The following is a 218,416-nucleotide window of genomic DNA, read 5'->3' as shown; positions in this document are numbered from 1 at the left end:
TGGAAGCAACCCAGGTGCCCAACAACAGATGAGTGGCTGAGAAAGCTGTGGTATATATACACAATGGAATACTATGCAGCTATCAAGAACAATGAACCCACCTTCTCTGACCCATCTTGGACAGAGCTAGGAGGGATTATGTTAAGTGAGCTAAGTCAGAAAGATAAAGATGAGAAGTTGAGGAAGAAGATCTGAAAGGAAAACTAAAAGCAGGACCTGACCAAATTGTAAGTAGGGCACCAAAGTAAAAACCCTGTGGTGAGGGGTAGACATGCAGCTTCCTGGGCCAGTGGGGGGTGGGAGTGGGTTGGAAGGATGGGTCACAGTCTTTTGGTGGTGGGAATGGTGTTTATGTACACTGCTAGTAAAATGTAGTCATATAAATCACTAGTTAGTTAATATGAGAGGGGGAAATTAATTGTATGTCTCGAAGTTTTTCAAAACACAAACTGAATCTTTTCAATATATAGACTGTGTAATTGATATGCAGACTCTCTCAAAAGCCTAGACCAGAAGCAACCAATAGCACAGCTATATACAAGATACTGGGTACTATACAGCAAACCCTAACAAAAGGACTTTTCAAAGTTAACCCAATTACCAAATAATGTGATGATAACATTAACTATCGATTGTCTTTTTGAACCCTAAGACAGCAGGAACCTCACATCTCCACTATAGAGCCTCTACTTCCCCCAGTCCTGGAACCCTTGGATAGGGGCCACTTTCCTGTATGCCTCTCCCAATCCATATCAAATAATATTGCATCTGCCGATCACAACCTAACCAACACAATTGCCACCTCAACATGCTTCAGCTCAGACTGTGTCCAGAGACTTCACGTGTGGAATGACAACCCTTCAACTTCATTACTCGGGTGAGACCTTTCCTTTCATAGTATACTCTAACTCCATCTCAGGTGGTTCACTTTCTAACAAAGTCCCAAAACCTAGATATATACCAGTTTCTGTGAGAGAGAGCATATGTTCACACATATCCATAAACTACTAAATATATACCTGAAAGCAGAAGTACACTAGAGTTTGCAGTGAGTACCCCCCTAACACTTCCTCTCCACTATTCCAAGCTTTGGGTCCATGACTGCTCAACAATTTGTTTGGCTTTGTATGTTAACTCTCTTTTCAGTCACCAGGTTCCAGATGTCACCGCCTGTGAAGCGACTCCCCTGCGGGTGGGGAGCCGGGGGCTCGAACCGGGATCCTTACACTTTGTGCCACATGCGCTTAACCCACTACGCCACCACCCGACCCCCTCAGCGGAAGATCTTACACTTTCTATTTACATCAGAAAAAAAACAAAACAGGCTAAAACAACTTCTCTAAAATTAAAACCACTATTTCTTGAGATGAATCCAGATGCATCTGGAATTTAGTTCATTAACACTATGTTTGATAGCTTTGTTGCACTTAAACAAAAGTGGCTCATGTAATCTAAAAAGTCCAAGAAGGGTTCTAACTTGAGACGCAGCTGCACTGGGATATGTGGCATAATCAGGACTCATGTCTAATCTTAACCTTCTTGTAGCGATAGGTCATACGTTAACTAAATGGCCATATCAGCTCAGTCACCACATCATCTGAAGCATCAAATCTCTTTACAAAAATCTCTGGCAAAAGTATCTCTGACTGGCCATATGGACATCCCTGAGTCAATGATGAGGACCAACAAATATGAAGTACTGTGTGATATAAGTCACGTACTCCATCCCAAGTCAGGTGTGATTAGCATTATGAGAACTACATGAACTGAAATTTGAGAACAGAATGGTTCTTCAGAGGAAAATTTGAGGGTGAACTTAACAGAGGCTAAAAAAATGAAGCAAAAATAGCATCATATCATCTACTTACATGCAAGAACAATTTACTGCCTAAGGAAAACCCATCAAGCCAGATCAAAGAGAGCTATTATTCCCATCTAGAAGAGGTGGGCCTTTCCTTTGAGGGAGGGATAATGATTCAGCACGTAGAGTGCAAGACTTGCATTCTTAAAAGCTCAGATTTGATTCTTGGCCTTCCATATGTGGAATGATGTATGCTCTGGCTTTTCTAAGAGAGAGAGAGAGAGGATGATATTGCTCTTTGTAGAACTGCTTTTACTTACCAGTTTTTTTGCTTCTCCTCCTTCCCCCCCCTCCATCACCCCTCCCCCTCCCCCTACAGCTCCCTCTATTTCTTCCTCTTTTTAACCAGAGCTGTATTCCATTCTTGTCCCACTATACAGTCCCACTGCTAGGCCACCGAGGTGTAAATCTTCTGAGTTTCCTGGTCAGTTCTCTGTTCCCAGATATCAGCACAGGGCTATGACCCCCATAGTCAAGGACTGCCACCTCTCCAGATTCAAAGGAAGTCTTGAAACTTTACATCAGGCTCAACCTGACGCTGTTGACTGACTACGGAAGAAGGGCAATCGCTAGAAGAAGAAGACACTGGGGATTGAATTTGTGACTACAGAGCTCCAGTCTAGAGGGCCCTGAGTTACAACTTTCTGCAATTTGTAACTTATGTAAACTTATCTGGTAAGTTGAGCTTCATACATATGGCTTAGTTCACACATGCATTAGCATTAAAAAAACATTTTTTATTTAGCTCCAAGGATGAGGTTCAGGTGCCAGGGATGAATCTATCACCATAATGGCCTGAGGAACAGACAAATCTGAAGATGCACATCAGGAGTTGAAAAAGTTAGGGAAGACCTCCCAAGGTCTGTAAAGCACATTCTAGATAGGCTGGCAGTGTGCTTTATTCAAACTGGAACACTTTTGAGAATGGCAGCTGTTCTTAGGCATAAACTGGAATTCTGCCATACAAACTGAGGTGTGATTTTAGATGTATGACATCAGGGAACAAGCAAAGAAATACTAATGTGTATGTAGTACAACACATTAATAGCTTTACACAACTGCTATTGTAGAATTAGATGTCTCACCAGACCTTCCACCTTCTGCACCTCAATAGAATATTGTTCCATACTCCCAAAGGGATAAAAAATAGGGAACCTTCCAATGGAGGGGATGGTATATGGAACTCTGGTGGAAAGAACTGTATGGAACTGTACCTGCTATGCCACAATCTTATTAATCATTATTAAATTATTAATAACATTTTAAAAAAGAATTAGGTGTCTGGGGGCGAGTGGTAGAGCTCCTGGTTGAACATATGTTGCAATGCACAAGGACCCGTGTTCAAGGCACTGGTCCCCACCTGCAGAGGGAAAGCTTTGCAAGTCGTGAAAGTGATGTGGGTGTCACTCTGTTTCTCTTCCTCTCTATCCCCCCTTTCCCTCTCAATTTGTCTCTATCCAATAAATAAATACAGAATTATAAAAAAAATAATTGTGTCTGGGTATGTCCCACCATGTATCTGTCACTGTGCTTATCATCAGGATGATATTGTCATAAAGCTTTACATTATTTTTATGAGGGTCCTTGTAAAAATAATTACCTCAGTTGAATATTACAGAATTGTTCTTTCTGCATCTGGATTGCTTTAACCTTATACACATTTTATATTACGGATCTGCTTTCTGCAATATGTCTTCTGTCTTGGTGATGGAAAGCTTTGAGTCAAATGTGTGTCCTATTCAAAGGTTTTATCACTGGGATGTGTACTTTTAGGCTTATTCCTGGCTCCATTTTGTACTCCCCACCCTTGGGTTTCTTTCATGTTATCTTTTTTTTTTTTTTTTTGCCCCTTTTGTTGCCCTTGTTTTGTTTTTGTTGTTGTAGTTATTATTGTTGTTATTGATGTCATTGTTGGATAGGACAGAGAAATGGAAAGAGGAAGACAGAGGGGGAGATAGACACCTGCAGACCTGCTTCACCGCCTGTGAAGCGACTCCTCTGCAGGTGGGGAGCCGGGGGCTCGAACCAGGATCCTTCAGCCTGTCCTTGCACTTCACGCCACACTTCACGCCACATGCACTTCACCCGCTGCGCTACCCACCCGACCCCCTCATGTTATCTTTCCATTGACATGAAAACCTTAAGTTTTCTTGTCAATCATTGTAAGTCTCATAAGTAAGAGAAAGGTACACCCCAGCCTAACTTCCTGCAGAAATAGGGTAGTCATCTTTTCATAACTTCCTTAAGATTTTCAAGAAAATGCTGATGGGAGAAATCTTCACAAGCAATGGAGCAGAGTGCAGTAGTCTCTCTGTTGCTATTTCCTATTTCTTTCTGTCTCTATCATAATTTCATAATGGAAAAATTGTCACAGGGAGCAGTGGATAAAAGCGCCAAACTTTAGTGATAACTGTAGAGGCAATTAAAAAAAAATGAATAAAGTCATGAGGGAAAAAAGAAAATGCTGATCCAGCAGTCTGATTGGGTTAACCTTGAAACTGTATTCCTGACTTATTTCAAACAAATCATCAGGAAGGAAAAAAAAAAAAGTAAAATAACCAAGTTCATTTAGTATTTGTAACATGTGTGCTCAACTAGGTGAGCCACCACCGGACACTCTTTAATCACTAAGTATTTGTATGTATTATAATGAGAAACATTGTATTTTAACAGTATCACTATTGTTAAAATTAACATTTTAAACACTTAGTTGTGATCATAGTAATATGGCTTTTTTTTTTTTTAAAAAGTACATTTTTATCTGTTATATACTGGGGCTGGAGAGGTAGCAATAATGGTTATGCAAAGACTTTCATGTCTGAAGCACCAAAGGTCCCAAGTTCAATCCCAATACCACCATAAGCCAGAACTGAGCAATACTTTAGTAAGAAAAATAAATAAAAATTAACAAGAAGGTGTGTGTGTGTGTGTGTGTGTGTGTGATCTTTCATCAGATAGATGAAAATGTAATTATTTCTCAGGGAAAGTCAATGAATACTTTTGAACCAAATAGTCTGTGACCTTACTTTTGTTTTTCAGAGCACTGCTCAGCTCTGGTTTATGGTGATGCAGGGGACTGAACCTGGGACCCAAGTGCCCCAGGCTTGAGAGTCTATTTGCATAACCATTGGGCAAATGCTAGAAGAAGAAGAAGAACCATTGTGCTATATACCCTGCTCAGCCTTAGTCTCTTCCTTGGGAGTCAGGCTAATAATTGGCAGTTAAATAAGGACACCAACTGACTGTGTTGCAGGTGGTCTTAATATCTCCCTTTAAATCGTACAGTGAATTCTTTCTACATTCAAGCTCCAAAAGCTTTGAGATATGGGGCCGTTTTCTTAGGATTGTATATGCCTCCTATTCTTAATTTGAATCAGTGACAGTGCTTTCAGAGCATAGTTCTAAGTACTTTCCATAGAAAAAGAGGGCTCAGTGGACAAGTATGTCAGTAATATAGCTAACCTCTGAAAAAGTCACTTATTATCACACTGGAATCTGAATAGTCCTTACAGTGCAGAATGCTCCATTTTTTCTTATTTAATCTTTGCTATTTTTTTAATTTCTTTATTGGGGGATTAATGTTTTACAGTTGACAGTAAATACAATAGTTTGTACATGCATAACATTTCTCAGTTTTCTGCATAACAATACAACCCCCACTAGGTCCTCTGTCATCCTTTTCTGGGACCTGTAGTCTCCAACCCCACACACCTACCTTTTACTTGGGTGCAATACACCAACTCCAGTCCAGCTAGTTTTTTTGAAACTAAACATAGCACCTTTTTTTTTTTTATCAGAAGCACACTGAGCTTAATTAAAATACCAAGCATATTTACATTGTTCACGAGGTTAAATTTTTGTTTTCAATTCACTGTGGCATGAACTGCCAGTTCTCCAAATATAGTCTCTAATGCTATACTCCCTCTGTAAAGAAAATCGTAATACTGGACTGAGAATCTGATAACCTGTATTTATTTATTTATAAAATGGAAATATTGACAAGACTATAAGATAAGAAGGGCACATTTCTGCACAATTCTGACCCCCAGAAATCCATATTCAGTCCCCTCCCTTCATAGCTTTCCTATTCTTTATGCCTCTGAGAGTATGGACCCAGGATCATTCTCAATCTGTATTTAAATGCTTCAGTCACCATTTGCCAGCCATGAGACCTTGAGTATGCTGCTTAATCTGAGCTTCAGTTTTTTCATCTAGAAATTGGGAATGACAGCAGCCAGGTGGCTATCTCAACTAATAGGGCATCGACCTTGCATGACTAAGGTTCCCAGTTTGATCTCTGGTACTCCATGTACTCTCTGTCTCATATAAAATTCTCTCATTTGTAACAAGTAAAAATAAGTTTATTAAAAAATTGGGAAGGCAACTGTCCAACTACTAAATTATTGTGAGTCAAAATTAGGACAAAGGATATAATTCTTATTATTGTTACAATGGAGCTTCACCTCTCTGGGATGAATTTCAGACAGAGATAAGAGAAAGAGAGAGCAGAAGAGACCACAGCACTAAAGCTTCTTCCACTGTGGTGGGGGCTGGACCTAAACCTAGGTCATGCACACTACCCAAATGAGCTATTTTGCTGGTTCTTTGAGCAAATGATCAAATAGATATTGATCTAGATACTGAAAGTGGTTTCAGATAAAAGTATGTTTATTCCAGGATTAGACCAGAGTCATTTACAACCAGGCACGAACCAGTTGACTGCTCTGTGTTTCACAGCCCAGATTCTGGCATTAACTCAGCAAATAAGCTGGTGAGCACTGGGAGTCCGGGGGTGTGTATGCAAACCCACAGGTGTGCTCACGATCTGGGTGCATCTTGTGTGGCAAACACAAACACCCTCCCCTATTACAGATCTCCTTTAGGTCTAGCCAAATCAGGACGAAGCCATCATTTAACTCTTCCACACAAGAGACTACACAAAAACAGGATTCCATAGCCGCACCAACCCTGATTAGCAGGGTGTAGAAACCAGTTGCATCGCTTGCCACTGGACTAGGAATCTGGGATAATTGTCAGTGTCCTCTTTGGCCCCTGCTCCAGGATATTAGATTGCTAAATCATTGTTTATACACCCATCTGATGAAATTAGGACCATGGGGCCACTAGACTTAGTATCAGGGATGAATCTAGAAATGTAACTAAGGCCTTTTTGGCAGAGAAGCAGAAAACCAAGTTCCTTGTCTGATGGTTTTTAAAGCTGTTTCTTTGAAAAGGCATGCTTCAACAAATAGAGACCTGCAATTTTTGACAAGTTTCTTATTCAAACTATGGAGACAACTAATATTGATAATTACATAGCTAAAGAAGATAGACCCTGACACTTGCTTTATGTCTTCTGACTTTTTTTTTCCACCAGGGTTATTGCTGGGGCTCAGTGCCTACACGATAAATCCACCACTCCCAGTGGCCATTTTTTCCTTTATTTGATAGGACAGAAACTGAGGGGGAAGGGGAAACAGAGAGGGAGAGAGATACCTGCAGTACTCGCCTCATCACTTGCTTCCCACATTCAGTTGGGCAGCAGGGACCTGAACCCAAGTCCTTTTGCATGGTAACGTGCGCTTGACCAGGTGTACTACTGCCTTGCCCCTTCTTCTTCTTTTAAGTGGGTATTTTCTTTCTTCTTTTTTAAAAATGTCTTTATTGGGGCATTAATGTTTTACAGTCAATGGTAAATACAATAGTTTGTACATGCATAACTTAAGTGGGTATTTTCTCTTTTACAACTTGGATTATCTACTTCTCTACCCCCAACACTACAGAAAAATCACTTAAATCTGCTAGTCCTCGCTCAGTGACCTACTTGTTTATCGGCAACTCAGAGTTAAGACCAGCTTTCTGACTATGAACTGGTATAGGGTAGTGAATGAGAACTTAGGTCATGGAAAATGGCAAAGCAGTATGTTCAGCAGAGAAGCAATTACAGAAGCCAGAACTCCCACGTTCTACTCTCCATAAAGAAATCTGATCCATACTTCCAGAGGGATAAACAACAGGGAAGTTTCCAATGGAGGAGATGGGACTCAGGACTCCAGTAGTGGGAACTGTATGGAATTGTACCCCTATTACCTTAGAACCTTGTAAATCAGTTTTAAATCACTAATAAAAAATTAAGGGAAAAAAAAACAGTAGGGCTTCAGCTCAGCTTCAAATATCTCGTCACTTCTCTGTGTTAGCCTCATTCTCACAGTCAGTCGGTGTACACTGTACACTGTACACATAGTTTTGTACTTCATGGTGCATCCCCACAGCAGTTTATTCCCCAGTATACTGTACACTACTGAATAAGCATTTAAAATATAGTTTAAATGTTATAAATGATGCAAAGATAACATTAGACTAAAGATGGTTGACTGACAAACTCATTTATTGACTGGGTGTAAGAGCCCTGGGCATTCTCTGAGGACTTCCCGTAGCTACTAAGTACCTCACCCATAACACACTCAAGAGTCAAAAAGAAAAGTGCCAGAGAGCAAAAAAACTTTTTTTTAATTACATAAGCAATCACCAACAAAAATTGTTGTTTAATGCTAACAAGATAGGTATCTAAAAGAGATGACAGCAAGATTTTAATTATAAATCACAATGATTCACCTCAGAAACAAAAGAACACAGATAAAGAAAGATGCTAAATATATTTCTTGTTTTTACCAGAGCACACCTCAGCTCTAACAAGGGTGCTAGGCACTAAACCTGGGACCCCTTATATACATGTCTTCTGCACAACTGTTAGGAGAAATCCCTGGCACACAAAACATACCTCATCTCTAGCCTGAATTGACCTGATGACACCTAATTATTCTCTTTAAAAGACAGCAATATTGGGGCCATGAGATAGTTCACCGGGTAGAATGCACATTTTACCATGAGCAAGGACCCGGGTTCAAGCCCTGAGAGCCATAATGGAGCTCTATGCACTAGGGAAATGCCACGAGCAGTGAAACTGGCCCTATAGTGTCTTTCTCTGTCTCTTTCTTCCTCTCTGCCTCTTTCCCCTCTGTTTCTTTTTCTATTTATTTACTTGTTTATTTATTTATTTTTATTTACTTATTTTTAAATAACTTTTTAAAAAATTATTTTTATTTATTTATTGTATAGATACAGCCAGAAATCAAGAGGGAAGGGGGTGATAAAGAGGAAGAGCGACACAAGCAGCCCTGCTTCACCACTCACAAAGCTTTCCCCCTGCAGGTAGGGACCAGGGGCTCAAACCCAGATCCTTGCGCACTGTGATGTGTGTGCTCAGCCAGGTGCGTCACCACCCGGCCCCTCCCCTCCGTTTTGAACTGCTGCTATCTGTGAAGCAGTGGCCTCCCTTCAAAAAAAAAAAAAAATCAATACTAAAATCATGCAAAGTTAACTAGATTGGTAGTGTTTAAATCATAAAAGTAGCATCTAGTGTACATGATAAAGTAAGACAAAAGTATGCAAAGTAATATGCAGGTTATAGAATTCAAAGAAAGTCATAGTGACTAAAAGTCAGGTGAAAGAAAGCGAATTCAACGTGGGACAGTCTGTCAAGCAGGACATAGATGATGACATCTACTGGAATCTCTCAAGGCTAAGTTGTCACTGATAGGAGGGATACAGTGGAATATCTCTAATGGTTATCAGATTTACTGAAGCTCTCGTAACAGTTCCAGAATTAAAACCAAGGTAGTTCTCAGGGAAGAACGTTCTTCTGGAAAGCATGGCCAGCAAGTGGTTAAGCCGGGAGCGGAGACTAGCAAAATGAAACTGCCGTTCTTTATTCAAGTTTCTAAAGGAGTCTCTTACGCATATGTCCAAATGGGGGTTGCTCCAGTACGTGGGGTGTCCAGCAGTGATGAAGTCAGTGGGTCGGCAGGAAGTCTGAGAGCCAATGGAACTTGTCACAGAGCCTTGAGAAGACAGAGAGGAGGAAGACCTCAAGCTGGAAGACCTGGACACCGACATCTTTGATACTGGTGACCCTTCTTTGGACTGGGTTCCCTGAGAAGAAAGAACTATCTCATCCACATCAGTCTGGGTGGTGGCTGGGATGGACTGAACCATAGTTTGGGAGCTTGCCACCTGGGTGGCAACTGTGGTTTGGGCCCCAGCACAGGCTGTGGCAATGCTGGTTTGTGTCTCTACATCACTCATGCTCACTGAAGGCATCTCCTCTCTTGGCTCTGTCTGAGTGGCAGCATCCATCACCTTTCTGCCCTCTGCTTCCTCCCTGTGACTGCTGAGGTAGTCTTTATCACTGATGGTGGAGGACTCAGAGTCATGGCGCCGAGCCTCTGCCATGCCCTCAGCAGGTGCTTCGTGCTCCACGTCGGCCTTCTTAGGAGTGCTAGAGAGCCTGGCCAGCCGCAGCCGCAGCAGGTTTCCCAATGTGAGCTCCTTGGACAGTGGTTTCCAGTCCACCAGATGGTCAAACTTGCCACTGATTCGGAAGTTGGACAGGAGTTTGGAGCTAATGGGCTGTGACTGTGCATACAGAATTCGGAACTCCAGATCAAAATGTTCAACCACTTGGCCAGACAGAATGACCAAGTTACTGCTGTTTAGTTTGCCATCTGTCCACGTAAAACTTAAGAATTAAAAACAAACAAGAAGCTGAGTAAGAATGAGCAATTTTAGTTTATCATTGATCAGAATAGTAAAGCTGATATCCTGCTACTTAAGAGTCACACTTGATTTTGGTTTGGTTTGAATAGCCAGGACCTCACACCAAGTATGATCTCACTGCTCCCAGATATTTTCTCATTCAGTGAGACAGAGAGAGAAGACAGATGACAGCAACAGAGCTTCCCCTGGTGCTTGGCACTGTCATGTGTTGTCAGGACTTGAATCTGGGCTGTGTGTATGGCAAGGCATGTACTCTACCTGGTGAGCTATCTCTCCGTCCCTAAGAATCATAACTTTGGAGTGACACCACATACAATTTTTAATATTTTCTTATTTTAATGAGAGAGAAGAGCTCCATTAAGTTCTGGTATATGGCAGTACTGGGGATTGAAAGTGGGGCCTCCAAGACCTCAGGCATGAAAGACCTACATTCACCCATTGAGCTATCTCCCAGGCCCGGTGACAGCATATCTACCATTTAGTGTGAACTTGACTGATATGTACATATACACATACCTCCAACTATTCAGTATTTGTTTCTTTGAGAGAGAGAAATATCCAAATATCACTCTGGCATGTGGGGTGCTGGAGACCAAACTCAGGACCAGACATGAAGGGTCACTATCTTATTCACTACTTCACCTCCTGGTGTGCAAGGCCAACACACTCAGACATCCTTGGCTTTCAAAAACTAGCAGGGTTGACAAAACAGCTCACTTGGATAGTATACTGATTTGCTATGTGCGTGACCCAGGTTTAAGTCCAGCGACCACTGCATTGAAGAAATATTCAGTGCTGTGATCTTGGCCTCTCTCTTTCTCCCTCTCTCTTTGACTTTGTCTAAAATTAAAATAAAAACTAGCAAAAACTAAGATATTTTGGTCAGTGTATTCATTCTCAGAGTAGGGAGCTTAACATCACAGTGGGAAGCTAGTGGTAGGCCCACAGATGGTCCTGGAACCTAAGAATTGTTGAAGAAGTGATCCTTGTTACGTCCTCCAGCACTGCCATCTTCAAAGGGAAACTGTCATGCTGACATTGACATTTGCTTAAAGTACACTGAGAGCAGACTAGTGGCATGTATCCAGTTGCCCAGCATCTCTACCCCTTCCTCTGGGAACAGAACTCCAACCAGTCCCAAGATGGGTGTACATATGACCCAGGTTGGCCATAGTATCATAACTCCTTGGATATGGAAATCTTTCCAAGATGGACATGTAACCCAGTTAGGACCAAATAATTCTTCAAGAATATTAGTAATGAGAGAAAAGTCTCTCTCTTTGGGAGAACTACAAAGGTCTTAAGTGGATCTTTAGCCTTCAAGCAGAGAGGTGATTGACAGCAAAGATCAGCTGAAGAAGCAGAACCAGAACATAGTGTTCTGATCACCATCTGGCCTACATCCAGATCAAGATGGGATGAAAATTAACTACACCTTTCTACACTGCCAAAGTTATGTGAGTCACAGCATTCCATTTTGCATAAAGCTGTTTGAGTGAACTTTCTGCACATGTAATCACCCCAGTGATACAGAAATTTGAAGAGTTAGGACCTACACATCCTAATTTAATGTGCAATCATAAATATGGTGTCGGGAGTCAGGCGGTAGTGCAGCAAGTTAAGCACAGGTGGCACAAAGTGCAAGGACCGGTGGAAGGATCTTGGGTTCGAGCCTCCAGCTCCCCACCTGCAGGGGGGTCGTTTCACAAGGGATGAAGCAGGTCTGCAGGCGTCTATCTCTCTCTCTCTCCCTGTCTTTCCCTCCTCTCTCCATTTCTCTCTGTCCTATCCAACAACGATGACATCAATAACAACAATAGCTACAACAATAAAACAAGGGCAACAAAAATAAATAAATATTAAAAAGTAAATAAATAAATATGGTGTCAACTGTGACTTGTAGTCAAAATTCTGGCTAGTGAAGCTGCTGCATCTAGTTGAGCACACATATTACCATGTGCAAGGATGCAGGCTCAAGCTCTCACAGGGTAGAAAAGCTTGCAGGGTAGAAAGCTTCAGGAGTGATGAAGTAGTACTGTAGATGTCTCTCTCTCTTGCCCTCTCTATCTAACCAGTCCCGTGCAATTTTTCTCTGTCCTATCAAATTAAACAAATAAGTAAATGATCCCAGCTAATGCAAATTCTACCTTGAGAAGTGTCTTCAAAGTATCTTCAAAGAATTCTCATTACAAAGAATGAGATTACATTAATAAGTAATCTATCCAACACCAGGTTTATAAAACATCAATAAATGGAAGGAATAAGGAGCAGCAGTATCTTCAATGTTAACATATCTCATTTGGAGAGGTTAGGTTTTGTGTGCGTGCGTGCGTGCGTGCTTTCTTCCAGGGTTATTGCTGGGGCTCGGTGCCTGCACCATGAATCCACTGCTCCTGTTGGCCATCTTTATTTCCTTGTTGTTGTTGTTATTGTTGTTAAATAGAACAGAGAGAAATTGAGAGAGGAGGGAAAGGCAGAGAGCGGAAAAGAAAGACAGACACCTGCAGACCTGCTTCACCGCTTGTGAAGTGACCCTCCTGCGGGTGGGGAGCTGGGGGCTTGAACTGGGATTCTTGGGCCGGTCCTTGAGCTTCATACTATGTGCACTTAGCCCAATGGGCTACCACCCAGCCCCCAGAGGTTAGTTTTTATACTTCAGAGAAGACAAAATATTTGGAGCTAAAACTGGTGGATTTGGTAAAAATTAAGTTTCTTATAAGGAAGAAAGTTTTAAGAACAAGCTCAAATGTTGCTCAAAGAAATGACAATACTGTTTGAAAATAGAAGCGTGAACAGTCTCTTGATCTGGATGTCAGCAAGATGGCTCAGCTAGGAGGGTGTCTGCTTTTCCCTTCAACCCCCCATTCCCCAGGAGTGCTATGCCACTAGGAAGCTAGGATGCTGTGGTGTCTTCTCCCTATATGTCCCTCATTCTATCTGAAAAAAAATTGGCTTGGAGTGGTGAAGCCCAGGAAATGAGGGGGAAAAAAAAAGTTTCTTGACCTGAATGTTTCATCTTCACAAACAAGCATGCCCACTTTACCCAGGGATAACATATAATTATCACTCAGCAATGTGTTTCCTCAAAGGTGCACTTTTCTTTTTCTTTTTTTTTTTTAATTCTAGAGACACACGTCATGCACACTTCAAGCATCCCATCAATCTAATGTGAGGAGGCAAATGTACTCCACAAGTAAAAATGGTTAATCTTACCTACTAAAGATTAGTGTTAACCTCACATTATCTCCACCCTCTATTCAGCTTCCCTGTACTCTAAAGATGCCATTGCCAGAGTGAGACTTCAAAGGTGGGGTCAGAAGCATGCATTAGTAGCTTCTAGACTAACGCACTAAATTATAAGGCAAGAAGCAAGGTGAAGGTCACAGTTTCCACTCTGTTCTCCACACTGGTGTGGAAGCTTGGTACCACGCTTACCTTCAAGTTAGCAAGAGAGCAGAGGGGCAAAGTTCCCTAGAAACAGGACTCAAGACTGTTTCTGTTGCTGTATCCCCTAATTCATGCACTGCAGACATGGTTGGGGCTTGAACCTGGACTCACAGTCAATCTCCAGCAAGTTTACGCCTCTGTACTTTAGTTTTGTGGGTCACAGACAGATGAGGTAAGCCCCACTTCAACAGGCTTGATTAACTTTCTCACAGAGAGAGACACAAATCAGACTGCTGGACAATAAAGGTTTGCACTGAGAGGGTAAAGAAGCTTCTGTCTATATAAAGTATGCTTCTTTAGAAGCTTAAAGTAGTAAACATGGACGGGTTCGGAACTTACCTATAGGAGCCTGTAGCCACTCGAATGCCATCAATTAATGTGAACTTTTCATGAACCTTCCCCACAATCTTAGTTCCTGACCTTGCATAGTAGATGTTTCCTGTAATAGTCCGAACTGTCATCAGCTGTTGGCAGGGGGAGTGGAAGAAAAAGAAATGAACAATCCAGTGAGTCCATGATAAAGTGGGCCTGCTTTACAATTCTCAAAGTAACTGACAGATAAGTTGCATGTGATCCACCTTCTCATATGCCCTTTTATTTATGTTTGAGACCCCTACTTCGTTTGTATATATAAGTACTCTAAAAGAAGACTCACTTGGAAAGAGGCAATAATAAATATCAGAAGCCAAGAAACAATTTTGAAACAAGATATGGAGAGGGACCAGGCAGTGTTGCATCTGCTTAAGCGCACACATTACAGTGCACAAGGACCCAGCTTCACAAGTGGTGAAACTGGTGAAACAGTGTCTCTCTGTTTCTTTCTCTATCTCCCCCTTCCCTCTCAATGTCTGTCTCTATCCAATAATAAATAAATAAATAAACAAATAAATAAAATTTAAAAAACCAAGATGTGGAAGATAAAATCTTCAAAGTAGGTATAGTAGTTAAAAGTAACATTTTAATGAAGGTTTAAAGAAATTAAGTTTTTATTTCCACCAGTCTTTTGTTTAAAATGCCATTAATGAGTAATAGTCCATTTTTTCCCCTTTTATAGCCCTTGTTGTGGTTATTATTATTGTTGCTATTGATATCGTTGTTGTTGGATAGGACAGAGAGAAGTGGAGAGAGGGTGGGAAGACAGAGAGGGGGAGAGAAAGACAACACCTGCAGACTTGCTTCAACACTTGTGAAGTGACCCCCTGCAGGTGGGGATAATAGTCCATTTTTAGTTATAGGACCATAATGGGAGAACAGGAACAGAAAGCTAGTCCTCTGTAACAGGACTGGAGAGACAGGAACATTCATGTCATAGATGCTTAACCAACAATCGCATCTTCTACAAGCATGTACTTAGCAAAAAGATGCATTGTAAAGCACACTGGGGCTATAAATTGCATGTATATGCATAATTATCCTGGTGGCATGATATGTGTACATACACTAGTATGAAATCTGCATTACTTGAAAATCAACAGCTGTATACCTTTAGAAATTTTATCAAATTAGATATTTTAGGCTTTGCTCTATTCCCTAGTGATTTTACAAAGAAACTCCCTTCTAGGTGCCACGCCTCAAGACAACAGAAATATAAGGCATTCTTTTGACCTTAATGAACTAGGTAAGAAAAATAATTAATGATTAAAAGTCTGTAAATCAGGGGTGGTCCAGTGGATTAAGCCTTGGAATCTCAAGCATGAGGCTCTGAGTACAATCCTTAGCATAGTATGTGTCAGACAGAGCTCTGGCTCTTCCTCTCTCCTCATTGTCCTCCTCCTCTCTCTTTCTCTCTCTATCATAAATAAATAAATAAATCCTTGTTGAAAAAAATCAGGGCCAGAGAAATGACCCACTTGGATACCATGCTGCTTTACCACATGGGCGACCCAGGTTCAATTCCCGGCTCCACCACATGGAAGGAAGTGTTAGCACTGTGGTTTCTTTCCCTAATTCTCTGCATCTTGGTCTCTGCATGTACGTGCGCACACACACACACACAAGTCTGTAGCAGGACACAATTCCATTTAGAGACATTTCTACACAAAACTTGTATACAAATATTCACAGCATAATAGTCATAATAATAAAAGCTAGTGGCTCAATAGCTAGAGAATTGGGTTTTCAAGCATGAAGCCCCAAGTTTGAACCCCAACATCACATGTACCAGGATGATGCTTTGGCTCTCTCTTACGTTAATAAATACTTTCTTAAAAAGGAAACAACCCTGTAAATCAACATCCTCTCAATAAAATGCTGCAAACTAGCTTAATTTTCTTTAGCAGGAGAATGAATGGTTAGACATTAGAGTACAATCACAAGTAAAGAACAAAGTACTGATACAACAATCTATTGGATCTCAAGGGCATTATGCCAAGTGAAAAAAGTCAATCTAAAGGTCACATACTATATGGTCCCGTTTACATACGATTCTCTAAATAACAACAATTATAGAGGTAGAAAGCAAATCAAATGAGGGGAAGACACAAAGGAGTGTGATATGTGAGCTTGAGGGACAAGTGTGGCAGTGATGTCAAAGTTCTGTACGTTGAAGGTGGTGGTGGCTGCTTACAGGTACACATGTGACAGAGTGGCAGAGAACTACAGCCACCCATTGTACCAATGCCAATTTCCAGACTTAGATTATCCTGTAAGCTATATAAGATGTAGCCATGGATGGGTGAGGGGGGAGTTGAAAGATACACAGCAACTTCTTTGTACTATCTTTGCAATTTCTGTGAATCGATCTGTATTTTAAAATAGACACACACACACACAGCCACAATAAAAAATAACATCTCTTCTGTGGTATTCTTGCCAAAAACACACCATGACTTAAGGTAGAAACAGCAGATAAACTCAAATTACATAGAAAACTCACTAGTATATTCATAAACAAAGGATCAACATGTGGCAAGTATAAGAAATGTTATGACAGGATGATTGAGGGGAGATTTTGTGCATCTTTCCTTTTGGCAAGTACCTAAATGTTATAGAAGTGGTTGTGGTTGTGATCAGAGTATTGAGAGGGGGCAGAGGAGGAGGACATGGATTACTTACCTACTCCGAGGTCACTTTTTCTTTGAGGTAGAAACAGAGATAGACCACAGCACCATAGCTTCCTCTGGTGCTATGAGACTTGCCATGTGGTGCAAACTTTCCAGGGTTCAAACTTGGGCCATATGCATGGCAAGGTACGCACCATACTTGGTGAGCTATCTCTTTGGCCCCCCCCAAAGGGATTTCTGAGGCCTATATACAAATGTGTGACCAAGTTTCTATGGACAGGACACCTGAACCAGCTACAGACAGGTTCTGAACCAGCTGAGAGCTGAGAGCACGAGGGTACAGATTCATCAGCACAGACAAAACCCAAGGAGAGGAAGAAGCTGTGACACTGTGAACACCGGTGAAGCAAGAGGTACAGATCTCCATTCAACCCCTTACAGAGGATCTGGACACCCAAGAAGGCAGCAATCAACAGTGGCAAATGAGTTCATAAATATTCCTAGATTACTGCCCAGTAAGTGAATCTAAGCCAATTGCTTGATCAAAGCTGTGGACAAAATTATTCTGATTTTCCCTGCTACCCACACTGTCCTAATTCCAGGAAGAGAGTTTTGACATTAAATATCAATACTTTCAATTTCTTGATCTGGGTCTAGAGCAGTCACAAACTGAGTATCTGACTAGGTGGTAAATGGGTTTCCCTTATCTGACTTACATTTTCCTTGACTCCACCTGGTTGACTGTTACTTCTCATTTCTTTCGGCCTCCAAGCTCCAATTCTACTCCATCACGAATTTACTCTGCAGCATTAGTGATAAGTTAATACCTAAGTGTTTCTTCACTAGGAGAAATAGCCAAGTAGAACTTTGTGGGAGAAGTCAAGTCACCCAAATTTGTGTAAGCCCAATTGCTAGATAATAACAAGGAGGTAAGTTTATGTCACCTATGCAATGATCTGTAGTATCAAAGCCCATTATGCTTACTGATTTATTTTTAAGTACTGGGAGCACTGTGGCAGATGCTCACTTAGGAGACTAACAAAGCTGGTAAATGAATTCTAAAGTTCACAAGTTAGGTTACTTCATTAAAAACATGAGTGGTGTCAATTTTTTTTTTTTTTTGCCTTTTTCCACTAAAAGGAACAATATAAGGTTTGTCATTTAAAGATTAAGCTCAAGTTGCTATTATGCTCAGAGTAAAAAACATGCGAAATGAGACAGTATGTAGCAGTGAGAACCCTGGCCAAGAGGCAGGCATTCAACCCCTTTGCTACTGCTTTCTAGGTGTGGACACAGGCTTCTCTGTGACACCACTTCCTGATCCAGATTGGGTACAAAGACACTTATAGTGCTGCTATGAGCCTAAAGTTGCCACATAGAGTCAAGGACAGGGACAGAGCAGGTGCTCCATAAATGATGTTAGCACTCCAAATAGTCTCCAGGCCTTATGTCAAAAGCAGTAGGTTTTTTTTTTTACTTTCTTTTTTTAAAAAGATTTAAAAAAATATTTATTTATTCATCCCTTTTGTTGTCCTTGTTGTTTTGTTGTTGTTGTAGTTATTATTGTTGTTACTGATGTCGTTGTTTGTTGGATAGGACAGAAAGAATTGGAGAGAAGAGGGGAAGACAGAGAGGGGGAGAGAAAGATAGACACCTGCAGAACTGCTTCACTGCTTGTGAGGCGACTCTTCAGCAGGTGTGGAGCCAGGGGCTCGAACTGGGATCCTTACACCAGTCCTAGCACTTTGCACCACCTGCACTTAACCCACTGCGCTACCACGCGATTCCCAAATGCATTTTAAAGGCAGTGTCATACTGCCAAATTCCCAGCATGATGTGACAGAGAAGCCAAGGTATGAATCCTGACTCTGTGGGTTTTTTTTTAATCAAATGATTTAAAGTTTTAATTCCCTCTCCTGGAAATGATAATATCACCATCAGTCTGTACTTACTTATTATTACCACTATTATTTTGTATAACTGGTTTGATTCATTCCTGGGCCATGATTTTACCATTCCTGGGCCAACTTTTTCATTCTTTCTATTTCAGAGAGAGAGAGAGTCACCTGTGCACCAGAGCCTTGCTGTAGTTCCCATGTGATGCTGGGCCAGGTGCATGCCAGCCTGCATCCGCCCAGCTCAGTGACCACCCAGCCCAGACACATCTGTTGAATTCTGTAAAACTAGAAACAGTGAAACACAAACCTTTTCCTGCTCGGGATTAACTTTCAGATCCATGCACATATCCAGAAAGTGAGGGAGCAGGGCCTGGTCCAGAAGAATGTACACAGCAACTCGCTGTTTCCGACATATTTCCTGCAGGTCTCGGAAGATGTCGATGTCTGTGAAAACATCCATCACCACGGCAATCACCTGCAGGGAGGCAGAGAGAAGAGCAAGTCAGCTCACAACACCACCATGCGGATGGGGCTGCAGATTCATGTTCAGCACCACATGTTCTGGGCCTCACCTCAGAACTAGAGAAGAAGCCCCATCCTAGGATATCCTCCCAATCGTTTCAACAGTACCAATTTTTTCCTTGCTGTGGAATCTTCTCCACTTCCAATGATTCTCAGCCCACCATATCCTAACATCTCAATTTGGCCCAGCTGACCCTCCCAAATATCTGATACTTGGCAAATTTCACAAAACTTTACTTGCTGTACTGAATGAACCCTTATCTTCTAGACCAGGCTCAGGCCAGGCAGCTCTTTCTAGGTTCTGTAGTTAACATGCATGTCATCACAAGGTTGCTGCAATTAGTTTTCTACATCTGCAAAAACAAGTAAATAAAACCTCAAGTTCTTTCTGAAGCCCCTTCTGGTTGGAACATAATCCTTTTTTTTTTCTCTTATGATATAAGAAAAGTCCTCTATCCACCACCAACTCATAACTTGAAAGCAATCAGGCAAGTTAGAAAACTCTGCACCTCCTAAGGATGCATTTCTCATCTTCATAATATTGTACCCCCTTTGTAGTCAGGACTGAACTGAATGGTTTCCATAGCTTTGGCTTCTGCTCTATAAGAGGCAGTCTCTATAGTTCTTTGGTATCTGCCACGCCTGCAACAAGAATATGGAAATACATTCTCTCTTCTGCAGTAACAAGGCTCCACCATGAATCTTAACCCTCTTCCTACAATTGGTATTAAGAGTAGTGAAGAGGCACCTAGCAGTCACATATCCTTGAGCAAATTACAAAGTTGTTTTGACTGTAGTATCTTTAGTTGCAAAAATAGATTTTCCCTGAGAACTAAATGCCTGTGCTACACAAGAGCAAAGTACAACAATCCCTTAAAAGCCTGTGTTCACTGGGGGCCAGAAAGCTGCTCACTGGGCAAGGTGTACACTTCACTGTGCAGAGTTATAGAGATTCTAATCACACCCTTTGCTGATTTAAAACTGTGGCCTTTAATTCACTCCTGGCAAGACTTGGGGGTGATGGTGGTTAGAAGTGGGGTGTGTGTGGTCAAAATACCCAGACAAGTGTAGAAATAAGTCCCTGCAAATGGAGTTGGAGCTGGGGGTGGTAATTAAGGAAACTTCTCCCTAAAGCCACAGTTTGGAGCCCATTTCCAGTCTAGAGCTGACAGTTTCTCCCTCCTCCCAACTTCAACCACGAAAATTGTATCTTTCAGAATCCCAGTAATTTTTTTTCCCTGACTATTAAAGTGATTTATTTATAGGCCTCACTTTGTATGGAAGCAGAGGCCCCTGAATGGGACTGATTAATCTGTGATCCCAGAGGACTCAGAGCCTGACAGTCATTACTCCTGTAGTATTTAGGGGTTAAAAAGGAAATACAGAGACAAAGAGGCAATTTTGCTGTCTTCCTCCAACACCCCAGAGTCTCATCTATAAGAAGAGAGACCTTGAAATGCCAGCTCCCTTGAACTCATTGCTTGTGAGGGAGTCTGGGAAACCTAATTCATCTCTCTGGCTGCCTCCTCCCATCTCAATGTTGATGAAGTCTCAGTTGTGAGAAATTTGTGGTAAAGGGTAGAGCTAAAATCTACTAGAGTGATTTTAAAAATAAGGAGATAGCATAGTGTTTATGCACAAAGATTTTCATGTCTAAGGCACCAAAGGTCCTAGTATCATAAGCTTGGAGCTTAGCAGTGTTCTGGTTTAAAAAAAAAAAAAACATGAATGAATAAATAAATAAGTAAAAGTAAGAAGTGTCAGGGCTGGCAAGATAGCTCACCTGGGAAGTTACCATCTTTACCATGTGTGTGCCTGGCCTCACCACACAAGGGGAACTCCGGTGCTGTGGAGTCTTTCCCTCTCTCTTTTTAGCTAAAAAACTTGGGTTGGAGCAGTGAGGTCTCTTCAAAGTTAGTAGCCCCGGAAGTGTTCTTAAGACATTCCATTCTGAGTTGTATCCATCCCATTCAATCAGGGCATACAACATAGTGGTTAAAAAGCAGAAAAGGTGCTCCAGGAGGTGGTACAGTGGATAAAGCACTGGACTCTCAGGCATGAGGTCCTGAGTTCAATTCCTGGCAGCACATGTACCAGAGTAATGTCTGTTTTTTTTTTCTCTCTCTCTCTCCTATCTTTCTCATTAATAAATAAATAAACAGAGGACCTAGTGGGGGTTGTATTATTATCTGGAAAACTTGGAAATGTTATGCATGTACAAACTACTATATTTACTATCGAATGTAAAACATTAATTCCCCCAATAAAGAAATAAAAGCAGGAAAAGTGGGCTACCAAGATGACTTACCTAAAGGAAGGTACCTGTTTTGCTATGCTCATGATCCAGGCTATGTCTAAAAGAGTCAGTCTGGAGCAGTGAAGCACTGGCAATAACAGCAAAAAATTGTGTGTATGTGTGTGTGTGTGTGTGTGTGTGTGTGTGTGTGTGTGTGTGAAGTAGGGGAGGCTCAGGCATGGATCTGACCTCTGTGACTTACTATTGATGTGTGCTCCTGGGCAAAATATTAATCTTTCTTTTTTTAAATATTTATTTATTTTTCTCTTTTGTTGCTCTTGTTTTTCATTATGGTTGTAGTTATTATTGTTGTTATTGATGTGGTTGTTGTTAGATAGGACAGAGAGAAATGGAGAGAGAAGGGGAAGACAGAGAGGGGGAGAGAAAGATAGACACCTACAGACCTGCTTCACTACCTGTGAAGCAACTGACCTGTAGGTGAGGAGCTGGGGTCTCGAACCGGGATTCTTACACAGGTCCTTGCGCTCTGGGCCACGTGCGCTTAACCCACTGTGCTACTCCCAATATTAATCTTTCTGAGCCTCACCTTCCTCTTCTGGAAGATGTAGATAATAACTGCATCTGTGTCAAAGGATTATGGTGGGGACTAAATGAGACAAAGTATGAACTGGGCTTAGGTCAGGCATGAGACAGGAATTCAATTATGTAGTCGGCACCTCTTTGGAGTCTACTCTAGGAACAAAATGGTAAGTACTATGAGAGTCAACTAAATCTCAGGAACACTTGGGAAGGCGAAGGGATTGATAGAAAAATCATCTATCTCTTTTGCAGTGGTAGACACACTACATTCACATGCTGACCAAAGAAGGCAGCGCAGGATTCCTAGGAGATGGCACTTGAGCTGAATCACAGATAAGGACAAGATTTGGACAGGGAGAAGTCCAAGGGGACGGCATTCTGGCAGGAAATCATGTGATGTCAGTCTAGAGGTAGGGAATGATAGGGTAAATACCAGTTTGGCTAGAACATAAAGTGTGTGAGAAACAGTGACAGGACGTGATTGGGAGACAGCTGAATGCACAAGGTCATCAAAGGCTGGGAATGCCAACCAAGGAATCAGTATGATATAGACAATGTGGGGCAAGCAGGTTGAAAAGTAGTGAGGGGTCAAAGAGACAGCTCGACCCATTAGAACACCAACCTGCCAGCTCGAGGCCCCAGAAGCCCCAGGTTCAATTCCTAGCACTATTTTATGCCAGAGCTGAACAGTGATCTGGTCCTTTCTCTCTAATAACACAAAATTATTTTTTTACCCTAAAAGAATAATAAATTCAAAGTAAGGAATCCAACAGGACAAAAGAAACTGATTCTGAAAGACAGTGTGTAGCTGAAAGTCTGTTCTCCACTTGCTCCGACAAAGGGCCACATAGTTAAGTGTCTATAATTAAGCAGGGACCTCACAAAGAGGTTTGCATATGCAGATCATAAGAATTAGAGTACATGGTCAACCTGTCAACACTCATGTCCAGCAGAGAAACAATTACAGAAGCCAGACCTTCAACCTTCTGCACCCTGTAAGGATCCTGGGTCCATACTCCCAGAGAGATAAAGAATAAGGAACCTTCCAACGAAGGGGATGAGACAGAGATGAGATGAGATGAGAGGTGGTGAGAACTGTATGGAGTTCTACACCTGTTATCTTACAATCTTATTAATCATTATGAAATCACTAGTAATAATAAAAAAGAATTAGTATAGCAAGAGGACACATACTTCTGTTTGTATTTTCTACTATTCTTTCAGACATTTAGTGAGTCCTCCACAAGTTAAGCAGGGGGGTTGGACAGTGAGGCTCTAGGGTCAACCATTACTGTTAATAAACTCAGTTCAATGAGGGAGATAAGACATTGTGAAGGGGCTGATGGACATGTAGCCAGGACACCAGTGTAATGGACATCAAGGGGCTCAGCCCAGCTGGGCTGAGAGAATCGAGGGTTACTGGAGAGGACCTCAGAAAATAAAGTCAAACTATGTTTTGTTCTTTCTTTCCTTCCTTCCTTCCTTTCTTTAGGACAGAATGTGAACACAGTTCCCTAGGACTATAAATTTCACTGTAGGGACCAGGTGGTGGTGCACCTGGTTGAGTGCACATGTTACAATGTGCAAGGACCCAGGTTCAAGGCCCTGGTTCCCATCTGCAGGGGGAAAGCTTCACAAGTGGTGAAACTGCTGCAGGTCTCTCTCTCTTCCCTTCTCCTCAAATTCTAGCTATCTCTATCCAATAAATAAATAAAGATAATTAAATATATATTTTTTAAATTTAATGCAAAATTTCCCACATTTGAAGAAATCAGAGGTGATCACATTGGACTGCAATGGATAAGCTTCATCCTGGGAAAACCATTTTTGTGATCATGGTATCTTCCCTGGTAGGAAAGAGATCAAACTAAAATTTTGAAATATATATATTGGGGCAGAAGTAAATAGCATAGTGGTTATGCAAAGAGACTCATGCCTGAGGCTCCAAAGTCCCAGATTTAATCCCTGGCACCACCAAAAGCCATAGCAGTGCAGTGCTCTGGTTTAAAAAAAAAAATTATAAATGAAATATGTATTTTTATTTTAATGAGAGAAAAACACAGAAAGAGCAGCGCAATGTTCAGCTCTGGCTGATAATGGTGCTGGGGATTAAACCTGGGAACTCAAGAGCCTCAGGCATGAAAGTTGTTTTTTTTTGCATAACTATTATGTTATCTTCCCAGTTCTTCAAACCACAATTTCACTCATGGATCAAAAAATAATTATACAAACGTCTTTGTTAGGTAGGAAATATCTAATTTCATCATTTAGTTTTAAAGCCTCAACCTTTCTGTGTATGTCTGAAAAATGTATTTAAACAATGGTCCCCAACACCCACAGGATGTTCTGAGAATGTATGGTGGTATCTTCTTCCCAACTCCCCCATACACCTCCTCTCTTCTACAGCATGAGTCTTCAGTAATTTCTGTGGGAAGAACAGCCCTACATGTGGAAGCAACTGACCGGAAGGTTTTCCTTCAAGAGCACATCCTTGCTCCTTTCTACCTTCCCCCTCAACACTCCTTCTAGTCTCCATTCAGACAAATCTGCAAAGTTGAACTAGACCTGGGGCATCTCAAATCTCTGAAGGGAGTCTTTTCACTGAGCTGAGCAATGACCTGGACTCATTCATTAGCCAGCCAAGTGTTTGCTTTCCAAGGCTGGCCTCATCTTTTTGGTGTTGTGTTCATGCTGTTGGACCCTAGAAACTAGTCTGGTCTTGAAAAGTTGGCACTACAAGCAATAGTTGCTCCCACTTCTTGAAGTATAATGTGGACTAGACAAAGGAGAGATGCATCAGGAGGGTGAGTTCTCCAGGCCAATCAGGAGTTTACCTGGTCACTGTGAGTTCTGTACTTTCCCAGCCCAAGCTACATAGAGGCTATCCACTCTCTTAAGGCTAGAAAATGGTACAAGTAGTGACTTTTAGTATATTCCAAGGTCAACTCCATGTGCAACTCAGTACTAATCAGTAGATATGTCTGGTGCCCCATACTGTTCCTACACTTCCTATACTTCTCCACCCACGTCATCACGGCAGGTGACAAAAACCCAAGCCTTACTCCCATAGTCACTCCAACCACTCCAGGATGATTTATACCAGAGATGCTACGATCCACATAGCTGCAGGGCAGTGATCACTGTGGTATTCTGTCCTTAGGAAGGGCATGAACCCTGCTTGTGATCTTTTTCACATAAAATTGCAATTTTTTTCTACTACTTTCTTGCATGAAAAGTCTAAAGATACCCACTTATTTCAACACCCCATGGATTGCTATCTCTGATGTACAGATAAGAAACTTAGAGAACATGCTCAAAGTGATACACTTAAGCAAGTACAGGAGCTGGGATATCAATCCAGGCCTGTGTAACTCCAGAATCAGATGAAAAGGTGCTATATCACTACAAGTCTAATGCTTAGTATTGAAATGATTAAGAGCTCAGGATAAATTCTGAAGGGCTTAGCATACTACCTCAAAAAGTACGCGGGGTCAAGCCCACCACTGAGGACGATTAGTAAAAACATAAGTCACAGAAACGGGGTAGTGACGGCACACCAGGTAGAACAAGCAAGGACCCATCTTCAGTATCTCAATTCCCCCCCTGCAAATGGGGCAGTTTCATGAGTGATAACTCCTTTTCTTTAAATATATATACATATACATATATATAATGCCTTTGGCTCACAATTCACAGAAACCAAGGCTAATGATTCTTGGACTCCCTTAAGATACAGATTCTTTCTTTCCATAGGCGACACAGTTAGCCAATTCGCAGGAAACCTTGGGAAGGAAGATGCTACGTGAACAAGCTGTGTGACTCAAACTGGAGTGGCTGCAGACTCTTCCCATTTTCAAGCACCATGCACCCTCTAGTGAGTTACTTCAGTTTTATTGGTTTCTCTAATATACAGATAATATTGGCCCTCTTGAAGTGCTTGGGGGTTTAGTCATGGGGAGAATTCACATAAGCATCTTGGCATACAGAAAGTCCGCATAGGGTGCCACTGATAGTCTTGGTCTAATTCTGCCTCAGGACAAGCAAGGCATGCTATCTGAGCTCACTGTCCTCAAGCTAGTCCCCTATAAGCTCTGTAAAGTCTGACTCACAGATACTCAAGGGGCTGGTCTTGGTCCTGACAGGGCAGGTGAGTGGCCTCCAGGGGCCACGCAGGGTCAGTCATTCCAGTTCTCCTTCCTGTGTGTGAAGCAGGAAGTTTGTGTTCATCACTCCTCCCCATGCACCTCAGTTTCCCTCCCTCCCTCTCCACCCAGAGTCTTAAAGCAAGAACTCGTGTACAACATGATTGGAATTTTACCAAAAGCTCCAAAGATATTCAAAGATGTGTCAACCTGTCCAGTGGTCAACGAGAGTCTGGCAGATGCATGGCTCCTGCCAACCACATGACACCACATGACACCCAAGCTCCACTTCCTTCAATGCCCTAGTGCTCTCGGCCATTTTGTTTAGAGAAATTCTTGCCAAAAAAAAAAAAAAAAAAAGCAAAAGCGTATTTTCTTTCCATTTACTGCATGTTACAACAAAACAAACTATCTCCTTGGATTCTCTTTCATAATGTTTCAAATACTACTTTGACATGATTATCAGGCTTGTAAACTGTTTTCTTTAGGTTTCATAGGCTGCTATTACAAAATCCATGGTTGTTATGCATGTACAAACTATTGTATTTACTATAGAATGTAAAATATTACTCCTCCAATAAAGAAATTAAAAAAAAAAAATCCATGGTTTAGAACTGTCCGCAGAGTGGCACAGTGCCTGTCCAGGAAGGCAGGAGTCAGGGGGGCTGTGCTTCCTCAGGACAACTCTGGCATAGCACACACAGGTGAGTTAGGCTCTGAGCAAGAGAAAGAAAAGCATTATGAGGCATTTGGGGGAGGAACGGCTTATCGCTCCTCATTATTTTTATAATTATGGAAAACATTTACCTCATTTCCAAATCCACAAAATAAGGTAAATTTAGAGATGCTTAGCTTTCATCTAAGTCCCTCCCTCCTCCCCTCCCCATTAAGATAGTAATTTCAATTAGTATTTTATTTTTTTCCTCCTATTTAAAAAAATGGACATTAGTGTTTATATATGTATATATATTTATTTACATATGTACACACATATATATGGGGTGTGTGTGTGTGTGTGTGTCAGGATTTACTTATTTTAGATAGAGGCTGAGAGAGTGTCTGTGAAAGAGACCACAGCACCAAAGCAAATTCCTTTCTACAGTGTGTTGGGCCGTGGGCTCGAACCTGGGTCATGCATATACATATACATATAGCTTAAGAGAACTTACATTATATCCACGAAAGAATCAGAATACTCTTGCAGCTTCTCTATTATCAAATGAATTCTAAGTGAAAAAAGATAATAAAGAAAACGAAATGGTAGACAGCAAACAGAATGTTCAGAGGAGGAGGGAATGAAAAATTATTGTTCAATGGGCACAGAGTTTCTGCTTGGTATGATGGAAAAACTCTAGAAATGGATGGGGTGATGGTTGCATGTGTGATGGTGAATATATTAGTGCAAAGGAACTGTGTACTTTTACCAAAAAAAAAAAAAAGGCAAATTTTTGGTATGTATGTGCTACAATTAAGAGAAAAAAAGGGTCAGCAAGATAACTCAGCTGGCAGGGTATCTGCCTTGCCATGTTTGAGCCCTTAGCATATCACATAGGTGCACTATGACACCTGGGGAAGCTTTGGTGCTGTGGTGTCTCTCCCTCTGTCTATCTCTGTATCTGAAAAAGCTGGCCTAGAAGCAGTGAAATTCTGGATACACAAGGCAAAAGAAAGACATGAAGTGGCTAGAGATGACAAAATTCTTAGCCTAATGCATAAATCATAAAGGATAAAACAAATAATAAATAAAGCCACCCTTAGTCTAGTCAAGTTACCTCTTTTATTTTTTATTTTAGTTTACTTTTTTACCTCCAGGGTTATCTCTGGGGCTTGGTGCCAGCACTACAGATCCACTGCTCCTGGCAGCCATTTTCTCATTTTATTGGATAGGACACAGAAAAATTGCGAAGGGAGAGGAAGAGAGAGGGAGAGAGAAAAACATGTGCAGACCCTCTTCACCACTCATGTAGCGCCCATCCCCCTTGCAGAGAGGGATACAGGTCCTTACCCGGGTTCTTGTGCTTAGTATTATGTCCACTTAACCAGGTGCGCCACTAAGCAGCCCGCCAACCTACCTTTAAAAATAAGGTATCAGTGAGACCTTCCAGGCTGATGGCTCTCAATCAGGCACAGTCTTATAGCCCAAAGGACATTAGGCAATGTCTGGTGACACTTTTTAAATTGTGTAGGTACTACATGCTATAAAATTACCTTCTTGAGGTAAGGGAGATAGCATAATGAGTATGCAGACAGATTCTCATGCCTGAGGCTCTAATGTCCCAGGTTTAATACCCAGCATCACCCTAAGCCAGAGCAGGGCTCTGGTAAAAAAAAAAAAAATTAATTAACTAAAGTCACCTCCTTGATAATGCCCAAGTGTTAATTATACTCACGATGCTGTGCTACCCTCACCAGGTCTTCTCATCATCTCAAATTATAACCACTAGGCAGTCATTCCCTCTTCCTCACACCTCTACCCCAGAGGCTTTTGTAATGCCACAACTATAGGGGGGAGCTTCTGATATCTAGTGGGTGAGAGCCAGAAATAGTGTGTGCAGTCCCACACCAAAAAAGACCACCCCCTGCCCCAGGTCAAAGAATAATCAGGCCTGAAATGCCAGCTGTGGTAAGGTTGAGAAACCTGCCCTGAGCTGATGTGGGCACCCGGAAGAGGAACTGATCACACTGCATAGGTTCTATCATAACTCAGGGGAGTTGAGCAAGATCAGGAGGACCTCGACCAGACAGAGCCACATGTGCACAAGGGGCCTCTGACAGATTCCTAAGTGGCTACGCCTCCAGGGCAAGCTCTGTCAACACAATGATCCCTTCCACTAATGCTTTAGTTATCAAAAGGATGTGTGTGTGTGTGTGTGTGTGTGTGTGTGTGTGTGTATGTGTGTGTGTGTGTGTGGGGGGGGTATAGTAAAAGTGCACCTTTGAAGAAAAAAGCACACAGAATAGGCAGCTGGCCAGAAGGCTGATTCCAAGCAGCACGGGGTCTGGAAGGATGAGTTTCGTGGATGAATTCCCATTCAGAAGCTGAGAGCACACATAGACACAGCAGAAGCATGTGGTCAAGTGTAGACACATAGCACTTCCAGTCTGTGTCTCTGCTGCCATCTGACTTGTGGGGGCCATAGCCCAGCCAAACACTGATCCATATGGCAACAGAGACGAAGAATGGAATGACTCATCGACAGAGTGGTAGACAAGTAATTCTGGAGGAGGTGTAGAAAGAAAACCCCTATAGTTCAAAATTATCCCAAAGATGCCTGAAGAAACAAACATCTCAGCTCCCAAAAAGTACAAAGCAGTATTTCTTCCAGCCTTGTTGAAACTTGGCAGCACCAGCCATCAGAAGCCATGCAGTGTATACACCGTGTGTTTTTTTAAACACTCTTTCTCAGTGTTGCTTACACCCTTTGTCTTTTTTTTATTAAATTTTTTTATATATTTTTATTTATTTATTCCCTTTTGTTGCCCTTGTTGTTTTATTGTTGTAGTTATTATTGTTGTTGTCGTTGTTGGATAGGACAGAGAGAAATGGAGAGAGGAGGGGAAGACAGAGAGGATGAGAGAAAGATAGACACCTGCAGACCTGCTTCACCACCTGTGAAGCAACTCCCCTGCAGGTGGGGAGCCGGGGTTCGAACCGGGATCCTTATGTCAGTCCTTGTGCTTTGCGCCACCTGCGCTTAACCCGCTGCGCTACAGCTCGACTCCCTGCTTACACCCTTTGAAAGGCACATGGGAACTTAATCAGAGTCAACAAAGGGACTGCAAGGCTCTTAGTCCCTAGTCATACCATCTCAGGGACAGACACCCATGGAGTGGAACGGCTGGTAGAATCACCCAAACCTTTTTTTGTTTTTCCCACCAAGGTTACTGCTAGGGCTTGGTGCCAGGGATTATGAATCCACTGCTCCCAGCAACCATTTTTTCCCTTTTTTTTTTTTTTTCTATTTCAATTGACAGGACAGAGAAATTTGAGAGGGGAGGGGACATACAGAGGAAGAGAGAAGAGACTTCCTTCACCGCTCCTGAAATGTCCCCTCTACAGGTGAGAAGCAGGGGCTCAAACTGGGTCCTTGCACATGTAATATGTGCACTTAGCAGGGTGTGCCACACCTGGCCCCCTTCAAACCATTTCTTTAGCTTCTTATTACTCTCCTCAAAGGTGCATGGAATAGTCTTCCCAGTATCTTCAGTCAAGATGTCCCATAAGACTCAGAGGCAGTGTGGATCCTGGAAGAGCTACAGGGTCAATAGACGGAAACTACCCCTGAACCATGTTAGGGCTGCAAAGCCAGGATTATCAACTCCTTCTTGCAGCAAATGCTGGCTCCTTCCAGAGACACATCTGAAGAAGATGCCAGCTGGGACTCAGACATCTGCAATGGGAAATAAAGCTGCATATAACAAACATGTAGGTCTACCCCTGCTCCTGTCCCAGTGCAGCCTGGTCCCATCTCTGGGGCATTAAATGGGATCCTTTACTTGACTCTCAATATTAACAAAATATTAACCCAACTTAACTGTGGATATTAACAAAAGTCCTCTTTTCACCCTCTCATGTCTGTTGGATACAGCTTTCCCAGGGAGTGGGAAAAAGCATGTTAATTGACAAAAACCTCAGAGACCAACAGTCCCCTGGTGTTGTGAACTGCCTGTCCACATGACAGTTCAAGGAGGTTCTCTGCCAGCTTCAAGCCTCTTCTTAGCACTGTGCAATCAGCCCTCTTCCTGAAAGGGGAAGATCTATCACTGCCTCTGAAATTTTCATATTTATAGGATATGCAACTCATGATTAGAAAAATTTTTTTTAAAGATTTATTTATTTATTGAGAGAGAGAGAGAGACAGACACCAGAGTACTGCTTAGCTCTGGCATAAGGTGGTGCCGGGAATTGAAAACTGCAGCCTCGGGGACCCAGGCTTGCAAATTCTGTGCTCTAACAGGATGAGCTATCTCCAAGGTCCCTCCCAAATACAAATTTTAAGGAAGCACTAACCCATCACACATTGAAAACTATTAATGTACTAACCCAGAAAGACCACCTGGCACAGCGAATAGAAGCATGGGCTCAGAAGTAGCCTGGGGCCCCTGTGCCTCCACCCCCACCCCGACCCCCACCCAACTGCAGGATTTCAGGCAGGTTACTTAACCTCACTGGGCCTGCTCTCTTAGTTGTAGTCTTCTCCCAGGGCAGGGAGGATTAACTGTGACTTTAGGTAAAGGACTTGGCACAGAAACCGACCTGTTTGAAGTATTCATTCCATCAAGTGGCTTCTCATCTCTTCTGAAACAGCCTAATTCTACATCTCCACGTCCTCACTGTCACAGGTGCTGGACTTCAAAGGATCTAAATATCCAAAGCATCCACTCCTATGTGCACAAGGCACACCTCCATCCAGAGCAGCAGCACTTGACCTGTCACCCCCCAATGAGCTCTCTATGTGATCTCCTCCACATGCCCCAGTCCACCTGGGGGAACAGACATCTCTTTATCTGTACCTACACAAGGTCAAGAGTGGTGGCTGCTCACTGCTAAGAGATGCTGTGCTTCAGTTTGAGTTCTGGCTCTGTCATTCCCTAGCTGTGTGACCTCCAGTAACTCCTCTCTCAATGCCATAACCTATGGAGATAGTAGCTGTACCTCTGTTGGGATGACTCGGAGCTGTATAAGGCAGAGAAAGAATTATGCTTTCTGGGGGCTGGACAGTGGTACACCCAGTTGAACACAAACATTACCATGCACAAGGACCCACGTCAGGCCCCCACTCCAGGACTGCGGGGGTAGGTGAGTGGGGAGAACAGGGGATGCTTCACTAGTGGTGAAGCAGGTCTACAGGTGTCTTTCTCTCTCCTTCTCCCCTCTCAATTTATCTCTGTCCGACCAAAGAAACAAAGGGAAAGGAATAAATGGCCAACGGGAGCAGTGTATTTGCAGTGCAGGCACTAAGCCCCAGCAATAGCCCTAGTGACAATTAAAAAAAAAAAAATCATAGAGCAGGTTAAGCACACATGACACAAAGCGCAAGGACCGGCACAAGTATCCCAGTTTGAGCCCCCGGCTCCCCACCTGCAGGGAAGTTGCTTCACAGGGGATGAAGCAGATCTATGGGTGTCTGTTTTTCTCTCCCCCTTTCCATCTTCCCCTCCTCTCTCCATTTCTCTCTGTCCTATTCAACAACAACAGCAGCAGTGACAACAATAGTAATAATGACAACAATAAGAGTAACAACAAGGGCAAGAAAATGGGGAAATGGCCTCCAGGAGCAGTGGATTCATAGCGCAGGCACCGAGCCTCAGCAATAACCCTGAAGGCAAAAAAAAAATCATACTTTATTTTTTAATATAAGAAATGATCTCTGAGACCATTTAGTGTATCTCAAGTCTAATATGTCTCCCTACCATGACAATCAGTCTTATTCTCCCTCATTTATTTATTTATTTTGGATAGAAATAGAGAAATTCAGAGGGGAGGAAGAGATTCCTGCAATACTGTTGCACTGCTTGTGAAGCTCTTCCCCTACAGGTTAGGACCAGGGTCTTGAATTCAGGTCCTTGTGCACTCAACCAGGTGCTCTACCACCCAGCCCAACCTCTTATATTCTTTATAACTAATCCAGGCATCAGTCTCTTGCCTCTCTAACCCATCTCCCTCCATGATCCCATCAGAATCATTGCTCAGGATAACTGTTTGTGCTTCTCTCTTCACTCTAAACCTTCCATGGCTCCCTACCATTGCCTTCAAGTAGAATGTAAACTCTGACAGACTGGCCCATGCCTGGCCACTTCAGCCCACTTGCCTGTCAATACCACACAGTCTCTACTTCAGCTGTGACACTGCCTCCACACATGGGACCTTTCACACTGCTGGACTCATCCTTATCCTCTGGTCACACCAGCTCCAACCATCCTCCTGGACCCAGCTCCAAGGTCACCACCACTTAAGGCGTTCTTACTTCAGCCTCGCCCCAACTGCCTGTTGCACCCCATCAGCAGACTGCCAAATTTCAAGTGCAGGCAGGATTTCACCTGTGGTTCTGTCCCGGCACAGTGCCTGATCCATAGTAGGTACTGAATGAACAAGTTTTCATCAAGGTTTAGGGGCCAGATGGTGGTGTACCTGTTTGAATGCACACATTATCATGTGTGAGGACCTGGGTTCAAGCCCCTGATCCCCCCCTGCAAGGGGGAAGCTTCAGGAGTGGTAAAGTAGTGCTGTAGGTGTCTCTTTTTCTCTCATTATCTCCCCCTTCCACTTTCAACAAATGAATGAAAAACAGAAGGATTTAATAAGAAGGGACAGGAACTTAACAAGTAGGGACAGGGAGAAAGAACACAAAGTGATATGTGGGCTGGCTATGGTATACTGCATCAAAGTAAAGAACTCTGGGCAAGGAGGGGAAGGAAGAGGCTGAAGAGAAGCTTGGAGTCCTGGTTCATGATAAAGTAATGGACCTAGGTTGTAGAGGAGAGTGTTGTAGGTGAGTTAGTTGTAGACAAAAGTGCAGAGGACTTTCACAGGGAAACAAGAAATTGTACACAGGTGTCAATGACTGTACTACAAACCCTTGACCAACCCCCATAAAATTGTAAAAAAAAAAAAAAAAAAAAAAAATCATCTAAGTTCCAAACACAAAACCTCAAAAAGTTATGAGTGTGTGATTGAAGGACACCAAGGAAAACCAGTATTACAGACTGTCACAGGAAAAAAAAAAAAAAAAAAGTCCTTTTAAGGTCAGCACATTGAGTTCACGGAATTTCTTTTCTGGCCTTGGCTCTAGTGCAACATACTAAAGCAATCCAAGAGCCCAAGTTCTCCTCCTGGAGGTGAGCTATGGGAATGCACACCTATCCCACAACTGTGCATTTCCCCATCTTTTTCATCTCACTGAGCCCACAAGTGTCTGCTACATCAAAAGGGCCCCCTAGCACAGCCAAAGCGCTGCAGGGCTGACGTCAGCCTCGTTGAAGCCCACACCTACTCCCCCCACTCCATCAAAGGCAGCTGCTAGCCCACTGCACCTCTTACCACTGCAACCCCACCATCAGGCAAAAGAAATCACCATCTCAGGCACACTGGTGACTCAGGACTTGGCGACTGGTGACTCAGGCTTTTCTGGACTTGGCTATTCAACCAGACATGGTGTACATGTTAGCTACAGAGAGTCACCCTCAGCTACCAGCCCTGCCAATGTTCTGGAGCTTTACTTTTTCTTTCTTTGGCACAAACAGAATATCAGGGAGCTGGACACTCCAGGTAGCAAGCAAGGTGGCAGATGATCCTGGCTCTGGACTAAGGTGTCTGCTGTCACACTTGACCTGCCTCAGCCACCTGCCCCTCAGGCACCCAGCACTCAACTGCAGTCTCATCGTGGCTGGCAGTGAGACAAGACCTGCCAAAGCACCCCAAACCCGTGCCATACTGAGTCAGCACCAAGACCCCTCGGTGGAAGACCATCTAATGCAGGAGTGTCCGCATTTTAGGAGGCTGCTCCTAACTACAACGACCTGCCAACCTCACCAACTCCAGCAACAACTTCCCCTGCAGGCCGTGGCGGGGTCAGGGCTCAGAGTCCTTGCCATTCTTGTACACATCTATTTTCTAGAAGACATACGATCCAGGCTAGCAATAATATAAGTTGCTACTGCTCACAGCCGTCTCCGAGGACAGTTTTTCAGGAACTTTCCCGGAGCTCATTCGTTTAAGTAATGAAGGTATATCCCCCCCTCCCCCCGCCAAGATATCCCTGAAAGTGGGACCTAGCGCTGCCGGGAAAAATTAACAATCTGGTTTGATTCGAATTGAAATCTGGAACTCAAGGTCTGTCTGTCTGGTCCCCTTTCCCGGAGGGTGGTGTGTGTGTGTGTGTGTGGGGGGGGTGAATGTTGGAAGTTGCAAGCAAGTGGCATCCCTGGAATGGCGAGACTCCTCATGCCATTCTCTCTCTGAAGCGGCGGAGGATGGAAGGAGGTGTCAGGAAGCCAAGCGAGACCTTCAGAGTGGGCTGAGACCCCGGGACCCGCTGTCCCCGCCTCCCTCTGCCGCCGGGGGGGGGGGGGGGGGAAGGGTCTCCCGTCGTGCCCGGAAGCAGCGACCCCGACCCGGGGCGACCGGGCGGCTCACCTCGCGCGCCGAGCGGAGCTGCTGGCGCAACGCGTCCTTGCAGCCGTAGGGGCCGCCGGCGCCGCCGCCGCGGGGCTGGAAATGCGCCTCGACGCGCGTGGCGCCGCGGTAGGCGCCCTGGTAGAAGGCCGGCCAGCCCAGCTCCAGCAGCGGCGGCTCCAGGTCCGACTGCTCGGGAAAGTAGGTGCCGGACGAGCAGTCGTGCGACGAGCCGAAGGACTCCTCGGCACCAGCCGCCGCGCCCTCCTCGCCGGGCCTTTCGGCCGCTCGCAGGACGGCGCGCACCTCGTCGGGGTTCAGGAAGCGGCCCAGGCGCTCGCGTCGCAGGAAGGCCGCGAAGGCATCGGGGCCGCGCGCCACTAGCTCCTCGAGAGCTAAGCGCTGAGCCTCGCTGTACAGCTCGCCTGGGTTGGGCGGCCCGCAGGGGGACAGGCAGGCGGCGGGCAGCTCGTCCAGGCCGTCGGGCAGCAGGGCAGCCATGGTGGCGCTGGGCAGCGACCAAACTCGGACGGGTGTGGGCGTGCAGGCCGCATTTATAGGCATCTTTGAATCTAGCCGGCTCGCGCCCCAGCTCTCCCATTGGCTGTCTTCCCCTAACGGCGGAGTCCGGAAGCAGCGCTGGCCGCTATGACCACGCCCCCCAGTATACTATTGGCTCACCTACGGTCTGGACCCGCCCCTACGCCTCCGCATTGGTTACTGACAGAGGCCCAGCCCAGGCTCTCGCTGCGGGATTGCTTCGGGGAATTTAAACTCTGTGACTAGGTCCCAACCACAACCTAGCTGTTCTACGTCAGGCCCTGTGGGGAAACCCGGCCACCCGGACAGCAGCTCAGGCCTGGCCTTCGCCGTCCTACTGCGCCCCCTGCCGGCCGCTCTATAGCGCTGTCCTGCAAGGCCTGGGAGGAAGGAGGTCCTGCCAGACAGAGCTAAGAAGTCAGGGCCAGCTCCCAGTCACACTGGCAGCTCCTGGGCTCTTGAGTTTGGGGGTGCGGAGTGTGTGTGTGTGTGTGTGTGTGCGCGTGTGCGTGTGCGTGTGCGTGTGCGTGTGTGTATGTGTGTGTGTGTGCCCAGCCACGTTACAGTAATCCCCTCTGCATTTAATCATTCATCCATTCAGATCCACCGATCCATCATTGTAACTATTCTGTTTTTTATTGCTTTTTTGTTATCTTTTATTTTACTTGATAGAGACAGCCAGAAATTAAGAGGGAAGGGGGTGATAGAGGGAGAGAGATAGAGAGACACTGCTTCACCATTTACAAAGCCCCCCCCCCCCCCGCAGGTGAGTAACAGGGGCTCGAACCCGGGTCCTTGTGCACTGTACTGTGTGCGCTCAACCAGGTGCGCCACTACCCGGCCCCCACTGTAACTGCTCTTTTGGTAGTTTTCTTCAAGCTGAAGAAAATAGATAATTCCACCGGCTGTCTGGTTGTGTTTTCAATCCATGCTATTAAAGTTACTTGTTAACCTTCATTTCTTTCACTCAAACACCTTTGTACTCGCTGCTTCCGGTTTTCCTCCCATTCTGTTTTAATAATATTTTATTGATGTTATTTTAATGTCAGAAATATTCCTATTCTCTCCTGAACCCTGTCTAATCAAGCTTATACCTCTGCTGCTCTAACAAACCTCTTGTCAAGGGTCATCACAAGCTAGCTCTACCATGCTAAATGCAATAGTCTATTTTCAAGCTTCATTTTTCTTTGTATATATGAGAAAGAAAGGGGACAGGTGGTGGCGCACCTGGTTGAATGCACATGTTACAATGCACAAGGACCCAGGTTTGAGGTCCTGGTCCCCACCTGTAAGGTGAAAGCTTTGTGAGTGGTGAAGCAGTGTTACAGGTGTCTCTCTGTCTCTCTCCCTCTCTCTCCCCTTACCCTCTCTATTTCTGACTGTTTCTATCCAACAAGTAAAGGTAATTATTTTTTTTTAAAAAAAAGGAGAAAGAATAAATACAACTTTATAGAATACCTCATAAATGCCTAGGGTTGCCATTATTGTTTTGGATTAATAAGCTTTGAGTGAATCACAGACCACTGATGCAAATATATTCCTCCTTTTGGCAATCTTTTTATTACTGGATAGAGACAGAAATTGAGGAGGGAGACAGACACCTGCAGCCGTGCTTCACCACCTGTGAAATGTTCCTTCTACAGTTGGGGACCAGGGGCTTGAACCTGGGTCCTTGAGCATTTTAATGTGAGTGCTTAACCAGGTGTGTGCTACTGCCTGGCTCCTATTCCTCCTTTCTTCTCTTTCTAGCTTCTTTGTGTCGTGTCCCAAGCCCGGCTTTAGCCTTCATTGTGTCCACAAGACTCTAAGAAACAAACTTTTACAGATGGCAAAAAACCAAGGAGAAATCTGCAGCTATGTAGTTTGCCAATCCCTTGCCAGCTGAAGGTAAAAAAGAGTAACTAGGGTTGACCTCTATATTAAGTCCCATGAGGCAAAATCCTGGGGTTGAATAGAGGAAAGTGGATAGAGCAGGTCAGTGTACTCCAAGGGCAGAACAGAGAGAGACAACCTGCTACATATACATATGTCACCATAAAAAATTTTGAAAGTGTGAAATTGATGTATGTGTGTATATACACATATATATCACCACAGAATATATATGTCAAGTTAATTCCAAGTAGTTCATCTGAATTCATTAGCTTTCAGCATTTCCCATCTAGAAAAGCATCTACTCAGGGCTGGGTGGTGGCACACCTGGTTGAGTGCATGTTACAATGCTTAAGGACCTGGGTTCAAGCCCCCAGTCCCTACCTGTAGGAGGAAAGCTTCTTAAGTGAAGCAGTATTGTAGGTATCTCTCTGTCCCTCTCCCTACCCACACCTCCCCTCCTCTCGATTTCTGGCTGTCTCTGTCAAATATATAAATATAGTAAAAATTTTAAAAAGAAAGAAAGAAAAGCATCTACTCCATGTGTGAGTCTTCAGTGCTCTCTCTGCTTCAGGGACCTCCAAGAGTCCTGGGTGGCGACGGCGGTGGTAGGGATCCCCTTCACCCTTAGACATCTCCTCTTTGTGAATTCAAGTCAGTACAGTTAATGTGAGCTCGCAGCAATGGCCACAACCACACCAGCAGGTGTTATTAAAAGGATTTTAATAATCTGAATTAAAAACTCTTAACAGCGAATTCCATCACAGGCCTTGGCAGCTGGAAGCAACTCCAGGGGCATGTCCCTTTGGGATATGGGCAAGCCAGGGTCTTGACAAGAGGCCCACCACTGCTGCATGGTGAGGAGCGACCTGGAAGTTACTTCAATCCAATATTAAAGATCCATGAGGAGTTTTTTGTTTTTGTTTCTTTTTTTAAAAAGTTTTTTTAAATATATTAGACTCTCTTGATTGCCATTTTTACACAAAGCTGCTGATACAGTATACAGAATTTTAACTTTTTTCACATAAAATACATTTTTCATAAGTATTCTCTGTACATCAGTGGCTTCTGGTTTGGTGAATTATTGCGGAAGGCTGGGGGGGGTCCGCAGACTTTTCCCAGGTGCACAGAGCCAGGCCCCTCCACACCGGCACTTATAATGCCCATGAGAAAGAAGCCTGCCCTCTGGCTAATGAGAGATTCTTGTGGAAGAGAGGGCTACTGCTTCAGACTAAAGGGGTCACCTGTATGACTTAGTTCCACTGACCACATGATTCTTTGTTCTTATGTGGGAGAGGGGAGACTGTCCCCAGGCTCTAGTAGCAAAAGTCCTATGTAGTCCTTCTAAGTATCTTCCAGAAGGAGTGCCTTTCAGAAAAGTGCCCCCACTATCCTGCTCTGGGAAACAGATGGGAGACAGAGGTCAAGATCAGAAGGTATCTGATGCCAGTCACCAAAATGGTCTCATGTTATTACAAAGCCAGTCAAGTGCAGTGGGGTAGCACAGGGGGGACACCCTTGTAAACTTTTCCAAGCCCAGTGAAACTGACCAAACAGTGTGGAGCAGTTTTGCCAAAGCTACTTATTTAATGAAGAATTACATCCTGCTGTCTTCAATGGCATGGGTCTAGAATTCATTCTGTTTCCCTGAGCTACTGTCAGAAACTCACTAGCAGGTGATGGATACTGACTTTCAACTGTTTGGGGCATAGGATGGGAGCAAGAACCAGAGTTCAGGGATCTGGGTGGTACTTGCTTTGCAAGTAGACTCCTTGAATCTGGGACAGAACCAGGGTCCCGGCAGAAACAGGGCACTGGGTGGCACTTGCCAGCTTTCTCCTAGCTCCTTAATCTACACATCAGGAGAGAAGCAGATTCATATAGAAAAGCTTCCTTGCTAAACAAAAGCTCCTTTCTTCCCATCAGCCATTAGTGGGGCTGAGTAAGACACAATGAGTAAGATATAAATGAGTAAGACACGCTGAGTTTAAGAACCTGAGATGCATTTGGCAGGAAATTCCAGACTCCTTATTTTTCTAGACACTCACCTTGTACTATTATACAATGGCCCAAAGATTCTGGTTTGAAGGCAGCTAGCCCTCGAAGTTCCAGATGGACTTGAGAAGGTGTTACCTATAACCCGAAATCCAGCATCTCTAGTTAGTAGCAAATTGTTATCCAGGGGTGACCATGACAGCTGTTTCTAGCTATCTTAAGGGACTCATCCTGCAGGGATCCTAGGAGCTGAAAAGCACAGGAATGCAGGACTGGGCTGCAGGCATCCTGCTTGTCTCAGGTGAACTAAATGCTGACACCCATGGTCCTCAAGGGATGGAAATGGTAAAGAGCAATTCTTTGCATTCTTTTATCCCTAGAACTTAATATGTTGCAACTGCTGAACGAATTACATAAGTGAATGAATGAATGAACCTGGATCGAGTCTTACCTGGCACTACCAGGAGACCCATAGGGAAAGACCCCCCAGGTACTAGGAATCCCAACAGGGGATGCTTTAAGCTGAAATGAAAGCATGACCTAGTGCCCATGAGTCTGTAGTTGGCTCTTATCATGGAATTTGCTGAGATTCCCAGCCTTCTGGGTAAGAGAAGAATGCCCAAGGGGGAAAAGGAGATGAATCCAGAAGGACTCAGAGGGGCAATAAATACCTTCAGTTTCTGGCCCCTAAGCAAACAGATCTGAAAACCTGAACAGCTCTTTGGGGTTTGTGGTTTCCCTTAGAATGCCCCCCTCATCCAGCTTGCAGGCTTAATCAGTCCAAGAAGAATCTCACTATTGAATCAAATCAATCTGATTGAAATGCCATTTAAAAGCCACATAGACCTAGGTGTCTTGGATGATCCTTGCCCTGCTCTGGCCATAGGCTGAGAAAATGGAGATTCAGGCCCCCAATCCCAGGGGGCAGTGCAGATGTCAGGCACACCAGTTTTCAGTCTCCTGAACTGCCCCTCTACCCTAGGCTGGATATGTCCTGGAGCTGGGGCAAGGGGGTGGCCTGGTGCTGTGACTCTCCCTGTATCTGAGAGCTACCAGGAGTGTGATGCCTTGACCCCCCCCCCCCGAATGCAAGCCAAATGCCCTGCTCCTGGTAAAACATCAGGCCCCTTGGGGTCCAGCTCCCTTGCCGGGTTATGGAGGCCAAGGAGGGCACAGTGCCAGACAGGGACTGACAACTAGCAGTGCCCATTGCTCAGGACCTGGAATAAGGAGGCAGGGGGCTCCTCCAGCTTCAGCCTCCTGATCAAGATGCCTCTCATGGAGAATGTCTCATAGGCTCAGAAAGAGGAGGGCTCGAGGGAACACAGATTTGTCCCCCCAAATTCTAGGATCTGGACCTAGTGAGCCACTTCTAAGCCCTAAGGAGGTAGTTTTAGGACAAATATAAAGGCGCACAGTGCAGGGAACTAGCCTGCAGTTTGTTAGTTACACCTATGGGCTTAGGCTGGGCCTGTGGACTGCACCTCCTCATGGACAGCAATACTAAAGGGCTCATGAGAGGCAGCAGGTAAGGCAGCCTGTCCCTCATAACCCTCCCTCCCCAACATCAGGGAGGCTGGGGCTATGGGGTTATGGAGGGCTGGGGTGATACCCAACTCCAGCCCCAGCACATCTCTCCTGAGTGAAGAGCAGGGAGTTAACCAGGAGATCTGGGGTCAGAGAGGAATTCACAAGGACCAAATGGCAAACTTGTCTCACCAAACATTCCAGAAAAGGCAAAGCTGGGTCTAGAGCCCTCACATTTCACTCTAGAAGGGGGTGGAGGCAGCAGCCCCTCACTGCCCACTCTGATGGCTCAGTCTGAGGAGGGCTGGTTGAGAAAGGCTGGATAGAAACAGTCAATATTCACAGAGATCATGGCACTGGGCTCTATCATGGTGACCAGAGATGTTAGCAGAAATTGACAACAGGAACTCAACCCTCAACTTTGACAAGCCCTTGCAACTGAAGCTCTTCACTGGGTTTGATTTTTTTCTAACACACATCTGTGAAACCCAGTGATCAAACTATCACTAGTGCAAGTGAGCAAAAGCAGCTCCCTCCTGCCTGGAGCTTTGTAGCTTCCAAAAAAAAAATAAATAAAATAGCACTTTTGGCAGTGCTAACTTTGTTCTCCCTCCTCTCCATGTTTGGATATTTCCATTTGAAAGCAACAAGTGGTTTAGATGATTCCAGGAATTCAATAATTTTGTTCCCACCTTGGCCCCAGTATGCTCACACAACTGGCTTCTGACCTGGGCACATCTGTAGGAAGCAGACCTGAACCTCTCTCGTTTAAGCCAAGTGGGCTCATGGCTCCCTCTGAATACAGCAGCACTTCTCCTCCTGTTCCCGCCAGATGTGGATGGTAACGGGTAGGTAGGACTCTGGGTCTCAACTGAGCAGGCCCTCTCCCCTCTTCCTAAAGCCACACTGGTAGTAGTGACAAATCACTTGAGACTTTACCTCCCCACTCTCAGGAAGAGCCTCCAAGTCCCCAGTCCCATCTGCTTCCCACGAGCCCAGCTGTGTCATCCCTACACATGTTGATTGAATGTGTGTGATAATTAATATGTGACATGCACGTGCTGGTCCAGAGAAGCCTTTCTGATGGTAGAACTGGACTCCCAGCCAGCCCTTCCAGAACCTGTGAGCAGGCTAAGTCAAGAAGCCACTGCAGGCCTGATTTCTGATGGCAGACAACGCAGCAGGAAGCAGAACCATGGAAAGTAGTGAAGCTATGGGCAGCTGGGTAAGAGGTGGGGTCAGCATTCCTCTGTAAAGCAGAACCCACCTTTCCCCCAGCTGCCCCATGATGCCTCCCTAGTTAGGGCTGCTGGGCTGGCCTGGACCCCTTCCCTGAAGCATCTCTCTCCTCCATCAAACAGAGACTAGGAGATGCGACAGCAGCCGTGGACCTTCTCCTCCATCTCCTCCATGGGGGCCTTGAACTTCAAGAGCGGTGGGTCTCCGCTGGTGACTGTGTAGTACACTGAGCTCCCGTTGCTGCTGTATGGTGAAGTTCTGCCTCCGATCAAGGGGGCCTTGCCTTCGCTGCTGCCCTCGCCCGTCCTGGCCATGCTGCTGCCCAGGTGGGTGCTCAGGAAGGGATGGCTGAGCAGCTTGGCTGCAGCCCGCTGCCGCTTCAGCTCCAGAAGCGTCTGAGGACTCTGTTCCTTGTAGCCACCACTCCAGGGTGGGGTGGCCTCAGCCACACCAGGGTTGCCATAGGCCATGTTGTAGTCGGGCACCTCATGCACTTTCCAGACATCCCCGTTGGACAGTGCATATTGGTAGGCGCTGACAGGAGCCCTGAGGCCATTCTCAACGGGCATGTCCATTTCACTTCGGGGGATCTTGGTAGAGAATTCAGACAGCAGCACGGGCTTCTCCAGCCTGGGGTTCTGAGAGTGAGAAAAACACCATTACAGCCAGCTGGAGAAGCTGAACCCGCCACCCATGTGCACCTCTGCTAAAGGCATCAGTGTTTAGATCTGTCTTAGGTAACAGGACCTCTATTTTCCTTTGGGGAACTCACCTATCTATGTGTTTTGGCAGTTATCCAACTCCCATCTTTGCTCCAGAAACTGGGCCAAGACCCCAGGTCTGGGTTATCAATACAGTCACTATAGGAATAGGTCTGGGATAAGTTCCTGACTGTACTTGGGACCTTTGGTAAAACATTTGGGAAGAACAAGTCCCATTTCTGTAGGAGCTGCAGGTGGTAAGAACGATGTGGGCTGGAGGCTGGGGAGGCACCAGGTTAAAAAGGTCTGTCTGACAGTATAGCCAACATAAAGAAAAAGGAAAGCTAAAGGCAGACTTTATCCTGATGATGTGTTTGGAGCTCCTGGGTACAGCTGGGCCTACCGTTTCAGTTACATAACTTAATAAATTCTCTGTGTGTGTGTGTGTAGGCAAATTTTGTTGGGGGCTTTAGTCACTTGTGATGTTTCCCCTGTGTTTCTGGCACATTTCTTCTCTAAACAGCAAGCTCCCTATGCAGAGAACCTTCACACCCAAACAGTACTGCATAACAAAAGTGTTAAAAGAAGAGGCTGCTCTTTTCCATATCTTGGATGAAATTTGGAGGAATGATGTTAAGGAAAATAAACCAGAAAGAGGAGTTTGTGTATTGCACCAAAGCAAAAGAATCTGGGGTGGGGGTGGGGGAAGAGTACAGGTCCTAGGAAAGGATGACAGAGGAGGACCTAGTGAGGGTTGTACTGTTATGTGGAAAACTGAGAAATTTTATGCATGTACAAACTATTGTATTTACTGTCGGCTGTAGAACATTAATCCCCCAATAAAGAAATTTAAAAAATTAAAAAAAAAAACACGAAGAGGATGAGTAGACGATCTCATTTACAGGTGGTACTTAAGAAGCAAGTCAAGAAAAGGGAAGCATAAGGAAAAGCTTGAGCTAGGTTGCAGCAAATCAAAGGATTCTGGACTAGGGGTAAGTGGGGATGGTGGTGGTCATATTATGCACAATGATGAAGGACTTGGGTTGGTGGTGGAAGTGGTATACAGACACCTATCATGGGAAAATCAACTGTCCTGTAAACCATTATTTCTCCAATAAAGTGATTCTTAAAAAAGCAGAGGCTGCCTAGAAGCTATAAACTAAGTTAGATGCAATTGACAAAGACAATGCAAAACATAGCAAAAGTCACTATAAACACTGTCAAGAATCCTGCAAAGCTAGAAAATATTTGCATCCTATGTGACAGAAAAGGAACTAATTTTTCAAATATATAAAGAGCTTTTAAGGCTTATGTCTGAAGATTGATTTTACGAAGCCCAAATGCCCAACAGCAAATATAGAGACAACTAAGTTGAAACTCACAGGAAAGTACTGACAACACAAACATAGAAAAGATATTCAACCTCACTAATACTTTATGGCATAAAATTAAAACAAGTATAGTTTTTTTAAATTTATTGCACTGACTTTTTTTTTTTATCAGATCTCCACTGAGTTCTGGTTTATGGTAGTGCTGGGGATTGAACCTGATACTGTGTAGCTTCAGGCATGAGAGTTTTTTTGCATAACCATTATTCTGTCTTTACTGTCCTGCACTGACAAGTTTTAAAAGCCTATTATTAGTCCCTGTTGCCAAGCAAGTTTGGGAGAAAATAGATAGGAGTGTGGATTGCCAGAACACCTTTGGGGGGACAATATCATCCAGAAAAACAGAGCCTTGCGTCTGTGTGATTCTACTGCTCCCAAGGTGATTTTTTCATTTATTTCAGATATAGATAGATACAGATTTACCACAGTACTGCCACACCATTTATGGAACTTCCTCTGGTACCACAGTATTCCCATGTGATCTCAGGATTTAAACTTGAGGTTCCCATAAACACTACTGTGTAATCTATCTCCTGCCACTCCTATTTTTAGAAAGACTCTACTTTGTATCAGTAGACTCATTTTTTTAAAAATAGCATCTTTTAAATTTTATTTATTAAATACATTCATTTATTTATTGAGAGAAATCAAAAGAGAAGGGGGAGACGGAGAAAGGAGGAGAGAGAGAGACACCAGCAGCACTGCTTCACCACTTGTGCAGCTTTTCCCTTGCAGGTGGGGCCAGAGGGCTTGAACACAGTTCCTTGTACAAACTGTAACATGTGCACTTGACAAGGTGCCCCACTACATGGCCCCAGTGAATTCATTGCTAGGGCTGTGTTTTACAGCTGTATTTCCTCAAGCTGTGTTTTACAGCTGTATTTCATCAGCAGGCAGGTAGAAAACTGCTGAGCATTTGTATTGGCATTTTTTTTTGCAACTGGTAAAAATAATGAAAGAAATCTCCATGTGTGAGTTATAATTCCAAGAATCTCAGTTACCTGGAAAATTCTCCAAGAAATATAAGTAGGCTACAAGGTAGTAAATCAAGGGACACTTTTCATAGTAAATTTCATTTATGTGTGTGTTTCTTCGTTAATTACTCTGAAGGTTCCTTCTGAAATACATGGACAGACTGATGTACATGTAGACATGTTTTGATTGTCTGAGTCAGTGCTTCTTAAACTTCAGTGTATATAAGAGTCACTGAAGTGTTTGTTAAATTTCCTATTCTGAATCACTAGGTCTGTATTGGAACTTGAATTTTGTAGCATTTGCAATGAATTCCTGCTGATACTTTGAGTAAGAGGACTCTGGCACACTAGTTTCAGCCTCTCTAGCACACTGGGATCACTTATGGGAGTTAAAAATACATCTATACAATGCCAATATGAAAATCTACAGACTGTATGATTCTAACTCCATGATATCAAAAGGGCAAAACTGTGAAAATGGTAAAAAGATGAGTTACTAGGAGTGGAGAAGCATGAGTACAGGATTTTTCGGGCAGTGAAAGTATTCTGTTTGACACTTTAATGATGGACACATGAATATATATATATATATCAAAATCCATAGCATGTCCAACACAAAGAACAAGTCCTAGCGCAAACTATGGACTTATGCTAATAATCGTGTGTCACTGCTGGCTCATCAAGGATGATATAAGCACAACACTAATGCAAGATGCTAGGAATGGTGCAGATTGACTGGGGTGGGGTCAGGTAAATTGGAATTGTCTTCACTTTCCAGTCATTTCTCAATATCCCTAAAACTGTACCAAAAATCATGTCTATAAATTAAAAACATAAATAAATACAATTCCTGAGCCCTAAGCCCAGAGTCAGTCTGGGTTACAATCAAACATTAGGAATTGAATGAAACCAAACAGTACCTCCCCAGGTGACTGACTGCCTTATACACTGAAGACTGCTAACCACTGTTTGAACAGAAGGCTGTCTCATCACCGCTGTGCCTAGTCTTAGGGATGTCAGTCTTTCAAGAGCCAGTTCTTTGTAGTCAGGCTGAGCAGATGCTCTCTTACATGAGTAGTTCCACATATGTGTGTGCATCAGAGGCCCCTGGAGGCCTGGTTAAAGATCAGATTGCTAGGCCCCATCTCAAGACTTCTATTTCCCACCTTAGACACTGTCACATCCTTGCCAGCATCTAGTGCCTTGAAAGGCGTGAGGAAGAAGGAAGGAGATTTGGACCTTGTCCCTTCATCCTAAAATTGTGTTGAGCCCTTTGGGGCTGGGAAAGGAAACTGGACCCTAATTGTGACCTAGGACTGGACAGCTGGGGACCTGGGGGGAGGACAGCCTGCTTTGACTGTGCTAGCTTTGTACCCTCTCTTCTCTCCAGGCCGGAAATCCAGGCCCAGAGGTCAAGAGCCCATCTGTTCTTCTTCACTTGTGCCCCGATAAGCCATGGTCTCAATAAGGAAACTCTAGAAATTAACAAGTAACCCAGCTCTAACTTGGTATTTTCCAGCAGCCCTTCCCTTCCCTATTCCCTACAGGACCAGCGGATTGTAAGACTCCCCATCAATGAGTCTCCTGGGAGAGTCCTGAGGCCTGTGAAATCTGAAACAAACAAGGGATAAGGCAGGCGTGGAGGGAAAGGTGCTACTTCCATGAGGATTTCTTCAGGAGTCTCAGTCTCTCCTACAACTTAACAGGAAAGGAGCAATCAACAACAACAAAAGAGCAAAAATATAGATGCTACAGAGAGGGAGAGAGGGAAGAAGGGAGAGAGAGAGAGAGAGAGAGAGAGAGAATAAGAACACAGCCAGACATGGTATTCAGTATCATCTACCACCAGGAAAACACAAATTAAAAACTCGTGCTATCACAGGATCCCCTTACCACTCCATCTCCAAGAAGTACTCAATGTTGATGGAGTAGTAGCTAGGTTTGGTCAGTCTTTTAAATTGCTGGGTAACATCTATACTAAAGTTAAATATATGCCTCTTCACTGCTCCTACTGCACTCCTGCCAGTCGTGCAGGAAAACTGCACTTCAAGCTACAGCTTTCTAAAGAGCAAAGAAAACAACTACACACCACCTGGGGCCAGTCATATGCAGGGGCAGGGGCAGGGGCAAACTCAATTCTTAGTGCTCGAGTTTAATAGTGGCTACTTTGGGGATGGGGACTGTGTAGGAAGGGAACCAGGGCACCTTCTGAGGTGATGGAATTGTCTATACATTCATTAGAAGGCACATAGTTATAAAAGTTCCTTGAAAAATATATTTAAGATGTGTCAAAATTCACAGGACAGGCCCAGTGGTGGTGTACCCAGTTGAGCACACGTTACCATGCACAAGGACCCAGGTTCAAGCACCCCATCGCCACCTGCAGAGAAGCTTCACAAGTAGTGAAGCAGTGCTGCAGGTATCCCTCTTCTCAATTTCTCTCTGTTCCATCAAATAAATAAGTAGATAAACAAAGTTTTTAAAGATTTTATTTATTTACTAATGAGAAACATAGGAAGAGAGAGAAAAAGCCAGACATCACTCTGGTACATGTGCTACCAGGGATTGAACCCAGGATCTCATGTTTGAGAGTCTGATGCTTTATCCACTGTGCCACCTCCTGGACCACAATAAATAAAGTTTTTAAAAATCCGTAAGTTTAATGTGCTTTATATGATTGTATTTATTTATGTGTTCATTTATTTATGTATTTATTTTTATCAGGCCACTGCTCACCTCTGGCTTATGGTGGTGCAAGAGATTAACTGCTTCCCCACTCATAAAGCTTGCCCCCTGCAGTTATGAACTACAAGCTTGAACTCAGGTCCTTGTGCACTGTAATGCTGAACCTCTCTTCTGGGAATCCCACAACCAGAGCCATTGGAGTAGAGCATGCACATGGGGGCCACTCAATTTCTGTCAATGAAGAAACCCTGCTGGGGCTGGGAGCTGACTCTCCCTATACTTTACCACAAGTGAGACCCTAGGATTAGAGCCCATGACACCACATGAGAGCACCATGCATAAGAGAGAGCTTTAGGAGTGAAGGAGCAGTGCTGTGGTATCTCTTCCTCTCTATATATGATAGTCAAAGAAAGAAAAAAAAAAGAGTTCACCAGAATTATACAGGCACAAAAATCCCTGGAAGGGAGAAGGAAAGAAGAGGGAAGAGACAGACAGAGATAGAGACAGAGAGGAAGGGAGAGAGGGAAGAGAAAGAGAGAGAGGGAGAAAGCGAGCCACTGCTGTGTACTAAAGCTCCTAGCTTTGACAGAAATTGGCAGGGACACATTCATTAGCCAATGGTGACTTCTCTGAGAGGGAACTCAGCTAGTTTGAGGCACAGCCCAGCCAATTTCTTTGTTAATAGTCTGAGTGGAAGAGACAAGGCCAGGCAGGAGACTGCCTCTCTCCCATGGTGATGGCTGACACCAGAGCAAGGCATGAGGTCACTCACTGGGTCTTTATTCTCTTGGTCTGTCCTGGTCTCCCTGATGTCCCCATTGTAGGTGGAAGTCCGCTGCTCCTCTGCTGCGCTCCGCTGCTGCCACAGTATGGCCTCTCCTTCATACTCCTTCCTGTACAGGTTGGTTCTGTCTGACAGGCTGGCTCTACGCACCACCTTCCTGAAGGGAGAAAGAGAGTGCTGGGAGGCTGGGCCCAGGTGCCTGAGGCGAGAGAGGGCAGGGGCCCTTGCCTAGCCTGCTGCTCACTCACCCACGGCTGCCCGCGCTGGACGTCCTCCGGCTCAAGGATGACTTGTGCCTCAGCTGGGATTTCATGATCACGTCATGCTTGTGTTTTAGCTCCAGCAGCAGGACCTTGAATTCCTCCTCCTCACACAAGTCTGGAGGAGCACAGGAGGGAGGGGATGGTAGTGCAGAGGTCTGTAATCCCCTAAATGCCCTCCAGACCAGATGACATGACAACCCACCAGCCTCCTAACAACTTGGGGAGTGTAAAGGGAGAAAACAATACCAGTTTTTAGAGAGGAATAAGAATGAGAAGCCAAGGTTCCATTCACTCTATCAACTGCTAAGGTTCCCAGCTATGGCTAAAGCATTCATAGATCTTTGATAGTTCCTAATAGGAGCCTGCAACTATCTACAAAAGGTATCAAGAGAAGCAAGTAGGTGGCCCATGTAGATGGGAATTATGTGAAGGTGCTGAAACATTCTTATACTCACACTCATGCATCCCACCTACTTCTTTCATTCAACTACTGACCTATTCACTGACCTAGTTATCAACACGGTGATTCATCCTCTGCTTACTCTTCTCTTACCCATCCATCTAACCATTCAGCCGTCCATTCATCTACTCGTCCATCCATCTATCCATCTGTAGACTATGTACTCCATCTATTTATCCACTTCCCCTCTACCCATCAAAGTACTGATTGGTGAGTAACTGTATGTGTACCTGGCATTGTGTTGGACTTACCAATTGGCATCTCATCCATAGATGTTCTAGCACTGAGACTGGCTCCATGGGACACCAACAGCTCTGCCATCTGCATCTGAAACATAGGAAGCCACACACAATCCCCCTGCCCAGAGTTCACAAAGCCTAGGAGAGGTAGAAGGGGATCCCAAAGACTCCAGGATTTGATCTGAAGACTAGACGGGCCATGTTGATTCCCAAGTAAGGCCCTGCATCCTGCAGCCAGAAACACTGGCAAATTTCAGAGGTCTGACACTTCTTCCTGCAGGCCTGGGCCATGGCAAGGAGCAGAAGAAGGAGCCAGATCTAACTCTAAAGCCTTCAGGGATTAAAGGATGGCCTGTGAAAACTGTAATTGTGCTGTTATTTTTAAATGCAACACCAGGGGACAAACCCAGAGCCTTGCATATCCATGACACTGCCATGCTGCCTCCACTAAGCTTTTCCACTGTTTATTTTTAGAGAGAGGGAATGAGAGAGAAAGAGGATAGAAAAAAAGAGAGATACTCCAGCACTAACCCCCCATTCATGAAACTTCCCCATGGAAGTCCCATAGGGTACTAGAGCTTGAACCCAGGGCCCTGCCCATGGAAAAACATGCCCTTTAGTGGGTGGAACATCTCAGGTAAATATTTTATTTATTATTTATTTATTTTAGGTACAGATAGAGATAAATTGGGGGGGGAGGGAAAGAGAGAGACACCGCAACACTGCTTCACCACTTGTGAAACTTCCCCTCCCTGCAAGTGGTAACCAGGGCTTTGAACCTGGGTCTTTGTGCATTGTAGTGTGTGTGTTCAACCAGAAGCACTACCACCGAGCCCCTGTGATGATTGTATATCTGGAAAGCAGATGGAGAAGTTACTCAAAAACAGAGACAAGGAAGGGAGGGTTCTAATTTGGCAGATTTGGTTGGCATCTTGTTAGGGCATGACTTGTCAAATGTTTTTGCAAGCGGTGTGGGTCTTTTCCACACACACTGACTGTAGTCAACACTTTAAATGGGTCTTATGTTCCTTCTTTTTTTCTTTTGGAGCCAGGGTCTTAAATATGTGCAATTTCATATCTCCCAGGCTGCTTTTCCATATAGATAGATAGACAGGTAGATAGATAGATAGATAGATAGATAGATAGATAGATAGATAGATAGGTAGGTAGGTAGGTAGATAGGTGTGAAAGATGGATAGACAGACAGACAGACTACAGCACCAGAGCTTTCCCAGTGACATGGCACCAATCATGCAGTGTCGAGACTTGAAGCCGAGTTGCAGACATGGCAAGGCATATACTCTACCCAGTGAGATATCTTTCTGGCCCATTCTCATGAATCAACTGCCAGCCCAGGTTGATTCATGAGATAGCAGGTTGATCCTGTGCTGGCTTCCCTCAGAGTTCCAAGGGGAGAACTACCTGTCCCCAGAAGGCAGCTGCATGCAGGGGCTCCCAGCCATCCCAGTCCTTTACGTCCACGTGCACTCCATGGTCCAGAAGGAGCTCGGCTGCCCGGAGGTATCCATTAGCTCCCGCGATGTGCAGCTGAAGGAGAGGCAAGAAGTGAGCATCACCAAGGGGACCAGTGCCACACTTGCAAGCAGGGAAGCCTCCTCCCTGACTCAAGTCCTAGACCATTCCTGGGGCCTATAGAAACAGAACAGAATGAGGTAGAAATACAAACCACATTGCTAGAGATCCTTAAGTATATAGGTCTAGAAGATAAGACAGGTCAGAGCCTCCAAGAGTCTATTTCTCCCCTGTGGTTTGTCACTGAGCCTATGTGATTACAGTAACATCATTTGCTGAGTTCCTACTATGTGCCAGTGTCTATACAAGGGGTCCAATTGGTGATCTAACAATATGTTCACAAAGTCTTTAACACACCTTTTAAAAGACAAAGTTTAATTGTTTTTCCCTTGGACATGAACCAGAACAAGTGACTCACTTCAAACAGGGTACTGGGAAGTGGGGATGTGGGATTCCTGAAGGGTAGTCTCAAAAGCCACTGAAGCTTCTATTTTATGACCTCCTGGTCTAATCACACTAGCAGGAGGAAACCACCATGTTGTGAAGATCCTCAAGCAGTCCTGAGGAGAAGGCAAATGGCAGTGAGAAACCCAGGCCTCCTGCCGACAGCCAGCACTAACTTGCCAACCATTGAACGCACCATCTTGAAAGTGGATCTTCAGTCCAGTCAAAGCTTTAGATTCTGTATCCCTGGTTAACACTTCATCTGCAGAATCATAAAAGATCCCAAGCCAGAGCTACCCAATTAAACTGTTCCCCACTCCCCGGCCTCCAGAAAATACATAAAATTCGTAGTCTTATGATAAACACTCAGCAAATAATTAAGATTCTTCGAGAGCCCTCAGTGATAAAAAGGCTAACATGGGAACTGATAAAGGAGTAAGAAAGAAATTAAGCAAAAGCAAACCAACTGTCCAGTCAAAATGGGAGAGAGAGAGAGAAAGAGAGAGAGTTGAGAGCCCAAGGTGGTCAACAGGAGACTGTCTGGGAGGAAAGCAGAGGGCATCAGAGGCCAAGGTCCCTAGGGTAGCAAAGCCCCAGCCAGTGGGACAGAGAGGTGTCCATCCAGGAAGTGGCCCTACAGAACAGCCCTAGAGGCCAGATGCTGCCTCATGCAGGGATGAGGCTGCTGTGAGGTGTTAACAAATGGAAATTTTCCCTCACTTTTTATTTACTGGATAAATCCAGGGTGTGATCAGGTACAGACACATGTGAAAATGAGTATAATTATCAGTTTATAGTTGTCTAATAATTGCCAGCCATGGAGAATGACACCTGGCAGGTGAGTTATAAACCATGGGGCCTTATATTTGTCTGAAAGGGGAAAGGAGGCATAATTGCAATGGTGATATAGCTAATAATGATAATATTAATCATATCCTCTATCAAGAGTTTACTGACTCTTAGGGGCTGGGTAGTGGTGCACCCAATTGAGCACACACACTACCGAGGGCAAGGACCTGGGTTTGAGTCCCTGCTCCCCACTTGCAGGGGGCAGGGGAAGTGCTTCAGAAGAAGTAAAGCAGGTCTGCAGGTGTCTAGCTTTCTCCCTCTCAATCTCCTTCTCCCCTCTCAATTTCTTTCTGTTCTATCAAATAAAATAGAAAGGGAAAAATGGCCACTGGGAGCAGTGGATTTGTAGTGCTGGCACCAAGCCCCAGCAATAACCCTGTTAGCAATACAATTAATTAATTAGCTAATTAGTTAATTAAAAGTTTGCTTACTGTGCAAAGTGCCTCATGCAAAATTTCACTGAACCATTCCAACAACTCCATGAGGAAGGTATTCTTAATATCTGCATGTTACTGGCAAGATCTGAGACCTAGTATGTGTCCACCCCACATGGATGGGGCCACCTGAGGCTAGCTCAAGAGGAGTAGTAGGTCCCCATGTCTAAATGGTCCAGCCACAACCACACAGGAGCTCCAGCCAATGGGGGCGATGCTCTACCTGGCCCTGACTTTATTCCACTGAATTCATTCTCACTACTCAAATTCATCCAGGAGTGCTGGACTGAACAGGTGATCAGAACAGAGACCCATTTAATAGAAAAGAGGATGAGGGGCAGGGTAGTGACACAGCTGGTTATGCACATACATTACAGTGCACAAGGACCCGGGTTCAAAACCCTGGTTCCCACCTGCAGCTTCACAAGCAGTGACGGAGTGCTACAGATGTCTCTCTGTCTCTCTCCCTCTCTACCCTTCTTTGCTCTAAATTTCTAGCTATCCTATCAAATAAGTAAATAAAGTTAAAAAAAAGAAAAGAAAAGAGCATTTGAAAAGATGGTGGAACTCAGGAAAGAGGCGAGAGAAACTGAGCTATCACATCTGAGCCACCAGTTCAGGCCTGAGGGGAACTTAATATAGCCAAGTCCCGGATGCCAACTTGGAGTTTCAGACCCAAGGTGCTCATTTAGCACAGAGGAGAGGACAGGGCCCAGCTATGGGGCAGGTGAGGCAGGCTTTTAGGGCCGTGCTCTGTTTTCTACTTAGAAGCTTCAGAATCAGAAGAACCTCCCCAATACTGGGCTACATTGTGCTTTGAAAGTTTGTGGAGAGAGGTCAAGGTTGCCCAAGGTGTGACACTGACACTGAAATAGGGAGTAGAGCTAACTGGGCAGGTAGGAGAAGAAAGACCTCTTCCACTGTTCTCTGTCTCTGGGGTCCAGTGAAGTAGGTGGCCCTAAGGACATGCTGGTGACTGGGTAGCAACATGGAGGGACAGGCTAATGGCTGGATGACTACAGGCAGTGTCTGGATCCTGAAATCAGGGAGCCCAGAGGGAAGGCTATTTCAGCAACATCTGGAAGAGCTGGTGAGGCAAGACAACAGTGTGGAAGAGAAGACATAAAGGCAGGGGACATGCAGGGCAAAGCAAGATGGTGTGGGAGGGGGTCGGGCAGTAGTGCAAGCAGGTTAAGCGCACTTGGTGCAAAGTGCAAGACGGCATAAGGATTCTGGTTCGAGCCCCCTGGCTCCCCATCTGCGGGGGGTGGGGGGAGGGTCGCTTCACAATCGATGAAGCAGGTCTGCAGGTATCTATCTTTCTCCCCCCCCTCAATTTCTCTCTGTCCTATCCAACAACAACATCATCCATGGCAATAATAACAATAATGACAACAGCAAGGGTAACAACAAGGGCAACAAAATGGGAAAAAATGGCCTCCAGGAGCAGTGGATTCATAGTGCAGGCACCGAGCCCCAGCAACATAATCCTGGAGGCAAGAAAAAAAATGGTGTGGGCAAGTATGTAAACAGTGATACTAGTCCTGAAAATGAGAATGCATTGAAGGAGAGATGGTGGACACATGGAGCTTGGGATCAAGGAAAGAGCTAAATAGAGCAAAGCCCCCAGTCTGGAGTCCCTAATTCCTTCCCCCCTCCCCCCCCCCCCCCCGAGCTGAGCTTGGTCAGACTGTCAAACAGACTCCACATTCCAGGGGAACCCTGTACCCACAAGGGGGTATGGAGGAGGTCAAAAGTCACAGATAGATTCTACTGACACAGTATGGCCTCCGCTAGGTGCTGGCCCAGTTCAGTGCAAGATGACCTTGATTAGTCCTGGTACTGACACTGCAGTGCAAACCAGCCCCACCTGGCCCATATCCTCACCAGTGTAGCGCCCTGGGCATCCATCCAGTCAAGGTCCTGGCCAGCAGCAATCATACAGTGGATGTCAGTGATCATCTGTTGCTCGGGAGCCGCCCGCATCTCATTGATTTTCTCCTGGGTGATGCCTGCAGTTAGGGGGTTGGGGGGTAACTATTCAGCACTCCCCAAGGCCCAGGTCCCCAGGGAGAAGCAGGGGGCAGATGTCACAATGCACAAGGACCAGGGTTCAAGCTCCTGCTTCCCAGCTGCAGGGGAAAAGCTTCATGAGAAGCGAAGCAGTGCTGTAGGTATCTCCTTCTCTATCTTCCCTGATGCTGAGGAATTATTTTGATGCAGTCTCCGCCCCCAGGTTTTACCATGCCCTGCGTTATCCTAGCAGTGCCCCCTTCAACTAATCCTGCCCCCACACGGCACCCCTGGTTGTCGCCCAATAAAAGCCCCCTCACCCCCCCCTCTCGGCTCCCACTCTCTCTCTGGGCTCTTGGCTCCCGCTCTCTCTCTCTCTCTCTCTCTCTCTCTGGGCTCCTTCGGGTCGCTCTCTCTCTCTTCGTGGTGAGGTAGTGGGGATGGCCATTGTCGGCTGACTCCACGTGGCCTGAGCCACCCCCCCATCCTATAATAAAGATTTGTGTATCCCACTTGCTCCAGACCTCCTCTCTCTTCTCCCTGGTGCTGCCCGACACCTGACCACAACAACAACATTCCCCTTCCCTCTCTATTTCTCTGTCTTTATCCAATAATAAAGAAATAAATAAATATAAGAACAATTCTGCAAATCTTTATGATTTTTGATAACTGAATCTGAAGACCATTTTTTTCCCCCTGAATCAGCCCATAGCTTCCTTTACCAGACTGGCACAATAATAAAGGACCCCCGTAGAAAATGAACAGAGGTCTGGGTGCTGGAGACTAGAGGAACCAAATTGGCAGTGACTTCAACCATCTGGGAAGCAAGGTAGGAGCATACACTGGCTAGGACCTAGGCTGCAGTCGGGTGAGGGTCTGGATTTGAGATCCATTTGAACAGGCGCTTCAGAAGCATGTGCGGGGGTGGTGGGGGTGGGCAGGTCTCTCTGATTGCCGCATTTGTTTCCTCTCTGAGGCTCATTTGTGAGCTGAGAACAGCCCACATTCTGTTTACATGAGCCCCTGACAGCCAGTATGGTGCCTGGCACAGAGCAGGCACCAGCAAATGTTCCTGACTTGTTTTTCCTTTTAATTATTTTCCCAAATGGGAATGTATCTTTATTGTGAATGTTTATTGGATTGAATTGTCACAGCTGACAAAGAGGAGACAAGGCCAGCTGAGGCCGCCTGTGTGTGGGTGACAGGGGGTGGGTACAATGCCTTCCTTCAGCATGACACATTTTCCAGGGTCCCTTCATGTCCTCAGTTTGTCAACCACACGAAGAGTAATAATGAGACGGACATGAGGCAAGCACAGAGCTAGCTAACTTGTTCACCTGCAATGCTCTAAGAACTGCTCCCCATAACAACGTGACACCCAGCTGAAGCCTGTCCTTACCCTGGTATGCCATGCAAGTCTCGATGACGTCCAGGGTGGGCTCGTCCTCGCAGAGGTCATAGGGCATGTTCCCATCAGAGTTGACAGCCAGCAGGTCGGCCCCACTGTAGAGAAAGGCCAGCGTGAGGGCCAGCCAGATGTGGCAAGGCATACTCTAGCTGCTTCTGCACTCCAACCTCTTGTCCACAGCCCTGCTATGGACCCCCCGACCTTCAATACCACCACACTGCACCCCGGCAAGGTCAGCAACTTCAAAACCCCAGGACCCTCAAGTGACCAATATCGCAGGAGATCTGGCCCAGAAGACTGCCCCAGCTTCCTGCTGTGTTCAGCCAGGCACTGGGGACAGATGTCAAAGTTCTTTCTGCTGGCAATAATAAGATAATGTTTACAGAAGCAGCACCACTTACCAGGATCAGAGCCAGGCTTAGTTTAAGCCCAAGATACACAGCATCTAATTTAATCTTTTTTCTTTTTTCTTCTTCCTTCCTTCCTTCCTTCCTTCCTTTCTTTTCTTTTTTTTTTTTTTTTTTGCCACCAGGGCTATTGATGGGGCTCAGAGCCTGTATGATGAATTCACTACCAATGGCAGACTTTCCCCCCCTTTCTTCTCTTTCTTTTTATTTGATAGGGCAGAGAAAAACTAAGAGAGGTAGGGTAGATGGGAGTGGGGAGAGACATAGACAAAGAGACAGAGACACCAGGGGCTTGGACCAGAGTCCTTATGCATAGTAATGTGAGCATTCAAACAGGTTCCTGGCCCCTTATTTATTTATCTTAACTTTAATTTTTTTTATTGAATAGAGACCAAAATAAATTGAGAGGGAGAGGGAGAGAAGGAGGGAGAAAAAGAGAGAGAGAGAGAGAGAGACCTGCAGCACTGCTTCACCACTTGTGAAACTTCCTACCTGCATGTAGGGACAGAGGGCTTGAACCCACGTCCTTGTACATGGTAACAGGTGCACTCAAACAGGTGTGACTCCTTGGTTCCCTTATTTAATCTTAATAGTCCTCTCAGATGATAGTGCTGGTCTGTCTCACGCAAGGAGAAACAGACTTGTGCAGACCCATGTCTTTGCTGAGCCAGCTCGTTACACATCTCCTTGACTTCTATCAGTCTTTGTCACATGAAGAAACTTCCTCAACAACCCTCCAGCTGCCCCTCTAAGTCACACCCAAAAGACTGACCATGTCCTGCTAGATGCATGCTCCATGTAATTCGGACACAGATCAGAGCCAGAGACCCAGCAGGTGTCTTTTCCTCTCAGCATCTTTCTTGATTGGATCATGGCCACTTGATCCTCTGGCAAACTTAGTTAAATGGCCAACAGAGGTGCAGGTATGGGCAATCAGAAAATATGGGGGCCTAACAGATCTCCATGGTCACCTCTGTGAGATTCCCCTGTGCCCTCAGACAAGCTATCTCACCACCTTGATTTAGGGCAGCAGAGGTATCATCTCATGTCCACTGACAGCCATCCAGTAGCCTCCTGCCGCTCTGTCCAGACCACTGTGAAAGCTCACCTGCTCTTGGCCACACTTCCAACTCTCAGGACTCAGGTAATCTTCTTGATCTCCAAGATCCCAACCCCTCACTGGTCTTGTTCTGTCTCAGTTCTGGAACTGAAACCACCTGATTTTCCACATGGTTCCTAGGAACCCAGTACCTGGCCCAACTCAAGTGCTTGTCAGGTATGAGATGAACACAACTGAATATACTTAAAAGTCAAGGTTGCCTTCTCTGTGTGTTTATAGGCTACCAGCAGATTACAAAGAATTTCTGAACAGGAAAAGACCATCAGAGCAGCAGCAGCAGAGAGAGAAAGATGGTCTTATTCCTGGGAAGGACATTGCTTTAAGGAGCCCCCTAAAAACAAAATCTCACTCCAAAGAAAAAGCACGTGGACAGGATTTGGGGTGCAAGGCCAAGGAAGTGTACTTGCTTTATTTTTTTAAAAAAAAGCAAGTTAAAAAAATGGCACAAGCATTAAAAGTGTAGCCTAGTTGTCCATGGAGTCACATATAAGTGAGGTTCTGGTGCCAGAAAAAAAATATTAAAAAAAGAAGAAAATACAGAAAGATCATAACAGATACTTCTCAAGAAAAAGACATGCAAGTAATTATTAAGTATAGGAAATCAACTCAAAACTACAATAAGTTAACACTTCATGCCCATTCAAATGGTTATTATTAAAAAAACTAGAAACAAAATTAGTGAAGATGTGGAAAAATAAGAAAACTTTTGCACTGCTGGTGGGAATATAAGAAGGGCACAGCTATCATGTAAAACTGTATGGTGCACCTGGTTAAGAGCACATATTATGGGAGTCGGGCTGTAGCGCAGTGGGTTAAGCGCAGGTGGCGCAAAGCACAAGGACCAGCATAAGGATCCCGGTTTGAACCCCGGCTCCCCACCTGCAGGGGAGTCGCTTCACAGGCGGTGAAGCAGGTCTGCAGGTGTCTATCTTTCTCTCCTCCTCTCTGTCTTCCCCTCCTCTCTCCATTTCTCTCTGTCCTATCCAACAACGACGACAACAACAATAATAACTACAACAATAAAACAACAAGGGCAACAAAAGGGAATAAATAAAAAAAAGAGCACATATTACAATGCACAAGGTCCCAGGTTCAAGTCCCTGGTGCCCACCTTCAGGGGAAAAGCTTCACAAATAGTGAAGCAGTGCTGTAGCTGTCCCTCTCTCTCTCTCTCTCTCCCTCTCTCCCTCCCCCTGTCTTCTCAATTTCTCTCTGTCTTTATCAAATAATAAAATAAACTAAATTTAAAAAATGTATGGAAATTCCTAAAAAAATGCTCAAGAAAAAAAATGAAAAGAGAGTCTTGAAGAGATATTTTCATAGCAACATATTTATAGTAGCTAAAATGTGGAACCCACCCAGATAAGCAAACTGTGTTTTCTGGAAAATAATATTAATACATGGTATACTACTCAGCCTTAAAAGGAAAATGCTTTCTGACATATGTTCCAAGATACTATGTAGTGTGACACAAACATGCTCTATGATCCCACCTAGTTGAGATGCTAGCTGTAGTCAAAAATCAAAGTAGCAGAGAGTAGCCTAGTGGCTGGCAGTGGGTCAGAGAGGGAAGAAAGGACTGTCTTTACTGGGTGCAAAGTCTCTCAGTTTGGGAAGTTGAAAGAGTCTTATAGTTGGATGGTAATGACGGTCATGAATTATACATCTAAAACTGGCTAAAATGTCATATTTAATGCTATGTGTCATTATTTAATACTTTGCCATACAAAACTGGGGGGGGGGTGGAGAGCAGGAGAGAAAAAGAATGAAGACACAGTAAGAAAAAAAAAGCCACTGAAACAAACAGTGAAGGAGAGACAGAGACCAAGAGAAAATCACAGAGCTGGGGAGAGGGGAAAAAGAAAAAGAAAGAAAGGAAGGAAGGAAGAAAGGAAGAGAGAAAAAAACAGGGAAGAGGAGGCAAGAGGCAGAAATAAAGGAAGAGATAAGGAGAATCTGTGGAGAGGCGGCACCTTGAAAAACAGAGCAAGAGAGGCAGAGAAGGGAAAAAAGTGAGAGGAAAGGGTAGGGGGTAGATAGCATAATGGTTATGCAAAGACAGAGCTCTGAATTCCCAGGTTCAATACACCACACCACCATAAGCCAGAGTTGGTCAGTGCTCTGGTAAAAAAGGGGGGAGGGGGAGGAATGAGGGGAAAAGAAAGTAATTTGGGAAACCCACAGGCAGAGAGGAGGTAGTTTCTAGGGGCTGGAGGGGGGAAGGGCACGTACTACTGGACGAGGATTTTCACCAGGTTGATGTGCCCGCAGGTGGCCGCGGCATGTAGGGGAGTCCAGAGCTCGTTGTCCTTGGCATTCACATTGGCACCATGGGAAAGGAGCAGCTTGACGATTTCCTCAAAGTTGTCAATGCAGCACTGCAAGATAAACACACATGGGGTCAGCTCCCATCTGGGAGGAGACACATCAGATCCTCTGGAAAATCCACAGAAAGGATAGTGGAGCTTAGGTGTGCACCCCATCAATTACAAGTATGCGAACTTCTGGAGCCCGGTTCCTTGTGAGCAGGCTACTGACATGTAACACTGTTACATGGGTCAGCCTTGGAGAGAGAGAGAGAGAGAGAGAGAGAGAGAGAAAGACCAGCAGCCCACACTGCCCACAGTGCCTGAAATGCCCATAGTCACTGTAGCCCCAAAAGCCAGGAATAGGGCAGGAAGGATCCCAAAGGGACTGGGGGACCTAAAGCCAGGGAGATTAGGGAGAGGCAAGGCCAGAAGAGGGAGACAAGGAGCCCCTTTAAACTGTGGGGTGGAGTCTCTGGGGGTGGGGATGGGGGTGCACAAAGCAGGTGCCAGGTCATGCACTTTGTCCTCAGGGCAGTAGGAGATGGTACAGAGCTATACTCAGAGGTGCAGCACAGTCAGACTTGCTGTAGAAAAAACATATATCCTGGGACCGGGTGGTGGGTGGTGGCGAACCTGGTTGAGCACACATTACAATATGCAAGGAACTGGGTTCAAGCCCCCAGTCCCCACCTGAAGAAGGAAAGCTTTGCTGCAGGTGTCTCTGTCTCTCTTTCTCTTGATTTCGGGATGTCTCTATAAAATAAAGATTAAAATATTTTTTAAAGTTTTATAAATTGGATAGTATTTTTAAAAAACGGGGGGGGGGGGGGAAGGCCAGTCCCTCTGCTCTGCTGGCTGCATGTGGAAGCAGATTGCTTTGGGGAGAGGAGTGGGGGGGCGGTGAGGTGTTATGTTTGAAAGCACTCAGTTACATGATGGTGGAGAGACCATCAAACTGGGGAGAGGTGACAGAATGATAGCAGAAGAAGCAGGGGCACCCATAAGTACTGGTGTCCCTGAGGGCATAGCTCCCATCTCCAGAAGCAGGACTCAGAGCCCTTAGAACCTTTGGGAAAGGAGCAGTCTTTTGCACAGAGGGTGCTAAATACCCAGGTTCTTTTTGCACACTGGGTAGGCTGAGTCTGAGGGAATCTCTCCGTAATGGTGGGCATAGGGGGCCCCAGAGAAGAGGGGCGCTGTTTCAGCTGGTTGGAGGAAACATGCAGTGTTGTGGAGTGGCCAGCAGAGGGCGCCAAAGACACCAAAGTGAGAAGTAAGGTGGTGGTGGTGGTGGGAATCCAGATCAGTCCCCTGGGAGTAGACCCTAGAGGTCCTGTTCATAGGAATGGGAGCAGCTCAGTCCCTGAGCAGGAGACAGGAAGGCTACAGACCCAGCCCTTAGAGGCTGCAAAGAAACATGTAGGGCTGGGAGTAGAGAAAGCCTTAGGTTAAAAGGGGGAGAGAATTGTGGACTCAGAACTGCATCATGGGAGAGGGTTGGCCAGGGAGGACAGCAGGCAGTAGCAAGGGCTGGGTGCATACATGTGGGTGGGTGGGGGTGCATGCTGAGGCTGTCAGGCCTCCTCAGCTGTGTTCTCCAAGATGGGAATGGACCCTGGCAGTTGGGTAATTCCTCCCACCATCTCGCTTCCCACGTCCAATTTACGTTCTCCCCTCTCACCTTCCACACACCCTCCACCAGCAGCCGGAGTACATCCACAAGACTCCAGTCATGCCCAGTTTACAAACTCTGAAGGCATCCTGCTTCTATAAGAAGAAAACCTACACTCCTTGGCCAGGTGCGTGGGACTCTTGTTACCATGCTCCTTGCTGGACTGGAGCAACAGTGAAGAGCCAAACAACAGTGACAACCCCAGGAATAATAATATGTCACATCATCAAGCTAATGCCCTCTGGGGAGTAAGTAGGACCTTTCGCCTTGCTGGCCTTTGGGCCTCCATCGCCTCGTTCAGTCCTCCAACGATTCCAGGGCTCCCTGGCCAGTGCGGCTAGAGGCTTCCATACTGGATAGTGAGTTCCTATTGGGCAGTGCTGTCTCTGAGCCTATTTCTTTAGCTGTGTGTCAGGTGTCTTTCCAGAATTCTGGGGTCTGGGGGCCTGGTGTGCCCTTGGTGCTTCTCTGCAGTCATCCAACTGTCCCGATAATATTTCAAAGGGTTGTTGGAAAGATCACTTGATCTTTTGCGTAAGTGGCTCTGCAGAGCAGTGAACATGTGAAAAATGTTAACAACAATTGTAACCTCTAACACTTCTCTTGTGCCAGGCAATGCCTGAAGGCTTATGTGCATCCCTTTAATCCTCACAGCCACCCCCATGAGCTGGGGTCTTGAAATCCTCTTAATTGAGGTGCAGTGAGCTCAAGTAATTTGCTGAAGACATAGAGCCAGGGTTTTCTGGACACCTAAAGGAACATGAGGAGAAGCAGAGAGGACACATAGCATGTCACTGGGCTGGTGACTGAGGGTGGGGACTTCCTCTTGGGGCTCAGGTGGAGGGCAGTGGGTAGTCTCTGCCTATCTCTTCCTGCCCAGCTGCTCTCCTCTGCCCAGGCTCTAGGCAGTTTAGCCTCCTCCTCCACTACTACCAAGCTGCATTCACATCCACCTGTTCAGAAACCTGGGCCCGAACACAGGGAGGCTTCAGTGTGTCCATTCTGCCTATACCAATGAACGAGTAATGGGGCTTTGTCCTTGTGTAGCTCAGAGTCTGCAAGGTGGAGGATAGACAATAAATGAGACGGTGAGCAGCTAAACTGACAGGGAGGTTCTCGGCAGAAAAGGATCAGGCTACTCCAGCACAGTTCTTAGGCCCATCCTGCCCGTTAGGGCTGGCTGGTGCACACGCCCCAGCACAGTGGAGAGTGTGATGAGGTAAGGGGAGCACAGTATGTACAGGGAACTGAAAAGCAGGGTTGCTGAAACCCAGAGAGCAGAGAAGTTTCCAAGGGCCCTATAGGACCATAGCCCCCAGAGTAATGCAAAGACAGCAGAGCATTCTGGGTAACAGAAATAGATTTAGGGCTTAAGCCTCCTCATAATCACTTGACGGGGCCTGCATGGAGGAGACAGGCCCAGAACGAAGGCTGGGGACCAGAGAGCAAGCTGCTGTGATCTAGCTGGTGATGCCAGAGCAGCCCCTGCTCAGTCTCAGGGGTCTGAGTCCCTTGCACTGCCCTGGAAAGGCTATGTATTGTGATCACACATGGTTCATGGATAGGTGACCCTGGGCAGAGTCCCCTGCTGGCTGGCTGCCTTTGCAGGGATGGTGGATGGGACATGTGGATGGGTGTGAACATGCTTTGTGAACTGTCAGGCTCCAAACAAACTTGCTTTGTGGCTCCAACCCTGTGCTGGGCAGAGAGGAGGAAGGGCACAAAGGCCCCCTATCCTGGGCAGCTGTGTGCAAACTGCCTGCGTGTGTGCACAGGGTGCTGTGGGTGTACGTGTGACAGACACACCTCTCCGGGCAGACAATGGCCTTTCAGATGGCCAGCTGTGGCTCTCTGCCCACTGCCTCTACCAGGGATCCAGGTCAGAACAGTAGGGAGATTGGGGAGCCTGTCTAGGTGGGAAGCAGGGAGCCAGAGGACACCCCCCCTCACACACACGCACACTAATTCTTGCCCTTCCCACTCCCCAAGATCCCAGTCTCACCTGGTGGAGGGCTGTGAGACCATCTTCATTGCATAAATCAGGGCTGACCTTATTCTTCAGGAAGTAGCGTACTGCAACAGAAAGGACAGGAGTGAGTGTCTAGCCGCATCTGGTAAGCAGTGAGGGAGAGAGGTAAGGCCCTTTCTCTCCCAGGTCCTAAAACAAACTGCCTTGTCTACTCCTTACAGTGGCATGTGAAGTGAGAATCAACACATCCCCATTATACAGACAAGGAAACTAAGGCACAAAACCTAAGTCATTGATCCAGGAACTCCAAGAGGCATATGGCATCATCTGTCTTATTCAGGGTAGTAGGAAGTACTAAAATCTTGGTGCACTTTCTGTGTGCCAGGCACTGAGCTAAGTAGGTTAGCTTTGCTGAGTGGTATCTGTCATCCAGAAGAAGTGCTTTCTTTTATTAATATTATTATCTTTACTTTTTGGGTAGAGATAGCCAGAAATCAAGAGAGTAGGGGGAGATAGAGAGGGAGAGAGAAAGAGAGACACCTGCAGTATTGCTTCTACATGCACAAAGCTTTCCACATGAAGGTGGGGATTGGGGCTTGAACCTATGTCCTTGCACATTGTATCATATGCACTCAATTAAGGTGAGCCACCACCTGATCCCAAGAAGTGCTTTCTAGTCACTGAAAGCATATCTGAAATCCACTGACCTGGGTTCGGATTTGAGTGTCATTCGTAGTGGTTGTGCAACCTCAGTGAAGACATTTCCCTACTGTGCCTTACTTTTCTTATCTGTCAAAGGAGGGAATCCTACCTCTTAGGTCCAGTGCAAAGTATAACTGAAGTGAGTCATGTCCATGCAGTGTCTGGCATATGGCTTGAATGAGTTCTTGGTACTGGCTGTTATGGATTTTTTAAATTCAGGTAATTGTTTATGAGAGAGAGAGAGAGAGAGAGAGAGAGAGAGAGAGAATTGAGTATTACTCTAGTGCATGCAATGACAGGCCCTGAACACAGGATCTCATGCCTGAGGACCCAGTGCTTTATCCATTGTGCCACCTCCTGGGTCACCTAGTACAATTTTTATTCTATATTATTTGAAGAAGAGGCTTGGCGGCCAGGTCGTGGTACATCTAGTTAAGTTCATGTATTACCACATACAAGGACCCAGGTTCAATTCCTCAGTCCCCACCTGTACAGAGAAAGCTTCATGAATGGTGAAGTTGGTCTGCAGCTGTCTCTCCATCTCTCTCTCTCCCTTTCCATCTTCACTTCCTCTCAATTTCTCTCTGGCCTATCAAATAAAATAAATAAAAGTTTAAATTTAAGAAAAAGAACTTTGATTTAAAAAAAGACTGGGGGCTTGAACTTGGGTCATTGCACATGGTAATACAGGCACTTAGCCAGATGCACCATCACCCACCCCCCCAACCCCCCAGTTCTGGTTTCTTAATTTTTTAAAATATATTTATTTATTTATTATTGGATGAAGACAGAGAGAAATTGAGAGGGGAAGGGAAGGGAGAGAGGGAGAGAGACAGAGAGACACCTGGAGCCCTGCTTCACCACTCATGAAGCTTCCCCTTGCAGGTGGGGAACAGGGGCTTGAACCTGAGTCCTTGTGCACTGTTATTTGAGCGCTTAACCAGGTGTGCCACCGCCTGGCCCCAGTTCTTTGAATTTTAAGAAAACCAAAATTCACTTCCTCAGCCACTCCAGCCATATTTTAAGTACTCAACAGCCACCTTAGAAAGTGAAGACATCTCTTGCCAGGTGGTGGCGCACCAGGTTAAGCGCACACACTACGGTGCGCAAGGACCCGGGTTCAAGCCCCTGGTCCCCACCTGCAAGGGGACAGCTTCACGAGTGGTGAAGCAGAGCTGCAGATGCCTCTCTGTCTCTCTCCATCTCTATCTTCCCTTCCCCTCAATTTCTCTCTGTCTCTATCCAATAATAAATACAGTTAAAAAAAAAAAAGGAATAAAAAAAAAGTGAAGGCATCTCTCTAAGACTGTGTGAGAACTATGTGGTGATGGTTGGGAGGGTGGGGCACACAACTTGGGTGGTGGGTGTGGTGTGGAATTGTATCATAAAGTCTTAGAATCTTATAGACCACTACTTATATCTTATAGACCACTTATATCTATAGACCACTATTTATCTTATAAATCACTACTACATTTTTAAAAGGCTATATCTGAAACCCATATATTGTAGGGAACTTCATTATTAAACTAACAACTTCAAGCATGAGAGAGAGAGAGAGAGAGAGAGAGAGAGAGAGAGAGAGAGAAGACATGCAGGCATAGACCATATCCCATTGGACAGTGCTACTGTGGGGCAAAATATATGGAACTCTGCCCCATTACAAGCTGCTAAAATTCTTCCATGGCTCCCAACTAATCTGGAACAATGTCCCAAGCCTCCACAGTGGTATACAAGGTCTGCAAGACCTTTATCCTGGAGAGGCCTGGGGGACAGCATTCACAAAAGAATCGATGAGAGGCCACATCCCCTGCACAGAGCTATGCACGATTTGCTTGGCTGCACATATGCAACATGACTGCCTCTTTAGTTTCCTTCCCTAAGTTCCAAACATCTCCTGCAATGGGCTTTTGTCAGCTCCAGAGTCACCTCATCCTCTGACCTCTCAGCCTTTGCATAAGCTGTTGCCATAACTGGCAAGACTCAGTCAAACAGCCACCCACCCATCCATCCATCCATCCATCCATCCATCCATCCATCCATCTACCAACCCATCCATATAAGCATTTCTAACACACACACACACACACACACACACACACACACACACACACACACACACACACACACACACCTGCCTCATTCAGTTGCATGTACCCACAACTGCTATACATCTCTCACACAGCCTTACAGCAACAATACTTACATAACTATTTGGGTGACTAGGCCTTGGGTCTGTCTGGACACTAAGATATAAGGACAGTGACCCGGCATTTACTGCTGTTTCCACAAGGCCTGGAGCATAGTAACTCCTTAGCAACCCTTCCAGAGTCTTCAGCTAATCCTCAACCACCATCCCCCTCCACATCACCACCACCCAGCTAGGTGCAACACATTGCCTCTTCTCTAAGCAAAGCAGCCCAGCTCATGTTGAGCGTAGTAGGCTTATGCATGTAGCATCCCCTGCAGGTGTCCCTGCAGACCTGACCTGTGGAGATCCATGGCTGATCTTGGAGGTCCAGCTCTGGGACCAGGTGAAGAGATTCTGTTGAAGCTAATGGTCACCAAGGCCCAGCCTATCCACAGTCTGACAGGGGAGCCATGACGGAAAACCTTGGGGAGAGCAGAAGCAGCTATTGCGTCTCTGCCAAGGATGGGCTTCTATTCACATGAAGGTTCTATTCACATGAGGGTGGTGGTGGGGGGAATAGGCTTCTAGCCAGCAGACACTCTGAGGTAGAAAATAAGCATCAGCTACCAAAAGCAGCGTTTATGCAGTAATTATTGGGGTGTTCTCTGTGCTGCGTGGGAGTCTAAGACATGTAATTACTCCCAAGTCGGGCAGTTATTTTCATTCAGTCCAAGAGGTGGAACAAATCATTCCCATCTCCAAGAGCCCTTAATATTCATGAGCCAAGGGCCCCCAGCAGTTCTACCTCTGTTTTAGTCCAAAAAGTGCAAAACTTTTCTTCACAGGTTCACATCTATAATCCCTTATGAAGAGGAGTCAGAGGGTCAAAGAAGTGCAGCTGGCTATCACACAGGTCAAGTGGAGGAGTTGGGATTCGGCCCCCTGCTCTCTGATGTCCAAGAACAGGGGCTGAGCTCCACTTTGTCCCAAACTCAGGAACAGGAACCAGCATTTATGGAGCCCTGCAGAGTGACCTGCACTATGAGCTGGTGTGGAGTGGTGGACAGCTGGTGTGGAGTGGTGAGACTGTGGACAGCAGGGACCTCTACTTCATTTTTTTAATATTTATTTATTTATTTATTTTCCCTTTTGTTGCCTTTATTTTTATTGTTGTAGTTACTGTTATAGTTATTGATGTCATCATTGTTGAATAGGACAGAGAGAAATAGAGAGAGGAGGGGAAGACAGAGAGGGGGAGAGAAAGTTAGACCCTCTCAGCAGATCTGCTTCACTGCCTGTGAAGCGACGCCCCTGCAGGTGGGGAGCCAGGGGCTCGAACCAGGATCCTTACACCGGTCCTTGAGCTTTGTGCCACATGTGCTTAACCCGCTGCGCTGCCGCCCGACTCCCTTTATTATTTTTTAAAAATATTTTTATATTTATTTATTTTCCCTTTTGTTTCCCTTGTTGTTGTTGTTTTTATTGTTGTTGTGGTTATTATTGTTGTTATTGATGTCGTCATTGTTAGGACAGAGAAAAATGGAGAGAGGAGGGGAAGACAGAGAGGGGGAGAGAAAGACAGACACCTGCAGACCTGCTTCACTGCCTGTGAAGCGATCCCCCTGCAGGTGGGGAGCCGGGGGCTCGAACTGGGATCCTTACGCCAGTACACTCCACGAGCGTTTAACCTGCTGCACTACCGCCCAACTCCCAGGAACTCTACTTCTATAAGTGTCAGACTTTCAAGTCTCAGGACAAGCACCTTCTTGAAGACAAAAGGGCTCAGAGATCCACAAATGGGACAGAAGTAACATTGCCTGGAGGAGGTGGGGTGGACAGTCGGGTCTTTTAGAAAATGTTAATTTGCAAACTAGAAAGACAACTCAGTGGGTAGGGAGCAGATCAGATTCAAGTTCAGGAAACACATGGGAGGTATTATGGCACCCGAGGAAGCTCCAGTGCTGACGTATCTGTCTATGAATGTATCTATGCATCTATCTATCTTATCTATTTATTCAGTATCTAGCTGAATGAACGACAAATTCATGCATGTGTAAGTCCCCAGCTGTGAAAAAAAGAAAAAGCATATATTGCCTCCCTTCATTCCTACCTTAAAACCCTATATTGGCAGGACCAGGAGATAGCTCTCCCAATAGAGTGCCAGCCCTACCATGCATAAGATCCCAGGTTCAAATCCTGGCACCATAGGAGTGCACCACAACACGAGAGGATCCCCACAGAGGGTGGTGTTGGTGGGGGGGCCTCTCACTTTCTGCCTCTATATGAAATCAAAAGAATGAAAATAATTGGGATGCACAAGGTCACAGCACCTCGACAATAACACAAACAGAACTTTTTAAAAGACCTCCCATTGTTCCTAGAATAAAGTTTAAAGTCCTTTGGTGACCTCCCTAGGGTTGTAAATGCAATTTTTATTGGACACATATGTCCTGATCACCCCATACTGCTTGGGACTGCTTTCTCCACAACCACTAAGGTGAGCAGTGACAGCAGACAGCATGCCCTGCACAACCTAGAATGCCTGTCATCTGGTCTTTTACAGAGAGGCTTGCAGACCCCAGTCTTCAAGGTCCTGCTCCACATGGCTCCACCTACAGGGCTAGACACCTTGCACAACTCCAGGGGCACTGTTCTCATCACAGTCTATGTGAGTGGCTTGCCCTGGAGTTGTGCAGTGCCCAGTCTACTCAGCTGCACCCAGCCATCCTGTCACCACCCCCAGCCCTCCAGCTCATCTGTGGCTTTCTGAGCACCTTGCACAGTGGAGGGAGCTGAGTGAGGGCAAAATGAAGCTCAGTGAAGGGCCAAGACAGAGAAAAGAGGGGTGTATTGTCCCCTCCAGCCAGGTGCTCCTATCACTTTTCCCAGTTGGCACTGTCAGGTCTACTTCCTGTCTCCAAAGCCCCAATTCCCAAGCTGGGCCATTAATTTGTTAGTAACCCACCTGTTCTGTAACATTTGTTTCTCTGTGGCTCTCAGCAATTTATCTTTGCCCTCTTGGCCCTCATATCCTGTCAAATGGGGATGACCACAGATATCTGAAAGTGACTACTATTACATTAAATTAAATTAATGTCAGTGGAGTTGGGGCTTCATGCACATATGCTTTCACTGGTCCCAGGCTGTTTCTTGATTCAGATTCAGAGAGAGAGAGAGAGAGAGAGCCAGGCTAGCTTCACGGGCGGAAGAGAGACGACCAGGGACTCATGGCTGAGCTGGGACGCAGTTCAATCTTTATTGATGAGGAATGCAGTGCAAGCTAGCTAGCTTTAATCACAATCCTGTCCTTATATATCTCCTGAGGTGGAAGTGTCAGGAAGAGGAAGTACATAGGATAGGGGGTGGGGAGAAGGAAAAAGCACTCGAACCAATGGGGATTAAACCAATGAAGACAATGATTATGTAAATAGACCACAGCGGCAAGCAATGCAACAGAAGGGGTCTTAGGAGCAGAATTTAGAAGCAGACCAACAAGAGGACATGAGTGCATTGGAGCCTCCCCTGGTGATGTGGTAGGACGGTGTGGTGTGGTGCCAGGGTTTGAGCCTGGGCCATACAGATGGCAAGGCACAAATCCTACCTCGTGAGCTCTCTCTGGCCCTATTATTTATAAAAATAAAAAATAACCGCTGAGCTCCTGCCTGGTCCCAGCCTGTGCTGATGCCGGGGGCGTAACCATCTTGCATCTCTCTAAAGCTCTCCACCTGGTTATAAAACTACAGGCCGTCTCTCTCCAGGGAGCTCCAAGCACCTGCTGGTTTAGGAAACCACAATAAGATCATGGTCCTTGGCCTCTATATTGGACCCATCCCCAAATGGACAAGACCCCCAACTCCTCCCAGATGGCAAAGAGGTGATCTCCACTCTGTTCTCATGTGCGCCAGCTCCTGTGTAGCTCTGCCCACCCCTCCCCAGCAATCTGGCTAGAATCTGGGCCAAGCAGGGCCATCTGCTCCCCACCATCTCCAGCTGCAGCAAGTGAGGCTGAGTCGGCCCCTCTCGGCAGGAAGCTGGTGAGGCTGCCTTTGCAGAGAGCAACCACTGCTGACAAGCTTGTGTTTTCCTTGGCATCTGACCTGCTTTGCCCCACAGGGTGGCTGTCTGACTTCAGGCTCCTCAGACTCATGTGTGTGGTCCCCACACCCACCAGGGAGGAACAGGGACCCCTAGGTTGCAGCATCTGCCCACTTGAGGTGGCTGTACCTCTGCCTGGGGGACATCGTGGGCTCGCCTGAGCTGCTGCCACCTGGCTTGTGTGATCTTCAGCCATCACCATGGGGTGCCTGCCCCTCCCTATCCGATGAGTCCGTTAAGGTGCTGCAAGGTCATGTCTCTCCTCCCCCACCTCCCAAATGAACACTGATTCAGTCACACTTCTTCGGTCATTCCTCAAAACAAGGCAAAAACTGAGCTCTCAGCCTCCAGGCTCTGCACAGACTTTCCTGAGCCTGAAGGCCTCTTCCTTTCCACTCCTGGGCCAACAAACTCCTCAGCATCCTTCAGGCTCCAACTAAAATGTCCTTCATCTCTGGGAGTCCTTCCCTGAGCTCCCAACCTCAGCTGAACTGCCAGAGTCATTCTACCCCACAGTTCCTTGCCTTTCTGCAACTGGGCTTTGCCGGAGCACCTGTCCTAAAGCGGAACTCCAGGGTGACTGAGGAGTACACATTGATCCCATAGACACGTGCTTTGTTTTCTGGGATCCATGAAAGAAGGGACATGTCCTCTCATTGGTTGGTAGCCCCACCCCATGCCCAGCACAGAGCCTGACTCTTGGCAGGAACTCAAGAAATATCTATGGACTGGGAGACAGCATTATGGTTTTTAGCAAAAGACTTTGAGGCTCTGAGGTTCCAGCTTCAATCCCCAGCATCAGCATAAGCCAAAGCTGAACATTGCTTTAGTCAGTCTCGTCTTTTCTCTCCTTTCTCTCTCTCTCTCTCTCTGTCTCCCTCTCTCTCCTCCCTCTTCCTCTTCCTCTCCCCCTCTCCCTCCCTTTTTTCTCTCTCCCCTTCATTAAAACATCCTAAATATATAATTTAAATAAAAGGAAACATCTACTATTAGTCTCTTAGCAAATCTCTAATATTAGATGTGTTATTACTGTTACTCCTTATAGTCATGATTGTGTACCTTAGCTCTCTGACCTGTTCATCCTACAGCTGTGATTTTGCAGCCTTTCAGCAACCCCCCCCCCCAACCCAATGACTCCCACATGAGGAGATGGTTATGTTGACTTGCTACAATAATCACCTTACTACGTGTTTATTTATAAACCAGTGTGTTGTATACTTTAAATATAAATAAAATTTTTATTCTAAAAAAATCAACACTGGGAGATGGGGGTAAGCCCACCTGGTAGCATGTTGCCATGCATAAGGACCTGGGTTCAAGCTGCCAGTCCCCACCTACAGGGTGTAGTTCAAGGACGGAAGGGCAACTAGTATGGCTTTTGTTCATTAACAAAAGAGCAGACACCCTCTCCTGAGCCCCCATTGCCAAAGCTTCCTAACTCCCCCCCCCCCCCACAATAATTCTAGGCTGAGCAGCTGAGCAGGAGAGTCATTCAGCCCAGGGGCTCAGTCCTCGCCCTCTGCCCATCACTCTTAGCTGTTCTTTTCACAACACCATACTAACTTTGTGCCAGGTGCTGTATTCAGCACTTTAGATCCATCAAACCCATTAGCCCTCCTAGTACATGAATGAGGACAACCCGTTATTATTAACTAGCTGGCTACTATCATTGTCTCAGTTTATAGACAGGAAAACTGAGACCCTGCCTCAAACATGTGTCGTGACTTGCCCAAGGGCATACGATCAGAAAATGCAGAGGTAAGATTCGGACCTGCTCCAGCTGTCTCCATAGGCTGAACACTAGGCTACTTTGCTAAAATTGTGCTAAACAAGGTCCTGGGGGGGGGGGGTGGACAACGGAGAGACACATGGGATGGAAGCAGTTGTTAGAGTGATGACAGTAACAGAGGCAGCAGAAAAGCTAAAAGAAAGGCCAAGACCACTGCCAATAGTTTGAAAGTTTTTTTTGTTTTTGTTTTGCCTCCAGGGTTATTGCTGGGGCTTGGTGTCTACACAACGAATCCACTGCTCCTAGAGGCCATTTTTTCCCATTTTGTTGTCCTTGTTGTTGTCTTTATTGTTGTCATTGATGTTGTTGTTGTTGGGTAGGACAGAGAAATCGAGAGAGGAGGGGAAGAAAGAGGAGGAAAGAAATATAAGACACCTGCAGACCTGCTTCAACGCTTGTGAAGTGACCCCCTGCAGGTGGCGAGCTGGGGCTCAAATCACGATCCTTACGCTGGTCCTTGCGCTTCATACTATGTGCACTTAACCTTCTGTGCTAGCACCTGACCCCCAGTTTGGGTTTCTATAGGTAATAAAGACTCTGAGGCATATAAATGACACTTAGTCTGAGGCCCTGTGGCAGAGAGGCAGTCTGGGGCCCATTCTGGAGTCTAAGCTCTAATGGTTCCTCTTTTTAATCTTCCTGCTGCATCTCCGTTCAAGGCAAACCCCAGCCCTGACTCCTATGTCCCTGATTCTAAGTCTCCAGTCACTGAAACGACACCCACTGGGCTGTACTGTCTCCTTAAAATACCCAGCCCTCGCAGATTTCATGTTCTCCTCTTACTGAGCCCGAGGTCTGCTTTGCCCAGAGTCTCCCGCAGGTCTAGCCTGTCAAATCAGCTACACTAGCCCACCCTTTCCAGCTCCCTCTCCACTGGGTGCTGCCAAGACTACAGTGGAACCAGCCCTTTACTTTGACAAAATCAGTAGAAATATCAAGGAAAAGCACCCTTTTACTTTCCTCCACATCAAGGCTGTCCTGGGTCTTCAATGCACTGTGCTTCCCAAACCGCCCCATGGGATAATTCCAACCTTTCCACCCACTCCCACTTCTCCCTGGAGCAAAATGGCCAGAAATAGCTACTTCCCCATAAGCTTAGCAGCCTGGGGCTGGGGGGTGGGGGCTCAGTCAAGTCTAACAGTGGCTTCTGTAGAGGTGATCGGTTTATCCCTGGACTGTGAGTTATGACTCAACCACAGTGGAGGGTGGAGAAGGAAGTTGCTGGCTTCCCTCAAAATCCCATCTCCAGTTCTTGGCCCTGGAAGCCAGCCCTTTCTCATCTCACTAAGGATGACCTCATTTAGAAAGAGAAGGAGCAGGACACTCACAAGTGACTGGAAGATGTGGGGCAATGGGAGTCCTTGAACACTCCGGCACGAATGTTATGGAAAACTGACAGTTCCTTACAAATGAAATACAGTTACCCTAGGACCCATTGCCTAGCATCCCTAGGTAGACAGCTGCGTGTCACTTAAAGACAGGGATACACTCTTAAACAACTGTTAAAACAATTTTGTATTTGTGAGCATCATAGAGTTTCACTACACAGACCAAGGCTATAGAGGATAGCCTATTGGCACTTTTGTATATGTGGCTTGTCATTGACTAAAACATTGCTAAGTTATGTATGACTTTCTATCCAAGAGGGATGAGCACATATATCCAAAAGTTTGTATTCAGGTGTTTACAGCATGAAGATTCATAATGGCTCCAAAGTGTAAACAATTCCAAAGTCCATCCTAGGTGGAATGGATAAATAATGTGTGATACATTCAAATTGTGGGAAATTATTTGGTCATAATCAGAAATGAGCTGGGGGAGAAAAGAAAACAAACAACCAAACAGTAAATAAATTTAATTTTAAAAAGAAATTTTAAAAAGAGGATGAGGTGCAGATGAATATCACAGCATGGATCGATCTTGAATGTATCTAAATGAAGGAGACACAAAAGGTCACATATCATATGATTCCATTCATCTTAACTGTCCAGAATAGATAAATCCATTCAGTAGGAAGTACCAATAGATTAGTCATTGCCAGGAGCGGAGAGGAATGGAGTTGGTTAGTGGAGATGGGGGTTCCGTCTAGATGCCTAGAATTAGGTAGTGGTAATAATTATACAACCTAGTGAGTAGAAGAAAGAATGCAACTGCACACCATCAAGGGTGAATTTCATGGCAGGTGGGTTATTTCTCAATTCAAAAAGAGAGGGATTCAAGCTGAACTCTGAGCATCCTCTGGAGAGGTCATTCTCTGCCACCCTGGCTGTGCCATGAGGTTATTCCAGCACCTGTCCAATGCACAGTGCCCAGGGCAGTGCTTGGTCTATAGTGCATGTTTAATCACCACTTAATGAAAAGAGAAGCAAAGAGGAGGACACTGGTCACTTGACTCTTTCCGGGGTCTACACGATGCAATCCCTATTCACCTCTCCTGGATTAGCCCTCCTTAAGGATCACAGACTCTTAGCTTCTAGGTCTCAGTTCACATGCCACTTTCTCTGTGATGCTTCTAACCCCAACAAACTCAGGCTGGGCCCAGTACCTTTCCTTCTCATGTATTCTGTACATCTCCTCCAGCCAAGAATATATAACCCAGTAGTATGTAGTTGCATCTGGATTTGCCTGTGTCTTTACTATATCATAAGTTTTGGAAGGGTGGGAAGAATAGGACCCACAAACTTTTTTAAATATCCATTTATTTATTTTGATAGAGGCAGAAATTAGGATGGGAGAAAGAGACAGAGAGAGGAAAGAAAGAGACCCACTGTTTCACCTCTTCTCCCCACCCCCAGCAGAGACTAGGGGCTCAGACCCAGTACCTTATGTGTGGTAATATATGCACTCTACCGGGCATGCCACCAGTAGAAGGTCACACACTTTCCCCCCCTTTGGTGATTTTTATTATGAGTGATTTTTCTTAAGTTATATTCTTATTTTTTAAGAATATTTATTTATTATTGGATAGAGACTGAGAGACACTGAAAGGGGAGAGGGAGACAGAGAGGGAAAAAGACAGAGAGACACTGTGCAGCCCTGCTTCATCACTCTCCAAGTTTTTTCCGTGCAGGTGGGGATCTGGGACTTGAACCTGGGGTCCTTGTGCACTGTAATGTATGTGCTTAGTCAGGTGTACCACTACCTGGCCCTCTTATTAGTTATTTAACAGCAGTCAAAGCCCTGTGTGCCCAGCCCTTCCACATCTGTTGCCATAGTTCTCACAAAGTCTAAGAAATAGTCTAGTTACTTTTTTCAAGTTCAGTTGCTTTAGTTACCTTATTCCATATATGAGCAAACCACCTAGGAGTTGTCTTTCATCTCTTATTTCACTCAGCATGGTAGCTTCCAAGGAACCACAGACTTTCCAACTCCTCTAACATAGATCTGTGACACAGGTCCATCTCTGGCAACTATAGGCTTGAAAGGAGCCTGGCCTCCACTTGAGCCTCAGCATGCTGCCTTTCTTGAGCTCTTGTATACTTATCCTCTGGGCAAAATGTTCCAGGCTGGGTCACAGCTTTTTTCATCTCAGTGAAATACATCCAGTGAAATCCCCATCAATATTTCAGTGAAATTTTATGCATATTGACAAAATGATGCTGAAATTTATATGAACAGACATAAGACTATAATAACTAACACAATATTGAAAGAAGAACAGAGTTGGAGGACGAACAACCCAACTTTAAGACTTAATATAAAGTTATAATAATCAAGAAATGGTGATATTGGTAAATAGATAAACAGACCAATGGAAAGGGATAGAACACAGAAATAGGGCAACATAGATACAGTTAAGTCATTTATTGATAGTAGGAATGGGAAAACAGTACAATCCCCTTTGGTGATTTATTACAAAGTTATACTCTTATCATACAGTCCAGTAATTATGCTCCTTGGTATCTGCCTAAAGGAGCTGAAAACTTAACGTTCATCCATGAGCCTGCTCATGGATGTGTATAGCAACTATATACATAGTTGCCAAAGCTTAGAAGCAAATCAGATGTCCTCGAGTAGATGAGTGGATTCACTGTGGTTCATCCACTTAATGTTAACACTATTTAGCACTAAAAAGAAAAGAACTACCAAAACATGAAAAAACACATGGGAGAGCTTTAACTGCATATTGATAAGTGAAAAAAGTCACCATAAAAAAAGAGGGGAACCAGGGAGTGTTGTACCTTGTTAAGCACACACATTACAATAAGCAAAGACCCAGTTTCAAGCCCCTGGTCCCCACCTGCAAGGAGAAATCTTCACAAGTGGTGAAGTAGGGCCACAGGTATCTTTCTGTCTCTTTCCCTCTCTATGTCCCTTTCACTTCTCAATTTCTCTCTGTCTCTATCCAATAATAAATAAATAAATAAAAATTAAAGAAAATACTACCTATTAAATGGCTCTAACCACATGAAATTCTGGAAAAGGCCAAACTAAGGAGACACTAAAAAGATGAATAGTTGCCAAGAGTGGGAGAAAGGGGAGGAATGAACAGGCACAGCACAGATAATCTTTAGGACAGAGATACTGATCTGAAGCTCTGTAGGATACCATAACTGTGGCTACAATACTAACAGACCCATAGAATGTAACACCAGGACTGAACCCCACTATAAACTATGGAGCTTGGGTGATTATGAGTTGTCAGTGCAGTTTCACTACTGAAAATTAATGTCCCACTCCAGTGAAGGAGGCTCATGATGTGGGGTGCCCTAGAGTTGGGGGAAAGTGCATGAAAAAATGCTCTGTATTGTCCCTCAATTTTGATGGAAAGCTAAAATTAATAATTAAATCAGAAAGAAATCAAGGAAGGGGTCAGGGAGGCGATTCAGTCATAGAGTGCACGTCTTGCATATCTGAGGTTCTGGGTTTGATTCCTGGGACTGCATGTGGTAGAGTAGTGCTCTGGTCTTGGCATCTCTCTCTTATAAGAATACATTTTAAGTTCACCTAGTAGAGCACACACTTTACACTGCATGAGAACATGGGTTCAAGTGTCCAGTCACCATATAGAAGCATCATGTAAAGAGGAAGCTTCACAAAGTCCCTCTCTTCTTCTTCTCCTTCTTCTTTCTCTCCCTCTCTCCTCTCTCTCTTCTCTCCCCTTCCCCCCTCCCTCCATTTGGAAAAAATGACTGAAAGAAGAGTCTATCAAGAACAGTGTGGAGTCGGGCTGTAGTACAGTGGGTTAAGTGCACGTGGCGCAAAGTGGACCAGCAGAAGGATCCTGGTTAGAGCCCCAGGCTTCCCACCTGTAGGGGAGTCGCTTCACAAGCAGTGAAGCAGGTCTGCAGGTGTCTTATCTTTCTCTCCCTCTCTCTGTCTTCCCCTCCTCTCTCCTCTCTTCATTTCTCTCTGTCCTAACAACGATGACATCAATACCAATAATAACTACAACAACAATAAAAAGACAACAAGGGCAACAAAAGGGAAAATAAATAAATTAAAAAAAGAACAGCGGGAGCAGGTAGGCAGGAAGCCTCAACAAAGTCCCAGTAGAAAAAATAAAATAAATAAAATAAATTTTAAGAGGACTGAGAAGTGGTGCAGTGGCTAGATCATGGGACTTAACAGCATGAGGTCCTGAGTTTGATCCCAAGAATGGCATGTGTCAGAGTAATGCTCTATTTCCTCTCTCTTTCATATTAATAAATAAAAATAATAGTACATCTTAAAGAGACTGGGAAGCCTATATACAAAGTAAACTACAGCTATTACTCTTTTTTTTTTAAATCATACTATTGGCCCAAGGGGTATTGGCAGTAGGCAGAGTTAGACCCTCAAGCATGAGGTCCTAAGTTTAATTTACAGGAATGTATATGCTAGAAAAATGTTCTGGTTCACTCTCCTCTCTCATTCTCATTAATAAATAAATCCTTTAAAATTTCATACTATTTCTGAAACATGAAGGGTGGAGGAGAGGAACTACTTCCTAGTGCCAGCTGTCATTTATGTACTAAATTTCCTCCAAGGGAAGAAGAACCACTTTTAATTCATCCAATGTAGAGAAGACATGGGTCTGTAGGGTTTCTTCATCAGCACTTCAGACTATGCCTGTGAATGCTGCCCAGTCTCCCTCTCTTTGTCTCTCCTTTTTTGTATGCCCCTCCCAACATATGTGTGTGTGCATGTGTGTGTGTGTGTGTGTGTGTGTGTGTGTGTGTGTGTGTGTATGTGAATGTGTGCACGTGTCCAAGGCACTCAAGGCAAGGATACTACTGCTCCAGAAATATGACCTTGGAACTTTTCATTTCTATTCATGAAAAACATATCAGGCTCCAGCTCTGCCAGGTCCCTGTTCTTCACTAATTCTATCTGCAAAATGTTCCCAGCACTTTCCCCTGCAGCTCCTCTGGAGAAACAGAACCTGATCTCCCTTCTGCCCAGCTGAGCCCAGCCACCAGGGAACTCTCCAAGGTATTTGCCCCAAGCCAGTTCCCCTCTCTCCAAACTCTTGCATTTCTCTTCTTGATGCCCTATTGTTGCTCTCCTAGCCCACTCTCCCTCACTTCACTTCTCTTTCACTTATCGCTACTCAATTTTTTTAAATAGCCCCAATTATTTTATATCTCTAGGCAAATGGTAGATAAAATTATTCCCAATCCTCCAGGCAGGAGCTACATACACATAAACACTAAAGTGACTTCATGGTATCATAACAATACCTAATATTTATTGAATTTTTTCCAAACATAGGGCTCTATGCTAAGACATCGTGTCTTATCCCAGTTAATCCTACAGCAACTCTATGATTTATGATTTACTATCAATTTATTCAACCTACATGTTTTTCTCAAATTCACTTAGTTAATAAGTACTGAGGTTCAATTAGTCTGGTTGATCCCAGGCACAGGTGGTGTTCCAGGCATAAGAAGTAACAAGAGACTGGAGTTGGTGTCTTACACCAAAGTAAAAGACTCTGGGGTGGGAGTGGGAGGTGTTCAGGTCCTGGAACATAATAGCAGAGGAGGACCTAGTGGGGATTGTATTGTTATGTGGAAATGCTATGCATGTACAAACTATTGTATTTTACTGTTGATTGTAAACCATTAATTCCCCAGTAATTTTTTATTTTAAAATTAACAAGAGATCCCCATTGAAATATAATCAGTAACAAAACTCACTCCTATCAACATTTAAGCGGGGGTGGGAGGTGGTTCACTTGGCTAAGCACATATGTTATCAGAAGCAAGGACCTGGGTTCAAGTGCCTCAACCCCCACCTGTAGGGGTAGAAGCTTCAAGAGAATTGAAGCAGTCCTACTAGGTGTCTCTCAGTCTCTCTCCTTCTACATCTCTCCCTTTCCTCTCAATTCCTGTCTCTATCAAAATAAATAAATAAAATTTTTAAAAGACTTAAGCAGAAAAAGGGAATTGTCTGTGAAGGGGAAATCCTGGTTCACACCTATCAACTTGAAATCCTGCATCAGATTTCCCTAGTCACATTTTGCTGCTCTATCACCATCTCCCCTCCTACCCCCAATGCCTGTGTGCAGGGTCTTCTTTTTTTTTTTTTTTTTTCAGTTATGGTATTTGTTTATTTCTTTATTGAGGAAAGGGTCTTCATTTTTAATTTCTCTAATAGACATAGTGACTTACTTCTCTCTCTTCCTTTCTCCCTATCTCTCCCTCCCTCCCTCCCTCCCCCTCTTCCCTGTGTTACTGTGTTACAGTAAGATGTGTTCTGGGCTTCCATTCATCTGGCCAAGGATATAAAATAAGATTTTTTGAAAAATTTAAAGGTAGCCAACTGAGAAATTGAAATCAGGATTTATATTTCCTCCATCAATGGAAAATGCAACAGCAAAGCAAACATCATATTTATTAATGCCACAAAAATGAAAGAAATAATACCCAAGTCATAAATACCTCAAAGCATGACAAACATCTATAATAATAATAAATACAACCATTTACCCTCTCCTATAAAGCAGTAAAGATTTGATTGCCAACAGGAAAAAAAAATCCAACTCTGTGCTTCTTACAAGAGCTATATCCTCACAAAATAACAGAGACTAAAAATAAAGGAATGCTTAAATATAAAGCAGGCACTGTGAACACAAAGAAAGCGGGGGAGGCCACATTACTATGATGCAGAATGGAATTCAGGGCAGAAAGAGGAGATAATCAACTTTAAGCTGATTAGTAAAAGATGCTTCAAAAATAAAATCATAAACAGACAGCAGATCAGCAGTTGTTTGAGGCTGGTGGAGAAGTAGGAAGCATGAAGCCATTGTCAGGAAACTAGATGAACTACATAATCAGGAAAGAAAAAAAATCAGTAAAAATAAAAACTGTCCATATATAAGACAGAAACACAATTTGTCCTAGGACTTCCAGCTCACATGCCCCAATGAAAAGATCAGAAAGGGACAAAGATTTATGGACAAGGATGGTTATAACCTCTCATCATCTATGGACACTATTTATAATAAAAAACAAAAATACTGGAAGCAACCCAAATGTCTAAACAACTGGGGACTGATTTGGTAAATTATGAATCATTCTTATAATGGAATATTCTGCAGCTGAAATCTTTAAAGAAGTTTTAATGACACAGAAAATTGCTTTATATATCCTGTAGAATGGAAAAGACAGAAAATCAAAACTATATATTCAGTGCAACCTAACTTGGAAAGGAAAAAATGCATTCTGCTTATGCATACATATCTCATTGGGGAAAAATTTAGATATTAACTGTGGCTATCAGTAATTTTTATTTTACAGTGGCCAGTATTTCCAAACTTTAAAAACACATACTTTCTACCTTAGGAAAAATGGGCAAATAAATTAAATATAGATAGTTATAGAAATAATAGTCAAATGTATCTGGGGCCTTGGGAGAACTGCTGCAGTTTCCACTGGTGGGAATGGGGACACAGAACTCTGGTGGTGGAAATGGTGTGGAATTATACCCCGTTATCTCATAATTGTGTGAATATTAAATCACTAATAAAATTAAAAAATCAATGAACACATACTTACTACCTTTAGTATCAGAAATTTCCAACTTCACTGCAAAACAAAGGCCCTCCCCAGAATGACAGCCAAGTAGTAAACAAAAAACTATCTTTTTCTTCCTTCCTTTCTCCTCCTTTTCTTTCTTCCTTCCTTCCTTCCTTCCTTTCTTCCTTTCTTCCTTCCTCTCTTTCTTTCTTTTCTCCTTTCTTTTTCTCTATAGCATTAGGGTCTTATTCATGAGCTATTTCACCACACTTGGGCCTCTTGTTCATTCAGACAGAGAGAAACAGAGAGGGAGAGAGACCACAGCACTACAGCACTTCCCATCTGTTGCTGAGACTCAAATCTTGGTTGCAGACATGGCAAGGCACACACCCTACAGAGTGAGATATCTCTGTGATCTCTTCTGCTGTGAATTTCTAAAGCAGAAATGAGGATTCTGCTCACCCCAAGAAGAAAATGCTGAAGCTGGGATTCTTGTGTTGAGTATAAAGTTAAGCAGCTATAATAACAACTTTTTGAGGAGGCTGGGTGGTTGTGTACCCGGTTAAGCACACATTACCAAGCACAAGGACCTGGGTTCAAGCCCCAGCTCCCCACCTGCAGGGAGCCTGCTTCATGAGCAGTAAAGTAGGTCTATAGATGTCTATCTCTCTCTCCCTCTTTATCTCCCCATCCTCTCTCAATTTCTTTCTCTGTCCTATCTAATAAAAATTAGAAAGAAAAAAAAGTGGAAAAAATGACCACCAGGAACAGAGGATTTATAGTGCTGGTACCAAGCCTCAGTGATAACCCTGGCAGCAAATAATAATGATAATAATAATAACCTTTGAGGCCAGGATATATCTCAGCTGGTAAGCTGGTAAAGTTTGCTCCTTATCACGTATGAGGCCCTGGTTCAAATCCCAGCACCACATGGGAGCATCACAGTATAGGGTATGGGGGCAGTGCTTCATGGATTGTCAAATGGTGCTATGAATCTCTCCTTCTGTCTCTCAACCTCTCTATCTGAAATAAAAAGAATGAAAAGGTCTTCTGGGAGATGTGGGGTTGCACATGTAGCAATCAAGGGTCTTTAAAACAAAGCCAATACAGGTGGTGAAGCAGGTCTGCAGGTGTCTGTCTTTCTCTCCCCTTCTCTATCTTCCCCATCTCTGTCCATTTCTCTCTGTCCTATCTAACAACAATGACATCAATAACAACAACAATAATAACTACAACAGCAATAAAAAATTTAAAAACAAAAATAAAACAAAGCCAACAAACAAGCCTTTTTTAAAAAAAATTCTTTGTAGAGTGTCAAGGTCAGCAAAATATGGTCCTCAGATCAAATCTGGCCCACCACTTCATTCTGAATGGCTTGTCAGTTAAGAATGGATTCTGGATCAGGAAGACAGCAAAAACTTTTAGTGTTTGAGGTTCTAAAGTCCCAGGTTCAAACCCTAGCATCACCATTAGCCAGAGCTGAGCAGTACTCTGGGAAAAAGAAAGGAAAGAGAGAGACAGAGAGAAAGGATAAAGGAAGAAAGGGAAGAAGGCAGACAGGCTTCAATAGACTAATGAAATAGTTCACTAGGATAATGTGCTACTCTTCCATATACACTATCCAGGTTTGAGCCCGGCCTCCAAAGCACTAAAGGAAGCTTCTTCAATCTCTCTCTCTCTATATTTAAATATATATATATATATATATATGAAAGTCCAATGTCAGTGTCCAGAAATGAAGTATCATGAGAACACACCTGTACTTAAGCATTGCTCAGGGGCACTTGTCTGTAACAGAGACTGTGGGACCCACACAGCCTGCTCTATTCCTTTTCTTAACAGGCTGGCCCTGTCAGAAAAGGTTTGTTGATCCCTGCTACAGCAAAACATGTCAAAATCACACTCATTTCCCTCTCACAACAAGCCTCTGGGTACCGGAGAGAGAAACCTATGTTCAAGGTGGACTGTGGGATCATGGGGGTGGCATGGATGGGCAGTAGAGGAGGCCCCGTTTCTTCACCTGTTGAGAAAGGAAGGGAGCACAAACTTCAGAGACCCTATTGTCGCTCACCTTTCTCCCCTTTGTCTCCACCCACAGCACTAACTTGGTCTCCACTCCCCTCTGAAGGCAGCCAGGTTTCCTGTTAAGTGTGTGACCTTCTGAAACCTGTAAAGCAAGAGGCTGCAGCTGCAAAAAAAAAAAAAAAAAAAAGAGGGTATTTTTATCTGAGCCCTGCTTCCTGTTTATTGGCTGGGGATGGGGGGGGATGTTGGTGGCTGCTGTTTGGTTTTGTCATTTTCTGATACAGACTCAGTTCCCCTGTCACATGAAACAGAGACATCCTGTCTGTCTCTTAATCTGGTAAACCACCAGCTCCTGGGTCACTTGCCCCCAGGTCCCTGTCCTTCATAACCTCTCCCACCTGTTACAGACTCTATTTACTCTGGTGTCTGGATCCCCATCTTCTATGGCTCCTTTGTGGAGCAGAAAACAGGGCTGCTGGTGGGCTGAGAGGGAATAGGAACATTTCTGCCACAGGAAGTGGAAAAATCCACCCTCTTATCAGAGAAGACCTGGCTGGGCTGGGAGGGGAACAAGTTTTCCAGAACTTCTGGAACCTACTATATATATAGTAAGGCTGAGCTCAGGGAGGCCCAGGTTAGCTACAGAGGGTGGAATGTAGTACAGAACCGGGAAATGGTTCTCTGGAGGCATCCTCAGACCTGGGAGCAGGGGGAACCATTTGCTGTGTTGTCTCCCGCCAGTGATGGGCATAGGCTGTCCTCCACCTTCCTGCTTTCTGTCCTGACAGCACACTCTACACCCACCACTGCACAGCAGGAAGGACAGCAGGACCAGCAACCTTTGCTAACAATCTCTCACATGTTGCAGAAAAGCCACCAAAATGCACTGATGGGGGTCAGGCAAGATTTACCCAAACACAGCACCTGATATGAAAACACAGGTATCATGGTTAAAAATTCAGACCCTGTTTCCCAGCAATCTGAGATCAGATACAACATTTCCTCTACCTGAGCCCTAGTTTCTCTGTTTTATAAAATGGGGGTTGTACCCTTAGACAGTTATCTGAGACAAAGGCTATAAGGTGCTCATAGAATAATCACTGCAAGGGACCAGGAGGTGGTGTGCCTGGTAGAGCACACATCACAGCGAGCAAGGACCCTGGTTCAAGCCCCTAGACCCCAACTGTAAGGAGGAAGCTTCACTAGTGATGAAGCAGTGCTACAGGTATGTTTCTCCACCTCCTTTTCCGTCTCAATTCATTTCTGTCCTGCCAAAGTAATTGGTTTAATTAAGCAAAAATAATTATTGCAGCTACAGAGGTAGTTCATAGGATAAAACAAATCCCTTGTGTGTGTGAGGTCCTGGGTTTAGCTCCTGGTATATCACACAGAGTGGTGCTCTCCTCTCTCTCTCATAACATGAATAAATCTTTTAAAATAAGAATTGATCTTGAGGAAATGTGGCACTATGCACTTGTGATAATCCTATCAATTAATACTTTCTCAATAAAATTATAATGAAGTTGGGAAAAAAACATAATTAGGGATTAGGAGACAGCATAGTGGTTCTGCAAAAGATTCTCTCATGTCTCAGGCTCCAGGTTCAATCCCCAGCACTGCCATTAACTAGAGCAGAGCAGTGCTCTGGTCTTTCTCTCTGTGTCCTCCCCTCTGTATCTCTCTCTCTCTCTTTCATAAAAATAAAATATTTAAAAAGCATAATTGGGTCAGGGAGATAGCACACCAGTAATGTTACAGACTTGCATACTTGAGACCCTGAAAGTCCCAGGCTCAATCCCAAGTATCACTGCAAGCCAGAGCTGAGCAGTGCAGTGCTCTGGACTTTCTCACTAAAATAAGTAAACAAACACTTTTTTTTTTTGTCTCCATGGTTATCACTAAGGCTTAGTGCCAGCACTAAGAATCCACTGCTCCCTGTGTCCCTTTTTTCCTATTTTTTTTCTTTCTATTTTATTTGGTAGGTCAGAGACAAATTGAGAGGGGAAGGGGAAATAGAGAGGAAGAGACAGAGATATCTACAGTACTTGCATCCCCCCTGCAGGTGAGGAGTAGGAGGCTCAAATCCATGTTCTTGCACATTGTAACGTGTGCACAAAGTTGGGTGCACCACCACCTAGGCCCATACATAAAATTTTTAAAAAAAAATTAAAAACAGGGGCCAGGCCGTGGTGCACCTGGTTATGAGCGCAGTGTATAAGGAAGGACCTGGGTTCAAGCCCCTAGTCCCCACCTGCAGGGGAAAAGATTCATGAGTGGTGAAGCAGGGATGCAGGTGTCTCTCTTTCCCTCTGTATTGCCACCACCTCTCTAAATTTCTCTTTGTCTCTCATAAATAAATAAAATATTTTAAAAAATATTTTAAAATTTGTGGTCTAGGAGGTGGTGCAGTAGATAAAGTGATGGATTCTCAAGCATGAGGTCCTGAGTTCAATCCCTGGCAGCACATGTACCAGAGTGATGTCTGGTTCTTTGTCTCTCTCCCTCCCCTATCTTTCTCATGAATAAATAAAAAATATATTACAAAATTAAAAACAATTATTATAACAGTAGTATTATTACTCATGTCATTTATTTCAGTAGACTTATAGTCTATGTATAAACATGGTAACCTAATGTTATATTTATCTATAGGAACACACTCAGACTATAAGCTTCAAGGATCCAAATGGTGGCTCCAAGCTGCAGACATCTTTGGAGATGCTGTGTGCTGGCCAAAGGAAAGCCAAAGGGCAGCCTGGGTGTGTCAGTCCATCTCCAAGACACTGCCCACACACCCCTCTTCCTAGAATTCACACTGCCATGCCGTCACCTTCCACACTGAACAGGACTAACTGACAAGCATTACCACAAGACTGAGGGTGACTTCTGATCTGGGACAACCAAGATAGCGTGACTGTCATCTTGCTTCTCCCAGAACTCTCACTCTAAAGAAAGTCAACAGCCAGGTTGTAAAGACACATTAGCAGCTCTGTGAAAAGACTATGAGGAACAGCAATGTGAGTGAGCCATCATGGAACCAGAGTGGCTGGTCCCAGTCAAGCCTTCAGATGACACAGCCCTGGTCCACATGTTGACCACAACTTCATGAGACCCTGAGGCAGAGTCACTTAGCACTCCCGGATTCCTGCTCAGACACTGTCAGATAATGTCTGTTACTGTGTTAATGTGTTTGGAGACTAAGTTCTTATGCCAAGGAGGGGACACACACACACACACACACACACACACACACACACCACACACACCGACTTTGTTCAGTGGTAAAGGTGTGAGCCTGTAGGCACAACTTGGAGTTGGATATCATGAAAAGGCTGGAGGCCCCATGCCTCCCCCTCTCCACCAGTCATCAAATTTCTGGTTACCAGGGAAATTCTTCACTGAGCCCCACAGCTGACTAAGGGTTTCTACTTCTGCCCACAGTGCTGAAAACACACCACGTATCACCTGCATCTCTTTCCTGTGCCAGGACCACAGCCTGAGCTTCCCTACTGTGTGAGGGAGGCTAGAGAGAGCCAGAGAGGAGTGTGGCAGCCATTTACAAACTTGTAAACCACAGGCCAGGATGTGCTTCTTTCTCACTCAGAACTTGATGGGGAGCAAGGAGGTAGCTCACCTGGTACAGAGCACACTTTACCACATGTGAGGACCTAGGTTTGAGTCCCACCACGTGAGAGCTCCATGCAAAGGGGAAGTTTCCTGAGCAGTGGAGAGGTAATGTGGTGTCTCTCCTCTCCTGTTTCTCTCTCCCTTTCTGAGCCTCTATCTAGGGGGGGGGAGATGGAGGGAAGAATCTACTGGGAGCAGTGGAATTACATAGGCTCAAAGCCCCAGTGAAACCCTGGTGGTAAAAAACAAAACAAAATACAATAAACCCTTCCTACTGTCTTCACAATGTCAAGAGCTGGCCCAATGATTTGGTTCAGTTACATTCTTCTTACAGGGTGAAGCAGCAGAAGCAGTAGAGCCCAGGGATCCACTTGAAATGCAAATCCTGTGGCTGAATCCCCCCACCCCCACCCCAGAACTACAAGTCAGGCTGTCTGGGGAGAGTGCAGTCATCTTTGGTGTAATGAGCACCCCAGCAATTCCAATGTTCCACTTTCTTTTCTTTTTTTCCTTTTTTTTCTCTTCTTTTTTTTTAATCTTTATCTGTTGGATACAGACAGTCAGAAATTGAGAGGGAAGGGGGTGATAGACAGGGAGAGAGACAGAGAGACACCTGCAGCCTGCTTCACCACTTGTGAAGCTTTCCCCCTGAAGGACTCAAACCAGGGGTTCAAACCTGGGTCCTTGTGCACCACCACCGAGCCCCAGTGTTCCACTTTCTGTGGTCTCCTGTGCTCTAAAACACTCAGAAGCTTCTCTCCTCCCCACTCCCCTCACTTCCACAAATATTCCTGGGGCAACAGTTCTGTCCCAGGTGTGGGCACATACCACTGAACAAAACAGACACCAGCTCTGCCCTCCTGACACTTGCAGTATGCCCTCTGCTCCACCTAGATGATTTTTCCCTTCACCTCCTCTGGCCAGACTCCCACTCAGTCTTCATCCCAGTTCAGGAAACACTCCACAAATGTGAGCTGAATATGAAAGGAGTAAACAGACGTGCCACCTTGGTAAATCTCCCTTGAGGGCCAGAGAAATAGCTCACTTGAATAGTATGCTACTTTCCCATGTGTAGGAACCAGGTTTGACCCTGGCCCCTACCACATTGAAGAAAGCGTTGGTGCTATGGTCTCTTACCCTCCCCCCATCTCTCTCTGCCTCTGTCTAAATATATATATATATATATATATATATATATATATATATATATATATCCTGACCCTGAGTTAGCACTGTCAGCAGTGTTTTCATGTTTTACTTCTCAACCTTCACAGGGACCTTGGAGGTGCTGGGGACCACGCAGGTCTGCAGAGGACTGGGAAGACACAGAGTCTAGACTTGAGGTGTGCTGGGCATGTCAAGTGCACACAGGACTGTCAAGGTTCAGGATCCTTCGATACAGGGGAGATATCACATTAATAATTTTTATATTGATTGCATTTTGAGAGACTATATTGAGTTAGAGAAACTACATTATACAAATTAAATTCACCTGTTTTTTCCTAATTTAATAATAATGACCAGAAAAAAATTAATTAAATATGTGCCTCAGATCATTTTTCTTAAAGACTTTATTTTATTAGAGATTTTATTTAATTTTTCTTAAAGATCATTATTCTTAAAGATGAAGGTAATGGAGAGAGAGACAGACAGACAGACAGACAGACAGACAGACAGACAGTAAAGGAGAAAAAGAAAGAGGGAGAGAGAGAACCAGAGCATGACTTTGGCAAATGCAGTGCCAAGAATCAAACTTTAGGCTTGAGGATCCAAAGCTTTATTCACTGCACCACCTTCTCCTTCTGAATCATTCATATATACAGACTTTTTTTTTTTTTTAACCATAGCACTACTCGGCTCTAGTTTATGGTGGTGCTAGGGATTAAACCTGGGACCTTAGAGCCACAGGCATGAGAGTCTCTATGCATAACCATTATGCTATCTCTCTGGCCCCCAAAGGATTTTTTATTGATTTAATAATAATCAATGAATACCATAGTATAAGAGGGGTACAGTTCCACATAATTCCCACCACCAGAGTTCTGTAAAGATAGAAACAGGCTGGGAGTATAGATCAACCTGCCAATGCCCTATATCCAGCAGAGCAGCAATTACAGAAACCAGAGCTTCCACCTTCTGCACCCCATAATACTCCTGGGTCCATGCTCCCAAAGGGATAAAGAATAGGAAAATTTCCAAAAGATATTTTTAAATTTATTTTCCCTTTTGTTGCCATTGTTGTTTTTTGTTGTTGTAGTTATTATTGCTGTTGTTATTGATGTCGTTGTTGTAAGATAGGACAGAGAGAAATTGAGAGAGGAGGGGAAGACAGAGGGAGAAAGAAAGATAGACACCTGCAGACCTGCTTCACCGCTTGTGAAGCAACTCCCCTGCAGGTGGGGAGCCAGGGGCTCAAACCAGGATCCTTATGCCGGTCCTTGCGCTTCACACCACATGCACAGAACCCACAGAGCTACCGCCTGATTCCCCAAAAGATTTTTATTACTTATTTTTCATGAGAGAGAAACCAGAGACTGGCTCAGCTCTGATATGAATATATGGAGGTAGGGGGCATTGCCCGGGATTAAACTTGCAGCCTCTGGAACCTCAGGCCTAAAGTCTAGTATGCTACTGCAGCTTACCTCCCCTACCCACCTGAGATTTTTTTTTTTTCTGTTTCTCTGAGCTAGATTGTAAAGCTTTTGTTACATGATCTCAGAGTTCTGAGTTTTTCAAGGGCATTTCTGCTCATCTGCCTTCTTCCCTCTCTTCCTTACCTCCTCACTCCATCTCTCTTCCCTTTGTTCCCCTTTTCACAAACTTGACAAGACATCTGTTCTTGTACCCCCACCAGGAGACTGGCACCAATAGCATTTGCTGAATGAACAAACCAGCACTCAGAAATCAGATTGCCCCAGAGGTGACCCTGAGGGTGCAGTTTTCTCATTACCTTTCAAAGGAAGCCGAATTCCAATGATGCCCTTATGTAACTCTGGGCTGGGGTCAGTTTTCCTCTTGCATGTGGGGCTTGGGTGCACTCAGATCCCAAGGCCCGGACTCCGTGTGCAAGACACTTTGTTCTCAAAGCTCCAGGAGACTGGCCAGTGCATGGATCTGAGCTTGGAATAGCACCCAGCTGAGCCATGCGTTGCCACCCCACCCCTCCACCCCTGACTCCCATAGATCAGCAAGATTCAGGTCCAATGTCTGCTGGTGGGCAGGGGCAAGAGTCACTGTGGGTGTTACAAAGAAGAGTCCTGGAGAGCTCTGACTCAGCTACTTCTGACCACAACTCACCTCTCTAATTTGTGAGGCTACAGGACACTAAGATGGGCCATAGGGTCTCAGCCAAGTTGCCCCTTGGAGCTGGGGAAGTGCAAGAAGGCTAGCATAGTGCATGGCCTTTCTCCTTCCATATCCCACACACAGCCAACAAAGTCATGCCCCCTGAGCCCAGGCCCATCAGCAAGCAGAAATATCTGTCATTCCTGCCCACTGGTCCCACATGCTCCCCAGCTGAGCATCCAACCACCCGAGCTTTGCACATTGCTGTTTCAGCTCAGAATGCTCTCCTGAGCCCAGCCCCCTCCATTTTTATACATGGCAGGCTCCTTCTCATCCCTCAAGCTTCCTAACACTTATCTCCCCAAGAAAGACCATCCCTCACTGGCATCCCCAAATATTTCACAGTCCTTTCCTTTTCTCCCCCACCCAAGCACTCTGTCTGCTTCTTTAGAGAGGGGGCATTTGGTTGGAGATAATGAAGGCAGTGCCTTAAACATAAAAAATACGTTTGCCTTAAACATAAAAAATAACAACAATAATAAAACTTGTCTTCCCATATCTGGGGAGATAGTTCAACTGATAGAGCATAGGAACTGAATGTTTGACTTCTGGGTTCAATCCCCAGCACTGCATTTACCAGAGTGATGCTGTGGCTTGCTTGTTCCATCCTCCATCCCTTCTTCCCTTCCTTCTTTCCACTCTGTCTCATGTGTAATAAGTAAAATAAGGCACATCTTTTAAAATAAAACAAAACAGAAAATCCCTTGTCTTCTCTCTGTTACAATCTCTGGGCCATAACAAGATTTTTCCAGGAACTGAAACTGCACACCTCAGATATCCTCATGCACAGACTAAGTGAAGGAAGCCTCATACACAAGGCCATGCAGTGTGATTCCACTTGGGTGATGTTTTAAAGTAAGCAAAACTAAGCATACACGTCACACCTACCTGGGTGGCTAGAATAAAAAACTAGACAGTAACAAGCACTGGCAAGAACATGGAGAAATTTTAACCCTTGTACATAGGGAGATGTAAAGATGTGCAATTGTAATGGGAAGCAGTCTAATAGGTTCCTTAAAAGTTAAACACAGAGTTGGATGGGGGGGGGGTTGTGGAAGATGGTATAATGGTTATATAAAAAGATTTTCAAGGCTGAGGCTCTAAAGTCCCAATTCAATGCCCCAGTACCACAAGAAGCAGTGCTCTATTTCCTCTCTCTCTCTCTCCTTTGTCCTCCCTCTCTCATTAATAAGAAACAAACAAAATATTTAAAAAACTTCAACACAAGGGGTCAGGTGGTAGTGCAGCTAGTTAAGGGCACATGGCACAAAGGGCAAGGACCAGCATAAGGATTCCAATTCAAGCCCCCAGCTCCTCACCTGCAGGAAGGTCACTTCACAGATGGTGAAGCAGGTCTGCAAGTGTCTCTCTCTCTCTCCTCCTCTCTGTCTTCCCCATCTCTCTCCATTTCTCTCTGTCCTATCCAACAGCAATGACAGCAATAACAACAATAATAATAACAATAATGATAAACAACAGAGGCAACAAAAGGGAAAAAAATAGCCTCCAGGAGCAGTGGATTCATAGTGCAGGCACTGAGCCCCAGCAATAACCCTGGAGGCAAAAAAAAAAAAAAAGTTCAACACATACATGTACCAACAACAGTATTTATTATAAACCATTAATCCTCCTGATAAAAATTTTAAAAGAGTTACAGATACTTTATCCAGAAGAACACAGTGAATATGAGCTGACTATGGGCTTGTGCCAATTTACTGTGTTTTCTGGTCTATCTGTTCAAATGCTTTTTTTATGGTCAGTTTTCAATTTCAAATAAAAGAAGACAAAAAAAAGTTCAACACAGAAACACAGATTTGCCCTACGATCCAGCAATCCCATTCCTAGATTTACATCCCCCTCACCAATAAATCAAACAAACATATGACACTCATGCTCATGGTGGTAGAGTGCAGGACTTGCAATTGTCAGGTGGACTAGATCTCCCAACACCACTTATGAGAGAGCAGTACTCTGGTATCTCTTTCCCTCTCTCTCATCAAATACAAACTTTTAAAAAGATCAATCAGTGATAGAGAGAACCAGAGCATACAGTCCTGGACATCAAACCCAGGATTTCAAGCTTGAGAATCCAATGCCTTAGGACCTGTGTTCAAGCACCTGATTCTCACGTGTGTGTGTGTGTGTGTGTGTGTGTGTGTGTGTGAGCTTAACCATCAGTGGTAGCATAGTGCTTATAGGTACCTCTCTCCCTCTCAAACAGAAAAAGAAAAAAAAGGGGGGGGGAGGCTGCCATGAGTGGCCATCATGCAGGCACAGAGCCCCAGTGATAACTCTGTAGGCAAAATTAAGTACTGAATTAATTAAAGTTAAAATTTAATAAAAGAAAATAGGTAAAAATTTAATAATATATTTTGTTTAATTGAATATATTCAAAACACTATCACTTGAACAGAGGTCACCAATACTTTTAAATTCTCTATCTTAACTTTGGTAGTGGTGGCACAAATTTCCATCTGTAAAGATAAAAAACAACAACACATAGTTAAGCAAGGTTTCATCTGGTCCTTTTAAAACAGGTGCTGTTGGGTTGGTGGGGGGAACAGGGGGAGAGAGGTGGCAGATAACATAATGGTTCTGCAAAAGACTTTCATGCCTGAGGCTCTGGAACCCCAGAGACAATCCCCCACACCGTTATGAGCGTTCTGGTAAGAAAAAAATAAATAAATACTAATGCAAAGGATTCTGGGGGAATGAAGAAAGAGAGAGGGCTAGGGGCAGGGGGGCTTTCAGGTCCTGATACATGATGATGGAATAGGACCTAAGTTGGGGATGAGAATGTTTTGCCAACATCTATTATGGTGAAATGATAAATTAGCACTAATCCATAAATAAATAAATAAATAAATAAATGCAGTTACTGCCATTTAACCAGAAGAGAAACTATGATACACAGATCTTGGATGAATGGCTCACAGGAAGCAGTGAAGCTAGGATTTGAGCCCATATGGTCTCGTTCCAGAGCCCTTGGTCTGAACCATGCACGTTAGTTGCTCCAGGACTGGAGTCCAAAGGAAGCTGCTTTTCTGTGCCTGGTGGATCTTTAACCATCCACACCCCCTGGCACCACTTACCAGCCCCATCAGCACCAGGTTGCAGGTTTGAGCATGAATGTGCTGAGGAAGGAAGGGCAACAGTGACCACAGTGCCCTTTGACCATCCCTGTAAAGGGTAGACTTGAGGCGCGCTACGGCATGTGTGTTCCTGCTTATTTATGCAGGAGTATGTGTCCCTCTGGACCCAGCCCAACAATCTCTTTGAATCTTGTTTAAAAACCACAGCTTCCCCATCAACTGATGAGCAGATAAAATGGGATACGTTCTGGGACCGGGTGGTGGCACACCTGGTTGAGCACACATGTTACAGTGCTCAAGGACCCGGGTCTGAGCGTCCAGTCTCCAGCTGCAGAGGGAAAGCTTTGCAAGTGGTGAAGCAGAGCTGCAGGTGGCTCTCTTTCTCTCTCCCTCTCTATTTCCCCTACCCTCTTGATTTCTGGCTGTCTCCATTCAATAAATAAAGATAATAAAAAAAATTTTAAAGGGATACATTCATACAACGAGCTATTATCCAACCATAAAGACAATGAAGTATGGCACCAAACCAAAAGGACTCTTGGGTGGAGGCAGAGAGGGTGTTGGGGGCCCAGTACATGATGGCAGACAAGAACCTAAGTTGGGGTGGGGGGAGTCATGTGCAGACACCTATCACAGAAAGGTGAGAAATTATACCCATGTACCAACAACTCTAACTCATTACCTTCCCCTTCCCAATAAAATGATTTGGGAAAAATAGAACAATGAAGTGTTCATAAATGCTACAATACAGATGAACCTTGAAAATATTATACTAAGCAAATGAAGCCAGACACAGAAGGTCACATATTGTATGAATTAATTTACATGAAATGGACAGACCAGGCAAATCCATGGAGACAGAAATAGATTGGTGGCTGCCTGCCAGGGTTTGGGGGAATGGGGTGTGTCTGCTAATGTGCACAGGGCTCCTTTCCTTTTGGGGTGACAAACATATCGTGGAACTAGGTAGTGGTGATGGTTACACAGCACTATGAATAAATTCAATACTAAATGCCGCTGATTTGTACCTTTTTTAGTAGTTAACTTTATGTGATGTGAATTCCACGGTTGTTTCCAGACTGTGAGACATTTGAACTCCACAGCTGACCCTGGATTCCTCACAGAGGCAGAGAGATCTGTATTCCATGTTGGGGGAGGGTCAGGGCTTCCATCCCAGGCAGCCCCCCACCCCCACAACCCTAATTGTGTCTATTCTAAAGGAAAATGTTGTGCTTTGTCCCACACACACCATTTCTTGCCTCAGGTTCAGAAACAGTACCACCATAGGAAAGCTGGTTGATTAAGAGATCAAGGTCATGGCTAAAATTCACTTAGTGCATGGCAGGACCCCCAGGTGCCCCCTCTTCCTGCTGCACAAACACTCAGTTCACAGAGGACAGCATGTCCAGGATTTGGTAATTCCTCTTTTACCCCCTGGAGTCCTTAGTCTATGTGATTTTTCTCTCTTTCAAACCAGGATCAGGAAGCAAACCTCACATACTTTTAAAACAAGGCCCAGCATGATGCCCTCAAAACAGAGCCAGGCTCTGGAGAGATGGCAGAGAAGTAATTACAGAAGCCAGACTTCTGCGCTCCATAATGATCCTGGGTCCATACTCTCAGAGAGATAAAGGATAGGAAAGTTTCCAGTGAAGGAGATGGGATATGGAATTCTGGTGGTGGGAAATGTGTGGAATTTTACCCCTCTTAACCTATGGTTTTGTCGATATTTTCTATTATTTATTTTATAATTTAGTTAATTAAAAAAAATACAGAGCTGGCTCTAAGGGCCAAGCTGAGATTGCATAGGCGACCATGAGAACTGGGGGTAGTAGCAGGAACACTGAGGAACCTGGTGGCAGCACATCTAGTAGAGCACACATTATCATGTGTGAGGACCTGGGGTTCAAGTTCCTGGTCCCTATCTGTAAGGGGAAAGCCTCCCAAGCAGTGGAGCAGTGCTGTAGGTGTCTCTCCCTTCTCTCTTCCCCTGCTCCTCTCCTATTTCTCTATATGTCTATAAGAAAAAGGAAAAAATGGGGGCCAGTCAGTAGCATAGTTGGTTAAGTACACATGGCACAAAGCACTAGGACCAGCATAAGGATCCTGATTTGAGTCACCAGCTCCCCACCTGCAGGCGGGGGTCACCTCACAAGAGGTGAAGCAAGTCTGCAGGTGTGTCTATCTTTCTCTCACCCTCTGTCTTCCCCTCCTCTCTCGATTTATCTCTGCCCTAACCAACAAAAACAATAGCAATAACAACAATAACAATAATAACAACACAGATAAACAAGGACAACAAAAGGGGGGAAGAAAAAGAAATGGCTACCAGGAGCCATGGAATCATTATGCAGACACCAAGTCCCAGAGGTAACACTGGTGGCAAATATAAATAATAACAGTAGAGGTTGCTAGGGGACAAACAACCTCTCTGACCATCATTCTGCTCATCCATGAGGTTTAGGCCACTATTAAGGGCTTTGGAACATAGTTGATGCCTATAAAGGATATTGCATAGAGCAGGGTGCAAGGCAGGTCCCTGAGGAAAAGGCAGAGGGCCATGTCCCAGTTCCCAGGGGGGCAGGACAGAGCACTGGCTGAGGGCCCAGGGAGGCAGAGTGGGCTGGATTGAAACCCCTCTTCTCTTCCTTGGGGTCCTCTGACACCCAGGTCCCAGGGCTGACACTGGACTTGTTGAAACCAGGTGTTTCCCTGGACTTGAACAAGGGAGGGTTGTCTCATGCTCCACATTGGAAACCCAGGCCATTCTGAACTCCAGTCTGGCTAAGAGGACAGAGCCCAAGGGATAGGCTGCCCCCTAGGACTGGCACTGAGGCCACAGGCATGATTTCAGGCCAACACAGCCCATTTAACAGTGCTTTCCCAGCCAGAAGGAGGCCACACTAATTAAATGGAATGTGCCAGTCTACAAATCGATTTCTGCAACTCCAAATCCAGGAGGGACTGCGAGCTCCCAAACTGGGTCAGAGACTGTGAGTCCCTGAGAGTCACCAGAAACACCCACTTCTTGTGGTCCAGGAGGTGGCGCAGTGGATTAAGCACTGGATTCTCAAGCAGGAGGGCCCAAGTTCATTCCCTGGCAGCACATGTACCAGAGTGATATCTGGCTCTCTCTCTCCCTCTCTCTCTCTCTCCTCCTATCTTTCTCATTAATAAATAAATACAATCTTTGAAAGAAAGAAAGAAAGAAAGAAAGAAAGAAAGAAAGAAAGAAAGAAAGAAAGAGAGACGCACATCACTTCACCATTTTCAGCCAATCTTGGATGGACCTTGAAAAATTCATGTTAAGTGAAATAAGTCAGAAACAGAAGGATGAATATGGGATGATCTCACTCTCAGGCAGAAGTTGAAAAACAAGATCAGAAGAGAAAACACAAGCAGAACCTGAACTAGAATTGGCGTATTGCACCAAAGTAAAAGACTCTGGGGTGGGGTGGGGGTTGGGGAGAATACAGGTCCAAGAAGGATGACAGAGGACCTAGTGGGGGTTGTATTGCTATATTGAAAACTGAGAAATGTTATGCATGTACAAACTATTGTATTTACTGTTGAATGTAAAACATTAATTCCCCAATAAAGAAATAAAAAAAAAAAAGAAAGAAAAGAAACACACACATTGAAGTCCCAGCCTGGTGCCAGGACCAGGTCATCAACCAGGATCTCACTGTCCCACTTCCCTGCCCCTCCAGTACACTGAACTCCTCTACAGAGAAGCCTCATGCCCCCACAAAAGTAGACTCAGAGATGTAGAGACAGCTCCAAGTCACATCTGGAGGATGTGTAGAAGGTGTCAGGCAAAGAGGACATGCCCATGTAGCTTGGTAGGCTCAGGGTCAACATCACTGGGGAGGGCCCAGAAAAACCTCCTGAACTTAAGTATGAGAACAGAAAGAACCAGCCCCAAAGCCCAAACAGAGGGCAAAAGTGACATCCTGGGGGCTGAAGGTCACCAGCTAGAAGGCCCAGCTGAGGGGCAGAGCTCAAAGCCATCAACAGAAGCCATTAGCATTGCCTAACAGTAATAAAAGGTTCTGATGTCCAGAGGCTTATGGTGTGCCAGAAAGCATAGACAACACTTTTTTTAAAAAAGTGATTTAATGATAAGATTGTGGTATAAGAGGGGTACCATTCCGTACAACTCCCACCATCAGAGTTCCATATCCTATCCTCTCCATTGAAAGATTCCCTATTCTTTATCCCTCTGGGAGTATGGACCAAAGATCTTTATGGGGAGCTGAAGGTAGAGGTCTGGCTTCTGTGATTGCTTCTCCACTGGACATTGGTGTTGACAAGTCAATCCATACTCCCAGCCTAGATACAGCTCTTTATTTCAACCTGGAAGCATCCCATCAGTGTTCCACTGTGTAGATGGTGAAACAGAAGCTCAGAGAGAGGGAGTGATTTATTCAAGGTCACAGGAGCAGCAGGGTTGGTCTCTGGGTCTAGCTGGCTCCCAAATCCTTGCTCTCCAAAATTCGCTAATTTGCCTCTTGATTTCAGGGAAGATTCTATAGCATGTCCTCAGTGGCCCACAAGGCTGCTGGGGCAGCACCAAGTTTAGATTCCGATGCAAATGAATTGAGTCATCCTGGTAAGCAACCTGAGGCCACTGCTCAGCTCAGTCAGGCAAAAGCCTGTGTCCTGTGGAATGCAGTGGGCTGAGCCTTGTGGACGAGTCCCTAGGGGACAGTGACCAGGAATCAGACCCTGGGTATATTACATGAATCAAAGGAACCCGATGAAGCTGGAATGTAACTTGAGACCCCTGGAGGCCAGCTTCTGTTGTACAGAGGGAATTTTTGCAAACTCAGGGTACCAGCTGCTACTTCAGGGACAGCTGAGGAGATTTCTCAGAGATCATAGGTGAGAGGGGGGAGAGCCAGTGAAAGTGAGGCCTGGCAGAAAAGGCTGGAAGAGTGGGGAAGGAAACTCTAGCTGTATAATGAGAGAGGGGGTGCTCTAATCAGGTGCTGCTGTGTCCCCATAAAACCTCTCTTCTGTGTCCCCATAAAACCAGCAGGACAATCTGCTTCTCTTCCCACTAAGTGCACCCGAGGAGTTGGGCAGTCAGTAGTGCAGCGGGTTAAGCACACATGGCATGAACCAGCATAAGGATCACAGTTCAAGCCCCCCCCCCCCCTGCAGGGGAGTTGCTTCACAAGCAGTGAAGCAGGTCTGCAGGTGTCTATCTTTCTCTCCCCCTCTCTGTCTTCCCCTCCTCTCTCCATTTGTCTCTGTCCTATGCAACAATGACAACCTCAATAACAACAATAATAATTACAACAATAAAACAACAAGGGCAACAAAAGGGAATAAATAAATTAAATTTTTTTTAAAAAAAAAAAGCCTCCGGGAGCAGTGGATTTGTGGTGCAGGCACCAAGCCCCTGCAATAATCCTGGAGGAGAAAAAAAGAATATTTATGCTCAGGTCTTTTAAAAAACTTTTTTATTATCTTTACTTATTTATGGATAGAGACAGTCATAAATCGAATGGGAAGTGGGGGACAGAGAGGAAGAGAGACAAAGAGACACCTACAGCACTGCTTCACCACTTGTGAAATTTTCCCCATGCAGGTGGGGACTGGGGCTCAAACTTCAGTCCTTGCACATTGTGACATGTGCACTCAACCAGGTGGAGCCATGTAGATACCACCAGTCCCAGTAATAACTCAGTGGTGGGGGGGAGGGATAAGCAGGTGGTGATGAACCTGGCTAAGCACTCACATTGAAGTGTGCAAGGACCCAGGTCCAAGCCCCTGGTCCTCCTCTGTAGGTGGAAAACTTCACAAGTGGTGAAGCAGAGCTGCAGGTGTCTCTGTCTCTCCTCCTTTATATCTCCCCCTCCCCTCTCAATTTCTCTATCTCTATCCAATAGTAAATAAATAGATATAATAGTTTTTAAAGGGGGGGAGAGGGAGTCGGGTAGTAGCACAGCGGGTTAAGCACACGTGGCGCAAAATGCAAGGACCACCATGAGGATCCCGGTTCGAGCCCCAGGCTCCTCACCTGCAGGGGAGTCACTTCACAGGCAGTGATGCAGGTCTGCAGGTATCTGTCTTTCTCTCCCCCTCTCTGTCTTCCCCTCCTCTCTCCATTTCTCTCTGTCCTATCTAACAACGATGCCATCGACAACAACCATAATAACTACAACAATAAAACAACAAAGGCAACAAGAGGGAGTAAATAAATATTTTTTAAAAATTTTTTAAGGGAGGGGAGAAATAGAGGCCCAAGTGGTAGAGTAGTTCCCTATGGAACACTAAAAATTATGTTACTGACAGCTTGAACTACTAGTTCTTTAGGTAAGTTTCCTTAAATAAAACAGCCCCCATTTTGTCTGGCAGAACCAAAAGAAAAGAGGAAATAGGGAGTCAGACGGTAGCACAGTGGGTTAAGCGCACATGGCGCGAAGCGCAATGACCGGCAAAAGGATCCCGGTTCAAGCCCCCGGCTCCCCACCTGCAGGGGAGTTGCTTGACAGATGGTGAAGCAGGTCTGCAGGTGTCTATCTTTCTCTCCCCCTCTCTGTCTTCCCCTCCTCTCTCCATTTCTCTCTGTCCTATCTGACAACTATGACATCAATAACAACAACAATAATAACTACAACAATAAAAAATAATAAGGGCAACAAAAGGGAAAATAAATAATTAGAAAAGAAATTAGAAAAGAAAAAATAAGAAAAGAGGAAATAGTCTTTTGCATATAGAATTTAATATGTTTATATTATTTTAAAATTTGTATTTATCTATTTATTTGATAAGACAGAGAGCTTGATAGAAGAGTGGGAGAGAGTGAGTGAATGAGAGAAAAGGGAGAGAGAAAGGGGAGAGGGAGAGAGAGACCTGCAGCACTGCTTCACTGTTTGTGAAGATTCCCCCTGCAGGTGGAGACTGGGTTTTTGAATGTGGGTACTTTTTTTTTTAATTATCTTTACTTATTTATTTACTCCACAGAGACAGCCAGAAATTGAGAGGGAAGGGGATTATAGAGAGGGAGAGAGACAGATAGACACCTGCAACACTGCTTCACCACTCAAAGAGCTTTCCCCCTGCGGGTGGGGACTAGGGGTTTGATCCTGGGTCCTTGTGCATTGTAACATATACACTCAACCAAGTGCGCCACCACCTGGCCCCCCGAATGTGGGTCCTGATAGGAAATCCTATTTTCTGAGCACCTGCTATGTGCCAAGTACTGACCTAGGTATGCATATTTATACACAACTTCCTTTAATTCTCAAGATTTTGTTGAAGTGACTATTATGGTGACTGCCTTCATCTAGGGGAAAAAAACTGAGGTGTAGACAGGAAACAGCTAATGTGCATAGTCAAACCACAGAACTAGAAACGGCCCCAGTCTCCCCACCATTTGTGCTAGAGTCAAAGGAGGGCACAGGGCAGGGGAGACAGAATGGGAGCTCAAAAAACCCAGGCCGCTCACCCTCAGTCTAGTGCAGTGGAGAATTACACCTGCCCAGGGAGTCGTGCAGGGAGAATTACACCTGCCCAGGGAGACCTCTGCGCTGGGGTGGAAAGTAACCAGCCAATGTCACCCTTTACTAAGGGGATGGGAAGTAGGGAGTGCATCAGGTCTCTGTGGTCAGACCAGGAAATTTCTGGCAACTTCTCCATTTCTATGCCTTTTGTATTCTGTGGTGTGTAAGGATGAGAGAGACCTTGGTGGTCTTCCAGGGGTCACTGTGGTTAGAAGGCTGAGTATGCAACCAAGAGAGCCCAGAATTGTGCTCTGCTTCGTGACCCAAAGCCCCACAGCAGTCTGCAAGCCCAGTCTGCAAGGGTGACAGCTGAGAGTCCTTGGGACCTGTTACACCTACGCTGATTCCTTCCCAGTGACCAGATGTCCCCACCCACCAGCCACACATTCCCTTTTAAAGGCTAGGAACTAGGAGGCTGAATTGGGACGCGCAATTAAGTAGAGCAGAGACTCAGGCTCTGAAAACCACATCTGATGATGGGCCAGGTGGTGGCTCACCCAGCTGAATGCACGTTACCATGCACAAGGTTCAAGCCCCAGATCCCCAACTGCAGGGGGGAAGTTTCACAAGTGGTATAGCACCTGTCTCTCTCTTTCTCTACTTCCCCTTCTTTCTCAGGTTCTGTCTCTATCCAATAAATAAATAATTTTTTTTAATCTGGTGGAATGTAGACGGACTAAAGAAGTAAGAAAGGAGACCCCAAGAGCTCCCAGACCCAGTTCCCAGACTCTTCTACTTTGTGGGATGAGGTTGAGGGGAGGGTGTGGGGGGGACAGGGCAGCGATCAGTTCATAGCACCCTCATGGCTTTTCACGAAATCCTGGACATAGTCTTTACTCATTTCCTCAAACACTTTTACTCCTGCTCTGATCAGGACAGTCTTCAGGGCTTCTTTGTGTGACCAGTCTCATCATCACAGAGTGTTTTCTGGACAAAGGGGTCAGAGAGTACCAATTCAGAGGGGTACCTCCCTGTACTATCAGGTACCAGCTATTGTATCCATGTATTTTCTTTCATTTTTTCTTTTAAAGGTGGTAGGGTCATGTACTAGTTTGGCTACTAGGCTAAAGTCAGAATCCAACTTACCACTTAGGAGCCATTAGATCTGAGTGAGTCCCTGAGCCTCTCTGTGTCTGTTTCTTTTGTAAAATGGGGATGGCATCCTCTGCCTTACAGTTTCTATCTCCACAGCTCATAGACCAGCTCAAGAGTCAAGAGTCACAGTAGCTCTTGCCTCCACTGAGCAGAAGCAATGGACACCTTGGTTCAGGGCCACTGGTCACCTGATATTCACTGTTCACCCTCAGGACTTCTCTGGGTGCTTCACACAGCTGGCTCACTTGGGCCACCCCTAGAAGGAGGGCAGGAAGCCAGGTGTGGGAGCCAAGAAGCTGGGCCCTGTACAGTGTGGACTGTCTGGGACCACCTCCAAGGAAGTTGGGTTTGATCAGCGCTGGCAACAGTTTCCCAGGGCCCACTGAGCTGGAGTGGGAGGTTCAGTGGGCATCCAAAAGCTCGCAAGGTTATTAGGTTGACAATAGGGAATGGGTGCAGGCTAACATGTGTGGATGTGTCATATGTGTGTGTGTGTGTAGGGGGTACATGTTGTGTGTTGTGGGGGGGTTATGTGATGTGTGTGGTGTGGGTATGTATATGCATGTGCTCGTACGTGTCTGGCAGAAGAGAGTAAAGGATTAGGGAAGTGGAGTCTTCAACTGCCAGGTCTGGGAGGTCCCTGCAAGAAACAGACTGAAGTTCTTCAGGACTTAAGAACTGGCTAGAGAAACTGAGGCCAAACCCTATAGACAAACCATCATACAAGAGGCACAAAGAAGTCTGGGTCCACCCTAAGCATCTCATTGATTGTGATGGGGACAGAAGGATCAGTAGGGAGGGTCTGGGCCTCTTCTAAGTCTGGCCAGGTTGGGACTGAATCAAATGCCATTTGGACTTTGACCAGAAGCTGAATAGAACTGGGACCTGACATCCCGTAGTAGATCTGAGTGTTTCATTCTCCAACGTGGAGGCTGGTTCTCAAGAGAGGTTGAATGACTTGCCCAAAGTCACACAGCATATGAGCAGTAGAATTGGGGCTGGAATCCAGGCCTGACAGTTTCTAGTCACAAGTCTCTTTAACATGCTATCAGCCTTCTGACAAAAAGTTACAGTTAGGGACTGTAACCCCCTCCTGCCCTGCCCACCCATTCAGTTGACATGTTGAAACTCTAAGCCACAGTGTGATGGAACTTGGAGATGATGTCTTTGAGACTGTCAAAGGTTTAGTTGAGGTCATGGGGGAAGAGATCTTGATCTTATGGGATTAATGTCCTTATAAGAAGAGATACCAGAGAAATTCCTTCAGCTTTTTCTCTCTCCTACTCCTGTAAGGGCATAGCCAAAAGGTGCCCATCTAGAAGTCAGGAAAAGAAGCCTTCCCAGAAACAGATCATGTAGGAAACTCAATGTGAGGACTTCAGCCTCCAGAACTAAGGAAGTACTTTTTTTTTTTCCACCAGAGCACTGCTCAGCTCTAGTTTATGGTGGTACAGGGGATTGAACCTGGGATTTCAAAGCCTCAGACATGAGTCTTTTTGCATAACCACTATGATATCTCCTGCACCTGAAAGTACAATTTGTTGCTGAGGCTCCTGGGTCTGTGGTATTTTGCTATGACAATACAAGCTAAGACAGAGTCCTAGGGACTGGGTGGCGGCACACTTAGTTAAGTGCAAGTATTACAATGCACAGGGACCCAGGTTCAAGCCTCCAGTCCCTACCTGCAGGAGGAAAGCTTCACAAGTGGTGAAATAGGTCTGCAGGTATCTCTGTCTCTCTCCTTCTCTATCTGCCCCCGCCCTCTCAATTTCTCTCTGTTCTATCCAAAATAAAATAAAGTTTAAAAATAAGTAAATTTAAAAAATAAGACAGAGGTCCTCAATCCATGGCCACTAGGAGAGAGTGATGGGCTTAGATGACTGGGTTTGCCTCTCCCTCCTTCTCGGCTAGGCCCTAAGAGATACCTGGGTCAGTGCTAGGATCTGTCACCCAGTGCCATGAGTCAGAGCTGTTTATTAGCCTGTAGCACACTAAGACAAGAATATACTTGCCAAAAATGGAGTTTTAAGAACTCTACAGAGTTGTGTGGGCTTTATGCATATATTTTCAGCTGCAGAGACAAAGATGGTGTATTTGACACATCCCCAAACCTACCTACTGATCTCTCTGTATAAAACAATCCAACCCCCTCCATTAATTAGCACTTAACCTTAAGCTCCTTGAAGTGAAAAACAAGTTTACCAACCAAGAGCTTTCCAGAGTGAATGGGAGGCAGCAGTTAAATAAGGTACTGCGTCACATATGACAATGAGATTGCAAGGCCTTCACAAAATCAGGAGTCGGGCTCTTCAGGGCCCAAGTGTACATCTTTTTGAGTTGAAACCCTTTTCGGTAGACTGAAATCATTATCATGTAATGTTTTCCAAGCATCTAGTGTCAGAAAATTATATATATATCCATAAAGGTTATTGCTAAGACTCAGTACCTGCACAAAAAAATCTACCACTCCCAGCAGCCATTTTTTCCTTTATATATATATTGATAGAACAGTGATAAATTGAGAGGGGAGGGAGTGAGAGATAGGGAAAGAGCAAGAGAGAAATCAGCAGCACTGATTCACTGCTCATGAAGCTTTCTCCCCCTCCCCTTGCAGATGGGGACCAGAGGCTTAATCCCAGGTCCTTGCACATGATAACATGTATGCTCAACTGGGTTCAGCACCACCCAGATCACAGAAAAAGATTTTGGTGAGGGATTGACCCTTAACATAGCATCTGCCCCAAGACATGCTGGAAAGAAAAGAAGACAGAAGAAGAAGCTTTCCAAACCCAGGAGTGCTCTATTCCTCTGTTACCTCCTATACAGATGATGGGAAGCCACCATGAACTATGAATGTCTCCTTGCAGATGAAGTCTGGTTGCCTGAGGTAGTTCACCCTGGGAAGTCTGCTTCTAAACTGTGAGTAGGGTTGACAGGTCTTGCTGGGAATAGATTTAGAAGACCATTGCTAGGTGTCAGTCAGGGCCACTAAGCTTTTTTCTCAAAGTCCTTCCTCAAACAGGAGGTTCCACCTGGGCCCTGACTCCAGGCACAGATCTTGCTAGGTAGATGCTGCTAAACTGACAGTGGGGAGGAATAAGCTTTTGAAAAAAGATAAATGCAGTTATACACGGTGTGATCCACAACCTTGGAAGAAGGCTTAAAGTACAGGTTTTGATGTTAGACAGTCCTGGCTCTGTTTCTTACCCAGGTTACTCCAACTTCCTAAATGTGTTGTTCCCATGTACCTACCCCATAAAAGGGGGCTATCAATGGTAATCACTTCACAGAGGTGTTAAGAAGATATAATGTGTATGGGAAGATGCTTAGCACAGTGCTAGACATTTCAGCGCACAGTGAAAACTGGTAGAGAGAGAAAATGATTGTGAAGATAGAGCATGGGAGGTGGAAGAATCTAACTCTGGAAGGCAGCCCCACCCCATTCTTTGAGAGAAATAAAGGGTCCTCCCTTGAAGTAAAGAAACTCACCCAGACACATCATATTCACCTAATCATAACCACAGCCTCCATCTTAATCTCAGAGAGTTTCATTCCACTACTTCACAACAGCCTAGAAAGCAGCTCACAGATGCAGGCTTAGACTGAGTTGGCTTCCCTACCAGCAAGATCTAAGAAAGTGAATTTGCTATGGCAATTGGAGCAGAGAAGAAGGACCCCTTCTCCAGGTCTGGAACTCTTCTGTTGCCTCACATCATACCTTGCCTGATTCTCCAGTGACTTCTCCAGTCTCTCTCACTCTCCAGTTAATTCCCCATGGTTTCACTGGCTTCTTCATTATCCAGTTCCCTGCCACCCCTTAGATGATCACCCCACACAGCAACTCTGCCACTCCCCAGGTTCCTTCTCACTCTCGAATTACCCAGAGTGATTACTTTCTAACATGACTCCAATTTACAACTGGACTCTTGGCTTTAGTCAGACCAAGCCTTTATATCATGCGTTGGTCTCTCTATACATATCTCTGCAGGGAGTTGTCTTCCTGAATCGAACAGCCAATGTTTAGAGCTAGGATGTTTCTTGTTTATTATCTGTAAGGACTTCAATCTGAGCTGCAGGGGGGTGAGAAGGCATAACCCACAAGATACAAGACACAGTATACTGTCACGCAAAACCAGGAGCCCTGCCACATGGAAGGACCTTGGTGTGCTGAGTGGCATGGACCTGGGGCAACTCACCAGGTTAAAGGATGATGGAGACAACTGCCTCCTTCTTCTCATAGGGCTCCTCACCATCTTTGCAGCTCAGGGTACTGTCTCTTAAGAGCTGGGAGAGCTTCATTGTGGACCTAATTAAATCATAAGGAATCTCATCCCAAGCTTGCCAAAAAAAAAAAAAAAAGAAAGAAAGAAAAAAAAAAAGATAAAAACCAAGTTATTTTCAGTATCCGTGGGCAGAAAATGGAGAAGAAAGTCATGAGTCGGAAGGAATAACTCTGTAGAAACAGAACCCATTCAGGGAAAGGTTGGCCACCATGTCTCCTTGGGAAATAAAAAAAAATTAGGTACCGAGAAACTTGGCAGAAGTTTTTGTAAAATTATGGAGGTTTTTTTTTTTTAATTACAAGGGAACAAATGATATTAACTCCAGGAGACTAGAGAAAACAATTTGTAGACATTAATTAGGGTCCGTCTAAAGAATTTCTGTAATTGCAGATGTGTTTTGAATACTGGAATGGCTCAAGTCAGCAAAATGAATATCCTTGGTTGTCTTATGAGATGACACATGAAAACCAGAAAGTTCAGGCACACTGAGTTCTAGTCCCAGTAAATACTCTGGCAGAAATTCTGGGGGTTAGAAGGGGAGTTTCATTGTTTCAGGAACTAATAAGGAGTCCTGAATAAACACAGGTTTCAAGTATAAGATAATGTGAGGTAGCCGAAACCTTTCATTTCCCATTGGTATGCAATGAAAATTGTTGAGAATCTTTTTTTCATACTAAAGTGTAATAACTATAATCAGAAGACTCATGTGACTGATAGGAGGCTAGCACCTATGTAAACAAGAGGTAGAAAAAAATGAAAGTAGTTATGTCAGTGGGAATAAGTGGAAGGATTAGAAAGAAAAAGGAAAGGATGTTAACCTTGCTTCTGGTCCATTGTCACTGCAGCTAGTGACAGAGGACAGCAACAGCCATGTTAGCTAGGCTCACTGTCAAACCTTTTTTTAAAAAATCTTTTTATTTTTATTTATTTATTTTATTAACAATATTTATTTAGTTAGTGGATAAAGACAACCAGAAATCAAGAAGGAGGGGGAAGATAGAGAGGGAAAGAGACAGAGAGACACCTGAAACACTGCTTCACCAAAGCTTACCCCTATAGGTGGGGACCAGGGTCTTGAACCTGGGTCCTTGTGTATTGTGATATACACTCAACCAGGTGCACCAGCAACCTGTCCCACTGTCAAACCTTTCTACCTATGAATTTTCATGGTCACTATTCTTTGCACTTCCAAGATGATGACTCTGAGCACAAAGAGATTAAGTAAATTTCCCAGGGTTACAAAAGGAGGATTAAACATTAATTTTGTCTGACTTGTGTTCTTAAATTCTCAAGTCTACTTAGCACTTCTCTGCAGAGCATCCCAACCTTTCCACCAATAGACCCTTTTGCTTCAGCTTCTCCTATGCCATCCATGGTTTTGAAAGATTATCTATTGAGCACACTACATTTGTGAATTAGTAATTTGTTCCATCTGGCTGGTAATTTTTTGTTGTTGTTGTTTCTGTTTCAACATTGATCCATCCAGACTTTAACCCCAATTACTGATGGGTCAATATAATATTATGAAATCACATAAATCACTGCCATAGCTGTACAGCTAATAAGCAATAAAATTAAATAAACATAGGCACCATTCCCCAACACCTGAATTCTGATTGCTGCATGGTTGTATACTCAGTTCTTTTTTAAAAATTTTTTTAAATATTTATTTATTTATTCCCCTTTGTTGCCCTTGTTGTCTCATTGTTGTAGTTATTATTGTTGCTGTTATTGGATAGGACAGAGAGAAATGGAGAGAGGAGGGGAAGACAGACAAAGGAAGAGAAAGATAGACACCTGCAGACCTGCTTCACCACCTACGAAGCGAATCCCCTGCAGGTGGGGAGCCGGGGGCTGGAACCGGGGTCCTTACGCCAGTTCTTATGCTTTGTGCCACCTGAACTTAACCCGCTGTGCTACTGCTCGATTCCCGTATATTCAGTACTAATCATATACTCGGTGTGCCCAATCTAGCATCTGAAGTTCCTAGACAGAAGTATTTGGTCTACCCAGTATCTCCCAGATCACAGTGTTTGATCAACACCACATACCCAAGGTTATCTCACTGGTTTGCTATTGATAGAATTCCAGTCAAGAACAAAAGTCTCAAATTTGTGGCAGGTTGTAATAATAGTGGCTCCCCATGAATCATGCCTTTCATAGGCTTATATAGATTTCTCCCACAAAGACTCTGAGCATAACTGTGTGAATAGCTTTGCTAATCACTGGCATATCAACAAATAGAATGGAGATAAAAGTTTGATAAATGCTTGTGCATTTGGAGTATGCCTTCTTAGAACCCTGAGACTACCATGCTGAATGAAGACCAGAATAAAAATCCACATGGAGAGAAAAGTCCAGCCATCTCAGCTAAGCCTGGACACTAACTGCAGCTTCCTCAGTGAATCAGGAACCACTCAGAAACATCAAGTTGTTTTAAGTCATTGTTTCTGAGTGGTTTGTATTGAAACAATAAGCAACCAATATGACATATTTCCTTTCTTTTCTTTTCCTGCCTCCAGAGTTATCGCTGGGGTTTCATGCAAGCTCTACAAATCCACTGCCCCTAATCACCATAATTTCCTTTTTTTTTTTTTTAAATGGGTAGGACATAAAGAAGTTGAGAGGAGAGGGGAGACAGAGAAGGAGAGGGAAAGATAGACACCTGTAGACATACTTGACAACTTTCAAAGCACTCTCCCTACAGTTGGGGAACTAGGGGCTCAAACCAGGATCCTTGTGCGAGTCCCTGTACTTCCTACTATGTGTGCTTAACCCAGTGTGCCACCACTGTGGCCCCTGACGTATTTCTTTAGGATGACTCACTTGGAGAATTGCCATTATTACTTTTGTGGTATCCAGGGGATTCAGACCTGGTCTGTGTCCTAGAGCAATGGTCTGTGTCCTAGAGCATTTCCTTAAGTACTGGGAACCCTGACTCTGCAATCAGGATTTGGGTTTCATTTGTGTAATGACATAGTTATCAGTTTCCTCATCCTGACATAGCAGGTTTCATATTTCTCCTTCCTTAATTTTTAAAAAAATTTTTTATTTATTTATTTATGAGAAATATAGGAGGAGAGAGAGAAAGAACCAGACATCACTCTGGTACATGTGCTGCCAGGGATTAAACTCAGGACCTCATGCTTGACGGTCCAGTGCATTAGCCACTGCACCACTTCCCAGAACACTCTTAATTTTTTTAAATATTTTATTTATTCCCTTTTGTTGCCCTTGTTGTTTTATTGTTGTAGTTATTATTGTTGTTATTGATGCCATCGTTGTTGGATAGGACAAAGAAATGGAGAGAGGAGGGGGAGACAGAGAGGAGGAGAGAAAGACACCTGCAGACCTGCTTCACTGCTTATGAAGTGACCCTGCAAGTGGGGGGCTGGGAACTCAAACCAGGATCCTTCCGCTGGTCCTTGCGCTTTGCGCCATGTGCGCTTAACTCGCTGCCCTACCGCCCAACTCCCCCTTCCTTAATTTTTATCTCTGTTCTGGACACAACCTACTCAGTCAAAATGGTAAACAGAGACTGGGGTGGTGGCATCAAATCTGTTTGTTGGTACAGAAAAATGGAGTGGCTATGTGGACAATGAAATACTCTGAGCAGCTTCTGAAACATTCTTCTGCTTTTCAATCCTTGTCCTTCCTCCAACTGGTAATTTGATGACTTTAAGTTGGGTACTTGTTAAGAAAAAGTGCTTAGGCTCCATGCACTTAAGAACCTCTGGGGTAGGGGAAAATATACATCCAAAAGCAATAGTGCACAATAATTTGCAGTGAATCAATAAATGCAGCAAGCAAGTAGAAAGACCTAAAAAAAGACAGACTCGGGCAAAATCTAGTAAAGTCATGGGTCCCTTGGAAGATACCTAAAATAGACCTACTAGCTTTTTTTAAAGTGGAGACCCCCAAATCTTCATCTGCAATATTCTTGCCTTTAGGTTCATAATTAGTCAACAATTTCTTCTGCTTTTTCAGCCACCAGGTTCCAGATGCTGCCATGATGCCAACCAGACTTCCCTGGGCAGACAACCCCACCAATATGTCCTGGAGCCCCACTTCCTCAGATCCCTGCCCCACTAGGGAAAGAGAGAGACAAGCTGGGAGTATGGATAGACCTGCCAATGCCCATGTTCAGCAGGGAAGCGATTACAGAAGCCAGACCTTCCATCTTCTGCATCCCATAATGATCCTGGGTCCATACTCCCATAAGGAATAAAGAAAAGGAAAGCTTTGGGGGGGGGGTGAGTGGGGTAGGGGGTTCTGGTGGTGGGAATTATGTGGAATTATACCCCTCTTATCCTATGGTCTTGTCAATATCTACATTTTATAAATTTAAAAATTTTTTAAAAAGAACCTCTAGGGTTCTTTGACAGATAACACTGTTTCCTCAGTGACTCCTAGAAGCCAAGGAAGAATAAACTCTTCCAGAAATACCTCCTCTATCATCTTACTTCTAGGGTCACTAGACTGGAAAACATCAAAGACAGGAATGCCAAAAAACATTTGACAAATCTTTCCTCTACCTCCTTACTAATAACCGAGAGAAATGCTGATCAAGTGTCATAAAGTTCTGGGTTTGAAGAAGAGTTCCAATCAACTGAGTCTCCCAGTCTGGCATAACCTAAATGACTGACCATGGTTTACCAACTGCCACAAGGGGTTTCTTCTTCCAAGAGTGTTCTCATACTCTCCAAGCATCTGAGGCTGCAGAATAAACCACAATGCCAGCTTCACATAAAAAATAAACTGTCTTATGTGCCAAGAAATCATTTCAGCATGGTCAACTCATTCTGCATCTGTAAGCTGACCTGACTGGGAAGACAAATTAACAATCAGAATGCTGCAAACAAATCGACAATCATCATGTTTAATGGCATTACGTCAAGAGGGGTTAAAGTTTCCTTTTCTATGATTAGATTGCCCTTAGCAACAGGCTGGTGATCTTCAAAGTTGCTGGTCATGTTGTCCTTTCCTTTGAATAGTATTTAGATAGCACTGCTCATAAAAGCTTCCCTGGTCTCCTTTTTCTAGACATCTGCTCTTGACAGGCTCTTGTTTATAATAAAATGATACACAGGTAAGCATGTTGATACTACTCTCTCCTCCAAAGAACTTTTCTATATTCCAAGCTCCAATGTGACCTGATGACGCTTCCTGTGGACTATTACTTCACTAGTGTAATAGTTTAAACACCACCAGTTTAGACTGCTGAACTAAAATGTCCCATGAGTACTTATATATAAGTATATTCCTTGATTCATTGCATGTTTTACTACAATTGTTTGTTTTTGCCACCAAGGTTATCGCTGGAGTTTGGTGCCTGCATGATAAATTCATTGCTCCAGAGGCCTTTTTTTATTTTTCCTTTTCCTCCACCCTCCCTTTTATTTGATAGGTCAGAAAGACTGAGAGAGGAAGGGGAGATAGAGAAGGAGAAAGAGATATTTGCAACACTGCTTCACCACTCGTGAAACTTCCCCCACCCTGCAGGTGGGAGCAGAAGCTTGAACCCAGATTTTAGCACATAGTAATGTGTGAGCTAAAATGAGTGCATCACTGCCCAGCCCCACTACAACCAAATCTTCAAAAAGAAAACTTCCAATTTTTTCCTAAAAGACAGGATTTTTTTTAAAAAAGAAAGACTCTTTCTATTGCTCCCACATACTCATTACAAATTCCAGTACAGTTAAACTAATTTCAGCTAAACTAATATCCCCAGTGAGCAATGGTTGACTTGATACATTAATATAGGAATTGTGCTCCCAAGTTCTGTCTTTGGTCATGATCCATTCAGCAGTTTTTCAGGGACTGGACAATGTCCCAGACTGTCATCTGATCCAGTAGCTTCCAGACTAGGCACAGTTGACTACTTAAATCACTTTAAATTAAGTAAAATCAAAACTCCAATTCCACAGTACTTGAGTCACATTTGAAGAGTTTAATAACCACATGAGGCTATCAACTACCATATTGGACAGTGTATTTCCATCATCAGAAAAAGTTCTGTTCTACAAGGCAAATAAATGGTGGAAATTGCCAATGACTATTTCATTTGATATGGACATATTAAAGTATGACCTGGCCAGCACTCATTGCCCCTCATTCTAGTAACAACATCCTGATTTTCTTTTCTATCTATGTGTTTTGGAGTGGACATATGACTCAGATTAGAACAATAACACTGTGACTGACTCGGAGGGAGTCAGTCTTAACCAGTGATATAAATTCTAGGATTAGGGACACTATTTGGAAGAAAAATTATTCCCACTGGGTGGCTGACTGAAAGGATATACACTGAAGATATACACTTCAGGCTGCTGAAAGTCATCTGCTTAAAGATGCCTTTATAGTTCCATATATCCATTTACGTTAATATTTAAGTTTGTTTGAGTTGGATTTCTGTCACTGACAATACAAACATCTTAGTTTATCATTCAAGAATCCAAAATCACTTGAGCAAACAGACTCAAAATTCAAGGTGAAGTTAGAGCCTTGACTTCACTTCTGAACATTATCTGTGTTCAGGAAGGCTTCTGGGGAGTTGGTGACATTTGTTTCTTGGTCTGATTGTTGAGCTACTCAACATTTGGAAATGTAAACAGTGTGCCCTTTTCTGTCTGAAGGATATGCTTCAACAAGTGGGTTTTTAAAAAAAAAAGCAGTTGCCTAAGAACTGAATTCAGAAGATATACTTTCACAAAGGGGAAAGTGACCTGAAGGTTTTAATTCCTATAAGCTCAATATGAGTCAAGGTCAAGAGTGTATGCCCAAAAAGCCAGTGAAAACTTAGACCATACTAATAGACAAACTCAACCAGAATAAGGAAGCTGACAGTTTCTTCATTTAGCATGAAGCAGAACAGACTTTTGGGAAAAAAAATATAGGCCAAGCAGAGCATGTTTGCAAGTTTCAAAGTCACATCTCATAAAGTTAGTGAAAATAACAAGTTAGTAGACTTGTAGGGAAGAAATGAGGAGATAGGATATGAGCAGGGCAAGCTTTATGGAATGCTAGAATGAAAAAGACAGTCTTATCATCTGCCTATAATATTGTTTTCCACACAGAAAACCTCAAAAGAACCAACCAAAACAAACTGAGATTAAAGAGAGCTCGGTAAAGTGTTTTGATACAAAGCTAGTATAAAACAAATTAACTTCCTTTTTTCAAGAGGAAAACAAAAACAGGATGAGGGGCTTGGTGGTGGTGCACCGAGTTTAGGGCATATATTACCATGCATAGACTCAGATTCGAACCCCCACTCTCCTCCTGCAAGGGGGAAGCTTCACAAGCAGTGAAGCAAATCTGTAGGTATCTATCCTCCTCTCTCCCTGTCTCCCCAACTCCTCTCAGTTTCTAACTATGGTGTCTAATAAACAAAAAAAAGAAAGGAAAGGAGAAATAAAAATGGAAAAATGGCCACTGGGAGCAGTGGACTTGTAGTGCTGGCACTGAGCCTCAGTGATAATCCTGGTCCCTCCACCAAAAAAAGAAAAGAAAAAAGAAAAAGGGAGTCAGTCGGTAATGCAGCAGATTAAGCTCACTTGACACAAAGCGCAAGGACCGGGGGAAGGATCCCAGTTCGAGCCGCCCCCTGCCCTACAGGTACCTGGGGGGGGCGGGTCGCTTCACAAGCGGTGAAGCAGGTCTGCAGGTATCTATCTTTCTCTCCCCCCTCTGTCTTCCTCTCCTCTCGCCATTTCTCTCTGTCCTATCCAGCAAGGATGACATCAATAACAACTATAACAACAATGAAAAACAACAAGGGCAACAAAAGGGAATAAATAAATATTTTTAAAAGAAACAAATAATAATAATTAAAAAAAAACAGTATGTACTGGATCAAAGAGGGGACCTACAGAAAGATTTACAAGAAAACTTACCCAATACAGGCATGTGCGATTTCCCTACTTATTAGGATAAAGAGATCATCAGTTTGGGTTGGGGGGTATGGGGGTTGTCACAACCGGTCATTCACAAGGACCCAGATTAGTTTCCCCACTCCCCACCTGTAGGGGGGATGCTTCATAAGTGGTAAAGCAAGTCTACAGGTGTCTCTTTAGCTTTCTTCCTTTCTTTTTTTAAATATTTATTTATTTTCCCTTTTGTTGCCTTTGTTTTTTTATTGTTGTTGTAGTTATTTATTGTCGTTGTTACTGATGTCGTCGTTGTTAGGACAGAGAGAAATAGAGAGAGGAGGGGAAGACAGAGGGGGAGAGAAAGATAGATACCTGGAGACCTGCTTCACCGCCTGTGAAGTGACTCCCCTGTAGGTGGGGTGCCTGGGACTCGAACCGGGATCTTTATGCCGATCCTTGCACTTTGTGCCAGGTGCCCTTAACCCGCTGCACTACCGCTCGACTCTCAGCTTTCTCTCTTCCTATCTCCCTCCTCAATTTCTATCTACCCTATCTAATTTTTTAAAGGGTTAAAAAAAAAGAGATCCGTTTGATACAAATTATTTTTCAAAAGCAAGATTTCATCTTTTCTTTAAAAAACACTCTTGTTTACTTATAAACATGAGAAAAGAGGGGGAGAGCCAGAGCACTACCCTGTTACATGGAAGGTTGGAGATGGACTGAAGGACCTCAAGCATTTAAGTCCAAGGCTCTAGCCACTGTACCACCTCTCAGGCTGTGAAATTAATTTAAGTTATAAAATAGTTAAAATAAAATTTTCCATTTTAACAATGTTTGGTGTATTGTTCAGTGGCATTAAGTATATAAACATTTTTTTTTCTTTTTCCAGAGCACTGCTCAGCTCTGGCTTACAGTGGTGCAGGGGATTGAACCTATAAACATTCTTGTGCAATCCTCAGCATCATCCACCTAAAACTCTGTACCTATTAAGTAACTTGTCATTCTCCCCTCTGTTATCTCTGGATAATTTTGTGTTGTTGTTGTTGTTTACAATTCTTGTCATGGTAAAATAAATATAATGTAAAATTTACTATCTTAATCATTTTCTTCCAGTTCAGTGATATTAAATATATCCATATGTTGAGGGAGGCGGGCGGCAGCACAGTGGGTATAAAGCTCACGTGGTTTGAAATACAAGGACCGGCTTAAGCCCCTTGCTCCCAACCTGCAGGGGAGTTGCTTCACGAGTGGTGAAGCAATTCTGCAGGTATCTATCTTTCTCTCCCCCTCTCTGTCCTCGCCTCCTCTCTCCATTTCTCTCTGTCCTATCTAACAACGACATCAATAACAACAACAATAATAACTACAACAATAGGGGGCCAGGTGGTAGTGCACCTGGTTAAGTGCACACATTACAGTGCTCAAGGATCTGTGTTCAAGTCCCTAGTCCCCACCTGCAGGGGGAAAGCTTCACAAGTGGTGAAGCAGGTCTGTAGGTTTCTCTCTGTCTCTTACGCATTATTCACCCTCCCCTCACAATTTCTCTCTGTCTCTATTCAAAATCAATATTAAAAAAATAAATAAATAACTACAACAATAAAAAACAAGGGCAGCAAAAGAGAAAATGAATAAATATAAAATAATTATATATATATATTCATATGTTGTGCAAACCACCACTGACCACCCCCAGAACACTCTTCACCCTGAGAAACTAAAGCCCTATACACATTTATAATAGTAATCAATTTTGGAAGGATCTATTTTTTAGCTTTGGGGGGAAGACTTGAAAAAAAAAAAAAGGTCTTGAATATTATGCAGTCAGCTGAAAAGAACCAAGAACATTTTGAGAAGGAAGAACAATAGGAGAAAGGGCTTTTCTATTATATTTTCATAATATAAAGCTCTAAGGATCAAAATAGTAGTAACTGACTTAAAAACAGATTGTTGGAACAGAATAAGCATCTTGGAAAGTTACTCTTCTTCACAGAGAAGATTCTGGAGTGTAACAGACAGTGGCAGCACTAACTCATGGGAAGAGAAAGATGCTGGGGAAATGGATGGCCCTTTAGACATAGGCTAGAGATAGAGTTTCATTTACTACTTTCTATTAAAATGAACTTCAAAAGGATTACACATTAAATTTATTTGATATATTACAAAACCCTAGACAAGCATATAGGTTAATATAGATAGATAGATAGATAGACAGACAGACAGACAGACAGACAGACAGACAGATAGATAGATAGTTGAGGTCCAACTCACTAGATAAGGAAACACTGTAGAGCAAGAATCAACAAATGTTTTCTGTAAAGGGTGAGAGTAAATATTTTGTTCTGTAAACCATATGGTCTCTGTTGCTGCTCCCTAACTCTGCCACACTTGTGTGAAAGTAGTTACAGACAATATGCAAATGAATCAATGTGGCTATATTACAATAAAACTTTATTTACAAAAACAGATAGTAGATTCGGTTTTTTTTTTAATTTGTTAGTATATTATTTATTTATTTACCCTTTTGTTACCCTTGTTTTTTTATTGTTGTTGTAGTTATTGTAGTTGTTATTGATGTCGTTGTTAGATAGGACAGAGAGAAATGGAGAGAGGAGGGAAAGACAGAGAGGGGGAGAGAAAGATAGACACCTGCAGACCTGCTTCACCACTCATGAAGCAACTCCCTGCAGGTGCGGAGCCAGGGGCTGGAACCGGGATCCTTATGCCAGTCCTTTCACTTTGCACCACGTGCACTTAACTCTGCTGTGCTACCACCTGACTCCCAAGATTTGGTCTTTGAATCCTAGTTTTCTTTTTAAATCTCTGTTATAAAGAAATAAAAGCAACGAACAAAATAATAAGAGAAAAATGTAAACATTCTAAGATTTGACTATATAAAAACTATAAACTCCAAAGTATTATCAACAACAATAATAAATAAATTTAAAACAAAAAGCTGTTGGGGATGTGGTTCACTAGGTAAAGCACAGAACTTACATGTGCACATTACAGTCCACAAGAATCCAGGTTCAAACTCCCAGCCTCCACCCGCAATGGGGAAGCTTCACAAGTGATGAAGCAGTGTTACTGGTGTTTCACTGTCTCTCGCTAGCTCTATCTCTCTATCTCCCCTTTCCCTCTCAATTTCTCTTGGTCTCTATCTAAAACAAACAAATAAAATATTTTAAATTTAAAAATCATTGTTAAAAAAATAAAGAACTTGGGCAAATTAAAAAAAAGAACTTACATGCTTGAGGTACGAAATATGCTGGAGCAGTACTTTGGTGTCTCTCTCTCTCTCTCTCTCTCTCTCTCTGACACACATAAAATAAATAAATAAAACTTTAAAAAACACACACAATAAACAAAATTTTAAAACAAGCACATCTATACTTATGGCAGAAAAAAAATTATATAATAAATGACAACACCAAGTTGATACCTTCCCTCTATGGTCATTCTCTCAATATACACAATTCCTGAAATTGATAAGAAAAGGAAACAAGCAACCCAGGAGGTAGTGCAGTGGATAAAATGCTGGGCTCACGAGCATGAGGTCTCAAGTATAGTCCCTAGCATCAAATGTGCCAGAGTGATGTTCTGATTCTCCCCTCTCATTCAAAGATATTAAAATTAGGGGCCGGTGGTGACACCTGGTTGAGCATACATGTTACAGTGCTCAAGGACCCGGGTTCAAGCCCCCAGTCCCCACCTGCAAAGGGAAATCTTTGTGAGGGGTAAAACAAGGCTGCATGTGTCTCTCTCTGTCTCTCTCCCTTCCTATCAGCCCCTTCCCTCAAGATTTCTGGCTGTCTGTATCCAATAAATAAGTAAATAAATAAAGATTTTAAAAGTTTAAAAAATTTTTTAAAAACATTAAAATTAACCTTTAAAGAAGAAAAATAAACAAACTAGTGGGGGAAAAATGAAGAAAAATGAAAACTCAGATTAACAAATATTTCAATGATCAGTAAGCTTATATGGTGTATAAGACATATATTATATAAGCCTTATATGTAGCAATGGGATGCATGTGGAGATAACAGGACTATTTTCTAGATACTAAATATATACTTAAAAATAATCTGTGCTTTCAGCATCCAAATGAATTTTCTACATTGAAAACTTACAGCTGTTTATATCTATGGAGCTTCTAGGAATCTACCCCTTAAGTAAATAAACAAAACTGTGGCCACTCTTATATAATGATAAGCATCAGGGCATAATTTATACTAGCAAGATTTGGAAATGACCTGCAAAGTCATGAATATGAGAGTAGTTACACAAATTGTGGTACATTCAGAGAGAGCTATATGAGGTGGTCATTCAAAATCTCTTTTCCAAAGATGACGTAAGCCAAGATTAAATCACTGACCTCCAAGCAACATCTGACTCAGCACTTCATTTTAAGAAAGTCACCCTCCCTAGACATCTAGAATAGCATGCTAGTCTAGTTTTCTTTTTGCCACCCTGGCAGGTAATTATTACTCTCTTCTTGGTTCTCGTGGTTTTCTGAGGTATCCCAGAGCTCTTTCTGGGACTTCCTAAACAATCTTATACAAACCTTTGACTTTAAAAAGAGTAAGGGGTCAGGCAGTGGCACACCTGGTTATGTGCACATGTTACCCCTTGCAAGGACCAGGGTTCAAGCTTCTACTCCCCACCTGCAGAAGGGGAGCTTCACAACTGGTGAAGCAAGTACTGCAGGTGTCTCTCTATCTCTATTCCTCTACCTCCTTCCCCTCTCTCAGTTTCTCTCTGTCCTAGCAAAAATAAAAGGAGAAAAAATGGCTGCCAAGAGCAGTGGATTTGTCATGCAGAAACTGAGTCCCAGAGATAACTCTGATAGCAGCAAAAGAAATTTTAAAAGACATACATATATTCTCTAGGATTATCGTTGGGGCTCAGTGTCTGCAGTACGAATCCACTGCTCCTAGAGGCCATTTTTTCCCTTTTGTTGCCTTTGGTGTTTATCATTGTTATTATTGTTGCTTTTGTTGCTGTTGTTGTTGGAGGACAGAGAGAAATCAAGAGAGGAAGGGAAGTCAGAGAGGGGGAGAGAAAGACAGACACCTGAAGACCTGCTTCACAACTTGTGAAGCAACGCCCCTGCAGGTGGGGAGCAGGGGGCGCAAACTGGGATCTTTATGCCAGTCCTTGTGCTTTGAGCCATGTGTACTTCACCCACTGAGCTACCGCCCAAGCCCCAATAAATATTTTTTAAAGAGTGCATGTCTAATCTGATGACTCGAAATTGTTTTATCCAACACAGATATTTCACCTGAGCTTCAGGCTCAGGCACTCAACTGCCTTCTAAAGATTTCCACAAGTATGTTAGAAGGACATGTCAATTCAGACAACCCTACAGAACTCTTGATTTTCTCCAAATCTCTACCTCCTTCCTCCGCCAACTTCCAAGTCTTAAAATATAACTTTAACATTCATCTAAATCTTCAAGCCCCAAACCTAAGAGTCATCAATGAATCCCCTTGTCTTTCATAATCTAGTTGATTTATCTTACCATCTTTCATAACCTAGCTGATATATGTTATCAAGTCTACCTCCTCACTTCCATCCCAAAGACCACCACAGGATCCCACTTAGGTCACTATGATTAATTCCAATGAGGCTTCCATGAATAGGTTCATACAGTTTATCCATCAGTCAGGTAAAGCTTCCCATAATCTATATGCCATCAGATAGCTCCCCACTACTGATTTTTCATCTCAACCAAATTCAATGTACATTTCCTACTACAGTCTCCAAAGGTCTACTATCTCCCAGACCTACTGTACTTTCCATCATGTTCTTATCTTCAGACACAATAAGGTCACTCTCATCTCAAATCTTTAATACAGTCCTTCCTTTAGCCCAATGGGACTCATTTCCTACATTCAGGGTTCAACTCAACTCACCTCCTCAAAGATGTTCCCCTTGACATCATAGTTTATATATGGTCTCCCACATCAGTCCTTAGTCTACCATTACTTTGTTGAGTTTCTTCAAAGCACAGCATAGATGCCTGATTTTGTGGAATTAACTAATGAATGTTAGGAGGACAGTTGTTTCTTAAAGTGTGCACAGTCACTCTGTGTTTGTATGTAGATATAAAGATCTGAAAAGCAAATGGGTTGGGTAAACCTCATCTATGTCTTCAGATTCACCTTTCTTCAAGCCTAGGGAAACCCACCCACTTGGACCACTTCAACATCTTCCTTGCATTATGCTCTCTGTTTGGATTTAGTTATGGAAACATGAAAAGAGGTCTATTCACCCAGAAGTTATTTTTCTGGGTAGAAAGCCTTCTCTATTAGTAACCTCCTTAGATATCAGTAGGTTCCCCTTCTCTTGATCCTTTCAGGTCTAGGGGTGTTAACAGTTCCCAAATTTTGCTAGACCTAGCATATGACACCATTCCTTCCTGGTTTCAATAAACCAGTGGTTATCACATTGACAACTCCCCCAAATAGTTACAGGCATCCAGGAAGTTAAAACAATATTGATGGGCTGAGAGGTAGCTCACCTAGTACAGCACATGCCTTACCATGTGCAAGGCTCTGGGTTCAAGCTCCAGGACTACATGGGAGCATCATGGGTAGCACCAAGAAGAGCTCCATCGATAAAGAAGTAACACTGTGATGTCTCTCCTCTCTCTAGACCTGTCTTTCCCTTTCCTCACCGCTCAGTCTAAAATAGTAAAAAATTGGCCCAGAGAGATCACTGATTATATAAGAGCAAGGAAGGTACAGGGTTGACTCTCCATTGGAAAATTAAAGATAGGAGTAACCTAGAAGATTGCCCAGTGGATAGTGTTAGAGCCTCAAGCATGAGGCCCCAAGTTGGATTCCCAGCAGCACAGCGCCAGAGTGATATGCTAAGTCACTATCTTTATCGCTCTTTCTATTAACAAGTAAGTATCAAAAAAGAAAGAAAAAACTTTTTCAAAGAGTAGGGGGTGGTTATATAGCTCACGTGAGAGTGCACCTGCTTTGCCATGCATGTGACCCAGGTTTGAGCCAGACCTCCAACTCATTGGAATAATTTTCAGTGTCATGATGCCTTTCCCTCTGTCTTGCTCTAACTGAAAAAGTCTGCCTGGAGTGGTAAAGCCCTGGTGAAAAAGAAAAAAGGAGATGTAGGACGGGAGGGAGGAAGGGAGAGAGATGGGGGGAAGGAAGACAGGAAAGAACTGCTTTCAAAATAACATATTAGGGTTAATACAAAAAAAATGTTATTTTCCTTCCTCACTGTGTTGATATTTGCACTGATGATACAAAATCACATTGTCTTAACACAGCCAGTCCAGTAGGCCTGCTTAGTAATCACCATGTTCACATGGAGCAGAGTAGTGCAGCAGAAGTGTGCTGGGCCCATAATCACCATATTCACTGTTTCATATGCACAGTTTAAAAATAACAAATGAAGAAGAGATATATAGATACACACATGCACACACACACACACACACACACACACACAAACACACACACAGCAAATAAACATATGAAAAGATGTTCCATGTCATACTTTATCAGGAAAATACAAATTAAAACAATAAGATACTGCCTATCAGAATGATCACAATTCAGAACACTGACAACACACACCACAAGCTGGTGAAGATGTGGAAACTCTCACTCATTGCTCATGGAAACTTGTGCAATCACTTTGGGAAATGGTCTGGTGCTTTCTTACAAAACTAAACATAACTTTTACCTCACAATGAGCAATCCTTGAAAGCTTAGGTTCATACAAAGATCTGTACATATATGCAGACATTATATTTAATTTGTTTTTGAAATAAGATATCTTTTTATATGTTACATCTACAGTGTAATATTACCTAGCACTAAAACAGCAAAGCATTATCCAGCCATGAAAAGGCACAGAGGAAATTTAAATGCATGTTACTAAGTGAAAGAAGCCAATTTGATCAAACTACATACTGTATGATTCCAACCACATGATATTCTGAAAAAGACAGAAGTGATGGAGACAATAAAAAGATCAGTTGGAATTGGAAAGAAAGGAAGGATGATAGGCAGAAAGCAGAGGTCATGTAGGGGAGTAGCAGTACCCACTCTGATAATCTAGATAACCTCAGTCATGGTTGATACATGTCATTATACTTTTGTCCAAACCTTCATCAGTTACAACACCAAGAGTGAACACTATTGCAAACTATGGATTTTGGATAGTTCTATGTCAATGTAAGCTGGATGACGATAACAAGTGTCCCACGCTGGCGGGGGATAACTGAAAATGGGAAGTAGTGCACATGTAGGAATATGGGACATCTCTCTTCCCTTCAATTTTCCTGTAAGCCTAAAATTAGTATAAAAATTAGTCTTGATAGAAATAAAAACAAAAAACAAAAACACAAACACTATAGCCAGAAGGGGGAAATTCAATATACTTCACTTTAAAATGCCTTTGATGACACAGCAAAATGTACTAATTGTATTAAGTCTCAACCCTTAAGTAAATCTTACATTCAGAGTGGCACAGTGAGAAGGACACATCAGGTATTATCACTGTCTCAATATCAATGACCTGAGTGTTTAAATTGTATACTAAGTTAGGCCCTTCTTTCATATGAAAAAGCATTTTTAATTAAATAATGATTAGGAACAATGGTTACCCAGACTGTGGTATTTATCAGAGATTTTCTCTAAAATGAGCCTCTCACAACTGATAGCATTTGTTGTCTATGACAGAACTTAAGCTATCAGGTTAAAAAAAAAATCAGAATTTTTTTCTCCTTTTTTTTTTAATAGGACAGAGAGAAATGGAGAGAAGAGGGGAAGAGAGAGAAGAAGAGAGAAAAAACAGACATCTGCAGATCTGCCTCACCACCTTTGAAGCATCCACCTTGCAGGTGGTGATCGGGGACTCAAACCTGGGTCCTTGTGCTTGGCAAGGTGCACCACCACTTACCATTACCTTTTTTTTTTTTAATAGTCATTCTAATAGGTGACAGGTGATTTCACATTGTGGTTTCGATTTGCATTTCCCTGTTGATTAGCAATATTGAGAGTTTTTCATATATCCAGTTGGCCTTTGCATGCTTTTCTTGGGAAAATGTCTATTCAGTTCCTCTGCTCACTTTTTAATGAGTTGTTCAGGTTTTGTAGTTTAGATTTTTTAAAAATTTAATTTCATATGTTCTTATGTATTTTGGATATCAACCCCTTAACAGACAGATGATTTACAAACATTTTCTCCCTTGTCCTATGTCATCTTCTCTTTTCATTTTTTCTTTTTTCATTTTTTAGTATACAAAATTACTACTTTGATGAAGTTCTGGTAGCTTATTTCTGCTGTTTTCTGTGCTTTTGGTGTCATATAAAAAATGTCTTGGGGGCGAGCAGCAGGGTGCACATGGTGCTAAGCACAAGGATCGGCTTAAGGATCCCAGTGAGCCCCCGGCTCCCTACCTGCAGTGGGGCGGTCTCTTCACAAGCAGCGAAGCAGGTCTGCAGGTGTCTATCGTTCTCTCTCCCTCTCTGTCTTCCTCTCCTCTCTCAATTTTTCTCTGTTCTATCCAACAACAACAACAGCAATAACAATAATAACAACAGCAGCAGCAAGGGCAACAAAAAATGGGAAAAAATGGCCTTCAGGAGTTGTGGATTCATAGTGCAGGCACTGAGCCCCAGCGATAACCCTGGAGGCAAAAAAAAAAAAAAAAAAAAAGTCTTCTATCAAACCAATACTAAAATATACTAAATACTAAAAATGCATAAGCCAGAGTTTAGCAGGGCTCTGGTAAAACAAATAAGCAAGCAAACAAACAAACAAAAAACAAATAAAGCAAGCATATTTAGGTAAAAGAGTTATTCAAAATGCAAGGCAGACCAATACACTTTGTCTTTCTTCCTTCCTTTCCTTCTTTCTTTCTTTCTTTCTTCTTTTTTTCTAGCCAGGCCTTTTGCTGGAGTTTTGTCCACTTCTCCTAGTGGATTTTTTTTTTCCTTTTCTCCAGATAGATAGCAAAAGATAGAGAGAAAAAGAGGAAGACTGAAAAGGGGAAGGAAAGACATCGCAGTACCACTCATAAAGCTTCCCGTCTACCTGGAGCTCCCCTGCTGGGGACTTGAACCCTAGGTCCCAAGTGTACTCTAACAGGTGAGCTATCTCCCAGGCCCACAGACCAATAGATTTTAATTTAACAGGTTTTTCTTTTTTAAGACACGGTTTTAAACTCCACATTACAATGAAGCTTCATACTACCTGTTGAGTTTGATTGCAGTGGCAGAGATTATTCACAATTGTTTGACAAGGTAATTAAAATATTTCCTCTCTTTTACAACTACATATCTGTGTGACATAAGACTTTCTTCATTTATTCCAATCAAAACAACACATTATGACAGACTAAATGCAAAAACAGATAACAGAATCCAGATGTCAACTATTAAACTTCACTTTTAAAACATTTGCAAATGTATTAAGCAAGGCTACTCTCCTCACTACTGGGGGGAGTAAGAATATGAATGCTAACATGTGCAGTAGTTTTAAAGCATGCCTGCATATTCTATTCCCTGCAAGTGGTGCTAATTCCCCTCACTTCAATTATGGGCTGGATTTAGAATCATTTCTAGTCAAGAGAATGTGGTCCATGTAATGATCTGTGGTTTATAAAGCTAGTCTCAAAGACATTGTGGTTTTCTTCTTTCTCATGAGTGGGGATCACTCACACTGAAGGTAGCCAACTGCCATATTAAGAGGACAGTCAAGCAACTCATGGATAAGCTCACATGGCAAGAAACCAAGTATGCCTGCAAAGAGCTATATGAGTCAGCCATCTCGAAAGTGAATCCTGCAATCCCATTAAGCTTTGAGGCAAACCAAATCTTATAACAGATCTAAGCTAGAAGATTCAGCTAAACTGCTCCTGGATTCTTGACCCACAGAAACTGTATGACAGTAACTGTTCACAAAATTTTAAACTGCCCAAGTTTGAGTTCATTTGCTATGTAGCAATGCATAATTCCTATAGCAGATAACAGATTATATACATATATATATATATGGTATTTTATTTAAATAAGAGAGAGGGAGAACCAGAGCACTGCTCAGCTCTGGCTTATGGTATTGCTGGGGACTGACTGGAACCTCAGAGCCTTAGAAATGAAAGTCTTTTTTGCATAACCATTAGGCTGTCTCCCCTGTTGCTGTATTTTGATGAATGAATACCTATTTAATTCCCCAGTTTATATTTCTAATATCACAAATGTCATAGAAGGGCTTGGAGACAATCATAATGGTTCTGCAAAAGACTTCTATGCCTGAGGTTCTGAGATCTCAGGTTCAGTCCCCAGCACCACCAAAAGCCAAAGTTGAGCAGTGCTCTGGTCTTTCTCTGTATCTCTCTCGTTAACATAAATAAAATATTTTTAAAAATAAATATATAGAGCCCACTTAAACAAAAGTTCTTAGTGGTTTCTCAGTCTTCAAGAATACAAAAGAGATATAGCCAGGGAGGTGGTGCAGTGACTAGAGTATTAGGCTCTCAAACATGTGGTCTCTAGTTCAATCCCTGGCATCCCATGCACCTGAATGATGTTCTGGTTCTCTCTTCCTTTCATTAATAAGCAAATAAATAAATCCTTTTTTTAAAAGAATATAAAGGGAAGCCCTGAGACAAAAGAGAGAACTCTTTGCCCTAAGCTCTTTGTAAACTGCTTCCTTATTAAACTTTCCTCAAATTACCCCATGTAAGAGCACCATTTGTTTCCTAACAGGAACCCAACTAGTACAAGAATCAAAATATAGTCAATGGTTGTTGCTATTTCATAGGAGGACTTATTTTTTATTTTCTCCAAATGTTTCTTTTTTTTTCCTACCTAAAACTTTCTCAACAGCAAGGATGCATCTTTTTATAACCGAGAGAAAAAGAAACTTCACTTTTCAAAAATCATCAAAAGTGAAAGACAGAACTGTTTCCTTCAGATGAGTCAATGATTCGAGCCTCCCAGCACCCAAGTATCTCCTTTTGCACCTGGGGTTCGGGGGAAAGATGGGGAGGGGCAGGCAAGGAGGGATGACAGTTTCAGCAGTCTCCAGCCTACCATCGCCAGAATAGCTTGTCACCTGTTTTACATATTAGGTCTCTGCATAATCTTCCATCTAGAGAAAACTTTCCACTGCTTTAAAAAAAATGAAAGTTTGAAAGCCTTTACCATGAGGACAACTCTTGAAGAGTTACATTCAGGATATAGAAGAATCCCTTAACTTTTTTTTAACATGAACAGTTTCCATAAAGAAAACCCTACACGTTCTGAAAGAAGAGCAGAAGCTCTGACAACTTGACAAATGTGCAGTGGTTTCAAGAGAGGCTAGGCTCACGTGGCACTGGGGCAGAGTTACAACTAGAGATGAGGGTTTATCAGGGACCCTTATACAAAGGGCCCTAGAGGCCAGCAGAAACACAGATTCTCAAGGCCCCAAGAGATACAAGTGAGAAACACAATGAGTAGTTGTCCTTTCTCAATTAATGAAAAGGAGAAAGAGACTGAGAGCATCATTCCAGTATATTCAGTGGGAGGCTCAAACTCAGGACCTCATGCTTCAAAGTCCTACACTTTACCCACTGTGCCACCTCCCAGGCCACGAGTGCTTCTCTTATTTTCTAGGGAAAACCAAAAGCAGGAGGTGCTAGGACCAGGGAGACAATTCATTTGGATTTAAATCCTTATTCTAATACTTAAAATCATAGCCTCTAGGAGTGTCAGTGTCTTCATCTGTACCATGTGGTTTGAGAATAGAAAAGTGCTGTGGTGAATCTGGGAAACAGTCTAGCAGTTTCTCAAACAGTTAAACATGAATTTACCATATGGCCCAGAAAAATCCATTCCTATGGAACTACCCAAGAGAAAGGAAAACATATGTCCACATGAAGGCTTGCACACAAATGTTCTAAACATCATTTACCACAAGCCCAAAATGGAGGCAACTCAAATGCTCATCAACTTGCGAATGGATAAACAAGTGTGATTTATCCATACTATGGAGTATTATAAGCTATAATCTGTACATACCTTAAAAACATAAAAGGTCAATCACAAAAGTCATATGTTCTATGAGTTCATGTGACTGAAGTGTTTAGGAAAGGCCAACACAGAGATGCAGAAAACAGATGAATGTAGCCTAGGGTTGGGAGTGAGATAGGAACTGCAGCTACTACAAATAGACATCAAGTTTCCTTTTGAAGGGATAGAATGTTGTACTACTGGGATGTGGTAAAGGAATCAAAATTCTGTAAATGTACTGAAAGGCACTGAACTGTATACTTGAAATGGGCATTGTGAAAAAGACTTACATGTATGTATGAGAGAGAAAGAGAAAGATCAAATTATCACTCAGCTCAGGCATATGCAGAGCCAGTGATGGAGCCTAGGGCCTTATGTGCACTCTACCACTGAGCTATGCGTGCCCCAGGCTCCAAATGTGTGATTTTTTTTAATGATATGTAAATTAAAATCCAGTGGAGTTACTTTTTTTAATGGAGCTCGACTGTATCTACTTCAGAAGGTTGCCACAAAGATTAGCTGGCATATACCAAGCATTCAATAATTAATACCAATGGTGACAACCAAAATGCATAAAAACAGATTAGGTAAGTATGGAATAACAGATAATGCAAGAGAGCACATGCCACTTACATAGTCCTTACCATACCATTCCAACACTTACCAGTTCAATTTCACTCCACCACAACTTTCTGAGGCAGATGTATTATATCATCCTCATGTCATGTTCTCCTCAGAAGGAGAAACTGACAAGTTAAGTGAGTTTTCCTAAAAAGGTCAGGCAAGCCTCAAACCTCAAAGGTTATAGGTGTTGGTTATGGGAAGGGTGTTCCAGGCAGAGGAAGTGTAATTGCAAGCAAGGGTAGGGAGATAAGAGAGCACAGGGTGTGTGGGAGGAAACAGGAGTTGCTCTAGCACTGGGGTGAGGATGAGCAGTGGGGTATGACGGCTGGGCTCTCTCAGGTTCAACAGTGCCTGGCCACTAGGCTGAAGGCAATGAAGCACAGGAGAAGGAAACAGAATGAGTCTACACTGCTGCCTTTCTCTGGAAAGGCTCACATTGCCCTGGCAGGTGGAGGAGGTTGACTCAGCCACTGCTGTGAGCTCAGGAGAGCGGGGGAGCTGCCACCCCACGTTCCCTTCCTCTATGAGCTAACACCCCAGCAGCCTCCCTAACACCAGCTCTGCCAGCACACAGAAGCCATCCCAGCCAACCAGGAGCAGCAGGCTCTGTTGTGCTGCCAGGAAACCAAGCACAGCTCTGAAGGGACTGTCTGCTGACTGAGGGCAGCTTCATCAGCTCCCACAAACTCAGCCACTTATAGACCCTGAAGAATCTCTTACCCCATCCCACAACAAACCAGGGAGCACAGTGCTCTGGCCCTCCACCATCACTGAGCTGTTTCCAGAGCCAGAGAACTAGTTAAAAAATACTGGAGAGGGAGTCGGGCTGTAGCGCAACGGGTTAAGCGCAGGTGGCGCAAAGCACAAGGACCGGCATAAGGATCCCGGTTCGAACCCCGGCTCCCCACCTGCAGGGGAGTCGCTTCACAGGCGGTGAAGCAGGTCTGCAGGTGTCTATCTTTCTCTCCCCCTCCCTGTCTTCCCCTCCTCTCTCCATTTCTCTCTGTCCTATCCAACAACGACAACAACAATAATAACTACAACAATAAAACAACAAGGGCAGCAAAAGGTAATAAACAAAATAAATATTTAAAAAAAATAAAAATTAAAAAAAAAAAATTAAAAAAAAAAATACTGGAGAGGGGGTCGGGCGGTGGCGCAGTGGGTTAAGCGCACGGCGCAAAGTGCAGGGACTGGCGTAAGAATCCCGGTTCGAGCCCCCGGCTCCCCACCTGCAGGGGAGTCGCTTCACAGGCGGTGAAGCAGGTCTGCAGGTGTCTGTCTTTCTCTCCCCCTCTCTCTCTGTCTTCCCCTCCTTTCTCCATTTCTCTCTGTCCTATCCAACAACAAAGCAACGTCAACAATGGCAATAATAACCGCAACAAGGCTGCAACAACTAGGGCAACAAAAGGGGGGAAAAATGGCCTCCAGGAGCGGTGGATTCATGGTGCAGGCACCGAGCCCAGCAATAACCCTGGAGGAACAAAAAAAAAAATACTGGAGAGGGAGTTGGGCAGTCAGGCAGTAGCGCAGTGGGTTAAACTCACGTGGTTTGAAACACAAGGACCGGCATAAGGATCCAGGTTCGAGCCCCTGGCTCCCCACCTGCAGGGGGTCGCTTCACAAGCAGTGAAGCAGGTCTGCAGGTGTCTGTCTTTCTCTCCCCCCTCTGTCTTCCCCCTCCTCTCTCCATTTCTCTCTGTCCTATCTAACAACGATGACACCAATAACAACAACAATAAAAAACAAGGGCAACAAAAGGGAAAATAAATAAATATTTAAAAGATTTTTTAAAATACTGGAGAATATATACTATGGAATACTATGTATCAGTTTAAAAGAATGGACAGCTGCATTATTCTGTATTATGTGTTATATTACATTATATTCTGTATTATTATACTGTACATGTGTTGGCATGAAGACATCTCCAGGGCATATTGTGGGGTGAAAGAAGAAAACTGCCGAACAATGTACTCCACATATCACAAAAACTCAGACAACCATAATAAAAAATACAGTTAGCTCTGTATTTCCCCATGTCGACAAAAACATGGGTAAGTGAAGAAAATACAAGGAAATGCATCAAACCAATAGAAATAGCAATCATGGAAGGGGAAGAGTGAGGGCAGAAGGAAGGATGAAGAGAGACTTTTATTCTGTACACTTCTGTGTAGCTAGAATATCATAAGAATGTGTTTGTACATAATTTAATTTAGTTTTTTTTTTTAAAGAATTGCTCAGCTCTGGTTTATGATGGTGCTGGGGATAGAACCTGGGACCTTTGGTGCCTTGAGGATGAAAGGCATTTTGCATCACCATTATGTTATCTTCCCAGTCCCAAAATTGAATTTTACGGCCATTAATGTCTATAAAAAATTTTAAAAGGAAAGGTATGTTAAAATTATCATCAATATGGTACAGAGCTCAAACTAACTTTTCCCCTTTAGGGGGAAGTAGGGAGGAGATGAGGGCTGATGGGGGTGGGATGTGGGTGCTAGGACCTCATATATACAAAGCAAGTGCTTTACCAAGGAACTACATCTCCAGCAAAAATAAATTGGCAAAGAGCTGTCATATCCAAGATTCTTGACAAGATTCTAATTTTTGCTACATGCCCTTGAGGCAAGGTTCAATACCTCATTTTACAGATTAAGAAACTAGCCCCAGAGAAGTGAAACAAATTACTCAGGCTCAAATGCAGGACCCAGGGAACTCTGACCCTTGAACTCCCAGACCCAGACTCTTTCATGTTCCCACCTGGACATGAGGGCTGGGCAGGGAGCTGGGGGGAGGCCCAGATGTTCACAGAACCACTAAAAGCCCTTTCTGGGAAGGGGAAGTGGAGCTTTGTCAGGGAAGAAGAGTAAAGGATGGTGAAAGAGGAGCTGATGAACTGCCGCCCACAACAAAAATTAAACAGCATGATGTACCGCCCACGGAGCGGGGTGGGCCTGCCATGTCACCAGGCAAATCACATGTAGGAGGGAGCCTCACAGGGCCATGTCCCCAAGCCTAAAATTTACACCTCTCTCCCCGGGGCTGCTCTCCCTGGGCTCTGGGCTGAGCAGCTTCTAGCTGAGTCTCCCTGGAATGCCTCTCTGCTCGCTTTCCCAGCATGCTGTGCAAGCAGGGCAGAAACTGAGCTGTGCTTCCCAAAGGGTCCCAAAGTCCAGTCCGAGAGACAGCTACAAAAAAACCCCAAGGGCCCAGGGCCAGGTGGTAGCACACCTGACAGTGCAAACACATTGCCATACACAAAAACCAGGGTTCCAGACCCCACTCTCCACCTGCAGGGGAGAAGCTTCAGAATCAGTGAAGCTGGTCTGCAGGTGTCTGTCTCTCTCCCTCCCTCTCTATCTACCTCTCCCCTCTCAATCTACCTCTGTCCTACCAAATAAAATAGAGGGGGAAAAAAATGGTCGCTGGGAGTGGTGGATTTATGGTGCCGGCACCAAGCCCCAGCAATAACCCTGATGGCATAAAAATTAAAATTAAATGTGAGCACTTAACCAGGTGTGCCACCACCTGACCCAAAAAATTAAAATAAAATATCCCAGGGACCCTCAGTTGGTGAAACTCACAACCCCACTGTACTTTGGAGACTGCTTTAGCACCGTGAGTCTGGAGGGTGTATGGAGGTCAAAGCACCCAGGAAATACAACTAGGCCCCTGCAGAGACAGCCAGCAAAGATTTGTATAAGGGATAAGAGGCTGCTGAGGAGAGCACAGGCTGCACAAATCTCAGCTGCAATAGGAGCAGACTGCCACCCCACCCCACCCCCCAGAACACACTCAAAAGAGAGAAGGGCTGGGAGTCAGGCGGTAGCGCATCAGGTTAAGCGCACGTGATGCAAAGCACAAGGACCGGCTTAAGGGTCCCGGTTCGAGCCCCCGGCTCCCCACCTGCAGGGGAGTCCCTTCACAGGTGGTGAAGCAGGTCTGCAAGTGTCTATCTTTCTCTCTCCCTCTCTGTCTTCCCCTCCTCTCTCCATTTCTCTCTGTCCTATCCAACAACGATGACATCAATAACAACAATAATAACTGTGACAACAATAAAAAATAAAAAACAACAAGGGCAACAAAAGAGAAACTAACTAAATAAATAAATAAAAATAAAGAAGAGAGAAGGGCTTTAGTCAAGTCATAGATCCTCCATTTATTCCTATGTCAGAAGGAATCTAAAAGTCTAGGAGACCATTGACAGAGCCTTGGTTCCTGGAGGTTCAGGCCCTGACTCTGCTACCTTAGTCAAGGTTCTGAACTTCTCTAAGTCTCAGTTGTCTCATCTGTAGAATGAATGGTATTCTGCCTGCCTCCTGGATCATGGGGTGCACAGTAATTATGGTAATAATAATCTAATAAATGATAACAACTCTAGGGTGCCCATAAAATCTGGAAACAGATTATGTGAATGTGCATATGTGTTAACTTAGTCATTTACTACAGAAAGTGGACACATCTTAAGCAATACTGTGTATCTCTCTCCAGGCTTTCTTCACAAACTAACAAATAATCCCATTGTTTAAATATAATCAAAAGTAACAGCACAGAGGACCCAGGGAGTGGCACGCATGGTTAAGCACACATGTCACAATGCCCAAGAACCTGGATCGAAGCCTCTGATCCCCACCTACAGGGGGAAAGCTTCTCCAGTGATGAAGCAGTGCTGCAGGTGTCTCTCTTTATCTATCCATCTTTTCCTTTCCTCTCAGTTTCTGTCTCTATTCAATAAATGAATGAATAAATAAAGCATTTAAAAATAAAAGTATAAGAATATATAATAATTATAAATAAGCAGTATAAAGGACCACACCTAAGAACTTCACAGGTATAATCTACTATTTAGCTTAATTCCTTTTTTCTTTTCTTTTCTTTTCTTTTCTTTTCTTCAGAACCAGGCCAGTTTCTTTCACTGAGATAGAGAAACACAGAAAGAGGGATAGCAATCAAATCACTAGAGCTCCTGTGACCCAAGAGGAGGCACAATGGATATGGCGTTGGACTCTCAAACATGAGGCCCCAAATCTTCTCCCCAGCATCAAATGTGCCTAAGTGATGTTCTGGTTCTCTCTATCTCCCCTGCTCATCAATCAATCAATAAATAAATATTTTTTAAGTTTTATTTATTTTAATGAGAAGTCTATAAAGACATGGAAAGAGAGAGCCAGAAAGACAGAGACAGAGCACTACTCAGCTCTGGTTTATGGTCATTCTGGGCATTGATTCTGAGACTTTAGAGCCTCAGGCATGAGAATTTTCTGCATGACTATTATGCTATCTCCTCAACCCTAAATAAGTAAATTAGTAGAATCAGTGCAAACCTGCCCCCCCTCAATGCCCTGGGCCTTGAACATCGCAAAGTGCATGTCTTACCTGGCTGTGGTATTACCTAATTTAATGTTCAAAGAAATCCCTTGAGGTGGACACTGTTATTATTCCCATTTTACAGGGTGAAAACTAAGGTACAAGGAGCAGAACTGAATCATCTGTCTGCCAGGGGTACCCAGGGAATAACAAACAAAGCATCATTATTCCTATGCAGGAAACCACCACCTCTCCACCATCTGAGTCTACAGAGAAGGCTAAATAAAGCAAGATAGGACACAGAAAGCCCCAGGAAGGTGGTCTGACAGAGAAGGGGCTTAGGGAGTGCAAGATCTGAGTATTGAGCAGGTGGTGGAGAGGAGAAACCAGGCCCAACTTGCTCACTATCTCATCTAATACAGCGATGCAAGAAGCAGGTTGTCAGGAAATATTTGCAGCAAGGAAGGAATATTGTGATAGTACCTACTAGCCAAATACTGGAACTCTTTAAAAAAAAAAAAATCAGATGAGAAGATAGCATAACAGTTATGCAAAAAGACTTTCATGCCTGAGGCACCACCAAAGGTCCCAGGTTCAAATCACTGCACCACCATAAACCAGAGGTGAGACGTGTAAAATTTCTCAGTTTTCTGCCAAACACTCTCACCTCCAGTCTAGGTCGTCTTCCATCATCATGCACAAGGACCTGATAGCCTCTCCTCTCCCCACCCCCCTCCAGAGTCCTTTACTTAGGTGCAATAAAAATAAACCTTAAAAATTAAAGAAAATAAATAACATCTAAGATACAAGCAAGACCTTCCCTAGGAACATCTATTTTCTAGGACACGTGGAGTTGTCTAAACTCTGGAAGAGGACCAAATACATCTTATTCATAACTCTGCTGCCCAGTCCTCCTGAGCAGGCGGTGCCCAGGCCCGGAAGCTGGCAGCTCAGAGGATGGAAATGACCTACCTTCCTCTGCGTCGTTCCTCAGTGACGCCTCCAGCAGGGCCACACTGGCCTCGAAGGACACCTTCTTTCTCCGGCCACCTGTGCTGCGCTTCCGCTCATGCTTGCGCTTGCGATGCTGCAGGTCTTGCTCATACTGTGCCCACTTCTTCAGCTGCTGGGCCCGGCGTTTCTGGGCAGCCCTCAGCCTCTCCAGCGTCGGTACCTTCTCCAGCAGCTGCAGCTCCGTCAGCAGGTCCACGTGGCTGGCCATGGCCTCCACGCCTGCCCACGCCCTGGCTGGGGGCTAGCAAGGTGCGCGGGGGACCAGGGGGGCACCGGGGCTCCTATGGGGCTGGGACCTCATGGCCGGGCCTGGGAAGAAAGGGAGAGATACAGGGGCCATGCTTGTTAGGCTCAAACCTGTGATGTGACTTTGTCATCCCACCCTGGGCTCAAACATTTTTGTCCTGTGTTAGGCTTAAATATTATCAACCCATGGGACTGAGGAGTAAGCATACAGGTTATGCAAAAAGAATTTCATGCCTGAAAACACTGAAGGTCCCAGGTTCAATTCCCAGCACCACCATTAAGTCATAGCTGAGCAGTGCTCTGGTAGAAACAAAACAAAACAAAAATAATAAATAAATGGGTAAGTTGAGAGTGTACACATGCTGATTTGAGACCTTATATGTTGTAGTAGGGTTGCCACTGTAGATTTCACTTGACCTCTATCATCTCACAAATTTATCACTTTAAGTAGTTCTATTGTTTCAGCATGTTAAGGGTTATGTTGTTATAGTGTTATAATTGTAGTATTATTACAACATACATACAAGGGTTTTATTGTGATATTGTTAGAACATTAAGGGTTACATTGTTATAACTGGTATATTGTTATACTATAAGGAGTTTATTTTTCTATTATAACAATATATGAAAGGTTATATTGTTATAATATATAAAGGGTTTTGATATTACTGTAACTTAAGGGACTAGATTGTCGTAACATATAAGGGGGTTTGTTGTTATAATTGTTACATTGTTATAAGATACAAAGGATTTGTTATTTTTAAAAGACTATTTTTATTTTTAGTATTGACTATGTATTTTTATTTTTAGTGTTAATTTATAGTACAATACATATTGACAGATAATCCACATAAATAAAAGCTCTTTGAGATCCTTAATTTTGAAACTAATGGAGTCCTAAGACCAAAATATTTGATAATTACTGAACTACTCAGACTCAGAAAATATGAGCTGGAGTTTTTCTCTTTGGATCATTATTAACAAGAAGTTACACCTCTTGTGCTTTTTGATTCTTGGGCAACAGGTGGTCAAAAGTTCAGAGTCTGAAGTCAACTAGACCCTGTCTTCACATCAACACAGACTCTAAGTCCTCTTATCTGTGGGAGCAAAACATTTTGAAAAACCTGCTCAAGTCTGTTTTCAAGTTGTAAAATGTTGTATCTAGGGGCCAGGAGGTAGCATAGTGGGTTAAGAGCACATAGTGCAAAGCACAAGGACCAGCATAAGGGACCCAGTTCGAGGCCCCTGACTCCCCACCTGCAGGGGGTGGGGAGTCATTTCATGGGCAGCGAAGCAGGTCTCCAGGTGTCTTTCTCTCCCCCTGTCTGTCTTCCCCTCCTCTTTCCATTTCTCTCTGTCCTATCCAACAACAACAACAATAATAACAACAACAAGGGCAACAAAAGTGGGGGGAAATGGCCTCTAGGAGCAGTGGATTTGTAGTGCAAGCACTGAGCCCCAGCAATAACCCTGGAGGCTAAAAAAAAAAAAAGTTGTATGTATCTACCTCCTAGAATTTACAAGATGTCCAAGGAAGAACTAAAAAGAATGTAAAAGAAATTTGGAACAAGGGAGTTGGGTGGTAGCGCAGTGGGTTAAGTGCAGGTGGCACAAAGCGCAAGGACCAGTGGAAGGATCCCAGTTCCAGCCCCCGACTGCCCATCTGTGGGGGAGTCGCTTCACAGGAGGTGAAGCAGGTCTGCAGGTGTCTATCTTTCTCTCCCCTTCTCTGTCTTCCCCTCCTCTCTCCATTTCTCCCTGTCCTATCCAACAATGATGAAATCAATAACAACAACAATAATAAAACAAGGGCAACAAAAGGGAATAAATAAATATTTTTTTAAAAAAAGAAATTTGGAACAAAAGGCAAAAGCCTGAAAGAAGATCAGGGCCATGTAAATGCAGAATACCTGGGAACCCACACAAGACTGGTGGATAACTGTATGTTAAAGGATATATATATTTGCATAATGTGGAATACTTATCACAAAGGTCACGAAGAAAGCCCTGCGCTTCTGGAAGTGATTGCTAACCTCTGCAAGTGTCCTTCCTCAACAAGCTAAATAAAGATCAGGGTTCAACCTAGACCTAGACCCTGAGCAGCTCAAATTAAACCAAGTTGTTCTTTAGGTACCTTCCAGCAATAAGACTGCAGACAGGATGAAGTGACTGACAGGCAGTGCTCAAAGGCAAAGGAATATGCCTGGGGTCTGAGTGGGCCTGACCTTAAAGGTCAACATAAGCCAATGCAAGACTTAACAGGAAATAATTTAATTAACTTTGGTTGTCTTTTGTTTTGTTTTAAATAGCTTGCAATGCTTTCCTGAAATTTAATTGGTGGGCTAATCTTTTTATTCTGAGATGACTACAGATTCACATGCTGTTATAATAAGGAATAAAAAGATTCTGGGTATCCTTTACCCAACGTATCCTAATGGTAACATTGTGAAATAATAACACAACCTGGAACTTTACGTTGATATACACTATCAATCATACTCAAATTTTCCCTTTTTTGCATGTCTGTATAATAATTTTATATAATCTTATAAAGTATAGGTTCTCCAACTATGACAACACCATCCCCCAGATAATACCTTGGGTCCACCTGCATGTTAGCTGTCAGACTCAGGCAAAAACTAGTAAAGCAGAGGCCAGGTGGTGGCACACCTGGTTAAGCGCACATGTTACAATGTGCAAGGACCCGGGTTTGAGCCCCTGATCCCCACCTGCAGGGGGAAAACTTTGTGAGTGGTGAAGCAGTGCTACAGGTGTCTCTCTGTCTCTCTCCCTCTCTATCACCCCCTCTTTCTTTCTGGCTGTCTCTATCAAATAAATAAAAATAATTTAAAAAAATTTAAACTAGTAAAGCTATGGGCCCCTTGGAATATATCTAAAATAGACCTACTAGCTTTTTCAAAATGGAGATCCCCAAATCTTCATCTGCAATGAAGATGAAGTTCATCTTTAGGTTCATGATTAGTCAACAATTTGTTCTGCTTTATATCTTAAAACTCTTTTTAGCCACCAGGTTCCAGATACTGACTGCCATGATGCCAGCCTGACTTCCCTGGGCAGACAACCCCACCATGTGTCCTGGAACCCCTGCCTCTGCAGAGCTCTGCCCCACTATGGAAAGAGAGAGACAGGCTAGGAGTATGAATTGAACTGCCAATGCCCATGTTCAGTGGAGAAGCAATTACAGAAGCCAGACCTTCCACCTTTTGCACCCCATAATGATCCTGGGTCCATACTCCCAGAGGGATAAAGAACAGGAAAGTTTTCAAGAGAGGGAACAGGATAGAGTTCTAGTGATGGGAATTGTGTGGAATTATACTATTCTTATCCTATGGTTGTGTAAATATTTCCATTTTATAGATAAATTTTTAAAGTTTTTTTTTTAAAAGTATAGGTTCATGCATCCACCACCAGTTAAAATACAAAATACAATTCCATCACACAACAATCCTTCATGTTGCCCTTTTATAACCACACCTCCCTCCTTCTGAACCCCTTGCTCCCAATATACTCCCCTCCTTGCTCATGGACATCACTACTCTCATTTCTATCTCTAGACCTCTGTCATTTCAAAAATACTTTTTAAAAATTCAGGATCACTTCCCTGATACCCATCCAACTGTTGAATGTATCAATAGTGTGCCCCTTTTTATTATAGAATAGTAATCCACCCAAGTGGAAAAGAGGGAAATGACTATGTCCCAGTTTTTTTGACCACCTTCTAGGCTGCACTCAAGTCAGGACCAGTCTTCTTCAAGTGGCAGAGGAGGCTGATCCAGCCCCCCCTTGCAGAGTAATTACCATTCAAGTAATCTATCTTAACTCTATTTCAGTTACTTAAATAAACACTTTAGCTGTTTTTATTTTATATATATATATAAAATGTTTATATATATATATAAATATATAAGTATATATATAAATATATATATACTTGTTTTAACTAGAGCACTGCTCACTTCTGGTTGTTGGGGGTGCTAGGGGCTGATCTAGGAAACTTAGTGCCTCAGGAATGGAAATTTTTTTTATTATTATTTTTAAATATTTATTTCTTTATTGGATAGACACAGCCAGAAATTGAGAGGGAAGGGGATGATAGACAAGGAGAGAGACAGAGAGATACCTGCAGTACTGCTTCACCACTTGTGAAGTTTTCCCCCTGCAGGTGGGGACCGGGGACTCGAACCTGGGTCCTTGCGCATTGTAACATGTGTGCTCAACCAGGTGCACCACCACCTGGCCCCAGGGATGGAAATCTTTTACATAGTCATTGTGCTATCTCCCAGGCCCTTGGTTGCCTTTTTTAATTGTATTTTTTAATTCTTTTATTTGATAGGACAAAGAAACATAGAGAGGGAAGGGAAAGATAGAGGGAGAAAGACACCACTTGTGAAGCCTCCCTCCCTTCAGGTGGGTCCTTAGTTGTCTTTTTAAAAGTAAGAAACTTGCAGGTGGCACAAAATGCAAGGACTGGCATAAGAATTCCAGTTCGAGCCCCTAGCTCCCCACCTGCAGGGGAGTTGCCTCACAAGTGGTGAAGCAGGTCTGCAGGTGTCTATCTTTCTCTCCCCATCTCTGTCTTCCCTTCCTCTCTCCATTTCTCTCTGTCCTATCCAACAACGGTGACATCAGTAACAACAACAAATAACTACAACAATTAAAACAACAAGGGAAACAAAAAGGGAATAAAGAAGTGAATATTTTTTTTAAAAATTTTAAAAAGTAAGAAACTCATAAGAGTTGAATTCATAACCAAACCATAACATCATGATGGTCAAGCTTCACTGAGAGCAAATGGACCACATTCTAACTTCTCCCTACTTCAAATAACTGAATATTTCATGAGCACCTGCTTTGTCACTAAGTCCTAATTTAGAAATGCATAAGAAACCAGCTCTGCCTTCCAGAGAAATCCCTGTTTTTCAATTAGTCTACCTATACATTTATTTAACTCTCCTACCAAGTTAAAGAAATAAGTTCTATTATCATCCCCACTTCACACACAAGGAAGCTAAGGCACAGAGATTCACTCAACATCATGCCACCAGAAAAAGGAGAAACCAGTCAGTCTGGAGGCTTCAGGAAAAGCTCTCCAGAGTAGACGACTGAATCTCTGAAAATGAATAGGGGTTGATTAGGTGAAAGAGACAAACAAGAAATGAGAGGGAATGAGGCTTGGGAGGTGGCACTGTGAATAGTGTACGACTTCAAAGCATGAAGTCCCAAATTCAATCCCTGGCATCACATATGCCAAAATGATCCTCTCATGTTAATAAAGTTTTCTGTTGTTGTCATTTTGTTTTTTAATGACCAAAGTACTGCTCAGTGATGGGGACTGTAACCAGGATTTTGGAGCCTCAGGCATGAAAGTCTTTTTTGCATAACCATTATGCTGTCTCCTCTGCCCTAAGTAAGTTTTTTTAATAAAAATTTTTTCATTATTATTTTACTATATTTTTAAATTTTATTTTTAAAATGAAAGAAAATACAGAAAGACCAGAACACTGATCAGTTCTGGTTTATGATGGTGCAGAGGGATTGAACCTGGGACCTCGGAGCCTCAGGCACCAAAGTCTTTTACATACCATTATACTATCTCTCCAGCCCCCCCCCCCCTTTTTCTTTTACCTGAGCACTTATCAGCTCTAGTTTATGGTGGTGCAGAGGGACTGAACCTAGGAATTTGGCATGACTGAGACTCAGGCATGAGTCTCTTTGCATAACCATTTTGCTATTTCCTCTGCCTTGCCCTGCCCTGCCCTAAGTTTTTTTTTTTTTTTTTAAATAGAATTGAGAGGGATCTTAAGAGTGTTCAAAGGCATGCAGAGGACTAACCACCATGGAGGGAATTCTAGAAGTCCCCCAACCCCACCCCAGCCACAACCATGGTTTGAAGAGGACTGGGGCTTCCCAGCCCAAAGGGAACAGAAACCTTAGGGGCAGATGCAAACAACAGTTGGTTGTGAATCAGACTTGACAAGAAAGCCCCCAGCCCACCCCCAGGGTCCACAGCATGTTTGTCACCTTGCTTGGGTTTGGGCCCACACCGTGTTTTGCAACAGTGTGACTCATTGCTAACATTTCAAACTTGCAGATTTTTACATTCAAGATTAAATGTGAAGCTTTTTTTTTTTTCAAGAACATCTCAATACCTGGCCACACTGAGCTCCCATGGCAACAATCAGCAGGTGTGGAAGAGGACTGTCCCTTTCCTGTGGGACACATAGGTTTTATTTTACCTTAGCCCCTGCCCCATCATTAGCAGGGTTTCTCATGTGCAGAATAGGACCACAGTACAGAGAAGCAGACATCCAGCCTCCAAACTATCCAATGAGCCACAGAATAGCACTGGTGGCTGAGCATCTATCTACCACATGAGGGATAAAAGCTCCAGTGCTCCCTGGAGAAGAAAATGCCCACTATACAAGTCAGGGGTATAGCATAGGGGTTATGCAAAAATATCCACTGTGTTAAATGACTTAGATATTCTACAAATTTCCTTTTAGTCCAAAGATGCTGTGCAAAGACAGTTACTTGTCTGTTCATTATTTCCTGGTTACTTAAGAAGTGGAAAGAGCCAAAAACAAGCTAGGATTAAAGATAAGAAGAATCAGACCAGGGGAGATAGCATAATGGTTTTATAAAATGACTCTCATGTCTGAGACTTTGAAGTCCTAGGTTCAATCCCAGCACCACCATAAGCCAGAGCTGAGCAGTGGTCTGGTTTACAAAAAGGAGAGGGAGTCAGGCGGTAACGCAGCGGATTAAGCGCAGGTGGTGCAAAGCGCAAGGACCGGCAGAAGGATCCCTGTTCGAGCCCCCGGCTTCCCACCTGCAGGGGAGTCGCTTCACAAACCCTGAAGCAGGTCTGCAGGTGTCTATCTTTCTCTCCTCATCTCTGTCTTCCCCTCCTCTCTCCATTTCTCTCTGTCCTATCCAACAATGACGACATCAATAATAACTACAACAATACAACAAGGGCAACAAAAGGAAATAAATAAATAAATAAACAAAAAGAAGTATCTTTCAAAAAAAAAAAAAAGAAGAATCATACCAAACACTTACACTATTCATTACTGTTCATTATAACACTTCATCCTTTTCAAAGACCTTTCCTAGCCACCAACTCAGCCAAGTGTTTTCCCTCAGTGTAGAAAGAGAATATATTTCAAAGGAATTGCCTTTTTAAAAATTAATTAACTAATTGGTTGATTTATTAATGCTTTGACAGAGACAGAAATTGAAAGGGAAGGGGGCTAGAAACAGAAAGAGGAGAGACACCTGTAGCACTGCTTAATCACTTGTGAAGCATCTCCTCTGCAGGTAGAAGCTGGGGGTTTGAACCCAGGTCCTTGTGCATGCTAATATACATGCTTTACAGAGTGCAACACAGACTGGATCCCAAGAGATTTTTTCTAAAGCACAGAGTAAGACTATAACACATAGACTTTGGAAGAGCAAGTTACACTCTTCTCAGTTCTCTTTTAATTAATCAGATTTTCTCCAGACAGAATTGTATCAGTTCAATGCTAACAAACCTTCATCTTTAGAATCATGTCAATCTTTCTTGTAAACAAAGAGCAGACCTTAGGCTCATAGCCACGGGCAAGCAATTACATCTAGGCTAGACTATAACAACATTGCTTTGTCTTCTGTGCATTTATTTTCACAGTTACTGTTTATTTATGGTAGTGATATAAACTTTCCTTTTCTACATAAATCTACTTGAGTGGAAAACCAGTGAAGTGGTAGCCAAAAACTAAAATTGTGACAGCCCTTGGTAGAAGTAAAAATGGAAAATGATGGACATTTGGGGAACCCACCAGCCTATGAATCCTCTATGGCAAAAATCTGAAAAAAGAAGCACTCTTATGTGTCCATTAATTCACCTGGCAAGTATTTATTGGGCATCTACTATATGTCAGGATTGTGCCAGGGGTTGGCTAGGGACATTGCAGGACCAAAAGACAGGTATGGCCCTTACCCATTAGCTGAATGACAAATTACTCCCAGTGTCATGCTCCCTCCCTGGCCCACAGACTGGCAAGTCCCATGCAGAGGTGGCTCTCGCTGCAGCGCCCTCCCAGGCTAGGCTGTTTGCTCCAGGAAAAGGAATTAAGGACAGTTTCCTAGTCCCCTGGAGAAAGGTGAGGACAAGGCCTCCCAAGGGCCAATAAAAGGGGCCAGGGCACATTTTCTCTGGCTTTGCTCTCCTTGCCCCTCCCCAGTTGCTTCTGTTGATTCCCTGGAGCTGGGGCTTCAGGACAGCTCCCTCTTGACTGCTGGTTTTCAGGTGACCTAGTTTCCCCCAATAGACCCACACACCTCCTCCCACCCTCCTTCCGAGAAAACCCTGCTTGGTCTAATTAAAGAATTGGTGTTGTGATGCTAACACAACTGCTGGGTGGACCCCAAGAGAGGGCACCAGTGCGGGTGCTGGAGCAGCCCCCCTAAGTCTTGGCTCTCCTCCCCACCCCCGATTGGGACCTGGGCATATCTGTCCACACTTCTAGAGAAAAATCCCCAGTGATGATGAAGACATGGCCCAAGCCCAAGACTACAACAGCATCATTAACACTTAAAAGGGACCAGGGATCGTCAAGGAAAACTTCATCTGGGGGAAATCCCACAGCATGAAGACATAGAGCCCACTGTGTCATGGAAATAGCCAGCTGAGTTCGCAAATACTGAGAACTCAGCAAGTGGGGCTTCAAGTAATGAAGGGACCTAGAGGGCAGGGGACAGTGGGAGGAATCCACATAGGCCAGGCAAGTGTGTTCAGGAAGCATGTGTGTATAAGAAACAAAATGAGGGAGTTGAACCCCTGGCTTCCCACCCACAGGGGAGTCGCTTTACAAGTGGTGAAGCAGGTCTGTAGGTGCCTTTCTCTCCCCCTTTCTGTCTCCCCCTCTTCTCTCCATTTCTCTCTTTCCTATCCAATAATGACAACATCAATAACTACAACAATAATAACTACAACAATAAAACAACAAGGGAAACAAAAGAGAATAAATAAATATTTTTAAAAAAGAAAAAATGAGGGGCTGGGCGGTAGTGCAGAAGGTTAAGTGCACATGGTGCAAAGTGCAAGGACTGGTGTAAACATACCGATTCAAGCCCTCGGCTCCCCACCTGCGGGGGGGGGGGGGGGGGAGTCGCTTCACAAGGGTGAAGCAGGTCTGCAGGTATCTTTCTCTCCTCTTTCCTGTCTTCCCCTCCTCTCTCAGAGTTCTCTCTGTCCTATCCAACAGTAACAATGGCTATAACAACAATAACAACCACAACAAGGGCAACAAAATGGGAAAAAATAGCCTCCAGGAGCGGTGGATTCCTAGTACTGGCAATAATCCCCAGTGATAACCCTGGAGGGAAAGAAAGAAAGAAAGAAAGAAAGAAAGAAAGAAAGAAAGAAAGAAAGAAAGAAAGAAAGAAAGAAAGAGAAGGAAGGAAGGAAGGAAGGAAGGAAGGAAGGAAGAAAGGGAAGAGAAATAGAAAAGAAACAAAATGAAATCGGCCAGCTGTGGTACACCCAGTTAAGAGCATACATTACCATGTATGAGGACCAGGGCTCCAGGCCCTGCACCCCACCTTCAGGGGAGGAAGCTTCACAAGTGGTGAAGCAGGTCTACTGGTGTCTTTCTGTCTCTCTCTCCCTCTTTATCTCCTCTTCCTCTCTCAATTTCTCTCAGTCCTATCAAAGAGAAAAAAAGAAGGAGAAAAAATGGTTACTGTGGTGGATTTGTAGTGCCAGCACAAGCGCCAGTGATAAACTTGCTGGCAGTAAAATAATAGGAAAGGAAAGGGAAAAGAAAAAGAAAAACAAAAACAAAAACAAAAAAAACAGAAGCACAGGGAAATAGAACAGGGAACTTAGTTTTTCCTGCAGATGGCTCTGTGAGTTCTGGATGAATGAGCCAAAATAACCTGATCATGAGCATCAGGAAGTCTGAGGTCAAGGTACTTGACTTTCAGTGCACAGGACAGGCAGTTGGAGCAAGCCTGATCCCTCCTCTATTTGACAGTCTCAACCTGATTACTTGAGCTGCCTCCCAGTGAGGAAAACCTGAGACAGCACATCTGGAGAAGCTGGGGTAGATCTCAGCAAGACTGAGACTTTGAGGCTCAAAATAACCTGAGGTTAAAAACCTGAGGTTTTTAACCTGAGGTTAAAAACCAAAGGTTTTTCTTTGTATTTTTTTAATGGGGGGATTAATGGTCTACAGTTGACAGTAAATACAGTTGTTGGTGCATATGTAAAATTTCTCAGTTTTCTGCCTAACTCAGTTTTCAGTCTAACACCCCCCCCACTAGGTCTTCCTCCACCATCGTGCTCCAGGACCAGACGCCGTCCTTAATTGTGATGCAATACACCACAAGAGTTTTTTTAATGGGCTGGGACTTAGATGGAGGTGGTAGGAGATCGGCAGGACCAATACAGAACTCCCATACCTCACAAATGAAGAGAAGACCATTACAAGAGTGCAGTTTGGGTGGTCCAGGAGATGACGCAGTGAATAAAGCATGAGGTCGTGAGTTCAATCCCCAGTAGCACATGTACCAAAGTGATGTCTGGTTCTTTCTCTCTCTACTCCTGTCTTTCTCATAAATAAATTCTAAAAAATTTAAATAATGGGGAAAAAACATAAGCCTCTTTGAAAGGTATGGTTGGGTGTTGGTCTTTGTATTAAGTCCTGATTGGCCAGTCTCCCCAAAGGCCCACTTCCAAGCCACAGTGATCTGACTGGCTAGGGGTTAGCACTTGACTTAAGTTAGCCCAGTCAGAAGCTGACTCTTCTCACTATTACTGAAGCAGAAGCCAGAACCCCAACTGTCCCTCAAGGGGACTACTGGGGCCCTTTAATTCAGGGGACTCTGAACTTCAGCTATCCAAGCCAAAAAAAAAAAAAAAGGAAAGAAAAGAAAAAAGAGAAGAAAACTATCCTCTTGATTCTTTAAGCTAATTAAATTAAATTTTGTTACATGTGCCCAAAGTACCTGAACAGACAGCAAGGATGCTTTTAGGGATGTAGGAATGGGAAGCCCAGAAGGAACTACAGTATTGCCTGGAAAAGGTGATTTTTTTTGTTGGGGGCACATTACCACACATCCCCCGTACCCCCCACAATGACCCTTCAGGGCTGAGAGCTGAGAGCCAACCTTAAGGAAGGGTGGAAAGGCCCAAGCAAGTTCCCACAGCAACCAAACCCACCCATCCCCATCCCCACACACCCCCATGCCCCTCAATGGGAGAAGGGGCCCAGGTTTGCCACTCTCCAATCCCAGAGGAGCAGCTAGTTGACACATTTTTGGACTGGTGTCTAATACCTTGAGAAAAACAACATGAAGGAAGGTGAATTCAAATTAAAGAGGCTTTAAAACATGAGTCAGACAGTGTTTCAAAGTTCACACCGTTAAAAGAAAATGTTAATTTTTTTTTTTAAATGTTCTCCAGCTATTATTCTCAACACAATATTGGCAGCAGCCTGGAGGAAGGCAGTGAGTGCTCTCTCCTTGTGCTTCCTGTGCTCTAGTGCATGAGGGGAAAAGGAAAACAAAACAAACAGCACTGGCTTTCCCTCCTCCTCTGACCTCACCTTGTACTCACTTTCTCTCCTAAAGGACATACATCACTCATACACCTCTCTGAATAATAACATAATTTCCCCCAACCCCTGTAAAAAAAATGTTTTACTCATGAGCAAAGAGACTTCTGGGGCTCTTAATGCTCCAAATACATGAATTAGACATTGCATGATAACCCTCAACTCCATTCTCCTGGGAGTTTGTGGTCTGACTGTTCCATCCCTACTGGGATAAAACGTTTAGACACTGGACATAGTCATCAGAGTAGTAAGAGTTGTAGCTGTTTTTATTATTTGTGTGTTTTTGTCATCACTGGGGTTTCACAACTTCAGGTTGACTTTTTCAGATAGATAGAAAGACAGAGACAGAGACAGAGAGAAAGATACTACGACATTAAATTTTTCTTCAGAGCAGTGGGGGTCAGGCTCAAACCAGGATGACAAAGCAAGTGCACTATTCAAGTGAGCTAGCTTGCTGGCCCAAGAGTTGTAGTTGTAATCAGTCATCCTGATTCTAAGTCTGTCATGGGATTCAGGTCCCCAAAGGTCTAGTCCTGAACTCCATCTCTCCGACCTGTGCCTCTTCATTCAGGTCTCTGAGTGGTGGCCCTGGGCTTGATCCTGATTTGTCACTGTCCCCTGAGTTCCATTAGTTCTATGACTCAATTTGTAAGATTTTGCAGGAGGAGGGACAAGGTAGTATAGTTCTGCAAGATTCAAAAACCACAAGTTCAACAGAAAAAAAAAAAAAAAGAGTGGTCCAGCAACAAACACATTTAAGCTCTCTCAGGAAGAGTCATGGCCATCAGCAGGCTAATAATAGCAGGAGTAGCCACCATCTGAACTGGCTGGACTAGGTCTAGGTCATCCTAAAAACCATAAGGGATAGGATTAGATGTTTTCTGAGAATCTAGAGGGCAAAGTTAGGATCATGAGAAGGCAAAGAAAGAAATAAGATAAGGCCTGGCATAAGAAAAAAACTATCTTCCTCTGACAATTCAGTAACATTTAACTGTAATATGATTCGGGGATTCCCATCACCACAGCCACCCATGAAGTTGCTGAAGAGAGAGGTTGTAGCGTGGCGGGTGGGACTGGCCCATAAGTTCCTATTCTGGCTCACAGGCCAATCATGTGTCGGGGGAGAGGAGAGATGTACTGAGGAAAAATGCTATCATACACATTTACAGTCCAACATTTGTAACCACCAGACTAGACAGCCTCTAAAGACCACTCCAAGTTGATACTGATGATGCTTTGGATTCTTCCAGCCTGGCAAGGTAAGAAAATGTTCTCCAGCTCAGCTCCAAAAGAAAAAAGAAAGCCACAGTTTGAGCAAGTGAAAGAAAACACACCAATCTTCCACACTGAGCTTATCCTCCTGAACCTAAACCCACGGAGAAGCCCACACACATGTGGGTAAGAATGCCAGTGTGGGAGAGGCTGCAGGGGACAGAGTGAAGGTGCCAGGGATGGGGCACAGACAAAGCTGACGTGATCTCTACATATTAGTCAGCCACAATCAGTCACAGTCACAGTGCTAAACCAAACAGTCAGACTCCTAAAAGAAGCTTAGGCACAGGGAAATAATAATAGCTAGGCACAGGGAAATGAGAGTCCAATTACACACACTCCAAGCTTGGGGGAGTGTGGTCCACTCCCAATCTTTGCAGAGAGAAAAAAAAAAAAAAAACGAAAAAAAATTCTTTGCAATCATAGGGATCATTTTCCAAGGGAGGCCACCTGTAGCCAAAGAATACCCTCCCAGGTTGCATGTAATAAACAGAAATGACCATTCTCCCTGGCTAGGCCTCAACTGGCCTATCTCCTTGCATTCCCTTTTTCTCAGCATGACATCTTTGGCTGAGTTTTCCTTTATTGTGTTAACTCTTAGGTTGGTTGTGACAACCTGGAACCCTGTGAGGGGAGGGGATCTGAGGTCAGGTATGATAACGGGGAACAAGTGCTCTGGTTATGATCAGTAATGTCTGTCATAGACAGAGGAGTGTGAAGTGGTTGTGTGCTACTCTTACACACCTTGCCTGCTTAAGCTTGTATTTGCCCCATTGTTTAAGAACCTCTAGTCTTAAGGGTCAGCTAGTGTCATACCATCTAGAGTGCACATGTTACCATGTGCAAGGATGCAAGATCAAGCTCCTGGTCCCCAAATGCAGAGGGGAAGCCTCATGAATGGTGTGCTGCAGTGTGCTCATGAAAGCAGGGCTGCAGGTATCTCTTTCCCTCCCTATCCCCCCCTTCCCTCTCAATTTCTCTCTGCTTGTATAAAATAAATAAAGGGTTTTTAATCTTCTAGTTTTGAATATAGACACTAGAATAGTACCAAATTGATAGGAAGGATTTCTCAAATCCTAGCTCATCACCCAAGCAAAACCATAAAACAACAGCCTCAGTGGTAGACAAGAATAAATAATATCTTAGGTACTGAAAGGTAATATCTCCAGTAACTTGTAGTAGGGGACAGAACAAAGAAGGACATTCAACTACTCCATCAACTTAAATTTATTTGATTTAGGTTCTAGGAAGCAGTATGCAGGGTCAACCCAAGTCAAGAATGAAGTGGACTGATACCTCTCCAACTCTATCCCTAGAGTTATAACTTAATGGGGGAAGCAGGGGCTGGGCAGTGGCACACTCAGTTAAGCGCACACATTACAGTGCACAAGGACGCAGGCTCAGGCCCCTGGTCCCCGACCTGCAGTGGTGAAGCAGGGCTGTAGGTGTCTCTCTGCCTCTCTCCCTTCCTATCTTCCCCTCCCCTCTCAATTTCTCTCTGTCTCTATCCAATAATAAAGAAAGGAAAGGAAAATATTTTTAAAATAATAAAAGTAACTTAATGGTGTCCATCTTGAAGAGTTGGGGTAAAAGAGGGTCAAGTAGTAGCTCACTCAGTAAAGCACACATGTACCTTTTCTTTCTGTCTCTCTCTCCCTACCTCTCACTCTCTATCAGAAAAAAGAAAAGAAGGGGCCAAGCTGTAGCACACTGGGTTAAGCACATATAGTACTAAGCACAAGGACCCAGGTTCCAGCCCCTAGGTCCCCACCTGTGGGGGGGGGGGGCGCTTTGCAAGCAGTGAAGCAGGTCAGCAGGTATCTTTCTCTCCCCCTCTGTATTCCCCTCCTCTCTCAATTTCTCTCTGTCATATCCAATAGCAGCAGCAACAGCAACACAGCAACAATAGCAGAAACAATAACAATGGAAAAAACAGCTGCCATGAACAGTGGATTTGTAGTGCAGGCATCAAGGCAAAGAAAAGAAATGGCTACTGGAAGTAGTGAAGTGGTGTAGGCACCGAGCTCCAGTAATAGCTCTGGTGACAAGAGAGGAAAAAAAAAAGTTAGGGACAAGGCACTACCACCAGTCAATATACCCTTCTTCATCCAGGTCTAAACATTACTGTCTCATCCATCCCAAGTATCTTGGGACTCCCACCATTGCCAACATGAAAGGAAGGGGCTGCATTTCACTTCCTACCAAGACTCTCCTCTCTACTTTAGAAACTTCAAAGACATTCCTAGCAAGCTATCTCCTCCCCTTTAGCCAGGGATGTTTTTAGTCTATTAAGAAGTTGCTGGGGTGGGAATTTTAAAGGTTTTATTTATTATTATTATTAAATTTGATCCCTGAGATCTAGAGGATAATTCTAAGGAAACAAGGGGAGGGGGACCTAGAGACTGGAACTTAAAGTCCTACACTGGAGGAAGAGAAAATGAGCAGGAGAAGGGCTAGAGTAGTGCAGAGAACAGATACCAATGAACTGTATGAGGAATGAGAGAGCTGGAATTTGACACCAGTTCTGTCTAATTCCAAAGACAACACATAGTAAAGGCGACAGAAGAGAAGGCACTGGGAATAATTCTGAAAGTGCTTTAAGAGTTCTTTCTTATGAAGTATAAGACTTCAGTAAATCCACGGTATTAGATAAGAGGAAATGAGAGGACATTCTGATGAAGAAACCAGATAGATCCATAGGGGGGGAAATATATATATCCTTGAAATCAGTATAGAGTAAGATATTGCTTACAGAAAGTAAAGCATCATAAAACCTGTAAAATGTAGAGATGAACACTGAGAGAGAAAATACAGTGATCAACAACAAAAGTCCTGGACCAGAATTCACAAACGAATTCTACAAAACTTTCAGAAAACAGTTAGTACCCATACTTCTTAAGCTTTTCCTTAAGATTAAAGAAACAGGAATACTCCTTTCCACCTTCTATGAAGCCAACATCACCCTGATACCAAAAGCTGATAGGGACACAACAAAAAAAGGAAAACTACAGGCCAATATCTCTGATAAACATCGATGCCAAAATATTAAACAAGATCTTGGCCAACCGGATACAGCAGCACATCAAAAAGATTGTTCATCACGACCAAGTGGGATTCATCCCAGGAATGCAAGGCTGGTTCAGCATCCGTAAGTCAATCAATGTCATTCACCACATCAATAAAAGCAAAGCCAAAAACCACATGATTATCTCAATAGATGCAGAGAAAGCCTTTGACAAAATCCAACACCCATTCATGCTCAAAACTCTACAAAAAATGGGAATAGATGGGAAATTCCTCAAGATACTGGAATCTATATATAGCAAACCTACAGCCAACATCATACTCAATGGACAGAAGCTGAAAGCATTCCCCCTAAGATCGGGGACTAGACAGGGCTGTCCACTGTCACCATTACTCTTCAACATAGAATTGGAAGTTCTTGCCATAGCAATCAGGCAAGAGAAAGAAATCAAAGGAATACAGATTGGAAGGGAAGAAGTCAAGCTCTCACTATTTGCAGATGATATGATAGTATACATAGAAAAACCTAAAGAATCCAGCAGAAAACTACTGGAAGTTATTAGGCAATATAGCAAGGTGTCAGGGTACAAAATCAATGTACAAAAATAGTGGCATTTCTTTATGCAAACACTAAATCTGAAGAAGACATCCAGAAATCACTCCCATTCATTGTTTCAGCAAAATCAATAAAATACCTAGGAACAAAGTTGACCAAAGAAGTGAAAGACTTGCATACTGAAAACTATGAGTCGCTACTCAAGGAAATAGAAACTGATACCAAGAAATGGAAAGATATCCCATGCTCATGGACTGGAAGAATAAATATCATCAAAATGAATATTCTCCCCAGAGCCATATACAAATTTAATGCAATACCCATCAAAGTTCCACCAAGCTTCTTTAAGAGAATAGAACAAACACTACAATCATTTATCTGGAACCTGAAAATACCTAGAATTGCCAAAACCATCTTGAGGAAAAGAAACAGAAATGGAGGCATCACACTCCCAGATCTTAAACTATATTATAAAGCCATCATCATCAAAACAGCATGGTACTGGAAAAAAATAGGCACACAGACCAGTGGAACAGAATTGAAAGCCCAGAAATAAATCCCCACACCTATGGACATCTAATCTTTGATAAGGGGGCCCAAAGCATTAAATGTAAGGAGGCTATCTTCAATAAATGGTGCTGGGAAAACTGGGTTGTAACATGCAGAAGAATTAAATTGAACTACTTTATCTCACCAGAAACAAAAATCAACTCCAAATGGATCAAAGACCTGGATGTTAGACCAGAAACAATCAAATACTTAGAGGGAAACATTAGTAAAACACTTTCCCACCTATACCTCAAGGACATCTTTGATGAAATAAACCCAATTGCAAGAAAGACTAAAGCAGAAACAAACCAATGGGACTACATCAAATTGAAAAGCTTCTGCACATCCAAAGAAACTATTAAACAAAAAGACCCCTCACAGAATGGGAGAAGATCTTCACATGCCATACATCAGACAAGAAACTAATCACCAAAATATATAAAGAGCTCAGCAAACTTAGCACCAAAAAAGCAAATGACCCCATCCAAAAATGGGCAGAGGATATGAACAAAACATTCACCTCAGAGGAGATCCAAAAGGCTAACAAACATATGAAAAACTGCTCTAGGTCACTGATTGTCAGAGAAATGCAAACTAAGACAACATTGAGATAGCACCTCACTCCTGTAAGAATGCCATACATCAAAAAGGAGAGCAGCAACAAATGCCGGAGAGGATGTGGGGACAGAGGAACCCTTTTGCATTGCAGGTGGGAATGTAAATTGGTACAGCCTCTGTGGAGAGCAGTCTGAAAAACTCTCAGAAGGCTAGACATGGACCTTCCACATGATCCAGTAATTCCTCTCCTGGGGTTATACCCCAAGGACTCCATAACACCCAACCAAAATGAGGTGTGTACTCCTATGTTCATAGCAGCACAATTCATAATAGCTAAAACCTGGAAGCAACCCAGGTGCCCAACAACAGATGAGTGGCTGAGAAAGCTGTGGTATATATACACAATGGAATACTATGAAGCTATCAAGAACAATGAACCCACCTTCTCTGACCCATCTTGGACAGAGCTAGAAGGAATTATGTTAAGTGAGCGAAGTCAGAAAGATAAAGATGAGTATGGGATGATCCCACTCATCAACAGAAGTTGAGAAAGAAGATCTGAAAGGGAAACTAAAAGCAGGATCTGACTAAATTGAAAGTAGGGCACCAAAGTAAAAACCCAGTGGTGAGGGGTAGACATGCAGCTTCCTGGGCCAGTGGGGGGTGGGAGTGGGTGGTTGGGATGGGACACAGTCTTTTGGTGGTGGGAATGGTGTTTATGTACACTTCTAGTAAAGTGTAGTCATATAAATCACTAGTTAATTAATGAGAGGGGAAAAATTAATTGTATGTCTCAAAGTTTTTAAAACACAGACTGAGTCTTTTTAATATATAGGCTGTGTATTTGATATGCGGACTCTCTCAAAAGCCTAGACCAAGTAGATCAGAAGCAACCAATGGCACAGCTATATACAAGATACTGGGTACCATACAGCAAACCCTAACAAAAGGACTTTTCAAAGTTAACCCAATTACCAAATAATGTGATGATAATATTGATTGTCTTTTTGAACCCTAAGACAGCAGGAACCTCACATCTCCACTATAGAGCCTATATTTCCCCCAGTCCTGGAACCTTAGGATAGGGCCCACTTTCTCACATGCCTCTCCCTATCCATATCAAATAATATTGCATCTGCCGATCACAACCTAATCAACGCAACGATTGCCACCAACGATTGCCACATGCTTCAGCTCAGACTGTGTCCAGAGACTTCACATGTGTAACGACAACCCTTCAGCTTCATTACTCGGGTGAGACCTTTCCTTTCATAGTATTCTCTAATTCCATCCCAGGTGGTTCACTCTCTAACAAAGTCCCAAAATCTAGATATAGACCAGGTTCTGTGAGAGAGAGCATATGTTCACACGTATCCATAAACTAGTGCAAAATATATACCTGAAAGCAGAAGTACACTAGAGTTTGCAGTGAGTACCCCCCAACACTTCCTCTCCACTATTCCAACCTTTGGGTCCATGATTGCTCAACAATTTGTTTGGCTTTGTATGTTAACTCTCTTTTCAGCCACCAGGTTCCAGATGCCATCAGGATGCTGGCCAGGCTTCCCTGGACTGAAGACCCCACCAATATGTCCTGGAGCTCTGCTTCCCCAGAGACCTACCCTACTAGGGAAAAAGAGAGGCAGACTGGGAGTATGGACCGACCAGTCAATGTCCATGTTCAGCGGGGAAGCAATTACAGAAGCCAGACCTTCCACCTTCTGCAACCCACAACGACTCTGGGTCCATGCTCCCAGAGGGATAGAGAATGGGAAAGCTATCAGGGGAGGGGAAGGGATAGGGAGATTGGGTGGTGGGAATTGTGTGGAGTTTTACCCCTCCTACCCTATGGTTTTGTTAATTTATCCTTTCTTAAATAAAAAATAAATTTTAAAAAAAGAAAATACAGTGATAATTGCAGCTTCTGTGCCCAGTACACCTTCTCTGTGTCGAGTTCTTTGCATGTAACAACTCTTAAAATCTTTGCATCTACTCTGCAATGTATCTATGGTGCCCGTTTCAAAGAGCAGATAGCTAGGATTTAGAGAGGTTAAGCAATTCTTAAGTAGGGCTGATGATTACAATTGTCTGTGGTTGTCATCTTTTCTGCTTGATATGTGTATTTGCTTTGATAAGTATTTTTGATATCTCCAACTGTTTGATTATAAAAAAAATATCAAAGAAAGTAGTTGGCCTATGAAAGCAGAATGACAGTAAGAAGAGGAGCTTTTGCAGGGGAATAAATGAAATTTATGCAAAGAGAATGAAGTTGAATAAAGTCATAATGTCCCTTACGGTTTGAGTCATCTTTACTTTTTGGAGATTTGGGCAGGAAATGCAAGGATCTCATACTAAATTTATTTTACAAACCCCTCTGTGCCTACCTCCTTTGGTCCAGTGTTCTTTTCCTTGGTGAGCATTTTCTCATTTCTCATTTCACCCAACAACTCCCAAACCAGACTCTCAGTAGCAAGGATCCTTTTTCGTCTGCTCTCTGAAGGATGAAATTGTCAGTAGAATAAGTTAGGAAGTTTCCAGATGCTTGGCATTGTAGTAAAGATTCCATTCAATACACAGGCTTTGAAGTCTCACTACAGGATTTGTGACTCTCTAAGTCATTGCACAGAAGAGAAGCAAGTTCTAATAGACTGCCTTTATGTTACATCAGTTCCTTCCCCTCTTTGATCTCCAGCCCAAGTCCCTTCAGTTTGATTCCCCCTCCTGGCTCCCCATTGGGGGGTACAGAACTCCAAGTATACTGTTGCTTCCCTCCTTGGCTATTTTTATTTTCACTGAACAAGCTAAATGTTCTATCAGCCATATATTCAACCTTCTGTAAATGAGATGTTATTGTCACAACTGAATTTATCTCCTGCTGTTAAAATCTCAGGACAGATGATCCCACCAATGTGTCCTAGAGCCCTGCTTCCCCAGAACTCCACCCCAGTAGAGAAAGAGAGAGACAGGCTGGGAGTGTGGATCAACCTGCCAACACCCATATTCAGCAGGGAAGCAATTACAGAAGCCAGACCTTCCACCTTCTGCACCCCATAATGACCCTGGGTCCATACTCCCAGAGGGATAAAGAAAGGAAAGCTATCAGGGGAGGGAGGGGATACGGAGTTCTGGTGGTGGGAATTGTGTGGAGTTGTACCCCTATTATCCTATGTTTTTGTTAGTGTTTCCTTTTTATAAATAAAAATTTTTTAAATCTCAGGATCATTACAATAATGATTTTGGCTTACACTTAGATACTTGAAGCTCTGATGGTATTTCAGTTCTCTCACTCATTATTTTCTCCAGCAAATACCCTCTCTATTTTATACCTCATGTCATCAAGAACTAACTAATACGAGGGTTTTCTTCTGGAAATTTCCTCCGCAAGTTTACTTCCACTTTTTTTTTCCCTTTTGTTGCCCTTGTTTTTTTATTGTTGTAGTTATTGTTGTTATTGATGCCATCGTTGTTAGATAGGACAGAGAGAAATGGAGAGAGGAGGGGAAGACAGAGAGGGGGAGAGAAGATAGACACCTGCAGACCTGCTTCACCACCTGTGAAACAACTCCCCTGCAGGTGGGGAGCTGGGGGCTCGAACTGGAATCCTTACGCCAGTCCTTGCACTTTGAGTCAATTGCACTTAACCAGCTGCACTACCGCCTGACTCCCTACTTCCACTTTTTAAAGATTTTAAGCCACATTCATTTAGTCAGTAAATACTTACTTCCCTCTCTATTACAAGATAGGCAGTAAAGTCTAGGAGTTCTGAGAGACCCTTAATAAACAAAACTCTTGATTAGAAAGTTTCTGTATCTAAGAGTAGCCAAATAACTCTATTCGACATACAATGTCATCCCTGGCTATTATAAACACTGTATGTGTATTCTCTCTCTCTCTCTCTCTCTCTCTCTCTCTCTCTCCTGAAAGGCACTATGATTTTCTCAACTACAAGCAGAGAGAAAACTGGAAGGGATTAAGCACTTGAAAGAAAGAAATAGCACTAGTTAACTTGCAAATATCTATAGCTTTCTGCCCAAGGGCAGACTCTACTCATTGTGGACGGTGGATACAGCTGAGATAGTAAAATTTGCCCTCATTGTTTTAGGAACTGATCATATTCAAGTAACTCCATCTAGAAAGTGAGGCAAGAGATCAGAGAAAAACAATCATAGAAAGGTAGTCCCAAATTCTGAGGATAAATTCTGCCCAAATCTCCCTAAATAGTGTATACACACACACACACACACACACACGCACACGCACACACACACACACACACACGTTCCAAATAACCCAACTAAGGAAAAAAAAAAAAACTAAAGATTTTATCTGGGTCTAGTCCAAGGTTCCTGAGTTTACAGTTTGAGTTTGGTTAAGCTAACTACTCAAACAAATACAAAGACATTACTCTTCTAAGACCATACAAAGAATCAAGAGTTTCTTCAAGTTTCATAGGCAATGTTCAAGATATAATCCAAAAGTATTAGAAATGGGGCCAGGTGGAGTGCACCTGGCTAAGTGCACACATTACCATGCATAAGGTCCAGAGTTCAAAGTCCCAGGTCCTTACTTGCAGAAGGGGAAGTTTCATAAGTGGTAGAGCAGGGCTGCAGGTGTCTTCTTCTCTTTCCTTGTCTAACCCCCCTCTCTCAATTTTTCTCTGTCTCTATCCAATAAATAGAAAATTTAAGTAAAGCAAAAATATTTTTAAAGTATTAATTAAACATAAAAAAGCTGAGATATCTCACCAAATAAGGTACACACACATGACCCAGGTCTGAGCCCTATATCATATCAGAGGTCCCAGGGCATAAGGTGGGGAATGGAGGACAGCTCTGGTACTATTATCTCTCCCTTTCCCTCTCCCTCTCCCTCACCCTCTCCCTCTCCCACTCCCTCTTCCTCCTGTCTCTCTCTCTCTCTCTCTCTTTTTCCTCTCTCTCTCTTTCCTCTCTCTCTCTCTCTCTATATATATATATATATATTTATATATATATATATATATATATATATATATATATATATATCTCCCAGGTCAACGTAATCATGCACATAATGCCTAGCTCCACTAGAAAAATAAACAAAAGACTTCAAGAGACTTCCCTAGGCAGACAACCTCACCAATGTGTCCTGGAACCCCACCTCTCCAGAGCCTGGCCTCACTAGGGAAAGATAGAAACAGGCTGGGACTGGGAGTCAGGCGGTAGTGCAGTGGGTTAAGCACAGGTAGCGCAAAGCGCAAGGACTTGCATAAACCTGCAGGGAGTCCCTTCACAGGCGGTGAAGCAGATCTGCAGGTGTCTGTCTTTCTCTCCCCATCTTCCCCTCCTCTCTCCATTTCTCTCTGTCCTATCCAACAACAACATCAATAACAATAATAATAACTACAACAATAAAATAACAAGGGCAACAAAAGGGAATAAGTAAACAAATAAATATAAAAATAAAAAAAGAAAAGAAACAGGCTGGGAGTATGGATCAACTTGTCAGTGCCCATGTCCAGTGGGGAAGCAATTACAGAAGCCAGACCTTCCACCTTCTGTACCCCATAAAGACCCTGGGTCTATACTTCCAGAAGGATAAAGAATAGGAAAGCTTCCAATGAAGGGGATGGGATGCAGAACTCTGGTGGTGGAATTGTATGGATTTGTACCCCTTATCCTCCAATCTTGTCAATAATTATTAAATCAATAAAATAAAATAAAATAAAATAAAGAAGGCCAGATGGTGGCTCACCTGGCTGAGTTTACCTGTTACCATGCATAAGGACCCAAGTTCAAGCCCCCAGTCCCCACCTGCAAAGGGGGAGTTTCATGAGTGGTGTAGCAGGGCTGCAATTATCTCTCTCTCTCTCCCTCTATATCCCCCTTCCCCCTAAATTTCTCTGTCCTATCAAATAAAATAAAGTTCAAAAAATAAAAATTAAACAAGAAAATGTTTATTTACCCAAACTCAAGAGAAAAGCAACAGAGATTTACTGTGAAGTGTTGGACTTAACGAATAAGGATTTTAAAACCACTGTTATAACTTTGGTCAAGGACATAAAAGAGAAATAAACTTGAAATAAAGAAGCCATTAGAAAATCTCAACACAACTTAGAAACTACAAAGAAAAGGCCCTAACTACTAATGAAATCAACTAAAAACCCCATCAACACCTTCCTCTGCAGCCATGTGAGCAATGTATGCTTTTCCCTCAGGACCGTTATACACTTCTAATAGTGAATCAATCACTAATTTTTTTCTAGCACTTTCTAAGTGCCAGGTGTTAGGCAAGCATTCATTCTGATCCCAAATACCTGATTTTCTATCAGACAACATGCACACAGACCACAAAGCATTCATCACATCCTCCCTTGCCTTTCAACAAGAGAATTAAAGTCCCACTTCCAGATCACTCCTGATGGAGACCTTTGCCTCCACAAAAAGCACACAGTAATGAGGGATGGCAGTCCGTCAGGTTTAAAACACCATGGCAAAAACAAAAATAAAACACCCTCCACTGACTGATTAAACAGACCTTGTCTATATAGAAAAAAACAAAAGACTCATGAGTTTAGACATAAAGAGAATTAACAAGGAGTCACTCTCATATCTTCATCTAATTTCATTAATGGCTGTTTTGCTTGTTAAAAACGTATTAAGAAATAAAATCTCGAACTTGAGTACATGTTGGGTCCACCTGGTGATGCTGGGAACATATGCTAAGAACACAGGGCAAAACTACTATGAAACTACCAAGCTGCCCCACCCAAAAAAAAGTTAAAGATTTATTTATGTATTATTTTAGTTAGAGACAAAGGCAGAAAGATAGAGAGTGAAAGAGACCACAGTACTGGGGGCCGGGTGGTAGCCAGCAGGTTAAGTGCACATTGTGTGAAGAGCCCTGGGTTCAAGCCCTCAGCTCCCCACTTGCATGGGGTGTGGGGGGTGGTGGTCATCTCACAAGCGTGTCTGCAGGTGTCTTTCTGTCTCCCTCTGTCCTCCCCTCCTCTCTCAATTTCTCTCTGTCCTATCCAACATCAACAAGGGCAACAAAAATGGGGGAAATGGCCTCCAGGAGCAGTGGACTCATAGTGCAGGCACTCAGCCCCAGTGATAACCCTGGAAGCAAAATAAATAAATAAATAAACAAACAAACAATAAAGAAGAGAGACCACAGTACTGAAGCTTCCTCCAGCACAGTGGGGTCTAGGTTCAAACCTGGATCATGCACATGGCAAAGCAACATGCCATGCAAGTGAGCCACCTCACCAGCTTTACTTATATACTTTTATTTTTTTTTATTTTTATTTTATTTTTTGCCTTCAGAGTTATTGCTGGGGCTTGGTGCCTGAACTACAAATCCACTGCTCCTGGAGGCCATTTTTTCCCCTTTTGTTGCCCTTCCTTGTTGTTTATCCGTATTGTTGTTACTATTATTGTTGTCATTATTTTTGGATAGGACAGAGAGAAATGGAAAGAGGAGGGGAAGACAGAGAGGGGGAGAGAAAGATATAGACACCTGCAGACCTGCTTCACCACCTATGAAGCGACTCCCCTGCAGGTGGGGAGCTGGGGGCTCGAAATGGGATCCTTATGGTCCTTGCACTTTGCACCACGTACGCTTAACCCGCTGCGCTACTGCCCGGCCCCCTATTTATCTATTTTTAAAAGAGAATGAAAAGAGAGAAAAGCTGGAACACTCAGCTCTGGCATGTCTCATCTAGGAATCAAACCCGGGCCACATGCATACAAACTTTTATGCTACTTCAGAACCATTTCCTCAGCCCATCTACCTCCATATCTGTAATGCAGGAATAGGAAGTGTAACCAGAATTCTTATACACTGAGTGGGAATACAAAGTGATACAACCACTTTCTCACTTTTGTTTTCTGTTTGGGTTGGGGGGGGGGGTGGTAGCGGAGGCAAGGGTTCACCATTCTGGATTGATTTTTATTTTTATTTTTTTATATTTATTTATTTATTTTCCCTTTTTGTTGCCCTTGTTGTTTTTCATTGTTGTTGCAGTTATTGTTGTTATTGTTAGATTATTGTTGTCGTCCTTGTTAGATAGGACAGAGAGAAATGGAGGGAGAAAGACACCTGCAGACCTGCTTCACCGCCTGTGAAGCGACTCCCTTGCAGGTGGGGAGCCGGGGTCTCCAATCGGGGGCTCCAACAGGAATCCTTACGCGGGTCCTGGCGCTTTGCCGCCAAGTGCACTTAACCCGCTGCACTACCGCCCGACTCCCTGGATTGATTTTTTTTATCACGGCACCAAAGTCCAGACTGGAACCCAGTTTACATACATGACAAAACAGTGTACTATCCAAGTGAGTTATTTTGCTGGCCTACTACAACCACTTTTAAGAACAGTCTGGGTGTCAGGCAGTGATGCACTTGGTTGAGTGCACCGTACAAACGCACAAGAACCCAGGTTCAAATCCCCAGTCCCCACCTGTAGGAGGGGAAATTTCAAAAGTGGTGAAGCAGTGTTGTAGGTATCTCTCTCTTCTCTCAATTTCTGTCTTATCAAATAAAAAAATAAATAATTTTTAAATACGTAAAAAAAACTGGCAGTTATCTTCAAAAGCTCAACAAATGATACTCTACAGTACAGCAATTTCTTTTTTTTTTTTCAGAGAGATGAGTATTTATTGAAAGAATGTAAAGAGAGAAGGAGAGGAAAGTGGAATCATGTAGAAGTGTGTAGGCCTGAGAGAGAGAGAGATAGAGAAGTGAAGAGAGTGGTGAAGGGGTCCTCAGTACAGCAATTTCTAAGCTAGAAAGCTTCTAACAGAAGCACTCAAAAAAGTGTCTCTACAAAAATGTTAACAACATTATTTGTAATAGTTCTAAAGTATAGATTACCCAAAATGCCCACTAATGTAGTATAGGGAGGGAGGAACTTAATGTCTGTTCAGATAAAGGAACATCATACAGCGAAGACAATGAGTGATATACAAGTATTCTCAACAACAGAGGAGACTCTCAAAGTGCTCACCAAAGCACTCAAAGCATATACCCAAACGTGCATAACTTATTATTCCCTTTATATGAAATTCAACAATAGGCATTATTAACCTATCAATCAGGATAGTGGTCTGGGCATAGCAGGGGTGCTGGAAAATGAACAGAAGAGAGTTTTCTGACAGAAGGATGAATATGGGCTGACCTGACTCACAAGCAGAAGTTGAAAAACAGGATCAGAAGAGAAAACATTAAGCAGAACTTGGAATGAAGTTGGTGTATTGCTGCAAAGTAAAAGACTCTGGGGTAGGTGGGTGGGGGTTCAAGTGCTAGAACATGATGGCAGAGGACCTAGTGGGGGTTGTGCTGCTATGTAGAAAACTGGGAAATGTTATGCATGTACAAACTATTGTATTTACTGTTGAATGTAAAACATTAATTCCCCAATAAAGAAATAATTTTTTTTAAAAAAGAAAGAAACTGAAAGGGGCAGTGGAGATAGAGAGAGGAAAGAGATAGAGAGACACCTGCAGCCCTACTTCACAACTTGTGAAAGTTTCCCCCTACATGTGGGGACCAGAGGCTTGAACCTGGGTCCTTGTACACTGTAACGTGCACTTAACCAGCACCCCCTTCCTTTCCTCTTTAGGATCTTTATTTTATTTATTTATTTTTATTTTTAACATGTCAGACAGGTAATGCGCTGACTCTGCAACAAGGTTTATGAGCGCAACATCTCACACAAGCATATGAAAACCCAATCATCATGCTTATAAACTACAGAAGGATCTCCTTTCCTTTTTAGTAAAGACTTGGTACATTCGATTCTCTCAGAAGGATCTCTTAGACAAGGACTTGTGTGCAAGTAGTTCACTTGGAAGGCAATACCAGGAAGCCTAGGAGGGGAATGAGGAACTGAGTCAGGAAGGATAGAAGTAAATATAGAATGTTACCCAGCCCCCCACACCTATGGACATCTAATCTTTGACAAAGGTGCCCAGACTACTAAATGGGGAAAGCAGAGTCTCTTCAACAAATGGTGTTGCAAAGAATGGGTTGAAACATGCAGAAGAATGAAACTGAACCATTGTATTTCACCAAATACAAAAGTAAATTCCATGTAGATCAAGGACTTGGATGTTAGACCACAAACTATCAGACACTTAGAGGAAAATACTGGCAGAACTCTTTTCTGCATAAATTTTAAAGACATCTTCAATAAAACGAATCCAATTACAAAGAAGACTAAGGCAAGCATAAACCTATGGGACTACATTAAATTAAAAAGCTTCTGCACAGCAAAAGAAACCACTACCCAAACCAAGAGACCTCTCACAGAATGGGAGAAGATCTTTACATGCCATACATCAGACAAGAGGCTAATAACCAACATATATAAAGAGCTTGCCAAACTCAACAACAAGACAACAAATAACCCCATCCAAAAATGGGGGGAGGACTTAGACAGAATATTCACCACAGAAGAGATCCAAAAGGCCGAGAAACACATGAAAAAATGCTCCAAGTCTCTGATTGTCAGAAAAATGCAAATCAAGACAACAATGAGATACCACTTCACTCCTGTGAGAATGTCATACATCAGAAAAGGTAACAGCAGCAAATGCTGGAGAGGGTGTGGGGTCAAAGGAACCCTCCTAAACTGCTGGTGGGAATGTAAATTGATCCAACCTCTGTGGAGAACAGTCTGGAGAACTCTCAGAAGGCTAGAAATGGACCTATCCTATGATCTTGCAATTCCTCTCCTGGGGATATATCCTAAGGAACCCAACACATTCATCCAAAAAGATCTGTGTAAACATATGTTCTTAGCAGCACAATTTGTCATAGTCAAAACCTGGAAGCAACCCAGGTGTCCAACAACAGATGAGTGCCTGAGCAAGTTGTGGTATATATACACAATGGAATACTACTCAGCTATAAAAAAACAGTGACTTCACCATTTTCAGCCAATCTTGGATGGACCTTGAAAAAATCATGTTAAGTGAAATAAGTCAGAATAACATCATTGCAAGACTGGCCAGCTCCTCATGGGGTGCGAGCGCTTACACACTATGATCATCATCTCTGGCATTATGCTATTCCACTGCAGAATACTGTGCCCCAGTATGGTTCCGTAGCCCCCATGTCCACTTGGTTGATTCCAAATTATATTCTTCCATGAGGATAATTTCTGGAACCATCCATTCCACCCCGGTTCCATGCCAGTTCTTAGCAACATCACCCCGCCAGATATTCGTCGGGATGCGGCATCATCTAAGTTCATTTCCCACGTCTACGCTTGACCGGACCTGCCAATATACGCGGATATCTTCGCCCACCCTGTCCAACGCTTGACGTCTCGTCATCCAATTTGGTCTCCTACGCCTACACTGAATTTCTCTGTTCCAGACTCTTGGAAACAGAGTTGTCAGTCAGCTGAGGTAAAGAACAAACACCTCATCACAGTCCCCTGCAAGCGTCAACCCGGCTTTGATCTAGCATGTTATGATTGGGCCCTCCTCAATCGCTATCAAACAGGCCATGGCCGGTGCGCCGCTATGTTCCATCGCTGGGGAGCCAGAGATGACCCGAACTGCCCCTGCGGCTACAGACAGACTATGACCCACATAGTCAACGACTGCCACCTCTCCAGATTCAAACTTTACATCAGGCTCAACCTGACGCTGTTGACTGGCTACGGAAGAAGGGGAAACACTAGAAGAAGAAGTCAGAAACAGAAGGATGAATATGGGATGATCTCACTCTCAGGAAGAAGTTGAAAAACAAGATCAAAAAAAAAAAACAATTAGAACCTGAAACGGAATTGGTGTATTGCACCAAAGTAAAAGTAAAAGGGTGGGAGTGGGTGGATGGGGAGAATACAGGTCCAAGAAGGATGACAGAGGACCTAGTGGGGGTTGTATTGTTATATGGGAAACTGGGGAATGTTATGCATGTACAAACTATTGTATTTACTGTTGAATGTAAAACATTAATTCCCCAATAAAGAAAAAAAAAAGAAAACTGGGAAATGTTATGCATGTACAAACTATTGTATTTACTGTTGATTGTAAAACATTCATCCCCTAATAAAAGAGAAAGAGAGGGAGTCGGGCGGTGGCACAGTGGGTTAAGTGCATGTGGCGCAAAGCGCAAGGACCTGAATAAGGATCCCAGTTCGAGCCCCCGGGCTCCCCACCTGCAGGGGAGTCGCTTCACAGGCAGTGAAGCAGGTCTGCAGGTGTCTATCTTTCTCTCCCCCTCTGTCTTCCCCTCCTCTCCATTTCTCTGTCCTATCCAACAAAGATGACATCTATAACAACAATAATAATAACTACAACAACAACAAAAAGACAACAAGGGCAACAAAAAGGAAAATAAATAAATAAATAAACAAATAAAAGAGAGAGAGAGAAGAGTTTTCTAGAATACTGGTAACCTTCTGAACATGGAGCAGGATATGAGTTGTGTATGTTAAATTTATGGAAAAGTCACTCATTTAAGAAGGGTGTTTTCTTTTGTACTTGTTAAAAAAAAGACATTTGATTTGATAGGGAAGAGAGAAGTTGAAAAGTGAAGGGGAGACAGAGGAGAGAGACAGAGACACAGACACAGCAAGTGGGGATTAGGGACTTAAATCTGGGTCCTTGTGCACTGTGATATGTGTGCTAAACTGAGTGGGTGTGCCACTGTGCATCCCCTCCCCCACTCTGCCCCCTGCTCCCTTTTTTTGTACTTTTCACTACCAACCAAGACTTTGCTGGGACTTCGTACCTGGCAATTCCACTGCTCTTGGCAGACTTTCTTCTTTCCTTCCTTCCTTCTCTTCCCACCACCACCACCAGATAGAAAGTGAAAGATGGGGGTTGGGAAAATAACATTAAGAGTTATGCAAAGTAATCAAGGAGGTAGCACAGCAGATGAAGCACTGGACTCTCAAGCATGAGGTCCTGAGTTCGATCCCTAGCAGCACATGTACCAGAGTGATGCTTTGGTTCTTTTTTTGACTCCTCCTATCTCTCTCATTAATAAATAAACAAAATACTTTTAAAATAGTTATGCAAAAAGCCTTTTATGCCCAAGGCACTAAAGGTCCCAGATTCAATACCCAGCACCAGTGTTCTGGGAGAGAGAGAGAGAGAGAGAAGAGGGAAAATGGGCCAGGCAGTGGCATACATGTTTAAGTGCACACATTACAGTGTGCAAGGACCCAGGTTCAAGCCCCTGGTCCCCACCTGCAGGGGGAAAGATTCACAAATGGTGAAGTAGGACTGCAGGCGTCTCTCTGTCTCTCTCCCTCTCTACCTGCCCCTCCTCTCAATTTCTCTCTGTCTCTATCCAATAATAAAATAAATATTTTTTAAATGATTTCAAAAAAATTAAGAGAGAGAGAAGAGACACCACAGCAGTGCTCCATTACTCATGAAGAGACACCACAGCAGTGCTCCATTACTCATGAAGCCTCCTCTTTTGCCTGGTGCTCCAGTGTGGCGCCTGGGGTTCGAACCTAGGAGGTCCTCATGCATTAGGTAAAATGTGTGCCCAACTGGGTGAGTTATCTCCTGGTCTTTGTTTTGTTGGGTCTTAAAGTTTTAAATTCTATTTTAAAATACCAGTGCCTAGGTCTTTTCTCTAAAAATGTTAGTTTAATTGTTCTGTGGTGCAGCCAGGCATTGAAATTTTAAAAAGCTTCCCAGGTGGGTCTAATGTGCATCCAAGAACCACTGTGTTAGACCTTGGCAGTCTTCCTTTCCATTTCTTGGATCAAAAAGTGCTGCTGCTTCCCCAGAAAGTCGAAAGCAAGATGTATTTTGTAGAACACTGGTTAAATCCAGAGGAGGTTAATAGATGTTACATGGAAAAAGCAGCCCATGGTCAAATAAGTAATTTTTTATTATAATTGCCAACTTTTATTGAACATTCCTAGAGATAAATGAAGGAATTCTACATTCCTAGAGGTAAGCTAACTGCTTTAGCAAGACTATCTCATTAAATCCTCTCAGGTCTATGATAAAGGTACTAAATTCTCACTTTACAAAAAGGTGACTTAAAGCTCAGTGAAGTTAAGTAATTATCCAAGATCACACAGCCTGTAAACAACAGGATTTTTCAAATCTACATAGACCATGACAAATGGTTAAGGTCCACACTTTAAAATTTTATTTTACTTATACATATGAGAGAGTTTCACATGAGGCATAGACAGAGCAAGAGAAAAGTCAGAGTACCACTGCAGTGCACACAGTGTGCTGTGGATCAAACCAGAAGCCTCAGGCATACAAATCCAGCACTCTGCCAGCTGAGCCATTTCTGGACTGGTGTACAAGTTAGTCCAGTTATAAGCGATCAGTTATCAATGTTAGCTGCAAACTCAACTGGGTTGCTGCCCAGCCTCTGTCAACAAACCCCACTAGTAAACATGGAAACTACTGATACAAAAGAGACTATTTTAAAATTACTTCTTACTTCCTATCTTTTCTTCTCTTCTGATGCCCCAACCAGGGGTAAATAGTGTGATTTTTGTTTCTAATCCAGCTGTCTTCTTTTGAGGATTTCAATGATCAACTCCATCCACCTCTCAGGATGTGGCCTAATCTGCATGGTATGCATTCACTTGTGATATTTATGAAAATTGTTGGAGATTGGGTGGTGGAAATTGTGTGGAGTTGTACCCCTCCTACTCTATGGTTTTGTTAATTTATCCTTTCTTAAATAAAAAATAAATTAAAAAAAAAAGAAAATTGTCAACAAAAGTTCCAGCTTCATTTATGCACTCCTCTAACGCATTCAAACCACATTATTTTGGTCTGAGTATATTTGCCCACGTGCCCACTTTCTTCAGGAGGCAGGGATCAACCTGAGGGCAGAAAGTGGTTTAATTTTACTTGATAGTTCTAATTCTTCTTTGTTGTTGTTTCTTTCTCTCTTTCTCTTTCTTTCTTTCTTTTGATATTTCTAAGCACAAAGCCAAGTAAAATACAGTTCTTTGATATTTAAGAACATTTATGTAGGCATGACTTAAAGGCTCATGAAATTTAAAGTTATAGCAGAACCTGGCTCAGAAACATTTGCTTTATTTCATTCCAATCACCGGCAAAAATTAAAGCTACCGAGAAAAGGGATGGGCAAATGGGCATTCCCACATTCTCTTCAGGGGATAGAAATTGGTTTTGCCTCTTAGGAGGGCAGTTTGACAGTATCTGTCATTATTTAGACTGCAGAGAGTTTTCCTTATGGGTAAAATCATGTCAGTGCAGAAACAGGCTGTTTAAGCAAGGAGGTTGCTGCCTGCTATATCTGCAGCAGGAAAAATTAGAAACAACCTTCAGCAGCAGCAAGGGACAAGAAAGTAAATGGTGCTGAAATGTTATTACTGAGATTTTGTGTAGCCTTAACAAGGGCTTATCTATTTGTATTGGTATGTGTTAAGATCAATTAACTGTAGAAGGAAGTTTCAGAAGAATGTTGCATAGATGTGTTTAAAATTAAAAGGATACATGTGTAAATAAATATAGGTTTACATATGTATAAGAATTTTATAGAAAGATGCACATTCATGGATTTCTTTGTGGTGGGAGAAATAAATGATGACTGACAAATGGTACAGTTTGGGACTTGTATGCCTGAGACTCCCAGTTTAATTCTGGGCACTGCTGTACTGAATTATGCTCTGGATTCTCTCTTTCTCTCACAAGAAACTCTCTCTACATATGTAATTTATATGGAATATATTAAATAAGTCTTCATAAACAATAAAAATAAAAGGAGTAAGTGACTGGGTTCCCCCCCCCCATTTTTGTGTTTAAATTTTAATAAGTTAGTATTCTTTTATAATTAAGAAACATACAATGCTGTGAAAAGAAAACAAAAGCTTAGTTTGATATACAATATTTTAAATAGTTGAATTTTGAAGAAAACCTTCCCTAGGGCTGGGGAAATAGCATAACTGTTAATGCAAATAATTTTCATGCCTGAGGTTCCAAAGTCCCAGGTTCAATCCCCAGCACTGAGCAGTGCAGTGCTTCTCTCTCTCTCTCTCTCTCTCGCTCTCTCTCTCTCTCTCTCCAGCACCACATTAGCCAGAGCTGAGCAATGCAGTGCTCCTCTCTCTCTCTCTCTCTCTCTCCCTCTCCCTCTCCCTCTCCCTCTCCCTCTTTCTCTCTCTCTGTCCCTCCCTCCCTACCTCTCCCTCTTCCTCTATCTCATATTAAAATAAAATATTTTTAAAAAGAAAAAACTTCATTTCTTTTAAAGGTGGTAAGAAATCTCTCTAAAGTAGTGTTTACTTTCTGTCTAGCCTAGATGGGACTATAGAGTTCCAGAAAAAATCCTGAAGCCCTAGAGAGTCACCAAGAAATGCCAAGTACCTTGAAAATAATAAATGGGGGAGAATATGTACTTTTTTTTAACTTCCTCTTGCGTGAAAGAAAATAAAATCAGTTCTGAGTGATGCTCTAAACCATTCTGAGAACCAGAAAGTCCTAAGAACTCACTGGACTGGTATGGACACTGGGGTCTCTAACTATAGTTGTGCCAAGAATCAGAGGTTAGGGATGCCCAGATAAGTAATAGTCACATATAATCTGAGTGAACAAAACAACTAACCCATCTCTTCCCATCTGGGAAGAACTAGAAAGAAGCAGTCTTCCAGCTTATGGACTGATCCATGGAGTATCCACAGATACTCCATACTAGGAATACAAATGATGAGGGATTTTGCTTCACCTGTCTCTTCTGCTCAATCTATTTGTCCCTAGCACTGACTTTTCTGGTAATTGCATAAAAGTAATATGCATCAAGTACATACCATGTGCTAAGCAGAGCCTATGTTTAATTATACTATCTTGCATTATTATTGTTTTAAATTTTATTTATTAATTTATTGGGTAGAGACAGAGAAACTAAGAGAGAGAGAGCTTCAGCACTTACAAAGCTTTCCCCCTGCAGTGGGTTCTGGGTGCTGGAATCTAGGACCGTGCTCGACCAGATGTGTCACTGCTCTGCCCCACATTACTATTATTCCCATTTTGCACATGAGGAAGTTGAGGCTCAATGAATTAAGCAAATAACTTACTCAAGGTGACAGTAAATGGTAAATGCTGAGATCAACCCAGGTCTAACTCCAGAGCCACCAAGGTCACTGCTAGTCTTCCTCCCATCTGGGAAGAACTAGAAAAAAGTCCTCCAGCTTGCAGACAGATGCATGGAGTATCCACAGAAAATTCTCCATCAAGTGCAAAGATATTGATACCAGATACCTTGCATTCAGGTCCTTGTTCTGTCACTTACTAAGGGCTGTGTGACTGAGAGAAAGTCACAAAACATCTCTCTGCTTCACCTTCTTCAGTAGTAAAATGAGGACAGTAATTAAGACCACTTTTTAGAGTGGGATGACTAAGAGAGGTCAATAGACAGTGTTTGGCTCATATCATGTACCAAATGGTAATTATTATTAGACAAGTGGCACCTTTCTTCCCAGGCAGATGCAACTCTGCAAGGTGCAGACCTTGGCAAGTGAAGCAGCCTACATTTCTGCCCCTCTCACAGCCAGGGGCCCGGGGGCAGCACACAGCTCTATAGCCCTATGGGGTCCTGCTGAGCAATTAGCTCCCATGCACTGCTAGTTCTTCCTCTTCATCCCTTTCCACCACCCTGGCTATGAGTCAGAACCACCTAACACATTAAAATAATAATAATAATACAGATTCCTGCAGGCTGGAAGATGGCTCAGTGGTAATAAGCATTTTTTACGTGTATACTGGGTTTGATCCCTAGCACCACATGAAAGGAAGACAAAGTCAAATAGAACATCATAAATGGTGGAGTGGTACTTTGACTTCTCTCTTGCTTGTTCTCTTACATATCCACAAGCACTGAAAAAAAAATTCCTTTGATTTTTTTTAAAGATTTTATTTATTGATTCATTAGAAACGATAGAGAGAAAGAACCAGATATCATGTGCATGTGCATGTGCAGGTACATGTGCTTCCGGGGATTGAACTTAGGGCCTCATGCTTGAGAGTCCAATGCCTTATCCACTGTGCCACCTCCCAGACCACTCCTTTGATTTTTTTTACCTCGACTGATTCTAACACAGGTGAGCTGGACTAGGGATCTGTATATTCAGCCAGCTCCAGGTGACCATGGACACAGGAAGACCATGGACACACATTTCTGGAAGCACTAGAAGCATATCACACCTTATTTAGGCTATTTTAATTGCTCCATAAGTGTAAGCAGTCTTGGACTCTCATGCCTGCGGCCAGTGCTCTGGTAACAACAAAGAAAGAAAGAAAGTAGACAATCAAGTAAGCAAGCTGCCTTTTCTTTCAGGCCTGGACATGTAGGGAAAGGACATAAGGTGTGACGCAGAAAGGAAGAGAAAGGGCTGGGTGGTGGCACACCTGGTTGAGCTCACATGTTATAATGTGCAGGGACCCAGGTTCAAGCCTCCAGTCCTCATCTGCAGGGGGGAAGCTCTGCAAGTGGTGAAGCAGTATTTCAGGTGTCTCTCTGTCTCTTTCCCTCTCTATTACCCCCTTCCCTCTCAATTTCTGTCTGTATCTATTCAATAAATAAATAAATAAATATTTTAAAAAGTTTAATGCAAAAAAAAGCTAAAAAAAAAAAAAAAAAAGGAAGGGAAGGTATAACCATAGAAAAAACTGTCAAAAAATATAGATAGATAGGTAGATATAAAAATAATAGTCAACCATAATAGCCAACCCATATCTGTAATCTTAGGAGAACTAACGTAGTTTTCATTGGAGGGAATAGGGGTACAAAACACTAGTGGTGGGAAAGATGTGGAATTATACCCCTGTTGTCTTGTAATTTTGTAAATCAATGTTAAATCACTAATAAAAAAAATTTTACAGTGGTTGACCTGGTTAAGCACTCACATTACAGTGCACAAGAACTCAGGTTCAAGACCCTGGTCCCCACCTGCTGTGGGGAAAGCTTCACAAGTGATAAAGCAGGGCTGCAGGTGTTTCTCTTTCTCTTACCTTCTCTGTCTCCCCTCCTCTCTGAATTTCTCTCAGTCTCTATCCAATAATAAATAAACAAACAAACAAATAAACAAAATTTTTAAAGAATGTACCTAAGAAATACAGATCATTCCATAATGTCATTTCATTTCTTTAGTGTTAAAAAGGGAAAGAATCCTGGCTGATATACAATAGAATGATGTGATTCAAGGATCTGTTTTCATTATATGTTGTTTTCCTTAAAGTCACAGTGTCCAAGAACCTATTGTCAATGTTAAGTGATAACATAACTAGATGTGATTTTGCAAACCAGCCAACAGACAGATGACTGTGCAAACAAGTCCAACAATCTGGATGTGCTTTTGTACATGGAGTGTGTTATGCCAGGGACCCCTCAGTTGCAGCCCTGAAATTCCCAGGCCCTCCTATTCAAACTGCAATTACAGACCAGCAGAATCGCCAACCCAACAGAATCACCAACCCAAGAGTTTGTTATAAATGCAGATACTCAGCCCCTCTATCTGTTGAGTCAAATGCTGCATTTTACAAGAAGCCCAAGATGATTTGAGAGTGAATCTTCCCTCTATCAGAGTACGTTGGAACCATAACACATATCTAACATGCCCAAGTGCCCTTTTTCTTTAAACTCCCAGAGAGGCCTGGAAAAACAGTATGATCCTTTGAAAAACCCAGAGCCATGTTTAGCAGCCTGAAACTCCTGCAGAACCTTTGCTTTAATGAGTTATTTATTTCAAAGCCCAGGTTAAAATCAACCTGCCCAATAAACTGGGGAGAGGGGGGTGGAGAGAGAGAGAGATTAAGATACAACTCCAGCTTAAAATTTCAGGACATAAAACACTCCCTTCCTTTGTACAGAGTTTGTAGCCCCTGCTCCTAAAGACATCAAACAGTGCAAAGAAAACAAGCAAGGTCTTCCTGTTGGCCAAGTTTCAAGTTATCAGGCAGATTTCACACTGTAGCTTGACCTCATTAATCCAAGGCCTATCACATTGCTGTAAATGTCAGTGGAAAATAGCCATTCAGTGGGTTTCCTTCATTCCACCAGAAAGGGAAAAAAAACAGGAAGCTGACAGCAGCTGTGCCCCACTTGGCAAATCCCAAGGGCCCAGCTGACAGGGTGTTTCTTGTCAGCACCTACATTCCCCAGCCCCAGCCAGAAAGGTGGGTCTGGTGTCTCCATGAGCAAAATGTGATCACACAACAATTCAGATCATTTGCTCCTCCTCCCCACCCCCCCCACCTCAGTCTCCCACCCCTACCCCCACCCACAGCACCTGCTTAGGATGGAAAATAGCTTGTTCTGAATTTCTTTGGGCTGAATTACCAACAGCTTCTTTATCACTCAGGTTTATCTACATCTCTTCTGCCCATTTCAAAATGCCCAGCAAAGGACTAGGGAGATAGCATAGTGGTTATGCAAAAAGACTCTCATGCCTGAGTTTCCAAAGTTCAGTCTCCAGCACCACCATAAACCAGAGCTGAACAGTGCTCTGGAAAAAAAAAAAAATCCTGCAAGTCAATCCTCTAGGACTCCAGGGGACATAAGGTCTTCCAAGTCCTCTTTCACACCTTTAATGCATACTGACTATCTCTTGTGTGCCAGGCATCATACTGAGCAACTGGGGGCACAGAGTGGGACAGATTAGATACAGTGACTGATCTAATGGAAGATGCAGTCCAGTGTCCACTTTCTCACTGCAGCAGTATTGACACTTGGGAACAAGCCATTCTTTGCAATGGTGAGCAGTCCTGTGCACGGTAGGATATTCAGCAGTCTCCCTCGCCTATCCCTACTACTGATAGACACACCCTAGCTCCCCTTGCCCCCTGTACTTCTCCAGTCATGATGATCAAAAATATCTCCATCTGTTGCTAAACATTCCCTAGAGGACAAACTGCCCTGAGCTGAGAATCACTGGCTGCCTGACTAGGTGAGACAGACCGAAAAAGTAATGTTGGCAAATAATTATATAATCATGGTTACGATATGTGCCTTGAAGGAAAACATGGCTGTGAACACAAACATTATTGATGATTTGAAAGCCCGTACTTTTATGTATGATTATAAATCCTTAGGAAAAGATAGATGGTGTATTTGATCTGTATTTCCAGACGGAGTAATTAAGACTCAAGGAAGTCAAAGAACTAATTATAGGTACCCAAGGCCCAAAAGTCAGTAGGAGACAGAGGCAAGGTGTGAACCCTGACCCTAAACTTTGCCTTCCATGGAAGAGTAAATCTGAGCCTTTCTTATGGGGGTATTCTGTAAACAGGTGGCCATGTGATACTCCAACCAGTCATCCTGGAAGACTTATTCCTTCCTGAGGGCACTGTGGTGCTCGGCCACCACCTGCCACATCCATCAAGCTGCAAATTGCCTGTGTCAAGGCACGTTTGTGGAACACTAGTAAGCCAAGGAATGCCACCCTGAAACTCTGTGACATCCAAGAATACTTTCCCCTTGCCAAGTGCCTGCACACTGGGCCTTGCCCAAAAGTAAGGCAGAGAGAGATTGGGGCAGTCCCCAGAGCACACCCTGCTGTGACCCAACTGCAATGTATCCACTGCTCAACAGCCAAAGGGGCATGCTAGTGAGGGAGTCAGATTTGCAATAACCAACTGTAAATCTTTATGACAAGCATGGCGGATAGCGTAGCACATATCAGCTCTGAGATCCCCACCGAGCACATGCAGCCAGGTGCTCTGCTACAACTGAGCACCTTTTAGCAAACATCTGACCCTCTGTGCTTCAGTTTCTCCATCTGTGCAGTGGAGGCAGATGTGTCTACTTCACTAGGTTGGTGTGCGAAGTTAAGAACAATACAATTTAAGCTGCACTGGACATTGACTAACATCCAGAAAAATACCTGGGACAACATTATGATCAATACAGGAGCCAAAGGATGATGCTTCCTCTACCTACCCTCCATCCCCATCTGGAATTGAGAATTGAGTCCCAGGAAGAGAAAAATATTGGGCTGTCAGAAAAGTCATGATGTATTTTCCTATACCTTTCTATGCAAAAATGTGTGGTGATTTTTCTAACAACGCAATAGATATGGAAGCATTTTAGTAAAAGGATGAGGAGACATGTTATTCAAAATACTTTCATGCTTAAGACTCTGAGGTCCCAGGTTCAATCCCCAGAACCCAAAGCTGAGCAGTGCACTGATCTTTCTCTCTGTGTATCTTTCTGTATCTGTACCTTTCTCACTATAGAATTAAATAATTTAGGGCTGGGAAGATAACAATGGTCATGCAAAAAAAAAAAAAAAAAAAAAACTTTCACACCTGAGGCTCTGAGATCCCAGGTTAAATTCCTAGCACCAACATAAGCCAGAGCTGAGCAATGCTATATTTCTCTACATTTCTCTTTAAAAAAATTTTTTTTATTTACTTATTATTGGATAGATACAGAGCAAATCTGAGGAGCAAATCTGAGAGGGGAAGGGAGAGAAAAGAGAGAAAGAGACAGAGAGATACCTGTAGCCCTGATTCACCAATCCTGAAGCTTTCTCCCCACAGGTAGGCACCAGGAGCTTGAACCTGGGTCCTTTTGCACTGTAACGTGTGCACTTAACCAGATGCACCACTGCCTGGTCCCTTGTATCTTTCTCATTATAAATAAATAAGTACATAAATAAATACATTTTAAAGCATCTCAGGAAGAAAGGGAACCTCTGTGCTTCTGGAATAGAAGGAAGCAAAAGGGACAGTTCATGTATTGGCAACTATGCACAGGTCAACCCTTCATTTTGTGCAAAGATTAATCCTGGATTTTCTCTGGTTCTACAGATAGCCTTCCTGAAAAAGCTGCCAGTTGACAAGGTTGCCAGTACCCTGCTTCAGGTCAGCAAGTGTTTAATCATTCCCTCCCCACCCCCATCTCCTGCAGGATGACCTCTGGCTTCATCACACCCTGTGGTGATGGCATTCCAGCTGCACCACCTGCCCACCACTCTCAGAAACACCAGGCACTTAGAAACCTCTATGCCTTCTTCACACAAGCTATTTCCTCTGCTGGTCTGCCCACTCTTCTACTCCCCACCACCTGGAAAACTGTTGCTGAAGGGCTCAGGTGTACTCCCACAGCAAAATCCCTCTACCTGTTGTGGGTCATTATAGCTAACAATAACAACAGTCAACATTTGCAAGCACAGATTTCTATCTAGTAGGCCCCAAGCTAGGTCTCTACCCACATGCTTCACTCCCCCGCTCTAGCTGGGCAGTTTATCTGCTTGTGAGGTCCTGCGTCTGTCTATCTATTGCCTCTAGCTCTGAGGTGGAAGGTTCAGGAGCCCAGGCTGAGGAGGCCTGAGGAGGCCTGAGCTCTGCAGTTTGCCCAGTGCTCCACCCTTCACCCCAGCATCTTGCCAGTGAAGCTGTTGCCTCACAATATCCTTGCTGTGAGGTTCTGGGCCTGTCTCTCCCACTGAGTGAGAACCCAGGGAATGGTTATGCTCATCTGGAAATATCTTTACTAAGTACAAGGTCTGGACCAGAGCAAATGTCTACTGAACAAATCAACACATCATAAGGAATAGTAGCCAGCTTCAAATGGCTAAGGCACAGACTTCCTGGGAACAGGAAGGACAGACTCATGCTGGACTTAGATTCCCAGGAACCAGCCCTTCACACCAAACCCCAGGCTGAGAGGTTTTCCCAGTCTCCACAGCTGAGGCAGAAGAGATCTGACTCCCTAGAACTAGAAGTTGTGGGAGGTTTGAGAGCCCAGAACAAAGGAAGGAATGGTGGTGACAGTGACAATAATCACTTCCTGCACTCCTGTCCACATTAAGCACTGGTACTACACACTTTCTACATGATATAGTCCTGCAGAATCCTTACACCCTCATAAAGCAAGCATTACTATTACTCCCCACCTTAAAAAGGGAGAAAACCAGGGCTCAGAGAGAGTATTACACAGAGCTTTTACATAGACTATAGAATTATAGTTTAAACTAGACCAGGCTGACTGTTCATACTCTGTCACTTTCTGTAGGAGGCCTGACCTAATACTCCAGAAGGCCCAGTCTCTAAGATCTGCTTGGGACAGTGGAACTTACACCCTGTAATCTTACAATCTTGTAACCCACTATTAATCATAAATGGAAAAAAGAAAAGAAAAATGATCTGCTTGGGACAAAGAAGGTAGCCCCAGTTTCAACTGCATAAATGCCACTTGGGAGCCACTATACACTGAGCTTCAAATCCAGCATGCAGGCAGGGGTGAAGGATGGAGGGGCAAGGATGAAGATGGGGTACAGCTAAGTAAAGTTCTTGAGGATCCAAGCAATGCACAGGAATCCTGCTACATGCCTTCTCTGACCTGCACAACCAAGCTGCATTCAGCCTTTGTGGTCAAAGAAGGTTCCCTCTGCGTATGGAGCTGGTTTTGAGAAGAACCTGAGGCCTGCATTGCCAAATGATCCAAGCAAACTCTGTATAAAGGTTCTTACCTTGGGGGGGGGGGGATCAATCCCCTTTGCATGGCATTCTCTTAACTCCTAAACAGATTTAACAGCTGGACTAGAATTTAGCCTCCACTTCAACATCACTTGCCAGAGAGAATGAAGGCTTGCCATTACCTTCACAAAGCACAGAGCAAAGGAGAGGAGACCCAAAGATCGGCAGGAAGGGTCAAGTGGTTTTCCTCAGGAAAGATATTTCATAGGATGGGAAAAGCTGGCACCTGAAGGACTGAGAAGGTTCTAGGGTGGGAGGACACTATGGGATAGACTTCAACTGACAAGAAGCAGTAAAGCTGAAGTTCCAGTAAGCCTGCCTAGTTGACATCTGCGCCCCCCCCCCCAACGTCCTAGGGACCTGGGCTGGAAGGCTGGGATTTGGATAGCAGGTGGAAAAGGAGGGCTGGGGACTTGAGTGGGAGGTTCTGTGAGCAGGCAGTCAGCTGAAAGGATTCACCAGCACCCACCAGCCACACGAATCTGACTCTCATGACAGAGCTGAAGGAGGAAGATGTGGAAACTCCCCCAAGTCACTGCAGAGCCACCCACCAGGGCTCCACTTTTGCTCCTATTTCAAAGGAAAGACACACCCCACTGGAAACCAGTGCTAAACAGGCCAGCATTTGCCTGGGAGCTGTCATTCTTCCAGGCTCCACTACACCAAGCACACTTCCCTCGGGTTCCCTTGCTGTCCTCCCTCCCTCCGCCTAAAAGCCTCATTTGCTGGAGGCTGGAGAGACCAAGTGCCCGGCCCTTGGGCACGCAGCTACTCGCCGGCTGAGCCCCTCCATTACCAGCCTGGAGTAACACGGCCAGCCTCCCAGATGGAGGGTGTTTCTCCGGTGTTTCACCAGCCAGCCGCAGGAAATGGCAGAGCACACAGGAAAGTACCCCCGTGGGCTGAGTTAGCTAACCACAGGCCCCTTCCCGAGACAGCGCCTGCGAGAAAGGGCGCCTGGCACCTCAGAGCCCCGGATCCTCCACAGAAGGCGATTCAGAGCTGGCACCTGGTGCCAGGCCCGCGAGGAGCTGGGGGGCGCCTCTGATAGCGAGAACAGGGGCCCATTATGTGGGATCCCATCACATGGGCGCGTAAGCAGCTCGGCTTTCGGTTCTGAGAAGCACTTCTGTAGCCTAGCCTCTTCCCCCCCCCCTTCTCCCTCTCTCTCCTCTCGAACTACTCGGATCCCCGGTTTTGTGCGGTGGCCCTCCTGGGAGGTCCAGATTCCAAGCCCAGTCGTCTGCTCTCCAGAGGCCCCGGAGCTGCATCATCAGCATATCTAGTAGGGGGACCAGGTCTGGACCGGGGGAGTGAAGGAGGCAGGCAGAGAGGGAGCCTGCATCTAGGCAAGAGACCCCTAACCCTCCTCTCCACTCCAGGAGATCTAGCGGGCTCAGCCCGGCTGCTCCGGATGACCTTGGGGAGACCCCTCCGCTTGACATCTCCCGCGCGGGTGGCAAGCTTCTGCTGGTCCTCAGCGCTGGGGGGCGCTCCTCCTGCTAGAATCAATGAGCCGGACTCCGAGTCAGGGCCGCGCTCCCGGCTCGGGGAGCCCAGCCGTAGGCGGCCCTTTGGAGAGGCTGAGTGCGCCACTGGCCTGCAACAACCACGGCCGCGGTGGTGGTGGTGGTGGGGGGTCTCCCCGGGGCAGACCAGCGGTGTCCCGACGACCCCGATGGCCGGCGGGTGTGCACGCGAGGTGGCTGCCCCGGGGATCTTTCCCGCCCGGGAGGGGGAGCCCCTAGCCTGCAAAAACCCAGCCGCCGCGCGAGGGGGCGGCGCCCGCAAGCCGGACGCCAGGCGGGGCTCACCGAGTGTGTGGTGCGGGCTGAGGCTCCCGCTGCTGGCACTGCGGCCCGCGAGCACCAAGCCAGCCGAGGATCAACCCCCGCCGCGCCCGCCCCGAGATCCGGCCACTGAGGCCCTGCCAGCAACCTGCCAGTGCGCCCCCGGCCCGGGCCTTGCCATGGGCGCGCGAGCCCCGGGACTGCACCCCAGCCTCTGCCCGACTCTCTGGCCTGCGCTCCCAGTGCCCCCTGGCGCCCCAGTTATCTGAAGTCCCAGGCCCTTGGCCACCCACCACACCACACCACACCACACCACACCACACCACACCACACCACACCACACCACACCACACCACACACACACACACACACATCCCCAGCAATACTCCTCAGCCTGACTACAGAGGCTGGGGCCGCCACCCTGCCCGGAGCCTGACACCCCGCCGGGCGAGCCGCAGAGCGCCGGGCGAGAGGCGCCGCCTCCGGGACACTCACCCGCTCTCCCGAGCCCTGCCCGGCGGCTCCCGGCCCTGGCCGCTTTCTGGCCCTGAGCCGCCGCTGCGGGTGCGGAGACAGCAGCCGGCGGAGCTCGCCGAGCCTCCGCGCCGCCCGGGCTCCGCCCCCAGGGCGGGGCCTGCTCTCGGGGGTCGGCGGGAGGCTGGGCGCGCTCCGGGAGGGTACAGGCGATCCAGGGGCACTGGGAGGGTGGGGGCTCCCGGTGGGAGCAGCCGCGGGAAACTCAGCGCCGAGAGAGAGAGCTACTGTCTTCCGAATAGTTTTCCTTAAGCAGCCTCCGCTCCTCGCTGCAAAGGGGGAAGCCAAGGACCTCACTCTCCCGCTCCCACTCCCGCTCCCGCTTGACAGATCGGCTTCTAGAAGCCCAGAGAGGAAGAGTGACCTGCGCAAGTTAGCACAGACTGAATACCGAGAGAGAGCCCGGATCAGGCACTGAGTCCCCTACCTCGAGGACCTGCGCAGTCTGATGCGAAGGCTCCAGAGGACGCCCGGAGGAGTCTACCAGGACTTGTCCCAGAAGCAGATTTGTGAGGACAGGTCTCCCAGATGGGGAATCGGACCTCGAGACTTGTTGAGGGGCCCCGGGGAAGGTGACCGCACTGTGGGCTCGCATCATTTCCTCTTTCTGGAAATAAAGGAGGTAAAGAGAGGAAGGAAGTGGTCCTACCTCCGCTGACGTCTGCCATACTGTTGGAGGTGTTGCAGGCTCTGTAGAGTCAGGGGCGGCTTGTCTGAGAGTCAACGCTGAGAAGAAAAAAGCGAAACACACGCCCTGTGACTTCTGTTGTATCAAGCTAGTTGTGTCATCCCCAGTGCACTGTTAAAAACTTTTCTTTTAATTTTGGATAGAGACAGAGAGGAACTGAGAAGGGAGGGGAGACAGAGTGGGAGGGAGAGAGATAAACACCTGCTGCACTGCTTCACCCCTGCAGGTAAGGACCGGGGGTTTGGACCTGGATCTTTTCTAACTATATGTGTTCCCTCAACCAGGCGCACCACCATCTGGCCTCACTGTCTTCTTACATAATAAGCTTAGCATCTTCAAGTTGCTGTTGAGAGAGCGCTACTCCTCTTACCCACCCCCACTCCCAAGAAGAGAGAAAGTTAACAAAGATGGGGGAGTGAAGAATCTATCCCAAAACATTCTCTGGAATCCACTCGCTTTAGAACAATAGAGTTCTCTTCTCCACAAAGGGCCTTGTTTCCTGAGCTTTCCCACACTCCAGAGAGCTCCAGACAGCGAATGGAGAAGGAGTAAAAAAGATAGAAGTTTGAAGATCTGAAGTGGTACCCAGTTATTTCAATTCCCAGTGGTCTTGTTAGCTACTAGCCAACAGTATTCTTCTGAGGCCTGATTTTTTTATTTTATTTATTTAGTTTTTTGCCTCCAGGGTTGTTGCAGGAGCTCAGTGCCTGCACTACAAATCCACTGCTCCTGGAGGCTATTTTTCCCCCTTGTTGCCCTTGTTGTTTATCCTTGTTGTTTTTTATTATTGTTGTTGTTGTTGCTGCCATTGTTGTTCGATAGGACAGAGAGAAATGGAGAGAGGAAGGGAAGACAGAGAAGGGGAGAGAAAGACACTTGCAGACCTGCTTCACCGCTTGTGAAGCGACACCCCCCCCCCCCCGCAGGTGGGGCGCCAGGGGCTCTAATCAGGATCCCTGAGCTGGTCCTTGTCATGTAGGCTTAACCCACTGCACTACTGCCCGACCCCCAGAGGCCTGATTTTTAAACGCTTTCCTGTTTGCCAAGGAAAAGGATCCTTTCTTAGGGAAAGGAAAGCCTCTCAGGTGGGCTTGTTCCAGATATCTGTCTCCTCCCTCACCCACCCACCCCAACATGCACATCTCTGAAAGCCCCCTACCCCCTTTGTCTTTTGGCTACCTCTCAGCTCATTAATAAGCTCATTAATAATCCAGCTGTAGATGACACTGTTTCAGTAAGAGCAATTAGGGAGCAGAGCAGGTGGGGAAGGCTTAAACTGTTGTTTAAAATAACCCAGCGGGACCATTGTTCTCTGCAGAATGTTTCTATTGATTTATCATGAAGAGCTGTGGGCTGAGAGGGCGAGAATCCATCCCTCCAAGGCATGTGCAGAACTCACTGGGAGTGAAGTGCACAGCCACGGATGGTGGTTTCAGATCCCCATGCAGTGCTGTTTTTCACACTTCTCACAGTATGTGTGTTCAAGTACACTCAAAAATAATAAGTTGAAGTGGTCATAAATCCCTTACTTCAAAATGTACTACAAAACTACAGGAATCCAAACAGTGAGATGTAATTATAAAGACAGCTATATGTATATATAGATCAGTAGAATAAAACTTGAGAATCCAGATATCAACCCTATGACAACTGATTTTCAAAATAAGCAATATGATCAATTTTAAAGTTAATGGAGAACTGTTATTTATTTATTTATTTATTTATTGGTTTTGGGTAGGGACTGAAATTGAGAGGGAAAGGAAAGACAGAGAGGGAGGAAAACAGAGAAAGACCTACAGCACTGTTTCACCACTCATGAATCTTCCCCCCTGCAGGTGGGGGACCAGAGGTTTGCACTGTGCATGATAGCATGCACACTTAACCAGATATGCCACCACCCAGCCCCCAGAATCATCTTTTCAATATATGATGCTTGGTCAGCTAGATTGCCTCATGCAAAGGAACAAAATTGAACCCCTACCTCACACCATATTGTGAAAATTAACTCAAAACGGATCAGATGTAAGAACTAAAACTGTAAAACTCTCATGGAAGAAAGAAAGAAATAAAGGAAAGAAAGACAGTTGTACAGGGTGGTGGTACACATGATTGAGTGCACAAGGACCCTGGTTCAAGCCCCCAGTCCCCACGAGCAGGGGAAAAGCTTTGCAAGTAGTGAAACAGTGCAGCAGATACCTCTTTCTCCTTCTCTACATCCCCATCCTTCTCTATTTCTTTGTCTCTAATAAATAAATAAATACATGTACATAAAGTTTATATTCAGAGCAAGGAATGGTTTCTTGTTATGGTACCCAAAGCACAAACAACAAAGGGATAAAATAGATGCATTGGGCATCATTAAAATTTTTAAAGTGTGTGCTTCAAAGAATACTGTTAAGAAACAGAAAAGATGCTATAGGGCAGATGGCTCTTTAATGGAGCAAAGACTTCCATGCCTGAGGCCCCAGTCTGATTTCCATTACCAGTGCTCTGGCCTCTCTCAGTCTGTCTCTTTTGCTCTATCATGAAGTAAAGATGCCTTTTTTCCCCCTCTCTCCCCTCTGTTTCTCCTCTCCCTCTTCTCCTCCTCTGAAGTAAAAATGTCTCTCAGAGAAGAGAATATGAAGTGATCAAAAGAAGAAGTAGAAGGGGGAGGAGGAGAAGAAGAGAGAGGAAGAAAGAAAGACGGTTAACTGTAATTGTATCCCCCTTAATTTCACATTTTAAAATCCCAATTCTCAGCCCCTCAAAATGTTGCTGTATTTGAAGATAAGGTTTTGGAAGAGATGATTAAACTAACAGCCTTAAGGTAGACCCAAATCCAGCATAACATTATGTCTTTTTCTTATAAAAAGAGACACCAATATGAAAGATCATGTAAGAGGAAATAGACATTACAAGGAAAGAGGGCTTGGGAGAAAGTCATTACATTCGTCTTAGATGTCTGTCCTCCAGAACTGTGAAAAATACATTCCCTTATTTAAGCTACTCAGTCTGTGTTAATTTTTTTAACCACAGGGTTATCACTGGGGCTCCATATCTGCATGATGGTGGACTGTTTTTTGTCTGTGATAGAAGATGATAGAGAAGGAGGGAAAGAGAGAGGAGACACTACTGCATTGCTCCACTGATTATGAACTTCCCCATATGCAGGTGCTCCCATGTGGCTGAATCAGGGGCCTCACACATGGTAAAGTGTGCACTCTACCAGGTAAGCTATCTCTCAGTCCTTGTGGTATTTTGTTATAAGAACCTTAGCAAGTGAATACCCTACAGAGTGGAAGGAAATATTTGCAAATATTATGCCTAACATATAAAAAGAACTCATACAAGTCAATAAGAAAAGGCAAATTGCAGCTAAAAAAATGAGCAAGAATTCTGAGTAAATACATTTCAAATGTATATATATATACAGATGGCCAATAAATGGACTGGAAAGATAGCTCAACTGTGAGGATGCCTGTTTTGCCATGCACACCACCCAGGTTTGAGGCCAGTCCCTGCTACACTGGGCAAAGTTTAGATGCTGTGTTCTCTCTCTCCCTTTCCCTCTGAAAAACTTGGCCTGCATCAGTGAAACCTGATTTCAACAAAAACAAACAGGACACAAAAAGAAGATAGTCAATATCATTAGCCCTCAAGAAGATGTAAGTCAAAATTACAATAAGCTACAATTAGGATGGTTATATCAAAAACAATAAGTACTACTGAATGTTGGAAGATATGTAAAGAGATGAAAAACTTTGTACATTGTTGGTGAGAAAGTAAAATGGTGTAGCTGCCATGAAAAAGTCTGGCAGTTCCTCAAAATGTTAAACATAGAGTTAGTTACTGGATGTCCCATCATTTCCACTCCTAGGTATATGACCAAGAGCAATAAAAATGTACATCTATATAAAATCATACACAAATGCTCATGGTACCTTGATTCATAATTCATTAAAAAAAGAAAAAGAAAAAGACCTCTTGGGTCACTTCCCAGGTCTAATCTGAAACTGGACACCATCCACAGAGGACAAGGAGAGACTGAAAAAGAGGTAAATTACTCCATGCCAATGAATGGAAATATTTCTTTCTTCCTTTTTTTTTTCCCCCTCCAGGATTATTAATGGGGCTTGGCTCCTACACTATTAATCCACTGCACCTGGTGGCCATTTTCCCCATTTTGTTGTTGTTGTTATTGCTGAATAGAGGGAGAGAGAAGGATAGACACCTGCAGACCTGCTTCACCGCTTGTGAAGCGACTCCCCTGCAGATGGGGAGCCGGGGGCTCAAACCCAGATTCTTAGTGCTGGTCCTTGCACTTCATGCCTTGTGCACTTGACCCAGTACACTACCACAAGCTCCCTCTTTCTTCATTATTATTATTGTTGTTGTTATTTAAACTTTTACTGATACCAGAGTTATTGCTAAGGCTCAGTAGTACCTGCATCACATCTCTGTAATTCCTGTTGGTAATTTTCCTTTTTTTTTTTTCTTTATTTCTTTCTTTTATTTGATAAGATAGAGAGAAACTGAGAGGAAGAAGAAGATAGAGAGGAGACACACCTGCAGTACTGCTTCACTACTTGTGTAGTTCCCCTCCCCCTTGGAGAATGGGAGCTTTGAACCCACGTCTTCTTGCATAATAACCTGTGTGCTCAATCTGGTGCTCCACTACCTAGCCGCCCTAGTGGGTGGCAGTTTTTTTTTTTTTTCCTGCTGCTGCTTAATTCCAATCAATGAGCAGATGCCAGTTGGCTGCAATCATTCATTCAACATACACTTAAATGAATACCTGACCCTGATCAACTAGAGAACAGGAAGTATGGGTGCGGGGTGGGCACACATGAAAATGAAGAAAGGTATCCTGGGTAAGAGTCTGGGTTCTGCCATATGCTCACGAGGCAGTCATTTCCCTTTCCAAAGAGGTGGCTTCCTGGTCTGTAAAACTGATTGTGTGTGTGTGTTTTTTTCCGCAAGTCCTCACGCTTTTAAGGGAAGTGACCTTTCTCTGACCTTTTTTGGAAGTACCCCAAACAGTACAGTGGGAGTATTTTGTAACCAGTAGGAGCCCCATAAATGGTGCAGAGAAAGCACCAGAAGTTGACAGGCTAGATGAATCCCCTGATGCTGTGAGTTTAAAGGCAGTTAAGAGCTGGGGCAGATAGGTTTTCAGTTGTATTTTCAATTCAAAGAGAAAACTCTGTTAATCCAGTAACTCTTGTTGAACTTACTAAAGGAGTCTTAAAAATCTGAGGCCAAAACTGTGTCTACCTCAGGACATTTGAATCAGATTCTGGAGGTAGGTCTCATTATTATTATTTGGGTTTCTTTGTTTGATTTTTATTTTAACTAGAGCTCTGCTCATCTCTGGTTTATGGTGCTGCTGGGGATTGAATCTGGGACCTCAGAGCATCAGGCTTAAAAATGTCTTTTTCCATAACCGTTAAGCTAATTATTATGCTATCTCCCTGGGTGGACTATTATTTTTAAATACATACAGACCAGATCACAAAAAAAATAAATAAATAAAAACCAAAAACCTCCCCAGCTGAGTTTAAAATCAATGTTCACCACCTAAGTCTTTATTTCTCATACTTCTGGAAGCACAGACTCACCTGGGAGAAAGGGAAGAATGAGATATTTATATGCTGGTTCCTAGGCCCTGTTCTGATCCTTTCTCCTTTAGTTTGCAACCTAGAAATAGACATCTAAGATGATTCTAATAACAGTTTTCTTTTTTTTTTATTTATTTATTATTTATTTATTTATTTCCTTTGTTGCCCTTGTTTTATTGTTGTAGTTATTATTGTTGTTGTCGTTGTTGCATAGGACAGAGAGAAATGGAGAGAGGAGGGGAAGACAGAGAGGAGGAGAGAAAGATAGATACCTGCAGACCTGCTTCACTGCCTGTGAAGCGACTCCCCTGCAGGTGGGGAGCCAGGGCTCGAACCGGGATCCTTAATGCCGGTCCTTGTGCTTTGCGCCACCTGCGCTTAACCCGCTGCGCTACAGCCCGACTCCCCAGTTTTCTTTTTTAATTGAATAAGCCTGTTATGTATTATACTATACATTATTATATAATCATATAATTGTTTTATGATTGTGATCACTTTTTATATAAATTATAATTTTAATTTTATATATTGTGATCACTTTTATATAAATTATAATTTTATATAGATTATAAAATATATAATATAACTATCATATAGTAATAACACAACAATGTATTGTACTACATTGTATGTTGTTATATGCTAATATAGAGTATTATATTGCATATTTTAAAATCTATTTTAACTAATCCCTACAGTTACCTTCATAGTCTTATTCTCCTGTACCCCTTATCATAACTTAACCAGGGATTTTCTGAATAGAAAAATCACCCGAGGCACTTAATAAAAATGCAGATTCCATTTCCAAATCATCTTTATAGTAATCTGTTGAGAAGGCAGTGATCATCAACAGATGTTAGATCCACTGAGTGAAATATCTGGTAAGATAATATTCATGTGGCTCAGTATCTCACACTACAAGGTCAAGGAGATAGCTCAGCCTCAGAGCACAGAATTTACATGTCTGAGGTTCCAGGCTCTTTCCCCAGTACCCTCATATGCCAGAGCTGGGTGTACACTTCTCTCTCACCCACACTCAAAAGAATAAATAAATAAGGGCCCCAGGCAGTGGTATACCTAGTTAAATGCACATAGTACTATGCACAAGGACTCAGGTCTGAGTCTCTTCTCTCCACCTGCAGCGGGGACATTTCACAAGTGCTGAAACAGATCTACAGGTGTCTTTCTCTCTCTGTCTCAAGTTCTCTCTACCCTATCAAACAAAATGAAGAAATAAAAGAAGAAGGAAGAAAGAGAAGAAGAAAGAGAAAAAGAAAGAAAAAATGGCCATCAAGAGAGGCATCGTAGTGCTGGCACAGAGCCCCAGTGATAACCCTGAAGACAATAAATAAATATATTTTTTAATTTTTTTATATTTATTTATTTATTTTCCCTTTTGTTGCCCTTGTTTTTTTATTGTTGTAGTTATTGTTGTTGTTGCTATTGATGTCGTTGTTGTTAGATAGAACAGAGAGAAATGGAGAGAGGAGGGAAGACAGAGAGGGGAAGAGAAAGATAGCCACCTGCAGACCTGCTTCACTGCCTGTGAAGCGACTCCCCTGCAGGTGGGGAGCCGGGGCTCAAAGTGGGATCTTTATGTCGGTCTTTGCACTTTGCGCCACGTGTGCTTAACCCGCTACGCTACCACCCGACTACCATAAACAAATATCTTTAAATTTACACAATAAATTACTAATTAAAAGTGAGGAACTGGGGGCCAGGCTGTGACACACCTGGTTAGGCGCACACATTACAGTGCCAAGGACCCAGGTTCAAGCCCCTGGTTCCCACCTGTAGGGGGAAAGCTTCATAAGTGGTGAAGCAGGACTGCTGGTATCTCTCTCCCTCTCTATCTCCCCTTCCCCTTTCAATTTCTCTCTGTCCCTATCCAATAATAAATAAATGAATAAGAAGTGAGGAACTGGACCTTACAATAAAAAAAGTCATCTTAAAATAATGATCACACCAGCATCACCAAGAGTGGGACACTATGATGTTCTGTGCCTCAGAAGTGATGTAATATGATACACATCTTCTATGTCATATTCTTGCCAAAAATACTTAACCTGGTTTTAATCATGAGGGAAATCTAGACAACCCTAAAATGTGGGTCGTTCCACAAGCCTAAACTCTCTTTAAAAGTCAATATTTTCTTTAAAGTAGGGAGTTATTCTAAATTAAAATGAATTAAAGAGACATAGCCAAAAAGTATGATGTATGGTGGCTCTAGATTAGTTTCTGGGTTGAAAAAGTAAATAGTTGTGGTCCGGGAGGTGGCACAGTGGATAAAGGGTTGGACTCTCAAGCATGAGGTCCTGCGTTCCATCCCCCACAGTACATGTGCCAGAGGGATGTCTGGTCCTTCCTCCTCCTAGCCCTCTCATAAATAAATATTTTTTTTAAAAGAATCTTTTATATTTAAAAAAAAAAAAAGAAAAGAAAAAGTAAATAGCTATAAAGAAAGTATGCAGGCAGACCACTGAGAAATTAAATGAGGGCAGTGGGTAGATAGCATAATGGTTATGCAAAAAGACTCTCTTGCCTGAGGCTCCAATATCCCAGGTTCAATTCCCCACACCATCATAAACCAGAGCTGAGCAGTGCTCTGGGAAAAAAAAAAAATTTAAGTGTAGATGACATTGCTGAATTTGTGTTATTCAGTGCTATTCTGAGAAGCAGCGCTGCTATAGTTCTAGAGGAAGAGCCCTTATCTTATTCTGAGGAAATGCATGCTGAGGAGAGGCTGAAGGAGAGGAGGGAAAGCGTGAAAGTGCCAGAAAGTTAGCACTTGGTGAATCTAGGTGAAGGGTATTCTAGAGGTCCCTGAATTTTGTTTCAATTTTCTCTGAAGGGCTGATAGTTTTCAAAAAGTAATAAATAACTTAGGGGGGCTGGGTGGTGGCACACCAGGTTGAGTGCACATATTACAATGTGCAAGGACCCAGGTTCAAGCCCCCACTCCTCACCTGCAGGAGGAAAGCAGTACTGCAAGAATTTCTTCCTCAGTATCTCCCCTTCTTTCTCTCTATCCAAAGTGAATAAGTGAAATCATAAATAAATACGTTATCTCTGTCAGAGAATGATACTACAATGTCACTTAAAAATATTAATGTATCTTGGGGCTAGGCGGGAGCGCAGCAGCTTAAGCGCTGCGCTCATGGCACCAAGCTCAAGGACCGACGTAAGGATCCCAGTTCAAGTACCGGGTTCCCCACCTACAGGGGGTCGATTCACAAGTGGTGAAGCAGGTCTGCAGGTGCCTTTCTCTCTCCCTCTCTGTCTTTCCCTCCTCTCTCGATTTCTATCTGTCCTATCCAACAATGACAGCAATAATAACAATAATAAACAACAAAGGCATCAAAAGGGAATAAACAACCTCTGAGAGCAGTGGATTCATAGTGCAGGCACCGAACCCCAGCAATAACCCTGGAGGCAAAAAATAAATAAATAATAATAATTTTTAAAAGATTAATATAACTCAATGAAGGAGAATGTCATTTGTTGAGCCCTGCCCATCGGACACCCTGATTTAGGAGGCCTGGAGGAAGGCCCTAGAATCTGTAATGTTTAAGGACTGTCCAGATGCTTTTTATCTGGAGCGAGGCGTCATCATCCCTGGATGTCCCCTGCTGACCCCGCCCACAACATGAGCTGCTGGCTGCCTTTTGGGTCCTCTGATGCTCATGGGGTATTAGCATCTCTTGGCACATCCTGCCCTCTCTGCCTAGTGGTGCTGTTTCCTCTTTCTCGACTTAGCCTCTACCTACCTTTCAGGTTCAAAATCACCTCTTCAGGAAAGGCTTAAACACTTTGGTCAAATGCCCTCCTACTGGTTCTCATGAGGTCAAGGACCACAGTTGTTATTTTTCCATTTGGAGTGAGAGTATGGGGTGGGACTGGCAAGATAGTTCACCCAGATAGTGCGCCTGCTTTCTCATGTGCTCCACCTAGTTGGGAGCCTTGGACCCACCACACTGGGGCAAGTTTCAGTGCTGTGGTGTCTTTCTCTCTCTCCCTCTATCTCTGCCTTCTCTCTTTTTGTTTGAAAAAATAGGTCTTCCCCACCTACAGGGGAGTCGCTTCTCAAGCGGTGAAGCAGGTCTGCACGTGTCTGTCTTTCTCTCCCCCTCTCTGACTTCCCCTCCTCTCTCCATTTCTCTCTGTCCTATCCAACAACAATATCAATAACAGCAATAACAACTACAACAATAAAACATCAAGGGCAACAAAACAAAAGGGAATAAATAAATATTTAAAAAAAAAAACAGATAAAGTAGGTCCTGAGTGATGAAACCCCTGAAGCAACAAACAAAGATTTTATTGACGAGGGGAATGGAACTGGGGCCTTGCACAGGGAGGATCTCACTGCTCTGGACTATTTTTCCATTCAAAGAGAGGCAGAGGAGACAGAATGACGGAGAGAGACCACACCAAGGGGTGTATAGCATCTCATGTGTTGTAGAGGCTTGAATCTGTACTACGCTGCTGCAGGCACAACAAGGTGTGTGGCCTATCTAAGCTATCTTGCTATTGCTCTAACTCCATACGGTCACTGTTTAGCTGTGGCTATTGCATTAACATCTGCTTCCCCCATTAGATTGTGTGCTGAATTGTGTTCCTTCCTCTCAAGTTCATATGGGGCAGCCATCACCCTCAGTACCTCAGGAAGTGACTGTCTACAGAAGTGGGGCCTTCACAGAGGGGATTAAGCTTATCTGAGTCCCATTGATGGCCCTCATCCAGTGTGACTGATGTCCCTAGAAGAAAATGTTGAAAGACAGAGAAGATACTGGAGGAAGAGGACTTTTTTTTTTTTTAAGATTTTATTTATTAATGAGAAAGATAGGAGGAGAGAAAGAACCAGACATCACTCTGATACATGTGCTGCTGGGGATTGAACTCAGGACCTCATGCTTGAGAGTCCAATGCTTTATCCACTGCACCACCTCCCGGACCACAGAAGAGGACTTTCTACAAGCCAAGAAAATGGACTTCAGAAGAAACCAACCCAGCCGTCAGCCCAGACTTCCAGACCTCCAGAATTATGAGAAATCTCTGTCACTTTAGCCATCCAATTTGTGATCTTTTGTTTTCCAGCCCTAAAAAACTAGTGTAGATGATGAGCTATACCCATGGGAGACTACTTTGTTCACTAGTTTCCAAGGCTTCCCAAAGCCCTGCAAGTGTTTGTTGTATAAATAAAGAGACTCTGCTTTACGAAGCTATTGGAAACATTCTGATGAAACATATTATCGGTCCTGGCACATATTAGGACAATAAACAGCACTTGAAAATGCAGCAAAACAGTATTTGGAGGATTACAAACTGAAATTTCAATTTCTTTACCCTCAATTTCTATCTTGTTGTGACTACAGATGCTGTTTTCCTCAACTAGCTACCCACCCAGCTGTGTCACTCTTTGCCTCTGGGGAAGGAGACAGAAAATCTGGATCAGACATAAACTGTTCCTTGGTCTTGAATTCAAAATAGAATTTGGACTGGGGAGCCAGCATAATGGTTATAAAATAATGTTATGCCTGAGGCTCTGAGTTCCCAGGTTCAATCCCTAATAGCACCATAGCCAGAGCTGAGCAGTGCCCTAGAGAAAGAAAGAAAGAAAGAAAGAAAGAAAGAAAGAAAGAAAGAAAGAAAGAAAGAGACAGAGAGAGAGAAGGAAGGAAGCAAGAGGGAGGGAGGGAGGAAGGAAGGAAGGAAAAAGGAAAGAAAGAAAGAAAGAAAGAAAGAAAAGAATAAAAGAAAGAAAGAAAAAAAGAAAAGAAAGAGAGAGAAAGAAAGGAAAGAAAGAAAGAAAGAAAGGAAGGAAGGAAGGAAGGAAGGAAGGAAGGAAGAAAGGAAGGAAGGAAAAAGAAAAGAATGGGTGGTAGTGCAGCAGGTTAAGCGCCAAGTGGCGCAAAGTGCAAGGACCTGTGTTAAGGATCCCGGTTCAAGCCCCCGGCTCCCCACCTTCAGGGGAGTCACTTCACAGGTGGTGAAGCAAGTCTGCAGGTGTCTATCTTTCTCTCCTCCCTCTGTCTTCCCTTCTTGTCTCCATTTCTCTCTGTCCTATTCAACAACGACGACATCAATAACAACAACAATCAAAACTACAATAGGGAGTCGGGCGGTAGAGCAGCGGGTTAAGCGCACGTGGCGCAAAACACAAGGACCTGCCTAAGAATGCCAGTTCGAGCCCCCGGCTCCCCACCTGCAAGGGAGTCACTTCACAGATGGTGAAGCAGATCTTCAGGTGTCTGTCTTTCTTCCCCCTCTCCGTTTTCCCCTCCTCTTTTTATTTCTCTCTGTCCTATCCAACAACGATGACATCAATAACAATAATAACTACAACAATTTAAAAAAAAAAACCCAAGGGCAACAAAAGGGAATAAATATTTAAAAAAAGAAAGAAGATTTTTAAAAAAGAAAAGAATCAAAGAAGAAAGAGAATTTGTAAGTCCACAGCCCAGATGATTGCCAGAAAGTCAAAGCATTTTCATGTGTCACTGCCTTAGATAGGAGAATAAAGGTCTTTTGGAATTTTGGAAACAAAGAGGCTACACCACCATTAGCCCAAGTTGAATAGTATTCTGATATCTCTCTCCCATTAAAAGTAAATAAAGAAAGTATTAAAAAAAATAAAGAAGCAATACTTGTTTTAAGAATGTCACATATCCATCCCTTAACAATATATTAGTTGAGGCTCAGCTTCTGAACTATTAGTAAAATGAAAATAAAACATCCAGGAGAGAAAAGGTAATGGCCTTCTGAAAGGGTCTGTCAATACTAGGAAGGGTTTGGATAATGAATCAGGAGCCCCTTGGGGTGGGGAATCAAACATTGATACAAACACTTTGAAAAGAAATCTGTCCTTATTTAGAAAAATTTGCAGGCCCTGTGACTCAGTAACTCCATTTTTAGGAATACGCAGCTTGGGAAAAAACCTCCCTCCCACCTGTCTAGGAAAAGGCTCTTCACTGTGGTTTTATTTCCAAGAGCAAGAGGTCCTAATAATCCCAAGAGGGGAAAGTATATCAGTGAATTAAGTATAGTTCAATATCCTACACTACAGAGAAAAGAAGCTAAAAACAAGGCTACCTGAATCAGTAACAGATAACACTGAAAAACTAAATGTGAGTTAAAAAAAAAAAAAATCAAGTCACAATTGCAGTGTGGGTCTTTTTATTGGGGTGGGGGTTAATGGATTACAGTACAGTTGTTGACACAGGAGTACAATTTCTCATCTCACCAGGATAGGTGTCCGCAAAACATGCCTAGATTCTTTTCCACCATCCTGCACCAGGACCCCGGAGCCTCCCCACTCCACCCCACCCCCTTTACCTTCCCCCTCTCCTTCCCTAGTGTTTTTTTTTTTGCTTTGGCGCAATTCTTCTTCTTCTAGCGTTTGCCCTTCTTCCGTAGCCAGTCAACAGCGTCAGGTTGAGCCTGATGTAAAGTTTCGAGACCTCCTTTGAATCTGGAGAGGTGGCAGTCGTTGACTATGTGGGTCATAGTCTGTCTGTAGCCGCAGGGGCAGTTCGGGTCTTCTCTGGCTCCCCAGTGATGGAACATAGCGGCGCACCGGCCATGGCCTGTTCAATAGCGATTGAGGAGGGCCCAATCATAACGTGCTAGGTCAAAGCCGGGTTGACGCTTGCAGGAGTCTGTGATGAGGTGTTTGTTCTTTACCTCAGCTGACTGCCAGCTCTGTTTCCAAGAGACTGGAACAGAGAAGATCAGTGTAGGCATAGGGGACCAGATTGGGTGACGAGACGTCAAGCGTTGGACAGGGTGGGCGAAGATATCCGCGTATATTGGCAGGTCCGGTCAAGCGTAGACGTGGGAAATGAACTTAGATGATGCCGCATCCCGACGAATATCTGGCGGGGCGATGTTGCTAAGAACTGGCAGCCATGGAACCGGGGTGGAACGGATGGTTCCAGAAATTATCCTCATGGAAGAATATAATTTGGAATCGACCAAGTGGACATGGGGGCTACGGAACCATACTGGGGCACAGTATTCTGCAGTGGAATAGCATAATGCCAGAAATGATGATCGTAGTGTGGAAGCGCTCATGCCCCATGAGGAGCTGGCCAGTCTTGCAATGATGTTATTCCTCGCGCCCACCTTTGCTGCAGTTTTTATGAGATGTTTGTGAAATGACAGAGTGCGATCGAGAGTAACGCCAAGATAGACTGGCTCGGCTTCATGCTGGACTCTCGTATCGCCAAGCTGCACATTAAGCTCACGCGAGGCCGAGGCATGTTGTAGATGGAAAACAGATGATACTGTTTTTGCAGTGCTAGGGATTAGTCGCCATTTTTTACGGTAATCAGATATCAGAGACATGTCTTTCGTGAATGTTTCCTTGAGGATGTCAAACTTGGATGCCTGAATTGCACAGCAGATGTCATCGGCATAGATGAACTCCCTTGAAGAAGTTTCTGGGAGGTCATTGATGTAAATATTAAATAGTGTAGGAGCCAGAACAGAGCCCTGGGGGAGGCCACTTGAGACAAGTCTCCATCTGCTAGACTTGTCACCCAGATGCACCCGGAATCTTCTGTTTTGGAGAAGAAACGATATAGTGTTAGCCACCCATGGAGGCAGGCATCTTGAGATCTTGACTAGGAGACCACGGTGCCAGACCATGTCATAGGCTGCTGTGAGATCAACAAAGACAGCACCCGTCTTTAAATTCTTCTGGAATCCATTTTCAATGTAAGTTGAGAGGGCCAGGGCTTATTCGCAGGTAGATCTTCCTGGGTGGAAACCAGCTTGGGCGGGTGATAGGAATTTCTCTGTAAGATGAGAAATACGTGACAGAATCAGCCTCTCAAGGAGTTTGTAACACACGGAGAGGAGAGAAATTGGTCTATAGCTGGCGGCCAGTGTTGGGTCTTTCTTTGGTTTCAAAACCGCTATTATCTTCACACGACGCCAAACTTTGGGCATAGACTCAGATTCCAAGATGTGGTACAGGAATGAAGCGAGCCACTTCTTTGCCGCGGGACCCAGGTTTGGCGCAATACACCAAACCCAGTCCAAGTCCTGCTTTGTGTTTCCCCTTTCTGTTCTTGTATCTCAAGTTCTACCTATGACCTGGCAATTCCTCTCCTGGGGATATTTCCTAAGGAAACAAACACACCCATCCAAAAAGATCTATGTTTGCCTATTTCATAGCAGCACAATTTTTTTTCTTCTGTTTTTTTATTTTTATTTATAAAAAGGAAACATTGACTAAACCATAGGATAAGAGGGGTACAACTTTGCACTATTCCCACCACCAGAACTCTGTGTCCCACCCCCTCCCCTGATAGCTTTCCTATTCTTTAACCCTCTGGGAGTATGGACCCAAGGTCATTGTGGGATGCAGAAGGTGGAAGGTCTGGCTTCTGTAATTGCTTTCCCACTGAACATGGGCATCGACAGGCTGATCCATCCTCCCAGCCTGCCTCTCTTTTCCCTAGTGGGGAAGGGCTCTGGGGAAGTGGAGCTCCAGGACACTTTGGTGGGGTTGTCTATACAGGGAAGTCTGGTTGGCATCATGCTAGCATCTGGAACCTGGCAGTTGACAGAGAGTTAACATACAGAGCCAAACAAATTGTTGACCAATCATGGATCTAAGGGCTAGAATATGCAGATGAAGAGTTGGGGGGTCCTCCATTTTGTAGATAGCTAGTAGATATATTTTAGTTATATTCCAAAGGTCCTGAGCAGCACAATTTTTAATAGCCTAATCTTGGAAGCAACCTAGGTGTTTGATAACAGATGAGTGGCTAAGAAAGTTGGGGTATGGATCAACAATGGTAGAGAATGTTCCATCCTCTGAAGGGAATATGGACAACATACTCTATGCTACACCTGAAGAAGATAGGTTGATACTGGGGCAGCATGGAATGTTCCTACTCATGACCACAGAATGTGAGCTCAGATCTAGAGGGATGCAGAGGTCACACAGGATCCTCAGCTAATTATGGGCCCCAGATCACATCATATCGATAGGGTTTACAGTCAACAATATTTATACCCCTTTCCCATACTAGGGAGGTACTCTCTTCCCTGATTCAGCTTTCCTGGTCCATGACATCATCTCCCCAGACAATAATTAGGATTCACCTGCATATCAGATTTCAGGCTCAGGCAAAAAAAAAAAAAAAAAAAAAACTAGTATAGCTACAGGCCCTTTGAAATATAACTAAAATATGCCTACTAGCTATCTACAAAATGGAGGACCCCCCAACTCTTCATCTGCACTATCCCAGTCTTTAGGTCCATGATTGTTCAACAATTTTTTTGGCTTTGTATGTTAACTCTCTTTTCAGCCACCAGGTTCCAGATGCTAGCATGATGCCAACCAGACTTCCCTGGACAGACAACCCCACCAATGTGTCCTGGAGCTTCACTTCCCCAGAGTCTTTCCCCACTAGGGAAAGAGAGAGACAGGCTGGGAGTATGGATTGACCTGTCAATGCCCATGTTCAGTGGGGAAGCAATTACAGAAGCCAGACCTTCAACTTCTGCATCACACAATGATCTTGGGTCCATACTCCCAGAGGGTTAAAGAGTAGGAAAGCTATCAGTGGAGGGGTTGGTATACGGAGGTCTGGTGGTGGGAATTGTGCAAAGCTGTACCCCTCTTATCCTATGGTTTTGTCAATGTTTCCTTTTTATAAATAAAAAATTTTTTAAAATAAAAAAAAAACAAAAAATAAGAAAGTTGGGGCATAAATACACAGTGGAATACTACTCAACTATTAAGAATGATACAATGATAGACTTTTAATCTTACAAACATATATCACATATCTCTGTATTGATGATGATACAGAGACATGTGATAGGATAGCTCAGCCTCTAAGAATAGCAACTTACATGCCTGAGGTCACAGAAGCCATAAATTCAGTCCTCAGCACCAACTTATGCCAGAGCTAAAGAGTGCTCTGATTCTCTCATCCTCCTCTCTCATAATAAATAAATAAATCTCTGATATATATGGAGAGAGAGAGAGAGATTTAAAAGTGGCTCACTCAGTAAAGCACCCGTGTTACCATATGTGGAGATCCAGGCTCAGCCCTCTATCCCCACCTGCAAGGGTAAAACTTCAGGAGTGGTAGTGCTGTAGATAGCTCTCTTCCTCTTTGTCTCTCTCCCTTTTTATCTTTCTGTCACTCGTGCTCTAGCAAAAGAAAAAAATATAGGTGTCGAGAACGGTGGCACCAAGTCATATAGGCACCAAATCCCAGCAATAGCCCTGGTGACAAAAACACATCATATGTGAGACATGTGAGACAGCAGTGAGGGATTCCTGAGTTGTCTTAATAGCCACTATGTGGCAGCAACAGTTCTCTATCAAAGTTGGGGGCATGTGGCAGAGCAGCCAGATTGTTGGGAGCTGCTCTGGAATCACCTTGGGGATTATCATTGCTGTGTAACAAGCTACTCACAAATTTAGGGAGATAAAAATGGCCATTTTATTACGGTTCCGAGTTCTGTGAGTCAAAAATGTGGATAGGGTGCAGTAGAGAGCTGGTTTCTCTTCTATGTGTTTGTAGGTGACTCACAGCTGGGAACACAAATCATCTGGACGCATCTTCACTTATGTGTCTGACTCTGGGTGCTGTCAGCTGGGACCTCAGCTAGGTCAGCAGCAGGAACAGCTGCACAAGGCTCTTCCATGTGCTCCCTGGCATGGGTGAGCTTGGCCTCCTCTCTGCAGAGCCGGTTGTCCACCCCACCTCATGGGAAGAGGACAGAGACCACTATAGGATGGGAGTTATCAGGGGAGACTTTGTCATCATAGGCTGAGTGGACCAAAACAATAGAGATGTTTCCCAGGACCAGGCAGTGGTGCACATGGTCAAGTGTATGTGTTACCATGCACAAAGACCTGGGTTTAAGTCCCTAGTCCCCACCTGTGGGGGGAGAGGGTAGGGAGCTTCATGAATAGGAAAGCAGAGCTGCAGTTATCTCTCTCTCTCTCTGTTTCCTCACTCCTCAATTTATCTCTGTCTCTATCCAACAAATAAATTAATTCAATATATTTTTTTAATATTTTATTTTATTTATTTATTCCCTTTTGTTGCCCTTTAATTCAATATTTTTAAGTAAGTCTTTTTTTAAAAAAATAAATGTATTTCTAGTTGTTTTGGAAGCTGGAAGCCCAAGATCAAGATGGTGGCAGTTAGGATTTCTCCTCGTGTCTCCTTCCAGCTACCCTCTGGCTGTATCCTCACAGGACCTATTCTTTTTTTGTATTTTTTAACATTTATTTATTCCTTTTTGTTGCCCTTGGTTTTTTTATTGTTGTAGTTATTATTGTTGTTATTGATGTTGTCATTGTTGGATAGGACAGAGAGAAATGGAGACAAGAAGGGAAGACAGAGGGGGAGAGAAAGACAGACACCTGCAGACCTGCTTCACCGCCTGTGAAGTGACTGCCCTGCAGGTGGGGAGCTGGGGGCTTGAACCAAGTTCCTTATGCCAGTCCTTGCATTTTGCGCCACCGGCACTTAACCCGCTGCGCTACCGCCTGACTCCCGGGATCTATTCTTTGTACACACATTCTGGGGTCTCTGCATCCAAATTACCTCTTCTTATAAGCATCCCAGTAAGAATGGGTTAGACCCCTCCTTAACCTTCTCCTCTGAAGACCTTGTATTCAAAACAGTCACATTTGGAGGAACTTGGATTACTCAGACGAGTGACTGGGAACAATTCTGTCCATGGTGGTTGCATTGTCTGCAGAGCACATGTGAAAAGAGCTATTCTCATAGCCACTCCTCCACTGGCACCAGTTGCTCTGATGGGTTCCTGGTCATCCAGGTAGAGCCAGTTTGAGGTGAGAAGTGAGAACAAAGAAACCCAGAGACTGACTGGATGGAGGAGACGGAGCTAGAGAGACCTTTGATTTTGGAGCAGGACCTTGATTTCCTAAGGGCATAAATACCCTGTGAATGTTTTTTCGTTGTTTTTACTAGCTTGAGCTTTTGTCTCAAATTTGCCTTCTTAAAAAAAGAAAAGTTTGCAAGGACCGGGTTAAGGATCCCTGTTCAAGCCCCTGGCTCCCCACCTGCAGGGGAGTCGCTTCACAGGCGGTGAAGCAGGTCTGCAGGTGTCTATCTTTCTCTCCCCCTCTCTGTCTTCCCTTCCTCTCTCCATTTCTCTCTGTCCTATCCAACAACAACAACATCAATAACAACAACAATAAAACCACAAGGGCAACAAAAGGGAATAAATAAATATTAAAAAAAAGACTTCAAAAAATAGTTCATGGGAGTCGGGCGGTAGCTCAGCAGGTTAAGTGCACGTGGCGCAAAGCGCAAGGACTGGCGTAAGGATCCCGGTTCGAGCCCCCAGCTCCCCACCTGCAGGGGAGTCGCTTCACAAGCAGTGAAGCAAGTCTGCAGGTGTCGCTCATTCTCTCCCCCTCTCTGTTTTCCCCTTCTCTCTCCATTTCTCTCTATCCTATCCAACAATGATGACATCAACAACAATAACTACAACAAGGGCAACAAAAAAGGAATAAATAAGTATTTTTTTAAATAGTTTATTTATTGGGTAGAGATGGAGAGAAATCGAGAGGGAAGAGAAAAGTATTGAGAGGGGCTGGGTGGTGGCACACCTGGTTGAGCACACAATATACAAGGACCTGGGTTTCAATTCCCAGTCTCCACCTACAAGGGAAAAGCTTTGCAAGTGAAGTACTGTTACAGGTATTTCTCTTTCTCTCTCCCTATCACTCCTTTCCCTCTCAACTTCTGGCTATCTCTATCTAATAAACAAAGAAAGATAATAAAAAAAAAAAAAGAAAAAGTTTTCTTTAAACAAAAAAAGAAATATGGAGAAAGATATCTGTAGAATGGCTTCACCACTTGTGAAGCTTCCCCCTTTCAGGTGGGGACCAGGGACTTGAACCTGAATCCTTTTGTATGGTAACGTAAGTTCAACCAAGTACAACCCCACCTGGCCACTAGTTTTGCCTTCTTACTGTCCTCATAAGCCTTTCCTTTCCTGAGTTAACAGCCTGTGAATTCTAAGCCACAGTGATAGTGAAGGAAAATTAGACCCTCACCCTGTGATCCTCTACTTAATATCAAAGGCATCATTAACTTTATTTTGAGGTACACTATAAAGTATAACCTTATCACCTATTGTGTGCGGGCCACGGAGAAGAGAGCGGGTCCGGAGCGAAGAGGAAACACAAATCTTTATTTGCGCTGGCACCTCAGAGTTGGGTGCTAGAGAGGCAGGTTGGGCCACGTGGAGGTAGCGAAAATGGCCACCTCATGCAGTAACCTTTCCTACATCTGAACACCGGAGTGGAGCACTGGCAAGAGAGCAAGGTGCGGAAGAAGAAGGGCTTTTATAGGAGTAGCTTCTGCGAGACTGGGAAGGGGAGGAGTAACCATAGCACTCCAGGATAGGATAATAACTCTCATGAGAATGAGAGGGGGGAGGAGTAACCAAAGCACTCCAGATATCACGGGGATATAGACAATGCCCTGAGGGCACAACATGGCTGAACAGGCACTCCGAGAATGTCCCAACTCTTGCAGGAACTAGCAGTAGCCCGAGGGGACAACATGGCAGATGTGACTGCATCGGCACAGTTTCCCAGCATCTCCCCCTTTCCTTTTCTTTTTTTTTTTTATTTTATTTATTTATTCCTTTTTGTTGCCCTTGTTGTTTTATTGTTGTAGTTATTATTGATGTCGTTGTTGTGGGATAGGACAGAGAGAAATGGAGAGAGGAGGGGAAGACAGAGAGGGGGAGAGAAAGACAGACACCTGCAGACCTGCTTCACCGCCTGTGAAGGGACCTGCCTGCAGGTGGGGAGCTGGGGGCTCGAACTGGGATCCTGACGCTGGTCCTTGAGCTTAGCGCCACCTGCGCTTAACCCACTGCGCTACAGCCCGACTCCCCTTCCCCTTTCCTTTTATCTAATGCCCAGGGCAACAGTGTGTAAAGTCGATGAACTACTCAGGGTCAGTCTATGAAAAACCAGCAACGTGAAGGGAAGGAGGCTGCTGTAAAATTCTCTAAAGTGTCCAAAGGGTATACCAGCAAGTCCGATAGAAGTCTCAGTCCAAAGTAGGAGACTAGGGGGAGAAATGCTGCAAGAGGAAGGTCAGCCTCTGGAATTCTGCTTTTCTGTAGAGAGTGAGCTGGAACCGCCAAAACGTGACAGGTCAAAGCAGAAGCAGGAAAGGCAGACAGGCAGCAAAAGAGTTCTGTCCTTGGAGTCTGTAAATCAGGTTCTTCAGATCGTGTCAGGTGACATCTAGGGTTTCGGGGGGGTGTGCCACTGTAGTCGTGCCATCTAGTGGGTGATGTCAGGGTGTGCAGGGGTCCAGATGGTTTTTTCCAGGATTCCTGTGGAAGAAACACAAACAATCTGCTTCTCGTGGTTAGCAGGGCATCTGATTTGAATGCTTTATAGAAAAAGAGGTTTGGTGCCTTAGCCAACTGAGTATTGGGGGATGTATCTTTCCTATTCATTTATTATTATATATTCATGGGGAAAAGGAACTTATCTTTTAACAAAGACTCTAAGGTGTAGGGAAGCAGGAACTTTTTTTTTTTTGTATTTTGCCTTTTGTTGCCCTAGTTGTTTTATTGTTGTAATTATATTGTTGTTATTACTGATATTGTGGTTGTTGGATAGAACAGAGAGAAATGGAGAGGAAGGAAAGACAGAGAAGAGGAGAGAAAGAGACACCTGCAGACCTGCTTCATCACCTGTGAAGCGATTCCCCTGCAGGTGAGGAGCTGGGGGCTCAAAGTGGGATCCTCAAGCCAGTTCTTGCACTTAGCGCCACCTGCGCTAAACCCGCTGCACCACCGCCCAATTCCCAGGAACTATCTTTTAACATAAACTCTATGGCCATACCAATAGCAACCTTGAGGGCACATGTGGCTCCCCACATGTCCCCCTGTCTTATATCATGTTTTGATGTTTGGCGGACTTTGTTTTGTGGCAGGGTGGACTATGCCTGTCTTAGGGATCAGCCTTCCATCTTACCCGTCATTGGAACACCTGGTCATTTTTGCCCAATAGTACCAGGTGCCCTGTCTTAGGTTTACTGGATAGCGCTAGTTTCCTCTTACCCGTCATTGGCTAGCCAGCCCTCTACATGGTGGACATTCTGATGGAGGGGGGCAAATCCTCCACAGCAACTCAATATTCTGCCATGTCCAGCCTATGATAGTGAGTTTGTATAGGTTGCATCTTTATGGCATCAATCTGTTGCCGGAAAAATGCCATGAGCTTGTTAAGAATTATAGGATGGGGAGTCGGGCTGTAGCGCAGCGGGTTAAGCGCAGGTGGTGCAAAGCACAAGGACCCGCATAAGGATCCCAGTTCGAGCCCCAGCTCCCCACCTGCAGGGGAGTTTCTTCACAGGCGGTGAAGCAGGTCTGCAGGTGTCTATCTTTCTCTCCTCCTCTCTGTCTTCCCCTCCTCTCTCCATTTCTCTCTGTCCTATCCAATAATGACAACAACAATAATAACTACAACAATAAAACAGCAAGGGCAACAAAAGGGAATAAATAAAAATAAAATAAATATTAAAAAAAAAGAATTATAGGACCGTGGTCTGGGAGGTGTCACAGTGGATAAGGCGTTAGACTCTCAAGCGTGAGGTCCCAAGTTCAATCCCTGGCCGCACATGTACCAGAAAGATATCTGGTTCTTTCTCTTTCCTCCTCTCTTTCTCATTAATAAATAAATTAAAATGTTGAAAAAAAAAAAGAACTATAGGACCTATTGTGAGCAGAAGAAGTAAAACAAGCTAGGGTCCCACAACTAAGGGTAGACAGGTAAGGAAGGGGGAATGTATCCATTGGTATGAAGAGGTGGGATCATATCTTAAGTCTAAGGGAAACAGTCAGTGGATGTGATGTCCAGGGGAACAGCCATTTGTCTTTGGGGGTAGTAAAGGATGTCCGTGGCATGGGTGATGTTATAAAGGGAAACATCTTTAAATTGTTGGCTGACAAAGGCAGGCCTATGGTGGCAAGACAAGATACACCAGTTAAGTGTACAAGAATATGTGAATGTTGTTAATTCACATAGGTTGGATATGGAGGAACTTCTTACAGTTTAATACCTTACCATATGAACAGATGATTCCTCATATGAAGGCTTGATAGCTGTAATCACTTACTTGTGAAAAAAAAAAAAAACTTGTAACAAGTTAGAGGTTTACTATAATTGACTTTGGACTATAAACAGACTCAGGTTACTTAGAGAGTTAACGCATGTTAGTGACAATGGTTTTAACATTTAGAGTACTCTGAGCAGATGGGTCATACAAAAATTTTTGGTCATTCAACACACTCACTCACAAAACACAACTGGCCACTCATAACATAAGACATCCAGAGAAGGTGTAGGAGAGAGCCAACTGTGAGCCAACTTTTGTAGGTGCTGCCATGTCATATTATGGATCCTGGGATGTGTCCTGCGGCTAGTCCTTTTGTATTTCTTGTTCTTCAGGGATAACAGTGCCATCATGAGGGTATTGTCAGACATGGCGGGCAGGAACCCAGACAGGTTTAGAGTAATTATGTGGGAAAATGCATGCAAAACCTCTTCCCATGGCCAATAGAGGGTCAGGCCCTTTCCAAATTTTATCAAATGGGTCTTTCCATTTGACCTTAATAGATGGGAGAGTAGATGGTGTTTGCCAGTGAAGAATAATAGGAGGTAAGTCCGAGTTATTGTAAATATTAAAGAGATTTAACGTAGTTAAGGCTTTTGCTAGCTGGATATTGAGGGGGGTACATTCCTCCTTTATCTTTATTTAATTGAGCCTTAAGAGTTTGATGGGCCCTCTCAACAATGCCTTGTCCCTGTGGATTATAGGGAATGCCTGTGGTATGAGTAATGTTCCAGAGGGAACAAAAATCTTTAAATTGTTTGCTGGTAAACGCAGGTTTATTGTCAGTTTTCAGTTGAAGAGGTAAGCCCATCACAGCAAAACAGGAGAGCATATGGCTTATAAGCTTTTTAGAGCTTTCTCCTGTCTGAGCTGTTGCCCACATAAATTTAGAAAAAGTATCAATTGAGACAAACACATATTTTTGTTTGCCAAAGTTTGGTATGTGGGTGACATCAATTTGCCAAATAGCATTAGCTTTTAAGCCTCGGGGGTTAACACCAAGAGTCTGAATAGCAGGTGTTTTTATGAGACTTGCACAGGAAGAGCATGTAGCTAGGATATGTTTTAACTGTGGTAAAGGAACATCAGGAAATCGAGCTCGAAGACCTTTAAGATTAACATGGGTTAGAGAATGGAAATCAGCAGGATCAGAGACAGAGACTAGGAGAGCTCCTGTGGAGACAAGGCGGTCAGCTGCAGCATTCCCTTCGGACAGGGAACCAGGAAGAGGGCTATGGGAACGAAGGTGCTGAATATATAGTGGTTGGGTTCGAGAAGAGAGCATAAAGGCGATTTGAATCAAGAGAGGGGAAAGTGGGTTGTCATCAATTTTCACATAAGAACGAGCAAGCCATGGAAGTAATTTAACAGTATACACACTGTCAGAAAAAAGGTTGAAGGATTCTGGTACAGCTTTTAATGCAAGGAAAACAGCATAAAGTTCTTTGTACTGAGGGAAATTCTCAGGAAGCTCAGTAAAGAGAGGTTTAGGGGGTTGTTTGTCTGGGTAATATATGAGGGCAGCAGCTCCCTTTTTTCCACCATCAGTGAAGACTGTAGGAGCAGAAGGAATGGTATCTCAAGAGAAAAGTTTAGGTGCTAGTAGAGGCAAAAGAGGTAAAGAAGCTATCAATTTATTAGAAGGAAAATGGTTATCTATTCGTCCTGGAAACCCCACGAAGCTTATGGCAAAGCGGGAATGATGGCGTATGAGCCACTCTGTATCTGTGAGAGAAAAGGGCAGAATAATTAAATCTGGTTCTTTCCCTAAGACCTGCACAGACCTATTTCTTCCTTGGCGAACCATGAATGCTAATGCGTCTATCTCAGTGAGGAGTATTAGAGCTCCGCCTACTGGTGTGTGAAGCCACTCGAGAACCCCATGGTTCTGCCACAATGCCCCTACTACTGTGGGGGTGGAGTTAAAGATTAGAAGGTTTACCAGAGAGGAGGGGGAGAATCGAATAAGGTGCATGTCCTAGAGGGCCTGGTTAACCCTTTCCAGTGCTGAGGAGGCCTCAGGACTTAACCTATGTTTTGAGGAGGGTTTGTTTGTTTCCTTTTAACAGGTCAAACAGTGGTTGGAGGCAGCTTGTAGGCAGATAAAGATACTGCCTAAGCCAATTTAAATTTCCAAGAAAACTTTGTAAAGAAGCAAGAGTAAAGTTAGAAGGAAAAGTGACATTAGGTTTTAAGGGACGAATTTGTGTTAAAGAAATCTCTGAACCTAAAAAAGATATTGGAGGAATTAGCTGTATCTTCTCAGGAGCCACATTAAGGCCACTTTTCTTTAATGCAGGAATGAGAAAATCACGTAAGGCATAGAGATCTGTATCTGATTTTCCCCATATTAATACATCATCCATGTAATGAAAAACATTAAGGCCCTTATGGATATGTGGAAAAAGGGCAGATTTAACAGCCTCTTGACAAATTGTAGGACTATTGGCCATGCCCTGGGGCAGCACCACCAATTCAAATCTGTCAGCAGGGCTGGCGTTATTAATAGAAGGAACAGAGAAGGCAAAACGTTTACAATCTTGCAGATGCAAGGGAATAGAGAAAAAACAATCTTGTATATCAATAGCTATGATTGGAATTCCTGTGGGAATTGCAGAAGCAAGAGGCAAACCCCTTTGGGGGGAGCCCCAGACCTGCATGGTTTTATTAACCACATGGAGATCTTGGAGGAGGCGCCATTTTCCTGAGCGCTTTTTAATCACAAAGACAGGAGTATTTCATGGGCTTCAAGAATGACGAATGTGTCCCAAGGACAACTGCTCTTGGACGAGCTCCTTTAAAATTTCTAGCTTATCCCTAGGTAAAGGCCACTGTTCCACCCAGACAGGCTCATTAGAAAGCCAGCCTAAGTGGGGAGTTTGGCTACGAACAGTGGCAGTTAGTATTGGGGGTGCTGATTAGATCTTGTCTCGCAGGAGTGGGTGTTACACTCTGCAGAGGTATCTGTGGATATACTAACATCAGGACATTCTAGAAGATCCCTGCCCAGTAGGTTGGTGCTAATATTAGCTACCAAAGGGCGGAAGTGTCCAGTAGAACCTTCCGGGTCTTCCCACATGAGCAAATCTCGTGTGAGAAAGGATTGGGTCACCCCTCCAACGCCATGTATACGAGGTCCCGGGAGGAGTTCCCAATTTTGGGGAACCTCTGCTTGCCTTAAAATCGTCTTTTCTGCCCCCGTATCAATCAAAAATTTAAAAGGAATATTGTCAATCTTTACTGTCATAGTAGGGTGATCACATTCTAAAACAGGGGTGGTCCACAAAATCTCAGGCCCCGAATTTGTACCATTCAGGGGCGTGCCATCTTTATGAAATTTGGACCAACAATCTCTCTTCCAGTGAAACCCTTTACGACATCTGGGACACACCGTACGTGGCTTCTGGCTCCCTAACTGAAAGCGGGGTTGCCCTGACTGGAGGCGGGGTTGTCCTGACTGGAGGCGGGGTTGCCCTGACTGGAGGCGTGGTATTTCTAACTGGAGACGGGGTTGCCCTGACTGGAGGCATGGTCACAGCTTATCAGGACATTGGTTACGCCAATGTCCTTGGTGACCGCACTGAAAGCAGGCCCTGTTTTGATTATGTGGGGTAACTGCATAAACCTGTGTCGTAGTGGATGCCCCATAATTGCCTGATGTAAGTTCCTGTGTTGCTAAAATCCAATTATCTGGGTGTAAGTGTTTAAGACTAAGGCATGTCTGACGGAATTGTGGTATCATGCCATCCCAGACAATAGAACGCAGGAAGAAAGAGAAGATTTCAGGATTATAAACCTTTCTCTCTAAGGTTTGCCTCACCCTTGAGATGAAATTTGCTAAGGTTTCATCAGTGTTTTGGCGAAGAGAGTTAATAGGGACTGAGGCCTCTACTGTGGTTGGAGTTAATCTTTCCCATGCTTGTGTTGCGCAGATGCACACCTGTTCAAAATAACCGGTTGGAAACTTGGCTTCTGCCTGCTGAGTTCCAGATTCAAACTCTCCTGCTCCAAACAATGCATCAAAATTCCATGCTGTTTGTTACTATTTTTCCTGAGATTTTCTAGAGCATTCATCACGGAAGTATGCTGTCCACTGTAGGTAGAGGGGGTCTGGGAGTGCAGCACAAACCAGGTCTTTCCAGTCCTGGGGGGTGTTGAGGTGCTGGTAAAAACTCCTTAAAATGGACTTGGTCCATGGAGCATGAATACCGTCCTCCTTCACGGCTTATCTGAGTTCCCTGAGCTCTTTGGAGGAGTATGGATGCCACACCTGAGGATTTTGTCTAGTTGGGGCCACATTTACCAGGAAGGTGTGGATTTGGTTCGATGACACTGGGGAGAGATCTACGGAAGTGGAAGGTGCTGTAGTGGCAAGGGAAACTGAACACTTATCTATGGGGATGGAGCTCTTGGGGTGTACTGCACATGGTTTAAAGTCCTTAAATGGTGAAAAAAATATCCTTTAACTCTCGTATCTCAGCCACAAGGTCTCTTAATGATGACGTATCAGCAGGGGGCGGGGTCAGAGAACCAGAAGCCTCAGAGGAAGGAGGGGGTGGGGCCAGAGAAGCGGAAGCCTCAGGAGAAGCTGAACCCGGGGCGGCAGGGGGCGGAGTCAGAGGAGGAGCTTCCGAACACGAGTACGTGTCTGTGGGAACGGAATTTTTGGGTCTAGCTGCTGATCGCTTAGGGCGTCTAAGTCTTAAGCACATGTGCTTTAACTCTCGTATCTCAGCCTCAAGGTCGCTTATCCTCATGGCAGACCACGTTGTACATATCTTGTAAGTGGCAATTATAGCTATGAGAACCCACGGTGTAGCGAAAATTAAAGTGTCTCTGAGAGCGAGAACCTATCCCGGGAGAGAAGGAAATAATGTCTGGGACACCTCCTCATAAAACGAAAAAAATCCCATGGTGAGGGGAAACGCAGGGCCACAGAGTCAGGCAGCTGCCACTTACCTGTGTCTGGGCGGCTTTTCTGGACCTCAGGCTGGGCGTGAGTGCAGGACACGTCGGGCTCCAGATGTTGTTGTTGGGGCCAGATGTTGTTGTGTGCGGGCCGCGGAGAAGAGAGAGAGGGCGTCCGGAGCAAAGAGGAAACACAAATCTTTATTTGTGCTGGCACCTCAGAGTTGGGTGCTAGAGAAGCAGGTTGGGCCATGTGGAGGTAGTGAAAATGGCCGCCTCACGCAGTAACCTTTCCTGCGTCTGAACACTGGAGTGGAGCGCTGGCAAGAGAGCGAGGTGCGGAAGAAGAAGGGCTTTTATAGGAGTAGCTTCCACAAGAATGGAAGGGGGAGGAGTAACCATAGCACTCCAGGATAGGATAATAACTCTCGTGAGAATGGGAGGGGGGAGGAGTAACCAAAGCACTCCAGATATTGCGGGGATATAGACAATGCCCTGAGGGCACAACATGGCTGAACAGGCACTCCGAGAATGTCCCAACTCTTGCAGGAACTAGCAGTAGCCTGAGGGGACAACATAGCAGATGTGACTGCATCGGCAAAATTTCCCAGCAATCACCAAATTCTTTTTTATCTTTTTATGAGAGCACACTATGAATAAATATTTATTTTATCAGCCCTGAGGCTTTACTACTCCAGGCCAACTTTTTCAGTTTGAAAGACATAGAGGGAGAGGGAGTCGGGCACATGGTGCAAAGCTCAAGGACCGGCCTAAAGATCTGGGTTCAAGCTCCCAGGCCCCCACCTGCAGGGCAATCACTTCACAGGCAATAAAGCAGGGCTGCAGGTATCTTTCTCTCCTCCCTGTCTTCCCCTCTTCTCTCCATTTCTCTCTGTCCTATCTAACAACAATGACATCAATAACAACTACAACAATAAAATAACAAGGGCAACAAAAAAGGGAAAATTTAATTGATTAATTTTTTTAAAAAAAGAGGGAGTCGGGCAGTAGCACAACGGGTTAAGCGCAGGTGGAGCGAAGTGCAAGGACCAGCGTAAGGATCCCGGTTCGAGTCCCCGGCTCCCTACCTGCAGGGGAGTAGCTTCACAGGCAGTGAAGCAGGTCTGCAGGTGTCTACCTTTCTCTTCCCCCCCCGCCTTCCCCTCCTCTCCATTTTTCTGTCCTGTCCAACAATGATGACATCAATAACAACAACTACTACAACAATAAAACAACAAGGGCAACAAGAGGGAATAAATAAATAAAAGTAAAAAAGAAATAGAGGGAGAAAGAGAAAGATACCCCAGCATGGAAGCTTGCTTGCTCCAAGGTGGTGGGGGCATATGTCACACGCATGGCACACTATGCTTTAATTTCTTGATTTTTCTCTTTATGTTAGAATGCACAGATCTTTTTTTTTAACTATTTTTTAAATATTTATTCCCATTTGTTGCCTATTTTATGTAAAATATTTTATTTAGTTATTGTTATTGATGTCATCATTGTTGGATAAGACAGAGAAATGGAGAGAGGAGGGGAAGACAGAAAGGGGGAGAGAAAGAGAGACACCTGCAGACCTGCTTCACTGCCTGTGAAGCGACTCCCCTGCAGGCGGGGAGCTGGGGGCTCGAACCAGGATCCTTAAGCCAGTCCTTTCACTTTGCTACCGCCGACTCCCCTATAATTCACAGATCTTATCTCTTTGCTATCCATATTTTTGTTCTGTTATAGTAATATAGTGGTTTTCAGTCCTCCTCCTCTTCCTTTTTATAGTACTGAGACCTTGTACATGTGTGATTGCACTTCCCTCACATCCATTTATTTATTTATTTGGTAGAGACAAGAGAAACTGAGAGGGAAGGAGAGGTAGAGAGACACCTGTAGCATTGCTTCACCACCTGTGAAGCTTTCCCCCTGCAGGATGGGGACAGGGCTGGAAGCCAGGTCCTTGCATACTATAATATGTGCACTCACCTGAGTGTGCTACCACCCAGCCCTCACCCCCCCCAAGTAAACTGTTTATCCTTTTAATTTCAGACAGAGACAGAGATAGGGAGAGACATCACAGCTTTTCCTAGTGCCATGGCACTACCATGGGGTATTGGGGTTCAAACCCAGGTCACCAGCATGGCAAGGCACGTGCTCTGCCAAGTGAGAGATCTCTGTGCTTCTTTACTTCTTTCGCTCCATACACCGACGTGTAGGTCCTCTGCGCATTTTTGTGGCAGGGATAAGCCAGGGGCCATGAGGGTCAGCCTCAAAGCATTGCTGTGGTCACAGCATCGAAATCCAATCCCTACCCCCAATATGACAACATCATTCAACCTCTGTTTTTCTCCAACACCATGAAGGGAAATAGACACACAGTGCTGAGAAACTTCCTCAAACCCTCTCTTCTCTCCTGTCCACTTACCTTATGTCTCCTTATGCCCCCTGCATGCAGCTCCACTCACTCTCACCCTGACCTTTTCTCCTTCCTGCGTCCTCCACTTCCTTATAGCCTCTGCAGATGGGACTCCCTCTCCCCACTTTCGGAATTCTCCATCAGAAACTTTGCTTAGTGACTTCTTTACTACACGACACTAAAAATGCCGTGATGTTCACGCGTCCACTAGCAGAATCTTCATTTGGTCATTAGAACTAATAAGGGCTGGGTAGGGCTACACTTGGTTGAGCGACATGTTACCAAGCATAACAATCACTTGTGGGGGGGAAGCTTCACAAGTGGTGAAGTAGTTCTGCGAGTGTGTGTCTCTTTCTCTCACTCTCTGTCTTCCCCTTCCTTCTTAATTCCTCTGTTATGCAGTAATAACTAAATTAATCAAGGGGCTGGGTGGTGGCACACCTGGTTGAGCACCCGTTGTAATGCTCAAGGACCCAGGTTCAAGCCCGATTCCCACCTGCAGAGGGAAAGCTTTGCGAGTAGTGAAGCAGGGCTGCAGGTGTCTTTCTGTTTCTCTCCCTCTCTCTCATCCCCTTCCCTCTAGATTTCCAGCTGTCTCTATCCAATAAATAAATAAAAGCAAAAAATAAAAATTAATTAATCTAATAAGAGAAGTCTTCTAGGGGGCAGGGGCAGTCTGCAGTGATACACACAGTAGAATATACACATTACTGGGGAATCGAGCGGTAGCACAGCAGATTAAGCGCAGGTGGCGCAAAGCACAAGGACCGGCTTAAGGGTCCCAGTTCAATCCCCTGGCTCCCCACCTGCAGGGGAGTCGCTTCAGTGAAGCAGGTCTGCAGGTGTCTATCTTTCTCTCCACCTTCCTGTCTTCCCCTCCTCTCTCCATTTCTCTCTGTCCTATCCATGACGACATCAATAACAACAACCACAATAACTACAACAAAAGCAACAAAAGGGAATAAATATTTTTTAAAAAATAATTGTTAAAAAAAAAGAATATACACATTACCATGCACAAGGACTCAAGCTTCCAATCCCCAGCTGCAAAGGAAGCTTCACCAGTGCTGAAGCAGTTGTGTCTTCCTCTTTTTTTTTTTCCCAAGTTTGTTTTATTAATTATTTATTTATTGGATAGATGCAACCAGAAATCGAGAGGGAATGGGGTGATAGAGAGGGAGAGAGACAAAGAGATACCTGCAACACTACTTTACCACTCACAAAGCTTTCCCTCTGCAGGTGGAGACTGGGAACTCGAACCCAGGTCCTTGCACACTGTAACGTGCACTCGACCAGGTGCACCACCACCCAGCCCCCTGTAGGTGTTTTTCTCTCTTCCTCTCTGTCTCCTTCTACTCTCTCAATTTTTGTCTCTGTCAAAAAAAAGAAAAGAAAGAGAGAGAAGAGGAAAGAAAAGGGAAGAAAGGAAAAAGCTATCAGAGGTGGTAGATTCATTGTGTAGGCACCAAGCTCCACCAATAATCCTGGCAACAACAACAAAAAAATTATTTAAAAAAAAGAGTATGCTGTAAAGATAATATATTAGTTATAACAAAAGAACTTCAGGCCTGAGATTCTGAGTTTCTAGGTTCAAGCCCCAGCTCCACCATAAGCCAGAGCTAAGCAGTGCTCTGTTAAAAATAGTAACTTAAATGTTCGTAGCAAAAGGTGCAGTGGAAAAGTATCAAGACTCTCAAACATGAGGTCCCAAGTTCAATCTATGGCATTACATGTACCAGAGTAATGTTCTCTTTCACATTAATAAATAAAAATTTTTAAAAGTGAGAGTTAAAGAGTGTTACATTAAAAAAAAAAAAATCAATAAACCTACCTAAAATAGACCTACTATTTCCAAAACGGAGACCCCAAATCTTCATCTGCAATATTCCAGCCTTTAGGTTCATGATTAGTCAGCAATTTGTTGGCTTTATATCTTAACTCTTTTTCAGCCACCAGGTTCCAGATGCTACCTTAATGCCAGCCAGATTTCACTGGGCAGATGACCCCACCAATGTGTCCTGGAGCCCTGCATCCCCAGAACTGTGCCCCACTAATGAAAGAAAGAGACAGGCTGGGAGTATGGATCAACCTGCCAACACCCATGTTCGGCGGGGAAGCAATTACAGAAGCCAGACCTTTTACTTTCTGCACCCCATAATGACCCTGGGTCCATACTTCCAGAGGGATAAAGAATAGGAAAGCTATCAGGGGAGTTCTGATGGTGGGAATTGTGTAGAACTGTACCCCTCTTATCCTATGGTCTTATCCTATGGTCTTGTCAGTATTTCCATTTATAAATAAAAATTTTTTTAAATGCCAAAAAAAAATCAATAAACCAACATCACTGTGTTCCTGTATACCAGCAACAAATAGAAAATGTCCTTTTAAAAAAGATGCCATTTGTAATAGCAATGAAATCTATGAAGTACCTAGTGATAAGCCTACATTTTTGTGAGAAAATTTAAACCTAAGTCATTAAAGAAGACTTAAATCTTTTATCTTGGGAGTCAGGCGGTAGTGCAGGGGGTTAAGCACAGATGGCACAAAGTGCAAGGACTGGCATTAGGATCCTGGTTCGAGCCCCCCGCTCCCCACCTGCAGAGGAGTCGCTTCACAAGCCATGAAGCTGGTCTGCAGGTGTCTGTCTTTCCCCCTCTCCGTCTTCCCCTCCTCTCTCCATTTCTCTCTGTCCTATCCAACAACAACAATATCAACAACAACAATAATAACTACAATAAAACAACAAGGGCAACAAAAGGGAATAAATTAATATTAAAAAATCTTTTATCCTTTAGTAAAAAGAAAAAGGTGCACATACAAAATTAAATAATCAAAACCCATGAGACAAATGTATGTCTCATTCTGTACTACTCTCCAACTAAACAAAGGATGTCAGTGGGGAATGTGCAAAAGAAGTGACCAGAGTTCAAAGAAGTGTTCACTAAAGCCACAGAAGAATATAATTTATTGCTTGTTAGAAATATATTTTAAAACTGTAAGTAAGTAGTAAAAAAATGAGTGGATACCTTTTGAGGCATCATAAATTTTGTTCTGTTTTTGACAACAATTTGAAATACTTCTTTTAAAAAATTGTAAAGATTCTTTGGTTCAGCAATTCCACTTATAGGAAGATATCTTTCGGGGGCTGGGTGGTAGCACAGCGGTTTAAGTGCACGTGGCACAAAGAGCAAGGACGGGGGTGTAAGGATCCTGGTTCGAGCCCCGGCTCCCCACCTGTAGGGGGTGTCACTTCACAGGCAGTGAAACAGGTCTGCAGGTGTCTGTCTTTCTCTCCCTCTCTGTCTCCCCCTCCTCTCTCCCTTTCTCTCTGTCCTATCCAACAATGACAACATTAATAACAACAACAATCAAAATAAATAAAATAAAAAATACTTTAAAAAAAGGAATATATCTTTCAAACACACACACACACACACACACACACATATATGAGGCTGTTTACTGCAACACTATTGGCAACAGAATACATTTGGAAACAGATTTACTTAAATGCCACTCAAAAGTGGGATGATTAAATCTATCATAGCTTGAAATAATGGAATACTACTCAATGTTTAAATCAAAAATAGTGTGCAGGAAATGCATGGGTAAAACATTTGAATTCTGGGGCGAGGTGATGGTGCACCTGGTTGAGAGCACATATTACAATGCGCAAGGACCTAGATTCAAGCCCCCGGACCCCATCTGCAGGAGGAAAACTTTGCGAGTGGTGAAGTAGTGCTGCAGGTGTCTCTCTCCCTCTCCATTACCCTCTTGATTTCTGGCTGTCTCTATACAACAAATAAAGATAATTTAAAAAAAAAAAAACCAAACATTTGAACTCTATCAATGTTATGTACCACGAAGGCCTTCATAAAGGAAAAAGACACATTTCTATTTTTGGCTAGACAAGCTAAGAAAGAAAATACTTAGTATTTTGCCAAGAGATCTATTTTGGAAGCTGACAATCTGATTTTTAAAAATATTTTCTTTGGGGGAGTCGAGCCATAGCGCAGCGGGTTAAGCGCATGTGGCGCAAAGCAGAAGGACCTATGTAAGGATCCCGGTTTGAGCCCCTGGCTCCCCACCTCCAGGGATGTCACTTCACAAGCAATGAAGCAGGTCTGCAGGTGTCTATCTTTCTCTCCCCCTCTGTCTTGCCCTCCTCTTTCCATTTCTCTCTGTCCTATCCAACAATGATGACAACAATAATAACTACAATAAAACAATAATGGCAACAAAAGGTAATAAATAAATATTTAAAAAATTAAAAAAAATTATTTGGGATCAGGCGGTAGCACAGCGGGTTAAGCGCACATGCTGCAAAGTGCAAAGACTGGCTTCTGGATCCCAGTTTGAGCCCCAGCTCCCCACCTGCAGATCTTCACAGATGGTGAAGCAGGTCTGCAGGTGTCTATCTTTCTCTACCCCTGTCTTCCCCTCCTCTCTCAGTTTCCTTCTGTCCTATCCAACAACAATATCATCAATAACAATAATGATAATAACCACAACAATGATAAAATAACAAGGGCAATAAAAAGGGGAAAAGTAGCCCCCAGAAGCAGTGGATTCATAGTACAGGCATCGAGCCCCAGCAACATCCCTGGAGACAAAAAAGAAAAAAATATGTATTATTGAGAAAGATAGGAGGAAAGAAACAGACATCACTCTGGTACATGTGCTGCCAAGGAATGAACTAAGGACCTCATGGTTGAGAGTCTAACACTTTATCCACTGCACCACCTCCAGGATCGCTGACAATCTGATTTATTTAATTTATTTATTGCCTCCAGGGTTGTAACTGGGACTTGATGCCTCAAATCCACTGCTCCTGGTGGCCATTTTTTTCCCATTGTTGTTGCTGTTGTTGCTGCTGCTATTGTTGTTGGATAGGACAGAGATTAATGGAGAGAGGAGGGGGAGACAGAGAGGAGGAAAGATAGACACCTGCAGACCTGCTTCACTGCTTGTGAAGCAGCCCCCCTATAGGTGGGGAGCTGGGGGCTCGAACAGGGATCCTTGTGCTTTGTGCTATGTGCCCTTAACCCAGTGTGTTACCACCCAACCCCCAACAATCTGATTTTTAAAAAATATTTATGGGGAGTCGGGCGGTAGCGCAGCAGGTCAAACGCTCATGGCGCAAAGTGCAAGGACTGAAGTAAGGATCCTGGTTCGAGCCCCCGGCTCCCCACCTGCAGGGGAGTCCCTTCACAGGCGGTGAAGCAGGTCTGCAGGTGTCTATCTTTCTCTCCCCCTCTCTGTCTTCCCCTCCTCTCTCCATTTCTCTCTCCTATCCAACAATAACATCAATAACAGCAATAACTACAACAATAAAACAACAAGGGCAACAAAAGGGAATAAATAAATAAAATATTAGGAAAAAATTTATTTACTCTTTTGTTGCCCTTGTTGTTTTACTGTTGTAGTTATTATTGTTGTTGCTATTGATGTCATTGTTGTTGGATAGGACAGAGAAATGAAGAGAGGAAGGGAAGACAGAGAAGTGAAGAAACAGACACCTGCGGACTTGCTTCACTGCTTGTGAAGCGACTCCCTTGCAGGTGGGGAGCCAGAGGCTCAAATCGGGATCCTTGATACGGTCCTTGCACTTTGTGCCACATGCACTTCTTAACCCGCTGTGCTACTGCCCAACTCCCAACAAACTGATTTTTAAAACTCATGCAGGACAGTCAAGAAAAGTCCTGTCCCCACCTGCAGGGAGGTCACTTCACAGGCAGTGAAGCAGGTCTACAAGTGTCTGCAGGTGTCTATCTTTCTCTCCCCCTCTGTCTTCCCCTCCTCTCTCCATTTCTCTCTGTCCTATTAAAAAAGAAAGAAAAACTTTAAAAAAAAAAGTCCTGAAAGAGACATAAAGATGTGAAGAGACAAACTCTGCCACATCTTAAGGTGTATTATAAAGTGAGAGTAATGGTTTGTAATGAATTCAGGAATAGACAGAGATGGATGGAGCAGATGAATGAGCCTGGAAGTAGATCAAAATATATGAGGTCATTTAATAAGTAATAAAAGTGGCATTTAAGACAGTGGAGTTAAGATAGATTACTCAATAAATATCATTGGTCCAACTGGCTAGTCATCTGAGAAGAAATCCATCTGGAGCCCAAGCACAAATCTATACCAAGACAAATTCCAAATGCATAAACAAAGGATGGCTCTACTTACAATAAAGTAGTATACAACCATGGGAATGAATGAGCCTTGGCTACATACAACAAAGACAGCGTTGGAAGATAGCTCACCCGGTAGAGCTATCTTGTTATGAGAGCCAGTGTTCAAATCCCTAGTCTCTACATGGGAGCAACATGCAAAGGAGAAGATTCATGAATGGTGAAGCAGTGCTTTACATAAGTCAATGAGAAGAAAGCGTCATTTTTCTAAGTGTAACACCGAAACCCAAGAGCAATTTAAAAAGATTGCTTCATCTGGGAGCATGAAAAGACACTTCAACAAAGTCAAATGACAAACACCCATTCCGGGAAAATATTTGCAAGTCTTCTATTAATTAAAAAAAAAAAAGGCAAAGAACTAGAGTGTGGTTTTCAGAATCTCATGAATATTTTATCCATTAAACATAAAAAGAAAGGAAAAAAATGGAAGGTTCTTGTCTATTGCTGTGGCCTGATTTCCAAGCTGTGCTGTTAAACTGTGTGTAGTGAATACGTGGCTGTTTGGGTAAACAGGATATGCCCGTGTTGTGGATATACTGAGTGCATTCTCTATCACGCATGAGAGGGACAGACACACATATCCACTTAAAATCATGAGAAAGAGGAGCTGGGCAGTGGTGCAACTGTTTGAGTGCACACATTGCCATGTATAAGGACCAGGGTTCAAGCCCCCATTCCTTACCTACAAAGGGGATGATTCAAAAGCAGTCAAGCAGGTCTGCAGGTGTTTATCTTTTCTTCACCCTATCTCCCACTCCCCTCTCAATTTCTCTCTATATTATCTAATAAAATAGAAACGAAAAAATAGCTGCTTGGAGCAGTGAATTCATAGTGCTGGCACTGAGCCCCAGCAATAAATAACCTTGGTGTCTTGAACCTGGGTCCTTGAACACTATAACGTGGGCACTTAATCAGGCGCATCACCACCTGGCCCTGTTTTTTTTTTTTTTTCTTTTTCCTCTCCTTTTTTTAATGGCACCAGAGCTCCATTACTCCAAAATGACTCTTCAAATATATATATATATATAGAGAGAGAGAGAGAGAGAGACAGACAGACAGACAGAGACAGAGAGACAGAGACAGAGAGAGAGAGAGAGAGGCACAACAGTTTTGAAGCTCTAACCATGGGTCATGCACCTGACAAAGCAGGCACCCACCCTCTCAGGTGAGCTATCTGGCCAGTTGCCATCAGTTTTTCTACCGAATGGCTCTGAAGTGTCATTAGTGATCACAGTGGCTTGCCATTATCAGGAATTGGACAATGGTAGTTATAACATTCCTCTTTAACTTACTAGCTGGACTGCCTCTGTAAAGGACTTAACTATTTGGCTAGCACCAGACAGATGGATTTAATACCCACTGCTTCCCTGCCCTTCACCCCCCCACCCCTCCCCTGCCCTTTTTTTTAGAGAGAGAAGGCAGGGAGAGTGCAAAGAGACCACAACACTGAAGCTTCCTTCGATGTAGTGGAGGCAGGACTAAAACCTGGGTCCTGGGGAGTTGGGCTGTAGCGCAGAGGGTTAAGTATATGTGGCACAAAGCGCAAGGACTGACATAAGGATCCCAGTTTGAGCCCCCAGCTCCCCACCTGCAGGAGAGTCACTTCACAAATGGTGAAGCAGGTCTGCAGATGTCCATCTTTCTGTCTTCCCCTCCTCTCTCCATTTCTCTCTGTCCTATCCAACAGCAACAACTTCAATAACTACAACAATAAAACAAGGGCAACAAAAGGGAGTATCAAAAAAAAAAAAAAAAAAAAACCTGGGTCCTGTACATGGCAAAGCAGTGTGCTATCCAAGTGAGCTATTATTACACCTGCCCCTTTTTTTCTAACAAGTTTTCTAAATTCTGAACTGGTTCATCCTAAGATAATCAATGATGAATTAATGAATTTTAATCTCTGATATAGTTTCACCCTACATTTTCTATTCTCTATGAAGCTCAAATTCCTCAGCCAGTGGAGCTATTTCAAGCTGAATTTCTAGCTCTTTTATTTTGATCCCAAGCATCTCCAAGAGTCTTTGATAATATCCTCACTTTCTGATGGAACAAAATATTCCAGGCCTGTCTTGTGTGTTGACATTTTTTATTCCACCACTGGATCCAGTCATTTCTCCTGAATAGAATCTCCTGATTCTACTTA

The 218,416-nt window shown here is 43.9% G+C and overlaps 2 protein-coding genes, 2 long non-coding RNA genes and 1 other non-coding gene across 8 annotated transcripts; 1 reads left to right on the top strand and 4 right to left on the bottom strand.

The window, feature by feature from the left end:
- Window positions 1–8,228: 8,228 nt before the first annotated feature.
- FAM83D (family with sequence similarity 83 member D) lies at window positions 8,229–36,073 on the bottom strand. The gene is made up of 4 exons (XM_007521641.3): window positions 35,461–36,073; window positions 19,132–19,299; window positions 14,264–14,388; window positions 8,229–10,439 (listed from the first exon to the last, which is right to left on the bottom strand). The coding sequence occupies exons 1-4, from the start codon at window positions 36,001–36,003 to the stop codon at window positions 9,452–9,454; spliced, it is 1,824 nt and encodes a 607-aa protein (XP_007521703.1). The 5' UTR covers window positions 36,004–36,073; the 3' UTR covers window positions 8,229–9,451.
- Window positions 29,766–34,694, bottom strand: LOC132538108 (uncharacterized). Its single transcript, XR_009549516.1, has 2 exons — window positions 31,582–34,694; window positions 29,766–30,715 (listed from the first exon to the last, which is right to left on the bottom strand). It is a non-coding gene; the product is annotated as an uncharacterized LOC132538108 (long non-coding RNA).
- Window positions 36,074–38,557: 2,484 nt separating the features above from the next.
- Window positions 38,558–179,876, bottom strand: PPP1R16B (protein phosphatase 1 regulatory subunit 16B). 3 transcript variants are annotated; one of them, XM_060189981.1, is made up of 12 exons: window positions 179,285–179,332; window positions 154,959–155,068; window positions 134,707–135,057; window positions 64,298–64,368; window positions 60,547–60,692; window positions 56,779–56,882; window positions 55,254–55,378; window positions 51,529–51,654; window positions 50,119–50,194; window positions 49,393–49,522; window positions 49,133–49,301; window positions 38,558–43,250 (listed from the first exon to the last, which is right to left on the bottom strand). In XM_060189981.1, exons 3-12 carry the CDS (start codon window positions 134,954–134,956, stop codon window positions 42,738–42,740), a joined length of 1,710 nt encoding a protein of 569 aa, XP_060045964.1. In that variant the 5' UTR covers window positions 134,957–135,057; window positions 154,959–155,068; window positions 179,285–179,332; the 3' UTR covers window positions 38,558–42,737. The 3 variants fall into 3 exon arrangements, with proteins under 3 accessions (XP_060045964.1, XP_060045975.1, XP_007521699.1); XM_060189992.1 differs by lacking the exons at window positions 154,959–155,068; window positions 179,285–179,332 and adding an exon at window positions 179,751–179,876; XM_007521637.3 differs by lacking the exon at window positions 154,959–155,068 and having other exon boundaries at window positions 179,285–179,398.
- LOC132532465 (small nucleolar RNA U13) lies at window positions 162,209–162,312 on the bottom strand. The gene has a single exon (XR_009544418.1). It is a non-coding gene; the product is annotated as a small nucleolar RNA U13 (small nucleolar RNA).
- Window positions 179,551–192,337, top strand: LOC132538105 (uncharacterized). Of its 2 annotated transcripts, XR_009549511.1 has the most exons (4): window positions 179,551–179,945; window positions 183,165–183,222; window positions 183,994–184,048; window positions 190,209–192,337. It is a non-coding gene; the product is annotated as an uncharacterized LOC132538105 (long non-coding RNA). The 2 variants fall into 2 exon arrangements; XR_009549513.1 differs by lacking the exon at window positions 183,994–184,048.
- The last annotated feature ends 26,079 nt before the right edge of the window (window positions 192,338–218,416 follow it).

This window comes from Erinaceus europaeus, chromosome 1, assembly GCF_950295315.1.
Source record: "Erinaceus europaeus chromosome 1, mEriEur2.1, whole genome shotgun sequence".
NCBI classification, from domain to species: Eukaryota; Metazoa; Chordata; class Mammalia; order Eulipotyphla; family Erinaceidae; genus Erinaceus; species Erinaceus europaeus.
The sequence above is the reverse complement of the archived record's forward strand: the minus strand, read 5'-3'. Positions and strand labels throughout refer to the sequence as shown.

Coding starts and splice junctions, on each gene's coding strand:
- FAM83D (XM_007521641.3), bottom strand. CDS start 36,003: ATGCCTATAAATGCGGCCTGCACGCCCACACCCGTCCGAGTTTGGTCG. Junction 19,300..35,460: donor AGCTCCGCTCGGCGCGCGAG/GTGAGCCGCCCG, acceptor GCCTCCCTGCAG/GTGATTGCCGTGGTGATGGA. Junction 14,389..19,131: donor TTAATCCCGAGCAGGAAAAG/GTTTGTGTTTCA, acceptor CCCTGCCAACAG/CTGATGACAGTTCGGACTAT.
- PPP1R16B (XM_060189992.1), bottom strand. CDS start 134,956: ATGGCCAGCCACGTGGACCTGCTGACGGAGCTGCAGCTGCTGGAGAAG. Junction 64,369..134,706: donor GAGGAACGACGCAGAGGAAG/GTAGGTCATTTC, acceptor TTTCTGTTGCAG/TACGCTACTTCCTGAAGAAT. Junction 43,251..49,132: donor ACCAAGAGAATAAAGACCCA/GTGAGTGACCTC, acceptor TCTCACTCTCAG/AACCCCAGGCTGGAGAAGCC.